This window comes from Protopterus annectens, chromosome 7.part0 (assembly GCF_019279795.1).
Source record: "Protopterus annectens isolate FY-2018-M chromosome 7.part0, PAN1.0, whole genome shotgun sequence".
Taxonomy (NCBI): domain Eukaryota; kingdom Metazoa; phylum Chordata; order Ceratodontiformes; family Protopteridae; genus Protopterus; species Protopterus annectens.
Window position 1 is genome coordinate 583557294 of NC_056739.1, and position 288358 is coordinate 583845651.

At 38.7% G+C, this 288358-nt stretch overlaps 2 protein-coding genes across 4 annotated transcripts; one reads left to right on the forward strand and one right to left on the reverse strand.

The window, feature by feature from the left end:
- Positions 1 to 9442: 9442 nt before the first annotated feature.
- Positions 9443 to 218082, reverse strand: MOGAT3 (monoacylglycerol O-acyltransferase 3). Of its 3 annotated transcripts, none has more exons than XM_044077169.1 (8): positions 217758 to 218082; positions 215012 to 215130; positions 201427 to 201534; positions 200461 to 200531; positions 155192 to 155396; positions 109829 to 110003; positions 43527 to 43729; positions 9443 to 9906 (listed from the first exon to the last, which is right to left on the reverse strand). In XM_044077169.1, exons 2-8 carry the CDS (start codon positions 215085 to 215087, stop codon positions 9752 to 9754), a joined length of 993 nt encoding a protein of 330 aa, XP_043933104.1. In that variant the 5' UTR covers positions 215088 to 215130; positions 217758 to 218082; the 3' UTR covers positions 9443 to 9751. The 3 variants fall into 3 exon arrangements, with proteins under 3 accessions (XP_043933104.1, XP_043933105.1, XP_043933106.1); XM_044077170.1 differs by lacking the exon at positions 217758 to 218082 and adding an exon at positions 217549 to 217659; XM_044077171.1 differs by lacking the exon at positions 217758 to 218082 and adding an exon at positions 212093 to 212251 and having other exon boundaries at positions 215012 to 215089.
- Positions 215225 to 221832, forward strand: LOC122806062 (PDZ and LIM domain protein 5-like). Its single transcript, XM_044076301.1, has 3 exons — positions 215225 to 215335; positions 220699 to 220950; positions 221095 to 221832. The coding sequence occupies exons 1-3, from the start codon at positions 215225 to 215227 to the stop codon at positions 221830 to 221832; spliced, it is 1101 nt and encodes a 366-aa protein (XP_043932236.1).
- Positions 221833 to 288358: the final 66526 nt, after the last annotated feature.

The window sequence follows — 288358 nt, forward strand, 5'->3', positions numbered from 1 at the left end:
AGTGTTTTTTCTTGTTTGTTAGTAAAATGGAAAGGGAGAGAGAAGGAGCAGAAGATAATGCAAGGTTAAGGAACTAAGGGGTTTGGCCTTCCCAAATGATCTCAGTATTAGGTAGAATGAGCTAATGAGATGGGACTGGGAGGAGTGTTCCAGATCAAATTTACAGTAGGGGAAAGCAACAGCAAAAGCCACCAACTTTAAGAACCCAATAGCAGTTAGGTGGGAAAGTGGGAGAAAACAAAAATTCAGCCAGAGGTCAGCAAATAAATAAATGCAGACATAGAAAAGTAAATAATTCAGTCAAGCAAATAAAAAACAGTGCAGTACTGATAAGAAACACTGAACAGTTGGATAAAGTGGAAACATATACTTATGTCAGCTCTGTGATTCCAGATCGTTTAAGAAACACTCTCGGTCAGGCACACTGGAGCTTCTAGCAAGTATGTATCTAAATTCCATACCTAGCTTGGCCACATAAGTGTTCTGTAGTGCTCACACATGCTGTTTTAGGACACTGCCATTCTTCTTCAACTCCACCTATTTCCTCCTCTTCAAGGGGTACTAGAGGCCTAAGCAATTCCTTGAACTGTTGTACTTTCTCTCCAGTCAACTTCCAGGTCTTCAGTCGATCTCTGCGGGCCTTAAGAGCTTTCTTTGGCCATTGCTTGCAGTTCATTGTGGCCACCAGTGGTTTATGCTGTGGGCCAACTGTTTCACTGGGGATGACTTTGCAGTCACTGATTCTACTCCAGTGCCCTTTCTAGGAGGAAGCTCATCTGAGTTCAATTTTGGCCACTCTTGTACAGGACTGTCTCTCTTTCTGAACCATGTGTTGGCCACTATCAAGCCATTTGCAAAATAGATGTCTAGAATGGCATAGCCTTCTTTATACCTGTTGCTCCCCCATGTGGACCCAGATAGTCTTCATATCATGCTCTGTCTGTCCCAATATGTGCATTCAAGTTGCCCATTATCAACACCAATTCCTGTTGTCCTTCTTTGTCGAGTATATCCTGCAATTGCTGTCTGAATGCACTCTTTTCCTCACTATCACAGCCCTGCTGTGTGGAATAGGCTGAGATTTTGAATACTGTCCTATCACTATACTGGAGTCTGATTGCCATGAGTCTGTCAATAATTCCATGATAACACTCAGAAGGCTGTCTCTCACCATAATTCACAAACAACTTTTAGCCTGTCCTCTACTCGAGTAGTACATTCTGGATTCCAAGCCAAGTGGCTTTGCTGCACTGCCCTTTCATCTTGTCCCTTGGATACATAGGATGTCCAGTCTCCTCCATACCATCATGTTATCCTCTTCCAAGTTCTGTACTGACAGTGAACCTACATTGAGTGTAGCAATTCTTAACTTATGTTTGGTAGGTTAATTGCTTTTACATCCAACTTTCACCCAACACAGCTATCACAGGTAACCCAGACTGGGCAACTGGACATGGGATGGCCAGTAGCTTATTGTCCGAGGGTTATAGCATGGACATACTGGCCAATGGGGGACATACACCCCTCCCACCATTTGCATGGGTCCCTGGATTAAGTCGGAGTAGGCTGAGTCCTCAACCCACTCATCACTGGCAAATACCCATGCCCATTTGGTAAGATTAGTCAACATGACCGAATCACCAGAGCTCATGTATCTCTTGTCAAGGCATCTCTCAACACATACACCAATTAAGGTAATCGTGCACACACACACTCACCCATACACACATCAACAAGAAACCTCTCCTCCCACACAATCACACTCAAGAAAATATTTAAAAATTTACGTAGATTCACACCCCAACTCATGCATGCGCGCACACACACACACACACACACACACACACACACACACACGTGCGCGCACACCCATCCCAACTCTTGATTCCCTACTCAACTCCTCTAGTGTGACCACCCCAGTCTATAAACACACTGACACTCCCATCACCCTCATATCTTCACTAAACTACAGTACAGTAACTATACCCATGATAGTGAATGGGTAACAGCTATGCTTTTATGGCATTCACTACCCCCAAGCAGTGAAATTAAACTCACCCAAGTGATTCTCCAATTTGCTTGTCTACATAAATGGGGAGTCACCAGGGAGGGAGAAAGACTAATTAGCATTAGTTACTCCCTCTGACTTCAGTATTATCCTTAAGCTCTGCTAGCAAGACCATCCTCCACATTGAGGCATCCTCCAGCAGAAAATCTCAGTGGCTGGGCAGTCTAAGAATCAGTAAGATTTGTTATGGGGGAAAAATAGCCATGCTAAGCCTTCCTTATTGTGGTAATCCTTTCAGAATCCCAGCTTATGTCTTCTGGAGATTTAAATTATGGAACCAAACGTTCCCTTAGGATAAACTTTTGAAAAAAAGATGCCTCAAATCTAAACCAGACATAGGGCTTTTTGGAGAAGCTATCCTGTGTACTATTTCAAATTTCTTCACTCATTTATTCATTCACCAATCACTAGCTTAACCCAGTTGAGGACTATGGGGGAGCAATCCTGAATGAGGTGTCAGTCCACCACAAGATACAAATACACACTCATACCCATGGGCAACCGAAAGGAACATTCATTTAGAGCATGCATTTGGGATGTGGATGGAAACTAGATCACCCAGCAATTAAGTCATTGGATACAAGGACACCCAGATTTAGTGCAGAAGGCACCTCAGCTGAGATCCAAACTGTGCATTTCAATTTACCTGTTTTCTGAGAATAAAAATGAAAACTGAAAATAGCAAGTAGGAAATGACTACAACCAAAGGTATCCCACTGATCCTTGTGTTACAGTACACAGTTTTAGCACTTTACTTTTATTTATTCTATAGAGTCATAGGAGATTACTAGGCTAGTGGGCTCAAGAGCCCTTACAAGCCTAGCCAGTTTTACCCGATTTTTGATCCCTAACGACTACAGGATGGCTTAGGTTTGTGCCTATGTCTTGAGTATTTTACAGACTGTCGCACTCCATAAGGGACATGAGTGCCACACCAGGAGTGAACTTACAATTCCCCACCCACTGATCCAAACTATGTTTGAAAAAGGTCAGGGAAGGGCTCTGCTTTACGTGAATATGAAGCCTGTTCCAGAGAAAGGGTCATCTAAAGAGAAAGGGTAAAATTTACAGAAAATCATTATTTTCAGCAAGTTATGGGTATGGCAATGAGGATGGTGTGCACCCCGGCTTCTGCCAACCTAGTGCTGGCACACTGGGAGCACCAATTTGTCTTTAATAGTATTTTCAAAAATTGATGCTTGATGTATACACACTATCCAGATGATATTTTTATTTTGTGGAATGATTATCTAAACTCAAAAAAATTTTTACTTATATCAACAGTACGACTCATTTTTTTAAATTTCTTTGTAGATTTGATTTTGATTGAATCTCCTATTTAGATATTGAAAATATCAATGATAGTTGTTTTACATCTAATATTTTTTGAAAAAGTACCTTCTCTAATAGTTACTTGCATTATGACAGCTGGCAAACGCCCCTCCAGGAAAAAGCTGTTGCTAAAGGACAGATGGTCCGGTTGGCACAGATGGTTTCAGATGATAGTGCATTTCATACAGAGTGTGAATTTGTAAATGATGTGTTAAGTAAGAGAGGATACCCTTTATCAATGTCACAAGAAATTAAGAACGAGGTGACTATAAAAAGACAATGTTTTTTATACTCCTATTTTGAACAACTTCTCCACTGAAAATCAGTTAATGGTACACAGTAGGCATAATGATTTTCAGAACAATTCAAAATTATTTATAACCAATTTTATGGTAGCTAGTAAGCTTATAGTGGAATGTCTTTTCAGGAATTGGAATATTTTCAAGCCTGACACATTACTGATGAAGAAGTTATGTGATAAGCTGCTATTATTTATAGAAAAGACCAATGTTTCAAAAATTTATTGGATCAGGTTAAACAGAAGAAAATATTCAAACAGGTCAGAATGCTTAAATGTGGCCATTGCAGTCAATGTAAATATATCAAAAATGCTGACAGTTTTATTGTAAATGGCAAAACTTTTAAGATCAACAGCCACTTTTCCTGTGATTCCAGGCAAGTAGTTTATCTGGCTTGTTGCAAATGATGTCCTTGTTTGTATGTAGGAATGACTAGCAGGATAAGAAATAGGATATACGAGCATATGGCAAATATCAAGACTTGTACAACTACTAATACTCTTTACACACAGAAAGGAATAAAGAACACATACTTAAGTTTGCCATTTAGAACAGATTGTAAAAGATTCCAGGGTGATGTAGGAGAAGAACACTTGTTTAAGAGTGAATTAAAGTGGCAACTGAAATCAGATGCTATATTACCCTTCACTGAATGACTCCTTCTGTTTTTTCTATTTTAAAGTTAAAGCATCTTTGTAATTGGCAAGCAATGTTAGCCTGTAATGGATTTTTTTAATTCTACTTAATTGGTTTTAACTGGTTCAACTATTATTGGACTTGTTCGGTCATGTGATGATGTTATACTAGTATTTTAATGGGTGTTTCATGTGTTATACTAGTTCTGATGAAGTTCTGAGTAAGAAAAAAGTAACAAAAGTGCTTAACTGATATTTGAATAAACATTTTTGTGGAGCATTTTGTCAGATTCGTTTGTTCAGCACTATAGGGATTTGTTGGTTATTTGTCTGGATTTGAGAGTGCCGTGAAGGTTAGGCATGGATCGCCCCTTAACAGTCAGTAGGAGACAGAATAAAAGGATGGTGCTTTTATAGTTGGTCTGCACAGAACATGTTTACATGCTGTATTTGAACCTCTGAGGCCACTCCATAAGTGCCTGGTTAAGTACATGCTGAAAGGTGTAATGTACTTGATTATTGGTCTGATGAGGGTAGAATATAACTTCCTTGGATCTGATTGCCATCCCGTTACTTATAAGCTGTGCCACATGGAAGGCCTTTCTCACCACTTCACTGCGGATACACAGCGGTCAAAGTTCAGGCTGCTATCTGTGTACTCTAGATCTCACACCTCTGAGTCTACGCTTAGGGGTGTACTATTAATGTTGTAACTTGCTGGGGTATTTGACTTCCCAAAGGGTATAATTATACTTTTTTTGCATTTAGTTTTAGGTCATGGTGCTGGCACCAATTATTTGTCTGATTCAGACCCTTCTGAAGGATATCTACATCATCACAGAATTCAACAACTACCCCCAACTAGCAGTCATCAGCAAACTTGGCCAGCCAAAGGCTTTCTACATTAGCCTTGACCTCTGAGAAGTATGTTCCACACAGGAGAGGTACAAGCATTGAGTCCTGTGGCACACCATTAGTAACTGTCCTTTGGATTTGGATTCTCCCACTCTAAAAACGTGTCCTGCCTGTCAGCCATTTGGCTATCCATCTGGTGACAAGGATTTATGCCCAGTGTTGTGAGTTTATTTATAATACCCTTGTGGTGAATTGTGTCAAATGCCTTAGTCAGGTCAAGGTAGGCACAGTATACACCATTTTACCCTCATTCATGCCCTAGTGACTTTCTCAAAGAAGTCCACCAGACTGAGCAGGCATGAACCAGCCTTGACAAAGCCATATTAGGTTTCCTATGCTGTTATTTATTAGATCCATAATTATTCTTTCCATGGCCTTGCATGGAAGATTAGTCAAATATATGGCTCTGTAATTTCCTGGGTCTGTTGATGGTCCATTTTACTCATATGGATTACTGTTGCTGTCCTCCACTCCAGAAGGAAAAAGCCAGTCTGAAATCTGTAGTTAAATAGAGATCCATGTGGTCCTGCTAGGACCTGTTTCAAGCTATTTAAGAGGCATCCTGGGATATTGACACCCATTGAAGCATATTTATAGCTTTAGAGAGTGCAGTGGCAACCTGTTCTTTGGTGATAACTGGTAAAGGAATGGTAAGGGGTAATTATTGGTGGGTAACCAGATGTGATAGGAGGTGAAATTTTAACTGAATTTATTGGCTAGCAGCTTTGCTATATCTTCTTGGTGGGTATATGTGATACAGTCTACAAATAGTTTCACACATTGCTCAGCACTGCCCTTAAGATTGTGAGCATAACTGAAAAATGCCTTATGGTTATGCTTAGCTTCAGAGACTGTTTTTGCCTTGAGTTTTTACTCTGTTGTGCACATTGTCTCTTACTTCTGGACACGATTTTCTTTATTTTGTTGTCAACCTATTTATACCAGAGGTCCACTATGGTGGCTTGTTTTTGTGGATTGTCCTAGGCCTATTTTGGTCTGGTACTGCCACTTCTATGCAGTTGTTTATATGATCATACAGGACTTTTGTGTACGGGCTTCTGGGAGTTTGGAAATTAGTTATGCCATCATTTAATAGGAGGTAGTTTCCCTTAGAAACCTTCTTAAAGGTTTTGATGTTAGGTGGGGTTCTAATTTTCCATTTATTTCAAGGTAGACCACATCACATTTGGGGGGTGCAATGCTTTCCCATATTTGTGAGCACCAGGTCTATGATATTTGCACCCCTAGTGGGACCGTAGACTAGTTGCTCCAGGGCATTTGCATTGACAAAGTCTAGAAATCTTTTGAGCCTGCATGTTAGTGGCTGTGCATGCTTCCCAGTTAATGAAGGGGTAATTGAAATCACCCATGATTATGGTATTGGGCTGAATGATGAGTGATTCAAGTAACTTCAGGTATGATGTGTGGGTTTCCTGGTTCATGACGGGGGGGCCTGTAGCTAGCAAGAATCTTCTTCTTATTCCAGCTTTTCCCGGTTAGGGGTCGCCACAGCAGATCATCTGTCTGCTCATGACTGGCAGTGGAGTTTTACAGTGTTGAGTTGCCAGCCTGGCACCCAACCTTCCACAGAAGGTACACACACACACTCACACTTGGGGCCAGTTTAGTGTGTCCAATCCACCTACTGCATGTCTTTTGGGATGTGGGAGGAAACCGGGGCACCCAGAGGAAACCCACAGGACCACAGGGAGGACATGCAGACTCCGCACAGAAGGCACCCCAGCTGAGAATCGAACCGGAGAACCTCTTGCTGTGAGGTGGCAATGCTAACCACTGCACCACCATGGCTGCCCTTGTAGCTAGCAAGAATAAGGTGTATTTTACCTATGGCTAGTTGAAAATGGAGTAACTTAAGCATATCATACTGTCTGACCAGGCTTGGCGTGTGCTTAGCCTTTATGTAGATGGATACACCTCCACCTTTTACCCTTTCATGTGCAGTAGGTTGTTGGAATGTGTGAAAGAATTACAACCTTGCACTGCCGGGGTGCTTTCCATGGCTTTGAACCATGTTTCAGTAACTGCATAGAAATCATGATTCTCCAGGGTGAGAAGTGCTTCCAGGGAGCACTTAGCAGTAACACCTTTAGCTTATCTCGAGAAGATTTTGCATGTTGGAAGGTTTATCTATTTTGCAATGCCTAAAAAAAAAGGCACTACAGGGGTAGATAATGTTTTGGCCAACATCCAAAAGCATAGATTCTAAACCTCTAACTTCATATTCCTGAAAAGCTAAAGAGTGAACAATTTGAGACTGTAACTTCTGCAACTTTCACTGAAGGCTGGTACATCCAATAGAGTCAGACATATTCATGTTTATTTTTGAAGATGTAAAATAATGTTCTTTATGAGTGAAACAGAATATTTAGAATCCTTGTGCACCATACTGGAGGTTTCTGAATCTAGAATATGCTGCAGCAATAAAAGTGTGTATTACTGCAGAAGTATGAATTGCTGAGTGTTACTCAAAATGTTTGAGGTACAGTTTGAGTGGACATTGGTGCTGCTGCTTCATAGCTCTCAGTTCCCCAGTTTGATTCTCAGCAGAGAAATCTTGGTACAAAGTATGTAAGTCCTTCCTCTGTCTACATGGGTTTTCTCAAAATACTGAACAAGCCTCTAGCATCCCAGAGAAAAGCACTGATACACTGGTGATCTTTCAGATTCACCAGTCTATCCAAGTACGTATGCATGTGCCTGTGTGTGTGTGTGTGTGTGTGTGTGTGTGTGTGTGTGTGTGTGTGTGTGTGTGTGTGTGTGTGTGTGTGTGTGTGTGTGTGAGTATGTGGGGTTGCCCAGACATAATCTGGGATTACTTTTATTTATTTTATTTTTCATTTATCAACCACAGTAGAACACTGATCCAAGTGGACCATTTTCAATTTCAACCCACAGAGTATAATAAAACAAAAAAGTAGAGTTTAAGATGAAACCGCAACATTTCAAACAGTAAAGGCTAATAAATGGATTAGCATTTTGCAATATATAAAGATTAAAGTGAAAATATAAGATAAAACATTGCACATGTAGCACATAAAATTATGAAATCTATCATAAACAGAACAGCCTAATACACAATATTTACAGCATGTACACCTATGATAGGTTGAGGAATGGCAGGTAGTGGACAGAGTGAGAGAAGAGGATCATAAGAAAGGTGCAGGGGTATTTCAAAGAAAAGAACCTCCGATGAAATAAGAGTAAAGATACAACTTCTATGTGAAACAGCTTGCTGAAGGGCTGTGAGTAGTGTAGTGAGAGATGACTTCTCTTTTAACTTGGAAAGCACAAGTATCCATTCCAAGATCACAAGGTGTCTCCATCTTGCAAACTCAGAGTGCTGGGACAAGTGCTTGCTCATCTGTGCCCCTGGACTGGATCAAGCAGGCAAATGGATAATAAACAGCACAGAAAATGTTTGCTTCTAAAGTCTTCTTGCATTATTTCTTGAAATCTAAAATTAAAGATTTAGAACACTTTAAAGCTGAATTTTAGAATGTATTCCTTATGAAACAAGAAAATAACTAACATAATGTCACAGCTGGCCATTACATCACAAGTCCTCTATGTGGTCTTCTTGTGTTTAATTCTGTCTCAGCAAAAAAGGGTGTCTCTCTCTCCCCCCAGACATTCTCAATGTTATAATGATAATGCAAAAAGGTTGCCCCAGTACAAACTTTTCTGGTATCTTTCTGTTCAGCACTTTATGGTGTCATGTTTAACATATTAATATTTTACCCGAACTTCTTTTCATTTTTTTCTCAGCCTCATTATTTGGCAGTCATTAGCTTTTAGACAATTCTATAAACTCTTACATATTTGTTCTCTATTACCTTGTACTTTAACCTTTGCCATTGGCAAAAAGGCAACATTTTACCACCAGACCTTTTGTAAGGTCACTTACAAAGATTCTGTAAAGAACGGAACTTTGTTTGCAGTACCCACTGATCACAGGCCTTTCTTTAGCACAGGCTTAATTTTCTATGACCATCAGTGCTACACTCTAGCCAATGTTCTGTATACACACACACACACACACACACACACACACACACACACACACACAGACACACACACAGACACAGACACAGACACACACACACACACAGACACCCCTCTCTCAGACACACTCCCAAGTCTGTGGTAGCATCAGATTTCTTCAAAAGTCTAAATAGGGCACTTGGAAACCTTCATTTTTATTTGATATGCTTGTAAAAATGACAAACAACTCTTGCATATGTCTAGCATGGATCTCTGCTTGAGCCATTTACAGAGTTCAGCGCTTTACAGTTTTATTGCTTTTGATAATGTGCTGGCAAGACAACAATCAGCATTTTTTACAAATAAAAAGACAGTTCTATAGAAATTGTATATATTTATATAGAGATATATAACTATACAGCATGTACAGCAATTCCATCTGATTATGGAAATACTAATGAGGGTGAAAAAACAGTCACACAGTGACATGTATGGTGTCTTTAAACAATGGTCAGCTCATGACTTTCAGGCAGTCCACAGCTCACTTTGTGCTCATTGAAGAGTTTTTTGAGGGCTTCCATATATAGTATATGATACTTGTTAACCTCTTCTTCAGATGGCTTGGTAATCCGGGTCACTGATACAGGCCTGCCCACTGTAAAGACAAAACATTTAAATTTCATTTTGTTTTCGTTACATGCCTACAACTGTACTCAGCTTTTCATCTACAAACATGTAATCATCTTCTTTGGCTCTTACCTGCCCACAAACCCACCACTGCCTGCTGGATCTGAAAAAGATACATCAATAAACCACTACAAGAAGTTGTGGAAATGACAGACATTTATATACTCACTGCAGCAAATCTTTGAAAGAAAACTCTGCGGTAGGTTGAAGACTTGGACGCATTCCTTTTATGACTTCTCATGTGGATCTTAAAATCTTAAGCTTGTGGCCTGTGCTACCACACATTCTGACCATGTGCCAGAATTAATGTACATCCAGGTCCACAAATCCACAGTTGGTAACCCGCACTCAAACTAGGTGGGTAGTGTATATATAAGAACACACTAAATGACAAGATTACTGAACTGCTTTTAACTGCATATTAAAACTTGAAAAGAGACCACAGCTCTGTCTCTTGTGAGTCAGACAGAAATTAAAACAGGTCAGTTAAGGTTAATTATCTGTGAGCTGAGGGGGTGGAGCTAGGAACTAAACCTTTTATTTAAGGGGTAAAATAAAACATTTTAGAATTCTCCAACCCTCCACCCTATTACTGTTGTGTTCTTAAACACAACTATCTTTCTAGTTGCCTGCCCCTTATGTTAATTTGACCATATATCTCGTTTCCTCTCTGCTTTGACTGGCTGGTGTGAGTAAGCACAAAATTATCATTTTGTGAAATCACTCCTCTTCAGCTATTTAAATTTATTGGTTATCCTACTGTATTCCATAGCACCAGAATACAAAAGTGCCCACCCCTTTCAATCTATCTTGCTCTTTTAAAAACAGTGGCTCTCCACTAAATCTTTTTAGACAAGTTACTCACTTTCATATCTAGCTGCTTAGTGCACACTGCAGTGTTTAGGATAATCTATTTTTTCATCTTTCCTTTAAACATCTATTGCAAGACCACCAGTTATTAGAGAGCCCACGTTCTGCCTCTCAGTAGTCATCTTGGGATCAGTGCTTTTCTTTTCTCTTGGTGAGAGAAGAAGTACAGTGACATTATTTCCTGGAAATGGCTGATCACCAGAAAGCCTTATAACTGCTTTATAGGTGACAGATTGGAATCTGTGCTTATTTTCTGATCCTGGTGAGAGTAGGAGCAGAGTGCACGGATTCCTGACTCTTTCTGATTGGAGAGTTGGTGTCTGCGCTTGACGTACCCGATTGGTCTGTTTGCTATTCGAGGCATCTACCAAAAAAAGGCTACAAGCCTACAGACCCTTGCATCATCTGGGACAAGACTGTGGATCACCAAACAGGCTATGGCCTCCTTCGTTTCTTGGGATTGGTGCTAACATTTTGCTTCTGGTGAGAGAAGAAGCAAAGGAGTATTGTATCCCAACAAAGTGAAGCTGTGGTGAGACCAGCATTAGTAGTAGCCAGGCAGTAGCCATTCATGTGACTCCCCTTTTTTCATCATTCTTGGCATGCTAATTCGTTGTTTTCAGTAAGTACCACTTGATTTCTTTCTAACGTCACAATACCTGCCTAAATACTTCATCCTTAAATTTTCAGGGTCTACTTATTATTTTCCCCTCAAATGTGTGGCAGTGCTCTGTACAGACATTTTTCCTGTAAAAGCACAATTTCTCCAATATCTAGTTGAACACAGGACAACTAGTTTGCAGTGACAAGCACTGTCCACATAGTTGCAAACCAGATACTAATGACAGTGACTGATATTCACACTCTAAAAGTCTAATCAATAAAAGGGTCTATATTAGAACATCGAAGTTTCAAAACTTCGAATGTTCTAATATCGAACCCTATTCAGCGAAAGCTGAAAACATTGAACATACAGAACAGCAAAATTTTTCCTAGGGAAAAAATTTGCTGTTCCAAAACACATACACACAACACAAGCACACCAAACAAACAGCAATCCACACACATACACCTAAAATCTTACACCTAACCCTACACTAAACTATATACACACCACTAACTATCCACTTACATTAACCCAAACCCTAACCCTAAGGTCCATCACTATCACACACTCACCTCACCCGCACCCTAACCCTAACTCACCCACCCCGCCCTAACCCTCACGTCCACACAATCGCACACTTACCTGACCCGCACCCTAACCCTAACTCACCTAACCCGCCCTAACCCTCATGTCCACACAATCGCACACATACCTAACCTGTGCCCTAACCCTAACTCACCTGGCCCAATCGAACCCTCATGTCCACACAATCGCACAAATACCTAACCCGCACCCTAACCCTAACCCACACTCAATTGCACACTTATCTGAACCCAACCTGTAACTTTCCACCACAGCACTGAAAATACCAAAGTAACAGAAACGGACAACTGAATTCTTTCCCTAGGAAAAAATTTGTTTTTTTGTTGCTTCGATATTTTCAGCTTTCGCTGAATAGGGTTCAATATTAGAACATTCGAAGTTTTGAAACTTCGATGTTCTAATATAGACCCTCAAAAAAAAGGGTCTGTTGCTTGCCATGGATATGAACTTTTCCTGCTGTCTCTGTTACTAGCTTGGTGGATATAGGCATCCTGAGGCACTGTAGAAATTGCCTCATGTTTACTGGCAACCAGTTAATTCTCAAACAAACTGATATGGTAAGTGAGAGATGTATTTACACAACGTCACTGGAGGCAAAGCTCTCACATAAAAGTACACCTAATGTCAATAAGGTTGTCAGTAGTACACATGCTGCATCCATCATGCATAATTCAAAACAGACATATAGACCCACATATACTAAGGCACTTGCATGTAATCTTCCTAAACCACAAAGACCTCCTAGACAAAGAACACATACGAAATACCCTCAGCAGCCCCAAATGCACTCTTTCAAAACAACACCCACATCAACACATAGAGCTACAGCTCATGGAGCCTCTACCTCTAAGTCCATAAGGCAAGTCACCACACAATCCAACATTCTAGTCAATAGACACTCCATTGTGAGACTCTGATGTCCCTCTCACCAGGCTGAGTAAGGAGAAAGTTACAGTCAGTTGCTTACCAGGGGCTAGGATCTGCCACATTAGGCATGCACTCAGGTCACTGGATCACAATTACCAATATAATTCTGTCATAGACCATGTGGGAGTAAATGACCTGAGACATGCCTCCCTAGACTATATGAAGAGAGACATCATAGAGCTTTTAGAATATGTGTCTCAGGCTGGCATGAGCCTAGCATTGAGCAGTATTTTACCTTCTCCAAGGATGATGCCACAATATGAACAAAAGATGACTGACTTTAATAATTTGCTTAGTTTCTGGTGTCATTCTAAGGGAGTGTAACATCTGTTAGCATGGAAGGAGATGGTCAACAGACCACGCTGCTTTGCCAGGATCTGTACCTCTCCCCTCAAGGCTTTTGAAAGTTAGCTAAAACGCTGTCTTCCCCCATAGTGCCTTTTTTAGTCAATGTCAAACTGAAAGTACTTCTGACATAGCAAATTAAAACCAAGAAAATTTAAAGGTATTACTGCTCATTGCTAGGAGCCTAAACAAAAAACTCCATTACCTGGAAGCTCTCTTTACCCTAGAGAATGCTAATGTCTGTGCAGTCTCTGAGACATGGTTTAAAACCGTGGAGAGCACACCAACAGTGCAAAGTTATAATGCCTTCCACACATTTAGACCAGCTACTTCACAAGCAGGGACTAAAAGTGGAGGTGTCTCTATTTACATCAAAAATAAATATACTTCAAGGCTGGTCAAACAGGACAATGCACTTGAGCTGCTCCATGTTCAAATCACCATAGATAAAATCTAATATCACTTCCTTCCAAACTGAGGTGGTGGTGCTGCGGTAGCGTTGTCGCCTCATAGCAAGCAAGACGTTGTCCCGTTCGATTCTCAACTAGAGCGTCTTCTGTGTGGAGGGATACGTGAATGGGGCATGCCTTCGTTGAAGGTTGTGCATCAGGGTTGGTAACCCGGTACATAAAAATCCACTACCAATCATTAGCGGACCGGAGTTCTGCTGTGGCGACCCCTAACCGGGAAAAGCCGAAAGACACAAACAAACTTCCTTCCAAGCTATAGTTCCCCCTCTATGACCCAGGAAACGCATATTAGGTATTTAAACTTATTAGAAACACTAACCATCCAACCCAATACCATATTCATGGGTGACTTTAATTACCACACTATTAATTGGGAATCCTTTACGACATCAAATGTACATGCACCTACCCCACCCTAACCCTCACGTCCACACAGATTCCTGGATTTTGTAAACACAAACTCCCTGGACGAGATAATCGATACACCAACTAGGGGTGCGACCATACTGGACCTGGTCCTCACTACTATGAGAAAGTGCTGGACACTCCCTACCGCAATGCCTGCCCTGGTAAGGTCAGACCACAAAATGGTCTCCCCTGAAGTAAAAATAAAACTGGACCACCAGTTAAACCAGGAATATTCAGGAACTATTCAAAGGCTAACCTCCTGTATTAAGTGAGAACCTGGCAAAATTTAAAGCCCCTATAAACCCTAAGAACACTTCTGCCTATGCAGAACTGTTCACAGAAACCATGTACAAGAATGTTAATAGCTGTACAGAGGCAGCTATACCCACCAGGAAGAAGTACAGAACTAACTCAAAAGACAAGCCACCCTAGTGGAATCAGAAAATCAAATGGATGTTTAATAGGAGGAAGAAAATAAAGGCAAAAATTAGGAGGTGCAGCACACAGCAGGATAAACACACTCTCATTAAACTAAACAAACTCAGGCGACAACTAAAGTCTACCAAAGCCAAATTTGAGGTAAGTTTGGCCTCTCAAGCCAAGGACAACCACAATGCATTCTTTAGCTATGTCCACAACCTCAAAGGTATTACACAATTGTGTGCAGAGCTCATTGTAAATGGAGCCACCTATACTGAGCCAGAAGATATAGCAAGCCTCTGGGCTGATAAATTCAGTTTCAACTTTACTCCTCTCTCCCCCTCAACCTTCCCTCAGGAAATATCATCAAATACAATTCCCTCTACTCTGACTAGGGAATCGGTCCTTAATGCTCTAAGACCAAGAACACTGTATCGATGGGCCTAGACAATGTCCCAGGTTGCCTTCTAAATAGTATGAAAAATTACCTATCGGGACCTCTGGAATTACTATTTAACTGTAAACACCAAACAGGCTTCATGTCTCATGAATGGAGAAAGGCAACAGTCATCCCTCTGCATAAAAGTGGGCCATTTACAGACCCTAGAAACTACAGACCCATAAGTCTCACTAGTCTTATATGTAAAGCCATATATAAAAAAATATCACGGAGATGATCAACAGATATACAGTAAATCTCCAGACAGTGGACCCAACCCATATTGGTTTCATCAAGGACAGATCATGCTTACTCAATCTGGTGGACTTTTGAGAAGGTCACCAAAGCAATGGATGAGGGCAAAATCGTTCACAATGCCTACCTTGACCTGACCAAAGCATTTAACACAATAAATAATATAAATAATATATAATGGCTATAGATAAGGGAAAGGAGGTACACATGGCTTACTTTGACCTTGCTAAAGATTTGACACAATTCCCCATTCAGGCATTATTGATATGCTCAGCAGCCTGAGCATAAACCCTTATTGTCACAAGATGGATTGCAAACTGGCTCTCAGACAGATCCCATAAAGTAAGAGTAGCAGGATCTATGTCCGAATCCAGACCAGTAACGAGTGGTGTGCCTCAGGGCTCTGTCCTGGGGCCCCTCCTGTTTGGCATATACTTCTCAGAAGTACAGGCAAGCACGGAAGGGCTGTGGCTGACTATGTTTGCGGACTGCAAACTGGGTGCTATAATAGAGTCTCCGGCCGACATGGAGATCCTCCAGAAGGGCCTAAATGAGACTGATGCATGGTGTCAAAGGCATGGTCTCAAGCTAAATGCACAAAAAATGCATAGTAATCCCCTTTGGAAAAAAACAGAGTACCCGCAAACTACAACATAGGAGGTAATCCCCTGAAATCTGAAGAAGAAATAAGGGATCTAGGGACCCAAGTAGATAGTCAGCTTTCCTTCGATAACCATGTTGCCAAAGTGGTTAGAATATCCTTCTATGTGACCAATCTGATCACGAAAGGGTTCGCATCAAGATCTAAGGATGTAATGGTGCCCCTCGACTCTTCCCTCATCAGACCCATTATCGAGTACAATGCACCAATTGGAATGTACCTGGCTAGACATCTCCAGCAGCTGGAGAGACCACAGAGGTACCTAACCAAAAAAATGACTGGCCTCAAACAGCTGCCCTATGCAGCACGATTGAAAAAGCTAAGACTGTTCTCTGTTGCCTACTGCTTTCTCAGAGGCGATCTCTGTCTAACGTACAGAGCCATGTCCAACCCAGAATTGTTGAACATGCTCCACCTTAGCAAAACCAAATCTACTCGAGCTGCATGCTCTAGGGATATAAACCTCAACACAACAATGAATAGAACATGCTGAAGAGATAGATTCCCTTCGCAGAGACTTCCCTTACTATGGAACAGGGTCCCGATCTACATAAGACAGAGCCCCTCACTATCACTCTTCAAAAGGAACCTTGATGAGTGGATGGGTAACAGAAAGTTCACACTGGGGATCACACCAACAGCACTACTTGATAGGGGCCAAGGGTACTAGCTGCTAGTACAAGGGTCTAGGGAACTACTAAAGGGGTGGTGAATACCGTGCTACGTGGCTGGGCTAATATATGCCTTCGGGCAGATAGCCCAGTACCAACCTATGAACCTATAACCGACTCGGGCATTGTTAACAAACTGAAGAGGTTAGGTACAAACCCGTACATCACATGGTGGACAGCCAACCGGCTTACAGACAGGACCCAGGAAGTTAGAACTGGGGAATCCACCTCTACAAAGAGGCTAGTTACAAGTGGAGTCCCTCAGGGACCAGTCTTTGGACCGCTGCTTTTTGGCATTTACTTCTCAGAAGTCAAGGCCAATGTCAGTGGTCTCTGGTTGACTAAATTTGCAGATGATTGCAAATTAGGAGCTGCCATTGAATCTCACACTGACACAAATGTTCTCCAGTAGGGGCTGATACAGACAAACAACTGGTGTCAGAGTCATGGACTAAAACTAAATGACAAAAAATGCATAATAGTATCCTTTGGGATGTCACTTATCCTTGGTAACTGTCATATTAACAACATGTTGTCCCAGTAGTCAGGGACTTAGTAATCTAGCCTTTGATCATTTGTCTACAGGGGTGAGGAAATCATTCTATGTTGCGCAACTTATAAACAAAAGGTATGGCATTTAAGTCGAAGGAAGTCATTGTTCCACTGTATTTGGCATTCATCAGACCTATCATTGAGTACAATGTCTCCTTTGGCATGTACCAAACCAGGCATATCCAACAACTGGAACATTCACAGAGGTCCCTCACTAAAAGAATACAGGGCATAAGTAATGCATCCTATACAGACAAAGGCCCTGTACCTGTTTTCTGTCTCCTACAGGCTTTTGAGGGGACATCTATGCCTGGCATACAGGACATTGTCAGACCCCACTCTGATGGACCTCCTGCATATCCACAAAACAAACAGTACCAGAATCACCCATTCTAAAGACTTAAACCTTGCCTGTGATATAAATAGGACCTTCTGGAGAAAAAGGTATGTATCCTAGAGACTACTCCATCTACGGAACAGGCTCCACAACCATGTGAAGCAGAGTTCCTCCCTAATCCAATTCAAGTGCAACTTGGCCAACTGGATGGGAAACCAGAAATTCATCCCTGGTTTGGCACCTATGTCTCTGATGCAAACAGGTGACCTGTAAATGGTTTATCTCCCAGGCTCATGATTACACTTATCAAAGTAATCAGGACTCGTTAGAGATTTGGGATGTGTGGCTAGACTTAAAAAGGCCCTTGTTGTTGTTAGCCTAGTAAACACCTATGAACTATAAATCTGAAATGTAACAACAGCTCTATTTTCAAACCGTTAGCAGATGGAACATCTTATGACTGGGAGTACAAGAAGGAACAATGCATTCAATGCAAGGGCCCCCCTCTTATTTCTTATTTTATATTGTATCCAATATGCTGATGACTCCACTATCATTTGCTCTCCCTCATCTCAAACTGATCTTCATTCTCATACACAAAAAGCCTTCTCTACTATAGAAAAATGGTTCTCTAACCACTGTCTTCTCCTTAACCCTAAAAAAACTAAATTGCTGCTCTTCAACCCTTCTCACCTACCACCCCCTCTCCATTTCACACTTACATCTGAAGATGGTACTGTTATCTCTCCAGACCCCACTACCAAACTACTAGGAATTACTATTGACAATCAACTTAAATTTGATTATCACATAAATTCTACAATTAAATCTACTAATAAAAAACTTGGTTCCCTCTACCGCATTAAACCCTTCCTGACACCAACAACTAGAACCACAATAGCCAGAACTCACTTAATCTCTACCCTGTTATATGCTTCCCCCATATACACAAATCTTTCCAAACATAATCTTAATAATCTGACTAGATCATACAATAATATTGCAAGATTTGCCACCAACTCTCCTTATAGGACCCATCACTGTCAGAATCTAAAACAGCTAGGCTGGCTTGAATTACCACTACTATTATAATTTAATCAACTCACAATTGCCCACAAAGCCCTTTACCAACCTAGTAACACCCCAATTCTCTCGACCCTTATAAGACCTTATAATAACCTGAAGAATCTGCGCTTTGCCAACAAAATGTTGATACACATTTCCTTCTCAAATAACTTAGCAGGCAAATCTCTATTTTCAAACACAGTGGGTAAAATATGGAATCAACTACCAAAGGTGATCCGGGTTTAGGCTTGTCCAACTGGTGACTGGAACTGCCCTGTACCTGTTCAAATGTCAGAAGTAGCACATGGGCAGAGTTGGTCCCAATTTTGGGTTGGGAGGGTGGCCTAATGGGTAAGGTGTTTGCCTTGTAAGCACAATGTGCAGGGTTTGAGTCTCACAAGGGATAATTGGCTAGGCTTAAAATGTCTCGCAATGGCAGTTAGCTTAGTATGAACCTATGAACCTATGAAATGATCTGACCACCCTCTCCTCTCTCCCATTATTTAAAACCAAACTAAAACTCTTTCTCTCTAATCACTGGTTATGCTCTTGTAATAACCCAGACTATCTTTACTATTCTTTTCTTTTATAAAATACCTGATGCTAACATATTTCTACTCCCTACCTTATATCTTTACTACTTTCTTTGATTATTACTAGTCCCTCCCTTTAGTCTTTACACTCCCTTCTCCTGTAATCATCAATCCTATTAACCTTTCCTTCTGTCTTATTACTACTTCTGTTAACTCAAGAACTTGTACTCTATATAATGTCACTGTCTAACGATGCTTTCCTTTCTTTATCGTAATAAGTTGTTTTTGAAATGTTAAGTCCTTCAAATGTAATGTTCAAATGCTATGTAATGTTTTTCTATATTTTATTATGTTGTATAACTGGAGCTTTTCTCCTCGTGCCTCCACTGAAAATGGATATGTATCCAGTTGGACTAACCCGGTAAACAAAAGTAAATAAATAAATAAATTTTCTGGAGCTTTCTTCAGAAGGTGGAAAACCTGAGCTGGTCCCAAGGAGCATCTTGCTTAACTGGAACACATGAAATAGTCCCCAGACTACTTTCAACACAACCCAATCCACAGTCAAACACATCTGCATAACTGCTAGGACAACAGTAGTCTCTGTAGAGACAGAGAGACTATTCTCTGTAATCATGGAGTGACAACAGTAAACCTTAGCTTTTGTGTAGGACCTGCAATATGAAAAAGAATCTTCCTCCTCATTCCACAGAGGATTTTGTCTACTATCCATACGCCTCTGCTCTGCTGGAAGGAGAAGCATGTAAGAAGCACTACATCCCTTCAGGAAGTGAACGCAACTTCCATAAGATGTTATGAACATTGTCTTGATGAAGCTAAAATTCCAGCTGAGGGCTCATGCTGTGAAAAGAGTTGCCCTTAGGGCATACATATGAAGTACAAAAGCACATTAATTGGCTAACGGCTCATTTCTCTACACAATGATTGCTTCCCTGACTATGAAAATGAGAAGACGTGAGCACTGCTCAGTCAATTTATTCAAGCATCACACTATTGTAAACAAAAACAGTAAATCTTCAGCATCCAGAATCTAAGTAAGGAACACCACCCAAAGCTTAAAGAGAATGGTGTGAACACAATGTTCCACAGGACTCCTACTTCCTTGGGCCAAGGCAGACCTGATGTGGGCTGTTCATAGGAACAATACTTAGCAATCGATCGCACAGACCATAAGAGGCCAGTAGACACACTTAAAGGTTTTGACACCCCTTATGAGTAATTCATAGTATCCACCTCCAAAACCAAGCAGGGCAGTACATCATTCATAGGTTGGTACTAGGCTATCGGCCCTAAGCCCTATACAAGTCTAGCCATAACAATTCCCTGGCTATTTCTTCCCACAATATTTACTTCCCTAGACCCATGTCTAGCAGGGTGACTGAAGTGATCCCCGGGTGAATTTCCTTCCTCCCATCCAATCGTCAAGGTTCCTTTTGAAGAGGGCCAAAGAGGCGCTCTGCTTGACATGTATGGGCAGTCTATTCCAGAGTCTGGGGAGTCTCTGGGTCAGGAACCTATCCCTCCAGCATGTTTTGTTTATTGTGATGACAATGTTTAGATCCCTGGAACATGTGGCTCTGTGGGATTGGGATTTCTTTAAGTGTATCGTGTCCAACAGCTCTGGGTTTGACATGGCCTTGTATGTTAAGCAGAGATCACCTCTGAATAGGCAATATGTGACAGAGTATAGCTGGAGTTTTTTAAGGCGGTCAGCGTAGGGCATTTGCTTTAGGCCTGTGATTCATTTAGTGAGGTATTTCTGCGGCCTTTCCAGTTGCTGCAGATGTCTTGAGAGGTACATACCAAATAGGGCATTGTATTTTATAATGGGTCTAATGAGGGAAGAGCACAGTGGGACAATCACCTCCTTTTTTCTGGATGAAAAGCCCTTAGTGATGAGGTGTGCCACAAAGAAGGATTTCCTGACTGATAATCTTGTTGTATATTTATGTCCACTCAAACAACAGACAAAAGAAATATTCTGCCTGACCTGCAGTGGTAACTTATTTCACTCACTGGGAATATGTCATGTTATGAACCTAATGCCCCAGTGAGTCTTGTTTGTTGGTCTAAATATAGATCACCAGTATGAGTGTTTGTAGAGCCACTGGCTTTGTGAAGAAATAGGGTACTAAATAGAACTGGGTCTTAAATGGCAAGAAAAGCAAGTCACAGGTCATCTTTATTTACTTACTTTAACATTTGTTAACTGGGAAAGTCTGACTTGGAACAAAGCCAATTTTCAGCAGTGGCCTGGGGAGAAACACTCCAGACGCATGTCTTTGTAATGTGGGAGGAAACCTGAACAGCTGGAGGCAACCCACACAAACGCAGGGAGGACATGCAGACTCCACACAGAAGGCACCTCAGTCATGAATCGAACTGGAGAACCTCTTGCTTTGAGGCAACAATGTTACCGCTGCGCCGTCTCACCACAATTGGTTGCCTACAGCATATAAGGAAAGAATGTTAATCTTTTGGGTAATTGAAGGATTGTAAGTCCTTTAATTATTTTGTTTAAAAATCACTGGGGCCTTTCCAGCTGGGCAATATGCTTGGAGTTGTACATACCAAAGGGAATACTGTATTTGATTACTGTTGCATAAGTGGAAATATCATGATTTATTAACAGAGACTTGTCTGCATAACACCCAAGTCTGTCATGATCGTATGCATTTGAAGAGAAATACCACTGATATGAAGCGGGAACTACTGACTGCTACTATGATGCACTTTTTTGCATTTAACTTAAGACCATTTTCATAACAAAAAGTATATGTATATGCATATGTATATTCCAGCCCTTTTTTGAGCAGTACAGTATCACATGATAAGCAGATAACAGCATCCAGTCTGCAGTCAACAGCAAACTTGGTCAACCACACTTCAGAGATATTGTCTTCGGCACCTACAAAATAAACACCACAAAGCAGAGGACCCAGCACTGATCCCTGCAGTAACCAGTTAGCTATAATTTTACATTCAGAGGGGCATCCAGCAACTTTCACTACTTAGGATATTTTGGATAGCCAGTTTGCAACATAGAGACAATGTAGGTTGTTACATTAAATCTAACTTTTCAATAATACCAACATAAGGGATAGTGTCAAAAGCTTCGACCAAGTCAAGCTATGCACTGTGCAGAGAGTGGCCACTGTTCACAGCTTCTGTAACCTTTCAGGAGACTGCAACAGGGAGCCAGGAGAGCTCTAAGCAGAGGTCTGCCAATCATGGGAACAAAGGGAAGCATCCAAGAAAGAGATAATGACTGATTCCATCAGCCACTAATCAAAGATATCTAGCATTTCAGACTTTGTAACAGTTAAATTATTTAACGGGATAATGAATTCTCTAACATGTGCCTATGGGCCAGCCCTTGTGGCTTTCTTGTAGAGGGATAGGATATAAACCACACATTCAAATGAAACCAGATGTGATGTCTAAAAATACACAAGGTAAGTGCTTTCCTTGGGTGTCATGCACACAAAAGACCCAGAGCTATCAGTACACCTAAATGGTGAATCATGTTGTGTATTCATTCAGCCATGGTGATTAACACATAGTGAAAATAAACATACATCAAACATCCTGATAAAATGCAATTCAGGAACAAGGGAGGCCAACAGTCAAATAAACAGTTCTAGAATGCCAACAAAACTCAGCTCAACCTCTGAGTGTAAGTGTCCAACATCTTAAGGGATGCAATGGGACCTGATCATCAAGACCAGAGTTCAGACCTAGAACCATTTCTTCAGTGTACAAAGGTCACTCTTCACTTATCTTGCACTTTACCCCATCCCAAGAGTGGATTCTAAGGAGAATCGCTCTGTTCAGCCTCACATCTTTCCACAGAAAAGGAAGCAAGGCACCAACCTTTGCCTAAAAAATGACAACCCCAACATAAAGGGTCAAAAGTCATTGCAGAAACAGTGGAATCTAGAGAGAACCCACTCCTGAACCAAGTTCTGAGCTCTGCTTCCCTTACCTTCATGCATACATGCTCTCAACTGCGGATCCAAAGATAAACCCAGCACTCAGTCTTTGCACAAGGGCTTATCCAACTCAAACTGCTAAGTATAGAAAAAGACCTCAGAATTTTCCTTCAGTGTCATACAGTCAAAAGACTCTTGGAAAATGCAAATGGCAACAATGACATGCTCTGCTCCAAGGCAAAAATGCCAGTTCCTAATTAATAGTCTGGAAAAATTAGGGTACACATGGCAAACCTATGCTTTCTGGACACTTAAGAGAACTTTATAACAATGCATAACAGGAAGAGATACAATGAATGCAAGATTTTAGGCAGGAGTGGTGATCCACGCAGTGCAAAAATCTTATAACTACATACACTAAATGTGAGCTAAAAGGGGCGCATATTCACTTAACAAGAAAGCGTGAGAGCTTAAGTCTCAAGAGCAGGAGTAACCTGAAGGAGTCGCACAATAATGCTTCTTTGGCATTACTAGGCCTGGATGAACAGCATGTAACATAATGAAGAAATCACTTGGTCGAACAGATGGGAGAGCTCTTCACCAGCTCACTATCATAACTGCATCATCTCCTTGCCCATACAAAAATAGGAGTATTTTGCTCAGCCTTCAATCTGTGTACAACAGTAGACATCAGCTGCATTACAAATGATATACATTTCCTGATACATATACATTACAGACAGAAGGTCTAGTTCATTATTCCCTTCTCTTGGATTGTCCTCCTCCAAAGGCCATCCCAAACACCTGTCTTAAAATTTAATCTTAATTTTATTATTTTGTTAACCAGGAAAGTGGTCTGGGCAATGATTTTTTTTCAGCCATGACCACAGGCCACAAGTATAAAAAAGAAAGCTTGTCAATGTTTTAGTATTGTGGTTGTGTGGGTATATATGCGAATCAGGATTAGATAAAGGAAAAGAGAAAGGGACAAATGTTGCATTACGTTTTCATACATGTCCTGTTTAGTGGTATTATAACAGAACTAGAGTGCAATGTAATGTAGATATATATATATATATATATATATATATATATATATATAGATACACACACCCAAACACCCACGCACCCACGCACCCACACACACGCACAGACACACACACGCACAGACACACACAGACACAGACACACACAGACACAGACACAGACACACACACAGACACAGACACACACACAGACAGACACACACACAGACAGACACACACACAGACAGACACACACACACACAGACACACACACAGACAGACACACACACAGACAGACACACACACAGACAGACACACACACAGACAGACACACACACACACAGACAGACACACACACAGACAGCACACACACAGACAGCACACACACAGACAGCACACACACAGACAGCACACACACAGACAGCACACACACAGACAGCACACACACACACACACACACACACACACACAACACAGCTGTATCAGTAGTAGAATGTGTGGGAGTGTCACCTTTTCCATAAGGATATGATATGTAATAATAGACAATCTCCTACATGAATCTACAGTGGTAGAGGTATCAGTCAGTACCACTTTACACTACCAGGCACAGTGACCCACACACCTACTAATAGTCATAGACTGAATAAAGCTGTCCTGGGCACATGTGGGTTCTCCTTCATTCAGCCTATTTCCATTCTTGAACTGCCTCTATGTCAGCACCTGCCCTGCTGTTTTACATTGCAGCCATGTAACCACTTACAGATGAGCTGTAACCAAAAAGCTAGTCAAAATAGATCAAATGTGCATTATTATACCCATAAACACAACTTAGATGTGTCCTCCTACATCTGTGGAATCCCAGTAACTAGAGTACCAAGTAATATGACTTGCTCCGGATTTTACAATCTGTGTTTCTTGCAAAATGGTCTGACTTTTGGACTGCCTAGTTTTGAAGCAAGTTTGATTTTATTCCCTTATTCTTATAAAATCCTGCTTTTACAAGCACACAAAGACAGGTTAAAAAGACAGCTGGGAGGTTAAGAGACTTAGACTCTGCCAAGCTGTGTATATTTGGTCTCATGGTTTACAGATCATTAATTCATTACTCAGCCTAGAAAGCAAGTCCTAAAGGAGGGTTGAAGTTGCTAACCTGTTTTCACAAAACATCCAACTTTAGAACTCAATACCACTCACTGAACATATCACAGTGGCACAACCTTGTTTAACAGGCAGTTACAGAATTCATTCACTGTTACCCATGTTATCCTAGCCAAGGTTTCAGTGGAGCTGTAGTCTATCCTGTCAAGCAACAGGAATAAAGCAGAGATGCAGTTCATTGCAGGAGACACATACATAAAGGAATTCAGGACTAACAGTTCATCAATCAGCATATCTTTCCTTGCAAGAAGAAATAAAAGATCCCACTAAAAACCTACAAACAGACAGAAGAACATGTGTACTCTGTAGAAAAGGCACCTTAACCATGAAAACTACCAGAAAACCCAGACACTGTGAAGAAGCAAGGTTACCCACAGCACAGCTGTACTGCAGAGCTGAATTAGTTAAAATAATAAACCTAACCAGTGCACAAAAAAAATGTGTTAGAACTCTTCAGTGCAAGCTGTAGTTGCAAATTACCCTCCAAAACAGTACAGAAAATGTTTAAGTGTGCGAAGTGAATTTTGAGGGTGCACACCTATGCATTTCAATAGGGCAGTCCCTGATGCAGAACAAATCCAACCTGTTCAGTCTTGTCAATCCAGATAAGTACAGGGAGAGTGTGTGTGTGTGTGTGTGTGTGTGTGTGTGTGTGTGTGTGTGTGTCTGTGTGTGTGTGTGTGTGTCTGTGTGTGTGTGTCTGTGTGTCTGTGTGTGTGTGTGTCTGTGTGTCTGTGTGTCTGTGTGTCTGTGTCTGTCTGTGTGTGTCTGTGTCTGTCTGTGTCTGTGTCTGTCTGTGTCTGTGTCTGTCTGTGTCTGTGTCTGTGTCTGTCTGTGTCTGTGTCTGTGTCTGTCTGTGTCTGTCTGTGTCTGTGTGTGTCTGTGTCTGTGTGTGTCTGTGTCTGTGTGTGTCTGTGTCTGTGTGTGTCTGTGTCTGTGTGTCTGTGTGTGTGTGTGTGTGTGTGTGTGTGTGTCTGTGTGTGTGTGCGCGCATGTGTTGGAACAGAGACAGTGTGTCAGTAGGTCTATGTATTATGAGCCTACTTCTACGTGTGGTAGATGACCTCTGCCGGACTTCACCTGTTCCTGGTTTGAACGAGAAAATTGTGAATGCACAGTATACATTCACTGTGTATGTGTGTCTTTCTGTCTGTGTTTATATTAAGGTTTATCTCTGTGAGTGTAGGATGTCCAAGTTGTCTTTGATGAAGGACAGACTATCATTGTAGACTAGACTTATCATTTATAGTGGTTTTGCTTAGCCTCTCTTGATCAACAAATGACAGCTGGGATAGGTATAGTACATATTATAGGATCATAGGAGATTACTGAGCTATCGACCCAGAGGTCATTTCAAGCCTAGCTGTTTCATCTCAATGTAACACCATAGAAATATATACTATGTAGAACAGGCAACCTCAAAAATTCACTTTGCACTTTGTTTCTCTCTTAACCAGGATAGGGTGACTGAGCCTAGTGAAAAGCACCCAGTTTCAGCAGTGGCCATTGAAGAAACGCTCCAGTGTTACTAGTACATGAACTCTTGTTCTAGGTGATGATCACTGTTTTGTGACACCCCAACCCTATGTCTAAAATGAGAAAAAGGGGATTGATGCTGATGTAACAAGAAGAGACAAGATACAAATAGACAAATATAGTGCACTGTAAGCAAAATATACTGTACATAAAATAAACAGTGTACATTACTGTACAAACATACATTTGTATGTTTTCACATAAAAACACTTGCGCGCAGCCGCGTGCACGTGTGTGTGTGTGTGTCTGTGGTGGGTAATGTGTGCCTGTGTGTGTTTTACTGGATACTTGCATTACTTACTAAGACTGGCACAGCACTGAAATGTGGAGTACAATCTGCTCTAGCTGAGCAATTCATACTCATGCAAATTCCCAAATAATGAGCTTTTACATCAGTGGAGATGCATACAGCTCTGATCCACTAAATGAGGAGGCAGTGCAACTCCGCTCATCTGTACTGCACAAGTTGAGATATTGCACCTTTATCAATCCCAAAAACAATCCGACCCTAAGACTACATCATATTAATGCAGGTGCAAAACCAGAAGCGTAACAAAGACTTGGAGAAGGGGATGTCACTCTGGATGTAAGATGATTAGGGCACAACTGGGAAGTGCGGTTCTTTTGGGCCTTTCAGTGCTCTTCAGTTGAAGAGTTGAGGGGGCAGGGATCTGGTGTGGAGCACCAGACGAAAGGACTGGACCTTTTTCTGCTCTTCAACTGAAGAGATGAGGCGGTACAGGTAAGAATTTATCTTTGCAATGAGCACCAGTCTAAGAGAGCATACACTTTTTTTTCCTCTTTAACTGAAGAGCTGGGGAGGGGGTTCTATACAGAGGACCACACCAGCTGTTAGGTGAGTGAGCGATGACTGTGCAAAACACAAGATGTACAGAATTTGAGATTTCCTTCTTTTTAGTCAATTAAATGATCACAGCATTAATTCTTCAGCAAAGCTGTCATCTATGCCCATAAAATAAACTTTCATGAGTTTTCTGCGATTAATAAAGAGATTTCCAGGAAGCAGAGATAAGGTCTAAGCAGGTATCAAAGATCTAAAAGCAGTGCTTGAAATTTTACAACAATCTATTCTGGATTTTAAACATTTAACCCACACCAAGAAATGATCACACTAGATATATTTATTCAGCAGGAATTGTCTGAGCAGTAACTCCCAATTGTGACTCCAGAAGAAGTTCAGCTACAATTCTATTACTCATTCTTATATCTTACAAACCAGCCTTTGTGTCTCCCACTGTTAAAAATAAAAGATAGACTGATTTTATATGGTACAGCTTCCTGCATCTGAATACTGCAGTACTTTAGCTGAATGTGGCCTAAGGATACCCCACATTACATACCGAGGACTTGGCAGTATTCACTCCTATGGTACAAGAAACAAATATACACAATGACAACACTTCTATATAAAAACATCTCCCCTCCCTCCCCACCCTAACCTTCAAATCAGTCTACATTGGAGGCAGAGTTCACTGGGTTGCCGAAAGGTTTCCATCTTCATATTTAATGCATTTTCCTTCACGAGTGAAATGTGATGCTAGGTACTTTACTGACAGGATTTTTACCTGCACTGACACTGAAATAGCTGAACTTGGAAAACAAGAATAAGCAATATAGTTTTCCTGTACTTTAGCTGCAGGAAATGAGGTAACAACAGTAAAAAAAAAAGACTTCTTAGTATAAAAGTAAAATTCTGTTATAAAATGCTGTTATCCTTTTATTCTTTTATTTGTGTGCCTAGGCACATGTGGGTGTGTGTGTTTGCATGTGCATGTGTGAGAGATATTCTGTATCTGTCAGCATCTCTTTAAATACAAGTACACTTCAGGCCTGCGATTTGTGTTCCAAGGGTTTAAGTTCACTGTCTACATTGATTAAAGATGGATTCCTAATGGATAATGAGCAGGGCGGCCACAGACACTGTGTGAATGAACCTCCTAAATGTTTTTTTCCAGTGCCCTACCCAGCCCTCAGTCAGACTATCATGGTGAAACTGGCTGTGGAACTTATGTGGGATTGTGGCAACATTCAGCTGTGAGATGAGAAGCCCAGCAAATCTTGCAAACTGTCCAATCTCCATCTTCAAGGTAACCTATCAAGCTCTGCTATACCTGTGTCAGGGTGTGCATACGCAAGTCTGCATTCAAGCAACTTCCTGAAAAAGCAGCAAACCTTTTGCAGTGCAGGCAAGACAGGCTCTTCATGCTGTGGCAGTTCCCCTGCATTCCTGCAGGTGTGACTAGTACAGCAGAGGCAAGCTGGGTCAACCCCCCTGCAGTGCAAGGACAATCTGGCATTGGCTGTTGACTCCAATACTCTCCAACCTGGTCTCTCAAACAGCCATGCTACCAGTCAAACACAAGTCATTTGGGGTGTAGCCAGGGATTTATCTCTTTGCACCATGGGGCTAGGTCACTGCTGTGAGATCTTGTACAGCTGTTCCCCCTTATCCATATCTCTCCCACTAACTGTTCCATTCTCTTCGGAATCCTAAAGAGACATTACAGTACACTAACCAGGCAGTTCTTTGGGGCAACTACTCTTTGTGGGAAATAACAATTCTCATGTCTACTCTGGAGGGATCCAGTGCCTGACAGCCTGGGAAGATATGATCGACAAACCACGATGCTTTGCTAGAGATGGCCTGCACCTGTCTCACTTGGGCTTCAGGCTTCTGGCACAGGCCCTTTCCCCCCCATAGTGCCTTTTAGGAAAAGTCATGAGGTCGATACTCCAAACATACAAATTTCAACAAAACACAAATTAAAGGTCATCCTGCTAAACTCTAGGAGACTAAACATGAAACTGCACTCATTGCAAGCATTTTTAACCTTGGAAGATGCTGACATTTGTGCAGTCACAGAAACCTGGTTCAAAGCTGCAGAGAGCACCCCAGCCTTACCTGGTTAATCATCCTATCATACATTCAGACCCCAAAATGTGGGCAGCAAAGCCAAAGGAGGTGGAGTTTCAATATATATTAAAGACACACACCACCACGCTTGTCAAACAGTATGATGCACAGGAGACACTCCAGGTGCAGTTAACCATTGACAAGAGCCCTATTCAAATTATAGCTAGCTACAGGCCCCCAAATTTGACTCAAGATGCCCACTCCACCTAACTGGACCTCTTCAAATCTATCAAGATTCAACCCTTTACCCTGATCCTGGATGATTTTAATTACTCAATAATAGATTGGAAAAACTACTCATGCCGGAACACAAACATCCAGAAATTCCTCAATTTCATCAACGAAAATGCCTTGGAACAGCATGTTGATACCCCCACAAGAGGTGATAATACCTTGGACTTGGTATTAACCAACATCAGTAACTACTGTAGCACCCCTATGGTATCATCCTCCCTGGTAAGATCAGACCATAAAGCGGTCACTTTTGAAGTCACCATCACCCCTGACTCCCCTCTAGCTAGGGTCAAACAAAATAACTTCTCCAAAGCTGATCACAACCTTCTGAGAGATGGTATAAACAGCTTCACAACCCCCTCCCCCACAGTAGGAACTGGCACCAATGCCCAAATCTACACCAAAGTACTATACGAGTATTTATATAGATGCATGGAATCAGGAATGCCTGACAGGACAATATCATCTTCCGCAAGGAAGAGTAAACCTGTCTGATGGACATTTGCAATAAATAAACTATATAATAAAAGGAAAAAATTGCTGTCCAGGACCAAAAAGGAGCAGTTGCCCAATTGGAAGCAATCTTTCCTTAGCCTGAGCAAGCAAATAAGAGTACTAGTGAAATCCTCTAAAGCCATCTTCGAGTCCAAATTGGCCACATCTGCTAGAGACAATCTTAAGGCCTTCTTCACAAATGTCCACAATCTCAAAGGAAGCACCTAGATCTGTTCAGAACTGGTGGTCAAGGACACCACATATACAAATGCTGTAGATACAGCCAATCTACTGGCTGACAGATTCAGCAAAAACTTCTCCCCTCTGTCCCCCCATCAGTAAATCAGGACATCCCCAGTATCTGCCTCCCACCCCTTATCTTTAGGGAACAGGTCATCACTGCAGTCTCAAAGGCAAAAAATACTGTCTCTGTGGGACCCAATAACATCACAGGCTGCATCCTACATGAACTCAGGCATGAACTTGCAGCACCATTACACACCCTATTCAACCAAAGTCTGAGTACCGGCTTTGTCCCAGCCAAGTGGAGGACAGCCTCTGTCATCCTTTTACACAAAAGTGGAGTGTCTTCCGATTCAGGAAATTACAGACACATCAGCCTAACTAGCATGATCTGGAAGGCCATGGAACGGACTATCATGGACCTCACTAACAGGGACATTGGCAACTTTCAAACACTCGACCCGACACAGCTTGGCTTTGTCAAGGGGAGGTCATGTCTGTTAAATCTGGCCGACTTCTTTGAGACTGTCACCAAAGCCATGGACAAGGGGAAGATGGTGCACACCGTCTACCTTGACCTGGCCAAAGCCTTTGACATTATTCCTTACTCAGGCAGAGTAGAAAAACTCTCTCAACTAGGCATCAATCCATATGCTACCAGATGGGTACCAAACTGGCTCACTGATAGAACCCACCTAATCAAAATAGGGGAAGCCACCTCAAGCAGTAGACCCGTAACGAGTGGCGTACCCCAGGAATCTGTCTTCAGGCCTCTGTTATTCAGGATATACTTCTCTGAGGTGCAGGCCAAAACCAGTGGGCTGTGCCTGGCCAAGTCTGCAGATGAGTGCAAGCTGGGCACAGTCATCAATTTCCCAAGTGATGTGGATGTCCTCCAAGAGCCCCAAACAAATGACTGGTGCTAGAAACATGGTCTCAAGCTGAATGCCAAAAAATGCATCATCATCCCCTTTGGGGAGAATGATGTCCCCACATATTATCACAGTAATAACAATGTCCTAAGTACACAATCAATAATGAGGGATTTGGGCACCCAGGTTGATAGCAACCTGATTTTTGTCCACCATGTTGCTTCCACTATATCGAAGGCTTTCTACATGGCCCAACTCATATGCAAGGGTATCTTGTCCAGGGACAAAAAGGTCATAACATCCCTGTATTCTTCCCTTATAAGGCCAATTACCCAGTACAATGCCCCCTTGGGCATGTACCTCGCAAAGCACATGCAGCAGCTGGAGAGACCATAGAGGTTCCTCACCAGGGGAATCCAGGACCTCAAACATCTACCCTACACAGATAAGCTAAAAGCTCTGTCCCTCTACTCAGTTTCATACAGACTCCACAAAGGTCACCTCTGTGTGACATACAAAGCAATCTCAGACCCTGCCATGATGGGACTGCTGCATATCCTCAAGTCAAGCTCCACTTGAGAAACCTGTATTTGCAACCTCAATCTGTTCTGTGATATCAATAGAACTTGTTGGCAGACAGATTAGTGTCCCAGAGACTCCCCCATCTGTGGAATAGACTCCCACTCCACGTCAAGTAGAGTATCTCATTATCCCTTTTTAAGCACAACCTGGATAACTGGATGGGAAACAGAAAAAAGACACCCCTGGGATTCCTCCTGTGTATCTGCTGGACATGGGCTCTGGGTGCTGACTTGTCTAAACATGGGCTAAACTCTTGACTAGGCTTATAAAAGCCTCAGGGCCAACAGCCTAGTAACCTCCTGTGATCCTATGATCCTAAATCCACACTTGTTATTCATGTACTGTCAAGCTCCACTGTTCATCTTGCTCTGCTCCTCCCATCCAACTTGTTAGCATGCTGTGTTTGTGTATATCATACCCCTACATTCCTCATCACTCCTTTCCTACTAAGAATACACAAGCAGTACCCTCGGCCTGCCCCTGTAATCCAGTTCCTTATCATACTCATTTTCTTGATCAGTCTACTGTTTTTGTTGCGATATTCCAAGTGAGGTCTGAACACTATTTTTTAGAAGTCTTATAACCATTTTGCCCTTGCCAGAACCACCCTCACACTGAACCCCACCCACCCTCTTTAGCAGGACCAAGCCACCAAAGTGAATGTGTGAAAACCCATCCAAACATCCAGTTCCTGTGTGAAGGAAAATAACGTACACACTGCTTGGTTTACAGTAGGAGTTTATTCCAGAGATGAAGAAAGTTGTGTGTAATTAACCTCAGCATTGTACTTTATTTCCTGATGAAATTTTAAATCCATGGTTCTGGTATTTGTGGAATTACTTGATTTGTTGAAATCCAAGGACAACTGGGTCCCTAATAACTTGGAAGGCATGGCACAGATCTCCCCATAAAAGTCTTAAAGATACTGAATAAAGAGACAGTGCTTCCCATCTTTTCTGGTAGTTTATGGTTTCTTAGTTAGGAACCTCTGGGGACTTCCCAGCTGTTTGATATGTCTACTGAGGTACAATATAAAGGGGGCAATGTATTCAATAACTGACCTAATCAATCCTGTATATAATGGTACAATGACTTCTTTGGATCTGGAAGATACCCCTATGGTCATCAGCTGCACTAAGGAAGAACTTGCCGACTACTGTTGTTACATGATGATCAAAGGAGAGGAAATTATCAACCCAAGTACACAGAGCTCTAATAATGTTCTCATTTTAGAGTGGGGTATTGTTTATGCTAAGGGGATGAATGATTTGCCACATGCATGTATATTACATGTAACTATATTACATTTTGCACTCCATACACTCAGCTGGTTAGAGTTTCCTAAACATCTCCTATATTCTCAACTTTTTATCATCTACTCCATGTTAAACAAGCACTCCTCCTGGCCCAGCATTTCCTCCCTTGTCTCCCTGTATAACCCAACTCACTCCCTCAGATGCTCAGAACAATGTTTCCTATAGATTCATAAACCTAAAAAATCTTTAGGACAGAACATCTACAGCTACCCTCCTTCTCTTTCATGAAACAAGCTTCCTACGACTCTCAGAAAGATTACCCATTCTCAAGACTTAAGACAACTGTTAGAAATTGCCTAAAAAGCACCTGGAGATGTCTGTGCAAACATCCACTTGAAATCCTCCTCTTTCCTTCTTTATTCTTCTCCCTCTCCTTCCCACATCTTCTTCAACGACATTAATTCTCTATCTATCCTCACTTCCTTTACTTGACTGACTATCAACTACTTCTCTCCATTCCCCTACTGATTTCTTGGCCCCAGTTAACTGACTCTACCACCTGCCCCCACTCCATGCCGTTCTCTTATTTTCCCCCCACACTCTGCTGCTACAACCTCTCTAGACCTGTATTAGGAACCCTACAGCATTCTTCACTCTACTCCTTCCCACCTTCCTATTACTCATCACCTACTAGAACTGCCTCATCTGACAAACCATCCCTTTTTTGTACAGCTAAGTTCAACTATCTGACCTTATTCTATTATCCTTTACTTGTATGTACTATAATTTTACTCGCATAATCAAATGGACAATTAATTACTTGCTGGGTATTTTCTTGTTACTTGTATAACTCGTACAGTGAATGTATTACTCGTTTAATTAGTACTGTGAAATTTAATTTAATTTGTACTGTGAAATTTCATATTGTATATTTTCTACTGTGGAGCTTTTCTCCCAGGGCCTCCGCTGAAAAAGGGTGCAAGCTCAAGTCGGACTACCCTGGTCAACAAATGTCAAACAAATAATGAAATAAATACATTTCTTAGCATTTAATTTAAGCCCATTATTAGCACACCAGGTGTTTACAAGTGAAAGTTCATGTTGCAGAGCTTGGCTGTCAGAGGGTGATTTCACAATGGCTCCCAGTTTGCAGTCATTTGCAAACCCGGTTATTCATAGATTTTGGTTTGTGGTCAGAGTGGTCATAAAAGGAAATGTTAAATAAAATGGGTCTCAGCATGTAGACTTGTGGAACACCATTAGTTACTAACACAATCTCTGATGAGGCACTTGTTACTTGAACTATATGAGTTCTGTACCTCAGCCAACTTGCTATCGATCTTAGCACATAGAGACATATTTGTAATGCATTTCACTTACTAATTATGCTAGCAAAGGATATACTGTTAAAGGCCTTCGTCAGTTCAAGGTATGTCATCTGTATAGTACGGCTACTGTCAAAAGCTTGTGTTACTTTTTCAAAGAAATTAACCAGATTCATTGGACAGGATCTACCCTTAACAAATCAAACTGCTCTAGGTCTAGTCTGATGGGATTTTTAATGCAATAGTCAGTTAGAGGAGTTGTAATATACTCCATGGCTTTGGATAAAACATATCAAGCTGATGGGCCTGTAATTCCTGGGGACCGTGGTGGGTTGACCCCTGTGGAGTGGCAACACCACTGTTATGCATTAAACGATGAAGCCAATAGAAGCTCTGATGCAGTCCAGGTTGCTGTAAAGGCAAAACTGCTTAACTTCCATTTTTGTGTGTGCTTATTAAAATGTTTATTCTTCAATTCAGTCTTGGACCACTCCTTTTGTTATGGACTTGGTACAGCCTTGATTTTTGTGTGGATGAATCTAATAGCTAAACTCAGGCTAAACATTTCAAGAAAAGGTACCACCAGGGCTTGTTTGCTACTGCTTATTAAACAACCTGGTATGTTATCAGGTCCCGTGGACGAAGTACCTTCAGTCCTTGAGAACAGTTTTAGTACATGATCTCTGGTGATAACTGGATGGGAGGGGGGCTGAGGTCTTCAGGAATAACTGGGCTTTGAACAGTCTTTTCCAGAGTAGAGCTGGCACTGAATTAGCTTACTAGTGTGTTGACAATGTCAACTAGGTCAGAATATTTTGTTGTACTCCCACATCATGGTGACATATACCACAGCAATGTCTCAGTTTGAACACTGTTTTTTTTTCTTGCAATGTACCAAAATATACCCATGCATCCATTTCATTTTGACCACCAATTTTCTGCAGTTGACCAGCTAGTTTAGCTTAGGTTTAACAACAGCCTCACATTTTCTCTTATGCCACATTTCATCCATCACTGCCCCACCCAACAACACAGTGTGCCCTCTTGCAGATTTTCCCACTACACCTCTCTGGAGAAGCTACAATAAACTCTCACTTCTTCAGAAGCTATTGGATAAGGTCTCAAAAGTGCAGAAAAAGAAAAAAGAAAAGGTACAGAGAAAGAGTTCCTATCTGCAGTGATGGTGATCAGTGTCAACATAGTAAATTGGGTCAGGGGATCTGGACTCATCACGGCCATCTATCCTGTTGTCAGGTGAGGGTTTGTGGAGAGTGGTTCCCTGCCTAGCTACAGCTCTGCTACAAGCTGTGGTCCTTATGACAGGTAAGGAAACATGATGAGGTGGCATATGGTGGAGAACAGCAGCAATAAATGTGAATAAAGGTTAAAGAAGATCTTGTATAGAAATATTTAATGCTACTAGGTTCAGTATAGACTTCTGCACACTTGTTTTGTTCCCCTCCCTAATTATAAAGCTACCCTATCAGCACCCCAAGAATCCACACAAAGTCACACCTAAATCAGTGCCACCACTTTGAACTGTACTCTCACTTCCTACCAGTCTGGTTAGCTTCACTTTCAGTCTCATATGTCATTCTGTACAGAAGGCCTCTGCTGACATCCCTGCAGACCAGCATCCCTAAGTGTCTGTGTCCATCCACCTCTACCATGAGACATTACTAATAATGTATCACCCCCCCCCCACAAAGATACATTCCACTAAATACATTAGCCTGATGGCAGAAGGAGAAAATACGCACACACAGTGTTATAGTTTAACTGCCTTAACATTCTCCCTACCATCCATTCCTACCTTCCCCATGCCCTTTTTGAGAAGCACTGTGGATTCCTTCCGCCCAGTCATTCCAGGGGTCCACATCTCTCCCCTTGGTTTCCTTTATGAATCCTTAAAGCAAAGCATTTACTCAGTACCCCTTATTGTCCTCATATTCTGGGATCTCCTTTCCTTCTTTACTCCACTTGGCCTATTCTATCCATCCACGCCTTTTTTCTGTAATGCACCTAAAAGTTCTTGCTTCTCTTTTTGTTGTCCTCTTCTATCATTCAGCTTTAGGCTTTGCTGCCTTTATCATCGATCTGTCTCAAATTTTCCATTTTTTGGTGAGGTGACTGAGAAAGTGGTACGTGAACAGCTGTACTCCTATTTGATGTCACATGAACTGCTTGATTGATGTCACTCTGGCTACAGATCTCATCGAAGCATGCAGACAGCTCTCAGACCACTCTGCTTTGCCAGGGATGGTCTACACCTCTCCCCTCTAGGCTTTTGAATAATAGCTAAAACATTGTTTTCCCCATAGTGCCTATTTTTAGGCAATGCCAAACTGAAAGTACTTCCGACATAGCAAATCAAAACCAAGAAAATTTAAAAGTATTACTGCTCAGTGTTAGGAGTCTAAACAAAAAACTCCACTAACTGGAAAGTCTCTTTACCCTACAGAATATGGACATCTGTGGGGCCATTGAGACATGGTTTAAAGCTGCAGAGAGTACACCAACAGTGCTCGATTACAATGCCTTCCACACATAGGTTTATAGATTAGTACTAGGCTAACTGCCCTTGCGAGCTATTTTAAGCCTAGCCAATTATCCCTTGAGAGATTCAAACCCTGCACCTTGTGTTTGTAAGGCAAACACCTTAACCATTAGGCCACCCTCCCACACATTAGGCCAGCTACTTCACAGGCAGGCACTAAAGGTGGAGGTGTCTCTATTTACATCAAAGATAAATATACTTCAATGCTGGTCAAAAAGGACAATGCACTTGAGCTGCTCCATGTTCAAATCACCATAGGCAAAATCCAATACCACTTCCTTGCAAGCTCTAGTTCCCCCCTAAGACCCAAGAAACCTATACCATGTATTTGAACTTATTAGAAACAGTAACCATCCAACCCAATTCCATATTTATGGGTGACTTTAAATATCCCGCTATTAATCGAGAATCACATATGATACCAAACGTACATGCAGAGAGATTCCTGGATTTTGTAAACACAAACTCCCTGGACCAGATAGTCAATACACCAACCAGGAGTGCAACCATAGGGTCTATACTGGATGCTCGAACTTTCAAAAGTTTGAGTATCATATGGTCAACACCATATGATCGAACTTTTGAAAGTGCAAATGTTTTGACAGAGATCTCCGTACAGCGCGGAATGGGAAGATTTCCCTTTTCCGCACTATAGTGCGATCTCAAAGTTGGTATATTTAAAGAGCCGGGGGTGAAGGGGGGCTTGCCCCCCTGCTTAAAACGTTCAGGTAGGTTATTTGTGTTATTTATTTATTTATTTTTGGATGTTTGAACCTTTAAAGGTTCGATCATATGGTGTCGACCATATGACACTTGAACGTTTAAATGTTCGAGCATCCAATACAGACCCGCAACCATACTGGATCTGGTCCTCACTAATATGGGAGAGTGCTGCACACCCCCTACTGTAATGCCATCCTTGGTACGTTCAGACCACAAAATGGTCTCCTTTGAAGTAAAAATAAAACCTGAACACCCAGGTAAACCTGGAATATTGAGGAACTATTCTAAGGCTAACCTCCTGCTATTAAGTGAGAACCTAGGAACATTTCAAGCCCCCATAAACCCTGAGAACACTGCTGCCTATGCAGAACTGTTCACAGAAACCTTGTACAATCATGTTAATAGCTGCATAGAGGCAGATGTACCCACCAGAAAGAATTAAATAACTAACTCAAAAAACAAGCCACCCTGGCAGAATCACAGAATCAATAACAGGAGGAAGAAAATCATGGCAAAAATTAGGAGGTGCAGCACCAAGCAGGATAAAAGAACTCTCGTCAAACTAAACAAACTAAGAGGACAAATAAAGTTCCAAATTTGAAGTAAGTTTGGCTTCCCAGGCCAAGGACAACCACAAAGCATTCTTTAGCTATGCCCGCATCCTCAAAAGTAATACACAATTGTGTGCAGAGCTCACTCTAAATGGAGCCACCTATACTGACCCAGAAGACATAGCAAACCTCCTAGCTGATAAATTCAGCTTCAACTTTACCCCTCTCTCCTCCTCAACCTTCCCTCAGGAAATATCACCAAATATAACTCCCCCTATTATCATTAGGGAGCAGGTCCTTACTGCTCTCTCAAAGACCAAGAACACTGCATCAATGGGCCCAGACAATATCCCAGGATGCCTTCTAAACAGCATGATACATGAACTATCAGCACCTCTGGAATTACTACTTAACTGTAGCCTCCAAACAGGTTTCATGCCTCTTGAATGAAGAAAGGCAAAAGTCATCCCTCTGCACAAGGGTGGGCCATCTAAAGACCCTGGAAACTAAAGACCCACGAGTCTCACTAGTCTTCTATGTAAACCATGGAAAAAATCATGGAGATCATGGAGATGATCAACACAGATACAGTAAACCTCCAGACATTGGATCCAATCCAGTTTGGTTTTGTCAAGGGCAGATCATGCCTACTCAACTTGGTGGACTTCTTTGAGAAGGTCACCAAAGCAATGGATGAGGGCAAAATCATTCACACTGCCTACCTTGACCTGGCCAAGGCATATGACACAATACCCCACTCGGGCATTGTTGACAAACTCAAGAGGTTAGGTACAAACCCATATGTCACCCGGTGGATAGCCAACTGGCTCACAGACAGGACCCAAGAAGTTAGAACCGGGGAGTCCACCTCTACAAAGAGGTCAGTCACAAGTGCAGTCCCTCAGAGATCAGTCCTTGGACCGCTCCTTTTTGGCATTTACTTCTCAGAAGTCAAGGCCAATGTCAGTGGTCTCTGGTTGACTAAATCTGCAGATGATTGCAAATTAGGAGCTGTTAGCCTTTGACCATCTTGTGTCTACAGTGGTGAGGAAATCATTCTATGTTGTTCAATTTATAAAGAAGGGTATGGTATCTAAGTCCAAGGAAGTCATTGTTCTACTATATTCGGCATTCATCAGACCTGTCATTGAGTACAATGCCCCCTTTCATATGTACCTAACCAGGCATATCCAACAACTGGAATGTCCACAGAGGTTCCTCACTAAAAGAATACAGGGCACAAGTAAAATGCTCTATGCAGGCCCTATCCCTATATTCTGTCTTCTACATGCTTTTGAGGGGTGATCTATACCTGGCATACAGGGCATTGTCAGACCCCTCTCTGATGGACCTCTTGTATATCCACAAAACAAACAACACCAGAATTACCCATTCTAAAGATTTAAACCTTGCCTGTGATATAAACAGGACCTGCTGGAGAGACAGGTATGTATCCCAGAGACTACTGTGCCTATGGAACAGGCTTCCCCATCCAAGTAAAGCAGAGTTCCTCCCTAACCCAATTCAAGTGCAACTTTGACAACTGGATGAGAAACTGAAAATTCACCCCTGGTTTGGCACCTATGTCTCTAATGGACAAAGGGTAACGTGTAAATGGTTCATCTCCCAGACCCATGCTTACACTTGACAAGGGTATCAGAACTTGTCAGAGATTTGGGATACATGGCTAGGCTTAAAAAGGCCCTTGTGGTCATTAGCTTAGTAAACACCTATGAATCTATCAAAGAGCAGTAAATGATTGATTTGGATCTATACCAGGCTGAGACTAAAATGGGTCTAATGAGATCAATGGTATACTCCAGTTAAATTAAAAATAAAATAAATAAATAAATCTTCTCTTGATAGCCAACGTTTGCAGGAAATATTCCATCCTGATCATGTAAGATATCTCAGTGTCAAGTGCCATTTGATATAGTGGATCATGGAATCTCTATTAGAGCGCTTGGCAACATTCGATACCATGGATCATGAGATCCTAATTAAGTCATTACTACAGTGCTCCTGGTACTCTTCTGGAATGGTTTCATTCTGATCTTTCTGGCCACTCTCAATGCATTGCATTAGTATTAACTCTTCATGTACCTACACCTTGAAATTGGATTTCGGCGGGGCTTGACTTTGGCTCCTTTATTGTTCAATGTTTATATTTTCCCTTGATGGAGAATAACGAGCAAGGTCTAATTCTTATCGATCATATGATGACAATATAATCATATGATGACAATATACAGCTTTATCCTTCCTTTGTTTAGGAGTGTATTCCCACATTTGACTAATTTAGAGTGCATGGATCACATTCTTTACTAGACATATTAACTGACTGAAACTCACCACTCTTTACTGGACACATTAACTGACTGAAACTCACCTTAACCAAGACTAATGCTTTACTGGTACAGACTACCATTCATCAACAGAACATTGCACTACTGATATTGTCAATTATTTGTCATTCCAATCAAATGAAATGTATTTCTCAAGTTTGTAATTTCTGCATTATTCGAGACAATAAGATGACCCCCAGGGATTGGGTATAGTCATGCTTTCATTTTAAGAACACTGCCAAGATTAAGCGCTGCCCATCTAGACTGGACCTTCAAATGATAGTACATGCACTATTAATGTCCTGCTTAGACTACTACAATGCTCTGTTCCCTGGGATCATGGAAAGGGATTTATCACATTTACACTGAGTTAAGAAGTCAGTTGCCAGCTCATCACATCACTCTTGTACTTAGGGACTTACAATGGCTAGCTGCTGCTGTACACTGCATCATTAAAATTTTAATGCTCACTTTTTTGCCATGCATGATTTACTTACCGAGTCATATCCATCCAAAGGAACTGCTGCATCCTTAAGTCCCTGCTAAGCAGCTGTGGTCATCTGGAGCAAGGCATAGTTAGAAAGACTGGACAATGTTTCTTTCTCATACTCTGTTCCTGGTCACTGGAATAGGCTACCAACCCAGATATGGGCTTGTCAGACATAATCTACCTTTTAAAGGTCCTTATTTTTTAGGTCTATTGTGAGCATCAAAATTAAAAACTCAACTGACATTGCTTGCTGTTGTGGTGATCCAAATATTATGCTAACCCAAAAGTGTACAGGTTTAAATGTTTCTGTGATTAAAGAGTTGGATTTTATGCTTATTTATAAGCATCAAACATTAAATAATTTACTGCATTGTTTATAGCCTCCATTTGAACTATACCTTCGCCACTTCCCCAGCTGTACCTCATTTCCACCTCTTGTAGACCTTATATTTTACCATAATTGCTAATTGTACATTCTTATATAGCCACATTGGCTTACTTCTCTTTTTGCATCTTCCTAACACCATTGTCCATAGCCATGAGTACTCCAGCCCTGACCTATTCCCAAAGCTTGTTCATCCTTTTGATTTTCTCCCTGTTTCCTAACTCATCCTTGACCACCTCCTTGGCACAGAATAATACACTGTTGTAAAATCACATACCACTGTCTTTGTCTTCTCGTTTTTATCCTTCCTCTGCTCTAAGCCCCACATTGGTATGGTCACACTGTTGCATAACAGTGCCTTAACCTAGACATCTGTGACCAGCTCTGCATTGGTTAGGATCATGTCCTGAATTACATCCTTTCTAATTCAGTCCTGCACCAGCTGGTTCAACCCCGCCCCCCAAAATGTCCAAGACCTCAGTCAACACCTAGTCTCTCTCTACCTTTCAGCTGAGAATCTCCTAGCTTGCTCTTGGCAGATTCAGATCCCCAACAGTATTACCTTATTCCCAAAGCAGTATTACTGTATTCCTTCTACTCATACCCTGGGTTACAACTATTAATGAATTCATTAAATAACCAATGGAGTTTCTTCATCACATTTCAAGGGTGGTGGAGGGGAGTACCAGTTTGGAATTCCCAGACTGTTTCCCAGATTCCTTCTTGGCAGGTGTACATCAATAGACATGCTCTAGCACAGTGGAAGCTTTTTAGTTTCTAATGACAAGTTAAGCAGCAGTGCCTCAGAATCTGTTCCTTCCCCTCATCTCAAACACCTAGAAGCCTATCCAGTCTGTGTGCAAAAAAACCTTCCAACCCTTCTGATCTTACCCTCAATATACTGCTCTTATATTACCTGATCTGTCCAGCTCTCTTCCTTCCTAGCCACATATCTCCTTGTCCAGCTGCCCCCACTTCAGTTTTGAAGATCAGCATAAATACTCCTTATGTACTTCCACCTGGCCTCCCATTTCCTCTCATGTCTTGTCTTTCACATCTACTAACAAAAATGATGACTAGCCTGCTTTATATGGCTGTATACATCACACCTTCAGTACAATTTTGCTTCAGTCCCCCTACATTCACTTCTTGCCCCACCTCACCATTTTCCTACAGGGTCAGTCTTTTATTCTTCACTTACTAAATTAGTTACCTCATCCTCTTGTTAATCCCTTTCAACATATTTGATTCCATTGAGCCTTCCCAAAGCTTGGTTACACAGCATACTGTATATCCCAACACATCAGGCTGGTCCTTCTACCACTCTTCATGTCCATGAAAGTCTACTGCAATAGTTTCAAACTTGATGTTTCTGCCCTTGACTACTTGTCTTTAAATTTCAGCACAAACACGCACATGCACACACACACAGACACACAGACACACAGACACACAGACACACAGACACACACACCAGCTAAAATGCTGAGGCAAGATAAAGAACTAAAGAATGGGGTTTGATTCAGACAACATCAATGGAAACTCTTCAAATCGGAGTAACTCAGCCAAACTAAATTTCCCCGAGGGCTCCTAAAACAGGCAATTAAATATGGACGATATTACATGGTACTTGGTTTAACAGACAAAAAGCGTGTGTTTAAAGGCAAAAAAAAGGATTAAACTTAAATAAACATTTCTTACTTAAGACTACAGTGAGTGAAGATATTAGAGTGGGACATTTGCACATGCCTATTACTTACCGACTGTTGTGATGGATTTACGATAAGGCAGCAATCCCCATATTTTGTTTGACAGTAGTCCTTCACCTTTGAACAAGCAGGGAGCAAAGCCAATATACTTCTGAAACTTTAGTTGCAAGGACCGCTTCCACGTTCCCTCTTCAAAAATCACCTGCTGAAAAATCTCATTTTCTCCAAAGGCGTAAACTGGCACCAAATCAGCACTAGAAGGAAAGAAAGAAACATTATTACCTGGCAGTAATAGAATGCAGACAGTGAAGTACCCCCCCCCCCCCATCAATGCTTAGTTATAGGCTTCACAAGTGCCTCCATTTCATAGAGCAATGAAACCAGATGGTATCAGTAAACATGGTCAGTGAGTGCTGTACATAGGAAGGTAGCAGCCCTTCAAGCAGAGGATGCATTCTATTCATGAGGCAACATGTACGCATAATTACTGGTACTCTGGGAAGAAAAAACAGGATTTGTATGATTTAGCAGTCATCACAGCATACTCTCTTCAGCTTTCCTAACAAGTACAATATTCTTAAGTAATGAAAAAGATGCATTTTCAAGGAAAAAAGGTGAAATGTATACTCCAGAAGCATTCTGGAACGTAGTCATTATGATCTGTGATCATTCTGCTGGGTCACAAAAACAAAGACACAAGTTTTCCCCATAAGTACCAAATCTTTGTGCAACAATTAGCTCTATAAAAAGTAGCCACACTGCAACACATAGAAACAAAATGTAAGATGAGAAGCATTTTCAGGTTAAAACTATATAGCATCAAGGATAGCTTAACCATATAGTCTGAAAATGGCATATATCCACAGTTTAATCCACAGATGAAGGCGAATGTTAGAAACAAACATTTTTTTCACCAAGAACCCCTATTCTTTCAAATTGCCCCCCCCCCCAAAAAAAAAAATAAGCACTGATCACCTTCTATCTGAGGGCTCAACTCGATTGGTTCATACTTCACTCAGAGGAGGCATGGGCCGACTGTCAAGAGTCTGGTGTCTGGGAATTTTTACTGGCCTATGCCCCTCCCCTACATGCCTAGCACACAATCTATGGCTGGTTAGACTTGGGGAAATTACAGCATACACTCTGTTCCCCCCAGCCCTAAGAGCATGCACTGTTCCAAATAGCCAACCCCCAGCCTGATGCCCAACCTCCCTGGACTCCAGCCTTCACTATAGCTCCACTGCAGAGATGTCAGCATGTATCCTCCCCTGCAGGATAGGAATGCCACACTCCTCTGTAGTTTAACATTTTTATAATATTTTTTCATCTACATTTTACTTTAATGTAACCTATAACTAAATTTGTAACTAGTTTCAGTTGAAAAAATGTCCCTTGCTCAAAATTTAACGCACTTGGGTATAACCATAAGCAGCATATAAAACTATGTACAGCAGAAAAAAACAAGACTCAAGGAAAGGTTTCTACACAAAAATGCTAAGGAAAAAGCAGACTTCTCAAAAGGCACACTTGTCATCCTGGATTATTCTAGACAGCAATAACGGATACATGACCAAAAAAAAAGGTAAACAGACTTTTGACAAACAAATGTTAAAGGAGAGCAAAGAAAATAAAACAGGTACACCTATTATATACCTACCTGATTAGTTGTATATTTTTATCTCCCTGATGCAAAGAAGATGAATACCTGGGTCTAGCTTCCTAAATTCAGAAGCCAAAAATAACACCACTGCTATTTATGGGAGTCATCCACAAATTCTGTACCCCACTCTGTTTTTAGCTTCTATCAAAACGAGTACAGCAATATAAAACAACTCATGGTAATAGCACAACTGTGTTACATAAATCTGCAAGAAATAATGTACATTCAGCAAGAAAGGGAGCTACACAAGTTTTATGCATTGATTAAGTATTATGCAATACAAGTACACACATACTAAAAATGTTTGCTATAAAGACAAATAAATTCTTAAAAAATGTCTTTATATATCTGAAATAAGACTACAAAAATAATAACTACGAGGAAGAAAGCCTTCTAGAATATGTAGTTCACACTTGCTAGTTTGAAAAGTGGAGGAAATCAAACGTCAATAACATAATTCAGATCCCTTTGGTGGAGGTTAGGTCTTCCCAGGCAGCTCAAGATGACGAATCCTTTTCGGAAGCTGAAAGAACAGATGGTACTAAAAAATTCGCACTCAATAAGCTCATGCAATAGGCTAAAGGGATTAACCCTTAACTACAAACCAGCTAAGGTCTAAAACAAACAATCATGTATGCAACAGGTCTGAAGGAAGGTCTAATGAGCTGTGGTCAAAAGCGGAAGTCCAAATGAACTTTATTTAGCCTTTATGCAGTCCTTATGGAGGGCTTCCAAGCTACATAAATGACCTTTGACATGTCTACCATTAACTTCACAAGCCCTGTTACATGTTATGTTGTAAGTGTAAGGAGATTAATTGCGATTCTCATACCTATAACACTGAATTTGTGAACGTGGATGTGTTTAATTTTTTATATATATATATATATATATATATATATATATATATATATATATATATAAACAGAAAAACTGGCAGTTCGTGAGCAATGAAGTTTCAGGCTGAGCAAAGAATTACAAACAAGCTGAGATTTTAAAGTAATCGAGTATTTATACGGTGATTAGAAATTGATACTTTATTAATAATAAATCTGATCTGATAAAATGATCTGATGAAGTTCAGTTTAAGAGCAAAAGTGCTCATCTATTTCATATCTTGGTTTTACTGACAATGGGTCTACTTAGCACACTGATTTTCTATAACATACTGTGTACTTAAATATAACATTTGGGGATAAAACAATGTTTGCAAGCACATTAAGAAATAATGCTTTAACTTTAAATCTGCATATCTGACACTCTCAGATGACACCCTGATATTTTTTACAGTAAAAACACTGCAAGTTAGCTTACTAATATACACGTCTTCTTTTTATGCTAAATTGCCTTGAAAATACACTTTATTAAAACTGATTGGTCTGAATTTTGTCAAGTAATTCTATAAATTCATATAATAGTTTATGGGAAACCTTTAAATGTCATTGAAATACTCAAGACTGTTACATGCATCTCAAATAAATGTAAATCCTAGAATGCAGAAATAATTTCCTATTATAGATTCTCAAAACCTTTTACTGCAATATGATAAAAAAATGACACGGATTACCTTTCATTGGTATGTATGTTAAAGGCTTGAATTAAATAAAATTTCTGAATATTAAACTTTATTGTGGGAAGCTTAAAGTTAACATCTATTAAAATACATCTAGCAGAATGATATATTAGTGAACATGCAGAGCAAATATTAAATATTTAAAATAGCTTACAGACAATATTACAAACACTCTAACAGCATTATTTATGTCTTACGCATGTTTATGCAAAACTTGCTTGCAATGAGATAAACTTCACCAGTTAATGTAGCTAAGCTGGATAATTTATTTAACAGTACCCAAACACTCTGTGGATATTGCCTTTAAAAACAAATTCAATCTTTACTGCTGCACAAATAAGTCAGTGAAGACAGGCAAAGCATGTGGTTTTGATGGCCTGCTTGTTGAATTGTTTAAGTTGTTGCCAAGTAGTAGAAAATAACTTTTTAAAGATGTTGTAATTCTTTTACAGGACAACTCTGTCCTATGGCATGGAAACGTGCTGTGTTTTTTACCCGTATTATACATAAAACACTATGTGCGAAGTAGCAGGGTATGTACCCCATAGAATCTAGCAGTTCAATGAAATAAGACGCTATATGCTGTCTTTTCTCACTGTGCAGGCTCTGTGCTCTATCCATGAGGTACACAAATTACCCCAACCCCACAAAATGTACAACATTCATAACGAAATACCAGCCCAGAGAACAGCTGGTCTCAATAACTTAAATCATGTGAATCAATCACCTACTATCTAAATGTGTTGCCCTTGACAATGCAACAATCCCCCTCCCCTACTAAAACATTGCCCAACTGGCACAACTAAGCAACTGGCCTGACAATAAAAAAAACATAAAAATATAAATTATGAAAAAAAAGCTCAGCCGCATGGTAGGAAAACTCCTACTGGCAAGAGAGTCCCCTATGTCTCCCATCCCCACCATGTCCCAGGACCCCCATTCCACGTTTCTGGAAACACTGGGAAACATAAAGGTCCTACCAAACGCCCTAATATTGGGTGATTTCTATTACCCACAAATTAACTGGGAGAACTACTCAAGTACTAACTCCCTTGCCCAACATTTCCTAGAATTTATAAACTCAAACACCCTGGATCAACTGGTCAACACTCCCACCAGAGGTGACAACATATTGGACCTGGTCATCATCAACATGGGCGACAGGTGTTCCACACCAGAGGTCAACCCCTCGCTGGTTAGATCTGACCATAAACAAATCACTGGATATCCATATTCTGCCCCCACCCCCCGGACAAGGAAAACACCGTGAAAAACTTTTCAAAAGCAAACTTCATGTTACTTAAGACAGAGGTGGAAAGTTTCAAAGCCCCCATGCTAAAGGATAATGCTGTCCAAGCTGCAAAATCCTTTACTAATGCATTCTGTGGGCACGTACAAGAATGCATGGATCATGCTATCCCAAATAAAACCAAGACTCACTCCTCCAAGTACAGGAAACCAGTCTGGTGGACCCCTGCCATAAACAATCTATACAACAGAAGGAGGAAACTAGTACAGAAAAGAGTAAAATCCCAAGAAGGGAAAACATCCCTGATCAGTATCAGCAAGAAATGACAGTCCCTCATAAAAACATCCAAGGCGAGCTTTGAAAGAAAAATTGCCAAGGACACCAAAGATAACCACAAGGCATTCTTTAGCTATGTCAAGAATCTAAGTGGCAATGCTCAGATCTGCTCGGAGTTAGTGCAGAATGGCACAAAATACACTGAACTGACCGATATCGCCAACATCCTGGCAGACAGGTTCAGTGCAAACTTCACCTCCCTCTCACCCCCAAAAGGGCCCATAACCATAAAAAGAAGAATGTAGAGCCCCTGAAATCACAGACACTCAGGTTAAAACATCCCTCTCCACAGCCAAAAACACAGCATCAATGGGACCAGACGGTGTCCCAGGCTGCATCCTACACGAGCTCAAAGATGAACTAACCCCTCACCTAAACACACTGTTCACACTCAGCCTCTCCACAGGCTATGTACCCATAGAGTGGCACACAGCAGCGGTTATTCCGCTCCACAAAGGTGGAGCCACAACAGACCCCCGGGAACTATCACCCTATAAGCCTAACTAGCTTGGTCTGTAAGGCTATGGAGCACATCATAATGGAACTCATTAATAGAGACATTGGGAACCTCCAAACACTGGACCCTACCCAGTTAGGCTTTGTTAAGGGCAGATCATGCCTCCTAAACCTGGTGGACTTCTTTGAAATAGTTACCAAGGCTATAGACGAGGGAAAGGTGGTACACACAGCCCACCTAGACCTCACAAAGACCTTTGACACCATTCCCCATTCTGGTATTATAGACAAGCTCACCAGCCTGAACATAAACTCCTACGTCACAAGATGGGTTGCCAACTGGCTCACGGACAGAACCCACATGGTGAGAGTTGCAGGAGCTAGGTCCGACTCTAAACTGGTAATAAGTGGCATTCCCCAGCGCTCAGACCTAGGACCTCTCCTGTTTGGCATATACTTCTCAGAGGTACAGGCAAGCACAAGAGGACTATGGCTGACCAAGTTCACAGATGACTGCAAACTCGGGGCTATAATTGACTCTCCGGCTGACACAGACATCCTCCAAAAGGGTCCCACTGAGATGAATACCTGGTGTCAAAATCATGATCTCAAGCTAAATGCCAAAAAGCATAGTCATCCCCTTTGGAAAAAACAAAGTACCCACAAACTACCACATAGGTGGTAGTCCCCTAAATACGGAAGACGTAATAAGGGATCTGGGGACCCAAGTAGATAGTAATCTCTCCTTTGATAATCACATTGCCAAAGTGGTTAGAAAATCCTTCTATGTGGCCCACCTAATCACAAAAGGGTTCGCATCCAGATCAAAAGAGGTCATTGTGCCCCTCTACTCATCACTCATCAAACCAATCATAGAGTACAATTCCCTATTTGGGATGTACCTTACAAGACACCTGCAACAGCTGGAAAAACCACAGAAGTACCTCACCAAGAGAATCACTAGCCTCAAACAGATGCCCTATGCAGCCCGACTGAAGAAACTCCAGCTGTACTTGGTTGCATACCGCCTACTCAGAGGTGATCTCTGCCTGACATACAAGGCCATGTCCAACCCAGAATTGATGGACATGCTCCACCTAAAGAAAACCATATCCCCTCGAGTCACACACTCTAGGGATCTAAATATCACCACAATAATAAATAGGACGTGCTGGAAGGATAGATTCCTGTCCCAGAGACTTCCCATGCTTTGGAACAAGATCCCAATCTACATTAGGCAGAGCTCCTCGCTAACACTCTTCAAGAGAAACCTTGACGAGTGGATGGGAAACAGAAAGTTTACCCCGGAGATCACTTCAGTGGCTCTGCTGGACAGAGGCACAGGGAACTAATCTAAGGGGGTGGCGAAAGCCAACACATTCTGGCTAGGCTTATAAATGCCTTTGGGCAGATAACCTAGTACCTACCTATGAACCTATGATGCAGGCAAACCTCACATCATACATAAAATTGTCCCATCCCCTTTCAGTGATGCCAGCAAGCACCTGTCAATGGGAGCTCACAAAGCACAAGACCCTGTCCTCATTACCATAATATGGTAATGACCTTTAGTCCACCGTCGTGTCTAGGAAGTGAAAGTTTTTTTATGGCTTCCTTCCACATAAGATAGCAGCGCACAACGAAGCAGTGATAGGCAGCACAGAAAGGTGTATTAAACCTTACTACAGCACCAAATGCATCTTTGTAGTAAAGTATAAAAAGTTACCTCTTACTCCTGTGCTGTGTAAAGCCATCATGATACAAATACCCATCACAGATTCTGCATACTGATACGTCTTACAGATTGTAGTCCACAAGCCATTCCTGTGGCCATTCAAGAATATGGGATGACAAATGCACACTAGTGCCACTAACCCAGTTTGACTCTGGCATAAAGAATATAACGCACAAGATGCTTGTTTGCATCAATGCAGTGTGCCAAAGAATACAAAATACCACGCCCTATTAGCAAAATCTGGTAAAGACTTAAAATGTAAAATACTATCATTCTTCTCATCACACAATACTGAGTTAATAAAACTCAAAAATATTTTACCTAAAGTAATTTTCTCTTCTATATGCATCTAATCAGCATAAGCAAACAAGGGACTGTGTTAGCATAGTACAGAATATTATTGATTGACCCGCTGTCAATATAACTCACTACTTTTGGTCTCAAGGAATACTGAAAAAGCTTTTTTTCCTGGGCTAGTATTTCTTATTCATTTGCAGATTTATGCAACTGTTCCCAAATTTATTAATTTTAATAAAAACATTCTTTATTCCAACATTATACTATATTATTAATGTAGGACCTTCTCTTTCTTGAAAATGTGAATAAAGATGTAGTACTAAAGAAGGGTGTCCTTTATTCCTGTACCGGTTTATAATGGTAATTGAACCACATGCATTACTGATAAAATGTTTAACACAAATTTAATGAGAGTCAAATCTTTTGCTATTGGCTACTAATACACTATTCCCAAACCACTGTTTCCTGCCTGGTAAAAGAGAATGTATGAACTACTGCCCTATCTTTTGCAAATAATTTTTTACGCTGTTTTTACTCCTGGGCCGAGGCTGAAATAGGTCTTTCAATGGACTAACACCCTGGGTCATCAAACTGAAATAAAATAAATAAATAAGATGCCTTTCCTAGCAGAGTTCATCAAATGGACAGTCCAACCTAAATCAAATTAGAAACTAGATATCAAGATGGTCCTTTCTAAATGACAGGAGTCTTAACTACTACCCAATCTGCAGGCACTTCTGCATCTGGAATGAGTCTATGTTTGTGTAGTGACTGAGACACAGGTCAGATACAATGAGAGCACCTAGTCTGTGCCTATCATGCCCTCAAGCCCACTGGTTCAAATTTTCATCAGGAATTTCATCCCTTCCAAAGTGATATTCAGTGGCCATCAAAGTAAGCTCAATATAATCCATCTTACATTAAGTTGTAGGTCTGACTTAGCTAAAGTGTTACATGTTCCTTGCATGTTCTTCACATTTTTAGAAAACATTCCTACTAGAAATGGAGCTCTAATCATCAGTGCCTTAAACTACCCCTACGTAGAATGGCATACCTCTAACGTTGTGCATGTACAACATTTCTTAGAAGGGTGAATAAGAATTCCCTAGATCAAACTGCCTGTAATCCTCTCAAGAAGCAGAAAATCCTGGACCTAGTTCTCACAAACTTTGCTCTGGCCGACTCCCTGCCTATGGATGGTCCCTCAGTTGTTAAATCCTTTACCCTCGGAACATCCTCCTTCATGGTTACCAACTCCACCCTTTTTACTAGGCTTCAAAAAAGCTAACCTTTTCCAATTACATAATGAAATTGCTAACGTCTCCCATGCTAACCTCAAAACAGAACCAGGATATGCAGCCTCCTACGCCAAGGAACTTTATGCTCATTTAGATAAGCACATTGCTAGAGCTGGCTGCAGTAGGACCAAATACAGTGGCAAATTCAATAAAAATCTCCTGGGGATCAGTAAATATAAATAATCTTTACAACGGAAGGAAGAAACAGTTTAAATTACCTTAGAAGACCAGAACCTATCCTCACAATGAAATATTATACAACGTTTCACCAAAAAACTGAAGGTAGCTATTAAGGCCAGTAAAGCCTCCAACGAACATAGGCCTGTTTCTAATGCTAAGGATATTTATAAATCCTTCAACTACATTTAGAAAACTAAGGCATAATTTACATCACTGCTCAGAACTTATTTGTAGTGGCACCTCCTATTCAAATTCTAATGACATCACTAACATATTGGCCAACAAGTTTGTTGCAAATTTCTCCCCTGAAATTGTTGTCTCTACCACAAACATATCGGACTAACCTCCTCCCAACATCTCAAGGACCATTTCTTTAAAGTGCTCTCAAAAAACAAAAATACTTTTTCAATGAGTTCCGATAACATCCCTGTTTGCCTTATAAACAGTGTTAAGCAAGCCTTTGCTGATCCCCACCTCAAGGTGTTCAACATAAGGCTTGCCACTGGTTATTTTCCAATCAATGCAGAACTGCAGTAGTGATGTCCCTTCATTATCACATGCTCATAGGAGGTTACTATGCCAACAGCCCCATATTCTTTTTAAGCGCAGCCATTCATAACCCAGTGACAGAGGACTAGAATGGCTTTGATATATGCCTATGCCTTACGGCATTTATAAGCTGCCCCTTTCCATAAAGGACATAGGTGCCCCACTGATTCAAACAACTATAGTTCCATTAACCTTACTAGTCTTGTCTTCAAAGCAATAGAAAGTACAGTTATGTACACTTACCATACATGTATATGTTTGAGTGTATTCACTGTCACAGTCATCACTTGTGGGTTACCCCTGCTGGGTAACCATCGGCCGGCCAGAATACCAGAGTAAAGGATTTCCCTCCTGTGTCGGCCGACTGGTAACTGAGGCTGAGATCAGGTCATCAGGACTATAAAATGAGGCAGCTGATGCCATTAATAAGTTTTTCTTGCCCCAATAGGAATGAGCCCCAAAAAAGAGGAAAAAAGGGGGAAGGTGGGAGAGAAACAGGACTGCAACAGTGAACACACTTGAACATCTACATTTATGGTAAGTGTACACAACTGTATGATGTTCTTCATGTTTCACTGTTGCCGTCATCACTTGTGGGAAGATTCCCAAAGCTGAGAAATAAGGTGGAGGAAGGACTAGAGGGGCTTAAAGCAAGTGACATATTAAGGGGATGCCAGCATGCCCTGCAGGATTGCAGATGCAAAGCCAGCCCTGGTTTTGGAGAAGGTAGCCAACTGGTAGTGCTTGGTGAATGTGTGGATGGATGTCCAGGTAGCAGCTTCAAAAATGTCCTTGGTTGAAACCCCTCTCAGGAAGGCAGTGGAAGTAGATGTTGCCCTAGTGGAATGTGATCTGATGGATTTGGGAGGACTCTTTCCATGAAAAGAATAGCAGAAATGGATGCAATGAGAGATCCATTTAGAAATGGTCTGTTTGGAAATAGGTTTCCCCTCTGCCCCAAGGGCGAAGGAGACCAGAAGTTGGTTAGATTTTCTGACTGACTTGGTCCTATATTGAGTTAGAAGGTTTGCTGTGAGGGGCAGGTTCATGGGAGGCTCTTTGGCCAGACTGAGGAGCAAGGGGTACCAGTGCTGTCTGGATCAGTCTGGTAGAATGAGAACAGCGTTTGGTCCTTCCTCCCTGATCTTGAGAAGTTCCCTGGAAATCAGGGGCAAGGGTGCAAACGCATACACAAACAGGTTGTCCCAGTGGAAGGAGAGGGTGTCAACCCTCCATGCTTCTGGATGGAACTCTGGAGTAGAACTTTGATTAGCTGGTGGTTTTCAAAGGTTACAAAAAGGTCTATGTCTAGGTTCCCTCCGTTTTTGCTAATGCTGAGAAAGGTCCCCCTGTCCAGCTGCCACTTGTGGGGATCCGGGAGGCTTCTGGCTTAACTGGTCTGCCAGGGTGTTCTGTTTCCCTGGGATATACTGAGCTCTTAGATGCAGTCCCAGATTTGAGACTGACTGCCAGATTTGCATAGCTAAGTGACACGGGGGGGGGGGGGGTAAGAGCAAGTGCCCCCCCCCCCATATGTTGATATGCCAAATTACTGTTGTGTTGTCTGTCTTGATCAAGAGCACTCCTAGTCTCAGGTGTTCTTTGAAAGCTAGGATTGCCATGTGCACTGCCAGCATTTCTTTTACGTTGATATGGAGTCCCTGGACCTCCTGTTCCCAGATGTCCTGAGTGCACATACTTCCTTGGTGTGTCCCCCAGGCTGTGTCTGAAGTGTCTGTGGTGATGGTCTGGCCCTGTGGAAGAGTGATGAAGGGTAGACTCTTGCTCCAGGTACACACCTCTGTCTACCACAAGAGCTCCTTCTTTAAGCAAGGAATCAGGGGCAGCTGGTGCTCCAGTAACTGTGAGTGTTGGCACCAGAGGTTCCTGAGGTACCATTGTAGTTTCCTCAAGTGCAGTCTGGCTAGGGGTACCAACAGGATGCAGGAGGCCATGTACCCTAGTGCTTGCAGGAATGTCCTTGCTGTGAGGTGGATCCAGCAGTGTAAAGTAAGAGTGGAGGAAGCTCTGCTTCTCTGAAGTGAGGAGGTTGACTGCATTGTTGTGTCCAGTAGAGCTCTCAGGAAGGTTAACCTTCTTGTGGGGATGAAATTGGGACTTCTCTGGGTTGATAGTGAATCCCAGGGAGGTTAGGAGAGTCTGAACAAAGGTGAGGTCTTGCAAGAGTCTTTCCTTGGTGTCTGCCTAGATGAGGCAGTTGTTTAGTTAGGGGTAAATCTGAATGCCCTTGTGTCTGCAAAAGACAATGACAGGGGGCAGGCACTAGGTAAAGACTCTGGGAGCAGTACACAAATCAAAGGGCAGAGCAGATAAAGTACAGTTGTATACACTTACCATAAATGTAAATGCTCGAGTGTTTTCACTATTGCAGTCATTACATTCGGGTTATCCCTGCCAGGGTAGCCCTCGGCCGGCCCGAATACCACAGGATTAGTATTTCTGCGTTGGTTGCTGTCACTTGAGGACTGACGTCAGGTCGTCAGTAGTATAAAGTAAGGCAGCCGATGCCATTACATCAGTCTTTTCTTGCTATGGAGCCTGAAGCATAAGCAGGTCGCACAAGTGCCGGTCGGCCGCTACCTGAGTTTTTGTCTCCGAAATGAAGTTGAAGTCTTCTAAAGTCTAGTAAATTGGACTTTACTTGGTCAGGCAAAGGTTGTTCCCTTAACCAGGCAAAGGTTGTTCCCTTAACCAGGCATACCTTCTGATCACAGAGCCAGTTACTACAGCTCTGCTAGAAGCCTCCAAGGCATCGAACCCACAATGCAGGGAATGCTTGGCTACCTGGGAGCTGGAAAGTAAGTATAAGATCCGCTAGCTCCCTGGTAGTACTGCTGTCTGGAAGGGTGGACATTTTCTGTTTTAATAATTCCAGGACATTTTGCTGGTATTTCAGCATATGAAATTGACAATTCAGAGCTCCAATGGCTAAGGTAGCTGAAGTGTAGACCTTCTTTCCTAGTCTGTCTAAGGCTTTGCTCTCTATCAGTTGGAATGGGGTTTTTAGAGGAGCTAGCCCTAGCCCCCTTAGGACCCTGACTAATGACCTCTGAGTCAGCTACAGGGTTTCTAAAAAGATACTTGCTGGTGTCTTGCACCCTATAATATCCATCTGGCTTCCTGGGGTCATGGGTGGAGCGAGTCTGGGGTGAGTGCAGATTCCAAAAAGACATCTTCCACCACATCCAGGATAGGGGGAATGGCCAAAGGTTTATGCTGTGGCAGGTCAAGGAACTCTCTCAGTCTTTACTTTGACTGAGGGTAATCTTGTGCCTCTCAGTAAAAATGTTCCATGAGGGAATTTAAAGTTTCCCTGAAAGAGAGGTCCTCAGGTGGGGAGGCAGCAGGAATGGGGTTGTCAGCATCAGAGTCATCAAATGCTGTAAAAGGCTGGTCTTCAGTATCAGACTCCTCTAGTTTAGACCCTTCTGACTCCTGGTCAGAAACAGCCTCAGCGGAAGTGTCCCTCTTCCTTTTAGCTGGGGTGGCCTGGGTAGGCTTGGTTTCCTCTAATCAGAGTAATTAAATCTTCTGCCATTCTGAGCAGCTACTGTGACTGTGTGGCAGGCTGGATGGAAGGGAGTCAGTAGCTGGGTCCCTGGGAAGGGGTCTTTTAGGGGTAGTCTTAGTCTTGGGCCTGGTGGATTCAATGGCCTTATACAAGGTTAGTTTAACCGGCGACGTGGTCGTCTGCGTCTGCCTGGCATCGGTCATTGGTACTGTCTCTACGGAAGCCAGTGCCTGAGAAGCTGCTTCAGATCCAATCGCATGACTGAAGGCCAACATACCAGCAGGAGAAGATGGACCTATCGGCATACCGGACTCCAAATGGGTCTCGGTAGAGGCCTGCGACAGTTCCTCGGCTGGCGTCAGAGGCTGCAAAGATGCCTCACTGTGTTCAGCAACTGTAATGGGTGGAAGGCTAGCTGACTTCCCACTAGAATCATTAGAGGGCTTAACTTTCTGAGGCCTATTCTTTTCCTTATCTTTCTTTTTTCTAGGCAATTCAACAGCTGCCTGACCAACCAACGCCATTTTGCAGTGAGAAAAAGTCTTGCTGAAGTGTCTAGCTACAATTTCAGCTCTTCTCCTAATAGTTCTAGCATTAAACAGAGCACAGAACCGACATCCAGGGACATCGTGGTCTGGGCCTAGGGAATTGATGCACAGGGTGTGGAAATCTCAGTGTGGGATCTGTTTTCCACAACTGAGACAATTATTGACCTTCTCTGACATCAAATAAAAGCAACAAAAGGTTCTCCAATGGGGTACTTAGCTTTAGGCAGATACTCCCTCACTCTGGCAATGGTCAACAATTGCACTCACGAACTGCTAATGCTTTGGGCTCCACAGCAAGAAAGACTGATGTAATGGCGTAAGCTGCCTCATTTTATACACCAGACATCAGCCTCAGTCTCCAGTCAGCCGATACAGGAGGGAAATCCTTTCCTCTGGTATTCAGGCCGGCCAAGGGCTACCCAGCAGGGATAACCCACAAATGATGACTGCAACAGTGAAACAAGAACATCATATAGCTGCTGTCCTCATAAACTATGACATTAACCATTACTTCACTCTCAACAATTCGGATTTGTTAAGGGCAGACCATGCCTCTTCACTCATGTGAACTTTTCTGAAAAAGGTACACAGGTGCTGAACAATGGTCATACTGCTCATGTAGTCTGTGATGATGCGAGGTAGTGCAAGCATAGTTAGCTGGAGTTTTGTAAAGAATTATATGTTATTTGTATATCAAACTGATTTGTACAGGCACTTGTGCTGCAAATGTATTAGTAAAATTGCTTGTGTTAAAAAATTTACCAATAGTGGGTCCTGCTGTACATAAAAGAAATGCACCTGTATGTCAGACTGTATTGTAACTGCTGAAATTAATATATTGTAACAGAGGATATTGGAAGAGAACAGGTTAATCTCCGTCCAGCTAATTTTGAAAAAATAGTCCGAAACTAAATGACCTGGTTTAAGCCGTAAAGATCGCATATCACAGGTCTGACTGCATCCAGAGACAAAATGTCTGTGAAAACCAGGACTAGGAATTTTACTGTTTTGTCCTTAGGGCTGAACTAATTGCTACCCTGGAAGGATGGAAGTTTTTAAATGGTTTTATAGCTTCCAGATGCTATAACACATCTTAGCAAAGCTCTATGTGTTTGTATGGTGACACATATGTGCAAGATTTTGGCTCAGCTTCTAATAAAGAGGGTAGTGTGGGAACCAGAAGTCAGGTGACCAGACATATGTGATGCCATTTTGTAATCTAGTACTGAAATGATGTTTTAATACTAGATGAGACAGAAGTCTCAGGGCAGTCTGTTTTTGAAACCCTACAAGAAGGACCATTCACCTATACTCAGCTACATCATCTTGCCTTGTTCAATATAGTAATATTAGTTAAGTATTGTTTTTTCTTTATCTGTGTGAACCTTTCCATCTGTGTTATTTTTAATATTTCCTGAGGATGAAACTCTAGTGTTTATTGCAAACAGATATTCAGCATTTCCATTTTTTTATTATTATTATTATTTATTATTAAATATATTTAAACTTTTCATTGTGGCTGATCTTTTAGGGAATATTTTAACCCTTGAGAGTACTTGTATTTATTTGGTGACATTGTGCGCTCCTGAAAGTCTTGTTGTTTGGTCAGCATTACCATTGATATTACTATTAATTTCAATTAGGTACCCTGGTAACATTCTTAGAGTAGCTGGCTTTGTGGGTGTTTGGTGGCAGTGTTTTGTGGGTGCTTGGTGGCAGTGCATCTACCTTATAGTCTGGGAAAAGGTGGTAGAGCTAGTAAAGCTATGCCAGCCTTTCCCAGGTGTGTGTGTGTGTGTGTGTGTGTGTGTGTGTGTGTGTGTGTGTGAACCAAAGCACAAAGACAATGCATGGGTCTGCTTGTCAGCTACTTTGAACAGGGACACAGAGAGCACTGATTTCATAGAGAGGCTGGTGGAGGACTTGGCTTGGAACACCTGACTAAGGACTTAACTCTACAGCTGTGTCAGTGGGGAGTCTTATTTGGGGCCTAGACAGAGAGAGAGAGAAGGAGGGAACCAAGCCCATAATGGGAATGTGTTCCCTGTGTGCTCTTAAGGGAAATTGTGCTTGGTGCAGAGAGCTGCATCTGGAAATACTGTGTGTATCTAGTTTTGTTCCAAGTCAACGTACCTCACCAGTGTCAGTGGTGATGATGGAGGCTCACTGATTACTGGCTCAGAGGAGGGACATCACATAGCCTATCTGGATCTAATAAAAATCTAACAAAAGCATATGATACCATACCATACAATGAGATTATAAACAAGCTAAAAGCCTTAAAAATAAATCCATGTGTGCTAAGACAGACTGCAAACTGGCTCAAGTAAACAGCGCATGGTAGGGTCAGTGATGCTGCATTAGTTAAGTAAAATGTGACTAAAGACATTCCACAGGGGTCCATACGGAGCCCCCTCCTTTTTTGAATTTATTTCCTGGAGCTAAACACTGACAAGGATCTCTAGCCAACTGACTTCACCAAATGGGGTGAGGCTGTCAAATCAACAAATGTCACAAATTCCCTTCAAGTAGATCTATCACACATTATCACATGGTACACAAAGACAGGAATCAAACTACATGCTAACTAAGGAATGCAGTATCATCTCCTGAAAACAACAAATTGCTACCACCTATTCCATTAATGACATGTCACTCTCCAATGAGTCTGTCATTAGAGACTTAGGCACCTCGGTAGATGGCTCTCTCTCATTTGATCACTATGTAGCAACTGTAGTCAGGAAGTCCATCTATATATGAAAATTAATCACCATGGGAGTCACTTCTAAAACCAAGAAAGTTATTGATCTCTGCTCTTTGTACTCTTTGGATTGTATCTCAATAGATGTATAAAAAAAGCTTGAAAACCCACATAGGTTCCTGACAAAAAGATTCCTGGCCCTCAAACACTGTAGCCATCAAGAAAGCAACAGTCACTCTCCCTGTACTCAATGTTCTATGGACTTTTGAGGGGCGAGCTATCTTTTGCTTTCCATGTCCTTAGGGATCCCCTTATCTAAGATGTCCTTTTTCTCAATATGTCAAACATTATAGCCAACACAAGAAAGAGAGATCTGAACCTACATCAGGGAGGAAATAAAATTAAATGGAAAGAGAGAGAGAGAGAAGTTCATTACCCAGCACCTCCCCTTGCTTTGGAATAACCCCCCCCCCATACCAAGCACTGTAAATGGGCACCCTAAATTACACTCCAGGTCTTACAGGCTTTATTCTCCTTAAAACAGATGGTAGAGCCTGATGGTGATTATTGGACCAGACAACATGGCCTCTGGCCTAAACAGTCTTATATTTCCTATGGTTATTATGATTCCTAAGAAACACTTTGATCCTCAAACTATTTAGTAATGTTTAAAATCTTATAATAAGCCTGAGGCTTTCCTAATAAATTGTAAATATAAAGTTGAATGGTCTACTGCTTTCAATGGTAAATGAGAAACTGTACACATAAAAGTACTTGTGTTTTTGTTACATCCTCCAGAGAACTTTCCAATAATAAAAAATACATTTCTTAAGAATATTACTGATGGCTATAAGAATGAGATTCCAAACATTTTATAGTGCAAAATCATTTTAAGAACAGTTACATTTTTGATCTTCTGTAAAGTGTTACATAATTTGATCACCATTATGCATATTCCAGCAAATACGTTTCTTTCCAATCTTCAAAATAAACTGATTTAATATTAGTGATCTCCAAATAAACACAGGATTCATTTATTTTTATTTATTTTACATTTGTTGACCAGGCTAGTCTAGCTGGCTATATGTCCATTTTCAGTAGAGGCCCGGGGAGAAAAGCTCCAACAGTCATTACAAGTTAAATAGTTAATAGGCAATACAAGATTAAAATTTATAAACAGAGCTAGTTAATGCACATAATACACAAATATGATAGGAGCAAAAACCAAAAGTGTAATCATATGATGTATTAAAAACAAAACAATTTTTTTTTTCCAACTGATATAATGATAAAGAATGTCTTTGTAGTTTACAATTTCATCATCTACTTTTCTATAAAAAGGCTTTCCATTGTGTTACATAATTTTCTTTATGGCTCGCATCTGCCTATAGTTATTCCTGGAAAACTTTTGAACTTCAGTAAATTTCTAAAATAGGTCAACCTCTCAAATATTGCTGATATGCTGATTTATTTACTTATTGCCTTTTGTTTGCTGGGATGGCCTGACTGGGCACTCGGGCCCGTTTTCTGTAGAGGTTCAGGGAAAAAAGCTCCATTAAAGTTACAAAAAAATTTTAAAAATTACAAAGAATTTATAGAGAAAATAATCAAATTTCTTAACAGTAGAAATGGGGTTTTAGAATCATCCAATGGGTAATACAATAAAGACAGAGATTAATTTATACAATAATAAACAGTTTCCATTTACATATACAATAATATACAAATTTCAATTACAAAGGAGCGACAAAAAAGCAGTAGGTTTGGTCATAGTGTAGAGATCAAAGAGAGACAGAGAGTCAGTTGGGGTGTGAACAAGAATACAGCCTGGAGAAGTCTAGGTCCTATTTTAGGTTGTGCTTAAAGCTAGATGCACAGCTGTTTCGTTTTAGTGGAATAGACAGGGAATTCCACTGTCAGGTGACAGGAAGAGTATAGTGAGTCTCCATATGTATTATGTGATTTAGAAGTTATTAATAGGTTATTACCTGAGTGAAGGTAACGTGGTGGGGAGAAGTGCTAGAATGTTTTGTAGAGAAGGACATGTCTGTGGTTTGTGTATTATCTTGTGGGCAATTTGAAGTTGAGTGAATTGAATGTAGTGTAATTATGCAGTTCTAGCCAGCTGAGCTTTAGTGTTAAGCACTGATGTGTACGGTAGGATGCATTAGTTGCAAACTTCACTTTTTTGTTAAAGCATACCTCTAATTTATTTAATAGGATAGCTTAAATGTTGGTTAATATAGGTAATGTACAGAGAAAGGAGGAGAGATGGTAGGATGATGTTAAAGATTTTCTTGATAAGTCTGTGAGGTAGGGTTTGATGTTTTTCTGTGTAAGAAAAGGATTCCATCTTGCAACCCTACCCCATAGGCCAGACATATGGAAAATATGGGAGTTTGGTGTCACATGTAGTACGCAACCAATACTTGCCAGAAATTCCTGCAGCTCCTTCAGTGTTTTTGTAGATCTCGACAACCTCCCTGACCAGTTTTTGTCTCGTCTTTTCATCAATTTTGGAGGGACGTCCAGTTCTTTGCAAAGTCAGTGTCGTCCCATATTTTCTCCACTTTTTGAAGACTGTTTTCACTGTGTTCCATGGTATATCCAATGTTGTGGAAATTTTTTTGTACCCTTCTCCTGATACCTTTCAACAATGAGATTCTTTTAATTCTTTGTAAGCTCTCTGTGAACCATGGCTTTTGCTGTAGCAGGCAACTGAGTAAATGTCAGGAAAATCCTACTAGGACAGCTGAACTTTATTTGGGGTTAATTAGAGTCCCTTTAATTGATGGCAGTTGTGTATCCAAGAAGACTGAATGATGTAATTAAAGCAAAAGGTGCTTCAACAAAGTATTAGTTTAAGGGTGTGCACACTTATGCAACCAGCGTATTGTATGTTTATTTTTTATATTTTTTCCCCTAACAGATTTGTTTCTCAATTGAATTGTGCAGGTTATAGGTCACATTAAAGGTGGGACAAATTTTGAAATGATTTATTGTAGTCTAATTTTTTACATCACAAAAACCTGGCATTTTAACAGGGGTATGTACATTTTTTATATTCACTGTATTTATGAGTACTGAGATAGGGTATGCCAGGACATCGACAGCTGACTTAAGGTATATGGGTGGGATTTTGTCAACAGCTGGTTTATAAGCTGGTTTTACAGGGTAATTTGTTATATCTGAGGCAGGTATTCAGTGGAAAGAAAAGAAAGGGGCATTGAGAGTATTGCTGGTGGGAACAGAGAGATGGGAGAGTGGATTAGATTCTAGCAGAGAGAGGAAAGATGAATGAAGTGTGTGTTGAATTGGGCAGATATGGGGTCTATGTTGTTGTTTGAGGTAGGAGATAGGGTGGTGGTTTGACCAGGATATAGCAGGGTTTTTATGGTTGCCCAAAATTGCTTGGGATTGTGATGATCTTGGCCTTGAAGTAAGAGCAAGAATGCCATCTTGTCTAGTTTGACCTGTTGTTTACATCCATTTTTATGTTGTCTGAACATTTGCCAGTGATTTCTAAGTTGTCTGAATATTTGCCACTTTTGTTGTGTAATACCTTTATACCATGTCTTCCAGGCTTTGTCTCTGTTTAGCATGAGATGTTTGGTTTCCTTGTTGAGCCACAGAGCAAATTTACTTTTGGTTCTTTTTGTTCTTATGGGAGCTAACTGAAAAAGTAGGTTAAAGAATGTTTTACTGAAATGGGTAACAGCATTTTTTAAAGAGCATTGTGAGAGGTAGTTTATAAAGGTGTCCTTATTAAAAGAGGAGAGTGTACATACTTGTTTTAATACTGTATGTTTAGGGGTGTGATTAGTATATGCCTTGTAATAAATATAGGGATATGGTCACTGAGGTTTTCTGGGAGACAGTCAAAGATGTTTATGTTTGAGGGTATGGTGGTAAGGATCCAGTCTAGTAGTTAGTGCCTGTTGCTGTGTTTGTTGATTCTAGTGGGTGAGCAGATTGCTTGAGTAAAACTGAATAGGTCAATGGACAGGGTAGGGGTGTCAGTGTTCACAAGTAAATAGTTTATATTCACATCCCCAAGTATAATAATTACTTTAATTAATTTAGTGGAAAACCACTGAAGGAGGTCTTCGAGAATGGGAATGTTGCTGCCTGGGGGAATATATAATTTATGTTTACATGAAATACTTTACCTCACCAAGTCTTACACAATGAAAGAGCTTTAACAGTTTGCTATCTATTAAGTATTTTTAGAAATCTATAAATATTTTCCTTTTCATCCATTAGAGAAACTTAAAGTGCAGATGCTAATATCCTTCAGTACTGATAACAATGACCCTTTATATAGTTCAAGAAGCTCACTAACAATTTCAGCTTCTAAGAATGTTACCAACTAATAAACGAAAATCAGCTTTACAGATTCCCAATCCCTGCACCATCTTAATGATTCATCAAAAGTTCTTTATTCAGTGCGAAAAATGTCTCATTGTTTATCTACTTATAACACCATAGAGCATCAAACTCTACATTCAAATAACAGATGTCTGGATCAAACTATTTTAAGAAAATAACATTTTGCAACCAGGCTGAAATTCTACTGAGAGATGTTAATTTCCACTCTTAAATAACTGGCCGTGATGCAGTTACTTCTTCACGATCTCTATCCATCATCTACCTCTCTCCACTACTACCCCTGTTGCCCTTTTACTTGGACCTCCTCAATCTCTTCATAATTTGAAACCATCTTCATTCTATAATTACTTCACTGTCTCCTACTCGATATCTGTTTACAGCTGATTCCATTTGAAAGTAACTAGACTCTTATAAACTTGACATTAGCTAATATTTTACTGTATTCATTTAACTTTCATATCATTAAGCAATAACCCACGAGTTGGTGTAGGTCTATCAGGATTTACCCATGGTTGACATGGTTTGATCATGAAGACAAAGCCCAAATGATTAACCAAAGTCAACCATGAGTAATTCCTGATATACCCACACCCAAGAGTGGGTTATTGCAGTTATGCAATGACATTATTTAAGAAAGAGATTGCTTACCTTTCTTAAATAATGTCTTTGTCTTTGTATAAGGGCTCTGAAGTGTTCCTCTGCATTCTTTTGTGTTTTTCTGATGTACTGCGCATGCATATGGGACTTGCGTTCCTTCACTTGTACAGTACATCAGTGCTGTACAAGAGAAGCAATGGAGAAAAGAGAATCTCCATTGCTGTTTTTTTCTACTACAAGAAGTCTGGACAAAGCAAACATACTTTTGGGTGTGGGAAACAAAGGTTTAAGAATACGGACAGACTGTATTGCTCTTAGAAATTTAGAAAGTTACTGGATCAAAAGTTTTTTTTATTTATATAAATATATTTTTATAAGATCCAGACAGTTGAGATGTACAAGAGTCTGCCAAGATTTAAGGAGGGACAGGGCAGAAATGCAAGGAAAATCAGGTACATTTCATTGTTTTACTTTTGCAGAACATACCTCATTTTCCTTGTATTTTGCTCAGCTCTCCATAAACAATACTCCCACAGAAGTGTCTGACCATTCAATGGTACTTTAGCAGCCGGACTTTTTTTTTCTTTTGGTACATGCTCAATTCGGTTGGGCTGTGCAATCAGTGTGCATGTTTTTGAATAGCAATGACCCATCATTGTGGAATTACAATTCTATGCATGCTCATTTCGTACTCTATGTATGTACACTTTGATCAACTGTCATATAATTGCCAGTCTATGTATGTATATATGTATGTATATATGTCAATCCTGAAGGCTCTCTTCTACTCATTATGTAGAATGGTGCATTTCTCCCCAGGCCTCCATGGAAAATGGGACCTGTACCCAGTCGGACTTCCCCAATAAACAAAAGCAATAAATAATACCTTTCAGTACTGATAACAATAACCCTTTATATTATAATTCCACTTTTCGTGTAAGCTTTTAGGAAAAAAAATCACTATTTTGATGAAAACTGGGTCTCAATTAGGACATTAAATAAGAAGCTTTTTTATTACCACCTGTGCTTTCAACATCCTCAGAGGAATGTATTTATTTCCTGGAAAACCATGCATTATCTTTTCCTCAAACCTGGTAATTGTAACATAGAATGTTATATGTTATTACAACAAATAGAAAAAGCCTTAGTCCACAGCAATACAAAACAGCACATGAAAACACACACACGCACGCACACACACACACACACACACACACACACACACACACACACACACACACACACACAAAATTAAACTAAATGACAAAGATAATGAAATGATGACCAGGCCAGGACCTGTTAATGTCAAATGTTTCTTGCAGCCTCCCTAACCATGCAAAATGGCAATGCAACATGCCAAGGCAGTTTGGGTACAGGCAGTAAACTGGAAGAGTAGAAAACAATATAAAATGAGCAGCAGGATGCAAGAAACACAATCATTTCTAATGAGTGCCTCAGATGGAAAAATCTCTCTCTTGCAGTCATGTGCTGATAATGGGCCTTTCCACCAGCATGTTTACTTCCACATGAATGCTACCAAGTATAAATATAAACCCTGAACTATGCACAAGATCAATTCGGCAAATGTCCATAGCAACTGCACTCCAGAGAATGAAAGTGTAAATCTCTTGAAAGTCAGAGAGACATACAGCACAACATGATGCAACACAAAAAAACAAAACTGTGTCCAGAATTTTCATGCATAGAAATGTTTACACATACATACACTTACACATACCTAGGGTATCTATTTTTTTTTTTTTAACCAGAAATCACTGGACATTGTTAGTGGACCCACAGCTTGAAAGCTTCACTACTGCAGCACTGCTGAAATCATGTTCTACTGCCCAAGGCCAATCACAATGATTAAGTATAGACATCAGGCATGCAATGACTGATGCAGACAGCCCTCTTTAGTAATGGGTGTTAACCTAACCATAACCCTACACCTTAACATCATTAAAAACTTCCCGTAACACTGCTGCTATTCAGACAAATGTGACGCTAGCGTTACAGGAAGATTTAGGTTTAATATTGGGAGAGGAAATTGTTTTCCTTTCTTGATATTATTGTTTTTTTTCCTACTATTCTGTATGATCGAACTTATTTTGTCTGTGTTTTACATTTCATTTTAGGGCAGTTTGGTCATATACAATAGCCCCGCAGTGTGTGTGTGTGTGTGTGTGTGTGTGTGTGTGTGTGTGTGTGTGTGTGTATGTATATATATATATATATATATATATATATATATTACTAATATATATATATATATATATATTACTAAAGAATGCTGGTGTCTGTGCACATTCTGGGTATATGTTAGGGATAGTGTCTGGCAATTAAGAAGGCACATTCACAAAGACCTTTTTCCTATACTACTTCTGCAATGATGAAACAGTTTGTGCTCTGCACCCTACGTGTGCAGAGCTGAACCGCCACACTCCTGGCTACTTATATATATATATATATATATATATATATATATACCCAATCCGAGATCGCACTTCAGCTGAGAATGGGCAAAACCCCAATCCCAGCAGTAGAGCAATCTAGCATAATCCCCTAGTAAAATTATATGGTGTTCCAATGTTCAGCTTTGAGGCACTTTGATGTTGCACCGTTTTGATCATGTGGTTTTGATTTTTATCAACAACCACAGTCTGGCTAGTCAACATTCAAACATAGATCCAAGAGATCTGCAGAACAGCAGGTATTAGTGCACCAAATGGGGTCTTGACAACTGTTTGCACTGAGAAATAACACCTTCAAGCCTCTAATCAGACTAGCTACCATGTGTGGTTGCAACTGATAGTGACATTAGCTGACACTATGTAAATCAAGATGCTAGAGCAATTTAAATCAGAACTCCTGTCACTAACACAGGCTCCTAATGCTGGAAACAAGTAGATTTACAAAGTTACCATTATAAGCAAACATAAGAATATAAATAGAGATACTTTACTAGAAGGATACAAGGCCTAAACAATATGTCCTACATGGACTGACTTAAAGCCCTGTAGCTATACTTGGTATCCTAGACGGTTAAGAGGTGACCTCAGTCCAGGATACAAGTCAACCTCTGACCCATTACTGATGGATTTACTAAATGGCATCAGAAATACTCAGTCTTGGGATCTAAACCTCTTCTGGAATATCAAAAAAAACGGTTCGGAGGGCCAGGTATATTCAGCAGAGGATACAGTTACTGTTGAACAGACTCCCCATTAAAATAAAGCAAAGTTTATCTCTGTCCATTTTCCAAAAGGGAGATTGGCTAGGCTTAAAATGACCCACAAGGACAGCTATCCTACTACTTATGAACCTATAACTTATAAGGAGGTTAATAAAAAGCCTAATATAAATTTGTCAGCACAACAGTCATGTCATTTTCTAACTTTCCATTAAAAATAAGGGCAAACAATGCATTACAGACATAATCCTGCATGGGGGCACCCCATTGCAGCATGACATTATATGCTACAAATTATACTAGGTGAGCTGTTACATGCAGTTAAACAAATGTCCATCTGATTTTGGAACAAATAGCCAGCTCTGTGACATATAAGGATAAAGTCCTGACTGCGACCCAGCTGACCTTGGACTGATTAACTGACCCAGACACTTGAGGAGCCAGCAAGGGATGGTAGAAATGAGCAACTGATGTCGAATCATTTATCCTAGGGGAAGTGGGACCCCACTCCTGTTAGAGATTCAATGGACTACACAAGCAGCTCTAGGTCAAGCCACTCACAGGGGTCAACAAGCATTGTTTGGAACTGTAGTGAGGTTGACACTTATATGGAATCATGCAAGTCAGCTAGGCCTGACATTACAATCTCCTGCCTCAGTGTCAGCATACGACAGGGTAGCCGCATTGCTTAGGGACCTAATACTGGGGAACCCGATGTATGCCTGAATGATGGGATCCCTCTCACACGTCAGGGGGGGTCTGATGGTTGTCAAACATATATGCATAGACTAGCATTAACAGTAATACTACATGAATTATGGAAGGAGGTCTTTGTGGGTATGCTCTAACAGCAAAAGACAGCATATCTGCCAAAAGACTGAAGCAAAGGGCAGTGAAGTACATTTATGAAATTAAACATAACAAGAGCAGTGCATGTGAGGGATATAACCTTACTCCAACATCTAACAACATCAGTACTAAACATGAAGGCCATCAACCTAAACTTCTACCATGGTTTAAACAAATTAGGTGCAGACATTAAGGTTTACCAAATGTATGTTCAGATTCCAGAATAGGATCCAATCCTGTCACGACACTGAAAAAAAATGTGAGAAACAAAAGCTAGCAGAATACTGGTTCTCGTTCCTCTGAAAATGGGATACAAGCTAAAAATGACTCCCTCAACTCTTGCATCATTCTGTTCTGCCCTCCTACTTAAATTCTTCAGCAGGGAATGCAATCCAGCAGAGTATTAGCTGCGTGACAACCTCCGAGTAAAGAGATGTTCGCTCCTCCAGCCTTCAGAAGCTTCTCACCTCATGACAGCACTGTAATCTCCTTTTTGCATCTGTGATTCTAATAACTGGTCTCAATAAACAGCAGACTGAACTAAGCAGTCACACACAGTGACAAATTATGTAAGACAGAAGGAAAATCTGTGCAACAATAATAATCTAAGAACCTACAGCTGCTGGACACCTAGTCATTCCATATAAGCTATAAGGAGATGGAAACGCTATAAGGACAGCATGATAAATTTTGTTCCCGGCTCAATTTTGTACAATGTAAAGGTGAGTGCTCACCTTCCAAATTCCCTGGAGAAGTGCAGAACAAAGGAAAAGCTGTTTCAGGCAGAAGGGAAAGACCTACAAACTTTGTCAATGAGTAGTATCTGGTTAGTGAAGATCAAAATCAAACGGGAAGTATGAGGACAGGTGTTAGGAAAGTTTTATAAAAAATATTACTAGGCAATGTTCATATAAATCAGTGAGTAAGTCATCCAGATTTTGCCTGCAAGATAAATCAAACATGAAAACAAAAACTGCAAAATACTATTAAGTGCAGTTTTGCAAACAGAATGCCATTAGCACAGGAAGACACTGTAGCAAATCTTTCAAATGGCTAGAGCATGAAGAAGGTTTAACTTGCAGCTAATCACCATAACAGATAAAGAAGAAAGATTATAAGAAAGGTCACTAGACATGGACAACAATGGGAATTACTACACAACAATGTAATAAAACTGCCAGACTGCTCTGCATATGTCTGAAAAGTAATTCATAGCAATTGAACTGACCAAAACAATATTACTCTGTGAGGAAGGTAGATATCTTTTAACATATTTATGCATGCTAATGCACAGTAGTCAACCATTTAACTCAAGAATGAGGCACAAAGATGAAAATAATCAGAAACAGAGACAAAAATAAAATGAAAGGACATTGCAGCATGCATTTTCTGAAGAATAAGAAGCCCCCACCTACATTACTCAAATGCAACTCTCCCACGTGTCCCTGAAAACTGTAACAGCTGACAGTGGTTGCATTACACAGAGCTAAGAAAACTCATAAAACATTGTTTTGTTGTTGAAAAACTGGAAATCTTCAGGAGCAGAATAAAATGGATGCAAACTGTAGCTCCAAGCAGTGAGAAAAAACACAATGAAGGATTCAAACATACCATTGTAATAAGAATTTGGCTTCTCCCTGCAGCCTACTGTGAGACAGCAGCACAGCATACAACAAACAATCAAGTACAATCTCTAAAAGGAGTTAATTCTGAACACACAAAGATGTCCTACTAATTTCACCAAAGTACTACAGCTGCTCTCTACACAGCTGCTCATTCCCATCTTCATCTTTCCTTCTATCCTCCTTCCATGCATTCCCAAATTTCTCCTTTTGCCTACATTTCACACTGCTCATGTTCTTTTCAACAGATCATGAGAGTTCGATCTAAGGTGCCAATGACTTCTGGCAATCGTTCTTCAGATGCGATGGTGGTAGCTCAGGTGGATGTAAAAGATCCAACTGCAGCTATCAAAAACAGCAGGGAAAGTTCTCAGAAGTCCTGGACAAATCTCGCCTAGTACTATAAATACCAGCTTGGTTCTCCCCCCGAAGAGAGGCCACTTGCCTAGCAAACCTAATCTGGTCAATAAAGGATAAAAAAAAATTACAGTGCCCTTCCATCCTCTCCATGAAACTGAACATCCTTCAGCAAGTCTTGAACTGTCGTACTTCCACTTGCCACCCAAGTCCCCTTTTTCCCCTGCCCATTATTTTTCAACTCCATCCTTTCCGCTTTCCTCAAATAATGCAGTTGTTTATAACATGTTCTTCCATATCCTTCCCAGCACAGACATACTAAGCAAAGCCTTCTCTCCTTTCTCAGTAAGTCTGTTCCTCTATTTTAAATACTCTTTTCTACACATTTCGACTGCTGCAATAAATGGATAGACGTTTCGTTTTTCTGGGATGTCAGAGAGCATAAGAAAAATATAGTGATGTGTCCCATTGAGTCAACTGACAGGAACATCTTAGCACAAAACTAAAAACTATTCCAGTAAGCTAAACCTGGACATTCCTAATATAGTCTAAATGTTCTAGGGCAATTTATAATACATAATGTCAAACTCTAGGGGCAGGAAATCAACTCTGAAAAAGTAGATTGTACAGTGGTCATATCACAAGACAACATTCCTTATTTTCTGCGAGAAGACTGAACAGACTCAAATGATTTTGAATCCTGTCAAATTCACCCAAATTCAACATTTAGCAAGAAACTAAAAATAATGCAGGTTTCAGCCTAAGTTCAACATTCAGAACAAAACGAGAAAGAGACACTGCAGGTGTTGCTGCAGTAGGATGTTTTCTCCTCTAAAAAGGATAATTAACTTGTCAGGACAGCTAAACAGTAGCAGAAACACCAGCGGCTGGGATTACAATTTATTTACTCATTCAATGTGGCAATTCTCTCTCTCTTTTTTTTTTTGTTAACTTTGTGAAATCCTTTACTTAATAAAAAGACAAACATAATTACTAGTTAGTATATGAATTTTATACAATGCCTTGGCTAATTACTTTATTCATTTAATGGGATGAAGGGTGGAATTTGAAAATAATCTAGATGAACGTAACAGGAAAAAATTAGTCACATGTTAAACTAAAAGAGAATGACTGAATGCGGATGGTTGTGACACTGTACTGAAATTGATAGGGTAACTTACAACGAACACTACGTATGCTTTCGTTAGTTTAAGCAAGATATAAATACAAATATTTCAGTAGATCTGAAATCTAAATTAGACAAAAGTTAGTGTGGGGCAATACAATTGTAAGATGTCAAATGACTATTAAAAAAGGGGAGACCAAATATAAGTCAATCGCAAAGTTTTGGAAAAGCATGCCCTAGACTGAGCAAAACATGAGGTAGATTACACAAAGGCAAATATAGTGAGGTGGAGCAGCACTCTGTGGCATGGATGAATGCATGTTTCAGTACCATTCAAGAGCACAATTTCGCTAACCTAAGGGAAGAAACAATGAGCTGACGGATTTCGTATATCATTTTTAACATACAAGTGACTTTTGTGTTTAAGTAAAGTTTTATTACAGAAGTTTTTTGAATTTTGTTTAGTACAAGTTACTTTACAGCCAGCTAGTTTAAGGTTATTAGGAAAGAAATAAGAGTAAAGGCATTAACAGGTGCTAACAGACTGAAAAGGCTGCTTACTTGGAATGTTAATGACGGCAGATGAAAGTAAGAGACAAAAAGTAATCAAATACACACAGAGGAAAATCTGACAGAATAATGATACAAGAGACCCACTTATCACAAGAAGAATGTCAGCAGTTAATAACTAAATGGCCAGGAGTACAACTTTATGCAAATCTTTAAAGGTAGGAAGAGAGAAATCAATTTATTTATTGCCATTTGTTTACTGGGAAAGTCTGAGTGGGCACAAGTCCCCAGGAGGAAAAGCTCCAAGGAAGCACAGTTAATGCAATTAATATTTACAGTAAGAAAACAGTAGTGGGTCTGGCAAGATTTTTTTGCTAACAAATCTGACAACTTTGCTGTAGCACTGTTCAAGTTTAGAACTAAGTGAGGCTTGTAGGTTGGTGGTAATAGCCTCTCTCCTATACGGAGCCTCTAAGAGGCAAGTGGTAGCTTCAGTTACCTTGGCAGAGCTTGCAAGGAAGTTCCTTACTCTACAAGGGGTGCCAGGTTTTTGATGCTATTGTGGATATGTAAATCAAATTTAAGATTGTCCTCAATTGTCATTCCATAAATAAGTAAAAGCCAACGTACAGAGATTGAGGAAAATAAAAAGGTGTGCGCAGATGTGTATTAATATGAGACTACTCAGACAATAACAGAATAAGGATCAGAAGTATATGTCTTCTAGTGAAAAGTAAAAAAACAGAAAAAGAAAAAATAAATAAGCCACATAATACAGGAAGGCATTAACATCAAAGACTTCTAAGTGTGGTAGGAGACTGGAATGTTCTAAATTGACAAATCAGATATCGATGGTGCTTGTAGACAGAGATGGATACCACTTGGAGGGCCTTATTCTGAATCAAATATATGAAGCATACGGTTAGAGAAATATGAGGACCCAGGAAAAACAGAATATATATGTATTAAGCAGCCAAATATACTTGGTCAAGCTTAGGCAGAATTTATATATATATATATTTGAGAAGCATGAAGACTAAGCTGAGCACGTGTAAATGCAGCCCAGACTTCTTTCAGACCACTCTCAGCAATCAAAGTTACTTTAGCAAATCTAATACCGTGGAGAGTGGCTAGGCAGAGCAGGGCGCAGGGGTCAACGGGTGGGAAACCCTCACCAAAAAAAAAAAAGTAGCCCTTCTAACAAGATAAATTCCTCAAGGCCTGGGAAGATCTTAAAAATAGACAAACTTCTAGGAACAAAAGCAAAGAGGATGGGGGAAAAAAGAGATGGTGATAAGCAATCAAATTAGAAAGAAAAACTTCAACACAAGGAAAAAACTTCAGCAATGAGGAAAAACAAGAACTAGCAGGTTTGACAGAAAGATGGAAGAAATATATGGGTAAGGGACTACAGAAGAGGCAGGTGGCTATAAAACAAAGATTTTTTCCAATACCCCTAGACTTCAGAAGATCTTAGCACTTAAGCCGAGACCGCAGAACATTAGCAAGAGATCCAGAGCAGATAGGATAGGTTTTTAAAACTAGTATGAGGAGCTCTATTCAACACAAGATGATGACAACAATTGTATCTGGTGACATTATGAGTGGACTCAGCATTCACAAGCTCACAAAAGAAAACTGCCTCAATTTAATTACTATTACAACTATTAGAATGTAGGAAATAAAGCAGTGAGTTGAATTTGGAAGTAGGGGACAAGAGAACAAAGAAATACCAGCATCTTGGAGACATTCAGTTATGTCAGTAATACCTAAAGAAGGTAATTATTTGACCACCCCAGGATCATATAAACCAACAGCAGTGTTAAACCATAATTATAAATTCCTTACAGCCATAAATGCAGATAGAACAGTCCAAGTACTACCAAGTAATACTGAATATGACCAGTGCAAGTTTATTAAGGAAGACAGACATTTGAAAACATTAGATAACATTCATTTGGTCAACTTAATACACAAGTTAGCAGAGAAGTTAAAAGCTCTACTTGTGATGATGGGGTTAGATGCAGAGAAAGTACCTGACAGGTTTCACTGGACCTATTTATGGGAAATACTGACCAAAATGGGATTCCCCTGAACTTGTACAACTCTTCCAAAGTATTTTATGATAAAACCAAGACAAGAATAAAATTAAATGAAGAGTCGCTGCAGCCTTTCAGACAAACAGCGGCACAAAACAAGGCTGTCTGCTTTCACTATTACTCTCTGCATTATACTGAGAACCATTGGCAAACAAGATAAGGCAGTCTGAGAGCAGGGTGGCCATTAATAATAAAATTAGGCTCACTGTGTCTGCTGATAATGTGCTCATTTTCTTAACGAATCTCATACAGGCATATACCTTATTAAATACAGATAAGAAAATTAGAGATTTCTTAAATCCCATACAGGTATATATACAGACAAGAAAATTCGAGAAGTTAAAATGGGGCATAAAATAAATGAAGACAAAACTAAAGCTATTGTAAATGATGCCCTACAATCCAATTAATACAAGACTATCCTAACCTATGGGGACAATATAAAATAAGGTATCTAGGAATGTGGATAGAAGACAATCACATGAATCCCCAAATGAAACATGCAGTGAAACAATAAGAAAGAAAAAAATGATTAAAAGATGGGAAACAGAAAAAAATGGAATGATACATGAAAATACAGACAATAAAAATATATCCCCGAAGAAGAAAAGTGGAAATGTCTAGTCAGGAAATAGCAAACTCTACATGGGACAAGAGGAAACCCAGAGTAAGCTGGGAGGTTTTGATAGCCCACAGGAAGAAAGGGGTCAGGATGTCCCAAACCTCGAAGACCATTACCTAGCATTGCAGGTAAAATTATTCTGTCAACTATAAAACAACTTCTGTGGAGCCCATTGGAAAGAATGGTTACCAACTCTATGTACAACAACTGCACCCCAAAATGTTTGCTTTTGGAGTTTACTGCAAAAATAAGATAATTAAGAATGATTACTTAGAACAACGGAGTTTGACGGAAATAAAATTTTGGTGCATGGTAGAATTTTCAGTTTCTAGTAGGAATAACTAGAACAGGCCCCTACTCTAGCCTGGAATTATTTAAAAAATGGTGTCTGTGGAATAAAAAAATAGTCTTTTGACAACAAGAAAAGGAGGTGACAAAATGGATTGAGAACACAGAATGCAAACATGTCAAATAAATAGGTGTGAAAAGATGTCACCACCACATCTCCACAGTAGTAAGAAGTGTATTCTATATTGCTCATCTCATAAGTAAAGCAACTACCTCCAGAAAAAAAGAAGTAATAACCTCCACGTACTCTTCCCTCATCAGGCCAATAATGAAGTACAACGTTCCTTTTGGTATGTACATTTCCAAGCAACTGCAGCAATTGGAGACACCACAAAGGTTCCTCACAGGGAAAATTCAAGGTCTTCAGCATCTCTCTTAAGTGGATCATCTGAAATCATGGTCACTATATTCTGTTTCATACAGACTACTCAGAGGCAATCTCTGCCTTGCACACAAAACAATATGTGACCCTGCCTTATTGGAAATGCTGCATATCCCTAAGCCAAACGGTACAAGGGTTACTCGCTCTAAAGACCTTAACCTGGGATGTGACATTAATAGAACCTGCTGGAGGGACAGATTTGTCTCCCAGAGGTTAACAACACCTTTGGAACAGCCTCCCACTTCATGTCAAACAGAGCACCTTATTGTCTCTCTTTAAATGCAATCTAGACAATTGGATGGGTAACCGTAAATTCTCCCCGGGCATTCCACCAGTGCCCCTCTAGCACAGGGGCAATAGGTGCTGAGCATGGAAATAAGGGTAGAACTTGGCTAGGCTTATAACGGCCCTAGGTCATTAGCCTAGTAACTTCCTATGATACGATGTTGTATTAGGTCATTAGCCTAGTAACTTCCTATGATACTATGTTGTATTAGGTCATTAGCCTAGTAACTTCCTATGATACGATGTTGTATTAGGTCATTAGCCTAGTAACTTCCTATGATACTATGTTGTATTAGGTCATTAGCCTAGTAACTTCCTATGATACGATGTTGCATTAGGCCATTAGCCTAGTAACTTCCTATGATACTATGTTGTATTAGGTCATTAGCCTAGTAACTTCCTATGATACGATGTTGTATTAGGTCATTAGCCTAGTAACTTCCTATGATACGATGTTGTATTAGGAGCTTTACTGACTAGTTTATAAAAGTATGATAACGGGGTTTCAAAACATGAAATGTGAATCCACTCTATTTCAAGGGGAAATCATTTTTAAACAATTACTGATAGAGGCAAGGACCAACACAGCAAGATCAGACAGACTAGTGAGTAGGAGGGTTAAATAAAATATTAAAGGCAAGTAATGCATGAACATGTAGCAACAGAATAATTAAGAGCTGGAAAAAATGCCAGGCACAGGGGACTTAAAAAGCCACTGGAGAGACATCTGCAACACTCCAAAGAGAGTGATTAAGCCAGGAAATTCCAGAGATTTGGATGGCAATGTCTCCACAGACAGCTTTATACTCTGCAAAAAACTTACCAAGCTGTTTCCAGGTGTTAATAAAAGATGTTGAAGATGTGGACAAGAAGGTACTGGAACCTGGAATCTTATATTTTGGAATTGCACAAAACTACAGAAATTTCATTTAGACATAATTTAGTAGACAAGACATTAGGAACTGTAAGGCAGTCGAATGACTGAGACTTCCTCTTAAAATCACATAAGAGTCAAAGTGCAGTACACATAACCAGGATTTTGGGTTCCTACTTTGAATAATGGCAAAGAAGGCCATAACTAAACATTGGAGAAAGTACCAGAATCTTTTATATAGCAAGTTAAAAACTTAATGACTTAAAGGAATAGGAACGGCCTTCACTGAAACAGAAAAGTAGTAGATATTAAAGAAAACAATTGCTAATTTAGGTAAAGACGACAACAGAAACTGATGAAAGGAAGTGAACTAATTCTTCTTCTTCTTTCGGCTGCTCCCGTTAGGGGTCACCACAGCAGATCACCTGTTTCCATTTCCTCCTGTCCTCTGCATCTTGCTCTGTCACACCAACCACCTGCATGTCCTCTCTCACCACATCCATAAACCTTATCTTAGGCCTTCCTCTTTTCCTGTTACCTGGCAGCTTCATCCTTAGCATCTTTTTCCCAATATACTCAGCATCCCTCCTCAGCACATGTCCAAACCAACATAATATTGCCTCTCTGGCTTTGTCTCCAAACCTTCCAACCTGGGCTAACCCTTTAATATACTTATTCCTAATCCTGTCCATCCTCGTCACACCCAGTGCAAATCTTAACATCTTCAACTCTGCCTAGTCAAGCTCTAACTCCTGCCTTTTTGTCAATGCCACTGTCTCCAACCCGTATAACATAGCTGGTCTCACTACCCTCTTGTAGACCTTCCCTTTCACTCTTACTGGTACTAGTCTGTCACAAATTACTCCTGACACTCTTCTCCACCCACTCTATCCTGCCTGTACTCTCTTCTTCACCTCTCTTCCACACTCACCATTACTCTGAACTGTTGATCCCACATACTTAAACTCATTCACCTTCGCCACCTCTACTCCCTGCATCCTCACCATTCCTCTATCCTTCCTCTCATTCACACACATATATTCTGTCTTTGTCCTGCTGACCTTCATTCCTCTTCTCTCTAGAACATATCTCCACCTCTCCAGGGTCGTCTCCACCTGTTCCCTACTCTCACTACAGATCACAATGTCATCTGCAAACATCATAGTCCAAGGGGACTCCTGTCTGATCTCGTCTGTCAACCTGTCCATCAACATTGCAAATAAGAAAGGGCTCAGAGCTGATCCTTGATGTAATCCCACCTCCACCTTAAACGCATCCATCACTCCCACCGCAGACCTCACTGCTCTCACACTACCCTTGTACATATCTTGTACCACTCTTACATACTTCTCTGACACTCCCGACTTCCTCATACAATACCACAACTCCTTTCTAGGCATCCTGTCATATGCTTTCTCTAAATCCACAAAGACACAATGCAACTCCTTCTGACCTTCTCTGTACTTCTCCATCAACACTCTCAGAGCAAACATCGCATCTGTAGTGCTCTTTCCTGGCATGAAACCATACTGCTGATCACTAATCATCACCTCCCTTCTTAACCTAGCTTCCACTACTCTTTCCCATAACTTCATGCTGTGACTGATCAGTTTAATCCCTCTGTAGTTACTACAGCTCTGCACATCACCCTTATTCTTAAAAATCGGTACCAAAAACACTTTTTCTCCATTCCTCAGGCATCCTCTCACTTTCCAAGATTTCATTAAACAATCTAGTTAAAAACTCCACTGCCATTTGACCTAAACACCTCCATACTTTCACAGGTATGTCATCTGGACCAACAGCCTTTCCGTTCTTCATCCTCTTCATAGTTATCCTTACTTCCTCCTTGCTAATCCACTGCACTTCATGATTCACTATCCGCACATCATTCAACCTTCTCTCCCTCTCATTCTCTTCATTCATCAACCCCTCAAAGTACACTTTCCATCTGCTCAACACACTCTCCTCACTTGTGAGTACATTTCCCTCATTACCCTTTATCACCCTTACCTGCTGCTCATCTTTACTAGCTCGGTCCCTCTGTCTAGCCAATCAGTACAGGTCCTTTTTTCCCTCCTTAGTGTCCAACCTTTTATACAACTCTTCATACGCCTTATCCTTAGCCTTCGCCACCTCTCTCTTTGCCATGCACCTCATCTCCTTATACTCTTGTCTACTTTCTTCATCTGTTTGTCAATCCCACTTCTTCTTCACCAACCTCTTTCTCTGTATACTCTCCTGTACTTCTTCATTCCACCACCAGGTCTCCTTGTCCCCCTTCCTTTTTCCAGATGTCACACCAAGCACCTTTCTAGACATCTCTCTTACTAGCTCTGCTGTAGTTACCCAACTATTCGGTAACTCTTCACTGCCACCCAGTACCTGTCTTACCTCTTCCCTGAACATCACCTCACAATTACCCTTTTTCAATTTCCACCATTTAATCCTTGGTGCTGCCCTCACACTCATCCTCCTCTTCTTGATCACCAATGTCATTCTACAAACCACCATCCTATGCTGCCTAACTACACTTTCCCCTGCCACCACTTTAGTCTCCAATCTCCTTCAGATTTGCCCTTCTACATAAGATGTAATCCACCTGTTTGCATCTTCTTCCACTCATGTATGTCACCCTATGCTCCTCCTTCTTGTTAAAATATGTATTCATCACAGCCATGTCCATCCTTTTCACAAAATCCACTACCATCGGACCATCTGCATTCCTTTGTGTAACACCATACCTACCCATCACTTCCTCATCCCCTCTGTTCCCTTCACCAACATGCCCATTGAAATCTGCTCCAATCACCAGTCTCTCACCCTTGGGTACAGTCATCACCACTTCATCCAACTCACTCCAAAATTTTTCTTTCTCATCCATCGCACACCCAACTTGTGGAGCATATACACTAACAACATTCATCATTACACCATCAATTTCCAGCTTCATAAACATCACTCTATCCGACACTCTTTTCACCTCCAAAACACTCTTAACATACTCTTCCTTCAGGATAATGCCTACGCCATTTCTCCTCCCATCCACACCATGATAAAATAATTTGAAACCGCCTCCGATACACCTAGCCTTGCTCCCCTTCCATCTGGTCTCTTGCACACACAATATAGCAACCGTCCTTCGGTTCATCATATCAGCTAGCTCCCTCCCTATACCAGTCATACTGCCTACATTCAATGTTCCGACCCTCACTATCACAGTCCTAGCCCTTACCTGCCTTTGGGCATGCCTTCCGCCTCTTCTCCTCCTTCGGCCAACAGTAGCCCAATTTCCACCAGCACCCTGTTGGCCAACAGTACTGGTGGCTGTCATTGTTAACCCGGGCCTCGACCGATCCGGTATGAGTTTCTGTACAGTTTTCTGCATGTGTGATGTGGCACAATTTTACTCCGGATGCCCTTCCTGACGCAACCCTCCCCATTTATCCGGGCTTGGGACCGGCACAAAGAAATGCACTGGCTTGTGCATCCCCAGTGGCTGGGTTAAAGGAAGTGAACTAATTATGGTATACTAATTGGCTCCATAACAGGAAAGGAAATTCTTTAAAGGCCACCAGTTTTCTAGTTTTCACATATTTTTACACTTAATATAAATTAAGTGGGGGGGGGGAATAAAAGGGACAATAAAGGGGAAACTGTACATAATTGAAAATCAAGGATAAAAAGGCTGAATAATACAATAACAGTAAGGAAACGAGTAAGTAATATTGTCTGTCATAATTAATGAGTATATTTGTAACTTCGGGCACTGGATTGAGTCCTTTGTATAAAACTGAGTAATTTAGTTTACAGTCTTGAAAGATGTTATGGATCAACCACCAGACAAAAAGACACACCATACAGGAGGCGTGAATGGCTGTATAATGAAAGAAGTGATGCCAATAACGTTAAAATTGGCTGGAAAAAAGTCAACCAAAATAATTCATCAATATGCTAAAATACGTACCAAAATGTCTGTATAAAACAATACGGGAGAATGGAAGGTTACTTGGTGAAGACGCTGAGAAACTAGACCTGTTAAATAATGTTTAAGTTTATTAGTACAACTGACATACAGCACACAATCAGAAAGCCCACGGTCAAAAAGTGAACAGGCAATCTACCTAGAAATAAAAAACGCCTGAGTTTGTGTGTGTCTAATGTGACTCAGATAAGTTCATATCAACATAACGCAAACATATCCTGATTCAAGTAAGGATATGAAGACTGGTGACACTTTAAATTATCCACAGTCAAGGGCTTTACCAACAGCCAGCCATGCTATACAGCCAGATAGAGAGTCAGACTGTTCAGTATGAGATGCTGGTGACTGAGCTGAACAGAATACTGATGGACAATATGAAATGCTGGTGACTGAGCTGAACAGAATACTGATGGACAATACGAAATTCTGGTGACTGAGATGAGCAGAATACTGATGGACAATCCGAAATGCTGGTGACTGAGCTGAACAAAATACTGATGGACAATATGAAATGCTAGTGACTGAGCTGAACAGAATACTGATGGACAATATGAAATGCTGGAGACCAAGCTGAACAGAATACTGATGGACAATACAAAATGCTGGTGACTGAGCTGAACAGAATACTGATGGACAATACGAAATTCTGGTGACTGAGATGAGCAGAATACTGATGGACAATATGAAATGCTGGTGACTGAGCTGAACAAATACTCATGGACAATATGAAATGCTAGTGACCGAGCTGAACAGAATACTGATGGACAATATGGAATGCTGGTGACTGAGCTGAACAGAATACTGACAGACAATACAAAATGCTGGTGACCAAGCTGAACAGAAGACTAATGGACAATACAAGTCACCAGTGAAACGAAACAATAGGTTCATGAATGCATTTTAGACACACTGCATGAGATAAAGCCTGGGAAATTAGCGTCAGCTGCAAACACTGACACCACAACTAACAAATTACAGAACTTGCATGCGTCAAAGAATGTTAAATTTTTGACAAAACCAGTGTGACCCATATGAAAAAAGGATGTTTGCCAAGCACAACGGCTTAAACTAACCACACTTTCAGGAATGCAGGAAACTGCAGAGCTTCTGCTGCAGGAACACACAGGGCAAGAGATACACTGCATCTTATCCATGCTGTATAATCCAGTCCTCAGTGGAGATGGACGCACCAGACATGTGTTGAAGCAGCCTGAAAGTGGCAGTAGGTCTTTCAGGAGTTTTTTGACCAGTGATGAATATAAAACTTACACAAGAATAACAAACATGCTATGTGCATTACACAGACCAGCAACAGGAAATCACAGGACCTAACAAGACAGTAGTCAATATATGCAGCCAAGCAAATGCTGAGCCAGTTATGCATCCATCAATACTGTGCAGAAAGTAAGAATAAATCCAGCAAAACTCCTGGACCTTCTGTGGCTTTGTATGCATTGAACAAGCACAGACCAGAAACAACATCTGATGCAGTTCTCTAGTTGTAAAAACAGAACGCAACACTGGGCAAATACCTTTTAGCATCTCTGACAGGGAGAATTACAGTGCCATGAATGTAATGTCTGTCCAAGGAAATCTACACATGGAGTCTATGTACAAGTCATCAACTGGTGGGAATGCTAAGTGTGTAGACAGACATCGATCCTGTACAACACAATGCAAAAAATAATTTTGTACAATAAGGGATGTTAGAATTTAAATTAAAAATAAAACTACAGTATCTCTACAATACCTTACAGTTACAGATTTTATTAAAATTCAAAAATTGCCAAATCTGGTTTACTGTTTTTTACTTAAGGTTATCATTTTAATTGTTTTCTGTTCAGAGGGCCTCATTTCAACTCAACATAATATTCATGGGCAACTTTAACTACCCTAACATTAACTAGGAAACATACGCAACCTCAAACATATAGGCCCAAAGATTCCTGGACTATGACAAACACCCTTAACAGCCAGTCTGCACACTCAACAGGGCCATAAATATCCTTAACCTAATCCTCAGAAAAATAGGGGAAAGATACACTTTCTGTACTGTAAAGTCCTCAGTCCTCAATGGTAAAAGCAGACCACAAAACAGTCTTATTTAAAACAAATATTAAGTCCAGGACCCCAGCTAACCACAAAACATTTAAAAACTATTTCTAGGCTAACTACTTCCTACTAAGTGACAGTCTAGTTAAATTCCAAGCCCTACCCCCAAACCATGAAACAGCTATTTATGTGGAAATGTTCACAGAAATATCATGTAAATGGCTGTATAGAAACAGCTGTACCAACCCAAAGTACACATACAGCAGCCTCCAAAAATAAACCATCTTAGTAGAATCCCAGTATAAATAAGTTGTATAACAAAAGAAAGAAAGGAGCATTGCCTAACAAAGTAAAAACTCCCTCATCAATATGAACAAGCAATTCAGGGGACTAATCAAGCCATCAAAACCAAATAAGAGATAAAAACAGCCTCCCAAGCTAAAGAAAAACATAAGATTTTCTTCAGTTATGTCCACAACCTCAAAGGCAACAACCAACAATGTGCCAAACTAGTGGCGAGTGAAACAACCTATACAGATACAGAGGACATAGCAAATCTGCTGACTAATAAGTTTAACTCCAATTTTACCCACCATCAACTCCAGTTACCCTCCCCTCCCCAGGTAATACCCCCTCACACAATTTCTCCACCAGCTATTAGTAGGGAGCAGGTCCTCACTGCACTCAAGGCCAAAAACTTTGCTTCGATGGGCCATGATAATATCACAGGATGCCTCCAGAAAAGCCTGAAACATGGCCTGTCAGACCAGGTAGATACTGTTTAACCATAGCCACTAGACAGGATTCATGCCAAATGAATGGAGGACTGCAACAGTTATCTTTCTACACAAGGGGAGGGCCTACAGAACAGCAAGTCTGACTAGTCTCATATGCAAGCACATGGAAAGAATTTATCATGGATCCGATAAACAATAACATACAAAACCTACAGACACTGGACCCTACCCAAATCGGTTTTGTCAAAGACACATCATGCCTACTTAACTTGGTGGACTTCTCTAAGGTCACTAAATGTATGGATTAGGACAAAACAGTGAACACTGCCTACATTGACCTGGCCATGGAGTTCAACACAATACCTCACTCATGCATTGTAGATAAACTTACAAAATTAGTTATAAACCCAGGAGTCACCTGATGGATAGAGAGCTGGCTCACTGATAAGACACAAGAAGTTAGGATAGGGGATTCCACCTCCACAAAGAGGCTGGCCACAAGCCAAGTCACACAGAGATCAGTGCTGGTGCCTCTCCTTTTTGACCTCTACTTCTCTCAAGTCAACGCAAAGGTCAAGGGCCTCTGGATAACCAAGTCTGTAGATGACTGCAAACTAGGAATGGTCTCTGCATCCTCTAAAGACAGACACCCTTCAAAAGGACCTAATGCAAACAAACTACTGGTGCCAGAACTATGGACTAAAATTCAATCAAAAAAAAAAAAAAAATGCATAATAGTACCCTTGGGAAAGACGACCAAACTGGGAAATTAACACATTGATAAGATACCTCTAAAAGTAAACCCAGGTTAGGGAACTGGAAGCACATGTTGTCTGTAACCTGACCTTTGACCCATCACGTCTGTTGAGGTTAAAAAAAGCATTCTAGGTTGTACAATTTACAAATAAGGGCATAGCATCCATGTCCAAGGAGGTGTTTGTTCTTCTGTACTCAGGTCTCATCAGACCAGTCATCAAATACAATGCACCCCTTTGGCATGTCATGATCAGGCACTTGCAACAGCTTGATAGATTACTCCCTCTAGCCTTTCTGTAAGTAAACAAGTCCTACGTAGTCCATCTCAAAGCCAGATATAGGCCATCTCAGAGCACTTCTTTTTTACATCCTGTGTGTTATCTGGCTATCTCAAGGATTATTTGCATAAAATTAGACCCTCTTAGTAATAGCTTGTATATCATTGCTGGAGCCATCCTGTGTCCTGACAGAGTGCTCTTCAAACTATCTGGAGAAATACAGAGCTAAGTATATTTTTCTGGCACTTCAGAGTTGTGTACTGTTAATTGTTGTTTGACTAATTTTATATCATTGCTGGCTGATTTCAGAGTCGCACACTATTTTTGCTTCACTGTATAGTTTTTCAGATCTCTGCAGAAGGTGTTTGTTTTCCCCACCTCCACCTATTTTTCTGTGTCTTAAGTTGGTATAACTGGTTTTACATCATGTATGTTATCTGACTATCTCAAGGATTACTTGCATACAATTAGACCCTCGTAGTAACAGCCTGCATATCATTGCTGGAGCCTTCCAGTGTCCTGACAGAGATCTCTTCAAATTATCCGGAGACAGAGAGCTAAGTAGATTTTTCTGGCATTTCAGAGTTGTGTACTGTTAACTGTTGCTTGACTAATGTTATTTAATTTCTGGCTCACTTCAGAGTTGTGCACTGTTATTTTTGCTTCACTATATAGTTTTTCAGATCTCTGCTGAAGGTGCTGGTTTCCCCACCTCCCCCTATTTCTTTGCGTCTTAAGTTGGTACAGATGGTTTTACATCCTGTGTCTTATCTGACTATCTCAAGGATTACTTGCATAAAATTAGACCCTCATAGTAACAGCCTGCATATCATTGCTGGAGCCTTCCTGTGTCCTGAGAGAGTGCTCTTCAAACTACCTGGAGATATACAGAGCTAAGTATATTTTTCTGGCACTTCAGAGTTGTGTACTGTTAATTGTTGCTTGACTAATTTTATACCATTTTTGGCAGACTTCAGAGTTGTGCACTGTTATTTTTGCTTCACTGCATAGTTTTTCAGATCTCTGCTGAAGGTGTTGGTTTCCCCACCTCCCCCTATTTCTCTGTGTCTTACATTGGAGTAACTGGTTTGACATCCTGTGTGTTACCTGATTATCTCAAGGATTACTTGCATAAAATTAGACCCTCTTAGTAACAGCCTACATATCATTGTTGGAGCCTTACTGTGTCCTGACAGAGTGCTCTTCAAACTATCTGGAGATTTACAGAGCTAAGTATATTTTTCTGGCACTTCAGAGTTGTGTACTGTTAATTGTTGCTTGACAGATTTTATATCATTGCTGGCTGACTTCAGAGTTGTGCACTGTTATTTTTGCTTCACTGTATAGTTTTTCAGATCTCTGCTGAAGGTATTGGTTTTCCACACCTCCCCCTATTTCTCAATTTCTTAAGTTGGTATGACTGGTTTTACATCCTGTATGTTATTGTTATCTGACTATCTCAGAGATTACTTGCATAAAATTAGACCCTTTTAGTAACAGCCTGCATATCATTGCTGGAGCCTTCCAATGTCCTGACAGAGTGCTCTTCAAACTATCTGGAGATAAACAGAGCTAAGTATACTTGTTGGCACTTCAGAGTTGTGTACTGTTAATTGTTGCTTGATTCATTTTATATCACTGCTGGCTGACTTCAGAGTTGTGCACTGTTATTTTTGCTTCACTGTATAGTTTTTCAGATCTCTGCTGAAGGTGTTGGTTTTCCCCACCTCCCCCTATTTCTCTCTGTCTTGAGTTGGTATAACTGGTTTTACTTCCTATGTGTTATCTAACTCAAGGATTACTTGCGTAAAATTAGTCCCTCTTAGTAACAGCCTGCATATCATTTCTGGAACCTTCCTGTGTCCTGACAGAGTGCTCTTCAAACTATCCGGAGATGTACAGAGCTAAGTATATTTTTCTGGCCCTTCAGAGTTGTGTACTTGTAACTTTTGCTTGATTAATTTTATGTCATTGCTGGCTGACTTCAGAGGTTTGCACTGTTATTTTTGCTTCACTGTTTAGTTTTTCAGATCTCTGCTGAAGGTTTTGGTTTTCCCCACCTCCCCCTATTTCTCTCTGTCTTAAGTTGGTATAACTGGTTTTACATCCTGTGTGTTATCTGACCATCTCAAGGATTACTTGCATAAAATTAGACCCTCTTAGTAACAGCCTGCATATCATTGCTGGAGCCTTCCTATGTCCTGACAGAGTGCTCTTCAAACTACCTGGAGATATACAGAGCTAAGTAGATTTTTCTGGCCCTTCAGAGTTGTGTACTGTTAATTGTTGCTTGACTAATTTTATATCATTGCTGGCTGACTTCAGAGTTGTGCAGTTATTTTTGCTTCACTGTATAGTTTTTCAGATCTCTGCTGAAGGTGTTGGTTTTCTCCTACCCACCCTCCCTATTCCTGTCTTGTTATTTAAATTTGGAGGCTTTTGCAGTTGCCCACCCCCACTGTAAATTTGATCTGGGACACTTCCCTAAGTCCCATCTCTAAGTCATTCTACCTAATATACTCCTTCTGCACTTGTTTTTAGTCATTTTTAATTTAATTGCATTTTTAAACTGTTTGGTCTAACATTGCTACATACTCAAGTGTGCTAGCTTGCACTGTATTTGAATTGTTTTTACTGCTGTTTTAGTTACTTTTTTGTATTAAAAACATCTAAGCCTGTTTCCTACCTTTCCTGTAACTACTGTAGTCCAGATTCAGATTTGCTGTATCCAGGACTGTATGTAAGCTTCTGCGACCCCCAAGCTTTCCCTGTTGGAGGGAAGCCTTCCAGCTCATCAGTTTGATTGGTAAGCACTAGATAACCTATCTACCACATAAGGAGTGGTTCTGGCCCAGAAATTTTAATTATTGACCATTTGGGCAGTTTTTCCTTCTCTCTCAACTTTCTGGTTTAAAAGCCTGCATTTGCACTTGTTTCCCCCTTTCCTATAACTAGTTTAGTCCAGATACAGATTCTTAGTTTTAGCAACTGAATTTGCTTATTCGTGATCAGCACTTGTTCAGAACTTGTTGTAAGCACTAAATAACCTACTAATTACTACATCACTCAACATTCCTCATTACCTAGAGGAAAACAGTTTTGGTACTTACTTTCCTCACTTGCTTAGAGAAAAACAGCTCTTGTACTCACTTTCCTCAGTTATCTAGAGGAAAATATTTTTTTATTCAGGCATGTCCAAGGGTCAGCTCCCAGTATTCTCTCCTGTCTATCTGATGAATCTGGGCATCTTGGGGCAATGCAGAAATTGCCTCATGTACACAGACAGCCCTCTCCTCCTTCCATCCAACACTACAACCTGTGAGAGATGCACTTATTTAGCCAAACTGGAGGTAAAGCTCTCTCCAACCAAGACTGAACTTGACAGTCAAGAGAAGATGGTAAACACTTGCACCACACCACACTCATCACATATTCTCACTAAATCTACACCACCAAAATCCACACATAGAAACACAAAAACATTCACGGAGGCTTTCAATAATAATCTGTTCAAGCAACAGAGACCTCCAAAGCAGAAATTCAAGCAACTTCCACCCCCTAACACAACCCAAATGACACATAGCCCGCAGACTCAGTGTGCCACTCAACCACAGCCAATAAGGCAAAACAACGTATCCAACGCACTAGTCATAGGTGACTCTATAGTCAGGCACACTGATGTCCCACTCACCAGGATAAACAAGGAGAAGGTTACTGTCAGCTGCCTGTCAGGTGCCAGGATCCGTCACATAACCCACACACTCAGGTCACTCCACAACAAGTACAAATATGACTCTGTCATTGTCCATGTTGGAGTGAACGACCTGAGATGTACCCCCCTGGACTGCATGAAAAGAGACATGGAAGAGCTCTCCGATCTTGTAGCCCAGGCAGGTATGGCCCTAGCCCTGAGTAGCATTCTGCCATCACCCAGAATGATACCGCAGTACAAGGACAAAATGATTGACTTCAACAATTAGCTAAGCTTATGGTGTCATTATAAAGGGATCCAGTATCTATCTGCCTGGGATGACATGGTCAACAGACCACGATCCTTTGCTAGAGAAGAGATGGCCTGCACCTGTCAACCCTGGGAATCTGGATACTGGCTAAGGTTCTTGCCGCCCCTATAGTGCCTTTTTTAGGCAAGGTTCAAATGACAAATTCACCACTGTAACAGGAACAAGCAAGCAAAAACTGATTGTGATGCTACTCAATGCTAGAAGTCTAAATCTCAAAATGCACTCACTCAAGGCACTTCTTAAAATGGAGAACATCGATATCTGTGCAGTGACTGAGACCTGGTTCAAGGCTCCAGACAGCACCCCTGCACAACCAGGCTATAACTCATACCACACTTTTTGGCCATGTAACCTGGACCGGAACACCAAAGGCGAAGGTGTGTCCATATTCATTAAGGATATCCACACCTCCAGGCTAGCTGATCAGCATAATGCAGCCAAGGTTATCCAAGTGCAACTAACTCTGGGCAAAATTGCAATCCAAATCATAGCTTGCTACAGATCCCCCACCATGCCCCAGGATTCCCACTCCTCTTTTCTTGATGTACTGGAAAATATTAGAGTTCAACCAAATACCCTAATAATGGGCGATTTCAACTACCCCACCATTAACTGGGAAAACTACTCGTGTAACAACTCCTTCACTCAACGATTTCTGGAATTCATAAACTCCAATGCCCTGGATCAACTTATCCACACCCCCACCAGGGGCAACAATATCCTAGATCTAGTCATTACCAACATGAGTGACCGGTGTTCCACAAGTGAAGTCAACGGCTCATTTGTCCGATCCGACCATAAGCTAATTACCCTAGATATCCACATCCTGCCCCCACCCTCCATTAAGGAAACCACGGTAAAAAAATTCTCCAAAGCCAACTTCATGCTTCTTAAGACAGAAGTGGTGAACTTCATGACACCCATGCAGATGGACAATACAGTTATGACTACTGAATCCTACACATTTGCACTTTATAAGTGCTTACACGAGTGCATGGATCGTGCTATCCCAAACAGAACCAAGACGCTATCCTCCAAAAAAAGGAAGCCAATCTGGTGGTCCGCTGCCATAAACAAACTGTACAACAGAAGGAAGAAACTGTTGGAAAAGAGAGTAAAATCCCATGAGTGGAGGAGCTCCCTGGTCAGCCTCAGTAAGAAGCTACGATCCCTGATAAAATCCTCCAAAGTACAAAAATAAAATCACCACTGATTCTAAAGACAACCATAAAGCATTCTATAGCTATGTCAAGAATCTCAATGGCAACACTCAGATCTGCTCCGAGTTACAGCACAATAGCACTAAATATACAGACCCAAATGATATTGCCAACATACTGGCAAATAGGTTCAGTGCTAACTTTACCCCCCTGTCACCCCCTAAAGAGCCCATCTCTCTACCAGAAGAATGCAAAGTTCCTGTAATCACGGCTGCACAGGTAAAAACCACACTCTCCAAAGCCAAGAACACAGCATCCATGGACCAGACAACATCCCAGGCTGCATTCTACACGAACTACAGAATGAAATGGCACCCCATCTAAGTACCATGTTCAATCATAGCCTCACCTCAGGCTTTGTGCCCGCTGAATGGCGCACAGCGACAGTTATCCCACTCCACAAGGGTGGATCCACCACAGACCCTGGTAACTACCACCCCATTAGCCTGACGAGCCTAGTCTGCAAGGCCATGGAACATATCATCATGGAACTTATAAACAAAGACATTGGTAATCTCCAAACTCTGGATCCCACTCAGTTCGGGTTTGTAACAGGCAGATTATGTCTCCTAAACCTGATAGATTTCTTTGAAGCAGTCACCAAAGCCATAGACGAGGGTAAGGTGGTTCACACAGCCTATCTAGATCTTGCCAAGGCTTTTGACACCATCCCCCACTCTGGAATTATAGATAAACTCACTAAACTAGGTATAAATCCCTATGTCACAAGATGGGTTGCCAACTGGCTGACTGACAGAACCCACACTGTGAAAGTAGCAGACTCCAAATCTGACTTCAGACCAGTGACAAGTGGAGTACCACAGGGTTCAGTCCTGGGTCCTCTCCTGTTTGGTATCTACTTCTCTGAAGTACAGGCTACAACAGAAGGTCTTTGGCTAATGAAGTTAGCAGATGACTGCAAACTAGGAGCCATAAGCGAAACTCCTAACAATGTGGACATCCTACAAAAGGGCCTCACTGAGACAGATGCCTGGTGTCAAAGCCATGGCCTCAAGCTCAATGCCAAAAAGTGCAGTGTCATCCCCTTTGGTAAAAACTCTGTACCCATGAACTACAACACAGGCAGTAGCATACTTAACACTGAAAGTATGATAAGAGACCTTGGGACACAGGTGGACAGTAGTCTCTCCTTTGATAATCACATTGCCACAGTAGTTAGGAAATCCATCTATGTGGCACACCTCATCACAAAAGGTTTCTCATCCAGGAAAAAAAGAGGTCATTGTTCTCTACTCATCACTCATTAGACCCATTATAGACTACAACACCCCTTTCGGTATGTACCTCACAAGACATCTACAACAACTGGAAAGGCCGCAGAAATACCTCACAAAGAGGATTACCGGCCTCAAACATATGCCCTATGCAGACAGTCTCAAAAAACTCCAGCTTTACTCAGTCACATATCGCCTAGTCAGAGGTGATCTCTGCTTAACATACAAAGCTATGTCAAACCCAGAGCTGTTGGACATGCTCCACTTAAAGAAGTCCCAATCCCTCTCAGCTACATGCTCTAGGGACCTAAACCTTGTCACCACAATAAACAGAACATGCCGGAGGGATAGATTCCTGTCCCAGAGACTTCCCATACTCTGGAATAAACTACCTAGCTATATCAAACAAAGCTCCTCATTAGTACTCCAAGAAAAATCTTGATGATTGGATGGGAAATAAGAAATTCATCCCGGGATCACGTCTGTGGCTCTGCTCGACAGTGGCACAGGAAAATAGTTTTCTTGGATGGCAAAAGCCAAGGTACCTTTTTGGCTGGGCTTATATAGGCCCTAGGGCCGATAGCCTAGTACCTACCTATGAACCTATCCCTATACCCAGTCTCCTACAGACTGTTGTGTCGTGATCTATGGCTAGCCTACTAGGCATCCTCTGATTTCACACTAATAGATCTGTTGTACATCTGCAAAACAAATTGTATCAAAAATATCCAGTCAAAAAACCTAAACCTTGTCTGCAACATAAAAAGGATATATTAGAAGGAAAGGTATACGCCTCGAAGATTACTCCTTCTCTGGAACAGGCTTCCCATCCATGAGAAGCAAAGTTCAGCCCTAATTCTTTTCAAACATAACTTGAACCAATGGATGGTAAATCACAAATTTACCCCTGGTTTAGCACCCATGTCCATAATGGACAGGGGCATCACCTGTGAATGCTTGAGGCGTACAAACCTATATTTCAACCATAAAATTCCTTAGGATATTGACACATGTCAGCAATATTTTGATAAATTTGTGGCAAGCTTGGCTAAGCTTAAAATAGATCCTGGGCTGGTAGCCTAGTAACAACCTACGAACCTATGTTCAGACTTAGCAGCTGGTGTTTCACAGAAGTAGTAATTTACCAAATAAGAGTACAGCAAGTTATTTTCTACACAATTGGTTACAAGAAACATTATAACTTACAACATTTTAAGTACTTTACACAAATACCCATAAATACATAAAACCAGCACATATATTACTATATATTTTGTTGAGTGCTATGTCCTCCAGGTGTCAAAGTAAAAAGCTCACGGATGAATTTGTCAGTTTTTAGGTAATTGTTGAACTGCGCACACCTACTATATTTCTTGCAATAACACTGAAAATGTACATCAGTGAGTACAGTTATGATACTACGTGCTCATTTATGAAAGTCACTGAATCAGTTCTGCAAGACCAACAATCAAAGCAGTAAGTAAGCATTTTATGAATACATTGAAAAGCAAATTTAGATTGCTGTTATGCCATTTGAACACAAGGTGGCAGTGTTTTTCAAGATCTGTGAAAGCAGCTTGTAAATCAAATCAAATGATCAGATATGGAAATAATGTCAGTACATTATACACAGGATTTATGATCAGAGACCCAGTCATAACCAGATTATGTGTTTGATATATGAATGTCAAGAAATTCACGAGGAGAGAAGATAGATGCCTAATCACAATTCTTTATAGTGCACAGAGCTATCTAGTCTATGTGCCAACTATTACAGAAAAAAAGTGAAGGACAGCAGTGTTTCACACCTTTGAAACCATAAAACAATAGTGCTGTCACACCCACTGCAGGCAGAAGTCAACTGCAACTCTGTGGAATAAATGGCTTTAAAAGTTAAGACACTTCACTCTTCCCTGTGTATGTGTGCATAAGCAAAGTATGTTAACAGTTTTTAAAGCTGCTTTAGCTTCTCACTGCTTTTCTGTGGTGTCTTGCTCTGCCTGCTGTTATAGTACAGTGCAGACCTAAAGAATAACAGCACTCAGACCCTGAGTCTGTAATCCAGCACAATGGGGGTTAGGATATAACCTCTCAATGTGCAAATATAATAGCCGATAGTCCCTGTGCATGCGCTCCTTTCCCAGGTCCCAGGGTACTCAGGCCTGCAAAGGGGTAGGTCCCATATGAAGAGATGAAATCAATTCAGAGAGGCACTTAACCTTAACTTTTTCCCCTAATTCAGAGCATAATCACTGAGCTCCAAGAACTAACACATGTATGAGTGTGTATCTGTGTGTATATATAGGTGGGTAAGCAAGTATCTGAGTACCTTCTGTGCATAACAGCTCAACACTGATAAGCTGAACAGCATTTTTTTATTTAATTTAATGCAAAGAAAATCTCAAATGCATATAAAGCTTATTAGGTCTGCACAAACAGCACTGCAGAGGCCATCTGTCATTCATTATATCCTGTATGGATGAATACAACAGTAGATTGGTAACTCAGAGTATCAGAGAAATTAATTAGGGCAGTCTGCTCCTATAATGGTCACAGATGTTATGAACAGATGCTGAAACTTTTCAATGCAGCAGGAAAGGAAATATGTGTACAAAGTTTCATATCTAACAAGGTAATCTCTTTTGATGAACTTATTATTCAATAAATTATGCTGACAATATTACATTACAATAATACAAAACAGGGTGTTGTACTGGAACACGTCATGTTTGGAGTTGGTGCACGACAAGGCTGATTGTGATCAACAGTACCATGCTTCCCTGATACCCCACCAAAATGTGCACCCTCTGATGTTACTGCCGTTTTTAAATCACAGCTCTTCAATGAATTACAGTCGGCGGAGCAAATCTGTACATACACATGGTAACTGCACAAAAGGTGCTTCAACGAAGTATAAGTTTAAGGGTGTGCACACAGAACAAAGTATTAGTGTAAGGGTCTGCACACTTATGCAACCAGTGTAGTGTATGTTTTTTATTTTTTATATTTTTCCCCTAACAGATTTGTTTGTTTTTCCAATTGAATTGTACAGGTTATAGGTCACATTAAAGGTGGGAAAAGTTTTGAAATGATTTATTGTGGTCTCATTTTTTTATAATCACAAAAACCTGGCATTTTAACAGGAGTGTGTACACTGTATACATCTACTATATACATACATATATATCTATATATCTATATATATATATATATATATATATATATATATATATATATATATATATATATATATATATATATATATATATATATATATATATATATATATATATATATATATATATATATATATATATATATATATATATATATATATATATATATATATATATATATATATGTATATATATATATATATATATATATATATATATGTATATATATATATATATATATATATATATATATATATATATATATATATATATATATATATATATATATCTATATATATATATCTATATATATCTATATATATATATTATATATATATATATATATATATATATATATATATATATATATATATATATATATATATATATCTATATATATATATATATATATATATATATATATATATCTATATATATATATATATATATATATATATATATATATATATATATATATATATATATATATATATATATATATATATATATATGTATATATATATATATATATATATATATATATATATATATATATATATATCTATATATATATATATATATATATATATATATATATATATATATATATATATATATATATATATATATATATATATATATATATATATATATATATATATATATGTATATATATATATATATATATATATATATATATATATATATATATATATATATATATATATATATATATATATATATATATATATATATATATATATATATATATATATATATATATATATATATATATATATATATATATATATATATATATATATATATATATATATATATATATATATATATATATATATATACACACATATGTACATGTCTGTGTGTATATGTGTGTATATATATATATATATATATATATATATATATATATATATATATATATATATATATATATATATATATATATATATATATACACACACACACACACACATATGCACGCACACGCATGTGTATAACAGATAGATGTATAGATATGGCTGTATTTCGACAGGCCCAAATATCGACATTGACCAAGGTCAAACACAAAACACTGACAATGTAAACGTGGACACATTAGTAGACGTGCAATAAACTTGGCACATGCATACCTAAAACAAAATAAAAACAAATTACCTCTTAGTAATTATATATACTTACTCAGAGATCTCATAACAGTGAGGAAAGGGTATCTTACCTAAACCCAAGAACTGTGTGATCTTGCACACTTCGACCACCTGCTTAGTCAGCAAAATTGTATTGACTAAACAGGTGTGACCCAAAACTAGGCTTGATCACATATATGTATGTATGTATATATATATATATTTATATATGTGTGTGTGTGTGTGTGTGCACTCGTGCGTGCACAAACACAAAACACAAACATATATGCACAAACACACACACAAATATATGTATATTAAAGTGTGTTATAATACTGAAAACCAACAATGCTGAAACCCAATGTATCAACCCCCTCCTCTCACAAAAAAATAAAACCTATTTTATGCAGGGGAAGCACGTCTCCATCACCCACAATCCCTGCAACTTATATATACCAACTCTGGGATGACACAACAGTAGGGAAAGGGCAAATTCCTATTCCTACAGATGTCAGCAGTTTGACATTCTGAGTTTTTTTTTTTTTTTGCAACATCCTTTTGATAGTATGGAGTTTATTAACAAATGAATGGAACACACATCTGTAGTTACACAGAACATCATTAGAATGTCCTCTGCCTGAATGTGACAGTCTCACTCCTGATATAGTGTAGGACATTTCATCAATCAGCCACTGCTGAAAGGAAAGGACTTGCATTAAAGTCCATCCCACTATAGTAATGAAGAGGAACAGAATCCCATATATATTGCGCGCGCACACACACACACACACACACACACACACACACACACACACACACACACACACACACACACACACATGTATATATGTATTCTTGACATCCATGTTTCAAACGTACAAGTTCATTATGACTGAATATCCAATCACAATCTCTGCCTACACAGTGATATTTATTATATAATAAACATGGACATGGAGTTCATAGATTATGCTCCAAATTCTGGTGGGGGGGGGTAACCTTGTTATGCACCTCCCTGACATCAAACAGGGGAGCAACAGCTTGTTATGCACTTTTCAGAGTTGTTAATCTCATGCAACAGCATACACAGCATCCACCACAGAAAAACACAAAGAAATGAAAACAGCTTTAAAATCTGTAAAAGACTTCTCATTGACAAAACAGCTTTTAAAGTCATTAGTCCATCACAAGTACACTTAGCTTCCAAACATCTGTGTAACAGTGTTAAACCTTTAAACACTTTGTGCTCCTACACGTTTTTTTTTTTTTACCAGTAAACAATGGAGTAGTTACAGATCCATTGCACTGCAAAGAATTATAGATTCATAGGTTCTTACTAGGTTATTGATATTGGTGAATCTTTAGAAATGTAGCTATACATTCCCATGAAGTTTTTTGTCCTTGTGTATTACATATGAAATAACCCAGAACAAAGGAACATTTACGTTACCACTTTCCATAAGGAACAAGGGTGCTCATCCAGGGATGAATCTGCAATCTCCCATCCATTCGTCCAGATTACATTTGAACAGAGTAACATAAGTACTTTGGCTTTATGTGCAAAGGAAGATATTGCCAAAGATTCTGTTATACATAGCTATCCCTCCAACATGCTCTATTTATGTTGTAGAAGAGGTTAAGATCTCTTGAACATGTGCTTATGCCAACACTGGACTTGCCGATATGCAGCAAGTCTGAGATGCTAGGATCTGTTGAGGGTCTGTATGCAAGGCAGAGTTCATCACTCAGCAGCCTGTATGACACTGTGAATAGGGACAAAGCCTTGAGATTATCTGTGTAGTTCTTATGACTCAGACCCTTGATTTTCTTGGCGAGAAAGCACTGTGAGCATTCAGGCTAGAGACAGGTACATGCCAAGGGGGTTAGCATACTCAGTGATTGGCTTAGTAAGTGCAAAATATAGTAGAATGAGTGGTGCAACATTGTAGTGTTGTCACCTCACAGTAAGAGGTTCTCTGGTTTGATTCTTGTCTGGAGGTGCCTTCTGTGCAGAGTCTGCATGTACTCCCTTTGCTTGAATGGGTTTTCCCCAGGTGCTATACTTTCCTCCCACATTCCCAAGATATACAGTAGGTAGGGTGGATACTCTAAATTGGCCGTAGGTGTGAGTGTGTGTTCAAGTGTGTGGTATGGAAGAAAAGCTGTGTCAGGGCTAGTCACGTGGTTATGTGAACCTTGGCTCTAGATATTTGTAACTATTGATGTGACATCCTGACCCCATGTGCAAAAATGGAAAAGAGGTTTGTGTATGGATGGACAGTGGACTGATCATATCCCTGGACCTGGATGCCATATCAAACAAAACAAAGAATCAAATGTAAAATAAATAAATAAAATATCCTTGCTAGTAAATTGCTCAATGAAAAAGACTAACTACAGTGCATATGTAGTGACCCAAAGGACATCTCATTGCCTACATAGGTTCTCAGGTCCCTAACTACTGGATGGATTTCAAGGGTGTGACATCAATATGATAACTGCAGGGGGCCACATACTTCTTCAAGGATGCTATTATACATTTTTTGGCTCTTAGTTTTAGTCCATGGTTTTGACACCTTCTGTTTATTTGGAAAAGTCCCTCTTGAAGGATCTTGGTGTACTCTGGAGAGTTAATAGTGGTACCCAGTTTACAGTCATTTGAAACTTGGTTAGCCATAAGCCATCGATATTCATTAGCTTTGACCTCCAAGAAGTAAGTGCCAAAAAGAGAATAGAGCCTTGGGGTACACCTGTGGTGGCAGGTCTTTTGGTGGAGATGGAGTTGCCCACCCTAATTTCCTGGCTTCTATTTGTGATTCAGTTTACTACTCCCAGAGTTACATACAGACTGACATTTAGCTGTTTGAGGGTTTTAACAATACACAAGTGGAAAATGGTATTGAATGTTTTAGCAAGATCTAGATACAAGGTGTACTGACTTTCCCTCATCCACTCCTTCAGTAACCTTCTCAGAGAAGTCGACCAGGTTAAGTACGAAGGATCTGCCCTTAGGAAAACCAAACAGGCTTAGGTCAAGAGTTTGTAGATTATGTATGTCCTTGTTTATTAATTCCATAGCAATCCTTTCCGTAGCCTTACAGATTAGGCTCATCAGACTTGTGGCTCTATCACTTCCTGGGTCAGTTGACACCCCACCCTTGTTTAGGGAAATAACTATTGCTATCCTCCATTCGTAGGGTGCATTACTTGTTTGGAGGTTGATATTAAGTTCTGTAGGGGGGTTGACAGGTCCTGTTTCAGGCTAGTCAGTATGCATTCTGGTATGTTATCTGGTCCCACAGAAGCAGTGCTCTTAGCCTTGAATAGTGCCATGGCGACTTGTTCTTGGAGATGTTGTGGGGAGGCGTAGACGCAGGTATATAATCTGGGAATGTTGCGGAAGGGTGAAGTCTGAGCAAAATGTATCCACTGGTTTGTTGGCTATGTCCTCCTTCTCAGTAGGTAGTATCATTCGCCATCAAGTCTGTGCAGTGCTTGTTTTTGAGGTTTCTAACACAGCTAAAGAAAGCTCTTTATTTATCTTTCACCTGGGTGGCTATTTTTACCTCAGATCTGGCCATGGTTGATTTGGATCAGGGTTCTTAGTTCCTTGTATAGTTAAGCAAGAGCATTTTTGGGTTCTTGAGATTTAGATTTACTTCTGCACACAAGTTTTTTTCATTTATTATAGAGCCTGTTTATATTAGGCAGTAGCATAGCTAGGGTGGGGTGAGATGGTCAACTACCACAGGAACACAGCAAGCAGTTTGCTACAGTTTAAAAGAAAAAAAGTATTTGTTTAATAAAATTTGTTGAGGGTTGGGAACACAGCATAGAAAAATGGAGACTAAATGGCAGAGGCAAGCCCAGAGATATGTGTGTGTGTGTGTGTGTGTGTGTGTGTGTGTGTGTGTGTGTGTGTGTGTGTGTGTGTGTTTTGCATCTTGTACATCTGGTTGATGTGCCAGTCAAAGGAATGCCCCCCCCCTTTTTAAACTTTTCTGCTCATCGGCCACAGTGGTGCAGTGGTTAGCATTGCCACCTCACAGCAAGAGGTTCTTTGGTTCGATCCTTGACTGGGGTGCCTTCTGTGCAGAGTGTGCATGTCCTCCCTGTGGTCACGTGGGTTTCCTCCAGGTGCTCCGGTTTCATCCCACATCCCAAAGACATGCTGTAGGTGGATTGGACACTCTAAATTGGCCCTAGGCGTGAGTGTGTGCATGTGTGTGTACCTTCTGTGGAAGGTTGGGCATCGGGCTGGCAACTCAACACCATAAAACTCCACTGCCAATCATGAGCGGACAGGTGATCCATTGTGGCGACCCCTAACCGGGAAAGCCGAAAGAAGAAGACTTAAAGAGCTAATAAACAAAAGAGTAGTTGCTGGAGCCACAAGCAGTTTTGGTAAAACACAGTCTTTAATAATGTAGAATCCATGTGTTTTATTGCTTTCTACATGGATTCTACATTATTAGACTATGTTTTACCAAGTCTGTTTGTGATTCCTGCAACTACTCTATCACTGGATTTAGTTTTGTTGCTGCTAGATTTATCACTTGTACCTAGTTTTTCTGTTTCTATGTCACTTAAACAGCTGCGTGGATGGGGCACTTGTTCACATAACCAGCGCAGGGAGTTGGATGAACCAGCTATGCTTGTGATATGAGGGTTCCATCATAGCAGTTTATTATTGAGTTTGGCATTGGATTTATTTCCGAGAGGGACAGATGTGAATATGCAACTATTTACATGTGCAAAATATTTTTCCGTGAAAGATTCTGCAAAATCAACTAGTTCGTCAAGGTGGAAGGGGCTTCTGAACTTGGTCAGAATACTCAGTTTTAGTAAATTGGCCTTCACATAGTCTGTGAATACTGAGGTATTGGAGGATGCTTCTGGCTTCATTCTTAAAGTGAATGTGACTAACTTGTGGTCCAATCTCATCAGGGAAAAAGTTAAAACTGGTGGGGAGCAGAGCTGCTTCATATTGGTAAGGACCAAGACTTTATTGCCCCTGTGTGAGGTGCAGACTAACTGTTCCGGACAGTTTATACAGATGAAGCCCAGAAATCTCTGTGCATACATTTTTATGAATGAGTTTTCCCAGTCATAACTATTTATTATATACTCTCAAAGTGGAGTGTACATGCCGGGATACCACTGGCTACTCAAACTTTATACCCCTCTTTGCCTCACTGTGTCTGCTGTTCTTATGATACCCCGTAACTGAAAGCTTCTCCTGATTCTCTCTCTCCATTCTCTTTGAACTACCCCCCCCTTTTTGCTCCAGCCCTCACCCTGGTAGTCTAATCACTCCCCTACTACCTCTACCCCTTTATTCATCCCACCTGCACTCTATCTTCCTCACTCAAAAAAAAAAAAGACCTTCCCAGATCTCATGCACAAGAGTTATTCCTTAATTCGTCTTACTTGATATGTCTATATTCCAGTTGCTAGGTGAAAAATTAAGTTAAGACAATAAGAGTGTAGATAAACCAACAAAAACCAAAAGAAACGGACTTGCTTGACGAAAGTGTGATGGCACAAACCCACCAAAAACGAGTATCCAACTTGAATAGTATTCAACTAGGGTTTAATAAGAAAATCCACGATGCATAAAAAAGACAGTTGAAGTTAGCGCTTTCGTTTGGCTCATGCCAAACATTTTCAAAAACAGTTTTGCATCACTTCATTTAGACAAATTCTTCTAGGCACTACACACAATATATTTGTGGTTGTCTCCAAACAGCTGTTGCAATAGATTTCAAACAACACTTCCAGGCGGTCTTTACTGTCTTTTTTATGCATAGTGGATTTTCTTATTAATCCCTAGTTGAGTACTATTCAAGTTGGATACTCATTTTTGGTGGGTTTGTGCCATCACACTTTCGTCAAGCAAGTCCGTTTCTTTTGGTTTTCGAAGAATTAAGTTACTCTGTATTGACTTTATTGTTTCACTACTGCATATACTTCTGTATTTGTTAATGCCTACTCTTGTATCTTGATTTGTGCAAATGCTTTGTTTTTTTCTTGTTTTTTTCTATGTATAAATGCATCTTAGGCCCAGGTCATGCCCAAAAAGGATCCTATAACCAATGCACTTACCAGGTTAACAAATGTATAAAAAAGTTTAAGATTCACTTCTCACGCTTCATTTGCTCAACTCTCAAAGTGAATTTCTTGACACCTCTATCTCAAGACACAAGAGGGTTATGATCAGAAACCTAAATGTAATCTTCTACATAAAGCACAAACTATCTAGCTTTTACTTCTGCATTTTTGCTTCCTGATGCTTTCACTAGTGGTAGACTATCTTATCAAACTTAAAAGAAATGCAATTTTGGATATACATTCATGTTTACTGCAACATGTAGCTCATTATAAATATTATAAATATTTTCTTGTGATATTTTGCGATACAGGGGTCCTTCTTCCCGAAATCCAGTTATGTGATTGCGCCAAAAACTCTGAAGTTACATTTCAGGACAAAGGTGTGCTTGCATATTGGTGGGGAAAAGTACCTTTACTATCAAATGCAAGATGTTATAACATACACTTGTATATGCATTCGGTTTTTAAGAATGTGATACACATGGATCTAGTTCAAAAGGCTGAAGTTTTAAAAATGTTGAAACCATATGGTCAAGACCCTATGACTGGAATTTTAAATTTCGAATACCCACAAACAAGGCAGACAATGTTTTTGCGGGGGGATAGCCCCGCTGTACCCCCACACCACACGCTACTTTATTTTTATATATATATATATAGATATATATATATATATATATATATATATATATATATATATATATATATATTATATATAAAATCAACTCTGAGACTGCATCACAGTGGGGAAAAGGGTACATTCCCCAATCCCTAATGTACCACAATTTCGGTCAAAACTGTTCAAAGTTTTAAAATGTCAATCATAGGGTTTCAACATTTTTAAAATGTTTTTAAAAATCAACAAAAACACTGCAATTAGAAAACACCTATTTTTCTGAATCTATAAAAGTTAATAGGGTGCCCAAAGAGTTGCGTATGTGGCGTTTTCCTAATGGTTTGGTCAATAATTCTCCACTGCATAAAGAGTTACTTCTGATGTTTGATCTCCACACATGCGAGTACATGGAACATTTAATTAAATTTAACTGCAAATTAAACTGATGAATTAATAGCAGACATTAATCACTTGGACAATTTAATAACACATGATTTGCAGTTAAATCAATATAAATTTGAGTATACTCACATCTTTTCCAGTACTGATGAGCATGTTTGGTCTATTCGTATCCAGTTTTGTTTTGTAATAAAACTGTGCTTGGATTTATCCTGCTGTTTTTGTGTTGGTTTTGTGGGCAGTTTGTTTTCATTTTGGATTTCTGCTTCTTAGTTTGTTTTTTCACATGGCTGCAGGTGCACCAGCTGGATCTCAACCTTTATTCAATGAGGGAGACAATGACTTCAACAGACTGTGGGTAATCTAACCCTTCTGATATAGCAGTTATCATAGCATTTTGATGATTTTTCGAACAATACTGCACCCTCCATGCAAAGAAGGGGAAATTGAGTCCATGGTGTATTTACAGGCAAGAAGGGACTTCAGCACACCAAATCCAGGTATGTACAACCTGCTCTGCCAACTAATGTAAGGGACTATGGTCAGCATACCAACAGCCCTCCAGGTCTACAGGAATGGTTACATTCTGACTTCAGTTTCACAGAAACCCATCAGAGGAATTCTGCATTAGCAGACCTTTTAAGTGATTATGATTATTAACTTTTAAAAGTAAAAAAAAAACTGCAATTAGAAAAGGCCTATTTTTCTGAATCTATAAAACTTAGAGTGCCCAAAGGGCTCCATATGCTGCATTTTCCTACTTGTTTGGTCAATAATTCTCCACTACATAAATATTGTGATGTTTGATCGCCACAGCTTAAAGTATATGGAACTTTTAATTAAATTTAACTGCAAATTAATCTATGAATTAATAGCAGATATTAATTGCTTGGACAATTTAATAACATACGGTTTGCAGTTCAATCAATATAAATTTGAATATACTCGCATCTTTTTCAGTACTGATGAGCAAGTTCGGTCTATTTGTATCGTTTCTTTTTGGAATAAAGCTGTGTTTGAATCTATCCTGCTGCCTTTGTGTTGGTTTTGTGGCCAGTGTGCCTTCATTTTGGATTTCTGCTTCCCAATTTCCATTTTGCTAGATCACATCTTGAATCCTGTAGTCCAAAGTTTGCAATACTAGGTTTGCGATTCGTAACCTCTTTTGGAACTGTTAAACGATTTTACAGTAAGATAAACATCTTTTGTATTTGCTTCTCTTGATGTTGTTTCCCTTTACATCTCTGTTGATTAGAAAGTAGGTGTCGAAAATAGAGGAATATTTCAGTCATTTTACATTTTTTGATAAAACAAACAATGCTGTTTGTTCACTAGTGTTTCTAGTATTAGACAACAACTTTTATAGTTTTCTAACAAGTTATACAAGCAGACATCTCTGGAGTGGCAATGGGAGCAAGAGTCAATCCAGTTTTCACCAATTTGGTGATGGCCATGTAGGACCAGAAGTTTCTGATGGGGGGGCACTTTTCCAAGAAAATTCTGTTTTACCATAGATATATAGATGACCTCTTTTTCTTATGGAATGGAGACCTGGAAATTTTTAACAGCTTTGTTGGCTATCTGAACAAAAGTACAAGCTTTTTGAAATTCACCATCAGTGGTTTTCATGAAAACTTGAATTTTTTAGAGATTTCCTTGTCTTTCAACCAATATCTCGGGCACTTTGACAGTAAGATCTTTAGAAAGGACACTTTTGCTAATCAATATTTTCACAGAGACAATCTGCATCCTACACACAAGAAAACAGGGATAGTTAAAGGTAAGTTTACAAGATTAAGTAGACTGACTACAGACAACTTTCTTTTCTTGTATGAACTGACAAAGTTAAGGACATTTTTCATGGACAAGGGATATGACCAACAATGGTTGACCACTTTGGAGAAAGATGCTTTTACTCAGACAGTCCAAACCATGGCCTATTTTAACCATAAGATTTATCTTCACCCATGGATGATCATGATTGTTCAAGCTTCTGATACATCTCACCCCCTCTTTTCAAACTGGCTTTTCCTATTCCTATACCTATCGAAATGAGGCTTGATCAGGAACATTATTTCATCAAGTTGGAAGATATTTCTAGGCAATGTTAATTTGGCTAGAATTTTACATGACAAGCCCACTTTCACATTTAAGAAGCCATAAAATCTTAAATCATTATTAGAACATGTTTACAATGAGTCCCGTGCTACGAAATACAGCACTTTCGGCACTTTCAACTGTGGCCACTGCAAACAGTGTAGACTCATAAGTAAATCTTCCTCAGTTTCAATCAAATACTTTAACCAACTTGTTTGGGTAAAAGAAAGACTGAACTGTGTTTCTAAACATGTGGTGTATACAACTTGTTGCAATTCCTGTGAGTGCTTTTAAATAGGCAAAACTATTAGGTGTCTCAACAGGAGAATTGATAAGCATTTACTTGCCATCAAAAAGAAGGACTCAAATGCTTTTGCCAAGCATGCTATAATTTGTAGTGACTTTAAAAAGTTCACTTTTTTCTGTTCTTGACTCAGTTTGTGCTGATGAATTCACTGGTGAATACAAGACTTTTCCTGAGTGCTGTGAAGCATTATGGCAAACTAGACTAAGGGCAGACTGTGCCCCAGGTCTTTATGAGTCTATTAATAAAGTGTTTTTTAATAAATACGTTTATATTAAGTTTCACATTTTGATTTTAAAGTGTATGTTGATTTTACATTTTTTCAGCATTTTTAGACATTTATGTTTCCATTTTCGCTTTAACATTATGATTGCTGTGACCACTCCCACAGGCTTTTGGGATACTATTGATTATATTGTATCAAGTGATTTTTTTGGCAGGGGATTTAAACTCAAGATGGGTCCATTTTTATATATTTACTGAAGAAGTTCTAAACCTAATTAAAGAATGAATGCGCTTAAACTTTGGGGTGTCCAGAGCTGTGCCTTGGTTATTTGTTGTTTTTGCAGTTAAAATGTATGAACCAATAATGACAAAACTACCCATTTCTGAAATTTTCAACCATAAAAGGCCACTCAAACTTCTGTCATTGCAATCTATCAATAGCAGTCAATAAGCACAATCTCTGCAGAAGTCATCCAAATAATTCCACACTGAAAAGATTTTTAACTAATGAAGAGGTTGCTACTGGCAAACAACTTTACATTTCAGTGTTTCATCTACAAATTCGGTGCCTGCTGCCCTTAAGAATTAATTACCTATGTTACATTAAAAAACTGTTAAGATGGTAATATTGCAATAGGGAATCACTGACAAAAAGTTCATAGTTACTAGGCATCTTATATAAAGGAGGACACACTTAGTGTAGAACCCTATCCCCCCTTAAAATGTACCAAACAATCAACAATTGAAAGGGCACTGCAATATCAGCACTCCATCTACATGGTGTGGGAGTAGAATCCACAGCCTTCTGAACCAAAGGCAATTATGCTACTAACAGCTTTCAAATTCTACAGTACAAACAGTGACACCATTTGCTAAACAAAATTAGTTGCACCATTGAGAACAGACTTAACATGAGCTAGAGTAAACTTCTCACAAAAATGAATTGAAACTCATAATCCCTTGAAAATGCACTGAAACTCATAATCCTTGAAAATGGACTGAAACAAACTCACAATTCCTTCAGCAGTGTGGTAGTTTGTGTAGAACATTCAGGCCCTTGTCCCCACTGAAGCTCACAATTCCTTCAGCAGTCTGATAGTTGGTGTAGAGGATTCATGCTCTTGTCTCCTGTAACCAGGTTACAGGGTCAAGCCTGACAGAGTTAACTGACTAATGTGGCCTCCCTCTAAACAGGGCATTACATACCATGATACCTTTAGACCTCTCCATGCAAGAAAACTTGACAAAGTCTGAAATAATGGGGATACTATGGCTCAAAAATAGGGATAGATTTTAAATATTGCTATTTTTTAACTTAGAAAGTTGCTAGAATAACAGTATTTGTGTTTGCATGCATTTTTTCTGAAGGATATGAAGTCTGAAACCCATATTATATATATATATATATATATATATATATATATATATATATATATATATATATTTATATTTATATCATTATTTAGTGACATCAGTCCTCCGTGATTTGCAAGAAAACCACAAATTTTATGAGAAATGGACCAAAACAATGAGGCTAAGTCTGGCAGTTGAGAGGTTTATTAAAACACACACACACAGGTCTATTTCTAAATTTCAAAGTTTCAAAACTTCGAATTTCTTATGGTCAAGACCATAAGAAAAGTTTTGAAACTTCAATCCATATAAATGGAGATCGCCATACACTGTGGAACAGTATATTTACCACTTTCCTTGCTGTAGTGCAATCTCAGAGTTGGTATATTTAATTATCAGTGGGTGTGGGGGATGCAAGGGGGCTTTCCCTAGCAAAAGCATAAAAAAAAAAAAAAAAAAAAAAGAAAATAATTTTTTTAATTTACATTTCAAAAGTTTGAAAACTTTGATCTTATGGTGTCGACCATAAGAAATTCAGTTTTGAAACTTCGAAATTTAGAAGTAGACTCCCACACACATACACTCTTTTTTTTTTTTTTTTTTATAGTCAGCATGCAAATTTTACGATATTAAGGAAATTTTATTGTAGAATATATGTTGTAGGTCTGGCTGCTTCATTCAGAGAAAACCACTTTATAAAGCAAAGCTTTCGGGTAAAACCCTTCTTCAATACTAATACTAACTTTGCTTTATAAAGTGGTTTTCTCTACCAAGTGTTTTTGTTATGCTTCATTCAGAACAAGAGGGAGAATAAAAACACTACTTTCATATGCATAAATATATGCTATGTTGCGTGATTGTTTGCACAAATATCTCATATTGGATGACTTGTCTATGCCAAGTTTCATTACCCTTCTGCTAACATACTTGCCTCAGAAGCCATCTCCGTTACTATACTATGAGATCGCAGACATGAACTGTGAATTAAGCAAAGTGCCGATTTAACATTTCTTCCCAAATAAATGCTTGTTAAACCATATATAGAAGCTAAATGCTTTTCTTTATTAAATGCAGACAGTACACCATCAGCTTCATCTGAAAAAACACTGCTACAGTGAAATTAACGTATGCTTGTCTCCATACCCAGCCTTATTTCTACACACCAATCTATTTTTTATTAGACTACAGAAAAAGCCCACGTAATCTTTTTAATAACAAAATATTCTGCAGTACTAATAGACCTTTAAACTACTTGTAGTTCAAATCCAAACTTGTACTTCCATTCATCTTCAATTTTTTTAATTAAAAATGAAGGGACACAAGCATTGCCGGAAGCTTCAAGCTCCTTAGTTCTATTTCAAATCTCAGCTTCAGTTTTAAAAACAAAGTTTTATAATTCATAAACAAAAGATATTAGCAATAGCAAGCACAGCATCAGTATTACCAACTAAACATAACCTGCCTCAGAATTTACGGTTCCAAGTGTATTTAGGCATAAATACATACACACACACACTTACCCTCATGCAGAATGGCTAGTTTAAATTTTGTGCCAGAGTACGGAATGTGCTTACATCTGCGTTGGCGTGCATGTGCGCAATGCAAGCATGGTCTTCCTTAAAGGAGGAGACACTGGCACCGCGGATGTAAACACATTCGCTGTAGCCACACTTCAGTGAATGTACTAAATTTCTAAATTTAAAAGCTATGGTATAGTCACATGATTCCCATTACAATCACTATTCCTTGTCAGCAGGAATACATATTGTCTGGGAGCTGCACCTGGAAGTAACTGCTACCTACACTGACATTATGTATTATCCATAATTCTTTTAGTATGCAATCATTCTATTCTTTGTTGACATGTCCTATCTCACATAACTTCTACACATCATTTTCTTTGTTCGCTGAAAGGTTGTGAATAACATAGGCATGGTAAAGACTGGATCACCCACAGATATAGAAAAAGAAAGCAAATTATTTAAGTTGTTTGTTTTACTTTTGTTACTCATAGCAATATTACATTTATGGCCCAAACAAAAGCTTTTTTACTGCATAAAGGTAACGGCCATGCTTTAAGAGATCACTGCACCACTTCTCTGAAAGATTTTTGGAGTCTGACAGGTGCAGGGACTACTGTCTACCGTCATGACATAAAGCAGCTTTGGGCAATGCTGGCTTTATTTTTGTGACAAACTGACACATTATCAGAGCTTACAAATGCTATGCCAGTCGTGTGACAACTTTCACAATAGCAAGGTATAACTACACAGCTTAGGGTATGCTTCTTGGATCACAGTCAAGCCTCAAGGTACACTGTGACATAAAGCAAAGTGCTTTATTTACCAGAGGTGCACTTTTCATATGACACAGTGCTACCTCCTATGTAGAGTGTGAAGCATAAGGTAAAACAGACTGCTTTACACAATCAAGAGTTGATATCCTACAATAAAGCACACACTGTTTTGTATAACGCATATTCAAAAAACAGGCATCTTCTGCAATTCTTAGGACTAGAGCTAGAGTCCTCAGAATTGTAATACTGTTATTTCAGCAATGCAGAAATATAAACCACATCCAGGATCCTGTATCACAAAAGATCCGAAGGGCACGCGCGCGTGTGTGTGTGTGTGTGTGTGTGTGTGTGTGTGTGTGTGTGTGTGTGTGTGTGTGTGTGTGTGTGTGTGTGTGTGTGTGTGTGTGTGTGTGTGTGTGTGTGTGTGTGTGTGTGTGTGTGTGTGTGTGTGTGTGTGCAGTTTAATGGCACACAAGTGAATTCCAAAATTCGCTCTTTAATGATTGGCCTTACAGTTAATTGTTAAAAGTTTGGGTGAACACAATTTCAGACCCTGCACTTGTAACAGGGAACTTCATAAACCAAACTCACTCTGCCATGGAGGAGTTTTGACCTCTGATAAAAGAAAAAGGCATTAAACGAGAAAGCAAACATGAACTGAGAGGCAAGGAACAATAACCCAATTAGAACCAGAAACTACTGTCAGGAACATGAAAATATAAATAACTGTGTCCCTTTTCTCCTACACTACATACTAACAACACATTCAAACACAAGTAAAAGAATGGTTGGAACACACAAAAAATGCTATCCTCATTATGCATACCCAATAATTTTATGCATGTTAATATCTACCCAAAACAAAACAGTGCAAGTGAACACTGCCAGTACATTTGTGCTTAATAACATATGGTCACATGATCGCTTCTGACTGGTTACAATCTAATATTCATAATGAGGAATATAGTTGGTTACAAACCCATTCTCCAGTGCCAATCTCACAAAACCTTTCCTGTTCTTCAGAGTCACCTGGTGCTGCCCTGGACTGCAGTTCAGAGACTCAGCTGCTCCGCCAACAACAATCACTACTGCATTTCCTGTTCCATTTCGGGAAAGCAGGTACTGTAGACTAGGTTTGCTTACAGGACACATACCTTAAAAAAAAAAAAAAAAGTGATGGTAGGAACATGCGAAGAGGCCAATAAAACACAACTTGCAATCAACAAGCCTGGTCTTGTACAGCCCTTTTCCAGCACCATAATACTTGTTCTATTCATTGCAGGTATCCCAAACCCTTCTGCCACATGACACTGTACCCCTGTAGCTGGACGTTAATTTAATTAGATATACATAACATTTCCAAAGTCCCAGTTTCCCCATACACTGTTTAGGCCTGAAGACAGTGCATAAAAGAAGACATTTGGTTGTACCCATCCAATAGTCTAAAAGGCAAGTACTCCAGTGGCAGAGAAGAGGAAGACACTGGTGGGAGCAATAACAGAAAGGCACACAGAACGTGCCAAAAGGTGGAAGAAAAAGCACAATGCCTACACACTGTACCCCAAGTACAGACAGGCAAGGTCACTAAATTCTCTACCAATGACTAGAAAGTGATGTATTGGCTCCACTCCACACAGCAAGGACCGAGAAGAGATTCAGTAGATCACTCACAGATTTTCCCACCTCAGCAGTATTTAATGTCATGGAGAAAAGACTGAGAAAAATCAAGTGGAGTTCCTGGACACGGTTGCACAAAAGGATTCAAGCCACAGATCTTGACAATTCTATCTCATTCAGTTCTACGGCTGGTTAGCATGAATTAGACAAGGGAAGCATAATGAATGTGAGGAGCCACAACATTACCAAAGTTTGACTCCTAATGGGCAACATGAGCCCAACACAAACCCATAATCCTCAACCTTCCTCTTTCACACTGACTACTCAAAACTGCAACAGCCCATCTAAACTAAGGAAGCCCCAAAAATAAATCACACCTTTCTGAAACCTAGACACACACCCATAACCACATCATAAAAGCTTCAAAGTCCTTTTTAAAGAGTACTCCATCTCATCCTGGCTTTCCGACCACCTTTGTTGGCCTGAAAATGCTAATTTCATCTTCACATAGAAAGAGGATTTCTTAAATCAATGGCAGGAACTGAAATTCTGAACTAGCAGTACAGATCTGAAGTTACTTTACTCTCTACCTTTACACCCATCTGACCATCAGCTGCCGTCACCTCGTCTCTACATTCAGAGGTCTAACAAACCCGTCTTAGCCCACCCCTGGCTTAACCCAACTCACATCCAGGGCCAGTGGATAGATAGAGGATGCTGATGCAGTGTCATACTGCTAACTGGGAGTGTGGCCTCAATTCCTACCTCCCTGTGGCAACCTTGTGAGCTCTGCAATCAAAGGCAGCAATTGCAGAGCTTAGGCGGCACACACATGAGCAACCACTACTAAGTGGCTCGTAACTTAAGGCTTGTAACTCTGCTTTATTGCAATGAGCCTAGGCTGCCTCCCTCCCTGTGGATGGACGAGCTAGTGCTGGCCATTCACATCCACCCACATGGCTTCTCCAGAGCCCATGCTTCTAATTCAATAAAGGCCATCTGGAGCAGTTAAAAAACATATGATGTTACTTTTATGGCATGGAGAAACAGCTACTGATGTTTTAAAAACTGGAAATTTGGGTTTGAATCGAAATTAATTGTTTTGATTAAATTTCACAATGTCCACTTGGTTAAAGTAATATTTGTTAATCAATGTTGAGGGCAAAGATAAATGCCTAAAAAATCATAGAAAATAAATATAAATATTACGAATCTGATTTTGAAAATGACAGTATATTTTCATGCAAAATTGTTTAGTTGTACTGGTAATAATAAGAGGAAACATGTTAACTGGACACCTTATACAAATGATTCTGCTGAGGTAAATAAAAAAGGACAAGTCGGAGATCACTAGTGTCTTGGTGGCACCAAGGAAAATGATGTTGAGGCAGTTGATTGAAGTTACTAAGAATGAACACTACACAGACTTCAACAAACATACATGATATGTCAGTCTATTATATTCATGAAAATAATTTTTTCCTCAGCTCTAGGAACCAAATCTCCAGTCACTGTTACAGTATGGTATCATAAGAAGTTAGAAGTGATCCTGATGGTAGTGGAAGAAGAAGAGCATACCCAAATGAAAATGAAGGACAAGCAATGGAAGACCCACCATCTTTGCAGGCTATGCAAGTACAAAGTACAAGACAAAGTTTTAAATATTTCTGGCTATCTCTCATCTCACGGAGGTGAATGCTTTGAAAATGAGTTTAAGTTGTACCCAAACTGATATTTCAGATCTATTACCAAATCTATATGCATATGCATAGGATCTGAATGATGCATTACTGGGTGAGGGTCTAAATGATGCAATACTGTGTGAAGGCACAGCAGATGCAGATTTATGTTTATTCCAACAAGGACAAATTACATTCTGCCTTTGCAACTTACTCTTAAATTTCTGAAAGTCTGTAAATAGCACATTAAGGGAAGTAAATGTAAAACAAATTCAGTGTTATAATAAATTATGTTAAAAAAGAAAAACAATCTTTTTTTTTAAATTACAATACATTCCAGCACTATAAGGGAAGTCAATATGTATGGCGTAGTTGTGGTTATGAATAATAGCGATTATATATATTATGGTAGTTATCACATATCTAAAAAATAGGTGAATTACTAAATGACATTAAAATGCTACAGGGAGTTAACATGGACAATCACAGTTTTTCAATGCCTTAATATAGAAACAATATATTCTTGTCTTATTAGCAATCAAAGTTCATAAAATGTGGAATTCTCCCTATTTAAAGACTATAGTTTCTTAAGTGAATTATATAACAGAGCACATTACATTTTATTTTAAAACACTTGATTCAAAAAATAAATGGCTACACTCCTGAATTACTGATACGATTAAATGACATCATGACCAATAAGGATGTTTCCTTTTTTCAGTGGAGAGTATGTCATTATATTAAAATACAGATCACTATGAACAATAAATAGCTTAGAGTGGCTGTATGTTACACATTCAGAATGTGATCAAACATGTCTCAATTTTTTGTTTAACTTTTTGTGAAAGTGTTCTTAATAAACCTGTGTGTTACTTTAATGGAAAGTTTTACATACAGCACTATTATGAAAGTGTTCCAAGTAGAATAAAAAGGTACCACCATACATCTGTGCATAACTTGCATTACATTTACTTATTTATTTGCATACAGTTATAGACTTTGTTCCCAAAACATTAAACATTACTCTTTGGGCACTTTATTAAGATGTATTTGCTGTACTTAAAAGGAAATTTATATTATTACGAGAAATAACTAAATACTATGCATTTTTGAAGATAGGTGAAGGCTGCCAGCCTAAACAGATTGAATCAGTCATTTGTAAATATTAATATAAGCCACAGAATTGTTCTCTTAAATGGAAAAATGGTGTTAAATGTGGAACTGCAAAAATGTAACAATGCACTCTGCTGTAACAAAGCTGACAAGTCAATTCTTTGATGTCAAAACTTGGAGCCGATACGTCTGGATGAAGGAATTCTGCCTATTGTTTTGAGGCCAGAGTTAATGGCTAAAATTTGCATGTATAACTTCTTTTATTGTTCTGGTTCCTAACCAGCTGTAAGATCAAAGGGGCCATTAACCTCTGAGAGTCTGTTAGCCTGGGAACCAGAAAGAAATGATAACTTGAAATGAATCAGTGGTACTGTTTTCAATGTAAGGACAGAAAGAATGAGAGCATTTGTCTTGAGAACATCCAACTCACCACTCTGCCTGTGTCTATACATCAGTAGGATTTTAGAACTGTGTTTTCTCTTAGTTTAATCTTCCTAATTCCTAGCTATTTCTAAGTGTTTTTCTGTGTTGAACTTTTCTACTGTATTATTTTAAGTATTTCTCTGTGATCTCTGAACGCGTGACTAGCACTGTGTAGTAAGAAGTTTTGTCTTGTGTTCATAGGTTCATACTAGGCTATATGGCTTACGCCACCCCTTGATTTGAGTATACTGTGCCCTTTTTAAGGTTTAGTTTACTGTGCCTCAGTCTAATAGTGACACGGGAGTAATCCCTGGGGCAAACCTACGATCCCCCATCCACTTATCGAGATTCTTCTTGAAGAGATTCAGTGAGGTGCTCTGCCTCACATGAACCGGAATTCTATTCCAGAGCGAAGGGAGCCTCTGGGTTATGAACCTGTCCCTCCAGCAAATTCTATTTATTTCTGTGCTGAGGTTCAAGTCCCTCGAGCGTGTGGCTCTAAGGGATTTATATTTACTGAGGTGGAGTATGTCCACTAATTCTGGATTTGACATAGCTTTGTATGTCAGGCATAGATCGCCTCGAAGTAGGCAGTATGCAACTGAGTAGAGCTGGAGTTTTTTGAACCGAGCAGCATATGGCATCTGTTTGAGACCCTTGATCCTCTTGGTGAGATACTTTTGGGGTCTTTCTAATTGCTGTAGGTGTCGGGTAAGGTACATCCCAAAAGGGGTATTGTATTCTATGATGGGCCTGATGAGGAATGAATAAAGGGGCACGATTACCTCTCTTGATCAAGATGTGAAACCCTTCGTGATGAGGTGGGCTATGTAGAAGGTCTTTCTAACCACTTTGGCAATGTGGTTTTCAAAGGAGAGATTGCTATCAACTTGGGTCGCCAGGTCCCTAATAACTTTCTCTGTACTTAATGGGTTTATGCCTATGTGGTAATTTGTGGGCACATTGTTTTTGCCAAAGGGTATGACTATACATTTTTTGGCATTTAGCTTTAAACCATGGCACTGGCACCAGTTATCTGTCTCTGTGAGACCTTTTTGAAGGATGTTTGTGTCAGCTGGAGAGTTGATTATGGCGCCCAGTTTGCAGTCGTCTGCAAACTTGGCGAGCCATTGTCCTCCCACGTTTGCCTGTACCTCAGAAAAGTATATACCGAACAAGAGTGGTCCCAGGACAGAACCTTGTGGGACGCCACTTGTGACCGGTTTTGAGTCTGACATGGCTCCAGCAACTCTCACTCTGTGGGTTCTGTCTTTGAGCCAGTTTGCGACCCATCTTGTGACACAGGGGTTTATATTTAAGCTGGATAGCTTATCTATGATGCCCGAGTGGGGTATTGTGTCAAATGCCTTTGCAAGGTCCAGATAGGCTGTGTGGACTACCTTCCCTTCATCTATGGCTTTGCTGACTGTTTCAAAGAAGTCAGCCAGGTTCAAAAGGCAGGATCTGCCCTTGACAAAGCCGAACTGTGTAGGATCTAGTGTCTATACGTCCCCAATGTCTTTGTTTATGAGCTCCATGATGATCCTCTCCATAGCCTTGCAGACTAAGCTAGTCAGGCTTATGGGGCGATAGTTTCCAGGGTCCGTAGAGGCTCCACCTTTGTGGAGTGGGACCACTGTTGCTGTATGCCATTCTGTGGGCACATATCCTGTAGTGAGGCTGAGATTGTATAGCTGTTTTATTTGAGGGATTAGTTCCTCTTGTAGTTCATGTAGGACGCAATCTGGGACGTCATCTGGTCCCATGGAAGCAGTGTTTTTTTGCTTTGGAGAGGGCAGCCTTCACCTGAGCATCTGAGAAATTTGGGAGGCAGCCCTCTGCCGGGATAGATACTTGCTCTTTTGGGGGGGGGGGTGGAGAAGTTTGCACTGAACCTGTCTGCCAGGATATTGGCGATGTCTATGGGTTCAGTGTATTTTTTGTCGTTTAGAATCAACTCAGAACAAGTCTGGGAGCTGCATCCCAGGTTTCTAACATAACTGAAAAAAGCCTTATGATTGACTTTGGTGTCCTGTGCAATTTTTCTCTCGAAGCTGGCCTTGGAGGATTTTATGAGGGATCGTAATTTTTTGCTTGTACTGATCAGAGATGCCTTCCCTATTAGGGATTTTGCTCTATCATGTAGTAGCTTCCTCCTTCTGTTGTACAGTTTATTTATGGCAGGGGTCCACCAGACTGGACGCCTGCCTTTGGATGATTGGGTCTTGGTTTTGTTTGGGATAGCATGATCCATGCATTCCTGGAGATGTCCGTAGAATGCATTTATATAGGATTCTGCAGTTTGGGCTGTAGTTTCCACTGGCCCTGGGGCCTTGAAGGATTCCACTTCGGTTTTGAGAAGTGAGAAGTTCGCTTTTGAGAAGTTTTTCACTGTGGTTTTCTGGGCTGGGGGCGGGGTCGGGATGTGGACATCCAGTGAAATTAATTTATGATCTGATCTTACCAATGAGGAACATACTTCTGGTGTGGAGCATAGAGTCCCCATGTTGGTAATGATCTGGTCTAGTATGTTGTCCCCTCTTGTGGGAGTGTTGACTAGTTGTTCCATAGCATTTGAGTTTATAATTTCCAGGAATCTTTGGACTAAGGTGCTGGGGCTTGAGTAGTGCTTCCAGTCAATGTTTGGGTAGCTGAAGTCGCCCAATATAATGGTGTTCGGAGAGATCTTAATGTTCTCCAATGTTTTCAGGAAAGCCGAATGGGATTCCTGACTTTGACAGGGTGGTCTGTAGGATGCTATAAACTGAAAAGCAGTCTTGCCCACTGTTAGCTGCACATGGATGGTCTCCGATACTTCGTGCAATGCCACTAACCTGGAGGTGTGGATATCCTTGATAAATATGGAAACTCCCCCTCCTTTTGTGGTTCAGTCCGGGTCTTGGGGCCGAAAAGCATGATATGAGGTATAGCCTGGTAGTGCTGGGGTGCTCTCTGGAGCCTTGAACCAGGTTTCTGTCACTGCACAGATATCGATGTTCTCCATACTGAGGAGAACTTCGAGTGCGTGCATCTTGAGGTTAAGACTTCTGGCGTTTAGCAGCATTAACCTTAGTTTCTTGTTCCTTGTACTGTCTATGGGGGTGGGTTTGACTTTTGAGCCTTGCCTAAAAAAGGCACTATGGGGGTGGCAAGAGCCTTTGCCAATATCCGAAAGCCCAGTGGTGACAGGTGCAAGCCGTCCCTAGCGAAGCAACGTGGCTTGTCGAGCATGTCATCCCAGGCTGACAGACACTGGATCCCCTTTGAATTACCCCTTTGAATGACACCAAAATTTTAGCCAATTGTGTTTTTTTATTTATTATTAAATATTTTTAAACCTTTCAACTGTTGCTGTTTTGTGTAGAGCTAATTTAAGCTCTAAGAGTACATTGCATGTGTATACTGATATTGTACCAAGTCACTCCAAATAAGTCTTGACTGTTAGGTTACACTTACTATTTGGATAATAATACTGCACAGTAATAACAGGACACCTTTTCATAAGGGCCTTTGAGTAGCTGATAAATATTAGCTGGGTGGTGGCAATGATTTCTACCATATAGTCTGGGTAAAAGGGGCACAGCTGGAGAACCTGTGCCACCTTTCCCCAGGAGTGTCGGTGTGGTTGTATAAACTCTTTTTTGTGTGTGTCAGCTACTTGGACAGGGACACGAGGCACTGATTGGACAGAGAGGGTACTGGAGGTTTTAGCTTGCCAACTAGGCTGAGATCTGGACCTTACAGCTGTGCCAGTGGGGAGTCTTTTGGGGACCTGAAGAGAAAGGGAGCAACCAGCCCCAGACTGACTGTAATCTGTGTGTGCTCTTAAGAGAAATTGTACTTTATCCTTTCCCAATATGGACACCCCCCACTGGTATTAGTGGTGAGGATCGAGGCTCCTTGATTGGTGGGCCAGTGCACGGGCGTCACAATCATAAAATAAAATTAACGTCCTTGATGTGATTACATATAAGGAGAACAAACTGCTTACTAAATTATAGAGAAAACATGCGGAGGCAGGTTTATGCAGTGGCCAACATCCCAGGTATGTGGTTAATAATGTTCCATAGTTATTATTCAGTACAACTGCACACAATATATTGTGAACAAGCACTAATCACAGAAAACAGGTTATTTAGAGCACTCGTACTCAGCCTCTGTTTTAGAAGAAAAGATTCAAAACTGCATCAGTCTTTTCCTTAAAGAACACAAATGAAAATTCTGCTGTGGCTACAAAAGAAGGAAAAAAGTGTTGGAGAATAAACATTTGCATGGTCAGTAAATATAATGCTGTCAGTAAGCCTACAAAGGAAGTTTAAAGAAAAATTTGGAGCACAGATTTTTGTAAGCCTACGATAAAAAAACCTCTGTTCTTATAAGAGGGCAAGAAACATTAAAGACTGTTACAATAATCTGAATGGGACTCTAACATAGAAGAACCCCCACGTTTAAAGGTGGCACCTTTAAATGTGGAGGTTCTTTTACATCTGCTTATTCATGACACTATTACATTTCAGCATCCAGAAACAAAGAAAATATTTCTGTATACAATAGGCGTACTATAATACAAAGACTCTTGTGTATACTGCTATACGTCCAAGTTATACCATTTACAATGATAAACAAAACAAACTTCCCAAGTCGAAATACCACACAATGGGCCAGATTCAGGAAGCCTCCGTGTAAGAGTTATAACTCTTACACGGAGGTTGCAGTTAAACGGTGTGATGTCAGCATGTCATGCATATGCATGAGGTGCATGAGGCATGCTGAATCACACTGTAACTCTTACACGGTCCGTGTAAGAGAGTAGGGGGCGTGTCTGTAGGCTAAGCTCTGCATGCGGACACGCCCCCGTAAGTGCAGAATGACTGAAAGTAAACAGCCACGAGAGAGGCCATGGAAATGTAAACAAACACACTACACAACACATTCCCCCACAGACCATCAGTGTACAAAGTGAACAGAGGCTATAAAATGAAAATAAAAACTGTTTTATTTTTTTTAACCCCCGTAAATGTGTGTTACTGTGTGCGCTCGTGTGCGCGGGTGTGCTACTAGTGCAACTGAAGTTAGCAATCAGTGGAAAAGGATATGAGAACTAAATATGCAAAGTAAGCCAAGAAGAAATAGCTTAGCGGTAGAGTTGCCAGCTTAAGAGTAGGCAGGCAGGGTTCGAGCCCACACCACAACCTTTTTTTTGTCGTAAATAAGCACTAAACAAGCCCCTGACAGTATTGTCCAAATGTAAAATTATACCCTTTTGTAAAATGGAATGAAATGGAGCATATATATTGAAGTAACACAATAATAAAAATAATTAGAAATGTACTGATAGCTAAGCTGCTGTGAGACACAGTGCCCGTAGCTGCGTAGTGTTTAAAAAACTGCAAACTGTATGCCCGTTGCTAAGCACCGGTTTAACAGGCTGAAACTGTTTGCAACTAGCTGTGCTCAGCTTAACATGTGTGTCACTAGCTAATTAAGGTTTATCCCAGCGCACACCTTTTGCTCGCCGCTCCCACAAGCTAACTGCCAGTGCGCATGCGTTAGCTCCGCGCAAACAAGCGCAGACCTGCTTTTAAGTGCTTAAAAGTGCTTATGGCATGTTTGATTGACAGGTCCTCAACTCATTTCTGTCAGGAAAATTAAAAATCAGTGGTTAGATTCGAACCCAGGATACCATGCACTAGAGTCAAGGTACTAAACCACTAAGCCATGACAGCAATGCCTAGAAATGCAGAAATAGCATATATATGGGTAAAATACAGAATGGAGCATGATAAAGCATTTTCAGTGAAGTAGATACAATTCCAAAACAGCCAATCAGAGAAATGTGCGGGAAAAGCAGCATATATAAGCCCCATAGGCGGGAATACACACCATAACCATTGTAGAACAGACCTGCAGTCAGAATGAGTGGAGTAGGTGAGGGGCGTTGCTTTCGAGCACAGTGTTGGGGCGTTGAGGAGTCCAGATACATGGTCTGGCTCCTTGTCCATCATCACGAGGCCCAACTCATGCAGGGCCAGGTCTCATGGGGAGCGTACAGGGCGGAGGCATGGGACCAGTTGGCTCGTGATCTGACCAGTGCTACTGACATTCCACGCACTGGTGAGCAGGTCCGTCACCACCATGCGGACCTGAAGCGGCGTAAGCATTGACCCAATGGATCCAGGAGGCCCGGGATATGCCCAACGCCCCACTACTGAGTAAGTTACATTTTACTCATGTATGTAAGGATTTCAACTAGCTGATACCATGGAGATGTGTAGTCCAATATTACTTCCTTTGCATTACAGCTGCAGGTGTCCGCTCTGCGAACCGTGAGACGCATGACCGTAGGCTGACGCGGCTGCGACACCATGCAGGTTAGTAACCCCATCTAGTACTTGTAAATAAATATTATAGTATAGCATGTATCAGAACACTGCAGTGTATTGATTAAAAGTAATCTAATGTGCAAGCAAGAATTGAAAGTTTGCAGGTATGGCTGCAACAAGTTCATCAGTATGCAAGTGTGACTGGAAAAATAATTTATAGGAATAAATAGTGCTGTAATACAGATGTCCCACTATTAATTAAATGTAGTATAACCTGCAGTAGTCTCCAGAGTACAGCTTCAGAATCTGAGGTAGTCACATGTGTGATTTATCCCCTGTTGAAATGCTGAATCATGACAGAAGTGAGGCTGTTGGAAAGTGTTTGAATCACCACAGGTCTAATATGTGAACAAAGCCTAGAAGTACCAACCTGAACTGTGAAGTTGCAGGATGTGAAAGAGTGACAGAAAGGGTCATGTATGAATAAATAAAGTAGTAATAACCCCTGAATATATTAGCCCCAGTGTGTTTCCACAGAACTAAATGCATGTGTGAAGTACAAATTAACATCCCAAACTGCTTTCAGTGTGTCTGAATCTGGAATGTCAAGGCCAAAATCTGTATATGGTGATAACAGTAAACAATTTGCAGATAGAATGAATGATTATCTGACAGACTAAACAGCCATAGTTGTCCCCTGTCCTGTCATCAAAGTGTAGCAGGATGATGTATCTGATCAAATTAAAAATAAGTAGGATAGTGATGTATTTGTAACAGGTGTAGCATGACAGTCAAATAAAAATCATTTTGAAACATCAGCCTCAACTTAATTGTGTACCTATTACAAATGTATATCAATGTGTAACTTATGAATGTGTCATCACTTTCTATCTCCACCCAACCCTATAATTCCATATAACAACACCCAATAAATATTGGTATGTGAACATTTCATTAACCATGGACATTTGTCTGTTTCAAAAATATATGCATGTCTGTTCGTGCATGTGCCCTGTTCATACCTGCAAATCTGATGGTCTGTTGCCATTAATCAACCCTGCATGTTGTTTGATTGTGTATTTCCGTTCAAATAATGCATGTGATATTGATATGCCCCTTGTTCAATGGTGTTAATATCTGGGTGTTTGTTTAATGGGAATACCAATGCATGCTGTTACAACTAATCTGAATGGAATAATATGCCACTAACCCAAACTAACATAACTACTCACAAACCTAGAACGCTTGGGAAGGCAGGTCCCAGCGGACCCACCTCTCCCACCTCAGCTGGCGACTGCACCTGGCACTAGTGCCCAGGCCAGACCCTCCTCCGGTGGCCCTGTGCCACCTTCGGGTGGAAGCGCTGCAGGGGATGGGGCCCGTCCCCCCTCTGCAAGCGTGGCCGGAGGAGTTCGTCCACTCACCCTCCAAGGTGTCCGGTCTGTGGTGCAAAGGGAGATCCAAGACTCTGTTCTTGGGACCCTATGCCAGCTCGAGGCTCATGTGGCACAGCTAACGGCCCCGGCCGTTGCCCCGCCTACACAGCCCCCAGCACAGCCCCGTCCTGGGCTGTGAAGGAACAGTGGCAACTGCCTATGGGTGGGGATATCAGTTCCACTGTTGCCATCTGTGGGCTCATGCGTCTCGGATATCCCAACCTCCATCCCCGTCAATTGTGTAACCCCCCATGTGTGTCATACACCGCCCCTGTATGCGTCTTGTCTGTCTTGTCCGTTAACCTACCCAACCTACCTCCCCAGCTATACCGACTTCCTTCACCTGACATACCACTCTCCCCTGGAAAAAAAAAAAAAGGGCACTCTGTACCCACAAAAAAATTACACCCCACATAGCTGTCCATGTCGCACACATGTCCGCTTGACATTGAAACTGTTAATTACAATTGGCTCTACAACAAACATTAATGTTGTCCTGACACCTCTCTCAGGGGTGGAAGGTTTCAAATGTCTCACCAAAATACATGGAAATGCACAGCTGTTGCTGCTAAAGACATGGGCATCTATGGGCCTTACCTACATCCCTCCTTCAAATCCCACGCTTGTTTCCCTACTGTCTTACCCTCTTTGTGACCCCTTTTTCAACGAGCGCACACCTGGTTTTAAGTGCTTAAAAGTGCCTTTATGGCACTTTGATTGACAGGTCCTGTACTCATTTTGAAAGTCTGGAAAGAAAAATAAATTCCTACTGCCAGTCTCAAACCCAGGACCTTGGTAGCATTAGTCTGTATGACCTACCACTAAGCCATGACTGCCATACAAGAACATATTGCTAAAATAAATATAACATGTAATAGTAGGAATCAATATAAAGGCAATATAGGAGGTGTACTACCCAATACATCTCAGGTAGAGTTTTAATGTCCGAATTACTGGATTCCCACACTAGTTCAGTGTTAACAGAAACAGCCCTACTAATTGTTCGCTTGTACATAATAATGTAAGGTAATGTACACATAAGAAGATATGTAAATGTACACATACATATATATAAATATATAGTAATACATAGAAATATATTCGTAGGTGTCAGTATCCATACACACTCACTACAGGAGACAGTGAAGATAAACACAGCAGCCAGAATCTGCAACACAGCATGACCCCTCTGGGACCCACTATCCCTTATAACTGCTTAATGGTGGCTTTAGCACTTTGATTGACAGGTCCTGTACTCATTTTGAAGGTTTGGAAAGAAAAATAAATTCTCACTGCCAGTCTCAAACCCAGGACCTTGGTAACATTAGTCTGTATGACCTACCACTAAGCCATGACTACCACATGAGATCATTGTGCTAACATAAATATAACATGTAATAGTAGGAATCAATATAAAGGCAATATAGGAGGTGTACTACCCAGTGCATTTCAGGTAGAGTTTTAATGTCTGAATTACTGGATTCCCACACTAGTTCAGTGTTAACAGAAACAGCCCTACTAATTGTTCGCTTGTACATAATAATGTAAGGTAATGTACACATAAGAAGGTATGTAAATGTACACATACATATATATATATAAATATATAGTAATACATATGAAATATAGTCGTAGGTGTCAGTATCCATACACACTCACTACAGGAGACAGTGAAGATAAATGCAGCAGCCAGAATCTGCAACACAGCCTGACTCCTGTGAGACCTACTAACCCCTTAACTGCTGGAAGGTGCCTCCAGCACTTTGAATGATAGACCCTGTACTCAATTTGAAAGCAAAATACAAGCATACTAGTAGGCCCTACCACAAGACCATTGTAACACTAGTCTGTATGACCTACCAGCAAGACATGCCTCTCATACAGGAATACACTGCTAAATAAGTGGAACATGTAATAGTAGGAATGAAGATAAAGGCAATATAGTATGTGTACTACCCTAAGCATGTCAGACAGACCTTCACTGTCCCAATTACTGGATACCCATACTACTGTGTGTTAACAGAAACAGCCCTGAAAATTGTTAGCTTGTACCCAATATTGTCAGCTAATGTACATATATGACAGCATGTATATGTACACATATGTATATATAGCAATACATAATAAATATAGTTGTTGGTGTCAGTATGCATACACACTCACTACAGGGAACAGGTGGGAGAAATGCAGCAACCTGAATTCACAACACAGCATGAAGCATGAGAGATGTACTAACCTTCACACTCACAGAACATTTTCCAACAGCATACCAGCATGGTCCACGCCCTTACAATCTGAAAGGGCAACGCCCATCTCACATACCTTTTTATAGCACTGTCCTGAAATCACAGTGAGACATGCAATCAGTACACAACTGGCTGTATGCAATTAGCCAATGCTGCCTTACAATTGGTGCAGAGGCCATCACATGGGCCTATGCAGATACCTACAAAAGCATTCAGTACCCACACTCCACACATGCAATACAATCATTGCACAAACCTGAGAAAGAGAGAGAGAGAGAAACAGAAATACGAAAATAAACAGACTGACAGCAGCAAAACCAGCAGCAGCAGCAGAAAACTGCAAGCAGCATCACTGATACAGCAACAGCTGCCACAAACACAGGTAATGCAAAGTAGCAGGTTAATACTGTGTTTACTGTGACACCTCCAAATGTATCATAGTTCACTATCTATAGGTATGTCCATGAGATAGGTTGTGTGTACATAGTCCTGAAATATATACATATGTAATATTGCTGTACATGTTGCCCATACTTAAAACTTCCATAGCTTAGAACACAAGGCCAGTTGTGCATATGATGCAGTAGTTACCAGGGTCAGTAGAGGTTACTCCTCATTGGTGTGGGACCACTGTGTATGTATGGCACTGTTCAGGTACATATCCCGTAGTATGGCCAGGGATTAATATCAGTCTGTCATGTGGTGCTATGTCCTCCAGGGGTGAATGTAGCACACATCCAGGGATACCATTTCGTAACAGTGATGCTATGTGTTCTGCAATGATGAGGGTGGCTCTCACCTGGACATGTGAGAGGATAGGGAGGTTAATGTCATCTGGGATAACTAATACCACAAATGTAGGAGAATGGGGGGGGGGTACCTGCACCTAAACTGTTTGCAACAATGTTGCCAATATCTGTGCATTTGGTGAATGTGAAGCATCTTAACACTGCTGACCACAGATGCCTTGCCGTCATGTGAATCTGCCCTGTGCTGCAGTAGCCTCCTACTATTGTTATACAATATGCCTCTATCTGTAGTCCACTGGACAGGATTAATAAGTGGTGTGCAGTTGTTCTGGGTTAGATATGTGTGTGCACAGTACATGCAGTATGTGGGATGTCTGTGGTAAGCATATGCAAAGGTGCCGGCGGTGTGTGTTGTGGCTTCCACTGGCCCAATGGGCTGCATGGATAGCATCACTGTCATAACTAGTGAATAACTGTGTAATTACATGCATACATAGCAAGGTAGTGTACTGTGCTTGTGGTGTTGTTCGGATATGTATATCCAGGCTGAGTAATGTGTGTCCACATCACAGGGTTGGATGGCAACACACATCCAGTATGTAGGGATGAACACCCAGAGTGTGTCAGACGTGTTGCCTGTGCAGAAATATCCGGCCATTACCTGTGCATCCCCCACAGCACACACACATGCAACATATGGCAGAAGTACTATAGCAGTACACACATGTTCATAGGTTCATACTAGGCTATTTGCCCTAGGGCATTGGTAAGCCTAGTAGAATGTGTTTGTCTTTCGCCACCCAATTACAAGTTATGCTGCTATGCCCTTGTCCGACGTTAGTATACTGTGCCTCTGTCTAACAGTGACATAGAAGTGATACCTGGGGTACAACTATGATCTCCATCCACTCATCCAGATTCCTATGGAAGAGAGTCAATGACTGCCTAACCCGTAGTGTGAGCTCATTACAGAGTGAAGGGAGCCTCTCGGTTAGGAATATGCCCCTCCAGCATGTCCATGTATGTCAGTGCTGAGGTCCAGGTCTCCTGAGCATGTGGCTGTATGGGACTCTGATTGCCTGAGGTGCAGCATGTTCATTACTGCTGGGTAGGACATGGCTGTATATGGCACGCACAGATTGTCTCTGAACAGGCAGTATGCCACTGAGTCCAGCTGGAATTACTTTACCTGGGCAGCATTTGACATCTGTATGAGCCATTGCATCCCCTTGATAAGGTACTGTTGTCCTGTACCAGTTGCTGTAGGTGTCTGGTTAGGTACATCCCAAAAGGTGCATTGTACGCAATTATAGGCCTGATGATGGATGAGTAAAGAGGCACAATGACCTCCCCTGCCATACATGTGAATCCCTCATGATTAGCTGGGCTATATAACATGTCTTTCAATCCACGTTGGCCATGTGGTTGACAAATGACAGACCGCTACCATGTTTCTTCCCCAGGTCCCCAACTACGTCTTCTGTACTCAATGGCCTAACACCTATGTTGTACTTTGCCACCAATGTGGAGGCGTGAGAATCTGCATTGAATACTGATACTCCCCCTCCCTTGTTCAAGTGTTGGGGCCGACAAGAATGGTAACAGCTATAACTTGGTAGTACTGGTGTGCTCCTGTGAAACCTGAAACAGGTTCATGTTACTGCACAGATATCGATGTCCAGAATGCTAAGTAGGGTTTTGAGTGCGTGCATCCTGAGGTCTAGACTTCCGGTGTTGAGTAGCATCACTCTTATTTCCTCATCCTTTGTGATACAAATGGATGTGGGTTTGCCTTATGAGCCTTGCCCAATACAGGCACTATGGGTGTAGCAAGAGGCTCCGCCAAATTCCAATAGGACAGGGGTGACAGGTGCAAGCTGTCCCTAGCAAAGCATACCACCCCAAGATGGCAGGCATTGGCACACCTGTGAATGACACTAGTATGTCAGTCAATTGATGGAAGGGATCATCGTGCCTTGATATTGTGGCATTGTTCTTGGTGAGGGTAGGGTGCTACTCAAGGTCAGGATCAAACTGTCTTGGGCTACGTGCTCAGAGAGCTCTGTACTGTCTCATGTCATGTAGTCCAGGGAGGTATGTGTCAGGTCATTCACACCAGTATGGACATTGACTGAGTCATACCTGTACTTGCCTTGGGGTTACCTGAGTGTTTGTGTTATGTGGCAGGTCATAGTGCCCGACAGGCTGCACATCGTTACCCTCACCTCGTTAAGCCTGGTGAACGTGATGTTAGTGTGCCTGATGATAGAGGCACCTAGTACAGGTGTATGAGGTGTGTTGTGTACTGTTAATGGCTGTGAGTGTTCAGCACATTGGCTTTGTGTGATATGTGTTGCACGTGTTCGTTTCCGTGGTAGTGGTTGCCTGAGTGTCTACTTAGGAGGTCTCTGCTGCGTAGGCAGACCTGTAGTCCGAGCCTACAAGTATGTTCAAGTGTGATCATGTGTTAGTTCTGCTGTCGTGGTAGGTCTATGTGAGACTGGAAGTGTAGTAAGTGTGGTTTCACTTGCCACCTGACTGGTTATGGCGGTATTGAGTAGACAGAGCCTAGCCTCCAGTTTGGTATATGGTTGCATCACTCACATGAGTTTGAATTTGTTGTTAGGAGGAGGGGGTTGTCTGTGTACATGCAGCTGTTCTAACATTGTCTCTGGAGTACCACACTCACCAGCTGGACTGGGGAGGGAACTGACAACTGACCTCTGGACATGCTAGAATACTATTGTGAATTCCTTAATAATTGAAAACAAGGTCCAGTGGGGAGTGAGGGTGTACTGATATTACCTACAACTGCTGACTGATATAAAAGCGTCAGTGAGCAAGTGCCAGGTAATCTAAGTGCAATGTGTCACAATTAAGTAAATGCAACAATGACAAGCAGTCACTTGCTGTCATGTGTAACATGGAAGTACGTACAGTAAGCAATGCAGATATCAGTAGTGAGTCACAGACGTGTTGAGAAACTGTGTATTATGTGGAAGTAGCATACCAGTGAAATAACAAGCTAACAAATAACAAGCATATAAACAAAGGTAGATCCAGGAGGCCTGGATGTAGTGTTTGCTACAGCAAACAAGGTGTAGCAATGTCAGTAAGTTACAGCTCAGATATGCAGGCATTATAAACCTGAAACCAGATGTCCCCAGCTATGAATGGCAGAGTACAGCCTATTGTCACACACGAGTGCAGACCACAAACCTTGTTAATGTTAAATAACTGGCCTGAAGGCCAACTGCCTATACCAGAACTAATACACTTGTACACTGGGCCCTCAATCAGCAGTTCCCAACTTCAATGGATGAAAGAGATGTGTCCTGCCACCACAGTGCTTGCCACAAACCTCCCTAATGTAAAACAACTGGCCTGAAGGCCAAGTGCTTAGTCAAAATGACTTAGAATGATAGCTACACTGTAATCAAGTTACAACCAAGCAGTAATAAGTACAATTTAATACTCCCTGTATAGAATGTGTACCATGTATTGCTGAGATACTATGCTGATAACCTGTTTGTGTACCTTTCCAGATCAACATGGCTCCAAAAAGGAACCCAGCATATTCTGCTGCAGAGGATGATGTGATTCACCAGAGCCTGGTGCGTGACTATGCCATCCTGTTCTCACGCACCACCCAGAATCAGCAGGAGAGGTCTGCACTGTGGCAAAACCTACTTAGCAGGATAAATGATGTTGGCATGCATAATAGGACATATGAGCAGGTGAGACATCACTGCAGTGATTTGATTAGAAATGTCCGCCAGCGTGCTGCAGATATCCACAGGCAACAGGTTGCCACAGGAGTGGGGGAGGCCACACATCCCCCCCTCACCAGACAGGAGGGGCTACTGCTAAGTGTTGTGGATCCAGCCCCAGAACAACAACAGCAACAGTCATGCATCATGATGGAGGTTGGATCCACACAGCAGCAAGACACCGAGCGTGCAGGTAAGATGCCATATTTATTTATTGTTATTACTTTTACATTTGTTGACCAAGATAGTCTAGCTGGATATATGTCCATTTTCAGTAGAGGCCTGGGGAGAAAAGCTCCACACATAACATAATAAAGGCAGACAGACAAGTTGTTAATACAGACAGCCAACAGAATAGAAATATACACCAGCCTGTTAATTAAATCAACATACATTTAAGGAACTCAAACAGTTTAGAGTCATACACAATGTACTGTCGGTTTCAAAGCAATTCTACCTAAAGCATAACGGTTATGCAATAAGGCAAAAGCCATATAGATAATACTTAGGGCTCAGAAGGGTAGAGAAGTAGAAGGAGTATGAAAGATAAAATAATAGGGAAGAGGCAGGAGTCAAGAAGGGAAGTGAGGAAAAGAAGGAAGACAGTCAAGAGGAGGTGGGAGGGATGGGAGAAGTAGGTCAGAGCATAGAAGGACATCAAGGTGAAAGAAACAGGGTAGAAGCTAGTTTTTATGCATAATGAGGGGTTACAGGTAAAGAGAGGGTGGGAAGAGGGACGTTAGCCTGGAGTCCAACAAGAACAAAGCCAGTGGTTTTGGAAGTACAGTTTGAGTTGTCGTTTGAAGAGAGGTAAGGGTGAGATTAGAGTTAACTCCTGGTATGTACATATGAGTGTTCTGTACACTGTTACTTCATGCACGCATAAGGTGTGCATGTGGTATGTATATGTCATCATGATATGTAATTGTGCATGTGTGATACAGACATTATGAGCAGCTGATGTGTACAAGGGAACTAGTGTACTACTGTACTGTATCATGTGCAAAACAAATGGCACACTTGTGCCCACTGACATTACTCTCTTCACACTTCCAGGTCCCTCCCATCTAGCAATGAGGCAGGCCATACATGCTGGTGAGTGTTTTTAACATTACCTGAAAAACAATACTAGTAAGAGTAGTGTAACGCTGTAGTAGACATGCTGGTGAGTGTGTTAATAATAACTGTAATAACCAGTTGTACTAAATTAAGAGTAGTGTAACACGGTACTGATGTGTGTGTTTACTGTGGGGTGTGCATGTGTGCCTGTGCCCATGTGTGCATGTGTGTTTGTGTCCATGAGTGCATGTGTCCATTTCTGAATGTGTGCATTAGTATTGAAGTGCATCTCTGTCAAATATGTGTTGAGACTGTAATCTGTGTTCCCTGTTTTCCTCCCGTAGGTTCTGGTGCTGCTCTGGTGACCTGCAGCAGGGAACCTGAATCTTGTGCCCCAGGTACTGATGATGATGAAATGTCTGTAATGGTGCAGGAAGGTGCGTCTGGGTCCACCATTGGTCAGCCAATTGACAGTACACAGCTGTCAACCCCGTCAATGCGCACAGTCATCCTGCCGTTACATCCTTTGTCACCATTGTCCCTAGGTGATGGACAGTCTGCAGTGGGCATAGATCAGGGTAATATGGTACCTGTGGTACATGCATCCCCACAAGGCAGCCATGAGCAGGGTCCTCCAATGGTACCACGCAGACAGTCACCCATGGGTTCTCGTGGGGGCATCCGTGGCCGTACTGCCTCTGGCCGATGTGCCCAAGGAGGTATGTCAACCTCCACTATGTTTAGAACTGTCATGCAGGCACAGGCATGTATGGAAAGGTACACCAGACAGGGTCTGAGGGAGCTGAGAGCATGTCGCACAGCCATGACAGACGGCATGCGTGACGTTGCGAATGCTATCCGTAACTTCACAGATGTCATAGACAGACGTTGTGGGGGCATAGAACAGCTGCTCCACAACCAGATGTCCATGGGCCAGGGCGATGGTGTGCATTTGCGATATCGACGTGGCCGTATGCCAGCAACAGCACCAGCTGGCAGTGGCCACTGACGACAACAGGCCCACTCACGCACCTCAAGTGCCAGCACCAGCCCCAGCAATGCTGGGTCTGTGCTGTCATCAGGACGCCCCAGGAGACCACGTGCACGTGGCTCTGGACAGTCCCAACAGGGAACTGTGTCCAGTCAGCACACCCCTGCTTCTGACGACAGTACCCAGTCTGGGTTAGTACCGGATACGGCCCGTAGCACCCCTGCCAGGCACAGGTACCGTGTCCGTGCCCACAGACACTGATCTGGATGACCTGACAGGTGCAGTCTGTGGCTGTCCACAAAACCCTGTACATGGCAGCCATTATGTGTGACTGTGTGCGTGCTTACACACATGCAGAAACCTAACACCTAGGGCAAACACATACACACACACACTGCACCAACACTGGTCCACCCTGTACTGCTGCCCCTCACAAACACACATACACACACATGTCAATTGGTGTCACCAGTGGCTGGCTTGGGCATACCTAACCCACACCCTGTGGATATGATGACACTGTGCCACCTCCTGCATACTACAACATTGGTGCAGGAAAAGGTATACACGTTGCTGATGCACAGGGTGACTACATAGATGTGTATAAGTAGTAACATGTTTGTAACTGTTCACTGTTCCAGTATGATTGTGTGTATATCCCAGCAGTCCTGCTGCAGTAACTGTATGAATGTCCTCAATTGTTATCTGCACCCATACTACTTACCAAAGTGTACCAGCTGCACACCATCACATGCTAACATTGACCATGGGAATGCGCATCATGTGCTGTTATGTAGATTCAGCTATATGTATCTGTTCTGTCACACATGCATTTATACACACCCTGCTACCCACACACATGCACACGCTCACCTGCCATTCCCATTATTTATTACCCTACATGAGTAGCTGTCGATACATGACAGGTACACATTTGAGAAGTGCACTATGTTGTTTACTACTCATTTCCTCTTCTCTACCTGTACTCACAGGGTGCAGGCAACCTCATTAGGTCAAAGGTGTAATGTGCATCAGGTACTGTGGTGCCCTGACTGCCACATCAAACATGTTTCCCATACAGAAATGCACACACAGACACATCCCACATCCACACACTTGCCACATTCAGGCTTCAAAACACTATCTAGGTATATTCTGGTACATGTGCGTGTTACAGTAGCATGTAACACTATACTGAGTACTGGCAGTTGTCTGTTGTCATGTTGTTTGTATAGAATAAAAGAATTGTTTGATTATCCTACTTCGTTTTGTGGACATTACTTGAAGAAGTGTTACCTTACATGTGTTATTGGTACCACCACCTTCTCTTTTGTAGTTTTGTTTGTATAGGGTGCTGTCAACATCACTGCTTGTTAAGGGTAATGAGCACCCTGCAGTGCATAGCCCCATGTGGCAAAAGCCACATCCCACCCCCATCATTGTGCACACACACTAACCCCACCCACAGTAAAACACATACTTTCCATTTGCAAGATTCAAACCCATACCTAACTGTGTTATGTCAGTAGAAACAGACACATTAGCAGAGTGTGCTATATGCAGTAGTTGTGGAAATCCTTTCTAATGCTGTACTTAGAGGGTGCTGACATCATCTGTGTGTAGGAGGAGGGATGTGCACTCTGTAGTGTGTTCTCCCAGTTGGCAAAAGGCACTTATCCCTCTCAGCATAGTGCACACACATAAACCCCACTCATACTAACACACATACATTCCCTTTGCAGGATTCAAACCCCTACCTAACTATGTTATGACACTGGAGAAAGACGCATTAGCAGAGCGCGCTATGCGAATTACTGGAGGACTTTAATACAGGTAATATAGTTATAGAGTCCTAACATCATCAGTGTTTCAAAAGGGGGATCTGCATCCTATACTGTACTGTCACAGCTGCTAATAGGGGCATTTCCCACACACACACACATCAATGTGTTCGAAGTTTGCATATGTGGGGGATCCAGTACTCCAGTGTGATTTGTATATGGTTTGATTGCAACAATGAGGGATATACTCCCAGTGGTGAGCATTTGGTACTCATGTTTGTAATGATCAGGTCTAGTATATCTGCCCCTCTTGTGGGAAGGTTGGTTACCTGTTCCATAGCTAAAGAGTGTCTGATCTATGGGAACCCTAGAGCTTGGGTATTGTGGCTTGTGTAATGTTCACAGTCTATGTTTGGGTATCTGATGTCACCCAGTATGATGGTGTTTGCAGAGAAATCTATACTCTCCTGTGTCAGCAAGAAGGCTGTGTGGGAGTCCTGAGTTTGAGAGGGTGCTGTAAGAGCTCCTCTGTGTCTCTTTCCATGTGGTCCAGGGAGGTACGTCTCAGGTTGTTTGCACCAGCATGGACAATGACTGCCTCATAGTTGTACTTGCTGTGGAGTGACCTGTGTGCCTGTGTTATGTGGCACATTCTATCACCCAACAGGTAGCTAAATGTGACCCTCACCTTGCTCTGTCTGGGGGGCGGCACATCTGTCAACAGCTCATGTCAAGCAAGTCCACACCCCTCATAAATGATGTGGAAACCTTCAAAGGCCCCAGGCCTGTTGAAAATATGGACCAGACTGCAGATACTGTATAAAGGCATTCTATGGACACATTCAGGAATGCATGGATCATGACACCACATATGAAAGCATGACCCAATTCTCCAAAGGCAGATGTCCTGGGTGCCGGACACCAGCCATAAACACACTATACAATAGAAGGATGACGCCACTACATGATACAACAACCTCCCAAAATGTGAAGGCACCACTGATGGTTATTGGAAGACAACTACAGGCACCCATACAATTGTCTAAGGCCATCTTTGAGAGAAGATTCCACAAGCCACTGAGGATAATCACAAGGCTGTCTATAGTTATGTTAGGAACCTGGGTGGTACTACCCAGATATGCTCAGAGGTAATCCAAGATGTCACACAAATACAAAACACACAGACCTTGCCATCATCCTAGTGGACAGGTTCACTGCTGCCTTCTCCCCCCCACCACACCGAAAGGGCAAATATGTCTCGTGGCAGAGTGCTGCCCCCCTGACATCACAGATGCTCAGGTAAGAGATGCCCTTCCCAAAGCAATAAACACTGCATCAATTGGACCAGACAGTGTCCCAGGCTGTGTCCTACATGAACCACAAGAAGAGCTACACCCAGACATAACACTACTGTTCAATCCCAGACTTACTACACGATATGTGGCCAGAGAGTGGCGTACAGCAACAGTGGTCCCTCTACATTCAGGTGGTGCCTTCACGGATCATGGACACTATTCGCCCCATATGTCTGACTAGCTTTGTCTGCAAAGCTATGGCAAGGATCAACATGAACCTCACATATCTAGATATTGTGTACCTACAGACATGTCACCATACACAGTTTGGCTTTGTTAATGGCAGATCCTGCCTCTCAAACCTGTTTGATTTCTTTGAAACAGTCACCAAGGCCACTGTCAAGGGGAAGGAGGTCTACAGAGCCTACCTGGACCTTGCATAAGCCTTTGATACAATACCCCACTTGTGCATTATAGGGAAGCTCACCAGTGTACATATTAACCCCTATGTCACTATGGTTATTGCACACTGGCTCAAGGGCAGAACACACATGGCTAGACTTGCTGGAGCCATGTCAGCCTCCAACCTGGTACAAGTGGTGTCCCACAATGCTCAGCCCTGGGAGCTGTCATGTTCATTATATATTTACCATAGGTACAGGCCAACATGGAAGTACTGTGGCTGAGCAAGTCGCAGGTGACTGCAAACTCTACTCGGTGGCATACTGCCTCTTCATAGGCAATCTCTGCCTGACATATAAAACCATGTCAAACCCTCACTTAATGGCCATGCTGCACCTCAGAATATCCAGATCCCATCAGGATACATGCTGGAAAGACTTGAACCTCAGGAGTGATATACATAGGACATGCTGGAGGGGCACATTCACAACTCTGGAGGCTCCCTTCATTCTTGAATATTATCCCAATAGAGGTTAGGCAGACTGACTCAGTGACTGTCTTCAAGAGGGATATTAATGACTGGATGTGACATTGTAGGGTTACCCTGGGTATCATTTATGTGTCACTGTGAGACAGAGGCACAGTATACTAACCTTGGAAAAGGGCATAGCAAGACAGATTTACAATGCATGTTGAAAGCCACACACATTCTGGCTAGGTGGATACATGCCCTGGGAAGACATCCCTGCATGAACCTATGTATCTTGTTCACCATTGGCCCTATGTGCTGTTAATCACCAATGCAATCTCAATACTATGGTAGCATGTGCAAAGGTCAGTTGTCAGTCACCTCTATGGTACAGTTGTGGGATGTGTGTGTCATGTAGTAATGTCACAGCTGCCACATGTACACAGTCAACCCTATCCCCTGCCCATGGATGTACAACACATGTATGAGATGGAAACACATGGCCGAACTGTGGACTAAGCACTCTGAACCCAGTACTGGCATAACCTGTCTGGTGGCATGAAATACTACAGTGACAGCAATACCAATCTGATGTGGACCTACACGGACAGCAATACAAGCATGGAAACACACCGGGTCAGTTGTGGAGCCTAAGGATAGCATCCTGCATGACTGGCAGACATCTCTGCAGCTGGCACACAGGCATACATTAGACCTGCACACAGCACATAACACATAGCACACAAATCCTGTGTGTCAAACAAGCACAGTCTGTACAGCTATACAACACTACTGCCGCAGTTGTGTTAGGTACCTTTATTGTCCAGTACAGTGAGAACATGCTCACCAGGCTGGACAATGTAGGTCACAGTGATATGCTCATGGAGCACTGTGGTCCACCACATAACACAAACATACAGGTCAGTCAGATGCATGGACACATATGACTCAGTCATTGTCCATGCCACCACAGCTGATGTGGGATGTCCCTCACTGGGATACATGATAGGGAACATGGAAGGATCACTGAGCAAGTGACACAGGCTGGTAGACCCCTGACCTTGGTTGGCATCAGACCCTCACCAGGGATTCTGACATATTACTGAATGCTAATGAATTAGTGTAGCTACAACACCCTGGCTGAACGGTTCTTAGCATGCTGTCACTGCATTGCTGTGGAATAATGTCTTACCACTCCCACAACAGGTGAAAACATGCAGCACCTGTACATCAACAACATGTAGACTATATGCCCCAGACCAGGTGTGTATCCCTCACTACTAGGCTGATAGCATCTACATCTCACACTGTATATACACATCCCACATGCAGCACCTGCACAGAAGACCACAGTCATAATGTTACCCTGTGCAAATACCATGTATTCACATGTGTCAGGCATCACACATGGTAACTATTGAAAGTCACAGGTACATATGTGTATTTGGCACACACATACATCATGTGTGCATTGCCATAACTGGTTTAATCAATGTCATGCATTATTGTGAGGGACAACCCGCACATGGGCATTCTGTGTGGGCAAAACACACGTGGCATGTCTGTACTCAAAAGCCATACATAATTGTGATATCGTTTAGAAAGGGGTATGTGCATCCTGTAGTGTGTTTTCCCAGTTGTCAAAAGGGATATTTCAGTCATACATACTTACCCCCCCTTCACACACACTTGCTGGATTCAAACCCCTACCTAACTATGTTATGACACTAGAGACGGACGCATTAGCACAGCGCACTATTCGCATTACTGGGAGATTTCCTTTCACATGATATACTTATAGGGTGCTGACATCATCAGAGTTTAGAAAGTGGAATGAGCGTCCTGTGGTGTGTTTTCCCAGTTGCCAAAAGGGATGTTCTTTTCATACACACTGACACACACACTACCCCCTTCACACACACTTGCTGGATTCAAACCCCTACCTAACTATGTTATGACACTAGAGATGGACGCATTAGCAGACCGCGCTATTCGGATTAGAGAGACTCCTTTTCTCCTGATATACTTATAGGGTGCTTACATGATCAGTGTCTAGAAAGGGGAATGAGCATCCTCCGGTGTGTTTTCACAGTTGCTAGGAGTAACATTTGGACCAAGTGTGTGAGCATGCCCAGTTCAGCCTTCCCATGGCATGTTGTGTGAAAGATGTCTCATTTATCTAAGTGTGTGAGCATGCCCAGTGTGGGCTTTCCATATGTTGAACTCTGCAGCACATCACATTTGTGGATGAGTGTGACCTTCAACAAATACCTCCAGTTTATGGTTGTGTGTTCTGTGCCATGTTGTGTAGTTACTGTCCAGATGCTTTTGTGTGAACACAACAGGGAGTATACTGTGCCTGCAGGTTTTGCATGGGATACTTTGCACACAATTGTCAACATCCGTTCATACTGACCTAACACTGTAGTACTGTATAGTGTAGTGGTTCAGTACTTTCACTGTGGTGGTCAGTATCCTGGGCTTTAGTCCTATCACTGCTTTACATTTCCATAGTGTGCACAACAGCCTGGTTAGGGTCCAGTTGTGCACATCTGCACAAAGGCGGTGCCTCTACAGACCATGGTAATTACTGCCCCATAAGCTTAACAAGTCTAGTCTGCAAAGCTATGGAGAGGATCATAACTGAGCTCATAAACAAAGATATGGGGGACATGCAGACATTGTACCCATCCCATTTTGGCTTGGTCAAGGGCAGATCATGCCTTTTGTACTGGGTTGACATCTTCAAAACGGTCACTTAGGCCATTGTTGGGGAAAGGCAGTCCATACAGCCTACCTTGGCCTTGCAAACACTTTCAACACAATACCCCACTCAGGTATTATGGAAAACCCTAACAACTGAAATGTAAACCCATATGTCACAAGATGGGTTGCAAACTGGCTTAAGGACGGGACCCACAGGGTTAGAGTTGCTGGCACTATGTTACACTCCAGGCTGGTCACAGGTGGTGTCACACAGGGCTCAGTCCTTGGCCCCCATTGTTTGTCATGTACTTCCCAGAAGTACAGGCCAACATGGGAGGACTTTGGCTGACAATGTTTGCAGATGACTGCACACTGGGCGCCATAGTGGACAGTGCATCAGACACGGATATCCTTTACAAGGGACTCACGGTAACTGATAGCTGGTGCCAGAGCCATGGCCTGAAGTCAAAGTGCACAACATGTGTAGACATACCCTTCAGGAAAGGCAAGGTAACCCCAAGCTACCATATAGGTGGCAATCCTCTGAGCACAGAGGAGGTTATCATGGACCTGGGGACCCAGGTTGACAGTCGCCGTTCTTCTGACACTCACGTTGCTAAAGTGGCTAGAAAGACCTTCTACATTGCCCACCTGATCAGGATGGGATTCACATCCAGATCTAGTGGGTGATTGTTCCCCTGTACTCTTCACTTATCAGACTGGTGATCAAGTAGAATGCCCTATTCTGGATGCATCTCACCCAACATCTGCAGCAATTGGAGACACCCTGAATGTCTCCCACCTAAAGGATCAAGGAACCCCAACAGCTGTCATATGCTGCCAGATTGAAGACACTCCCACTCTATTCACTCACATACCGTCTGCTTAGAGGTGACATGTGCCTGACATGCAAGGCCATGTCCAAACCTGGATTAATGGACATGCTCCACCTCAGAATCGGCAGATCCACCTGAACCACTAGTGCAAGTGACTTACACCTTAGCAGGGATGTACGTTGGACATGTTGGAGGGATGGAGTTATCACCCGGAGACTCCCTATGCTGTGGAATACAATCCCGGTCCATGTGAGACAGAGCACCTTGCTGGCTGTGTTCAAGAGGTATCTTGACCTGTGGATGGAAGGTCATACGTTTAACCCGGGGATCATCACTGTGTCACTGCTGGAGAGAGGCATGACAAAATAATGGGCACAGTACTGTTTCCATATAAGGGGTGGTGTATGCCAACTCTGTGCTAGGCTTATACCTGCCTTAGGGAAGATAGCCTAGTATAAACCTATGTACCTATGAACCTATCTGACCATGTTGCATTATGTTCAGATGTGAACTACTTACAACAGCCTCAACCAACATCAGTAGTGTATTCCACAACATGGGTGTACATTGGCAAACACTACCGATGTGCCCTAGGCCATTTCTAATGCTAGTCGGAGAGTGTGTTTGTCCATCATCACATTGTAAGTGTAGTTTGCCATGACATATGTCTTGTTTAGTATACTGTGCCTCTGTCTACCTGTGACATAACATTGATACCCAGGGTAATCCTCCCATCTCCCATTCACTCATTAGGATTCCTGTTGAGGGGAATCAACGAGTGTCTCTACGGACAACCTGTACTGGTAGTTTACTCATGCGTGGGGGTGGCTTCTGTGTTATGGATAATGCAGTACAGCCTGTCCTATGTATGTCAGTGCTGGGGTTCAGGTCCCTCATGTGCATAGCTCCCTGCCATTCAGATTGTACAAGGTGCAGCATGTGCATTGATTCCAGCTTGGACATGGCTTTCTACATCAGGCACAGCTTGCATCTGGGTGGACAGCATGGCAGTGTGTGGAGCTGCACTCTGTTTAATCAGGCGACACATTACATGTGTTCCAGCTCTTTCATACTCCTGGTGAGGTACTGTTGTGGACTTTACAGGTGCTGGATGTGTCTGCATGAGGTACACCCACAGGGGCTGTTGTGGTCATTTCTAATGCTGATGAAAGATAACTGCAGAACCACAATGACCTCCCCTTAGCTAGATGTCAGAAAGCATGGACCATGCAATCACAAATAAAAACAGGACCCTCTCCACAAAGGGAACGTGTCCTGTCTGGTGGACCCCAGCCATAAACAAACTGTATGACAGATGAGGGTTACTAATGCAAGACAGAGCTACATCTCCAAAAGGGAAGACAGCTGTGATCAGCACTAGTAGAAAGCTACATTATCTCATAAAGACATGCAAGGTCAACTTGGGGACATAAATCACCAAAGACAATGAAGGTAACCACACTGCTTTCTTCAGTTATGTCAGACACCTGGTTGTAAACCCTCAGATATGCTCAGAGTTGGTACACAACAACATATATTCCAGTGACCTGACAGATATTGGCAACATTCCGGCGGACAGCTTCAGTGCGATTTACCCCCTCCCTCACCCCCAAAAGAAGATAGTTATCACTGCTGTATGTAACCTCACTGTCATCTTGGATGTCCATGTGAGAGCCGCACTCAGCAAAGACAAGTACACAGCATCAATGGGACCTGCTGGTATCCCCAGTTGCATGCTATGTGAACTCCAGAAGGGGCTGGACCCGTATATACAACTGCTATTTAACCTTAGTCTTGCTACAGGATATGTACCTGAACACTGGCGTACGGCAACAGTGGTCCCACTCCACAAAGGAGATGCCTCCATAGACCATGGCAACTACCACCACACAAGCTTAACCAGCCTTGTCTGCAAAGCTATGGGAAGAGTCATTATGGAGCTCTTACACAGACACATTGCTGACCTACGGACCCTTGTTCCCACCCAGTTCAGCTTTGTACAGGGCAGATCCTGTCTTTTGCACCTAGTTGACTACTATGAAACTGTCAGTAGGGCCATAGATGAGGGCTACGCAGTCCACACAGCCTACCTGCACTTGGCTAAGGCCTGTGACACAATACCCCACTCAGGCATCATAGCCAAGCTCAACAGCCGACATATAACAGCATATGTCACAGGATAGGTTGCAAAATGGCTAAGAAACAGAACCCATAAAGTCAACATTGCAGGTGCCTTGTCAGATTCGAAGCCAGTCACAGGTGGTGTCCCACAAGGATGTGTCCTGGGACCCCTCTTAATTGGTATTTACTTTTCAGATGTGAAAGCAAACATAGGGGGGTTGTGGCTGACAAAGTTTGCAGATGACTGCAACCTAAGCACCATAGTGAATACATCAGCCGGCACACGCATACTACAGAATGCCATCACAAAGGCAGATAGCTGGTGCCAGACGCATGGCCTGAAACTGAATGCAACTGATGTGTATTCATCCCCTTTGGGAGGAACAAAGTACCCACAGATCAATACATAGACAGCAACCCACTGAGCACAGAAAACAAATCAGACACCTGGGGACACATGTAGATAGTGACATCTCGACACCCCTGTTGCCAAAGTGGTTAGGAAGACTTTCTATCTTGCCCACCTTATCATGGAGGGTTTTCCATCCAGATCATAGGAAGTCATTGTTCCACTATCCTTCTCCCTTATCAGGCCCATGATTGAATACAAAGCCCCATATGGTATGTACCTCGCCCAGCACTTGCAACAGCTGGAGACACCCCAAAAGCACCTACCATGAAGATCAGGGTTCTTCAACACATGTCATATGCTTCCAGAATAGAGGTAATCCAGCTTTGTTCAGTGTCATACCGCATACTTACAGGTGACCTATGCCTGACATACAAGACCATGTCCAATCAGGATTTGGTGGACATGCTCCACTGCAAGCAATCCAAATCCACCAGAGCCATGAGAGCTGAGGATTTGAACCTCAGCACATACATGTATAGGACATGCTGGAGGGACATAGTCATAACTCAGAGGCATCTCACACTCTAGCAGAGTATCCCAGTTCATGTTTGACAGAGTCCCTCACTGACTCTCTTCAGGAGACATCTGGACAACTGCATATGAGACAGAGGCACAGACTAGACAGAGGCACAGTCATGTTATTCAATTACATAAGGGGGTCATAATGTGTCACTACTAAGTCAGAGGCACAATATTCGGAATCTATTCTGTACACTTATTACCACTATAAGGGGTGGCAACAGCCACATCACTATGGCATGCACTAGGGCAGATAGCCTAGTAGTAAACTATGACACTATGAAACACTGGTGTATGTGTAGGTATTGTCAGTCAAGCACTATGATGTGGTTTGGGGGGCTTGATATCTCCCTGTATTCCAACATTGTTTTGTCTATTCCTTCTAGCAAGTTTAGGGATCAGTTGCTAGTGTCCTCTCCTGCTCAGCTGGTGAACCTGGGAATATTGAGGCAATGTTACACTTGCCTCATGTACACTGACAACCCTCTCCTTCTCCCATAAAACACACATACATGTGAGAGATGCAACTATATAGCCAAGGTGGAGGCTGAGCTCTCTCAACATAGGACTAGCAAGACCAGAGAGAAGGTGAAGGTAACCACACACATCACAAACCCAGTCTCACATGGCACTATCACAACTTAAAATCATACACATAGACACACAAAGACATACTCGGAGGCTCTGATCAGAATTCTACCAAAACGGCAGTGGCCACCACAGCAGACACTCACACAACTGCCTCCACAGGGCACAGCACATGCAACACATTGACCACAGAGTCGGTGTGCCAAACAGTCACAGCCCTTAAGGCCAAACACAATGCCAGACACACTTGTCATAGGTGACTCCATAGTCAGACACAGTGACGTCCCGCTCACCAGATCGAGTACGGAGGAGGTCACAGTAAGCTGCCTATCGGGCACTGGAATCCACCACATAATGCAAGCACTCAGGTCACTCAACTGCAAGTACAAGTCTGACCCAGTCATTATCCATGCTGGTGTGAACGACCTGAGATGTACCTCCCTGGACTACATGGAAAGAGACATAGAGGATCCCTCTGATTATGTAGGCCAGGCAGGTATGACCCTGACCTTGAGCAGTATCCTACCTTCACCAAGTATGATGCCACATAAACAGAGACAAGATGATCAGCTGTAATAATTTGCTTAAACTATGGTGTCATTCAAAGGGGGTCCAATGTCCGTCTGCCTGGGATGACATGCTGGACAGGCCACTCTGATTTGCAAAGGACGGCTTGCACCTGTCACCCCTGGGCTTCCGGATTTCTGCTGATGCTCTTGCCACCCCCATTGTGCCTTTTTTATGCAAGATTCAGATTCTACACCTACCACCCTAGAACACAGAAAAGGAAAGACACTAAGGGTAATGCTGCTCAATGCCAGAGGTCTCAACCTCAAGCTGCACACACTCTATGCCCTTTTCAGTATGTAGCACATTGATGTCTGTGCGGTGCCTGAAACCTGGTTCAAAGGGGGTCCAATGTCTGTCTGCCTGGGATGACATGCTGGACAGGCCACTCTGATTTGCAAAGGACGGCTTGCACCTGTCACCCCTGGGCTTCCGGATTTCGGCTGATGCTCTTGCCACCCCCATTGTGCCTTTTTTATGCAAGATTCAGATTCTACACCTACCACCCTAGAACACAGAAAAGGAAAGACACTAAGGGTAATGCTGCTCAATGCCAGAGGTCTCAACCTCAAGCTGCACACACTCGATGCCCTTCTCAGGATGTAGCACATTGATGTCTGTGCTGTGCCTGAAACCTGGTTCACAGCTTCTGACAGCACCCCGGCACTATCGGGTGTTACCTCATATCATGCGTTCCGCACCGAACCGGACAACACCAAGAAAGGAGGGTGGGTGTCCATATTCATCAAGGACACCCTCACCTCGAGGTTGGTGGCAATACACGATGCATCGGAGACCATCCAGGTGCCAGTAACCGTAGGCAAGACTGCTCTGCAGTTTGTAGCATGTTACATGCCACCCTCTCAAACTCAGGTACCTCACACAGCTGTCCTGAAAACACTGGAGGGGATATATGTATCTCCAAACACCATCCTACTGGGTGATTCCAACTATCCAAATATAGACTGGGATCACTAATCAAGCCATAACACTCTAACACAAAGGTTCCAAGAGTTCATGCACTCAAATGCCATGGAACAACTGGTCACCATCCCCACAAGTGGAGACAACATACTAGAACTCATCATCACGAACATGGGGTCACACTGTTCAACACCAGAAGTATACACTTCATTGGTGAGATCAGATCATGGACTAATCTCAGTGGGAGTCCACATCCCACCCACACCCCAGATAGAAAAACAAACAGTGAAGACCTTCTCAGATGCTGACTTCACATTTCTACGGACTGGTGTGGTCTCTTTCAAGGCCCCCAAGCCAGCGGACACCATTACCCAAGCCGCTGTAGCACATACAAATGCCTTCTACCAGCACCTCCAGGACTGCATGGATCAGGCAATCCCAAACAAGACAAAGACTCTTTGTACCACAGGCAAGCATCCAGTCTGGTGGACCCTAGCCATAAACAAGCTCTACAACAGAAGGAAGGAGCTACTACAAGATAGAGTGAAATCCGCAGAAGGGAAGACACCCCTGCTCATTATGAGTAAAACACTGGGTTCCCCCATACAATCATCCAAGGCGAGTTTTGAGAGTAAACCCACTCAGGACTCAAGGGACAATCATGAGGCCTTTTTTACTTATGTTTGAAACCTAGGAGGGAACCCCCAGATATGCTCGGAATTAGTTCGGAATGATGTAAATATCACTGAACCTACAGACATTCCCAACATACTGGCTGACAGGTTCAGTGCAGATTTCCCCCCTCCCCCCAACTGGAGGGGTATCTACACCAGAGGATTGTAGCCCCCCAAACATCTCCAATGCTGGGGTGAGAACTGCTCTATCCAAGGCGGAAAACACTTTATCCATGGGACCAGATGGTGTCCCCAGTTGTGTGCTCCATGAACTCAATGAGGAATTACACCCGCAGTTGGGGCAGCTGTTTAATCTTAGCCTCACCTCAGGATATGTGCCCAAGGAGTGGCATACAGCAATGGTGGACCCACTTCACAAAGGAGGTGCCTCCACCAACCCCGGAAACTACCATCCCATCAGCTTGACAGGTCTGTTTTGCTAAGCTATGGAGAGGATCATAATGGGAATAATACATGAAGACATAGGGGACTTGCAGATGTTGGATCCAATCCAGTTTGGCTTTGTCAAGGGCAGATCATGCCTTTTAAACTTGGTTGACTTTTTCAAGACAGTCACCCAGGCCATTGACGTGGGCAAGGCAGTCCACACAGCCTACCTTGACCTGGCAAAGGCTTTCGACACAATACCCCACTCAGGTATCATTGAAAACATCACCAGCTTAATTGTGAACCCATACATCACAGCATGGGTTGCAAACTGGCTAAGTGACAGAACACACAGGGTCAAAGTTGCTGGTGCCATGTCACACTCCAGAGCTGTCACAAGTGGTGTCCCACAGGGCTCAGTCCTGGGCCCACATTTGTTCAGCATCTACTTTTCAGAAGTACGAGCAAACACAGGAGGATTATAGCTGACAAAGTTTGAAGATGACTGCAAACTGCGAACCATAGTTGGAAACCCATCTGACACAGACATCCTTCAGAAGGGTCTCATAGACACAGATAACTGGTGCCAGAGCCATGGCCTTACGTTAAACGCTAAACAATGCATAGTCATACCCTTCGGGAACAACAGGGTTACCCCTAGTTCCCATCTAGGTGGCAATCCTCTAAGCACAGAAGAGGTTATCAGGGTCCTGGGCACCCAGGTTGACAGTAATATTTCGTTTGACACTCACGTTGCCAGAGTAGGCCTGGGGCAGTTCCTGCTATTAGGACAGAAGTGTGACCTGGTAGTGTCAGAGTGCTGATGTGGGCTTTGACCCTGTTTTCTATTACAGCACTGGTATCTACATTCTCTATACTGTGTGCGTTTACACTGCATTTATACTTCTGGCATTGGGTAGCATTACATCTAGGTTACTATCGCTTGTGGTACCTATGAGGTAGGATTGTGTTTTTTGTGGTTTATGATTGGTGAGGGTGGATGTTAGTCAGGTCCTCAGGTGTGCATATGGTACATGGCATTACATTACTTAACACATGGCATTCATGCCTCAGGTGGTGCTGCAGGGCTGCCTCTGTCGGATGCACATACTACACTCCCTGTACATGTTTGGAAGCAGGTTGTGTCATGTTAGGCATCCCTGTTACTATATGAGCGGGTATCAGTCCCAGTGTTCCTACTGACCAAGTGTATGTGCTATGCGTTGCCTCTTTGCCAAGGCCAGGGCATACTGGGCACGCCTCCTTCTACCTACTGGGACAAGGTCAGGTTGTTCCTCCTCCGAGTCACCCTCTGCCTGTGGTGGCCTTGGCAATGGTGGGGGGATGTTAGGCCCAGCCCTGTGCTGGTCCTGCTGCAGCTGTTTCCGCAGGATCATATTATGTAGCATAGCACATATCATGACCATTTGGGTACATGTAGTTGGTGTGTACTGCAAGACTCCACCAGATGTGTCCAGACACCGGAACCGTGACTTGAGCAGCCCAAACACACGCTCTATGACATTACGTGTTTGTGCGTGTGCCTCATTATGGCATTCCTGTTCAGGTGTGTGTGCATTTCTGATGGGTGTCATCAGCCACGGCTCAAGTGCATAACCTGCATCCCCCACTAGGTGTCCGTGTGGGAAGTCCCCACTGGCAAATGATTGGTACAGCTGCGTCAGATGCCAGATGTGGGAATCGTGGTAGCTCCCAGGGCAGCCAGCCCACACATTCATTATTATGCCCTGGGCATCACACACAACCTGGCAGTTGGAGGGGTATCCCTTGCGGTTAATGTAGACTCTACCCCGCTCACCAACTGGTGCTTTGATGCATACGTGCGTGCAGTCTATTGCACCCAGCACCTCGGGGTATCCCGCTATTTGCTGAAAGAGACGCATATTGCTGGCCACAATCTCACGGTCATTAGGGACATATATATGATCACCGACATGTGCTGACATGGCATCCAGGAACTGGTGCAGTACCCTGGAGGCTGATGCCTGTGATATCCCCATCATATCACCAGTTGGTCTCTGGAAGGTACCTGTTGCTAGTATTCTTAGGCCAACACATACCTTGGTTTCCACTGGGATGGGTTCCCCTCTGTTGGCTGTGTGTGTGAGATGTGGCCTGCACAGCTCAACAATCTGCTGCAGAAGGTCTCTGTCCACTCTGTAGCGCTCTACTATCTCCAGCTCATGTAACCCATGGTAGGTGACCCTGGGCCTGTATACTCTTCTCCTTCTCCTCACTCTGGGTTGTCTGTCAGCATCTGCATTGACACCACCCTCAGCAATTCGCCTTTGCCTGATTATAACAGCTATGGCAGCCCCTAGCATTTCTGCTCTGAGTTCAGCTTTTTCAGTTTTCAATTCTGATAGCTTACTTTCTTGCAGTATCTCTTGTGAGAAACACCCTGCACTGCTCTTTGCAGTGTTTTAAGTGCTGGGTTGGGCTTCTAGTCTGCCTGCATAATTGCCTGCTTCCAATTGTTTCCAACAATTAACTGCAGCAGTATACTCTGGCAATTTCCGTGTAATTTAGTTGTTTCCTGTTTCCTCTCTGTTTCCTGAGGGGGAGCAAAGTGCACACCAGCTTAAACATGCTCACAGTCACTTAAACGCACGCACACATCTCTACACAGTGTTACACGCGAGCACACATCCTTACACGGTGTGAACTAGGCTGATTCATGTTAAAACACACGCACACTGCCTTAAACATGTGCATGCCCGCGCAAACCGTTGTACACGGTTTGCAACATGCTCCCACATGTTGAACCTGCCTTACACGCGCGCACACGCACGCATGCACGTATATCAAGAAACTTTCAGTGTAGGGATAGCGTAAACATTCAATTTCTTGACTTTCCTAGTGTTCTGTTGGGACACACCTCCCTCCCTGAAGTCTGTCTGTCATCTTTCACCTTACATTGCCCTCCAATCTGGTACATTTGTATCTATCCTTCCCCCCCCCCATGATGTCACCTACCTCTTACTCTGTTCCTCCCCCTCCCCCACTCAGAAAGTGCTCATTACCTATGTGGCAGTGTGATTCAGTATTGTAACCCTCATTTACATAGGATTGCCTAGTAATGACTAGTTACATGTCTTACACGGAGCTTCCCCCCCTTGACAACCACTAAACAGAGGCCATATTGTTTTTGGTCTGCAAGTCCCTCCATTGACATTACATGTAATACATAAATCCCACACTTGTGGGCTTATAAGCTTCGGTTTTTAGTTTTAGGTAGCGCACCCGTTTGCTGGTGTGCTGCAGTTAAACCTCAAAACCCCGTGAAAAAAAAAAAAGTTATATTACATATTTTGCAACACTTTTTCATGCCAATGGCCACATATTTGGCCATTGGCATGCTTAATAAAACAAATGCACCCTTTACTTGCAGCTGACATAGCTCCGTTTTTAATTTTGCAGAAATGTACTCAGTTGTCAGCTGAGTACATTTCTGCAGCTAACACGTCCGTTACACGGACTGGTTTCTGCTTCGTGGATCGCTCAGATACCTCATTTGCATATCTTTGAGCTGCAAATGAGGTATTGAGCATTTCCACGCCCAGTCCGTGTAAGAGACGTGTTAGCTGTCTCTTACATGGAGATTTGGGCTGTTCCTGAATCGGGAGGCTTACACGGAGGCTTACACTACTCTTGAATTCTGTGTAAGCCTTCCTGAATCCGGCCCAATATGACTGTTGGCAGGAAATTTAGATATAAACATGCATTAGCTTAGCATTTTGAGAAATAAACTTTATTTAATACTTCAAGGTTTCAAGTTGTACAGGTGGTCGCTAACAATAAAGTAGTTTCAGACAACAGAAGTAGTTTATTACTAACTAAAACCAAATGCAAGCTATACTGTGATCATTCTAAAGGGTAGGTCTCAACAATAATATAAACACAAAATGCACTTTAAATCTGAAACACTTAAAGAACTTTTAGCACTGTTCTGATTGTGTTTTATATAACTATGAATGGTCACTTCATCAGAACAGCATTCTGAATGCTTTTAATTCACCGATTTTTGCTTTTAATTGTGCTATTATATGCATGCTACCATTTTTTTCCCTTCAGGTCAAAACATATTTTCAAAAGCCTGATTACATATTTATTTACAGAACTTTCCATTCTATATATCTCTCATTTATTGCTTGGTATATTAAGTCTTCTAGAGTTAACAATTTTAGTTGATTTCATAACATATCATCCTCTACAAAGCTCATTGCCTGTTTCCTCATCAAGTGTTTGCAATCCTGACTGACCTTCAGATAAAATACCATTATAGAAAAACAATAACACAGTTACTTCCTTTGTCTACCTAACTGAAGCCACATTATTGTTACACTCAGTCCTTGGCAAAAATTGACCAGATTCCTACAAGAAATTATTAATATTTTAAAGGATTTCAACGTTGACTAGAAAGTCGATACTACCAAGCCCCTTGACAATAAACTGATAAACTCCAGATTGCATCAACTACTGGAAGACTTAGCCAAGTCTAATTTTTTTTATAAAGAAATTATTATTATTATTTTGTCAATTTGCAAAAAAGTGAATAAAAGTAACTGGTTTACCAGGCAACAGAAATAGAAATATTTATGCTAGTTAAGTAAGAATAAAAAGGGTCTATATTAGAACATCGAAGTTTCACAGCTTCGAATGTTCTAATATTGACCCCTATTCAGCGAATGCTGAAAATAGTGAAGCTGCGGAACACCGAATTTCTTCCTAGGGAAGGAATTCAGTTGGCCGTTCCTTTGGCTTCGCTATGTTCAGCACTGTGGTGGAAAGTTACAGGTCAGGATCAGGAAAGTGTGCGATTGTGTGGACGTGAGGGTTAGGGCGCAGGGTAGGTGAGTGTGCGATTATGTGGACGTGAGGGTTAGGGTGGGGTAGGTGAGTTAGGGTTAGGGCGCAGGTGTAAAATACTCAAGACAAAGGCACAAATCTATACCTTTGGGTGAAGCTCAAGAAATCAGGAAAGACTGGGTTTTCGGATGCAGATCTTTAAGGAGAACAACAATAATCATGCAGAATATTATATTCATAAAGTAGTAGAAAGTTTTCTAAGAACTAAGGTAACACGGGAATGGAGAAAGGAGATTCTGACATTAGGGATGAATGCAATTAGGGATACATACAATAGGCAAGAGTAGCTGGAAGTTTTGCAGAAAACCAGCAAAAGAACCAAGGTATTGGGAACAGATAATTAGAGAGGGAAAGTTAACAGAATGGAAAGATGCCAAGAATTTATTTGAATTGCAGGAAAGAGATGCCTTCCCTATCAAGGACTGATATCAGACTATAAGCAAACAGAAATAAGTAGGGGATCCTAAATGAAAGACCAGCACTGGTAGAGTTTTTAGTAGAATATACAACAGAAGCTGCTGTTAAAAAAAGGAATAATTAGTAGAGCTTACAAAATATTGCATAACTATAAGAATAAATCAGAGAAGGTTAGAAAGGATTGGGAAGAGAGACCGGATAAGCAATTCACAAAGAAACAATGGGGGATATATGTATGTTTCTCAAATGTGCAACAAACTCTAGAAGATTTAGAATTTTTGCTTGGAAGTGTTTACTTAGGTATTTCTACAACTCAAGTAGAATCCAGAGAATTTCTTCTCAGGTAGACAGCAAATGTTGGAGGTGTGATGGGGAAGAAAGAGGTAACTGGGAACATATTTTCTTGGAATATAATGAGTTGGCAGAGTTTAAAGATTCCCTGCAGACTACTCTATCAGAGATAATAGATGAGCAAATTGGTGTATCTAGGAAAATGATTTTTCTGAGCTATGACCCAGAATCAGAATTGCCTAGACATAGTAAAGCCTTGCCGAGTGTAATATTGGTGGCTGCCAAAAAAGCAATTACTAGAAAATGGAAATTAAGGTCTAAACCAACCATACTAGAAGTAGTGAATATAGTAACAGAAATAACTGAATTGGGATCTTTAGAAAAGGGTAGAAGCAAATTACATAAAAACAATGGGAACTGTGGGAACAGTACATACAGGGGAGGAATGAGATTTAAAAGAAGGCAGGATATGAATGAGCTATGTAATATTTGAATGATTATGTAGGTTATAAGTGATGCATAATGTTTGTAACTAAAATTATGTCAATACGGTTTGGGATGTACAATGCTTGCAACTAAGATTATGTCAATATAGTTTGTTTTCATATATATAAATGTATGACTGCATATATCATAAGTGATGATTTAATAAAGATTTTTTAAAACAAGAAAGAACCCCTATTAAATTATTGCTTTATCAATATTGATTGGTTAAAAACAGGAATTTGCAGCAGGTTAATTTCACAAAGCAAACATTGAAAAGTTTCTGATAAACATACCAAAACAGTCTAAGCTCGAAACTGTTTTAATGATGTTACAGAAATGAAAATATAATAACTAGATAATTACACCATATTAACAGTAGAAATTTGCTCCATATTTTACATCTAGCTGGAGACCTTATAAGTCACACTTTTAAAATCCACAGCCATATGTAAAAGTTTGATGATTTCTGCTTCCCCTTTTGCTAATCATCCTGCAGTGCTAACATACATCATGCTTGCTGGGCCTGAGAGACCCGTGATATTACTACTGAAGAACATATTTAACATCTGTTCTGCCCAAGTTTCTCTCTCTCTCTCTCTCTCAATGATCCTTTTTAAGTTTGTTACCTACCAGTTAATTCTTCCCCACTATCAGGGTATCTCTCCATCCACTGTAAATACATAAGTATTGAACCAATGTTTGAAATAACAGGAGCCAAAAAAAAGATGTATTAAAGGGCTGATATCTAGATAAAGGGGCAAAGTTCGCAGTTAAGTTCTACAAAGGGGAACATGATCAGATATTACTACTGGGAAGAGTCCTTAGACTGCACCACATAACAGGATTCACTGGGCCAAGGTTAAAATATACCAACATTAATTACATTGGCCCATATTAAAGCTGCATGAACCATCAGATGCATAGAGGGGAAGAGACTTACTGCTCCAGTTTAAAGACTGATCGATACCTTAGTAACACAAAATTGTGAAAATCAATCTTGTGTGGTACTGCCAGACAGAAGGCTAATTAGAAAATATGTGAGCAATGTGCACCTCTGACTGTGAAACACAGGTTGGACAAATGAAACTGCTATGCAGAACTAGGACTTCTATTTCTCACTGGAGGAATTCTGACTAATAAACACATCAAAACAAAAATGAAAGAGAACTTAAGAGCATGTCTGATGGCACAGCACTATAAAGGAATATTAGCTCCTAGCTTAGCCTGCAGTTATGTATTAGTATTAAAAAATAGACTTCTGTATGAAGTGTTTTAAATACATAGGTTAGCAGAAATGCATCATTAAATTGTATCGACATTGCAAGCCACAGCCAAGAAAAATGATTATGCAAACACGGTTAGGGTTGACTTGAAACTTTTATTTCATTTCACTATAATCACTATTTGAACATTTGCAACTATTCCAGAAAAAAAATTGGGTTTAGATGGAAAAAGCATCAGAAAAAGAAATGTCTTTGCAATCAGAAAAACGGCAAAAAGGAAAAGACTATATTCTTGAAATATATATATATATAAATCATGAAGTACAATGGATTAGCAAGGAGGAAATAAGGATAGCTATGAAGAGAATGAAGAATGGAAAGGCTGTTGGCCCAGATGACATACCTGTGGAAGCATGGAGGTGTTTAGGTGAAATGGCAGTGGAGTTTTTAACCAGATTGTTTAATGAAACTTGGAAAGTGAGAGGATGCCTGAGGAATGGAGAAAAAGCGTTTTGGTACTGATTTTTAAGAATAAGGGTGATGTGCAGAGCTCTAGTAACTACAGAGGGATTAAACTGAAGAGTCATAGCATGAAGTTATGGGAAAGAGTAGTGGAAGCAAGGTTAAGAAGGGAGGTGATGAATAGTGATCAGCAGTATGGTTTCATGCCAGGAAAGAGCACTACAGGTGCAATGTTTGCTCTGATAGTGTTGATGGAGAAGTACAGAGGTCTGAAGGAGTTGCATTGTGTCTTTGTGGATTTAGAGAAAGCATATGACAGGGTACCTAGAGAAGAGTTGTGGTATTGTATGAGGAAGTCGGGAGTGTCAGAGAAGTATGTAAGGGTGGTACAGGATATGTACGAGGGTAGTGTGACAGCAGTGAGGTCTGTGGTGGGAGTGACGGATGCGTTTAAGGTGGAGGTGGGGTTACATCAAGGATCAGCTCTGAGCCCTTCCTTATTTGCAATGGTGATGGACAGGTTGACAGACGAGATCAGACAGGAGTCCCCATGGACTATGATGTTTGCAGATGACATTGTGATCTGTAGTGAGAGTAGGGAACAGGTGGAGGAGACCCTGGAGAGATGGAGATATGCTCTAGAGAGAAGAGGAATGAAGGTCAGCAGGACTAAGACAGAATATATGTGTATGTGAATGAGAGGGAGGACAGAGGAATGGTGAGGATGCAAGGAGTAGAGGTGGCGAAGGTGGATGAGTTTAAATACTTGGGGTCAATAGTTCAGAGTAATGGTGAGTGTGGAAGAGAGGTGAAGAAGAGAGTACAGGCAGGATGGAGTGGGTGGAGAAGAGTGTCAGGAGTGATTTGTGACAGACGGGTACCTGTAAGAGTGAAAGGGAAGGTCTACAAGAGGGTAGTGAGACCAGCTATGTTATATGGGTTGGAGACCGTGGCATTGACAAAAAGGCAGGAGTTTGAGCTGGAAGTGGCAGAATTAAAGATGTTAAGATTTGCACTGGGTGTGACGAGGGTGGACAGGATTAGGAATAAGTATATTAGAGGGTCAGCCCAGGTTGGAAGGTTTGGAGACAAAGTCAGAGAGGCACGATTACATTGGTTTGGATATGTGCTGAGGAGGGATGCTGAGTATATTGGGAAAAGATGCGAAGGATGAAGCTACCAGGTAACAGGAAAAGAGGAAGGCCTATGATAAGGTTTATGGATGTGGTGAGAGAGGACATGCAGGTGGTTGGTGTGACAGAGCAAGATGCAAAGGACAGGAAGAAATGGAAACAGGTAATCTGCTGTGGCGACTCCTAATGGGAACAGCCGAAAGAAGAATGTCTGCAGAGAACTTCAGTTTACAGTTTGATAAATAAGGTTTGACTTATTCTTAGTGATTTTAAGGGACTTTTAGTCTGCATTTGTAACTTGACATTCTATTTCTTCTCCAACTTTACTAGCCATGGTGGTGAAAAGACAATTAAAGTTTATGAAACCTATAAAATATCAGAAAAAAGGGAGAAAATGAAAAAAAAGTTACAGCAAACTGAAGTAAAATACAGTTGCAAGGATTTCAATAAAAGCAGTAATTGAACTATAGTGGAAATAACCAAAAAAATCAAGAGGAGAGTCAGTGCTAGGAAAAGTATAACCTTACAGTTCATCCTCCAACTTGATGGGAATAATTTTACTATGGAGACTGGGTCCACAACAACGTTCCCTAGAGATATATACACAAGTTGATACCCCTCTCCTTTTGATCCTTCAGGTATCTGAAGCCTCTTTGCACTAAGGTACACTGCTGCATCTTCAAGCCAGCAAAGACCACAAACTAAACAATTATCTTTTACCAGCTTCCTGTCTACTCATCTACTAAAGTGTTCAAAGCACCCTCAGTAATATCCCCCTTTCCCTGCAAAACAAATCTATGCAGTCACAAAAGCAATGAAGGATACTAGGACCCCCTACTCCTTAATAAGGAGAAAAAAATCAATACATCTTTCTCAGGAACAGCCCTGGAAATGAAGGAAAGCTAGTATATCTATGGGTCCCAAATGTGCACAGCATAACAAAAGTATGCAGAACTGTAGTTAAACCTGTCAAGCCCCTTCTTCAGTTATTTGAACATATAATTTAGCCAAATAAATTGTGGTTCAAAATCAACTGAAAGGATAAAAGCACCTTCGTCGCATCCAGGCATTCCAAGGTAAAAGCACCACAATCATACACTCAATTACCCTCAAACAGCAGAAATATTTAACTTGTCTGTGGAAATTTCCTTACTTCCACTGAAATACATCAAAATCAGACCTATTGTAGACTTTAAAGGAATCTCCTAGTATTATCAATTATGCTCTTATTCTTTGGCAAAGTATTATTAAATAAGCCATTTCCTAACATTTTACTTGGTCTAAGACACTACAGCTATATAGTGCTCTGACAGCAGTACTGCACAGCCTGTGCTACACCTCCACAGCCTGTCGTCAGACAGCAGTAATTTACTGCCTGTGCTACATCACAGCCAGTCAGACAGTGATACTTCACTACCTGTGCCACACCATCACAGCCTGTCAGACAGCAGTACTACACTGCCTGCGCTACACCTCCACAGCCTGTCATCAGACAGCAGTACTGCAGTGCTTGTGCTACATCATCACAGCCAGTCATCAGACTAACAGTCATCAGGCAGTAGTACTGTTCTGACAATGTTATGCCTCAAATATCATGTGGTACACCTTCACAATCAGTCATCAGACAGTAGTACTGTACAGCCTGTGGTACACCTACACAGAAGGGCATCAGGCAGTAGTATTGTACAGCCTGAGGTATACTAGTATTGTACAGTCAGTGGTACACCTACAAAGATGGTCATCAGACAACAATACTGTACTGCCTGTTGTATACCTACACAGATGGTCATCAGACAGTAGCACTGTGCTGCCACAGTCAGACTACAGTACTGCACTGCAGTACACCTTCACAATAGGTCAGTCAGACAGAAGTACTGTACAGTTTGTAGTATACCTCCACAAATGATCATCAGATATCAGTACTGCACTGTCTGTATTAACTTCCACAGCTGGTTATGAGGCAGCAATACTGTAGCAGAGGCAGGACAACCACCCTTAAGTCCACGGAAGATAAGAATGGTTTATGGGATTCCAAGTCTTCAAAAGGATAGTCCTTCCTCATGAAAGGTTCACAGACTTCAAGGAAAACCAAAGCATGCTCATACACAAAACAGAAAAGCAGCTACACGCAATGCAGATACTAAATAAAATCTCACGATTTTCACTCCACTACTATCCAAAGATAATCATCTCCATGTGTGTACTTACACTGTAAGAGATCCCCAACTTGTCCAACGTCAGAAAACTAGCAAATGAGTAGGAAACAAGAATAAAAACTAGCTGTCTGACTACATCAGACAAATATTTATTCTAGATTCAACATAATAATGAAATTCCGTACTGATTTTAGTACCTGCACTCATTATGTAATCTCGATATACTGGCAGCCGGAAAAGTCCTGCTAACGTAGCCAAGCATGGTCGAATTCCTGGAAAATAGGTGGTGAAATCAGTTGCTTCAGTACTAAAACAGGAGAAAGCACCAGCACAAATTATCCCATGTGGATGATAACCAAAAACATAGTTTCTCTCAGGACTCAGATCTACTGTTTTCACCATCTGAAAAAAAAAAAAAAAAGAATGAAATATCCATCAAGTGAAAAAAAAAAAAAAATCAATATATAGACCAAATACCCTATTCCACATTTTCTGTGATTTTTTTTTTTGCTTTTTTGCCATCACCCTAAAACATCTTGCCAGACAGGAGAGAAGCATAGAAATGAAAGGAAATTCTAGCTCTTATTTGGGAGTCAAAACTCAGGATCTTCAACATACCATACTGGGGTCACTGCCACTGAACCAACAGCCTCTGGACAGATAAATGTTGAGTTTACCCTTAAGATCCTTATTTTATCTAGGACAGACCCTTCTTATCACCTCTCTCTCTCTTCTCTTGATATCCAAGCCCTCTGTGCAGCCCTCATGAGTTGAAATAACATCCTCTATCTCTTTTATCTTCTAAGGGGAACAAGCTATCAAACCCGGAATCATAGCTCATCGAATAAAAAAGGGTCCAGAGTGGCAATTCACCAAATTCAGCAGTTATACATAAAAAAAACTTTCAAGTAAAAGTAAATTCCACTCCCTTCCCCCTCAGTCCACCAGACTTCACCCAACAGATTCTCTACCTTTGTCTGACTGACCCATTCATTCTTCCTCCTGAGAACAGGAACTTGACTCGGACTCAGTAGACTCAATCCTAGGAGGGTACACAGGGACCTTTCTTGAGCATGGAGAGAGACAGTCCTGCAACCCATTTTTTTACTACTCGAGAGCCTCACTGGGACCTCCCAATTTATGACCAAGGCTGGGTCCATCCCTTACACATTCACTTGCTGAGACGGGTTCTTCAGCCCCTAAGATGCTTTATAAACTTCTGTGAAGAAACTGAAAACACTTTCATCTGTGTTAGTATGTCTGGCAGGAGATTTGTTCATATTCTCAGATTAATTTGTACTGTATGCCAGCATGCCTAATTGTGAAAATGTAAATAAGTTTTAAAATGTTGTGTAAACAGAATGTTTAAAGAATCTGTCACTGCTTTGATACATTCCTAACTGCGCATGTTTGAGACGGACAAGCTGGAGAATCAGCTGAACAGTGAGAGATGTCATTAAATAATCTCTTAGTAACCAGGAACATTCTAAACAGCTGACTGACAGAAAAATATAGTTTTTAAACATTTTAAACAGCTGACTGTTATATTTTGAAATAAGACAGTTGAGACTGCAGTTTGTCAAGTACTGAGCAGTCAGTGGACACCAAGAAAAGAGCAAGGAGAACGCTCCAAGAAAACTGTAAGCTTGCCTTTGCCTTGCAATTACATTTTAAGAGTAGATCAGGGACAGTATTCTTTAGTTAGACCAGGAAAGCTTAGTTTATTTAAGACAGAGTTTCTTGAATAATGGACGCCTATCCTGCAGTTGTGACTGAATTTTAGTGTTTGATATTTACTAATTTACAATCTTGTAATCATTTTACTTATTAATAAATGTTTTTCATTACTTTACATTGGGGCTGGATACAGTTTTAGAAGGGCATGATGGCAGTGTTAGTGTATTATTTTGGGAAAGAGACACAGCTGGAAATCAGTGTCAGGTTTTCCCAGACGTGTTTGGATGTGTGAGATTTAAATTTATTTGAGTGTGAATGTATCAAAGGTTTTAAACTGGGACATTTTTCTCCGAGGTGTGCAATAAGAAAATACATTTGATTGGATAGAGGTATACAGTCCAATCCCAGGAAAGTACAGCGTGTTCATTCTGTGCTCTTAGGGGAACATTGGGAAATATTACATCTGTTTAAGTGACAGTCTCATACTGGAGTCAGTAGTGAGGACTGAAGCTGGGCTGTCACAGTGGTGCAGCGGTTAGCGTTGTTGCCTCACAGCAAGAGGTTCTCCGGTTTGATCCTCGCTTGCGGTGCCTTCTATGCGGAGTCTGCATGTCCTCCCTGTGGTTGCATGGATTTCCTCTGGGTGCTCCGGTTTCTTCCCACATCCCAAAGACATGTTGTATGTGAATTGGACACTCTAAATTGGCCTGAGGCATGAGTGCGTGTGTGTGTGCCTTCCATGGAAGGTTGGGCACGTGGCTGGCAACTCAACACTGTAAAACTCTACTGCCAATCATGAGCAGACAGGTGAACCTAACCGAGAATAGTCAAAAGAAGTGAGGATTGAAGCTCATTTGTTACTGACTACTGACCCAGGATAGTAAGGGATGCCATTTAATTGCTGGCAGTCCAGTGAGGTATTGGACAGATGTCACATTAATTAATGGCAGTGGTGGAATTTTTAATTGGATTTCAGTAGCTTGTGGGTAGTTGTCATTAAGGTGTGCATTCTTGACAGCTACAAGGTAAACATTCAGAATTTCAATCCACCACAGTTTTATTTATTTTTTAGTTAGACAGTCAGGGATAATGGACAAAGATGTCAGCAGAAGATTTTAGCAAGCTGACAAAGATCCAGTTGGCTAAGGATTATGAAGCCAGACGGCTTGGTTTATTCCAACCTGATCAAGGAAACAATGATTTCAGCCTTGGTTGCAGCCACAGCTCAGACCAGACGGTCAGAGGATATCCAGTTTGGTTGAACAACAGAAAAACAGCAGAAGCGGAACCACAGCAACACTGTTTTTATTGTAGATAGAGTAAGAGCTTTCGTCGGTGTACTCCACCAACTTCATCAGACAAATGACATAACATGTGGTTGCAGTTTAAATACTTTCAAACAGCCAAATCAATTACACAATTAAAACCATTTTTAAAAAAATTAAAGAGATATTCCCAAAAAACATTGCAACAAAGAATGCCAAAGTGGGAATAAAAACTGCATTACTAGTGCTGTAACATAGTTAAATATAAATGAGTTCTTTACATTAGCAGAACATTGCAACATCTTTATCATAAATAGGAACAGAAAAATATATGGTTAAACCAAACCAACCAAAACGACAACAGTATTACGTAGTCAAAGTTTTTGTCCCTTCCCTGTATACCTATTTGTATCCTAAAATTCGTCATCCAATAACTTTAATGCGAACCAACACCAAACCCATAAATTTGGTGTTAATCCACTATGCTTATGTTTAAAATGAAATAAGTTGAAAGTTTATAGGAGATGTTAAAGCCCAAACCCAGTAATTAAAAAGACTTGCACCATATATTGTGGTTCTAATTCTCCACCAACAAATACTAAAAAAATACAAAGTGTATAATGTGAGTTGTGCTAAACGTATGAAGTTGTATTAATAATGTTATTAAATTAAACAAGCAATAGTTAGAATAGCCTTATCTGTTCAGAGCCTTAAGTTTGAGAAGGCATTTAATAGAAATGTAATCATGAAGCCCTGGGGGCACATGGGCCGAGGTACATACCTGCCATCTCAACTCACATTCCTTCAGTCTGAGTTCCGAAGGCCCACCCCTAATATTGTGTTCTACCTGTTGTAGTACCACAAACTGAAATTGATGGCTGGGGTGTTCTATGATGTGTCTCGTCAAGGCATTGGTAGTGTTGTTCTTCCCAGTACAGTAGGTATGTTTGTATACCCTTGGTTTGATTTTTCTCTCTGTTTTCCCAATATAATATGCATTATAGGAGACACAAGTTGCTGCATAGACCACACCTTGGGATTCACAATTAAACCTACCCCTTATATGATATTCTTTGTCCCTTAGTCTAACCTTATTTGTGGTTCTAATGAATCTGCATTGTGGGCATCTACCGCATTTCGCCATACCCGTACCTCTTTTATTTACCTTATTTCTCTCCACTAGAGTTTTCAGGTTAGGGCCCCTTTGAAAGGCCATGAGAGGTACTTGTCCCAGTTTGATAAGACTGGCATCCTCATTGATAAGGGACCAGTTTTTGTTAAGTATATCCCTAACATGTGTGGCATCTAAGGAAAATGTTGTGATGAACCTGCTAGTTGTGTTATCATTAGCGAGATCCCTAAATCACTACATCATTAACTGCCCATTCAGTGTGCTCCTGCTCATACCCTTTATAAACAATCGGGCGGAAGTGACCTACAACTCTTTTCCTGTCAACTTCCTCAAAGATATTATTGAGGAAACCCAATGGGTAACCTCTTCAAAAACACAGACTGAAGTAGTGTAAATTAAAACATTCACTACATTTTTGGATTTTACTCATCAGATAGGACGTAAGGATATCAACTACTTGGATGTGCTTCTAAGTAAGGATAGTTTGAACCAAAGATATAGAACAACTATCTACCGCAAGCCGACTTATTCTAATGCCTTTTTACATTTTACCAGCAGCCACCCATTGCATCAGAAAGAGGCAATTGTGAAAGGGCAAGCGGTTAGGGCTTCTAGAATTATCTCCTGCTATGGTGAATTTATACATGAATGTGTGCTACTGAAGTCTATGCTTTTGAAAAGAGGTTACCCATTGGGTTTCCTCAATAACATCTTTGAGGAAGTTGACAGGAAAAGAGTTGTAGGTCACTTCCGCCCGATTGTTTATAAAGGGTATGAGCAGGAGCACACTGAATGGGCAGTTAATGATGTAGTGATTTAGGGATCACGCTAATGATAACACAACTAGCAGGTTCATCACAACATTTTCCTTAGATGCCACACATATTAGGGATATACTTAACAAAAACTGGTCCCTTATCAACGAAGATACCAGTCTTACCAAACTGGGACAACTACCTCTCATGACCTTTCAAAGGGGCCCTAACCTGAAAACTCTAGTGGAGACAAATAAGGTAAATAAAAGAGGTACGGGTATGGCAAAATGCGGCAGATGCCCACAATGCAGATTCATTAGAATCACAAATAAGGTTAGTCTAAGGGACAAAGAATATCATATAAGGGGTAGGTTTAATTGTGAATCCCAAGGTGTGGTTTATGCAGCAACTTGCGTCTCCTGTAATGCATACTACATTGGGAAAACTGAGAAAAAAATCAAACCAAGGGTATACAAACATACCTACTGTATTGGGAAGAAAAACAATACCAATGCTTTGGCGAGACACATTATAGAACACCCCAACCATAAATTTCAGTTTGTGGTACTACAACAGGTAGAACACAATATTAGGGGTGGGTCTTGGGAACTCAGACTGGAGGAATGTGAGTTGAGATGCCAGGTACGTACCTCGGCCCATGTGCCCCCAGGGCTTAATGATTAAATTTCTATTAAATGCCTTCTCAAACATAAGGCTCTGAACAGATAAGGCTATTCTAACTATTGCTTGTTTAATTTAATAACATTATTAATACAACTTCATACGTTTAGCACAACTCGTATTATACACTTTGTATTTTTTAGTATTTGTTGGTGGAGAATTAGAACCATAATATATGGTGCAAGTCTTTTTTAATTACTGGGCTCTAATATCACCTATAAACTTTCAAATTATTTCAATTTAAACAGAAGCATAGTGGATTAATGCCAAATTTATGGGTTTAGTGTTGGTTCACATCAAAGCTTTTGGACAAAGAATTTTAGGATACAAATAGGTGTACAGGGAAGGGACAAAAACTTTGACTAGGTAACACTGTTGTCGTTTTGGTTGGTTTGGTTTAACCATATATTTTTCTGTTCCTATTTATGATAAAGATGTTGCAACATTCTGCTAATGTAAAGAACTCATTTATATTTAACTATGTTACAGCACTAGTAATGTAGTTTTTATTCCCACTTTGGCATTCTTTGTTGCAATGTTTTTTGGGAATATCTCTTTTAATTTAAAAAAAAAAATGATTTTAATTGTGTAATTGATATGGCTGTTTGAAAGTATTTAAACTGCAACCACGTTATGTCATTTGTCTGATGAAGTTAGTGGAGTATACTGGCGAAAGCGCTTACTCTATCTACAATAAAAACAGTGTTGCTGTGGTTCCGCTGCTGCCGTTTTTCTGTTTTTCAACTGTTTTGGTTTCACATTTTGAGGAGTTTGTTTTGATATCCAGTTTGGTGTTGGGACGGGACAGTCCACATTTTCTTCAGAGGACCTGAGAATCCATCTGGAGTAGGATAGACTGTGCCTGGAAGCCCAACGTCTGGAGCTGAAGAAAGGGAGAGAATGCGACACCTGGAGTATGAGGAAAGGGAGAAGCAGCTCCAATATGAACTGGAGGCTGAGCAGAAATGTCGTCAACATGAACTGGAAGCCAAATGACTAGAGACTGAAGAAAGACTGCACCTGGAAGCCCAACAATATGACCAAGAGACCAAACAGCTGGAGACCGAAGACAGACTGAGGCATTTAGAAGCAGAGGACAGAGAGACAGCTCTGGCATGAAGTAGTGCTTCAAACCCTTCGAGAGGGTCATAGAGGTAATGGGGAAGGGAATGACTGGAACCCAGAAGCTGAAAAGGTTAGTAAGTTTTTTCCTGATTACAGGGCTGGGGATGACTGATAGTTTTATTCAGATTTTTGAGAGGGTATGCAGACAATATAATGTTGACCTTGAGCTCTTGGTTCAGCTCCCGACTCCCTTACTCCATGGTAAAGCTGTTCAGGCAGTAGCAAACTTAAATGATGTAGATTGTTTGAATTATGAAATAGTGAATGGTTGCTTGCTTAACTGTTTCAAACTTAACCTAAAGCTTATAGGGAAAAGTTTCATGAACACAGATGCAAGGCAGATGAAAGTATATGTGATTATACTACTGACTTAAGTACTTACTTTCACAGATAGATGAGTGGGTGTCAGGTCACCACTTTTGAGGGACTGGCAGATCTTTTGCTGAAGGAACAAGCCCTCAGTACTTTGCCTGGTGATATGAGAGTCTGGTTAGCAGACCGTGAGTGCAACTCTGCAGAGGAGTTGGGGAGAAAAGGGGATCTCTACTTGACAAGAAGAGCACCACTGCATAGGAGAGATGGTGACCAGTGCTGTACATGGACATAAGGGCACCCATGGAGGGCAGTCTAAACCACCCCAACAGAGTACACCAATAACAGGGGAAAATACTAATCCAAGTGCATGGTTAGGGATGTTTCAAGTGTAACCAGAAGGGACACATAGCAGTCAAATGTCCATCAAGGCAAGGTGAGAAACAGAAGGTAAGGGAGCCAGAAAGTGGTGATGACAAACTGCCAGTGGTAAGTTGTTTAGAAACAACTGGAGAGCCAAATTACCACCAACATTTATATCCAATCTTAGTAGATTGCAAACAAGCAACTGCTAAGAGGGACACATCTTCTGATATAACCATTGTGAGGCCTGCAGTGGTTAGAGAAGAGCAGTACCTGCTTGGGAAGTCCACTCCAGTCACGGAGTTGAGAGGGACTCCATTCCAAATACCTTTAGCTAGAGTTCATCTTGACTGGGAGGGTGGAAGAGGAAGCAAGCAAGTAGGGATGTTCAAGAACATTTCTGCAGATGCCCTGATAGGGAATGACTCTGATGATGAAGTACCTTGTGTACATGCAGTGACATGCAGTCAGGCTTGGAGAAAGGCATGTAGGTCCAGTAGTCTGGGAGAAACCAAGAAAGATCTCATGCTTGAAGCTGGGACTTGAGTGGAGGCCGTTTCAGAGAAGATGCTATCTGGTAGCGGCAAGTCTGAATGCGAGCCACAGCTGCTGGTGGGTACTGATGTTCCCTTGGACATGGTGACTGCGAGGACAGAGGTGAGTTGTGGTACCTAGAGTGACAGCGAGGCACAGCTGTTGGAAATGACTAGGCTTCCTGCAGAAGGGGAGCTGGGGAAGGTCACGAAAGTAGACGAGACAAGCTCAACTTATGGATCCTACGTTACAAAGTTGAGGGAGATGGCTAAGGAGGCACCTGAGGCTCAAGGAAGAGGGGAGCCTGTATACTGAAACAAAAGTTTGTTGTATAGAGAATGGACTTCTGGAAGTGGGTTAGAAAGTGAAGTGATACAACAGTTGGTAGTGCCAAGAACTTAATGTCTGCCACTCTTAGCCATAGTGGATGACATTCCTTTCTCAGGTCATATGGGCATAAGATGTACTATGACTTATTATGCAAGTTTTCTATTGGCTTGGTATTGGGAGGGATGTAGTAGGATACTGTAGGACTTGTAAACATTGCCCAAAAGTTGGCAAAGCAGGGGACAAGGCTAAGGCTCTGTTAACGCCTTTGTCTGTTATCGAAGAGCCGTTTCAGAGAGTGGCTTTGGTATTATGGCACCCCTGAGTACTCCAAGTTCTACAGGAAAAGAAATACATCTTGGTGGTAGTAGACTATGCTACCAGATATCCAAAGGCAGTGGTTCTGTCATCTACTGAGGCAGAGAAGGTAGCAAATGCTTTGATAGAAATCTTCAGCAGTGTAGGTTTTCCACAGGAAATACTGACTGATCATGAGTATGCTGAGGGACAGAAGGTGATGGTACATGTTCCTGTTAGATACAACAAGTTACAAGCAGCTTGGGAGGGACCCTTTGAGGTGGTGAGGAAAATCAATTATGTGAACTACATGGTAAATTTGGTAGGTAGGAGACAAGGGCACAAAATGTACCATGTGAATATGATGAAACCTTATCATGACAGGGAGTCCCTTGTATTGAGCATTCATAGTGCATGGCAGGAAGAGTCTGAAAGGGATATGATAACTGATCTTTTGGGCGAGGCTAGGATTGACACCTCTGTGGAAGAGATCACCATATCACTGCAGTTAACTCCAAATCAAGTCCAGGAGATAAAAATGGTACTGCAGGAATTTGGGGATATAGTCACAGGGAAACCTGGGTGTACTGACTTTGGTGTAGCACCATGTGGACACAGGAGTCCAAAAAAACTATTAAGCAGGTTCCTTATAGAGTACCTGAGACAGTGAAGCAGATTCTGAAAGAAGAAATAAAGGAAATGCTAGAACTGGGGGTAATTCAAGAATCTAACAGTCCTTTGGTTTCCCCAGCAGTGCTAGTGCCAAAGAAGGATGGTATGAGGTGGAGTCTAGGATTGCAAGCATATGATATGACCATACAACATCACAGTGGGGTTAATAATGGTAATGAGGATGAATTGTCCAGGAGAGGAGTGGGTTAATATTCCCAGTTAGACCAATTTTTCTCGAGCATTGGTTTTAAAGGGTCACTTGAAAGGGTTGCTAGTCATAAGGGGGAAGAAAAGTGAAGAAACTGAAAAAAATGTCATCTGCGTTAGCATGTCTGGCAGGAAGGTTGTGCATATTCGAATATATCTTCCTGTTTAAACAGAATGTTTAAAGAATCTGTCACTGCTTTCATACATTTCTAACTGCACATGTTTCAGAGGGACATTCTAAAGTACAAACTGTGCAGAATCAGCAGATCAGTGAGTGATGTCATTAGAATGTTCCTGGTTGCTAAGAGATTATTTAAACAGCTGACTGACATTTTTTTTTAAAACAGCTGACTGTTATATTTTGAAATTATTCAGTTCAGACTGCCGTTTCTCAAGTACTGAGCAGTTTGTCAGGTACTGAGCAGTCAGTGGACAGCAAGAAAAGAGAACTCACCAAGAAAACTGTAAACTTGGCCTTGTTGTTTTGTCAGAGTAGATCAGGGACAGCATTCTTTAGTTAGACCGGGAAAGCATAGTTATTAAGACAGAGTTTTTCTTGAAAAATTGACTTCTATCCTGCAGTTTGAGTTTACTTTTCTGGTAACTTGATTACTAGTGTTTGAGAGTTATTGATTTATACTCTTATTTAATGTTTTTCATTACTTTACATTGCAGCTGTTCTTCTATAAAGATTAGAGAGTGCTTCTACCTGTTTGATACTCCCCAGGTCACCTTGAAGGCCTGGCTGTTCTGGTCACAGCTATTATTTACTTTGATAATTAATTTTCACAATTGGATACCCCTTTAGAAGGGCATGAAGACCATCTGATTGGTGGCAGCATTACTGTATTGTTTTGGAAAAGAGACACAGCTGGAAATCTGTGTCAGGCATTCCCAGAACTGTCTGGATGGGTGATATTTAAATTTACTTTGAGTGTGAGTATATCAGAGGTCTTAAACTGGGACACTTTCCTCTGAAGTGTGCAAAAAGAAAATACATGTAGGTGGACAGAGGTATATAGTCCAGCCCCAGGAAAACACTGTGTGTTCCTTTTGTGCTCTTATGGGAAAATTGTGAAATATTACTTCTGTTTAAATCACAGTCTCATACTGGAGTCAGTAGTGAGGATTGAGGCTCCTTAGTTACTGACCGAGGATAGTAAGGGATTTCATTTAATTGCTGGCAGTCCAGTGTGGTATTAGCCAGATGTCACAACTTCATTAACAGATAATTAAATCAAGGGCTTGCATGAAAACTAAAGACAATAATAACAGGTATATTCCCAACATATGTACAAATTAACTATAACATCTAATAACATCTAATCTGATTAAAACTGGCATAGCTATGTAATTACAGACCTATAAATAATCATGTTTAGACTGCTCTTCAGAAACTCATTTAGCCAAAATCTTCAAACTATTTCCACCTTTCCCATAAAAATGCAAGCCAGTTTATAACATCTCAATCTCATTTTTTTTCACCTGTAATCTCAAATCTTGAGTACAGCCAGGACTTCAAATACTGTATAAGCAGCTGTCTCAGCACTTCTAGAACCATATCTGGACCTTATGGTCCATCCTTTCAGTATTTTCAATTTAAAAAACTGTGTACCTTCTCAATAAACACTATTGTTTTATGTTAACCAGCAGCATTTATTTGTTCTTTAGTCAATCTCTCAATCTCCCCTTCCCCAAACTCATTTGCTTATTTCATGTCTAGTAAATGCTGCCTACTTAACAAATTTAAAAATTCTTCAATCACCTACACTACCAGTAATAAAATTCTCTGAGTTTTTGACATACTTTACACAACATTTGCCTTAACCCTGACACACACGTAATCTTCTCTCCTGCAATTCCCTGCCAAAAGCATCACCATTAAAAACTCTCAATATTAACGTCATTCAGTATGATTATACAGCTTTTTCAACAGAGTAAACGCTTTGTGGTTGCTAACGTTGCTCTCCTTCTCATTACCCAAACATCCTAAATGATCACTGCTCCCTACTTGCTCATTAACAGCAATTACACAGTAAGCTCTGGCCAATACCAGATCTATATAGAGCCCTGTAGGTGCTCAAAACCAACTCCCACTGTAACAGCCACTATTCTCATTATGAAAGCTGAAATTATCCAAACATAGAACCCCCTTCTTATGCAGTGGTATAAATTTACTACAAATGTAGAAAAATGCACTCTGAAGTATGACCCTTGAATTTGATAAGGGGGTGTAGGGTGCAAAGTTTCCTGCATGGGATTTGTAGAAAGTGTCTGCTCTTCCCACTTTTAAAGCCTCAGTTCAAAATCTGCTTCAAAGTATTTTTTTTCTATTTCAACAATGCTTCTGAAACTTGCATCATAAAATGTTTAATGCTGTACTAAGAGAAAAGCCTGTCCTAGAAGTTTATCTCTTTGACATGTGCAACTACAAAATAAATTATTTTGTTTTAACAAAAAGCAACTTTTACCATTTTGCTTTAATTATTTAATTTATTTCCATTTCTTTGCTGACATAGTCCAACTGTACCTTTCCAATAGAAGCCCAAGGGAGATGAGCTTCAAGAAAAGTCGAAATGACTACTACTTATTTATATCCTAAATCTGCTCAGATGCTTTTTAATTCAAATTGATTTTAATCTTAATTGAGTCAATTAATTGAGACATGGTTGCTACTTAATGTGAAGGAGGCGATGTGCTATTTGTTCTGATGAAGTGCCTGCCAGTAAAGGAATAAAAGCAGTTAACCACTGTGGTCTAGTAAACAGTGGAGTATGGATATGGTTTATTCTTGGTTTTGAGGTTACACACTAAGAGAATTGTGAGGTTTTTCATTTTGTTACTATTCCTGGCTCCATACAACATGTCGTAGGATCTACATTCCATTGAACTGTTGTGAAATGGGAGAAACGCCAGCAACTGGTACGGACACTTCCACTAATTTGACTTTATTGACACAATTAATGACTCAAGTTATTGTTGATACAGATAATATTGTTAAAATGTTATAACAGGAGCACAATCTTAATATGAATGGAGAAGAAAACAGTGTGGAAACGGTGACCATCAATGAAGGAGTAAATGGAGAGGAGATAGTTACTGGCAAATATGTTACAGGTAACAAAACATATGCCGATGTAGTAGCATGTAATCTGTCTATATCACAGGTGGATACAAATGAATGAGATTCACCTAATCATGGATTAAACAAGTGGTTTTAAGAGAATTTTACACTGAAGTATTTGACAGTTTCAGAGAATGGAAAATTCAGTGAAATATTAAAGGATACAATATTTAAACTAGGAAAAAGAACACAGGTTAAAGAGATACAAAGGATTGTAGCTTGATAATTCATTCTTCAACTGAGACGGGTCCCAAAATGACTGAGGGTGTATAAATTCCCAAATGGGTTGGTACAAGGTTCATTGTTGCATGGTGAGGTCCTGGAATTGTTCAATCATATGAGAGTAGAACTTATGCACCTGTTGATGAGAGACAACAGCAGAACAATGGAAAATCTCAAAAATTAAGAATGTTGCAAGAACCCATTATTATAGATTTGTTATTAGATTAATTTAAAGAATGTTACAAGATATTTTTAAATATCGAGAAACACTAAAGATGCATGCAAAAGAAAGGAATTAAAACTTGAGAGACGAGAATGAGTACAATACTGAGAAAACATCCCCTACTCCTAACAATACAAACAGGATTAACTCATCCTACGATGTTGTGTCTTCCAATTCAGTTGTGGATTACAAGATAACTCAAGGGGAAACAAATTAGTCATGATATTTTAGCTGTACCCTGCCTGTCAGACAATCATCACAAATGATGAAGAACTGAATGGAAAACCATTCCCCCAGTACAGAACCAGGGCCTATATGTTTGTGACAACAATTACCAGAGGGACAAACATTTTTGTATAAAATAAGGGGATTTCCAGATGAGGATAGGGCAGGCACAGAAGACATTACTCAATCTTGATGATGGTACTGTATTTGATTAGGGGGGGGGGGGGCTGCAGTTAAAATATTTAACAAGACCCATTAGACATTACTCAAATTTTTCAAAAGGCATTACCTTTGTACCCACCTTTATTTAAGCCTGGTGGATACCCCTAACTGAATTAAAGTTATATACGAGAAAGTTGAACCTTGATTTTTTAGTACAAGGCCATCAGCTGGGATGTGCAACAATGAACTCTGTCATAAAAGTACATTAAACCCACCTTTAGCACCCCAACAGCATTAAAAAAAATTTAGTGAACAAGACATTAGACAATTACTGAAAGACAACAACAAAAAAATGAGAAGTTTTATAATTTGACAATTGATGAAAAAATTGTTGAATGAAGTGGGAAACAATTATGCCACATACAGGTTAGGAAGCTGGACAAAGGGGGCAGGGTGGTAATAATAAATTATTATATATGTATTCTCATAAGATGTCACAATACTTGAACAATGGGGTTTATTTTGTAGCTACATCACTAAATGAGGTCAACATTTTTTTGTAGACTAGAGATGTTAATGAGTGACATTTATTTAGAAAATAACTTTTCCAGTAAAATCATGGAGTATTTGATAGCTAAAAAAAATAGTTCCATCCATATTTGGCACAAAAATGTGAAAGACCCACCTTTAACACCAACTGTGGCAGTGGGTGGCTTTAGCCAAATATATGTTAATTTTATGTTAATAGAATTTTTAACTATAAAAATGTATTGACTGATTTGTGGCACTTGCTTAAGGAAATTGGTGACAGCAAATTATGGATTTGTTTTATTGACTGGTACAGATGTAAAAGATATAGTCCTTATATATTCACTACGAATGGTTTTATGAAGCGCTGGTTCAGGCAAATGACATGACTCCAGGAGATCAAGGAGATCAATGTGGTACATCTATTCATGGAACAGATTTTATATATAACTTTGTATATTTTGAGGGGGGAGTACTACAAACAGATAAAAAGCAATGGGAGCAGCAACCCCGATAACTATAGTTTTGTGGTGTTAGAAAACTAATTTTGCATTCCCCTCAGTATTTTTGAATGACATATTTTTCATGTGGAGAGGGAGTCTTGACAAGTTCAGTGAATTCTTGGAATATATCATCCAAACCACATCACCTTTAAGTGTCACATCAGAATATAGTGAAGGAAGTATAAATTACTTGGATGCAACTATACAGAAGAATCATTTATATGAAATATATGAATCTAACATATTTAGAAAGCAAACCACCTTTAATCGTTATTTACTTTATAAACAGTAGCCACCTTGTGTGGGAGAAGAGAAATTCAGTAAAATGGCGAATGACAAGATTGTGTGGGCATGTATAGGAGGATGGGACATAAGTTAGAAATAGAAAGATTAAAACTAATGTTTAATGAAAGGAACTACTCTAGGATCTTGGTTGAAAATATTTGTAAAGAAGTTATTATAAATAAGACTAACATTTTAACCATCTATAAAAACTCTGGAAGTACTGTAAATTAAAAAAAAGTTTTTGTAAAACTGTAGTATTACCATTTGGAAATGGAGTAAAAGCAAAATCTATTTTAAAATAAAAATTGGTTAGGAGTTGTTGCCTCTAACAAAGATGACCTGCAAGTAACAGACAAGTACATATGTTGTTTGGTTTGATCTGCTTTAAGTACAGCAAACGTCAATGTCCCAGAAGAAATTTAATAAGAGGTTATGCAAAACAAAACCTGAGCCCTAGTTTTCAAGACATGACCAGGAAGCTTGAAGCTCATCAAAAAACAGTAGTTTGATGGTGCAAAAGAACCTATCAGGTCCAATCAGACTTGATTTTTAACAATCACAATTGCAGCCATGGCAACTTCTAAGACCTACAGCAATTTCAGGGTAAACATTTGATGGAAGCTGCAAGAACTGCCCCTTTGGACAGCTACATGATGAGCTAACAACAGCTGATTCTATGGACACTATTGTATGGGACTACATCACTCAGCTGACTGCTTCAACAGCATTGCAGTACAAACTAAATCATCATATCAGCAATGCAGTTTTGCATCATGTCTACAGAAGGGAGCATTACAGATGCCAAGCAGCATGTCTGTAGAAGGAAGCATTATAGATGCCACTGCAGCAGGTCTGTAGAAGGAGGCATTACAGATGCCAAGCAGCATGTCTGCAGAAGGGAGCTTTACAGATGTCACTGCAGCATGTCTGCAGAAGGAAGCATTACAGATGCCACTGCAGCATGCCTGTAGAAGGAAGCATTACAGATGCCACTGCAGCATGTCTGTAGAAGGAAGAATTACAGATGCCACTGCAGCATGTCTGTAGAAGGAAGAATTACAGATGCCATTGCAGGACATTTGCAGAAGGAAACATTACAAATGCTGTTGCAGGAAGTCTGCAGAAGGGAGCATTACAGATGCCAAGCAGCATGCCTGCAGAAGGGATCATTACAGATGCCAAGCAGCATGTCTGTAGAAGGAAGCATTACAGATGCCACTGCAACAGGTCTGTAGAAGGAAGCATTTAGAGATGCCATTGCAGGACATTTGCAGAAGGAAACATTACAAATGCCATTGCGGAAAGTCTGCAGAACGGAGCATTACAGATGCCATTGCAGGACATCTGCAGAAGGAAGCATTACAAATGCTGTTGCAGAACGTCTGCAGAAGGGAGCATTACAGATGCCAAGCAGCATGCCTGCAGAAGGGAGCATTACAGATGCCAAGCGGTATGTGTGTAGAAGGCACAATTACAGATACAAAGCAGCTCAGTTCATCATTTTTCTGCCCAATGAAAGACATTACTAGTATCTAGCAATACAAACACCAAAATCCACCAACAAACATGGCTCACTCAACTGCTACTGCAAGTCGAACACAGTTTTCAAATGTTTGTAATGGGGAAATCCAAGCAGATGCAAGATGTTTTGATAAACCTAGTCACTATCCAATGGAATCTGAAAATCTTCAGAACCGTTTACAGATTATCTGAAGTTATCTTTTTTTCATCCAGGACAAAGTACATTTGGAATTACAACATACAGACCTTGATAACTCTGCACAATACAAGCCCTACTAAAACAAAGCTCTGCATTTGTGGTTTATCTTTCATTACAGTTAAAAAAATGTAATCAAGTTACAAACTGTGTGAGTAGAGCTACTGAATTGGGCATCTGCATGTTAAATTACACGTTAAAACATTTTTCCTCCAGTTTGTCTTGTGCATGTTTACCTGAAATAAAAATCTTCAACTCTATCTACATTTTGGTATGCAGTACACATATTAGTTTGAGGTGTCATGTAAATGCCTCCCCACCCTTGACACATCATATGTTTAGATAAAATAAACAGACCTAGGATTTCTGCTGAATACATCCAGCTTTACTTGCAGAGTTATTCTCACAGAAATGCACATGTGCAATTTACACACACAATTCAGGTACATACATTACCATGCATATCAAGTCCTAGGAGGATATTCATATTATAAGAAAGGTACACACACATATCAGACTGATAACTGGTACTGGGCTTAGTTTCACTGAACAATATAGAATGCTAGACTGATAACCAGTACTAGGCTTAGTTGCATCAAACAATACAGAATCCCTGTTAAACAAATCCTATGAGTCTGCAAGAAAGGCATAGCTACTTCAATAAGATGTTCACCACAGTATTTCAGTGCCTGAGGAGTAATGCTTACATATCAGCAGTTTACATCAATCTCAGGAACTTAAGTAGTAAATATCTCAACCGGAGAATGAATTTTCATTTATTTTTGGTTTTATTTTTCTTTATTTTTCCTTTATTGACCGAGCAAATGAACTGGTGCCATTACCCAGGTGCAATTTGTTACAGAGATAACAATTAAATGACTATTACACAGATAATGTCTGTAGTCATTTTAAAATTAACTTGCAGCTCAAACTATTACATGCATAATTTTGAAATGACTATGACAGAATTATTTATATCAAATAGTAACAAAGGTTATATTTAAACAGAAATTGTAGTTTAGTGCAAGGTATGTGAATTTTGTGTTTTTCCATTTCTAATCTGCAACATTGCCTTTTGTCCAAGCATGTTTGCTTTTAGTACACATTTTGGACATATTTCCATTTAGCCCAGGCTTTCTTCCTATCCCCAAATTTTTTCCTTAAATCTAAGTCAAGCTAAGGTAAATGATACCCTTTTAAACATCTTACCTGTTGGATAATGTTTATTAATTATTTTAATCAGGGAGTTAAAAATCTGTATGGCAGTTGGGCCCTCTGCTTGAATTAGTGGAGACGGGTCTAGTGCTATTATATTAACAAGACCGACTCTTCTTTGGATTTTAATACAGGTGTTGATCCATCAGTACTGAGGGAGCTTGGGGCTTTGAAGGAGGAGATACTTTGCCCTGGAAGATAGTCACTTACATAGTTAAGTAAGCAGGCTCTCTTTCACCTGGTAAGGGAAGCTTCTGATAGACAGATCAAGCAGGGAGTGCCTTCTTTGATGTTCTTGATGTCTGCTTGGGTATCGACCCACTGGAGTAAGCTTGTGTTTGAGAAAAAAAAAATTTTTAGGGCAATTGTTTTTTTCTGGATAATGTCAAAGTCTCCCCATATATTTAATTTTGTTGTTTTTGCTAGTATATGTTATTATGGCTTTGAATACAGCCAGTGAGCAAGGTGGAGGGATAGAAACAGTTGCTATCAAAATGTTTAGATAGATCTTAAGGTTACCAAGACGAGGACTTGGTATACGCTTCTGTAATAGGGGAGTTGCTATCCATAACTGATGCTGTGCTATTAGGCTGCTTTCAAACTAACAGTAATACACCTCCTTCTGATTTTTGTTCTGGATGGTTGTCAAGGTGTGGGCGAAAATTGGTATTTATGTACATAAAGGAGGCTGTGTGCAGTCCGACCAAGCTTCATTAACTGCTAATACAGCAGAAGCATTGCTGGTTGGCCATTGCTCAGTACAGTCAACCTTTTATCTATGACTTTGAACATTAAGGTGACAGACTTTGATGCCCTTGCTATGTTTTGTTTGGTTTGGTGCAAGGTTATGATTGGCAGGGGATTTTGATGATTTTGCTGAGGTGGCATAGTCGTGCAAGTGTCTGTGTTGGTGTTCAGAGGCAGCGGTATTGTTGAGGGAGATAGATATAACAGGCATTTGGTATTGTATGCTCCTAGAACCTTGGATTTAAATGACATGCAATATTGCAAGAAGGTGAAGAAAAAAAGACCAGCAACAAACAAAGTGAACTTGGCAATTAGTTAATTCAAAATAGTGGAAAGCTGTTTTTTTTCCTGACAGCCAGGAAATCCTGGGGTATGACTCAGAAGTTAGTATTGTGAGAAGGTGAAGAATGCGAAGATAATCAATAACAACGCAACTTTTGTTGAGTAGTGAGTGGAAGAAATAAAAAGTAGCAATTCCACTATATTCATAGGAAGTTACTAGGCTATTGGCCCTGAGCCCCATTCATAGGAAGTTACTAGGCTATTGGCCCTGAGCCCCTTATAAGCCTAACCAAGAGTTTAGCCCATGTTTAAACAAGTCAGCACCCTATACTCCTGTCCAGCAAGGACAGGGGTGGAATCCCAGAGACGTATTTTCTGTTTCCCATCCAGTTATTTAAGTTGAGCTTAAAAAAGAGTAAATAGGTACTCTGCTTGACATGGTGAGTCTATTCCACAGATGGGGGAATCTCTGGGACACAACTCTGTCCTGCCAACAAGTCCTATTGATGTCACAGACCAGGGTGAGGCCGCGCATGCGGGTTACTTGAGTGGAGCTTGACTTTCGGATATGCAGCAGTCCCATCAAGGCAGGGTCCGAGATCGCCTTGTATGCCAGAGAGAGGTCACCTCTGAGGAGTTTGTATGAAACTGAGTAGTGGGATAGGGCTTTTAGACTATCTGTGTATGGCAGACTTTTGAGGCCGTGGATTCTCCTGGGGAAGAACCTCTGTGGTCTCTCCAGCTGCTGCATGTGCTTTGCAAGGTACATGCCGAACAGGGAGTCTGGGCCTTATAAGAGAAGAATACAGGAATGTTATGACCTCCTTATCCCTGGAAAGGTCAGAGTCAAACCCTGCACCATGTGACTACAAGGTGAAGACCTTAACCATTATGCCAAGCCCACTGTGGTTATTTTAAACTGGTGGTGGATTTAAATTCTGTGAATACCACTTTATGGTAAACTGATGAAAAAAGTAAATTTTTTTTATTAACTCCAATGAATATTCTGGTTAGATAGTTTAATGATATTTTACAAAATAATGTAGCAGTGGATAATACGTACTTCTAAGCCACTGCAACTGTGGGGGCAGGGGGAGAGGGTTGACTTGTATGTGTTACCGGACTAGATTACTAAGGCAAGAAAAAAAAATCTTTTTAAATGTCAACTAACTTGGTTACAATGCAGCATGAAAAGAAAGGTTAGGAAGTAACAGAACAATCTTGTAATATGTAGCTGCTGGGTGAGGGTTATGGGTTTACTTGACAGAACTTATATCAAATAAAAAGACAGTAATTTCATGAACACAAAGTTAGAACAAATTACTTTATAGAGACTTTATACAGACTGAGTTATAGGTGGTTTGCAGTTTTTACAGTCTAATACATAAAGCATAAGTGAGAAATGCCTGACAAATGATAGGTTTTACAGTGTACTCTGAAAGCACCGGCAGGGGTTTTCTGTATATATATATATATATAGCTAGGATGGCTAAGGGGAAGCAAATGGATTTGAAATGATGAACTTGAGAAAAGGAAGTCATCGACCACAGGATGACTAGACAGTACATTACAAGAGGCACTTTCAGTGGCTAAGCCAGAAGCTTGCTAATTAACTGTTTAAAGGGCAACTGCCTGAGCTAACAGATTCCAAAAGAGTTGGTCTCAGTGTAAGTGACTTACTTTGGTGTAAAGCCTAGCTATAGGGGCCAAATTCTAAAACACCTGCTCTCGGTGTATGTGGTCACAAACTGAGAACAAGTCTTTTGGAATCAAGCTTGAAGTTCTGAGATAGTGGAGGGTCAGATAAGAAACAAAAATAAAAACAGGTAAAATAAATAACACTACACAATACTAAAAGTGAATTCCTCCTCTTCAGCTTTTAGAATGCATTAGGGATGAAGTTATAGAATTGGTTTCATTGTTCCATGTTATTCAGTGACTTTTTTCTAAAAACATGCTAGTTTCTTGTTAATAACTATATACACAAAATGTACACAAGCTTTTTTTTCATCTGGGACAGGAAAAGAGATAAAAGACAATTAGTGTATGGTCAACCTTAGTACTAGGGTGGGGAATGCCTGGTGTTCTGCCACCAATTCATCGATTTGGCATAGTTGCTCCTATTTGGAGGGGTGATTTTATTGTTCTGATAAATGTTACTATATATTTTTGTCCTCCTGAATGTGTTACAGGGACAAGGAGGGATTAAACTTGAATTGCATTATATGGAAAATGTAACATGAGATCAAAAAAGGTATGAAATCTTTATCATAAAAAGGGTTTTTGTCAAATATTAGAATGTTTGCACAAGCTGCAAGATGGAATACATACACAAGTGTGTGTGTGTGTGTGTGTGTGTGTGTGTGTGTGTGTGTGTGTGTGTGTGTGTGTGTAACAGAAGTGTCATGCATTTTAAGCAGAGTGGAAATGAGGGGTGCAAATTGCAATGTTACAAGAGTCTCATTTGAATAGAGATGAGCATAAAATAATTAGAGCATTTCACTGTGAATATTCTAGAGAATTTCATGGGGCAAAGGAAAAGTAGACTAATTATACTGACAAAAAGAAGAGCACCAACAGTGCTGGAAAGGGGAAACATACAAGAATGATAGATTTGTGGCAGGAAATCGATACTTGCAGGTAAAGCGGTGTATTGACATGTGGACTTATGGTCTCCTAAAGACTATGATTATGGAACTTAAAGTCAATTTTGTGAGAAATATTCTTCAGCAGTGCATTTTATTTGTACGTGGTGAATGGAATCTAGTGTTTAGAGTAAAGATGTATATGGGAGACCCAAAAGGGAAGTTACAGAAGGCACATTTATAGAGAGGAACATATTTGGTATGAAGGCTAAAGGATAATGCTGCCCAAACCGCAGAATCCTTTACAAATGCATTCTATGAGCATCTACAGGAATGCATGGATCGAGCCTTCCCAAGTAAAACCAAGACTCACTCCTCCAAAAAGAGAAAACCAGTCTGGTGGTCCCTGGCCATAAATAAGCTATACAACAGAAGCAGGAAACTATTGCATGATAGAGCAAAATCCCAAAAAGGAAAGGCATCACTGATCAATATTAGCAAGAAACTACGATCCCTCATAAAATCATCTAAGGCCAGTTTCGAAAGAAAAATTGCCAAAGACTATAAAGATAATCACAAAGCCTTCTTTAGCTATGTCAAGAATCTAGGTGGCAACTCTCAGATATGCTCTGAGCTAGTGCAAAATGGCAAAAAGTATACTGAACCAACTGATATTGCCAACATCCTGGCAGACAGGTTCAGTGCAAACTTCATCCCCCCTCACCCCCAAAAGGGCCCGTGTCCATCCCATAAGAATGCAGAGCCCCAGACATCACAGACACGCAGGTAAAAACAGCACTCTCCAAAGCTAAAAACACGCCATCAATGGGACCGTATGGTATCCCAGGCAGTCTCTGTTACATGAGCTCCAAAATGAACTAAACCCTCATCTAAAGTCACTGTTCAAACTCAGCCTTACCACAAGCTATGTATCCAAAGAATGGTGTACAGCAACAGTCATCCCATTCCACAAAGTGTTGCCACAACAGAACCTGGTCACTATCACCTTATAAGCCTGACTAGCCTGGTCATGGAACTCATAAACAGAGACATTGGGAACCTCCAGACACTGAACCCTACCCAATTCGGCTTTGTTAAAGGCAGATCCTGCCTCCTAAACCTAGTTAACTTCTTTGAAACAGATACAAAGGCCATAGATGAGGGAAAGGTAGTCCACACAGCCTACCTGGACCTCGCTAAGGCCTTCGACATCATTCCCCACTCTGGCATCATAGATAAGCTCACCAGCTTGAACATTAACCCCTATGTTACGAGATGGGTTGCCAACTGGCTCACAGATAGAACACACATGGTCAGAGTTGCAGGTGCCATGTCCGATTCTAAACCAGTTACAAGTGGCATCCCACAGGGCTTGGTCCTGGGACCCCTCCTTTTCAATATATACTTCTCTGAGGTACAGGCAAGCACAGGAGGATTATGGCTGACAAAGTTCACAGATGACTGCAAACTGGGGGCCATAATCGACTCTCCGACTGACACAGACATACTCCAGAAGGGTCTCACAGAGACAGATACCTGGTGTCAGAACCATGGCCTCAAGCTAAATGCCAAAAAATGCATAGTCATCCCCTTTGGGAAAAACAAACTGCCCACAAATTATCACATAGGTGGTAATCCACTAAGTATGGAAGATGTAATTAGGGACCTGGGGACCCAGGTAGATAGCAACCTCTCCTTTGATAATCACATTGCCAAAGTGGTTAGAAATTCCTTCTATGTAGCCCACCTAATCACAAAAGGGTTCACATCTAGATCAAGAGAGGTCATTGTGCCCCTCTACTCATCACTCATTAGGCCCATGATAGAGTACAATGCCCCATTTGGAATGTACTTTACTCGACACCTGCAACAGCTAGAAAGACCACAGAAGTACCTCACCAAGAGGATCATGGGCCTCAAACAGATGCCCAATGCAGCTCGACTAAAGAAACTCCAGCTCTACTCGGCTGCTTACCACCTGCTCAGAGGTGATCTCTGCCTGACGTACAAGGCCATGTCCAACCCAGAATTAATGGATATGCTCCACCTCAAGAAAACCAAATCTCTAAGAGACAAACGCTACAGTGAATTAAACCTCAGCACAACAATAAACAGGACATGCGGGAGGGATAGATTCCTGTCCCAGAGACTTCCCTCGCTCTGGAATAGAATCCCAGTTTATGTTAGGCAAAGCCCCACACTGACTCTCTTCAAGAGAAATCTTGACAAGTGGATGGGAAATCATAAATTTATCCCTGGGATCACTTCAATGGCCTGCTAGACAGAGGCCCAGGAAACTAATTCATAAGGGAGGAGAAAGCCAACACATTCTGGCTAGGCTTATAAATGCCTTTGGGCAGATAGCCTAGTACATACCTATGAACCTATAACAGCTGTAGTAGCTTAGTGTGAGTTTGCATATTATTCTCTAAGATACAACAGAGTTACTTTGATCAGAAACTATGTATCATGTGAACAGGTACATGCGGTTACAGCTTTAAACCTTACCCAATAGTTATACAAAACTGTACAGCTATAAAACCTAGGGTAAAGGGGCAAAGAAGTAAAGTAAGGGATGGGCAGTGTTTAACTACATATTTATTTAAAAAAACTGAAGAATAAGTAATGGGTAAAAGGTAAAATAAAAGAATTGCAAGGAAAAACGGGAACTGACAGAGCAGATTGCTTAAGCGTGTCAGAAAATAAAACTACATTTAAAAGAAGTGGAAATGAGGAAAAGAGATGAGATGGTGGAAATACAACACAAACTGTTCAGAAGACGTGGTATAATATAAAATATGGAGATGGGGAAAATACAACACAAACTGCTCAGAAGACTTGGTATAATATGAAATATGGAAATGCGGGAAAATACAACACAAACTGTTCAGAAGACGATAAAAAATAAAATATGGAGATGGGGAAAATAACACACAAATTGTTCAGAAGACTTGATATAATATAAAATATGGAGATGGGGAAATTACAACACAAACTGTTTAGAAGACTTGGTATAATATAAAATATGGAAATGCGGGAAACTAAAACACAAACTGTTCAGAAGATTTGGTATAATATAAAATATGGAGATGGGGAAAAACAGAAAAACTGTTCAGAAGACTTGGCATAATATAAAATATGGAGATGGGGGAAAATACAGCACAAACTGTTCAGAAGACTTGGTATAATATAAAATATTGAGATGGGGAAAATACAACACAAACTGCTCAGAACACTTGGTATAATATAAAACATGGAGATGGGGAAAGTACAACACAAACTGTTCAGAAGACTTGGTATAATATAAAATATGGCATGGGGAAAGTACAATAAAACTTTTCAGAAGAATTGGTATAATATAAAATATGGTGATGGGGGGAAATACAACACAAACTGTTCAGAAGACTTGGTCTGTCTGTTTGTGTCTTTCAGCTTTTCCCGGTTAGGGGTCACCACAGTGGAACTCCGGTCTGCTAATGATTGGTAGTTGATTTTTATGTACTGAGTTACCAACTCTGAAGCACAACCTTCAACGAAGGTAGGCCCATTCACGCATGTCTCCACGTAGAAGATGCTCTAGCTGAGAATCTAACTGGACAGCGTCTTACTGTGAGGCGACAACTATAATATAAAATATGGAGATGGGGAAAATACAACACAAACTATTCAGAAGACTTGGAATAATACAAAACATGAAGATGCGGAAAATCCAACAAAACTATTCAGAAGACTTGGTATAATATAAAATATGGAGATGTAGGAAAATACACCACAAACTGTTAGGAAGAATTGGTATACTATAAAATATAGAGATGGGGAAAGTTTAACGCAAACTGTTCAGAAGACTTGGCATAACATAAAATACAGAGATGAGTAAAATACAACACAAACTGTTCAAAAGACTTGGTATGATATAAAATACGGCGATGGGAGAAAATACAACATAAACTGTTCAAAAGGCTTGGTATAATATAAAATATGGCGATAGGGAAAGTACAATAAAAACTGTTCAGAAGAATTTGTATAATATGAAATATGGCGATTGGGGAAAATAAAACACAAACTGTTCAGAAGACTTGATGTAATATAAAATATAAAGATTGGGAGAATAAAACATAAAGATTGGGAGAATAAAACATAAACTGTTCAAAAGACTTAGTATAATATAAAATATGGAGATGGGGAAAATCCAACAAAACTATACAGAAGACTAGGTATAATATAAAATATGGCGATGGGGGAAAATACAACACAAACTGTTCAGAAGACTTCTTATAATATAAAATATAGTGACGGGGGGGAAATACAACACATACTGTTCAAAACACTTGGTATAATATAAAATATGGTAATGGGGGAAAATACAACACAAACTGTTCAGACGACTTGGCATAATATAAAATATGGGGAAAATTCAACACAAACTGTTCAGAAGACTTGGTATAATATAAAATATGGAGATGGGGAAAATACAGCACAAACTGTTCAAAAGAATTGGTATAATATAACATACGGAGATGGGGAAATACAACAATAACTGTTCAGAAGACTTGGTATAAAAATATGGAGATAGGGGAAAATACAACACAAACTATTCAGAAGACTTGGTATAATATAAAATATGGAGATGGGGAAAATACAACAAAAACTGTTCAGAGGCTATTGTATAATATAAAATATAGAGATGGGGGATATACAACACAAACTGTTTAGAAGACTTAGTATAATATAAAATATGGAGAGGGGTGAAAATACAACAGAAACTGTTCAGAAGACTTGGTATAATATAAAATATTGAGATGGGGAAAATACAACACAAACTGTTCAGACGACTTGGTATAATATAAAATATGGAGATGGGGAAAATACAACATAAACTGTTCAAAAGACTTGCTATAATACAAAATATGGAGATGGGGGAAAATCCAACACAAACTATTGAGAAGACTTGGTATAATATAAAATATGGAGATGGTGAAAATGCAACACAAACTGTTCAGAAAACTTGGTATAATATAAAATATGGAGATGGGGGGAAATACAACACAAACTGTTCAGAAGACTTGGTATAATATAAAATATGCAGATGGGGGAAATACAACACAAACTATAAAGAACTCATGGCATAACATCAAATATGGAGATGGGGAAAATACAACACAAACTGTTCAGAAGACTTGGTATAATATAAAATATGGAGATAGGAAAATACAACACAAACTGTTCAGAAGATATAATATAAAATATGGAGATGGGGAAAACACAGCACAAACTGTTCAGACGACTTGGTATAATATAAAATATGGAGATGGGGGAAATACAACACAAACTGTTCTGAAGAATTGGTATAATATAAAATATGAAGATGGGGGAAAATTCAACACAAACTGTTCAGAAGACTTGGTATAATATAAAATATGGAGATAGGGGAAATAGAAAGCAAACTATTAAGAAGACTTGGTATAATATAAAATATGGAGATGGTGAAAATGCAACACAAACTGTTCAGAAAACGTGGTAGAATATAAAATATGGAGATGGGGAAAATACAACACAAACTGTTCAGAAGACTTGGTATATTATAAAATATGGAGATGGCAGAAATACAACACAAACTGTTCAGAAGACTTGGTGCAATATAAAATATGGAGATGGGGAAAATGAAACACAAACTGTTCAAACGACTTGGTTTAATATAAAATAAAGAGATGAGGAAAATACAAAAGAAACTATTCAGAAGACTTGGTATATCATAAAATATGGAGATGGGGAAAATGCAACGCAAACTATTAAAAAAACTTGTTCACAAAACTTGGTATAATATAAAATATGGACATGGGGAAAATACAACACAAACTGTTCAGAAGGCTTTGTATAATATAAAATATGGAGATGAGGGAAATACAACACAAACTATTCAGAAGATATGGCATAATATAAAATATGAAGATGGGGAAAATACAACACAAACAGTTCAGAAGACATGGTGTAATATAAAATATGGAGATGGGGAAAATACAACACAAACAGTTAAAAGGCTTGGTATAATATAAAATATGGAGATGTGGGAAATGCTTCACAAATTGTTCCGAAGGCTTGTTATAATATAAAATATGGAGACGGGGTAAATACAACACAAACTGTTCAGAAGACTGGGTATAATATAAAATATGGAGATGGGGTAAATACAACACAAACTGCTCAGAAGACTTGGTATAATATGAAATATGGAGATGGGGAAAATTCAACAAAAACTGTTCAGAAGACATGATGTAATATAAGATATGGAGATTGGGAAAATAAAACACAAACTTTTCAAAAGACTTGGTATAATATAAAAATATGGAGATGGGGGAAATACAACAAAAACTATTCAGAAGACTTGGTATAAAACAAAATATGGAGATGGGGGGAAAATCCAACAAAACTATTCGGGAAACTTGGTATAATATAAAATATAGAGATGGGAGAAAATTTAACACAAACTGTTCAGAAGACTTGGTATAATATAAAATACAGAGATGGGGAAAATACAACACAAACTGTTCAGAAGACTTGGTACACTATATAATAAGGAGATGGGGAAAATACAACACAAACTGTTCAGAAGATTTGGTATAATATAAAATATGCAGATGGGGGAAATACAACACAAACTGTTCAGAAGACTTGGTATAATATAAAATATGGAGATGGGGAAAACACAACACAAACTGTGCAGAAGACTTTGTATAGTATAAAATACAGAGTTAGGGAAAAATCAACATAACAAACTGTTCAGAACACTTCGTATAATATAAAATATGGAGATGGGGAATACAACACAAACTGTTCAGAAGACTTGGTATAATATAAAATATGGAAATATGGGAAATCCAACACAAACTATTCTGAAGACTTGGTATAATATAAAATATGGAGATGGAAAAAATACAACAGAAACTGTTCAGAAGACTTGGTATATTATAAAATATGGAGATGGCAGAAATACAACACAAATTGTTCAGAAGACTTAGTACAATATAAAATATGGAGATGGGGAAAATGCAACACAAACTGTTCAAATGACTTGGTTTAATATAAAATAAGGAGATGGGGAAAATACAAAAGAAACTATTCAGAAGACTTGGTATATCATAAAATATGGAGATGGGGAAAATACAATGCAAAGTATTAAAAAAACTTGTTCACAAATCTTGGTATAATATAAAATATGGACATGGGGGAAAATACAACACAAACTGTTCAGAAGACTTGGTATAATATAAAAGATGCAGAAGGGGGAAATAAAGCACAAACTATAGAGAACACATGGCATAATATAAAATATGGAGAAGGGGAAAATACAACACAAACTGTTCAGAACGCTTGGCATAATATAAAATATGGAGATGGAGAAAATACAACACAAATTGTTCAGAAGACTTGGTATAATATAAAATATGGAGATGGGGAATGCAACACAAACTGTTCAGAAGACTTGGTATAACATAAAATATGGAGATGCGGGAAAATACAACAAAAGCTGTTAAGAAAACTTGGTATAAAATATGGAGATGTGGGAAATATAACACAAACTGTTCAGAAGACTTCGTATAATATAAAATATAGGGATGGAGAAAATACAACACAAACAGTTCAGAAGACTTGGTGTAATATAAAATATGGAGATGGGGAAAATATAACACAAACAGTTAAAAGGCTTGGTATAATATAAAATATGGAGATGTGGGAAATACTTCACAAACTGTTCCGAAGGTTTGTAATAATATAAAATATGGAGATGGGGTAAAAACAACACAAACTGTTCAGAAGACTGGGTATAATATAAAATATGGAGATGGGGTAAATACAACACAAACTATTCAGAAATCTAGGTATGATATAAAATATGGAGAAGGGGAAATACAACACAAACTGTTCAGAAGACTTGGTATAATATAAAATATGGATATGGGGAAATTCAACACAAATTGTTCAGAAGACTTGGTATTATATAAAATATGGAGATGGGGAAAATTCAACAAAAACTGTTCAGAAGACTTTATGTAATATAAGATATGGAGATTCAGAAAATAAAACACAAACTGTTCAAAAGACTTGGTATAATATAAAAATATGGAGATGGGGGGAAAATCCAACAAAACTATTCAGAAAACTTGGTAGAATATAAAATATAGAGATGGGAGAAAATTGAACACAATCTGTTCAGAAGACTTGGTATAATATATAATATGGAGATGGGGAAAGTACAACACAACCTGTTCAGAAGACTTGGTATAATATAAAATATGGCGATGGGGAAAGTACAATACAAACTTTTCAAAAGAAATGGTATAATATAAAATATGGCGACGGGGGAAATATAACACAAACTGTTCGGAAGACTTGGTATAATATAAATTATAGACATGGGGAAAATACAACACAAACTGTTCAAAAGACATGGTGTAATATAAAATATAGAGATGGGGAAAATACAACACAAACTGTACAAAAGACTTGGTATCATATAAGATATGGAGATAGGGGAAATACAACACAAACTATTCAGAAGACTTTGTATAATATAAAATATGGAGATGGGGCTAATTCAACACAAACTGTTCAGTAGAATGGTTATAATATAAAATATAGAGGTGGTGAAAATAAACACAAACTGTTCAGAACACTTGGTATAATATAAAATATGGAGATGGGGAAAATACAACAAAAACTGTTCAGAAGAATTGGTAAAATATAAAATATGGAGATGGGGGAAAATTCAACACAAACTGTTCAGAAAACTTGTATTTTCCCCATCTCTATATTTTATATTACAACAACACAAACAGTTCAGAAGACTTTGTACAATGCAAAATATGGCGATGGGGGGAAAATACAACACAAACTGTTCAGAAGACTTGGTATAATATAAAATATGGAGATGGGGAAAATACAACACAAATTGTTCAGAAGACTTGTATAGTATAAAATACAGAGGTGGGGAAATTTCAACACAAACTGTTCAGAACACTTGGTATAATATAAAATAAGGAGATGAGGAAAATACAACACAAACTGTTCAGGAGACTTGTATAATATCAAATATAGAGATGGTTGAAAACACAACACAAACTGATAAGGAGACTTGGTATAATACAAAATATGGAGATGTTCAGAAGACTTGGTACAATATAAAATATAGAGATGGGAGAAATAGAACACACACTGTTCAGAAGACTTGATATAATATAAAATATGGAGATGGGGAAAACAGAATACAAACTATTCAGAAGTCTTGGTATAATATAAAATATGGAGATGAGGAAAATACAACACAAACTGTTCAGAAAACTTGGTACAATATAAAATATAGAGATGGGGAAAATACAACACAAACTGTTCAGAAGACTTGGTATAATATAAAATATGGAGATAGGGAAAATACAACAAAAACTGTTCAGAAGAATTGGTAAAATATAAAATATGGAGATGGGGGAAATTTCAACACAAACTGTTCAGAACACTTGGTATAATATAAAATATGGAGATGAGGAAAATGCAATACAAACTGTTCAGTAGACTTGGTATAGTATAAAATATGGAGATGGAGAAAATACAACAAAAACTGTTCAGAAGACATGTTATAATATAAAATATAGAGATGGGGATATACAACACAAACTGTTCAGAAGACTTGGCATAATACAAAATATGGAGATGGCGAAAATACAACAAAAAAAAAACTGTTCAGATGACTTCATATAAAAATAAGGAGATAGGAGAAAATACAACACAAACTGTTCAGAAGACTTGGTATAATATAAAATATGGAGATGGGGAAAATACAACACAAACGGTTCAGAAGACTTGGTATAACATAAAATATGCAAATGGGGGAAATACAACACAAACTATAGAGAACTCATGGCATAATATAAAATATGGAGATGGGGAAAATACAACACAAACTGTTCAGAAGATTTGGTATAATAAAACATATGGAGATGTTCAGAAGACTTGGTATAATATAAAATATGGAGATGGGGAAATACAACAAATACTGTTCTGAAGACTTGGTATAATATCAAATATGGAGATGGGGAAATACAACAAATACTGTTCTGAAGACTTGGTATAATATAAAATACAGAGATGGGGAAAATACAATACAAACTGTTCAGAAGACTTGGTATAATATAAAATATAGAGATGGGGAAAATACAACACAAACTGTTCAGAAGACTTGGTATAAAATATAAAATAAGGAGATGGGGGAAAAAACAACACAGACTGTTCAGAAGACTTGGTATAATATAAAAGATGCAGATGGGGAAAATACAACACAAACTGTTCAGAAGGCTTGGTATGATATAAAATATGGAGATGGGAGAAATACAACACAAGCTATTCAGAAGATATGGAATAATATAAAATATGGAGATGGGGAAAATACAACACAAACTGATCAGAAGACTTGGTATAACATAAAATATGGAAATGGGGGTAATACAAAGCAAACTATTCAGAAGACTTGGTATAATATAAAATATGGAGATGGTGAAAATGCAACACAAACTGTACAGAAAACTTGGTATAATATAAAATATGAAGATGGGGGAAAATTCAACACAAACTGTTCAGAAGGCTTGGTATAATAAAAAATATGGAGATGGGGGAAATACAACACAAACTGTTCAGAAGACTTGGTATAATATCAAATATAGAGATGGGGAAAATAGAACACAAACTGTTCAGAAAACTTGGTATAATATAAAATATGCAGATGGGGAAATACAACACAAACTGTTCAGAAGACTTGGTATGATATAAAATACAGAGGTGGGGAAAATTCAACACAAATTGTTCAGACGATCTAGTATAATATCAGATATAGAAATGGTTGAAAATACAACACAAACTGTTCAGAAGACTTGGTATAACATAAAATACAGAGGGGGGAAAATACACCACAATCTGTTCAGAAGACTTGGTATAATATCATATATAGATATGGTTCAAAATACAACACAAACTGTTCAGAAGACTTTGTATAATATAAAATATGGAAAAGGAGAAAATACAACACAAACTGTTCAGAAGACTTGGTATAATATAAAATATGCAGATGGGGGAAATACAACACAAACTGTTCAGAAGACTTGGTATAATATCAAATATAGAGATGGGGAAAATAGAACACAAACTGTTCAGAAGACTTGGAATAATATAAAATATGGAGATGGGGAAAATAGTACACAAACTATTCTGATGACTTGGTATAATATAAAATACGGAGATGGGGAAATTCAACACAAATTGTTCAGAAGACTTGGTATGATATAAAATATGGAGATGGGGGAAATAAAACACAAACTGTTCTGAAGACTTGGTATAATGTAAAATATGGAGATGGGGCTAATCCAACACAAACTGTTCAGAACACTTGGTATAATATAAAATATAGAGGTGAGGAAAATACAACAAAAACTATTCAGAAGACTTGGTATAATATAAAATATGGGGAAAGGGAAAACACAACACAAAGTGTTCAAAAGACTTGGTATAATATAAAATATGGAGATGGGGAAAATATAACAAATACTGTTCAGAAGACTTGGTACAATATAAAATATGGAGATGGGTGAAAATACAACACAAACTGTTCAGAAGACTTGGTATAAAATAAAATAAAAAGATGGGGAAAATACAACACAAACTGTTCAGAAGACTTCATATAATATATAACATGGAGATGGGGAAAGTACAACAAAACCTTTTCAGAAGAATTGGTATATTATAAAATATGGCGATGGGGGAAATACAACACAAACTGTCCGTAAGACTTGGTATAATATAAATTATAGACGTGGGGAAAATACAACACAAACTGTTCAGAAGACGTGGTATAATATAAAATATGGAGATGGGGGAAATGCAACAAATACTGTTCAGAAGACTTGGTATAATATAAAATATGGAGATGGGGAAAAAACAATACAAACTGTTCAGAAGACTTGGTATAATATAAAATATGGAGATGGGGCTAATCCAACACAAAATGTTCAGAACACTTGGTATAATATAAAATATGGAGATGGGGAAAATAAAACACAAACTGTTCAGAAGACTTGGTATAATATAAAATATGGAGATGGGGAAATACAACAAATACTGTTCTGAAGACTTGGTATAATATAAAATACAGAGATGGGGAAAATACAATACAAACTGTTCAGAAGACTTGGTATAATATAAAATATAGAGATGGGGAAAATACAACACAAACTGTTCAGAAGACTTGGTATAAAATATAAAATAAGGAGATGGGGAAAAAACAACACAAACTGTTCAGAAGACTTGGTATAATATAAAAGATGCAGATGGGGAAAATACAACACAAACTGTTCAGAAGGCTTGGTATGATATAAAATATGGAGATAGGAGAAATACAACACAAACTATTCAGAAGATATGGAATAATATAAAATATGGAGATGGGGAAAATACAACACAAACTGTCAAGAAGACTTGGTATAATATAAAATATGGAGATAGGAAAATACAACACAAACTGATCAGAAGACTTGGTATAACATAAAATATGGAAATGGGGGTAATACAAAGCAAACTATTAAGAAGTCTGGGTATAATTTAAAATATGGAGATGGTGAAAATGCAACACAAACTGTACAGAAAACTTGGTATAATATAAAATATGAAGATGAGGGAAAATTCAACACAAACTGTTCAGAAGACTTGGTATAATAAAAAATATGGAGATGGGGAAATACAACACAAACTGTTCAGAAGACTTGGTATAATATAAAATATGCAGATGGGGAAATACAACACAAACTGTTCAGAAAACTTGGTACAATATAAAATATGCAGATGGGAAAATACAACACAAACTGTTCAGAAGACTTGGTATGATATAAAATACAGAGGTGGGGAAAATACAACACAAACTGTTCAGAAGACTTGGTATGATATAAAATACAGAGGTGGGGAAAATACAACACAATCTGTTCAGAAGACTTGGTATAATATCATATATAGATATGGTTCAAAATACAACACAAACTGTTCAGAAGACTTGGTATAATATAAAATATGCAGATGGGGGAAATACAACACAAACTGTTCATAAGACTTGGAATAATATAAAATATGGAGATGGGGAAAATAGAACACAAACTATTCTGAAGACTTGGTATAATATAAAATACGGAGATGGGGAAATTCAACACAAATTGTTCAGAAGACTTGGTATGATATAAAATATGGAGATGGGGGAAATAAAACACAAACTGTTCTGAAGACTTGGTATAATGTAAAATATGGAGATGGGGCTAATCCAACACAAACTGTTCAGAACACTTGGTATAATATAAAATATAGAGGTGGGGAAAATACAACAAAAACTATTCAGAAGACTTGGTATAATATAAAATATGGGGAAAGTGAAAACACAACACAAAGTGTTCAAAAGACTTGGTATAATATAAAATATGGAGATGGGGAAAATACAACAAATACTGTTCAGAAGACTTGGTACAATATAAAATATGGAGATGGGTGAAAATACAACACAAACTGTTCTGAAGACTTGGTACAATATAAAATATGTAGATGGGGAAAATACAACACAAACTGTTCTGAAGACTTGGTATAATATAAAATATGGAGATGGGGAAAATACAACAAAAACTGTTCAGAAGACTTGATGCAACATAAAATACGGAGATTATGAAAATAAAACACAAACTGTTCAAAACAATTGGTATAATATAAAATATGGAGATGGGAGAAATACAACACAAACTATTCAGAAGACTTGGTATAATATAAAATATGGAGATGGCAGAAATACAACACAAACTGTTCAGAAGACTTGGTACAATATAAAATATGGAGATGGGGAAAAATGCAACAAAACTAGTCAGAAGACTTGGTATAATATAAAATATGGAGATGGGAGAAAATTTAACACAAACTGTTCAGAAGACTTGGTATAAAATAAAATAAAAAGATGGGGAAAATACAACACAAACTGTTCAGAAGACTTGGTGTAATATAAAATATGGAGATGGGGGAAATACAACACAAACTTTTCCGAAGACTTGGCATAATACAACATATGGAGATGGGGAAAATCCAACAAAACTAGTCAGAAGACTTGGTATAATATAAAATATGGAGATGGGAGAAAATTTAACACAAACTGTTCAGAAGACTTGGTATAAAATAAAATAAAAAGATGGGGAAAATACAGCACAAACTGTTCAGAAGACTTCATATAATATATAATATGGAGATGGGGAAAGTACAACAAAACCTTTTCAGAAGAATTGGTATATTATAAAATATGGCGAAGGGGGAAATACAACACAAACTGTCCGTAAGACTTGGTATAATATAAATTATAGACGTGGGGAAAATACAACACAAACTGTTCAGAAGACATGGTGTAATATAAAATATAGAGATGGGGAAAAAACAGCACAAACTGCTCAGAAGACTTTGTATAATATAAAATATGGAGATGGGGAAAATACAACACAAACTGTTCAGAAGACGTGGTAGAATATAAAATATGGAGATGGGGGAAATTACAACACAAACTGTGCAAAAGACTTGGTATCATAAGATATGGAGATGGGGGAAATACAACACAAACTATTCAGAAGACTTTGTATAACATAAAATATGGAGATGGGAAAATTCAACACAAACTGTTCTGAAGACTTGGTATGATATAAAATATGGAGATGGGAGAAATACAACACAAACTGTTCTGAAGACTTGGTATAATACAAAATATGGAGATGGGGCTAATCCAACACAAACTGTTCAGAAGACTTGGTATAATATAAAATATACAGATGGGGAAAATACAACACAAACTGTTCCAAAGACTTGGTATAATATAAAATATGGAGATGGGGGAAATATAACACAAACTGTTCAAAAGACTTGGTATAATATAACATATGGAGATGGGGAAAATATAACACAAACGGTTAAGAAGACTTGGTATAATATAAAATATGGAGATGGGGGAAATACATCACAAACTGTTCTGAAGACGTGGTATAATATAAAATATGGAGATGGGAGAAATTACAACATAAACTGTACAAAAGACTTGATATCATATAAGATATGGAGATGGGGGAAATACAACACAAACTATTCAGAAGACTTTGTATAATATAAAATATGAGGAAAAGGGAAATATAATACAAACTGTTTCGAAGACTTGATATAATATCAAATATGGAGATGGCGAAAATTCAACACAAATTGTTCAGAAGACTTGGTATGATATAAAATATGGAGATGGAGAAATACAACACAAACTGTTCTGGAGACTTGTTATAATATAAAACATGGAGATGGGGTAAATACAACACAAACTTTTTAGAAGATGTGGTATAATATAAAATATGGAGATTGGGTAAAATACAACACAAACTGTACAAAAGACTTGGTATCATACAAGATATGGGGGAAATACATCACAAACTATTCAGAAGACTTTGTTTAATATAAAATATGGAGAAGGGGAAATATAAAACAAACTGTTCAGAATACTTGGTATAATATCAAATATGGAGATAGGGAAATTCAACACAAATTGTTCAGAAGACTTGGTATGATATGAAATATGGAGATGGGGGAAATACAGCACAAACTATTCAGAAAACTTGGTATAATATAAAATATGGAGATGGAGAAAATATAACACAAACTGTTCAGAACACTTGGTATAATATCAAATATGGAGAGGGGGAAAATACACCACAAACTGTTCGGAAGACTGGGTATAATATACATTATAGACATGGGGAAAATACAACACAAACTGTTCAGAAGACTTGGTATAATACAAAATATAGAGATGGGGATAATGCAACACAACCTGCTCAGAAGACTTGGTAGAATATACAATATGGAGATGGGGGAAAATACAACACAAACTGTTCAGAAGACTTGGATAATATAAAATATGGAGATGGGGAAAATACAACACAAACGGTTAAGAAGACTTGGTATAATATAATATATGGAGATGGGGGAAATTACAACATAAACTGCACAAAAGAGTTGGTATCATATAAGATATGGAGATGGGGAAAATACAACACAAACTGTTCCGAAGACTTGGTATAATATAAAATATGAAGAGGGGGAAAATACAACACAAACTATTCAGAAGACTTGGTATAATATAAAATATGGAGCAGGGGGAAATATAACAAACTGTTCAGAAGACTTGGTATAATATCAAATATGGAGATGGGGAAAATACAACACAAACTGTTCAGAACACTTGGTATAATATAAAATATGAAGAGGGGGAAAATACAACACAAACTATTCAGAAGACTTGGTATAATACAAAATATGGAGAAGGGGGAAATATAACAAACTGTTCAGAAGACTTGGTATAATATAAAACATGGAGATGGGGAAAATACAACACAAACAGTTAAGAAGACTTGGTATAATATAAAATATAGAGATGTGGGAAATACATCACAAACTGTTCTGAAGACCTGTTATAATTTAAAATATGGAGATGGGGTAAATACAACACAAACTGTTCAGAAGACATGGTATAATATAAAATATGGAGATGGGGGAAAATACAACACAAACTGTACAAAAGACTTGGTATCATATAAGATATGGAGATGGGGGAAATACATCACAAACTATTCAGAAGACTTTGTTTAATATAAAATATGGAGAAGGGGAAATCTAAAACAAACTGTTCAGAATACTTGGTATAATATCAAATATGGAGAGGGGGAAAATACAACACAATAATACAAAATATGGAGATGGGGGAAAATCCAACAAAACTATTCAGAAGACTTGGTATAATATAAAATATGGAGAGGGGGAAAATACACAAACTGTTTGGAAGACTGGGTATAATATACATTATAGACATGGGGAAAATACAACACAAACTGTTAAGAAGACTTGGTATAATATACTATATGGAGATGGGGGAAATTACAACATAAACTGTACAAAAGAGTTGGTATCATATAAGATATGGAGAGGGGGAAAATACAACATAAACTATTCAGAAGACTTGGTATAATACAAAATATGGAGATGGGGAAAATCCAACAAAACTATTCAGAAGACTTGGTACAATATAAAATATGGAGATGGGGGAAATACAACACAAACTGTTCAGAAGGCTTTGTATAATAATCAAATACGGAGATGGGGAAATTCAACACAAATTGTTCAGAAGACTTGGTATGATATAAAATATGGAGATGGGGGAAAATACAACATAAACTGTTCAGAAGACTTGGTATAATATAAACTATGGCGATGGGGAAAGTACAATACAAACGGTTCAGCAGAATTGTTATAATATAAAATATAGTGGCGAGGAAAATACAACACAAACTGTTCAGAAGACTTGGTATAATATAAAATATAGACATGGTGAAAACACAACACAAACTGTTCAGAAGACTTGGTATAATATAAAATATGGAGCTGAATTAAAATACAAAACAAATTGTTCAGAAGACTTGGTATAACATAGAATATGGAGATGGGGAAATACAACACAAACTGTTCAGAAGACTTGGTATAATATAAAACATGGAGATGGGGAAAATACAACACAAACAGTTAAGAAGACTTGGTATAATATAAAATATGGAGATGGGGGATATACAACACAAACAATTCATAAGGCTTGGTATAATATAAAATATGGAGATGTGGAAAATACAAAACAAAATGTTCAGAAGACTTGGTATAATATAGAATATGGAGATGGGTAAAATAAAAAAAACAAACTGTTCAGAACACTTGGTATAATAGAAAATATGGAGATGGTGAAAGTACATCACAAACTGTTCAGAAGACTTGGTATAATATAAAATCTGGAGATGGGGAAATACAACACAAACAATTAAAAAGACTTGGTATAATATAAAATATGGAGATGTGGGAAATACATCACAAACTATTCCGAAGGCTTCTTATAATATAAAATATGGAGATGGGGTAAATACAACACAAAATATTCAGAAGACTTGATATAATATAAAATATGGAGACGGGGGAAATACAACACAAACTGTTCTGAAGACTTGGTATAATATAAAATATGGAACACAAACTGTTCTGAAGACTTGGTATAATATAAAATATGGAGACTGGGAAAATAAAACACAAACTGTTCAAACTACTTGGTATAATATAAAATATGGAGATGGGGGAAAATACAACACAAACTATTCAGAAGACTTGATATAATATAAAATATGGAGATGGGGAAAATCCAACAAAACTATTCAGAAGACTTGGTATAATATAAAATATGGAGATTGGGGAAAATACACCACAAACTGTTCAGATGACTTGGTATAATATAAAATATGGAGATGGGGAAAATACAACACAAACTATTCAGAAGACTTGGTATAATATAAAATATGGAGATGGGGGAAATACAACACAAACTGTTCAGAAGACTTGGTATAAAAATTCGGAGACAGGGGAAAATACAAAACAAACTGTTCAAAAGACTTGATATATTATAAAAAATGGAGATGGGGGAAAATACAACAAAAACTGTTCAGAATACTTGGTATAATATAACATATATAGATGGGGATATACAACACAAACTGTTCTGAAGACTTGGCATAATATAAAATATGGAGATGGGGAAAACACAACAGAAACAGTTAAGAAGACTTGGTATATCATAAAATATGGAGATGGGGAAAATACAACACAAACTGTTCACAAGACTTGGTATAATATCAAATATGGAGATGGGGAAATACAACAAAAACAGTTAAGAAGACTTGGTATATCATAAAATATGGAGATGGGGAAAATACAACACAAACTATTCAGAAGACTTGGTATAATACAAAATATGGAGATGGGGGAAATACAACCGAAACAAACTGTTCAGAAGACTTGGTACAATATAAAATATGGAGATGGGGAAAATACAACACAAACTGTTAAAAAGACTTGCTATAATATAAAATATGGAGATGGGGAAAAATACAACACAAACTGTTCAGAAGACTTGGTATAATATAAAATACAGAGATGGGGAAAATACAGCAAAAACTGCTCAGAAGACTTGGTATAATATAAAATATGGACATGGGGAAAATACAACACAAACTGTTCACAAGACTTGGTATAATATCAAATATGGAGATGGGGAAAATACAACAAAAACTGTTCCGAAAACTTGTTATAATATAAAATATGGAGATGGGGTAAATACAACACAAACTGTTCAGAAGATGTGGTATAATATAAAATGTGGAGATGGGGAAAATTACAACACAAACTGTACAAAAGACTTGGTATCATATAAGATATGGAGATGGTGGAAATACAACACAAACTATTCAGAAGACTTTTGTATAATATCAAATATGGAGATGGGGAAATACAACACAAATTGTTCTGAAGACTTGGTATAATACACAATATGGAGATGGGGAAAAAATACAAACTGTTCAGAAGACTTGGTGCAATATAAAATATGGAGATGGGGGAAATACAACACAAACTATTCAGAAGACTTGGTATAATACAAAATATGGAGATGGGGAAAATACAACACAAACTGTTAAAAAGACTTGCTATAATATAAAATATGGAGAAGGGGAAAACAAACCGCTCAGAAGACTTGCTATAATACAAAAAATGGAGATGGGGAAAATACAACACAAACTGTTCAGAACACTTCGTATAATATAAAATATAGAGATGGGGAAAATAAAAGAAAAACTATTCAGAAAACTTGGTATAATATAAAATATGGAGATGGGGGAAAATACAACACAAACTATTCAGAAGACTTGGTATAATATAAAATATGGGGATGGGGAAAATACAACACAAACTGTTCAGAAGACTTGGTATAATATAAAACATGGAGATGGAGAAAATAGAACACAAACTGTTCAGATGACTTGGTATAATATAAAATATGGAAATGGGGGGAAAAACAATACAAACTGTTCAGAAGGCTTGGTATAATATAAAATAAGGAGATGAGGAAAATACAACACAAAATATTCAGAACACTTGGTATAATATAAAATATGGAGATGTGGAAAATACAAAACAAACTGTTCAGAAGACTTGGTATAATATAAAATACGGAGATGGGGAAAATACAACACAAACTGTTCAGAAGACTTGGTATAATATAAAATATGCAGATGGGGAAAATACAACACAAACTGTTCAGAAGACTTGGAATAATATAAAATATGGAGATAGGAAAATACAACACAAACTTCTCAGAAGATATGGTGTAATATAAAATATGTAGATGGGGAAATACAACACAAACTGTTCAGAAGACTTGGTATAGTATAAAATATGGAGATGGGGGAAAATGCAACACAAACTGTTCAGGAGACTTGGCATAATATAAATATGGAGATAGGAAAATACAAGACAAACTGTTCAGAAGACTTGGTATAGTATAAAATATGGAGATGGGGGAAAATGCAACACAAACTGTTCAGAAGACTTGGCATAATATAAAATATGTAGATGGGGAAATACAACACAAACTGCTCAGAAGATATGGTGTAATATAAAATATGGAGATGGGGAAATACAACACAAACTGTTCAGAAGACTTGGTATAATATAAAATATGGAGATGGGGAAAGTACAACACAAACTGTTCAGCAGAATTTGTATAATATAACATATGGTGGCAGGGGAAAATACAACACAAACTGTTCAGAAGACTTGGCATAATATAAAATATGGAGATGGATGAAAATTTAACACAAACTGTTCAGAAGACTTGGTATAATATAAAATATAGAGATGGGGAAAATACAGCACAAACTGTTCAGAAGACTTGGTATAATATAAAATATAGAGATGGGGAAAATACAGCAAAAACTGCTCAGAAGACTTGGTATAATATAAAATATGGACATGGGGAAAATACAACACAAACTGTTCACAAGACTTGGTATAATATCAAATATGGAGATGCGGGAAATACACCACAAACTGTTCCGAAAACTTGTTATAATATAAAATATGGATATGGGGAAAATACAACACAAACTGTTCAGAAGAATTGGTGTAATATAAAATATGGAGACGGGAAATACAACACAAACTGTTCAAGACTTGGCATAATATAAAATATGGAGATGGGGAAAATAGAACACAATCTGTTCAGAAGACTTGGTATAATATAAAATATGGGGATTGGGAAAATACAACACAAACTGTTCAGAAGACTTAGAATAATATAAAATACGGAGATAGGAAAATTCAGCACAAACTGCTCAGAAGACATGGTGTAATATAAAATGTGGAGATGGGGGAAATACAATGCAAACTATTAAGAAAACTTGGCATAATATAAAATAAGGAGATGGTGAAAATGCAGCACAAACTGTTCAGAAGACTTGGTATAATATAAAATATGGAAATGGGGAAAATACAACACAATCTCTTCAGAAGACTTGGTATAATATAAAATATGGAGATGGGGAAAAAATATGGAGATGGGGAAAATAAAACACAAACTGTTCAGAAGACATGGCATAATATAAAATGTGGAGATAGGAAAATACAACACAAACTGTTCAGAAGACCATGTATAATATAAAATATGGAGATGGGGAAAACACAACACAAATTGTTCAGAAGATTTGGTATAAAATATGGAGATGGGGAAAATACAACACAAATTGTTCAGAAGATTTGGTATAATATCAAATATAGAGATGGTTGAAAATATAACACAAACTGTTCAGAAGACTTGGTACAATATAAAATATGACCCAGTGATTACTGGAATAAGTTCAGGGGGCATGGAGTAGCTGGTTGACCTGGCAAAAATGGGGCACAAGAGCTGGGCTTATAATAATGAAGGCAGGGTGGGAGAAAAAAAAAAGGATGACTTGTAAGGCACAAAGTACTGCATGATAATTACAAAATCCAATCAAAGGAGCTTAGAAAGACTGAGAAGGGAGATTACTCTGTCACAAAGGAACAGCAAGGTACAGATGACTTAGGATATTTGTATGGAAAATTTCTGCACAGGTATATTGATACTCCAAGTCCACATAGGCTCCTCCAGAAGATTTTCCTTCAAGTGCAGAATACAAGCTCTTTACATTTGTAATTGACTTGTAAATACCTACTTGTTGTAATAGACCCACCATCCATTTTAGCAATGATAGGGACTATACATTTGTAAACTTTTAATAATGGTTATATATAATTTCTGTTTTTCATCTTCTAAATTGTATCATCAAATACTTTGTTTTCATGTACTCTTCTTGTACTATAACAACCTGTTATTTTATACATTGTATCTACGGAGCTTTTGTCCCCAGGACTCTATTGAAAATGGCCTCTTTTGGCCCAATGGACCATCCTGGCAAACAAACTTCAAATAAAAAAAAATAAACTAGGAGATGGGAAGGGAATGAAAAGGGAGACTAGGAACACAGTTTCTGGGAATGTGTAACATTGGCAAAGTTTAAGAGTTTTTAGTGAATGTCCTAACACAAATGTTGGGGTCGGACGCTTTTAAAGGAGTATGAATAATAGCATGTTTTGAGAGTTATTTTGTGCTCAGAATATTCTAAGTACACTGATAGTATACTGAACTATGCAAGATATGCATCTCTCCTTTTAATTTTACAATTGTATAAATTGTTCAAAGCTTTCATTCAAATCTGAAGGTGTAATTCTATTTCATTTCTATCACATGACGTACATTCCTGGCATTAACCGTGTTTAGCTTCTTTCAATTACAAGTCAAGGAACCTACTAAATTTCCCCAAAATGATGTTCTCCTTCATATCTACTCATCTTTAACTCCCCCTCTCCGAGCTTTCTCCTTATTCACCTTACATATATATTTTTCATACAGTCTCAGTTGGTTTCTAGGATATCCCAGCCCTGTTAAATGTAGAGCATCATTTCAGTTTGGGTAAGTATCTTCCAACCTGACTCACTGACAGACAACTCAGCAATAAATCTACTTGTTAATTTCAGATGGTCATGAACTCAACTGGATAAAAAAGTGAAATGCCCCGCATACGCTCTGAACTTATACATGCCATCTTCATGGCAGCTCAAACATGAAAAAAGTAAATTTTCTCAACAAAGAAATCTTTATCAGCAGGGATTTTATCTAGGAAAAGTGAAAAGTTTGACATTGGCAAGTTGAAAGAAACTAGGCATTAACTCACATGGTTTGCACTCACTGAAGTATAGGGAAGTCAATAAATAAATGGTGAATTTCTACCTGTACCTATGACCAGCATCTTTGTACCCACACACATTTACATATGCATACATATACATATTTAGATACAAGTACAAATCCTACTCTACAAATATAAAACTGTGCTTTAGTCACTTGAAAAGTAAAAAAAAAAAACAAATAATGATAGCATAGGTCCCATCAAAAAAAAAAAAAAAAAAAAAGTAAAAATAATATTTCTAAAACCTGCCTGTGAGCAGTTTTTCAAATAAATGCATACAAAAAGCAAATCTGCAGACTCCATGAATCAAACACCCAACAAGCATCTAGTCTACAAAACACCAGACTCTGCATTTCAAACAGCCATAGAACAAATCTAAATTCTAAACCAGGTTCTTAAAAACATTATAAAATATAAATATAATTTACAACATGATGAAATCAAATTAAGCAGCAAACACTCTGGGCTTCCTTCAGCTGAAATTGCAAAACAAGCCCGCTCATAGTTCCACTTCTCCTGAGATGGTAAAAATTTATATTTGAAAATTGTGTACAAGATTTTACCTTCAGTGATCTTATACCACTGTGATCGTTCCACTTTCCCTATCTGATTTGTTGAAATTGTCTTTCATATAATCTTTTCCTCATGAAGTATAAATTTAGACTGCATGAAAAAGCAAAAGAAAAATTTATTTTGCTGTCCTCCAAGAGTCAGTACATCAAAGTAAGGGCTTATGGAGATGCAGGGACTTCCCCCCAAAAAATATGTAGTTTTGTTGTATTTTGTATATTTTACTCTTTTTTTTTAAATAACTGACAATGTACTAATATTTATGAAAATCTTATTTCATACTACTGTAGAAGTGTTTATAACATGCACACTATCTTTTCAGTGTCAATCTCAGTACACTGTGATTTTAATACAGCTTTGCTTCATAAGCAAATAGGTTCTGATTTAACTGAATTATATAGGTTTAGCTGATTTCACTTAATGTTCTAACACAATGGTGGTTTTAAACAGTACCATACCTTAATTGGGAAATAATCCCGATGGTGCTTCCATACTGCCCATCTTCTGACCCAGTCAAATCTCCGACCTCCTACAAAGACATATGGCTTACTTATAAAGTGCAAAATACATAAAAAGCCTTCCATGTACACTCAAGTCAGTGAATTTCAGAAGATGATGTGTATAAAAGTAGTTATATTCTATCACTGTATAAATATTCTACTGCAACAGGGAGTACTGGTAGCTGAAGAAAAAACAGCTATTATCACCCCCCCCCCGCAAAAATAAAGAAATTATGACAACAAAATATGAAGCTGGTTTAAGTCTCAATGTGAAGCTAGACTTTGTTTGTGGCTGGCTAGAATAATTCCTTATGGAAATTAAAAAAAATCCAACAGGCAACTTGCTGTGCAATATTCTGGCAAACAACAACAACAGGCTGTAACAACCAAACAGGACAGAAGACAAAGTGCAGGAGACCTTGCTAATGCCACATGTAGTACCATGCAACCAAATGCTGCCTATGTAGAGCGTGTCTTGCTAGTGCTTGTGCCATGGTGCACAAAGTCACAGCCACAGCAGAGATTCAAAGGTGCATAACAAAAAAAGGCAAAACTCCACAGCAGGTGGCATCACCATTCTCAGTGTATGACTTGTCCCATGAGGGGAATGAATGGATCTCATACTGCAACAGAATGGGAAGCTTACCTGTCTTGTGTGCATAGGGAGTTAAGCAACTTTTAGGGGGAAAAATATTGAATATAATTGGTCTTCTAGAGTACATACTATTTCCAAGACTGACTTCAAGGAAACTGCTTTGAAATTAGTCATGCAATCAGGCGGCAAGTTATAAAGTTCTGCTTTAATTGCAATACAATCTGTACCACTATTAAAAAAATAAATACGTGAAGGAGAACTCTTGGATATTTCCTGCAAGAATGGAATTTGGATAACAGCATACACAGTGAAACTGCACATTACCGTACCTTGTTCCGGTGTGTTCCAGTCAAAGAATAACCAAGTGCCGTACACAACAGGTATTATCCATAGAGACGTAAACATCAAGTAGATGAACAGCAGTGCAAAGGAAAACCCTATTAAAAACAATTAAAAATAAGTATAATCATACAATGAAATGCAGCTTTCAGTAGTAAGCATGTCTTTCTCCTGCCAGACACAATTTAAATCTACCTATCAGAAACAGGAACAGAGAAAACCCCAATGTCCCCAGACAGCTTTCTACAAGCCTAAATGAAGGTCACATTAACTGTAATCTCTTGTGCAGACTACAATGGGCAGTTTGGAAAGAGATGCTCATCATCTAAATGTAATTAAAATGACAGCATGAAGCATAATCCAGATACCACAGTAGGAAAAAAATACTGCAAGAGAAACCAAGGGAAAAATACTTGCTAAGTGTTTAAAATTTTCAAACTGCAAATTGACCTTCCTCCAGTAATTAGAGGGGAAGATTTGCAGGTTCATCTTTAAAGAGGCGCTCATTAACCCTCAACTGCTTTTCTGCATGGTTCCAGTCTGCCATATGCTGACTAGCTTCATTACACGAATTTCAAATAAAAAAAACAAAAAAAAAAATCCAGTAATGAAATACAATAGGGTGTTTCTCTAAATGATTTTGCTAAAATGTTCCAATAAATTATGATGAGTTAACTCTGTGATGAAAGATTTGTCAGGCAGCCAACATGTCTTTAGTATATAAGGTTGTCACCCACTCTGACATGACCTGCATACGAGCATAACTGAAGGTGGCTGAAGCCTGATTATAACCAAATACAGATAAGGAATAATTTGTTTGAGTATGATACCCTCTCTTCTGGGATAAAAAAGCACCACACCTGCTACTGTGCCCAACCAAAGTTGTACACACAGAGCAAATAAGTGAATATGGAAATGCCAGACCATGCAAAAAGCACTATGTTGTTATATTGGTGCTACTCAGCCAGGTATATGTACAACACTCATCAATGGGAACTAACACTTGCATTCATGGCCCCTCTTCTGAAGAGAATAACACCTGCCATATACATCTTCACACTACATATCATAACAAAAGGATGCTACACCATTAGTTGTATAATGATTGCAGCAGACTGTTGGCTGAATAGCCTATTAAATATTAAGTATATATAAAAACACTAAAGCTTATACATGTACATATACATAATACGTGTACTGTTTCCCACTCCTGCATTCTACTTCATGCCTCTGCACCCTTATCCAGCCACCTGAAAATCTTATAAAGGCAGATCAATCTGTCCAATACAAGCTCTCAGCAGCTCACCCAAGCTAAGCATCATACTCTAGTGTCTCCAGTTTGGGACAGTTGTCTGTTTACATTCATCTAGCAAGGCAAATTTCTGTGTACACGCCCTTATTCAAGCCTAGATGCTCTTATGCTATTTGGCCTACAAAAGCAAATATGGAGGACCTCAAAAAATGACGCAAGATTTGCAGTGGTCATCACACTAGTAATTCTCTTGTTATCTCTCATGGTAATCATCCATCAACCACTGCATGGGCATCCTGGCCATTTATCTGTGATTAAAGCCATGGTCCAGGTCCTTCCTCCCATGGCAACTAGAGTGGTCATCTTTTCATATGCAATGGGTAGTCTGGTCTGTGACATCTAGAAATTGTGTTATAATCACAATTTCATCAGAGACTTACTTTTAGTAGGTCTGGGCCAATGTTATATTTTACTTATGCGAGTCATGTTTTGGAATGAAACTCTGTACTCATGTCTGCAATATTTTGTCATACATGCGGGCTTTTAAACCAGAAAAGTTAAGAGATGGAAAAAGTGCCTTTATTAGGCTGTGTTCCAAAGACCAAATTACCACTGGAACAGCTACAAACAAATGCAATCTGAGGGTCATGCTGCTCAGTGCTAGAAGTCTAAATCTCAAAATGCACTCACTCAAGGCACACATTAAAATGGAGAACATCGACATTTGTGCTGTAACAGAAACCTGGTTCAAGCCAGCAGAAAGCACCCCTGCACTACCAGGCTATAACTTATTCCACACCTTTTGGCCCCAGAACTTGGACCGAAGCTCCAAAGGTGGTAGTGTTTCCATATCCATAAAAGATGTGCACACCTCCAGACTGGCTGGTAGCCCAACAAAATGCATCAGAGACACTTCAGGTGCAGCTAACAATGGGTAAGACAGTGATTCAGGTCATAGCCTGCTATAGGTCCCCAACCATGTCCCAAGACACACACTCCACATTCCTAAGCACCCTGGAGAATATTAGGGTACAACCTAACACTCTCATACTGGACGACTTCAACTACCCCTCCATTAACTGGGAAAACTACTCATGTACCAGTACACTTGCCAATGTTTCCTGGAATTCATTTTTTCCAATGTCCTGGACCAGCTTGTTCTTACCCCCCACTAGAGGTAGCAACATCCTTAACCTGGTCATTACTAACATGGGCAACTGTTGCTCTACACCAATAGTCAACTCCTCCCTGGTTAGATCAGACCACAAACTAATCACCTTGTAAATCCACATCCCTCCCACCCCCCCCCCATCCCCCTGTAAAGGTAACCACCATGAAAAACTTCTCCAAAGCTAACTTTGGGCTCCTAAAAACAGAGGTGGCTAACTTCACAGCACCCATGCAAATGGAGAATAGCTGCATGACCGCTGAATCATACACCAATGCACGGATCTCGCCATACCCAATAGAAGTCCAGGCCAACACAGAGGGACGCTGCCTGACAAAGTTCACAGATGATTGAAAGTTGGAAGCTATTATTTACTCCTCAAGTGATGCTTACCATCCTACAGAATGGCCTCACTGAGATGAATGACTGCTGTCAGAACCATGGACTTTAGCTCAATGCGACCAGTACTACTGTATAAAACAGAAACCTGGAAAGTAAAGGCAGAGTAGCTGAGGGATCTAGAGGGGATGGAAATGAAGTGCCGGAGATGGGTGGTAGGATGTACACTGTGGGACTGATGAAAAAATGAGGACATAACAGCAGAAGCCAAAGTAGCTCCAATTACAGAAAAGATCAAAGAAAACACATTATGGTGGTTTGGGTATATGTGCAGAACTTCTAAGTTGAAGTAATGCAGATTCCTTTATGGCTGTAGCACTTCTAATCAACTCTTAATCCCTGCAAAGCTACTGGAGGCTTTGTGGGAATTTACCACAACAGTCATATATTTTTGACCTGGAGAATACATATTCACCATAACCTCAGAATGTCTCATGGGGGATATTACAACAGTCTAGTGCCCTACAACTGCTGAATACCATCCTGTTCTTATACCTGAAGAATAACAGTTGTGTCAGCATTAAGCCAAACAAATTCAATGTGGGTATTGGACTCTACCAACAGTGTGCCATATTTCTTTCCTGCTATTCATGATTTTCATGGACTGAATAGGAAGTCTCATCTGAGATTTGAATAACATCCAGTCTGAGGATGTGCGGACTGCATTTCAGTTTCCAGGTGATAGTGATCTGTTGACCTTGAGTGACTGATCACTGGTGTGCACTGGAGGGGTTCATCACGATTCAAACAAAAATCAGCACCTCTAAATTAAAGGGGTCATGGTTCTCTTCCAGTAAATAGTGACTTACTGTCTGCATGTGACAGGGTAACCACTATCTAAAGTGGAGAATTTGAGTAACTTGGGGTCCCATTAACGAACAAAAATGGAAGGCAGTGGGATATTCACCAGCAGATGGGTGCTGCAGGAAATGGCTGTTGTGTTGAAGCACCAGGTAATCATACAATAAAATTGTAAAATGTCCTTTTTGTGCTAGAGTTAATCTGTCCCATTTGGTTTGTGACTGAGCTTACTTATTCCATGATCAATAATTATATATTACCCCTAATAAGAATAACTGGGATCATATCATAGATAATATGAGGGAGGCTTGCATGGGATAAAGCATTTAGGAGCTGCCTCTGTCCATTAGTAGTACAGGGGCAGTTCTCTAGTAAATTTTCGTTGCCCATCCACAGATTCAAGCTGCACCCGAATATAAAAAGGGATGACCTTTGTTTTACATGGGTTCCACAGCAGCAGCATACAGTCTGACACAATATGGAACCTGCCAATCAAAGAAAATTCTAGAGTTCAGTAATACTATTTCAGGTTAAGGGCAGTCAAAAGGCATGATCTTGGCACCTAATGAGGATACCCTTGGGGGCCTCCTGTAAGTGCTGCACTAGCTAGGCATGGCTCAATGGGAAGAGGCCACTGGGTAGGACCAGGGCGCACCAAAAATAATTTCACTCTCTCTTACTTAAGAATGTCTAGGGATCCCACATTATCAGCTGAAAACTATTTATGGGGAGACAGAAGTCTTGTCTGCCCTGCTCTTTCTTCCTTCCTACCACATTGGCCTTCACTAGGAATGGTTTTGAAAATGGACGGATTAGATATACCTAACTTTTTTGGGTTTCCAACTTTCTCCTGCAAACAATACACATTAGGATTTGTCCCCATGTCCATTTTCATATTAAAGAGTTTTTTTTTATTGTCACACGTTTGAAGTAAATCTCATATACACCGTTACAAAAATTTGTGAAGCCCCAGAACTTGAAAAGCATCGTTTTGAAATGAAATGAAAATTCCAGCTTTTCTTTGGCTGCAGTCATTGATAAAGCTCACTTACAGTCTTCAGTCATATTAGTGGTGGAACTTTCTACGTGTTTTTTTTTTATCATGGCTTTCCTAATGGAACCCCTGCAGAAACCTCAGTTTTAACATACTTGGGGGAATGGTACGTCACCCCTGCCTCTAAAACAACTTTCATACTTCTTCAGTGTTCTGTAAGGAATTGCTCATGACACTCAGACTCCTTATTTAAAAAATACTTTATGCCTTTTGCATTAAAATGGGAAGCTGCAGGGTGTTGCTCTGTATCACTAGGAAACTGAATGTTTTTTGCTTTGCTGTTGCCTTTTCTGGAAATGTCTTGTAGCTGTTTGCACAGCTTAAAAAAATAATTTCATGTTTATTTCCATTTGCCAAACCCGATCCCTACCAAAATAATGGCAATCCATCGATTCCCTACCCGATTAAAGTTACTCCTGTTTTGCTACACATATACTGATCCAGCAATTTCATATTATCTTGTAAAAATAATTACACTACTGTTCATACCTTTGGACTTTAAGGTCAGATGGGTGCAGTTTTAAAACAGCACATGTTTTTATAGCTAATTTTTCTTAAACACGTTCATAAAAATAATGGATAAAGCCATACAAAATGCCAAATCCATTTCAACTCTAAAGTATCACTGAGCTTATTTCTCTGGGTCAGTTTATTGTCATGTTAACTCACTGCCGCTAAAGTGTACTTCACAAACAAGCATCAAAAAATGAGTGAAATAGAACACACACACACACACACACACACACACACACACACACACACACACACACACACACACAAAATCTCTACAGCCACAAAACACTAGGGAAGTTAGCAACTATACAAACTGTGTGCTATTTGCTAAGAAGCTATGTTTTAACACAAAAGATGGCCCTGCTTCACAGAAGAAATATTTTGTTAACCACAACTTTTTGTCACTTCCTACCATTGCCAAATCACTTGTTTTACAATCCTTCAGTTTCAAAACATGAGTTCCTAATAAAATAAAATGGTCACACGTTTCAGAAGTGATTTTATTAAACTAGTAATTTTATTTATAGACGCAGTATATTTTTAAGACAAAACACTTAAGGTCTGAATACTAGTCTCCGATCTTGCAGTGTTTAATATATATTCATAACACTCTTGGGGATCAAAGTAGATAATTTAATTTCAATATATTTAATTTATATTCTGTTTGGAAAGTCGATGCACAACTCAAACCACAAATTATTTTGCATGGTGCAGTCTCTTTATAGGTTAATTATAAGCAAACACTACATGAAACAATATCACTGTGCCACTCAACTACCCCCCTCAAGCATAGAGTCAAAATTGTTTGTGCATTAATTTTAGTCTGCATTTCCCCAAACGATTATTAAGTAGTCTTCTGTTGCATACTAATTTGTTTCTACTGCACCAAAAACAGTTTATGATTGGACATACATAACTATATTTAAGTATACATGTGTTTGTGTGTGATTATTAAGTAGTCTTCTGTCGCATACTAATTTGTTTCTACTTCACCAAAAACAGTTTATGATTGGACATACATAACTATATTTAAGTATACATGTGTTTGTGTGTGTGTGTATATTATATATATATACACATACATATATATATATATACATATATATATATACACATACATATATATATATATACATATATATATATATATATATATATACACACACACACACACACACATATAAACATGTACATATGTACACACACATAAATATGCATAGATATATAATGAGAAAAGATTTATGAGGTATAATTTTTCTTTTCTGTCCTTCCCTTCTGAGATTTTTGTTTACTTGCCAATATTTGCATACATGTATAATTTTACTGACTGCCAATACATTGTGTCAGATTTGATCTGTACCTGAACACAAGTGGTGGATTTACCAGGCGGGCTATCTATCAGAGACGGATCCAGCATAAAATTACACTAAAACTATTTCTTCTTTAATGACCCACACATCTGTGCATGCATCTTTAGTATGACACACAGATTTAAACGCTGGAACTTGCGTGTGCTGCTTTTGCACTGGACCAGATGACAAACCTTCCTTCCTTTTGAACCCTACTGCATCATTGGCTATTAACACCTAACATCTGAAAGGTAGAGTGACTGGACGAACTGTGTGCATATATGTTTGTTTGTGACCCTAGTTAGGGATGGCAGGTTGGTTAACTAACTTGCTAAATCTCAAACCCGGTATCTTCCTTATAGGCGATAGCAGCCTTAATCATCTGCATCAACTACCTTCATCAGGATGCATTTTCAAGGAATGTGAGACTCAGTGAATTTTCAAGGAATTGTTTGTTTTAAAGGGAAGATAAGTTTACTGTTGCTCATGCAACTGTTTTGCTTAGCAAATGTCAGTCAATGCCTGTGCTGTAAAATTTGAAAACAGTGTTAGTAGTACAACAGGTAGCATACTTGTCTTTGAGGCAGAAGGGTTCGGGTTCTACTCCCACACCATGTGAATGGATTGCTGATACTGCACTGAACTTTAAGGGGATATGGGAGTGCTTTGCACACCTATGTGTGTCCTCCTTAGAATGAGACGCCAAGTGACTATGAACCCGTTGTTGGTTTGCTAGCCATTCCCTATTGCAATATTACCAGCTTACCATTTTTTTTAAATGTAACATAGGCAATTTATTCTTTAAGGGCAGGAGACACTGAATTTGTAGATGAAACACTGAAATGTGAAGAGGTTTGCCAGCAGCAGCAACCTTTTCATTAGTTATAGATCTCTAATGTAGAATTAATCAGATGACTCTTACTTCTACAGAGATTGTGCATATTGACCGATACTGGTGGACTGTAATGACAGACATTTGAGTGGCCTTTTATGGCTGAAATGTTCTGAAATGGGTAGTTTTGTCATTATTGGTTTATACATTTCGTTTCATTGCTTACTGGAAAAATTTCCAAAACTACAAATTTAAAACACACTCTAACAAGTGGTACTGCATTATACAAGGAATAACTTAATACAATTGGGAAGGTGAATCAAAGAACACATGCATATATGAGACAATGGAATGGATGTGGGGGTAAACTGCTACTCTGCCCTAGAGCTCCATCTGACCATGATCCAGCTCTGCCCCCCATTATCATGTTCACCTCTCAATTGCACCACTTTTTGGTGATTAATCACGTTCTTAATCTTCCTCCCCGCTACACAATTTTCCTCTTTTTAGGATGGCAGTGTGTATTCAAGAATGCAAATAGACTGCCAAGATCAAAAATTGTCCTCATTATACTTGCAATCAAATCAAGCATCATCATTATATTATCGATTGGTATTCAGCTAAAATTATTTTTAATTGGGGAACAGACACACACACACACACACACACACACACACACACACACACACACACACACACACACACACTTTTTTAAATTTATATACATACAGCTAATGGGCACAACTGCAACATAAACTCATTAAATCAGTAACCTGAAAAAAAAAATGAAATATAGTCCTAGTTATTCCAACATGTTACAAATATGTAAATCCCTTCACAAAATCTGGAGAAGAAAGGGTAGGAAAAAAAAGCAGTAAATGCCAGCTTCCCTGCACTGGGGGACTAGTGGTCCTGTGGCCACCACCACACTATATTGTGGAGTGTGACAAACTTAAAGAATAAAGTCACATTAATTACTGTCTTTCTGCTGTCAGTAGGCACTACAAACATAAATAACTACTCTCCATTCAGAAACTGTAAAATTTATACTTCATATTCTTTAACACATTTTTAACGCAGTATACACAAACATAGATGTCACTATAAGCTGAAAACGTAGGCCTAGCAGTTATGCGTATTCACAAAGATATAGCAGGAACCATAACTTGAAGTAAAGGTTTTTTTAAAATACTTTAGTGAACTTATTTAAGCCAAAAGAAAAAAAGTAACATCAATCTACTAAAGCATGGACTACGGAAAAAAAAAACAGCTGAGAAAACAAACTGAAAATAAGAAAAACATGCTAGCCAGGGAGTACAGCACGTCTCAGTTTTTAATTTTGGATGAGTGCTTTTGTTAATGAACTATTAACTTCTTCAGATTAAGCACAATACAAACAGTTTGTTAAATAAGGAAGTAATGGTCATGTGTTTGCCAAGCCTCCTATTTGATCCAATCACATGCTCAGTATCTTGCTTGAATGTAGTGCCTTCAGGGAAGTGTTGCTTCTTTTCTTGTTTTAAGTCAGAAAGCATTTCATTTAATTTATTCATATGTAAGCATAACTAGTGAGTTGTGTCTTTCGGCTTTTCCCGGTTAGGGGTCACCACAGTGGAACTCCGGTCCACTAATGATTGGCCGTAGATTTTTACATGCCGAGTTGCCGGCCCTGACACACTATGCCCATTTACGCATGTCTACACACAGAAGACGCTCTAGCTGAGAATCAAACAGGACAACTTCTTACTGTGAGGCGACAACGCTACCGCAGCACCACCACCGCAGTTTTTTTTTTTTTTGTGAGTAAATAGTAAAAAAAGTAAAGTAATAAAATATGAAAAAATGTGTAGCGAATAAATAAAAATTAGAAGTAAATTAATAAACATAAATTAAATAAAATTATTTTACAAGTATCTATGACAAATGCTGATGCTGAATTACTTTTTAACTTTCAACAATTCGCATTCAAAGAATAAGTAATTTAAATTTCCTAGAACACCCACAACCTTTAAACTTTTTCATCCCATATGAGCCTTTAGTTTAAAGTACTGGGGCTGTAGAAATATAATCATTCAATCCTGGCCATGCACTGCCATTGAATTTAAGCTGCAAGCAGAGTTCTTTCTTTTACAGATTCAGTGACCAAGGACCTCCTCTCGTGTTAGGACTGAATGTTTCTAAAATAATGAACTTGTGTCCCGGGTTATTTTTAACATGTTTGTAAAGTGTATTTGTTTTCTTTATTTTTCTGATGTTATAAGTATGTTCATATATGCACTCTTTTAGTTTACGTTCGGTCTTCCCTATGTAAAATGCAGGACAAAACTGGCAAAGGGCCACGTGAATCTGGAAAAGCAAGAACTGTACTGGCAGCTTAAATTCAATGGTAGTGCACGGCCAGGACTGAATGATTATATTTTTATAGTCCCAGTACTTTGGCTCTGGTGAGATGAAAAAGTTTAAAGGTTGTGGGTGTTTTAGGAAATTAAATTACTTATTCTTTGAATGGGAATCACTGAAAGTTCAACTTCATCATTTTTCTTAGATACTTGTAAAATAATGTTATTCATTTCATGTATTTTTATTCATTTGCTACCTATTTTTCACATATTTTATTTATTACTTTTTTACTATTTACTCACTAGTTATGTTTATATATGAATAAATGAAATGAAATGCTTTCTAACTTAAAACAAGAAAAGAAGCATCATTTCATGAAGGAGCTACATTCAAACAAGAAACTGAGCATGTGATTGGATCACAGAGGAGGCTTGTCAAACACATGACCATTACTTCCTTATTTAAAGAACTGTTTGAGTACTGTGCTTTATCTGAAGAAGTTAATACTTCATTAATGAAAGACTGAACCAAAATTAAAAACAGACGTGTTGTACTCCCTGGCTAGCGGCTTTTTCGTAAAACATGGACTAACACAGCGGCACATTTTTTTTATAATTTAGCGTAATACTTTTTTGCAAGGGTAAAATATGGACATTTTGACACAAGCTGATACCACTACAGCAGATTAAAAGGTACATAACTACATAAACATGTTCCACCGCATATTACTTTTCTCCACAAAGTTCCTGTACTGATCATATCTCTGGAAAGAAAAGAAAAGGGACTGCAAGTGTCATCATCAGATCCCTCCATACTGCAAGATAAAGAACTCTAATAACACTGCATATCACACAATGAAGAAGAATTTTTAAATGCAGTATTCAAAAAAATGTCTGTGGTACAATTAAGAAAGACATAACGTTCACAGTATTCATAAAGAACACTGACCTTCAATTACATTCCTTTACAAATGTATCAAGCTAGCGTGTTTCCAGATAAACATCTTCCAAAATCAACAGATCAGGCTTTTCAAGAAGAAAATCACAGTTAGTTGTCTTAGCCTTGTCAGACAGTTAAGCACTGATAAGGCAATGCTGAAGTCTGCAGCTGAGATAAACAAAATCAAGAAAAAAAAAAAAGAAACAGATTCAAAAGGCTGTGCTTCATGAATACTGACAGGAATTTTTTAACACATAATAAAGTGCTATATCCAGTTATATCAAAAATCCACCTGCCTTGGTAACACCATTACTGAGTAAAAAGCCCAATGTAATACTTACCCTGGAATCGTACATCTGGATGCTCGCCCACTCTCTCATATGCAGACAAATGTGCACATTTGTGTCACAAACAGTGATTTTAGTTTCTCTCCCCCACGTTGTTTAGCCCCTGCTTGGAATACCCACATGCTACAGTCACCAGCCTGGTAAGACAAGCTCACATGTCCAGTTACAGCCATCTCACCAGTAGGTCTTAACTTGCACATAGTAACCAGACCACCGGTAGTATCCCAAGTAGCTGATTAAACAAAAATTATAGCAAATTCTCTTATCCACAGCCAACCCCACCTGATATGACGGTTAATTGAATCAGTCAGCTTTACATGGACAGGAGCTGCACTCATGAAATGCTATTCAATGTGTAAAATACATAAAAATGCTTACAATACAGAATTCAGTTCTTATAATCTTTTAAAACATATGTAAAGGAAATAAAAACAGAAACATTAGGACCAACTTTTTTATCAAAAACCTTGATATTCATCTGTTCTTTAATTGTCATGTCTTATATGGCAAAATTACCTTTTTGTAGCATGGGATTAGAGTATCAGTAATACAGAGCAGTTGAATGGAGCCACATCAACTGAAATCTAAAGATATCAGAGCATCCAAAGCTGCAAAAGTAGTGGAAGGTGGTTAGCCATTAATAAGTACTGTGTTTAGACTGAACTAGCTGCATTTTTTACTAAGAAAGTTGATGGCTGTCAGAGTTTTGGACTAGGAAAGCACATTACAATACCTATATCTGCATACCTGTTACCTGTGTTTTCAGCTAGGAATTCTGTTACTTATGCTTTTTAGCTGAGAATGCAAGTGATTATGTACACACAAGTGTATATGGTACCTCTGTTTTTAGTTAAAATGGCAAGTATTTTTTAATGATTTTCATGCAACAAATCATATTCATTCCCTTTAGAGTGACAGATTATCAAAAAGGCAATAATTCAGCAACCATTGTTTCTTTTTTCTGGTTAATAATAATAAGGTCCTAATCACACCCTCTTGTGTTAATGTGGATGTCCATGTCAATGTGAGACTGTACCACCACCCCCTCCCACCTGTAGGTCATGCTCCCCACACACATACCAACCAGTGTAGTAAGCCAAGCTCACGTCTGGTTATGGTTATTTCACCTGCCTGTCTCTGCTTGCACAGATCCACCAGTCCCTCACCACAAAGGTAAGCAAGCTGCTGGATGCCACTCTTTCTTACATCCCTCAGCTCAGCGCTTCCAATATCTAAGCCATTAATTAAACGTGGGTTGTCTGGGTCATACTCAGAGCTTTACTGCTCTATTCTTCTACACCACACAGCAGGGTAAAGCAGGTAAATCTATTGGTGGGACATCTGGACTGTGAATTCTGGCTTTTGCATTAATTCAGACACAACTGGATACACAAACAAAGACATACCTGTTCCTTAAAAAGAAAAACTATGTTGGGGGTTACAGCTGTATGTGTAATTTGCAATTAAGAGAAGAAAGAACTGAGTGAATTCTTAAGATCCATGCCAGGTTGTGGACTCTCAGTTTGTCATGGATAAACTCAGGCCTGAAAATAGGAATGTTCCTCCAAAATAGGGACAATTGAGAGTTCTGGTTACAGGGGGGTTTAAACTGACATTTTATCTGCAGTTAAGAGTTATATTTATGTTGTGATAACTCCCATACATGGAGGAGGAGATGTTTCCTCCAAGCAATAATGTTGGCAATTCTATTGACTATCATGCTTTAAGTACTTTTATTTTGAAAAAAATGTTTTCTGATTTTATTTCTGACTACTTGGATGTGCTAGCATGTGGTCTCTTAACTGTCTTCCAACAGAAACCCCAGATCCCCATCAGAATAATTACACAACATTCCATGCACTCTTGGATTACATCTAATACAAGCAGAAGAAAAGAAACTAGAGCAAAAGGTTATTAATCAGTAGTGGGTTGTGTCCATTGTTATACTGCAAAGTTAAGCTTCCTAGTGTATTTCCTCTGTGTCATATAATTTAATTGAAGCTAGTTTCACTCAGAACTACTATGAGTAAATTAATAAAATGGAAAATCATCTTCACTGAAATAACCTACACAAGTAAGACTTGGCCATGTACTATGGTTAAGTCATACAAACACACACAGCTGCTGGCATTTGTGCTTAAAGTCCATTTCACTTCTTAGTTTACTGTATATTACTTTTTTATTACAGCAGAGTGCTGTAAATGTGTGTGATGTACTCTTTTATTAACTTGTAATGTGTTCACACTTTGCCCAAGATTATGCAACTAAAGTGTGCATAAGAGTATTTGAAGGTTGCAAAACATCCCCTTAACGATAAGTACAGGGGCCATGACCCCTTCAAAAATTACTTTACTTTCTTTTTTGGGGAGGGGCTGATGAAGCTGGTTTTTAATGTTGTTTACATTAGGATAATGACTTTCAGTGTTATTAATTCTAGGGAAGCTAAATGACATGCATCACATCAATGCAATACAGTCTGAAACGCTGTACAATTTAAATGGCACCACCTGACACAAATACCCCCCCCCCCCATACACAGACATCCATACATCAACCAAAGTGCATAACTGGTGTCACATACCCATTATCAGAAATGTTAACACCCACTGAAGAACGCTGATGGCCTCCAGGTGTTGCTTAAATGTTGTTTCAGTCATTATTCAAAACTCGCTGCTGTTCTGGAAAAGGATTCCGTTAAACCTGCAGGTGCAGAAGAGAGAGAAATAGGACAGAAACAAAGACAGATAAGCCATCATCAGCAACCAAACTGAATATTAGAGCCTACTGAGCTGCAATGCCACAAAAAAGAGACACCACATCAGACTTTTGCACAGTCCACCAATGCCACATCATTTTTGAAGACAAAAGCCGTGGAGGATGTACACAGCAGAACTTAAAACTGAAGGTATGGCTTAAAACCAATAAACCAGCACTCACATACTGCAGACTTTGGTCAAATCACCTAAGCTTCATTTATGTGCCTCACCCCTAGAAAAAAAAGGTCCTCTGGTTAAAGCAAGCCTAACTAGTAAAAAAAATAAATAAATAACTACATTCTCAGTAAGAAATATGCCAGCAGTGTCTGGCAAATAGCTTGAAGCTTGGCAGATGTTGCAGTAATGGAAATTGCAATACGTACCAATTATCGTTAGAGTCAGCTATGAACACAAACAGGTCAGAAGACAGAAAATAGTGTCTAGAAGGAGGTTTGCTTCTGATTCTGTAGTATTACATTTCCTTGTTACCTGTGTGGCTGGGCTGATCCCACCTGATCCCTTTTCAGACAAGGTGTGAGATATAGATGTACAAGAAATGCAATATACAATGTAACACAGGCAAGCATACAAACATATGGAAACAAAGAAAATGCAAATAAATAGTATCTGAGCAATCTGCTACATTTGTTCTCCTGTCTGAGGCTTGGTTTAAAACCCATAAACAAAATAAAAGCTGGCACTAGGAAATTCAACACAATAAAAAGGCAGAACAAAAAAAAGCTGTTATAGCTCAAGGTGGTCAAATTAATCAGTGACAAAAGAAGATTAATTGCTTTATAAAGTATAATCCATGCTAGGTGTGTGTGTGTGATTAAGCAGGCATGTTAACGTGGACAAAACCATAGCATCCTGCTAATGTGATGTACACTTTAATGCCCGGATACAGTCTGTGCCATGCTAACAATCCCCAGATAAAATCAAAGTGCCCCACATATAAAATTATCCCATGTGATCTCGGGTACACACTATTCAATCAAATTCCAAATAGATGAACTGTGCTATTGGCTGAAACAAAACAGGCCCACAAATGCATAAAAGATCCCCTCCCACGCTAAGGTGTAGCAACCTTAATATTAATTATATTAAGTAGGGGGTGCAGCCCCCATGCACTAGCCACACACTAGAGAACAAATATAGCAGATTGCTTTTAAACTTTGTTTCAGCTGACAATATGTAATGGCTATATGTCATAAGAACAACATAGAGCCATGCTAAGTCCAAATGTTATACTGAGAAATATCTAACTTATTGAAACAATAATGCAAAAGTAGTAACTGTAACCCTGCAAGTACAACATTAAAACTAAGCAAATTAACCTGTATCCAAAACTAACACTCACGATTCCTCGGTCTAACCTTGTCAAAAAAGAATTAACATAAATATTCCTCAGTTAACTGTTATAACTTCAGACTTCCTTCATTTTCACTTTTTGTGGATTACCCATCTGTTCCTTTATTTTTTTCCTAAATGGCAGGAATACTCAGACTGTGTTCTAGACACCTCTGCCATTCTGCCCTTCGTCTGTCCCAGTCCCATCAGGACAGTCTGGTTAGCAGGACCAATTCATGACCCAACAACTATCTCTCTCAGCCACTATAATTTAGACACAATTACTATTACTTTTGCTCTCAGATCTATTACTGGTAAAACTAGAACTACGTTTAAAAATATTTACAGATTAATTTACAGATAATGCATTCATTTAATTAATCTAAGGCTACACAATGGTTATTTTTAGAACTATTACTGTGCAAAATAAGAATGTGCTCCATCCTCCCTGCAGTTCCCTGCTAGGATTTTTCAAGGACTGCTCAATTAGAAAAGTTAGATGGGGGTTAGGTATCACACAATGTCAAATCAGGATTTGGCTGGTAGTATAATTTTCTAGGGCCACCCCTGATTTGAAAACTGGGGGAAAGGGACTGGATTATGAAACACAAAGATATAAGCTCTCCTGACATTCCAGTAGAAATTATTATTTCCTAACATTTTTCTTTAAAAAGCTGTACAAAATTACTGTGTACTGAAAAACAACTAAATAAATTCTGCAGCAGTTAGTCCTGATTTGGGCAAAGAAGTGCAAACAATGCCCAGCTTCAGGTTTACAAAATAACAGTCCTAAGTAATTATTTAAATTAAAACAAAGTCACAAATTTGGCACTTCCTATATGTGTTTGCAAATTTCGAGTGCATAGAAGGCATTTTCAGCTCCCAAATATTTCCTACTCTCCTCTTTACCTCACACACCTGCGTTCTAAATGCCGCTGTGAAAATGTAAATTAAAACAAGTTTAAAACCACACATCTGCTAGCTTACTTACTGCAACAAACTAAATACTTACAAAACAAAAAGTCGTCTTAAGTTGCACAACACAGTTCATAAACTTCAAGATACTACTTCCCAATGATAATTATTCAGCTGAGCAACATAATACACAAACGTCTCCTATGCAAAAGTCCCTGTGACAAGATATGCCGCACGCACCCCCCACCCGATTACCAGCTAAGAGAATACAGAGTGCAGTCTCTTTAGGAAAGGCAACAAACGTACCTTTCAGTCTCTCCTCCTCGTCTAACTTTTTGTACATCTGTTTGTGTAGAGGAATGTGAGGGCAGCTGAGGCCGGTGGTTCGCCCTCACTTTGAAGACTTGTTTCCTGAACGGAGCCGGGACCTCAGCCCTGGACTTTGCCCAGTGCATGCATTCTGTCGGGTAGGTGCTGCCCCACGCTTCATCGGGCTGACACTGACAGGTACCACGTGTTCACAGCTCTGACGCGTGACGTATTAACTCAATGATTAGGGATCCAGGAGATTTGCTGGTGCCTCACCTCGAAGCCAAACGCACAAACCGAGTACAGCATACGTTATCTTGTCCCCACCATTGTTGAGTCCACACAGATAGCTGATGGGATGTGTAGATGCTATCTGGGGACTTAAGAGGTGGCTTTTACAATGTATTTATGTCTGTTTTTTTTTTAGCTAATAAGTTGTAACTGCCACTTTACACTCCCTGGTGGTTTCTATTATTCACACTTGTTTAAATACCTTGCTCTGCATTTCACACTTCAATGGTGTTTGGTGGTTGCCCTACCCAACGAAGGGGAGTGACATATTTGATTACAGCCCCAGTTTATATATATATATATATATATATATATATATATATATATATATATAATATATATAATCATAATCAACCCTATATAGGTATATATATATATATATAAACTGGGGCTGTAATCAAATATGTCACTCCTCTTCGTTGGGTAGGGCCTATGGTTAAGGCCAGCTATGTAGTTGTCTAATTGTGTATTCGTATGTACTTAATCTGGACAGCATAAATTTCAAAATCTGATTGATCTTTGGCACTACACCCTTTCCCCAAAAATTTAAATAAAAAAAAAAAAATGAGAAGTCAGCTGGAGGAAATGGCTGTTGCCTAGCATTTACTGCCAAAGAACAGCAAATAAAAATAAGACCAATCAGATGAGTGCAGGAAGGTTAGAAGAATCAGACCCTAATTGATTTTCCCAGTATATTCGTCCAAGACCAGCCTTTGGTCAACTAGTGCCCTTGGCAAAAGGTCTCCACAGTGCCCCTCAGTACCACCCTTTGCCCCCATCCTGATCTATCTACACCATCCAGATTACTGGAAAAGTGCCCCTGCTAGAGCGGTACCCTAGGCAGCCGCCTAGTTGGCCTATGGCTAAGGCCAGCTACGTAGTCGTCTAAACGTGTACCCCTTCACCTTAAGATCTGTGTCACTCGAACTTCTTTCTGGTTACCAGTCCACCTTACAGCCCTGCCTTTAAGCCAGTTTCCATGCAGTCTATGAATATTTTCACCTAGGCTGGGGAAAAGTGGCCATTCTTTCACTTAGATCAGACTCTTTAAAAGAGCTTGTGACTGGTCATCCTCAATTGTTTGGATCCCAGCTATAAACCACACCTGACAAAAATACCTAAGGTAAGATTAGTGTTATCCAGATTGTATGCCCTTAAACCGTATATCTGCACCTCAGAATCTCTGGTCAGAGCCAAAACAGTGAGGAAACAAAGGACCAAAATCAGGCACAAATTTTAAATATTACTCTTATAAATTTAGAAAGTTGTTTTTCATCAGCATGCATTTTCTGAAAGATCTGAAGCCTGAAACTCAAATATCTTGTCATTATTTAATGAATGAAATCCTCAATAATTTGCCAGAAAGCCATACATTTGATGGAGAATGAACCAAATATATGAGGCAAAAATCTGAGTATTCTGCACAGTTCTGGACAACTGAGAGGTATCCATACTCCTCAACTTCTGTGCTCAAGAATTATGAAATAACTAAATAAAAATATATATAAATAAATGGGGGGGGGTAAAGGCCCAAAACTGGGGGCAATTTTGAAACAGTACTCTAATTCAAATAAAAAAATGCGACCAGTTTCAGTGGTACACCTCAGGGTGGTGTTTTCCCAGCAGGGGGTGTTTAATTTCTCATCCACCTGCCTTTGCCATGATATCTTTCATGCTCCTACCGCAAAACAGCTTACTTTTCTACATGGTCTTCTCAACCTTCACCACAGGTTTTGCATCATTTTGGACTACCATACCTCTAAATTAGGGCATGATCTTCAATATTATTACAACTAACATGCAGATAATCAAATTCTAAGTCATACCAAATCTCCACTCTTTATAAAATTATTAAAGGACATCTTATATTCACATGTCTCACCTGCACCAATAATGTAAGTGCTCAGTTTGAAACTAGAGGTGCCCCCTTCTTGGACTGTATGCAGTTCTAGCTGTGACCCAATAAACATATGAATAACCACATAGCTAGCCCTCTTATGACCCCCTTTTGACACCTACTAAAGAAAGCACATAGCATAAAGCTACTCTAAGACCTGCAGACACCTCTGCTCTCTACTTAACTACTCAATGACCTCAAATAAATATTAAAAGCTCTCAGCCTCCCATCTCCCTAAATCCAATATATAGCAGCATAGTACCATCAATATCCAGGCATAAGACACAGACACATCTAAAAAGAGTGGGTGTTATAGTCGTATAGTGGTCTAAATTCCAGGTGAACCTCCACTCTCTATAACACTTTCTGAAATATGTTTCTTCCAATTTTTATTAATTTAAAAAAAAAAAATAACCAATAACACTGCATACACATCCACAGGACTAAACTAAATATTTCATAATTGCATTGAGACAAAGTTGGTCAAATACTTTAATTTCATGTCAGGCATTGGGAGGTGGGGTAAAGCCCTGAATGTGACCTATAAAAGCCAAGATCAGCTAGTGACTGTTGTTGCTGAGGGAGATATATGGGAGGACAGAGGAACCAGTGCTGGCTCACCCATTCTGGCGAAGGGAGACACCCCAGTCCTTTGCAACATGACACCCTGAAAAGGGTGGGTATTCAGGAAAAAAGGAGAGTGAAGGGGCAAGATGAAGGAGCTGCCAAGCTCTAAGTGGGAATGGCAAGCAACAGAACTGTACTACAAGGAGACGCGTTCTAGATACCACTGTGGACTTCCCACATACTCCACTTTTTAGTGGTGCTAGTAAGCAACGACTGATGGTGGACACTGAACACTGGCATCCAAGGACAGGAACTACACAGTCCAGGTATTTTCACATCCTGGCACAAATCACTGGCACTGAAAGTGCTGTTTCAACTCCTAGCCCTGCTGTCGAAAGTCAAAATGAGAAAAATGACTTTGTGGCACCAACCCCTGCTTGTGGCCATGCAGCAGCTTCAGTGAAGACCATATCAAAGGTGCCAGCAAATGTCCCTAAACCAGCTTATTCCAGTGCAGCAACTGTTTCCACTTCCCAGAGTGGTGGAGGCCCAGGTACAGGGAAAGTTACAGGTACACAGTCTGCCAGTCAAGCAGGTCATAGTATGCCAAAGGCCACTGCAATGTCTGGACATGTAACTCCATCTGGATGGTCATCAAACTCTCCTGCTAAGCAGGTGGTATGGAGTACAGGTAGTAGGCCTGCTCCGCAGCCCCAGCCAATGGACCAGGATACATTGGTACAGACGGCTGAGCATATTCCTGCAGGAAAAAGGACACCCATGTGTGCTCAATGCAACTCTGTCATAAGGGGTCCATTCCTTATGGCCTTGGGGAAGTCAATGCATCCAGAGGAGTTTAACTGTGACCACTGCAAAACCTCAATGGCTGATCTTGGATTTGTCCAGGAAAAGGGCTTCATCTATTGTGAGCGTTGCTATGAGCAGTTCTTTGCACCAGAATCTGCCCGTTGTCAGAGAAAGATAATTGGTAAGGTCATCAATCCCTTAAAACAGACTTGGCATGTTGGCTGTTTCATCTGTGTTGTTTGTCATAGACCTATCTTTAATAATGTTTTTCACATGGAGGATGGTGAACCTTACTGTGAGACAGATTTCTACAGTTTGTTCAGTACCATGTGTCACAGATGTGAATTCCTAATTGAGGCCGGTGACAAGTTCTTAGAAGCCTTAGGTTATACCTGGCATGACATCTGTTTTGTATGTTCTGGTTGCTGTACTTCATTGGAAAGGCAGGCCTTCTTCTTGAAGAAAGATAAGCTATTGTGCAAGAAACATGCCCATGGTGGCAACATTTAATGGACATCAGAGGAATGGAAGAAGAGTTAACAGGAGTAAAAATAGCCATTTTACCTGTTGTTTTATTATGATACAATTACGCAATTTAATATTTATATAGATTTTTAAAGAAAGGAAATACTGATGTCTGGGGAGACTTGTGCCATTCAGAATAATTTGTTTAACTGAAGCACCATGTTGTTGTGAGCTAATGTGTGCTTGCCAGTAGGTATATTTTTCCTGAGTGATTCCTAGCCTTAGCTTAGTGGAATGTATCTGTAAAGACATTGTGGGAAACAAAATGTCATGTATCAGGGGGCTACACCAATAATTATGATCATCATAAACTTCAAGATTTACCTTTATGCTACTGAGACTGTACTTTTGTTATACGCAGCAAGAAACTATAGTGATTGTGCTCCATGCAGCTTCAGCTCATATAATAAGAGTAACCAACATGTGAGATGCGTCCAAATGCGCAGGCAGTTACTGAATTCAGCATTGTTCCATTGTTCATAGACACGACCTGACACTATATTCATCAGTTTAGAGTTGTGGGGATCTAAATCCTCTTAAAGTAGACAGCAAGCACAAGGTATGCATCAGCCCTGGATAACTGGGGATGGGAGTTTGGCATAATGGTTAAGGTATTATGAGCACAAGGTGCAGAGTTTGATTCTCGCATAGGGTAATTGGCTAGGCTTAAAATGGCCCTAAAGGGCAGCTAGCTAAGTACTAATCTATGAACCTATATGTGTAGAAATGTGCATATGATGGGCTCAGCACTGCAAGTATGTGCAATTATTAGGCTGCTGTGGCTGTCATAGTTACTTATTTCAGTTAATTACATTTGGGTATGAACCTATTTTCAGTGGAGGACCAGGGACAAAAGCTCCAAAGAATTAAAAAAAAATTAAGAATAATAATTTTACAGTCTTTAAAACTAATACAAAATCAAATGCAGTTTAAATGACATAATATGAAAACTTTAGTTAAGAATAAATACAAGTTATATGACAATGATTTAACACTTAGAGAAATTTAGCCAGTTTATAGAGAAATTAAAGGTAAGTCAGTATAGTACAAGGAGGAATTACAATACAAAGTGAGAAAAAAGAAGGCTTATGGTATAGTTTGAGATAAAGCCAGATGTGACAAATTGACAGAAGTAAGGAAGTGAGTGAAGAAGGGAGAATAAGGAGATGTAAGGTATATATAGGTATTTTTCCACATTTAGGGATATAGTTTATCCTGGTGTTGAGCAAGAAAAGAGCTAGCTTTTGGCTAGGAATTCTTTCAGAATGGTTCTTGGGAGGGAGGGTATTGACCTGATGGATACAGAAGGAGTTCCAGGCTTTAGCAATATGGTATGAATACAGACAATGCCCAGCAGATATGATAATTTTGTGAACAGACAGGAGTTTTTGGCCATTGGATCATAATGACCCACTAGGAACATAGTTGTGTAGAATGTTATTAAGTGCTGGACAAGCAGATGGATTGTGGATAATTTTTATAGATGGTAAGAAGTTGTGTACATATTTGTTGATGGGGTAGCTCTAACCACTTTAGGCTTTTTAGTGCTATACAATGGTGGGTTCTAAAAGGGGTATTTGCTACAAACTTAGCAAATTTGTTATAGCATTGTTCAAGTTTTAATTTTTGTGATGCCTAAAGGTTAGTTAGGATGGAAGCACCATAAAGAAGTGTAGGGAGGAGATAAGTAGTGACAAGTGTAGCTTTAGTTGTGTCACTGAGGAAGTGTTCGGCTCTATAAAGCATCCCTAGTTTTTGATGAGTTTTTCTTATGCAATTTTGTATGTACATGTCAAATTTACGATTATTTATTTATTTTATTTGAGATTTGTTTACCGGGGAGGTCCGTCTAGGCTGGTAGCCTATTTTCAGAGGAGGCTTAGGTAGAAAACTCCAAGTACAATTTAGAATTACAGCATTATATACAACAAAGAACAAAAGATCATCATAAAGAATTAGGGGAATACAGTAAAAGAATACATATTTTTTAACATAGTATACATAGGAACACAATACAAATGAACCATTTTAGTGGAGGTCCATTGAGTAAAAAAATTCCAGAAGCAAGTATATATTATACAAAGTAGGCAGCTGCACCTTATAGAATTTGTAGAGTATAATATTCAGTGAGACATATGAACAGGAGTAAAGTCTACATAGTTAGGAGATAGTCAGGAGAGAAGTGGGATGAGTAGAAAGTGGGAGAATTTAAGGGAGCAAATTGTATTGAAGAGAAGAAGTTAGTTAGAGGATAGGAAAAATTGTAGTAGTAATGCTACAGTCAATCTGGGGATGAGCAGGAGCACAGCCGGTTTTCATTCAAATACATCTCGAGTGAGTGTTTGAACATGTGTGGGTTGCTGGTGCAAGAATATCACTCTCATATGCTTATCTACTACCAAGTCTACAGTACAGCTCCCAAATCCTTACAAGCCTTAACTCATCACTCCTTCCTAACTTAGAATCTACCTATAACAAAGTAGCCAGATTTGCAGTAAACCATACTAATAAATCTCATCATTGTCTCTCTCTAAAAGCATTAAACTTTCTAGAATTTCCCCACCACCTTCTTCTCCCACAGCTCATGGTTATTCATTACATTTTATATCAACCTTCATACTGTCCAAACCTGCCCTCCCTTATCTCCTACTACACTCCTACTAGAACTCTTCAAAGCTCTGACCAAGACCTACTACAAATCCATCAACCAAAGAATAAATCTGGCTGCAACCTTTACAGCTACAATCCTGCTCAGTCATAGAACAAACTCCCATGGGAAATCAGGACTCTCAACAATGCTAAAAAAATAAAATCAGCCTTGAAAGAATACCTGAACAGTCAATGGACCTGCCATTGTACTCAGCCTCCCTAACGTCTTCTCCTTCCTTTTACCTCTTGCAGCAGACTAAAACCTCTACGGAAACTCCCCCCTACCTACGTAATTGACACTTCTCCTTCTCAACCTAAACTTACCTCTACTCTCATGTCACCCCTATCTACTTATTACTGTAACCCCTTTAACCAACACTTCTCAACTATGCTGCATTGCCTCCACTATCCTATTCTCTAATTCATGGTTTATAATCAATGTGTTATGGGTAAACCCAAGTATAAACCTGTACTGTATCATCTGTAGTTAACTTGTCTGTATTTTAAACTCTTTTTATTGAAAAAAAATCATCTTAATATTTGTCTGTATGCAATATAAATTATATTTCAAATATTATTAATACTCCTTACAACTGTTACCTGGAGCTTTTCTCCAAATTGTTGAATTGCAATCTAAACTGCTACAATGCATATATAATTGTTGGAGCTTTTCTTCCCGGGCCTATGCTGAAAAAGGGCTACCAGCTCAGTTGGACAAACCTGGTCAACAAATGTAAAATTACAAAATAAATAAATGATAAATGTGTTGAGGGATGGAATTCCATGTCTTAGAGACATGGTTAGAATAAAGAGAATCTCCAAAGCTGTTATTGATTTTAGTGACTTTTAGCAGTAATTTATCAAAAGATCATAGGATTCTGTTGGAGTAGGTTTGTGCAAAGTTTTGAAGGGCTGGGCAGTTATCAGGTTGGTAGATGGTAGTATGGGCGATTGTAAGTTGACTAAGGGATAGGAGATTGGGAAGTTCTAACCATTTTAGTTGGCAGAGAGTGACACAGTGATGGGATCTGTGTAATAGGTTTGTGGAGAATTTAGCAGTTTTGTGGTAACAGGACTCTAGATTATTTTGGTCGGATCATTTAATGTTTGTGAAGATAGGAAATGCATACAGTAGGGCAGACAAAAGGCAACTGACTGTCTGGTGGTGTTGGCAATGTATGACTTGAGTCTATAAAGAGAACCTTTTTATACTAAGTGATTAATGTTTATCAAATCTCATGTTGGTGTAGGTGGTGTCACCAAGTAGTTTGGTGTGAGGAACTGTTTCAATTATGGTGCTGTTGGATGAAGAAATGCTAAAGGGGGGATTGTGGTCAGTGGATTTGTTACTGAAGAAGAGCATTAAATTGGTTTTGTTTGGATTCAGACTAAGTTGAGAGTTGGAGAGATTCTATGGATAAGTAGGATTTGGGGGTAATTTCATGGGGTTGTGGAAGGGAGGGTGCAGCACAGATGAGAGTGGAGTCATCTGTATATTGGATGGTAGTGGTATAATTGAGTAACGGTGTCAAGTTTGTTGGTAAAGACAGTAAAAAGGAGTGGGCTGAGAACTGAACCCTGTGGTACTCCAACTGTAATGGGTAACAGGGAGGAGAGGTCATTTTGCCACTTCACAGCTTGTTAGTAGTCAGAAAGGTAGTTGAGAAACCAGGAGAGGGTTGTTTGTGTTATGTTGAGAGTTCATAGAGGAGCTTTTGGTGGGATATGGTGTTGAACCCCTTGGATATATCTAAAAATATGGAGGAAACAAGTTGTCCACTATTTTTGATTAGGTTTACTGTATTAGTGAAACTTATGAGAACAGTTGTGGTGCTGTGTTTGTGTCTGAAGCCATGTTGAGAATTGGTTAACAGGTTGTTGGATAACAGATGGTCCAAACGTTGTGAGGCAGTGCATTTTTTCCAGGATTTTAGATAGAGGTGATAGGATGGCAATTGGTCTGTAGTTGGAGAGTTCTGTTGAAGGGCCACCTTTGTGCAGTGGGATTACATAGGAAATTTTCCAGACTTTGTGAACATATTGTTCTGTGATTGATCTATTGATCAATAGAGAGACATGGTAAGAGATGGCATTGGCAGCTAACTTGAAATATTCATTTGGTAGCTGATCAACTGCTAGGGCTGTGGGCTTCAGTTTGATTATTAATTTATTTATTGTACTTGTTTGGACAGGTTTTAGAGAAAAGGAAGTGATGGTAGCTTCTGTTCCTGATGGAATGTATAGTGGTGCATTGTTGTTATTGTTTACTAGAGAAACTATGGTGTTGGTAAAGAAGGGGTTAAACTGGGCAGATATACTGTCCTTAGAATTTGAGTTGGTGGGGGCTGGAGTTGAAGAATGCCCTGGCTGCAGGAGTTGTTTAATGGCACCCCAAAATTTTGGGGCATTATTTTGCTGTTTATGTTGGATTCTAGTATAAAATTGTTTTTTTGTCATTCCTGATCAGTTTTTTGGATTTGTTTCTTAGTTGTCGGTAGCTGACTAAGGAGGCTTGGCTTTTGTTGCTCTGATATTATACCAGGCTTTGTCTCTTTATTTGAGTAGCTGTTTTGGTTTCTGTAGTTAGCCATGGGGTGCATTTAGATTTGACCCGGATCATTCTAAGGGGAGCTAGACTACTTAGTATATCAAGGAATTTGTTGTTAAAGTTGTGCACTTGTTTATATAATACATATTTTTGGGGTAGTGACGATGCCTAAGTAAATAGGTGGTAGGTGGTCACTTAGGATGGCTGAGAGGTGACCAGAGTGATAGAGTAGAGAGGGTTTAATGGAAGGGTCCAGTCTAGAATTGAGTGTTCATTCTTATGCTTATCTATCCTAGTTGGGGAGTGTATCATTGGGGTGAATCCATACAGGTTTATGAAGTTAGAGAGTTTATCAGAAGAACAAGTGTGCCAGTCAGTATTGAAATCTCCCATTATTATGGTTTCCTGGATAAATGTGGGTGATGACCAAGAAAGGAGGTTCTCAATTAAGGATAGGTTGTTGCCTGGAGGGATGTAGACTGATATTATGACAATGTATTTTGGGGGGTTGACTTTGATATGGGAGGCTAGTATTTCAGTGTTATTGAGGTCTGGGGAGTTTACATGTAGGCGCTCAAGTGTTGAGTGTCTATATATTATAGCTAAGCCTTTACCATGCTTGTATATTTTATCTAGTCTATGGCTGTTGTAGCCTGGGGGTAAGATTTCATTGTTGTTTATGCAGTGGCGGCTGGTGACTTCAAATCAAAGGGGGGCTGCAGGAGACAGCTGAATGGGTGGGGTCAAGGGGAAGGGGTGTGGCCAACTAGAACAGGGAGGAACTATGCTCAAAACCACAAAAACTAACTTTAATTCAATACGCTGCCCTGGGTGCCAAACCATCATTATGAGAGCCCAATTAAGACAAAAATAAGTGTAGAAGAATAAAAATATTTCAATGCATTGGCTGCATGACAGCTTACTTAATATCTAGATGGAAACAAAAGGTTGTGAGGCATGAAAAAATAAATTACTTTTTAAATACATTACTGGAATGCCAGTCAAAATCAAGTATAAGAAAAACAAGCAGCACTCAACTCAAACCACTTCTCCCTGCACTGCAGTTCTAATTATAATTTATATTCAGCTTTATTAAAGTACCAAGTAACATGCTGAAAGTAGAAATCTCTGTGATGCCCCCACTTGTAAAAATGTTTCTTATCCAAAAAAGACCTGCTGCCTGACAACTATCTACTTGTTTCATGGGGAAAACATGATCAAAGTAAAAAATGAAAAGCAAACAAGAAACAAGCTCAAGATACATTGCTTAAAGGATTACTGTACAGGTTATGGACCACACATGATTGGCATTCTGTTTAGTTTACGGGTAAAGCCTGTAGAGATGACTGGAAGTCTCCAACAAGTGTGAACTTTTTAAAAGAATGTAATCCTGTCCTTCAATACCAAATGCTTATACATTATCTAGTTAAGTATTCTCTGCATGGCAACAACAGAAAGGCTTTCAATGTTGGCAATTCTTTAACAGTATGCTTATTAAAGCTTACTTGCATCTTACGATCTCAGACAAGCTTACCTTATGGTCATTAAAGCATTGCTACTTAAACACAGAGCAACAGGCACTTTGAGTAATAAGCATAAATCAACAGTACAAAATATGACAGAAACCAGACCATTCTGCAAAATCAAGGACAGATGAAAAGCCACTGTAGTACTTGTGTCTACCTTGGATGGGGGGGGGGGGGCACTGCACATTTCCACTGCATAACTACTCCTTGCCTTGCTTGGACACATCCAGAGTCACTACATGGGGAAGTGGGGTGCAACAAGTATGTCACAATTTGAAATGTCTCTGGCTGACTGTGATGGCCCTGACACATTTGTTATACCTCTCAACCTCAGAGCAAGAAATCTGGACAAAGCCATACACAGAAGTGGGACAAAGGTCCAAAAATAAGGACAATTTTTAAATATTGCTCTAATAAACTTAGAAAGATAATAGAATAGGTCTTGCATTAGTATGAATTTTCTGAAGGGTATAAAATCTGAAACTCAAATGGTTGTCATTATTTTCTATCTTCAGTCTTTAATGATTTGTCAGTAATTTGCCAAAACACACAATTTTATGAAAAATGGACCAAAAATGTGATGCAAAAATATGAAATAGCCACACAATACAGCTGGGAACCTGTCAAAGAAGGGACACTTTAATATTAGTACTGCTAACTTGAGCAGCTGACAAAATAAAAGAATATACATGCATTTCAAGTAATCTATAACTTTGATTATTATAATTATTTCTTAATTGTAAACCCTCCATGTTTTCTTCCAAAATTGCTATTTTGCGGAGGGGTTATTAGGGGGAAGAGCAACATTTTGAGCCAAAATCGGGAACAGTTGAGAGGTTGGCTATGTCTAATTCTATAAAGCAATTTGCATGTACCTCTCAACCTGTTAATGCAGTAAATCTGAACAAGGCCAAATATATTGGGGGAACATATAAACAGTGCTAAAAATTGCTCTTGTATAAATTGAGACAGTTGATAGAATAACAGTTATTACTTTAGTATGCATTTTTCTGAAGGTTATGAAGTCTGAAACTCAGTGTATCATTATTTAGTGACTTAATTCCTAAATGATTTGCCAGAAAACTACAAATTTTATGAAGAACAAAACAAAAATAAGAAGCAAAAATCTATTCATTCTTTGAAAATCTGGACAGTTGGGAGGTATAGTTCAGCTGGGCCTGTCTCAGTTTGCTGCACTTCCCCCCTGACAAAATCATGATTGAATGGAGCCTCTGCAGCCATTCCAATGATCCATTACTTGGCTATTTCACTCCATTTACCATAAACACTAATGCGCATATTACTTTACTTCTATGATGAGTTGGACTTCATTTGAAAATTTTATTTTGTATTTTACAGCACAAACACTAAGACATCTGCTAAACAAAGCAATGCAGTCTCACAATGAAAAACATACTTAGCATTAAAACTTCTCTGCCCTTGAAACTCACATTCATTAAAACAGCATTGAAACCCACATTCAAAGAAAATACATTTTGCCAGTGGCAGATAAAGATTAATTTTGAGCTGTTTTCAAATCATAGGCCCCTTGCATATGAAACATACATGTGCCCTTTGATACACCTTCCTCATTGTACTAAATTTATATTCCTTGTATAATACAGTACAGTTATTAGAGGGCATTTTAAATTTGTTTTGAACATTTTTCCAGTAAGCAATGAAACAAAATGCATGCACCCATAATGACAAAACTGCTCAGTTCAGAACATTTCCATCAAAAAAGTCTACTCAGACTTCCACAGTCCACCATTATTAGTAAATATGCACAATTCTACAGTCCACCATTATCAGTAAATATGCACAATTCTACAGTCCACCATTATCAGTAAATATGAACAATTCTACAGTCCATTATCAGTAAATATGCACAATTCTACAGTCCATTATCAGTAAATATGCACAATCTCTGAAGAAGCAAAAGTCATCTAAATAATTCCACATTAAAGAAATCTGTAACTAATGAAGAGGTTGCTGCTAGCAAACACCTTTATATTTCATGGTTTCATCAAAAAATAAAGTGTCTGTTGCCCCTCAGGAATAAATTGGCTATATTACATTAAAAAAATGATAAGCTAGTAATATTGCAAGAGGAAATGGATGGCAAACTGATAACAGACTCATAGTTAGTAGTATCTTCACCAAGGAGAACATTCTCAGTATGGAGCATCCACCCCTTGTGGGAGTAGAACCCACAGCCTTCTGCATCAAAAGCAAGTACACAACCTGTTGTGCTATTAACAAGGCAAACCAACTCAACTTAAGCAACACTAAACTTCTGTTCCCCTGCAGCTCTCAGCTCCTTGTGAAATCTACTCAATACTCAACTGCATCTCAACTTCGCAGCACAAGAAAACTGGAAAAAGCCAAAATTTATTGGGGGGGGGTCAAATGCCCAAAAACCCGGGACACATTAAACATTGCTTGTATAATCTTGGAAAGTTGCTAGAATAAAATGCTGTGTTACCACCATACATTTTACTGCCAAGGTCCCTGTGCAAAACAGTCAGAGCAACATACCACTATGCCAAATCAGCTGCTTTGTAAAAGAGAGAAAGACTGAAACTTAAATGGCTATCATTTAGTAAATACAGTTCTCACCATAGCTGTCAACCTCTTAGTACAAAACACCTGGACAAACCCAGTAATGAGGGAATACAGCCCTCAAACATATTCAGTGAATTCAGTTCTTGCCATAGCTGTCAACCTTAGCACAAAAAACCTGGGCAAAGCCAATAATGGGGGAATGCAGTCCCAAAAATAGGGACAAATTTCAAATATTCATCTTATAAACTTAGAAAATTGCTAGAATAAAAGGTTGTGTCACTATGTATTTTCTGAAGTACATGAAGTCTGAAATTCAGATGCCTGTCAAATTTACTTCTGACAGAACAAAAACAATTTTCAGCAGAGGCCCAGGGAGAAATACTGCAGACACATCTTTGTAAAATGGCAGGGCACCAGAGCAAATCCACACAAACACAGGGAGGAGATGCAGACTCCACACAGAAGGCACCCCAGCCAAGAATCAAACCAGAAAAACCTATAGCTGTAAGGCAACAATACTACCACTGCACCATCAAATATGTAAGGAATTAAAACATTCAGAAACCTGAAGTCTGAAATTCAAATGCCTGTCAATTTTATTTAACATTTGTTAATCAGGACAGTCTGACATGGAACAAAAAACAATTTTCAGCAGAGGCCCAGGAAGAAATAATGCAGACATGTCTTTGTAACATGGGAGGACACAAAAGCAAACCCACACAAACACAGGGAGAAGATACAGACCCCACAAAGAAGGCACCCCAGCCAAGAACCTGCAGCTGTGAGGCAACAATGCTACCACTGCACCATCAAATATCAAGCATTGCAACATTTACAAACCACAGATATTATGAGGAACAGATCAGATCAAATATGAGGCAAAAATCTGCAATTTTTTTTTACAAATGGTGATGGGTATGGAATTCAGGTCTTTAACACCTGCATACAAGGTACAGGGTTCAAGCCTGAGGTATTCCCTACCACACACACACACCTGTAGTAGCAAACCACAAAAACTAAATATACTGCCCTGGGTGCCAAACCGTTATTATGAGAGTCCAATCAAGACAAAATGAAGTGTAGAAGAATAAAAATATTTCAATGCATTGGCTGCATGACAGCTTAATATCTAGATGGAAACAAAAAAGGTTGTGAGGCATGAAAAAATAAATTACTTTTTTTAAATACATTAATGGAATGCCAGTCAAAATCAAGTATAAGAAAAACAAGCAGCACTCAACTCAAACCACTTCTTGCACTGCAGTTCTAATTATAATTTATATTCAGCTTTATTTAAGTACCAAGTAACATGCTGAAAGTAGAAATCTCTGATGTCCCCACTTGTAAAAATGTTGCTTATCCAAAAAAAGACCTGCTGCCTGACATCTACTTGTTTCATGGTGAAAACATGATCAAACTAAAAAATGAAAAGCAAACAAGAAATAAGCTCAAGATACATTGCTTAAAGGGATTACTGTACAGGTTATGGACCACACGATTGGCATTCTGTTTACGGGTAAAGCCTGCAGAGATGACTGGAAGTCTCCAAGTGTAATGAGACTCTTAAAATAATGTAATCCTGTCCTTTATTACAAATACTGGCATATGCATTTCAATACCCAAGGCTTATACATTATCTAGTTAAGTATTCTCTACATGGCAACAGAAAGGCTTTCAATGTTGGCAATTCTTTAACAGTATGCTTATTAAAGCTTATTTGCATCTTGCAATCTCAGCCAAGCTTACCTGATGGTCATTAAAGTATTGCTACTTAAACACAGAGCAACTGTCACTTTGAGTAATAAGCATAAATCAACAATACAAAAAATATGACAGAAACCAGACCATTCTGCAAAAATCAAGGACAGATGAAAAGCCACTGTAGTACTTGTGTCTACCTTGGATGGGTGGGATTATCTGCACATTTACACTGCATAACTACTCATTGCCTTGCTTCGACACATCCAGAGTCACTACATGGGGGAGTGGGGTGCAACAAGTATGTCACAGTTTGAAATGTCTCTGGCTGACTTGTGATGGCCCTGACACATTTGTCATACCTCCCAACATCAGACCAAGAAATCTGGACAAAGCCATACAAAGAAATGGGACAAAGGCCCAAAAATAAGGACAGTTTTTAAAATATTGCTCTAATAAACTTAGAAAGATAATAGAGGTCTTGCATTAGTATGAATTTTCTTTTTTTTTCAAAACAGGTTTATTGTTTTAACATACAAGAGAAATATCATAACAATTTTATACAAGTAATTAAAAATAGATATGATTATAACATTCAACAATCCACTACAATCAGATCAATTAATTAAACTAAAATACCATGCTGTTGAAATTAGGATTTTTTTAACAAATTTTGTAAATTATCCCATACAATATAATAAATGGTTTTTCTAGTTGTTTTTGACCTAATTGTGTTTATTTCCATATGGCACACTATATTCATAACATTTTTAAATTCATTGAACGAAGGAGGTGTATCTGAAATCCAATTTCTGGTTATTATTTTCCTAGCCACTGCTAGAATAGACCATAACAAGGGAAGCTTAACCTTTTTAACACTTTGAGGTACAGGTGTGTTGAATAATATAAGAGATTTAGAAATAATGAAATTATCTGTAAAAAGAGCCTACAAAAATTCATTAATTGACTTCCAGTATTCTTTCAATTTTATACAGTCATAAAACATATGAGCCCAGTCAGCATTAATTTCTACATTACATCTCTTACATAGATTATCTTTATTATTTATTTTATTCATCATCAAAGGTGTATAAAAAGATCTATGTAAAAATTTCCATGTATAAAGTCTCCAGACAATGGAAGACGTAGTTCTATAGGCAGATTCCAATATATATTGTTTATCTTGTTGATTTGGTGGGTCCCCATTAAAAGAAGTGAAATAATTCCAGTATGTATCTACACTGTAAAATGATTCTTGTCTGATAATTTTATGTATGTATGAAAGTTTACCTTTATCAGAAACTTTATGTTGTAAATTTAATATCAAGTAATCAATCAGTGTTGGAATAGATTCTTTAACTGTTATAGACATTAGATCTATTCTATCAATGAGATGTTGTCTAAAGGTCTGAACCTCTAACCAGCAAGTTTCTCTTAGATCAAATTCTTGTTTTAAGAAATCTAGATTTTTAACTTTATTATCAGATATCAACTGATACCAGTACTTTAGATCATTATCTATAGCTAAATGAGTTCCTTCAGAAGTAGATGACAAAAGCATACCCTGAGTATGCATTATAGGAATATAATAAAATTCCATTCCCTATACTTAGGGTGCATGAATATAAAGTTACGATAGCTAATAATAATATTTAATGGGTAACAAACCATATGTTTAGGTGTAATAGGTGAAGTACAAAATTCCTTTAGTAACCATAACATGGAGTTATTTACAATCATATTTTTATGTGTTAAGGAGATTTTCATGAAGTGCATACTAATTAGCTCCCAATAATCTTTCCATTTTGACATATGACTGATCTATTAATAAAGTAATAACTTTTACAATAGAAGAGATAGTATATAAATTAAAGTCTGGAAAAGAAATACCCCTTGAGACCAGCTATTAGTATGTTTCTTTAATGCAATCCTAGGTCTATTAGGTGCCCATAGGAAATTTAACATTAGTGTATTCAGTTTCTTGATAATTATTTTTGTAGGTGGAAGTATTATTGATTGTATTAAGTATAAAATCTTGGGGAATATTATCATTTTAATAATTGTAAGTCTCTCCTCCATAGTAAAAACATATTATTCCAGGTATTAAAAGATTTTGCATATTAAGAAAACAGGTATTATAATTATTATATATAATAGATTTAATATCTTTAGATAGTATTATACCTAAATAAGTTATCTGACCTGAATTGGGTACATATTTAGTAAAATCACTAATGAGAATATTTTTTGTGTATATATAGGTAGTATTTTAGTTTTTCTTCATTGAATATTAAACCAGAAATACTTTTAAAATTCATCATTTTATCAAATAGAGACTGCATAGAAGAATTAGATCCTGCTGATGTAATTAGAACATCATCTGCAAAAAGTTGAATTTTGGATGTTGTATTTTCATCTATTTCAAAACCCTCTATGTCAGTACTGTTTCTGATCAAATTAGCCCAAGGCTCCATTACTAAAGTGAATAATAGTGGAGAAAGTGGACATCCTTGTTTTGTACCTTTAAGAATGGGTATTTTTTGTGAAACATATGTTCCTACCTTAATATAAGCCAAAGTTCCTTTGTATAAATGCTCAATTAGATTTACAAATGCATCTGAGAAGTTTGTGCACTTCAGTAAGGTAAACAGATAGTCCCAACTTACTGAATCAAATGCTGAACTTATATCAAGACTAAGTGTTAAATCTTTCTTTTTCCTATTTGCAAAATCAATTAATGTTAAAGTTCTTCTTATATTATCAAAAGTATTTCTATTTACAATGAAGCCTGTCTGATCTATATCTATAATGCCGGGAATGATTGTCTTCAATCTATCAGCAAAAATACTCATAAACATTTTATAATCAACATTAAGTAATGAGATGGGCCGATATGAAGTACATCTAGTTGGATCTTTATTAGGTTTTAAAATTGGCGAAATAAATGTATATTGCCAAGATGGGGGGTTTATTAACTCAGTTTGGGCCAAAATAAAAACCTTATGTATTAATGAATATGTACTTTTTTTAGAAAGGATTTTATATATCTCTGGTATAATGCCATCATTACCCGGTGCTTTGTTTGATTTAAGCTTATTTATTTGTGTAATAACCTCTGTATATGAAATACTTTTGTCCAATAGTTTGATCTGTTGTTTATTAAGCTTTTTATTCATGTTTGTGGTTATAAACTCCTTTATTTTATCTTTAGGTTCCATGTTAATGTTATTATTGTTAATATTGTGAAAGTGATTTCTAAATTCATCTAGTATTTCTGGTAGACTAGAAACATTCTTCTTTTTCCTTAGAGAAAAGATTTCTTTGATATGGTTTTGTTTATTCAACCTTTTTGCTTTATTTTTAAGTCTATGTAAGTATTTGGGGCTTATTGAGTAAGACAAAAACTTGTATTTCTCTAGAGTTATTTTAACTTTATGAGTTAAAATTTCTTTGTATTTCTCATTTAGTTTGTTTATTTCTTCAATGACTTTTTTATCCATAATATTTTCTTTATTATTATGTTTATAAGAGTCTAATTTACTTTGAATATCTAACAATTCCTTATCCCAAGATTTCCTTTTATTATTATACCATCTTATACTTTGTCCATATAGATATGATTTTAAGGCATTCCAAACATAGACAATGGAGACTTCAGGAGTATTATTTATGTCTAGAAAATGTTGTACTTCTGAAAGTATATATTCTTTATAGTCTTTTAGTTGAGTTAAGTATGCTGGTATCCTTTTGATCTGAACATTATGAGTATTTTTATCATGAATTCAAAAACAATTGAATTATGATCAGATATAGGACATGAAATGATTTTGGAATTAATTAAATCTGTTACCATCTGGTTAGAAATAAAGACCCTATCTATTTTTGAATAAGTTTTGTATCTGTTAGAAAAAAGGTGTATGGTAATGATTTTGAATCTATCTGATTATTAATATCATTCAAATGATAAGAATTAGCAAAATCATTTAAATGTTTTGCATTAGATGTAATTCTTCTTTTTCCTATAGTGGTAGTATCACTTTCATGTAGTATACAATTAAAGTCACCAGCTAAAATAATATCTCCTATAGAGAATGATATGATCTTATCAAGATGATGTTTCACTGTATTAATACCAATTCCAGGTATCCAATATACATTAATTAAAGTATAAGTCTTCCCATTAATTTGTATTGTAACCATACAAAACATTCCTTTGTCATCCTGATAAGACTTAATGGTTTTAGGAATGGGCATACTTTTATTCCATAAAATAGCCACTCCTCTTTTTTTCTGAGTGTGCGCTGAACTAACCAATACTGTTTATTTGTTTGTGGCTAGTTTATTAATATCTTTTATCAAGAGATGGGTTTCTTGCAGGAAGATTAAGTTGGCCTTATGTAAATTAATGTATCTTATTAGGCTTGCCCTTTTACACGGATTATTCAGTCCATTAATGTTTAAAGAAATTCCTTTTAAAGATGTCATTTGGCATTTTTAAAACTTAAGAATCTTATGATCAAAATAACAAATAACAACATAAGTAATGTTACATCTCCTCCTTTAGGTGTACCTTTAAATATAGCTGTATTTATTGAGTCTCTTATGGGATTTTGTATAGGATTCAATTTTGTTTGTAGTGACAATGAGTGTACAAAATATATTGTGGATCTCTAAACTATATACATATAACAATGAACAAGTGAAAATAATGTAAGGATTAAACCTTGCATCCAGCCTGGAGTTAAAAACTCCAACTTAGAGTAGTATTTACCACTCAAGTTAACCCCCTACCCTAAGCAGCAGTACCTCAGCTACCACCTTATCAATTTAATACTGGTTATATTTAACTTAAATTAACAGCTTTCAATTCAATTATCTAGCAAGACAAGACTACACATTTGATAAAACAGCATCATATAAACTAAAATAAAAGTTTTTTTTTTTAAACTATTCATACTACTATATACATCTATGTAATATAATACACTTGTATTCAAATAGCATTCAAATAAACTTGATATTAGGAACCAAGAGGAGAGAGAGAAATAAAAGACGTGAAAGAGGGAGAGAGTGAAAGAAAGAGAGAAAAAAAAAAAAAAGGAAGGCATATTTACATATTAATTTATTCAAAGTATGTAAAAATAAGTTCTAACATTCATTTAAATCAAAAACTTTGGCTAATATGGTTCAGACATTACATATATTAAGATGCATCTATTTTCTGTCATGTAAATGCAGTCAACAGCTTCCAAAAAAAACCTTGAATTGCTTGTATATGAGCATTTTACTCATACTCATTATTGTCAATGGAATAAAATATTATATTTATAGAAATTGTTATAAATCATACTGCATAGTTATGCAAATTCTCAGAAACACTTGCATTATTGTAAAAAAAAACATCTGTATTTTGTATGTCTATACTACTGCTTTAAAATATATCACATGACAATTTCTTCCAGTATAGAGTTATAAAGTTATTTATGCTTGTCAATCAGATGAATTAAATGAGTTATAGTAATGTATATGTTTGAAACATAAGTTTGTAACACAGATTAGTATGCTGCAGTCAAGTAGATTTTCAAAAACACTTGAATAAATGTTTCATTTTCTATGCCTTCTAAAATAAGACATTTACTTACTACAAGAAACTGCATCATTTAAAATCATTATAACTGACATATTTTATGAATTATAACATAGATATTTAAGTAATTATATAAAATAACTCACATTTAAATGTCAAAGAGTTCATTTTCCTTCAAATAGTCGCATTTGCATCAGTTCTACTTCCTGGTAGAGTGTTCTTCCTGAATCTGTGATGTGTCAGTGTGATATCTGGGTCAAAGGTCAGATTGACTGCTTTCAGCTTCTCTGTGAGAATTCTGAGAGTTGAAGCTTTTGAAACAGCTCAAGGACACTGTTCATAAGGTAGTCCACATCCCAGATTGTCTCCCTTAACATTTTGGCGGGAAACTTGTTAAAAACTAGTGACAAACATTCATTTAGCAGTGTAAATGCATCTAAACATGACAAAACCTTCGCAATGTATTTTACAGGTTATTACAGCCTCTATGTAAGTGAAATTAAGCCCAAAGTTATTAATAAGTAATAAAACTCAATATTTTTGTCCCAACTCAATTTTTATGCAAATCGTATTATTTACTGTGTCTATATGATCAAAAGCATTTCTATATATTAATATGAGAAAAAAATAAAGAGAAAGAATAAAGAAAAGAAAAGAGAGTAGAAAATAAAAGAGTGTAAAGCAGAAATAAAAAAAATGTAAGAGAAAGCTATAAGAAGTATATACAATGGAATATTACTTACTGTTTATATTAATAGAGTTAAAAATAAAACATATTATTTACTATTATTTAGTTCTAATTATTATTAGTTAAAGCATGACAGATTATTTACAAACAAGCATAAGCAGTATAATCAAGAAAGTATAATTAGGAATATCATTTGAAGAACATATAAACTTTTACAAGGAATAAATATGTTATTGTTCCATTTATCATATTTTCATTACTCTTCTCTCCCTGCCCTCCCCCACCCTTTGCCCACTACATAATCTAAATAGAATGTCATTGTTTAAACAAAGAAAAGGAGAAAAAAAAGAAAAAAAATGTATCAAATTACTGACCTTACTTCTCTTTTTCAGAAAGAGAAACAAATTGAATAATAGCTTGTTATTAGTTCCTCAGATATTTTGACTGGTTATGAAACAAAACATTTCTTTGCACACAGAGAATAACTTTGATTAAATCTTTTTCAGAACATTTGTGGCTTTCTGGAAATGCAGAAACTATATTTAAAAAGATTAATAATGAAGTAAAATGATGAGAGAAAAAAAAAAAACATAGAACAAATCATTTGTTCTTTAGTCTCTTCTTCTTCTCTGAAGTCTTCCACGAAGTTTCAGTTGCCAGTCTCTTTAATGAAGGACTAGCCCATTCCATTTCCTCTATTTTATCCAAAATCTTATTTTTTTTGATAAACAGTAAAGCAGAGTCTAAGTCATCAAAATTTTAGGACCATCAGGAAGGAAGATTTTTAGCTTGGCAGGAAACAGAAGGTATGTTTTAAACTGTGCTTTTTAAGCTCCCTTATTAGTGGCAGAAAAACTTTTCTTTTAGCTATTACCAAGGAAGAATAGTCATTGTCAAAACGCACAGTTGTCTCATTAATCTTAACAGGAGCTTTAGCCCAAGCAGATTTAAGAACCATCTCTTTATCAAAAGATGATAGAAATCTAACTATAACTGATCTAGGATAGTTTTGTTAGAGTTAGTATTAGCTATAGATCTATGTGCTCTTTCGATACCAAAAGAGAATGCTTCTGGTAAGTCTAAAGTTTTAGGGAGCCATGTTGTTAAAAAGAAGTAATATTGTTACCTTCAATATTTTCTGGCAGTCCAAAAATCCTAATGTTATTGCGCTAGATCTATTTTCCAAGTCATCCAGCTTTGTTTGTAAATGTGTATTTTGTTTCAGCAGAAACTCAATGTTGATTTCCTCTTCTTGGATTCTATTTTCCATGTCATTCACAGCTTCTTCTATGCCTGTCATCTGGATCTTCTGTTGTTGCAGGTCTATATGTAACAAGTCTATTTGTTTTGTAGTTTTTTCTATGAAGGTATCAATTTTAGTATCCATTTTATCTATCTTAGCAGTAAGTTGCTGGATTATAGTTATCAGAGACTGAAGTTCTTTCTTGATGCTGGAGTCTTGAGAATTTGTCTTACTGGAACTCATTTCAGACTGATAAACTGACAGGAAAATTTCCAATGTGATTTCTGACAGGAATATTGTTAGAATTTCCTTTCTTTTTTAGATATAGTTCAAGAACTATATAAAGCAAACATATTTAGAAAGAAAATTACTTCAAAAATAAATTTTTTAAGTAATTAATTCCTTTCAGTGTAATGAAATTGGTGGAGCTGAAGAAATCTGCTGCTATCCTGTGTTCATCCTTGGCCACGCCCCCAGTATGAATTTTCTGAATGGTATGAAATCTGAAACTCAAATGTCTGTCATTATTTTCTAACTTCAGTCTTTAATGATTTGTCACTAATCTGCCAAAAAACACAATTTTATGAAAAATGGACCAAAAATGTGATGTAAAAAATATAAAATAGCAACACAATACAGCTGGGAACCTGTCAAAGAAGGGACACTTTAATATTAGTACTGCTAACTTGAGCAGCTGACAAAATAAAAGAATCTACATGCATTTCTGAAATAAAAGAAATCTGATTATTAGTTATTTCTTAATTATAAACCCTCCACGTTTTCTTTCAAAATTGCTATTTTGCGGAGGGATTATTAGGGGAAGAGCAACATTTTGAGCCAAAATCAGGGACAGTTGAGAAGTTTGGTAGCCTATGCCTAATACTATAAAGCAATTTATTTGCATGTACCTCTCAACCTGTTAATGCAATAAATCTGGACAAGGCCAAATATATTGGGGGAACATATAAACAGTACTAAAATTTGCTCTTGTATAAACTGAGACAGTTGATAGAACAGGTCTTACTTTATCATGCATTTTTCTGAAGGTTATGAAGTCTGAAACTCAGTGTGGCATTATTTACTGACTTAATTCCTAAATGATTTGCCAGAAAACCACAACTTTTATGAGGAACAAACCAAAAATAAGAAGCAAAAAATCTATTCATTCTTCGAAAATCTGGACAGTTGGGAGGTATAGTTCAGCTGGGGCTGCCTAAGTTTGCCGCCCTTCCCCCTCACAAAACCATGGTCTTATGGAGCCTACCCCTGCAGCCATTCTAATGATCCATTACTTGGCTATTTCACTCCATTTACCATAAACACTAATGTGCATACTGATTTACTTCTATGATGATTTGAACTTCATTTGAAAGTTTTATTTTGCATTTTACAGCACAAACACTAAGAAATCTGCTAAACAAACTTGGCATTAAAACTTCTCTGCCCTTGAAACTCACATTCATTGAAACAACATTGAAACCCACATTCAAAGAAAATACATTTTACCCGTGGCAGATAAAGATTAATTCTGGGCTGTTTTCAAATCATAGGTCCCTCACATATGAAACCTACATGATCTCTTTGATACACCTTCATATTGCTTTGAACATTTCTCCAGTAAGCAATGAAACAAAATGCATGCACCAATGACAAAATGGCCCAATTCAGAACATTTCCATCATAAAAGTCTACTCAAACTTCTACAGTCCACTATTATCAGTAAATATACACAATTCTACAGTCCACCATTATCGGTAAATATGCACAATCTCTGAAGTAGTAAAAAAGTCAACTAAATAATTCCACGTTAAATAAATCTGTAATGAAGAGGTTGTTGCTAGCAATCACCTTTATATTTCATGGTTTCATCAAAAAATAAAGTGTCTGATAGCCCTGAGGAATAAACTGCCTAAATTACATTAAAAATAAGCTAGTAATATCGCAATAGGAAATAGATGGTAAACTGATAACAGGCTCATAATTAGTATCTTAACTTTCAGTACGGCAACATTCACCCCTTATGGGAGTAGAACCAACAACCTTCTGCATCAAAAGCAAGTACACAACCTGTTGTGCTATTAGCAATGCGAGCTGCCTTAGCATAATCAGCACTAAACTTCTCTTCCCCTGCAGCTCTCAGCTCCTTGTAGAATCTACTCAATACTCAACTGCATCTCAACTTCACAGCACAAGAAATCTGGAAAAAGCCAAATTTATTGGGGTGGGTCAAAAGGGCAAAAACCAGGGATATATTAAACATTTCTTGTATAATCTTGGAAAGCTGCTAGAATAAAATGCTGTGTTACCACCATACATTTTACTGCCAAGGTCCCTGTGCAAAGAGTCAGAACAACATACCACTATGCCAAATCACCTGTTTTGTGAAAGAAAAATGCTGTGTTACCACCATACATTTTACTGCCAAGGTCCCTGTGCAAAACAGTCAGAGCAACATACCACTACGCCAAATCAGCTGGTTTGTGAAAGAGAGGAAGACTGAAACTTAAATGGCTATCATTTAATGAATTCAGTTCGCACCATAGCTGTCAACCTCTTAGCATAAAACACCTGGACAAACCCAGTAATGAGGCAATACAGCCCCCAAACATATTCAGTGAATTCAGCTCTGGCCATAGCTGTCAACCTTAGCAGAAAAAACCTGGACAAAGCCAATAACAGGGTAATACAGGCCCAAAAATAAGGACTAATTTCAAATAGTCATCTTATAAACTTAGAAAATTGCTATAAAGGTTGTGTTACTATATATTTATTGCTAGAATAAAAAGTTGTTTTACTATGTATTTTCTGAAGAATATTAAGCCTGAAATTCAAATGCCTGTCAATTTTACTTCTGACGGAACAAAACAATTTTCAGCAGAGGCCCAGGGAGAAATACTGCAGACACATGTCTTTGTAACAGAGCAGGACACCAGAGCAAATCCACACAAACACAGAGATAAGATGCAGATTCCACACAGAAGGCACCCCGGCCAAGAATCAAACCAGAAAACCTATAGCTGTGAGGCAACAATACTGCCACTGCACCATCAAATATGTAAGGAATTAAAACATTCAGAAACCTGAAGTCTGAAATTCAAATGCCTGTCAATTTTATTTAACATTTGTTAATCAGGACAGTCTGACTTGGAACAAAAAAACAATTTTCAGCAGAAGCCCAGGAAGAAATAATGCAGACATGTCTTTGTAACATGGAAGGACACAAAAGCAAACCCACACAAACACAGGGAGAAGATACAGACCCCACAAAGAAGGAACCCCAGCCAAGAATCAAACCTGAGAACCTGCAGCTGTGAGGCAACAATGCTACCACTGCACAATCAAATATCAAGCATTGTAACATTTACAAACCACAGATATTATGAGGAACAGATCAGATTACATATGAGGCAAAAATCTGCAATTTTTTTACAAATGGTGGTGGGTAGGGAATTCAGGTCTTTAACACCTGCATAGAAGGTACAGGGTTCAAGCCTGAGGTATTCCCTACCACACCACCATGAGTCTAACCACCAGTATATTGCACCTGGGGCATTTTCACACACACACACACACACACACACACACACACACACACACACACACACAACTTACCTGTAGTAGATCTTGTCCTTCTCCACCATAAATCCAATCCCTGCAAGCGAAACGAACCACCATAAATAAATCCAAACCACCCTGATCCCTGCAAGTGGAAGCACCATACATAAATCCAAACCCCGCACAGTTTAAAACTGCATAGACTTCTGGGAGCTCCATTCCTCATGTTTCCCAATCAGGACTGCTGTCTGCGCATGCTCCAGACTCTCAGCAGCAGTCCGGACAAGTGCACATACGCGAAGTCCATGAATTTTAAATTTTATTTCTTTTCGTTTATTTTTATTTTTATTTCTTATTTCTTTTATTGTACAGTTGAGGGGGCTGCAGTCCGGCAGTCCAATAGCACGGGCCTCCCCTGGTACATATACTTATTTTAGTGATACTGTGGCCGCTCTTGATAGCCTTGCTGCACTGGTCAAACTTTACCATTTGTATTAGTATTCATTTTATTCAGTATAATTGGGTACCTTTGTAAGAGCCTTAGAGCAGCTGATTGGTGGCAGTGTAATTACCTTATAGTCTGGGCAGCCTTTCCCAGGTGTGTGTGTGTGTGTGTGTGTGTGTGTGTGTGTGTGTGTGTGTGTGTGTGTGTATGTGTGTGAAAATCAAATATCCAAGTGCATGTGTGTGAGAGAGAGAGAGAGAGGGAGAGACCAGCCCCAAACCTGGATTGCGCTGACTGTGTGCTCATAAGGTAAAATGTGCTCTGTGCAGACAGCTGCATCTGAAAATACTGTGTGTATCCAGAGTTGCTACTAGTGGTCATTCCTCGCCGGTGTCAGTGGTGAGGACTGAGGCTCCTTTATTCCTAGCCCAGATTAGGGACTGTCACAGGAGTCTTTTAAATAAAATACATGAATTTCATGCCTCCCTCTATAACCCCGACATAGCAGTCTTAACAGAAACTTGACTTAAAACTCACATAAACAGAGGGGTGGCCCTTGCTATTGGACTGCCGGACTGCAGCCCCCTCAACTGTACAATAAAAGAAATAAGAAATAAAAATAAAAAGAAATGAAAAGAAAAAAAATGTAAAATTCGCGGACTTTGCGCACTAGTCCGGACTGCTGCTGAGAGTCTGGAGCATGCGCAGATTGTCTCAGCAGCAGTCCTGATTGGGAAACATGAGGAACAGAGCTCCCAGAAGTCTATGCAGTTTTAAAATGCATAGACTGTCCTGGAACTCGCTGGGAAAACGCATCGGGGTCAGACTGCAATGTCAGCAGTCTGGAATTTGCTGCAGTCTCGTCGGGGAAAGATCTCATGGGTCTTTTTGCGCACAGGGTCAAGATCTCATGGGTCTGGTCTGGATTTATGTATGGTGCTTTCACTTGCAGGGATCAGGGTGGTTTGGATTTATTTATGGTGGTTCGTTTCACTTGCAGGGATTGGATTTATGGTGGAGAAGGACAAGATCTACTACAGGTAAGTTGGATTTGGATGTTGCTGTAAGGGGAAGGACAAGATCTACTACAGGTAAGTTGGATTTGGATGTTGCTATAAGGGGTGTGTGTGTGTGTTTGTGTGTGTGTGTGTGTGTGTGTGTGTGTGTGTGTGTGTGTGTGTGTGTGTGTGCCCCAGGTGCAATATACTGATGTTTAGACTCATGGTGGTGTGGTAGAGAATACCTCAGGCTTGAACCCTGTACCTTCTATGCAGGTGTTAAAGACCTGAATTCCCTACCCACCACCATTTGTAAAAGAAATTGCAGATTTGTGCCTCATATTTGATCTGCTCTGTTCCTCATAATATCTGTGGTTTGTAAATGTTACAATGCTTGATATTTGATTGTGCAGTAGTAGCATTGTTGCCTCACAGCTGCAGGTTCTCAGGTTTGATTCTTGGCTGGGGTTCCTTCTTTGTGGGGTCTGTATCTTCTCCCTGTGTTTCTGTGGGTTTGCTTTTGTGTCCTTCCATGTTACAAAGACATGTCTGCATTATTTCTTCCTGGGCTTCTGCTGAACATTGTTTTTTTGTTCCAAGTCAGACTGTCCTGATTAACAAATGTTAAATAAAATTGACAGGCATTTGAATTTCAGACTTCAGGTTTCTGAATGTTTTAATTCCTTACATATTTGATGGTGCAGTGGCAGTATTGTTGCCTCACAGCTATAGGTTTTCTGGTTTGATTCTTGGCTGGGGTGCCTTCTGTGTGGAATCTGCATCTTATCTCTGTGTTTGTGTGGATTTGCTCTGATGTCCTGCCATGTTACAAAGACATGTGTCTACAGTATTTCTCCCCGGGCCTCTGCTGAAAATTGTTTTGTTCTGTCAGAAGTAAAATTGACAGGCATTTGAATTTCAGACCTAATATTCTTCAGAAAATACATAGTAAAACAACTTTTTATTCTAGCAATAAATATATAGTAACACAACCTTTATAGCAATTTTCTAAGTTTATAAGATGACTATTTGAAATTTGTCCTTATTTTTGGGACTGTATTACCCTGTTATTGGCTTTGTCCAGGTTTTTTCTGCTAAGGTTGACAGCTATGGCCAGCACTGAATTCACTGAATATGTTTGAGGGCTGTATTCCCTCATTACTGGGTTTGTCCAGGTGTTTTATGCTAAGAGGTTGACAGCTATGGTGAGAACTGAATTCATTAAATGATAGCCATTTAAATTTCAGTCTTCCTCCCTTTCACAAAGCAGCTGATTTGGCATAGTGGTATGTTGCTCTGACTGTTTTGCACAGGGACCTTGGCAGTAAAATGTATGGTGGTAACACAGCATTTTTCTTTCACAAAGCAGGTGATTTGGCGTAGTGGTATGTTGATCTGACTCTCTGCACAGGGACCTTGGCAGTAAAATGTATGGTGGTAACACAGCATTTTATTCTAGCAGCTTTCCAAGATTATACAAGCAATGTTTAATGTATCCCTGGTGTTTTCCCTTTTGACCCACCCCAATAAAATTGGCTTTTTCCAGATTTCTTGTGCTGCGAAGTTGACATGCAGTTGAGTATTGAGTAGATTCTACAAGGAGCTGAGAGCTGCAGGGGAAGAGAAGTTTAGTGCTGATTATGCTAAGGCAGCTCGCATTGCTAATAACACAACAGGTTGTGTACTTGCTTTTGATGCAGAAGGTTGTGGTTCTACTCCCATAAGGGGTGAATGCTGCCGTACTGAAAGTTAAGATACTAATTATGAGCCTGTTATCAGTTTGCCATCTATTTCCTATTGCAATATTACTAGCTTATTTTTAATGTAATTTAGGCAGTTTATTCCTCAGGGCTATCAGACACTTTATTTTTCGATGAAACAATGAAATATAAAGGTGATTGCTAGCAACAACCTCTTCATTACAGATTTATTTAACGTGGAATTATTTAGATTACTTTTTTACTACTTCAGAGATTGTGCATATTTACTGATAATGGTAGACTGTAGAATTGTGCAACGCAAGGAATAGTTTACCTGGGACATTGTACCAAGTGTTTTAGTTTTTATGTTGGCAAAACAGAAAGGTCCCTGAGAAAGAGAATTTATAAGCATATGTATGAAGTTTCCAGAAAAAAAGATACAAATGTCTTTTATAAACACTCAATTTCATGTCCTGAAATATCTATAAAATTCATTGTGTTGGAACAGGTGCAAATGGATAGTAGAGGGGGAGACTGGGAAACGCGTTTAGAATACAAGTCCCGGTCTAAACGACAGTATAAATATAAAAAGTGTCCTTAAATTAAGAATGGCCAGATTGTGACTTATAAGTAAAGTGATGTCATTATACATGAATGTTTAATCATTTGAATAAAATATGTTTTTAGTACAGTAGATTAATAAACTAATATATTTATAAATTTCATAACAATACATTGATTTCAAGTAATTTTCATAGGTATTAAATTAGTAAATGACAGTCCAGAAAACATGTATTAAGTTAATTGAAAATATATATTCAAACATTTTTTTAGCATTTATACAATATTCATTTATTTAATGTATAGTATATATATTTATTTATAAGAAATGTATGGTTTTATGTTTGCAACAAGTTTTCACATATGGATCTATAGAATTTGGTAAATTTTTAGACATTTTATGAATTAATTTAATGACAGCATATAGATAATTTGATTTAATGAATTTTGTATAAAGTTTCATATTTTATGTATGTCAATATTATTGAATTGTACAACAGTGGTATGTGGATGAAAAGCAGACAGGCTAGAAACCAAATGTATAGCTTTAAAGCTTAATTAGTATAGCTATCACATGATGGTCAAAGAATCCCATATATACAGCTTTATTTTTACTGACATTTCATCTTGATAAAGCTTGGCAATGGAACAAAGCGAAAGCGCTTGATTCAAACTGCTGTTGTTTTTTCAATTGGTCGAAGTATTGTGCTGAATAACAAGTTTTTAAAAGGTTTTAAGACAAGAGCAATAAATTTTTCACTACGTTCCTCCATCGACTGGTTCTTTGAGCAGTGGAAGGGTTGCTTTGGTGTTTTTGCTGCTAGTCTTTCATTTTATTAGACTGTAGAATTGTGCATATTTACTGATAATAGGGGACTGTAGAAGTTTGAGTAGACTTTTATGATGGAAATGTTCTGAATTGGGCAGTTTTGTCATTGGTGCATGCGTTTTGTTTCATTGTTTACTGGAAAAATGTTCAAAGCAATAGGAAGGTGTATCAAAGAGCACATGTATGTTTCATATGCAAGGGACCTATGATTTGAAAACAGCCCAGAATTAATCTTTATCTGCCACGGGTAAAATGTATTTTCTTTGAATGTGGGTTTCAATGTTGTTTCTATGTATGTGAGTTTCAAGGGCAGAGAAGTTTTAATGCCAAGTTTGTTTAGCAGATGTCTTAGTGTTTGTGCTGTAAAATGCAAAATAAAACTTTCAAATGAAGTTCAAATCATCATAGAAGTAAATCAGTATGCACATTAGTGTTTATGGTAAATGGAGTGAAATAGCCAAGTAATGGATCATTGGAATGGCTGCAGGGGTAGGCTCCATTCGACCATGGTTTTGTGAGGGGGAAGGGCATCAAACTTAGGCAGCCCCAGCTGAACTATACCTCCCAACTGTCCAGATTTTCAAAGAATTAATAGATTTTTTGCTTCTTATTTTTGGTTTGTTCCTCATAAAAGTTGTGGTTTTCTGGCAAATCATTTAGGAATTAAGTCAATAAATAATGACACACTGAGTTTCAGACTTCATAACCTTCAGAAAAATGCATGCTAAAGTAAGACCAGTTCTATCAACTGTCTCAGTTTATACAAGAGCAATTTTTAGTACTGTTTATATGTTCCCCCAATATATTTGGCTGTGTCCAGATTTATTACATTAACAGGTTGAGAGGTACATGCAAATAAATTGCTTTATAGTATTAGGCATAGCCAAACTTCTCAACTGTCCCTGATTTTGGCTCAAAATGTTGCTCTTCCCCTAATGATCCCTCTGCAAAATAGCAATTTTGGAAGAAAACGTGGAGGGTTTATAATTAAGAAATAACTAATAATCAGATTTCTTTTATTTCAGAAATGCATGTAGATTCTTTTATTTTGTCAGCTGCTCAAGTTAGCAGTACTAATATTAAAGTGTCCCTTCTTTGACAGGTTCCCAGCTGTATTGTGTTGCTATTTTATATTTTTTACATCACATTTTTCGTCCATTTTTCATAAAATTGTGTTTTTTTGGCAAATTAGTGACAAATCATTAAAGACTGAAGTTAGAAAATAATGACAGACATTTGAGTTTCAGATTTCATACCATTCAAAAAATTCATACTAATGCAAGACCTCTATTATCTTTCTAAGTTTATTAGAGCAATATTTAAAAATTGTCCTTATTTTTCGGCCTTTCTCCCACTTCTATGTATGGCTTTGTCCAGATTTCTTGCTCTGAGGTTGAGAGGTATGACAAATGTGTCAGGGCCATCACAGTCAGCCAGAGACATTTCAAACTGTGACATACCTGTTGCACCCCACTCCCCCATGTAGTGACTCTGGATGTGTCCAAGCAAGGCAAGGAGTAGTTATGCAGTGTAAATGTGCAGTGTGTCCCCCCTCCCCATCCAAGGTAGACACAAGTACTACAGTGGGTTTTCATCTGTCCTTGATTTTGTAGAATGGTCTGCTTTCTGTCATATTTTTGTACTGTTGATTTATGCTTATTACTCAAAGTGCCTGTTGCTCTGTGTTTAAGTAGCAATGCTTTAGTGACCATAAGATAAGCTTGTCTGAGATCGTAAGATGCAAGTAAGCTTTAATACGCATACTGTTAAAGAATTGCCAACATTAAAAGCCTTTCTGTTGTTGCCATGCAGAGAATACTTAACTAGATAATGTATAAGCATTTGGTATTGAAGGACAGGATTACATTATTTTAAAAAGTTCACACTTGTTGGAGACTTCCAGTCATCTCTACAGGCTTTACCCGTAAACTAAACAGAATGCCAATCATGTGTGGTCCATAACCTGTACAGTAATCCTTTAAGCAATGTATCTTGAGCTTGTTTCTTGTTTGCTCTTCATTTTTTACTTTGATCATGTTTTCCCCATGAAACAAGTAGATAGTTGTCAGGCAGCAGGTCTTTTTTGGATAAGAAACATTTTTACAAGTGGAGGCATCACAGATATTTCTACTTTCAGCATGTTACTTAGTACTTTAATAAAGCTGAATATAAATTATAATTAGAACTGCAGTGCAAGGAGAAGTGGTTTGAGTTGAGTGCTGCTTGTTTTTCTTATACTTGATTTTGACTGGCATTCCAGTAATGTATTTAAAAAGTAATTTATTTTTACATGCCTCACAACCTTTTGTTTCCATCTAGATATTAAGTAAGCTGTCATGCAGCCAATGCATTGAAATATTTTTATTCTTCTACACTTATTTTTGTCTTAATTGGACTCTCATAATGATGGTTTGGCACCCAGGGCAGCGTATTTAATTAAAGTTAGTTTTTTGTGGTTTTGAGCATAGCTCCTCCCTGTTCAAGTTGGCCACACCCCTTCCCCTTGACCCCACCCATTCAGCTGTCTCCTGCAGCCCCCCTTTGATTTGAAGTCACCAGCCGCCACTGCGTAAACAACAATGAAATCTTACCCCCAGGCTACAACAGCCATAGACTAGATAAAATATACAAGCATGGTGAAGGCTTAGCTATAATATATAAAGACACTCAACACTTGACCGCCTACATGTAAACTCCCCAGACCTCAATAACACTGAAATACTAGCCTCCTATATCAAAGTCAACCCCCAAAATACATTGTCATAATATCAGTCTACATCCCTCCAGGCAACAACCTATCCTTAATTGAGAACCTCCTTTCTTGGTCATCACCCACATTTATCCAGGAAACCATAATAATGGGAGATTTCAATACTGACTGGCACACTTGTTCTTCTGATAAACTCTCTAACTTCATAAACCTGTATGGATTCACCCAATGATACACTCCCCAACTAGGATAGATAAGCATAAGAATGAACACTCAATTCTAGACTGGACCCTTCCATTAAACCCTCTCTACTCTATCACTCTGGTCACCTCTCAGCCATCCTAAGTGACTACCTACCACCTATTTACTTAGGCATCGTCACTACCCCAAAAATATGTATTATATAAACAAGTGCACAACTTTAACAACAAATTCCTTGATATACTAAATAGTCTAGCTCCCCTTAGAATAATCCGGGTCAAATCTAAATGCACCCCATGGCTAACTACAGAAACCAAAACAGCTACTCAAATAAAGAGACAAAGCCTGGTACAATATCAGAGCAACAAAAGCCAAGCCTCCTTAGTCAGCTACCGACAACTAAGAAACAAATCCAAAAACTGATCAGGAATGACAAAAAAACTATTTTATACTAGAATCCAACATAAACAGCAAAATAATGCCCCAAAATTTTGGGGTGCCATTAAACAACTCCTGCAGCCAGGGCATTCTTCAACTCCAACCCCCACCCACTCAAATTCTAAGGACAGTATATCTTCCCAGTTTAACCCCTTCTTTACCAACACCATAGTTTCTCTAGTAAACAATAACAACAATGCACCACTATACATTCCATCAGGAACAGAAGCTACCATCACTTCCTTTTCTCTAAAACCTGTCCAAACAAGTATAATAAATAAATTAATAATCAAACTGAAGTTCACCCCTAAGGACAATACAGTAAGACTTCTAGGCCTGGTTTTCCAAGACATTTTTGTCTCTAGCTGCAATCAGACCTGTAAGATAAAATCTTTATGGCCTAAACCAACCCATTTCATTTTAAACCTATTTCTCAAAATTAGCTGGACTGAGATTAACCTCTTACCTTCCAGAATTCTCTGTTAAAGCATATACATTTAATCAGTTATAATAATACTGTCTGGCATACATGTATATCTTTTTTCTGTCCAGCAGGACCCACTGCTGATGCATTTTTAACACAAGCATCTGTACAAATCAGTGTGATAGTCAAATAACTTAAAATTATTTACAAAACATAAAAACTTTTTTAAATTCCCCCTCTTGCCGAGTGTCCTGAGGTGTGGCATGCTCCCCATCTTTCCCTCCCTCAGACTGGGCCCAGTACAGTCATTTAAAAGAACAAAGCTAATAAAACTCAGCAAACTCTCCCTTCCTAACAAACATTGCAGTGGTTTGCTTTTTGAGTCTGCAGATACTGCAACCACTACCTCAGATCAGGTCCAGCACAGTCATTTAAAGGAACAAAGCTAATAAAACTCAGCAGAGTATGTTATAAGCTTATGGCTTGCCAGCAATTTATGTACACTGTAATACCTACATTCTGGAGCGCACACCACCGCAGACACCAGCAGTCTGCAGCTGGGCCATACCATATAGTATTAGTTTTGCCCACAAGCTCTCAACTCTCTTTAAGAGCTTAATTGTATGGTCTGTTACACCAATTACTACTATAGTTATCCATCCGTCTGACTATTGTCCTCTCTAGCTTGCTTCTAGTACCACCATGCATCAGTGTAGAATAATAGTAAATAGCAGTGAGAATCTCAGCATATTAATATACATTTTTGGTAGAATCTAGTTTTAATGATTACCTTACTCTTTTTATGTACATTTTCTTGACCAGGGTGGGTGTTAGTGTTTAGTTTGAAGAAGAGCTCGCTTGCCGAAACCGCATTTGTTATTCCTGACTTCCCTTGTACCTGTTCTGCTAACCATCCCACTACCCTCACACATCCAGGACCAAGTTGTTTATGTGTCCTGAAGGTACAGGTGCCATTTTTAAATTCCCTCTCTTGCAGAGCATCCTGTGGTCTGGTGTGCTCCCCATGTAAGTGTTCTATGGCATAACACTGTATGTAATTGCACTACAAGATTTACATTGATTAGTATACTGCTGTTTAACCTCTGCTTGTGCTGTCATTGTGTCCTGCTATTTTTTTTTTATATCTATATCTGATTCCCCTGTAAGTTCCACTTTACATGTCTGCACACCTAGAATGAACATTTAATTTGTTTTATCTGTTGTGCTAATAGTTGTTCAGTAGGAACACTGACCAATTACATCTATGAAATAGCTCTGCTAAACATCTGTTGACTTTACATGTTATATATTGGTAGTCACTATTAACCTTGTGTTGAGTATATAGCCTGTCACAATTAACAGCATAGATATATACAGGCTCCAGTACAGTAAAATGCTACTCATTTGTGCATCTAGAGTTTATTGTTAGTTCTCATAGTGGCAGCAATCTGTGGAACTATTGTTAACTGTACTTTCTATCTTGTGCTTATGCCACTCTTTCACTGTAACGGCTTTCTGACTTCTTCTAATCCTTCTTCTTTCCCACCAGTTCTTCCTCCCTAACAAACATTACAGCAGTTCACTTTCAGAGTCTGCAGATACAGTGACCACTACCTCACACCAGGTCCAGGGTAGTCATTTAAAGGAACAAAGCTAATAAAACTCAGAAAAGTATGTTATAAGTTTATGGTTTACCAGCAATTTATGTACACTGTAATATCTACATTCTGAAGAGTACACCACCATGGATGCCAGCAGTTCACAACTGGTCCATACCATATACTGCTAGTTCTGCCCACAAGACCTCAACTCTCTTTAAGAACTTAAATGTGCGGCCTGTTACACCAATTACTACTACAGTTATCCATCTTTCTGACTACTGTCCTCTCTAACTTGCTTCTAGAACCAACGTTTATCAATATAGAATAATAGTAAATAGCAGCGAGAATCACAGCATATTGATATACATTTTTGGTAGAATCTAGTTTAAAATGATTACCTTATTCTTTTTCTCTACATCTTCTTGACCAGGGTTGGTGTTAATTTTTTGCTTGAACAACAGAGTGAGTTTTTTGTTTGAACAACAGCATGCATGCTGGGTCCGCCCTCGCTCTGCTCAGGCTCATTTCACTTCCCTACCCCATTCACAACCACCCCCTTTTTCCTCAGATTTATACTCTATAGGCCTCTCCCCTACCTCTACTTCAACCAACCACATTATATCAGAAACACTGCATCAGTATATCACTTCCATCCTAGGCATCCCTCATCCATCCAATCAAATCAAACCACTATAGATACATCACATACCACTTCCACATTAAACCTTCTAACAATCACTCCAACCATCACCCCAGTCAAAATTAAACTAAACTAAATTAACCAGTAGCCACACTATAAACCTCTGTCATCACAACCTTTAATAGCAAATACAATACCCAAACCAAGGTCTACATAAGCTTACAAATAGTTCAAATAACAACTATACCCACAGCATTACTTAACATGTTCCACCTAAATACTTCTACACTGTCAATATTTCTAACAGTTCTCATATTACTTACACATTTTACCTCTTATCATAATATTCCTCCCAACACGGGTCTGTATTAGAACATCGAAGTTTCAGAACTTTGAATGTTCTAATATCGAACCCTATTCAGTGAAAGATGAAAACATCGAACATACAGAACAGCAAATTTTTTCCTAGGGAAAAAATTTGCTGTTCCAAAACACATATACACAACACAAGCACACCAAACAAACAGCAATCCACACACATACACCTAAAATCTTACACCTAACCCTACACTAAACTAGACACACACCACTAACTATCCACTTACCTTAAACCAAACCCTAACCCTAAGGTCCGTCACTATCGCACACTCACCTCACCCACACCCTAACCCTAACTCATCTACCCTGCCCTAACCCTCACATCCACACAATTGCACACTTACCTGACCCGCGCTCTAACACTAACTCACCTAACCTGCCCTAACTCTCATGTCCACACAATTGCACACTTACCTGACCCGCTCCCTAACCTTAACTCACCTAACCAGCCCTAACCCTCGTGTCCACACAATCCCACACATACCTAACTCGCACCCTAACCCTAACTAACCTAACCCGCACTCAGTCGCACACTTACCTGAACCAACTCGTAACTTTCCACCACAGAGCTGAAAATACTGAAGCAACAGAAATGGACAAGCAAATTCTTTCCCTAGGAAAAAATTTGGTTTTCTGTTGCTTCGATATTTTCAGCTTTCGCTGAATAGGGTTTGATAATAGAACATTCGAAGTTTTGAAACTTCGATGTTCTAATATAGACCCTCCCAACACACTGCCTTACCATGCCACCTCTACCACTTACTCTACAATATCAACACCTCTCACCCCCTCCATCACAACAACTATCCTGCACATACAGAACTTTCCTTTCACCCTTAAGCCTATCCTACCCTCCCACCATACCAACAAAATGTCCACTAAACATGACGAATACATAATTAACCTCATCAGAACCATAGTAAATATTGCAGCCAAGCTATTACTCAGTGTTGACACACATCCCAATCCCGACCCATCTGATAACAATATCCACTTAAGTAATAGTAATATATCTCCCAACAATCTCCAGCTTCCTAGAAAAGGTAATGACCTGCTTATACTAAATATGAATGTCAGAAGCATTACCAAAATAGTATATGATCTTCACTCTAATCTTTCCCTATATTCTCCTGACTTATATTTTTTAACTGAAACTTGGCTTAAACCTGGCATTTCCAATAATGAAATCCTAGCACCAGACTATAACATCCTATGTAATGAACGTACATCTAAAAAAGGAGGCGGTGTAGCCTTACTATTTAAAAATTACCTAAATATAGAAACCTTGGATATACACTTCCTAACTTACCCAGTGCAGAAATTCTAATCTCAAAACTACAAATTAATCCTAGAAAATGTATCTCTATAATCGGTTGTTACATACCACCAAACAATAACATACCAAAGTGGTTAGAAAGACCTTCTATATTGCCCACCTTATCATGAAGGGATTCACATCTAGATCGGTAGAGGTCATTGTGCCCCTTTACTCTTCCCTCATCAGGCCCATAATTGAGTACAATGCCCCATTTGGGATGTACCTTACCCGACACCTGCAGCAATTGGAAAGACCCCAAAAGTACCTCACAAATAGGATCAAGGGACTCAAACATAGGCCATATGCTGCCCGGCTAAAGAAACTCCAGCTCTACTCAGTGGCATACCGCCTACTCAGAGGCAATCTATGCCTGACGTACAAGGCCATGTCCAACCCGGAATTAATGGACATGCTCCACCTCAGAAAATCCAAATCCACCAGAGCTACGTGAGCAAGAGATTTGAACCTCAGCACAGAAATAAATAGGACATGTTGGAGGGATAGATTCATAACCCAGATGCTCCCTTCATTCTGGAATAAAGTCCCAGTCCATGTTAGGCAGAGCCCCTCACTGACTCTCTTCAAGAGAAATCTTGACGAGTGGATGGGAGATCGTAGGTTTACCCTGGGGGTCACTTCTGTGTCACTGCTAGACAAAGGTACAGTAAACTAAACCTTAAAATGGGCACAGTATACTCATTCCAAGTGGTGGCAAAATCCAAACACACTCTGGCTAGGTTTATAAATGCCCTAGGGCAGATAGCCTAGTATGAACCTATGAACCAACACTGGAGACCCTTCTTGAATGGGCCTCTTTGGTCCTCCAACATGAAACCATCATCTTGGGGGACTTCAACATTGACTGGCTATCCTGTAACTCTAATACTCCCACCAACTTCACCAACTACCATGGATTCTCTCAGATCATCTAGTCTCCCACTAGAATTGACAAATCAACCAAGAGATAGTAAATACTTGACTGGATTCTGAATAACAGACCAACTGTCATCTGTCAATCAGGCTACATCACTGACAGCCTGAGTGACCATTTACCCACATTTGTAATAAGACATTGCACAAGTCAAGAAAAGGCACCAAGTACCAGATAATCAGAAACAAAAAAAAATCAATCTGTCTTCTTTTATTAGTTCTCTCAAGACCTGTAACTGGACTCCTTTCAAGTACCTTAAACTTGATGAGGCTGGTCAATACTTTCTTAGATATCCTAAACTCCCAGGCCCCTCCTAGAACCATTAGAATCAAATCCAACTATGCCCCCTGGATGAGCAAGGACACTAGATCTCTGCTGAAATCCACAAATAAAGCCTGGACCCTCTGGCACAAAACTGGATCACTTACAGACAAACAGGCATGTCTAGAACTCCATAACAAGGCAAAGAAATGTGTCAAAATAGATAAAACTAGTTACTACCACAATATACAAACCAGATATAAAAACAACCCCAAGAAATTTCGTTCAACAATTAAAATTCTCCACTCTGGAAAATAAGGTATCCTCCCCAACCATAACAGATCCTTCACTTAATGTTTCCACTCATTTGAACAAATTCTTCACTGAATCCATTCTTGCACTTGCTAACTCTCAGATATGTCCATCTTTCAGCCAGCCACCCAATCTTCATATTAAAAACAATTGCTAAACCTTCCATCCTGTCTCTACTGATAAAATTAAAAAACTCCTTAAGAAACTAAAATCTACCACCTTAGCTACTGACAAACTACCAGCAGACTTTGAAAACAGCAGCTGATGCCATTGCATAACCTCTATCCATTCTTATCAACCGTACAATATCAGAAAAGCTAGTCCCTGAGATCTGGAAAGTTTCTCACATTATTCCACTAAACAAAGGGGATAACTCAAAAGAGTAAACCAATTTATTTATGTGAGAAAATTAATTCATCCTAATGTGCTTATATGTAGGATATAATATCAAATATATAAATTTATTTTTAAATATATAAATATATAATATGATAAATATTTAAAATTATATCTAAAATTAATACTCAAAATACATTATTTTAATCTTTAATTTTCTTTCTATTTAGTGCCATTAATTTGAGTATTGGTGCTATAGTACTTCTTTCATTTATACCAGGCCATGTGTCTGCTTGTAGTTTAATTTGCCATTGTAATTCTCTTTGTTCGAGTATTAAACCCCAAGGGGTTTTGTCTTTTATCGCCACATGATCTATAATTATAAAATAAAACTGATGATTATTATACTCATTAATGTGTTTTGCTAAAGCGTTATTCGCTTTATTTTTCTTAATTGCATATTCGTGTTCATAAATTCTTTGAGATGAGGCTCTCTCTGTTTTACCTACATAAAATGAGGCACACGAATCACACATGGCTAAATAAACTACAGCTGTTGATCTACAGTTGTATTTATTTTTTAAAAAATATTTTTTATTCCTTAAATAAAAAACTGTCCTACATTCATTTTATGGCACCAATTACAAGCACCACACTTATGCATTCCATTTATTACCTTATTATTATTTATATTTTGGCTATTTGATCTTAATAAATCTTTAAAACTTTTCCCTTTTCTATATACAATTTTAGGGAAATTGTCTATATATTTCCTACACCGAGGATCATTCATTAAAATCGCCCAGTTATTCATAAATATTTCCCTTATTGTTTGATATTCCTGCGAAAAAGTAATAACCAATGCTTTTGTAAATTGATTTTCATTTTCATTTTGCACCATTAGATTATTATAAGCCATAGGATTTATTATAGTTTCTACTTTAAAAATAGTTGTCATATTTTGATCTCCATTATCAATATTATTAATATTCATATTATACCCATTTAAAATTGGAAAAAAGTGACCATTTAATCTTTTTTGTGTCACCTCAGTAATTAATTTATCAATTAATACAGGTGGATAATTTTTATTTATAAACATACTTCGTAAGAAGTTACACTCTATTTGAAATTCAGCAAAGTTAGTAATCATTAGGGCAGCTCTTACCAATTGCCCCTTTATAACTGATTTTTTCTGATGTTCTGGGTGTGCTCTACTATAATGGAGAAAACTATTAGAGTATGATTCTTTTTTATGAATTAATGAAATATAAGTTTTATTTTCATAATCTTTAATTAAATTAATATCTAAATAATTAATACTATTATTACTTATATTCCATGTGAATTTAAAAAAAGAAGTGGTTTCATTAATATAAACTAAAAATTTGTTCAAAATATCTATAAGGCTGATATCATCTTGAAAGCGGTGATAAGATTTAATAAATCCATAATATTTGCTATTAAAAATAAACTTTTTCCTCCCAAAATGCATTACTAAATTAGCATATGTGCCTCCACACGGTGAACCCATAGCAAAACCCCTTTTCTCTAAGTAATATTTTTTATCAAATGTAATACAATTATAATTTAAAATTAATTCCAAAAGTTCAATGATTAAATTAATTAATTCTTGATTAATAGAATATTGGAATAATATTTCATTAATCCATTCAAAACATATGTTTTGAGGGATCACCGTGTAGAGGTCACATACATCTATAGTTACTAAAATATCTTGATTATCAAATTTTATATCATTCATGTGCTCCAAGAATGTCCATGTGTCTTTACAGATATATTTTTCTTTTTTCATAATCTTTTTTAGCTCATAGTCGACATACTTGGCACATGCTGAGGTGAAAGAGTCTCTTCCATCTACCAATGGATGCATGGGAGGATCAAGTAAATTTTTATGGATTTTTGGATTTCCAAAAAAAAAAATAGGAATTCTAGGCGTTATAATGTTCAAATAATTATATAAATCTATATCTATCCACCTTTCTAAAAACATATCATTAATTTGTATATATATTTTCTTATACGCCGAGTATAATTCATTTAATGATACCTGTTTATATGTATCAGTTTTTAAAATTACTTCCATTTTTTGATTATATATCTCATTACTCATAATCATGGCACCTCCTCCCTTATCTGGCTTCATAATTCTAATTTTTTCTTTTTGTAAAGCCTTTAAAATACTTTGTTCATTTACACTTAAATTTGAAGGATAATCTATCACTTTATTCCATTTATCTAGATTCTTTAACTGGTATTCACACATTTTCTCATACAATAGTAACTTAGGATGTAAGGGCGGATTAAAGGTGCTAGTAATATTAAACTTACGTGACTCATTGTAAATAGTATCATGATACATCAAGGAAAAATTGATTTTTCTTAAAAATAACTTCATATCTATCATGATTGATGTAAAATCAAATGGTTTAGATGGAACAAAGGTGTAACCTTTAGATAACAAATTTGCTATGTCTTGGTTCACTTCAATACTAGAAAAATTAAAAACTTTAAAGTCTCCAGCATTATTAACAATAATATGTTTCAATGCATTCTCATTTAGTCCATGCTGACATATTTGTAAGTCTAAATGATTGGTGTCACCATGTAAATCCACCAAAGCATTATTGTCTATGTTCTCCATTGTTTGTCCTTGGGCCTGGCCCCATGAAACCCCGCTGCTTGATAACTTGGGTGGGGGGTTTTGTTTTTAAGTCTTTCTGAATGCCTTAGTTCTGGAAATTCTTCATTATAGGCCAAGTCATTATGCTGTTCAGTGTCACTATGGTCATGTACTGCAGTATTCATTTTATTGTTATTATTATGACCATAAATTCTATTTCTTCTATTTTGACCACCTGGAGGCCTAGGATATGCTAATCCATTAGCATATTGATTAATGTATCTCTCTAATTTATTCATTTTCCCTTTCTTCAGTTTACTTATATACTGTTCAATACTATTGTAAATTCTCAGCATATCGTATTGAATAGTATCAAAAGAAATGTCAGCTCTGATATTATCAAGTTGATCTAAATCTGCTATGAGCTGGTCTATTTCAATTTGATTATACTTAATTCGCACATTTAATAAATCTTTGCCACTTTTATCAAATAACTGAAGTAACCCAATATGCATTGGACAATTGTGTAACAATCCAGTAGGGTAGCGCCAAAGACGTAACCCTTTCGGTATTATATTATGTTTGATACATTCCTTCAAATAAGCATTCTCCAGTTGGAGCTTCCTACATCTCAATAATTTAGAATCATAGTCATTAAGCTTGGAATCAATACTGCTAGTACCTGAAATTGGTTGTCCTGAAAATGCGAATGAAGACTCAAGCAATTCAGTCAAGACAGGAATTGTTTTCCTTATGCCTTCCCTAGAATTAGGGATATGTTGTTGCCCACGATGCAATGGAAGTTGGTATGTTCTATTCATCGGAGTTACTTGGCTACCAATATTCTCTTTTGAAACTTCTCCATTTTGCTTAACATTTTCACTACTAGAACTGTTTCCATTATCCAGGCATGCTGGTGTTAAATTGAAATCAAAGGCACTGTTGATTTTAACGTCATGTGAACTTCCATTTACTCTGCTTGCTTCAGAATTATTAAACCTTTCATATAAGCCATCAACTCGCTGTGTCAATTTCATTATCAGCGCAGTAAATTCCCAATCGACTCTTCAGTCCTGTCCATGGAATCATCCAGCTGTACGGCAGTTTCGCTTACACCAACTAACGACATATTACTACTGAGAACTACAAACTACTGAGTAGCCAAAAGCGAAAGCCACCAACCGGATGTAAAATATAAATTTATTAGAACCAACGAACTTCAAAACGAACAGACTTTAAAAGTAACAATCAAATAACTTCAACTGTGCGAACGATCAAGAATAAGTGCTTTCATTTAAAAGGTTTTAAACTTCATCAGACAATCAATTAAATTACATCACTTCCTTTTATAACCTTCTCTTTTTTCAAAAAATCCCGCTTACATGACTCATACAAAACAAGCATGCCCAGTAATATAAAAATGACTGTTTGAAAATATTTTGACTTTCCTCATATATATATATATATATATATATATATATATATATATATATATATATATATATATATAGTTACAAATTCCTATATTGCATAAATACTATAATATATACTTTATATGAGAATTTACCAATATATGGAAGAACTGATAACAAGAATATATAATAAAAATATTTAATATTAAAAAATTAAATAAATTAAATAAAATATTTTCCATAACTAATTTCATTATAATATTAACATTATTATACAGAAAATACTGTAATATTAGCCATTCAATATAATTTAAATGAAATTTAAAATGTTTAAGTGAATAATATTATTCTATAATAAAAATACAAATAATGAAAATAAATAATGAAAAAGTCTGGGCGTTTTGAAGTTCGTTGGTTCTAATAAATTTATATTTTACATCTGGTTGGTGGCTTTTCACTTTTGGCTATTCAGTATTTCGTGGTTCTCAGTAGTAATATGGTGTTATTTGGTGTAAGTGAAACTGCCGTACAGCTGGATGATTCCATGGACAGGACCGAAGGGTCGATTGGCAATCTAACTGCACTGATAATGAAATTGACACAGCAAGTTGATGGCTTATATGAAAGGTTTAATAATTCGGAAACAAGCAGTGTAAATGGAAGTTCACATGACGTTAAAATCAACAGTGCCTTTGATTTCAATTTAACACCAGCATGCCTGGATAACGGAAACAGTTCTAGTAGTGAAAATGTTAAGCAAAATGGAGAAGTTTCAAAAGAGAATATTGGTAGCCAAGGAAATCCGATGAATAGAACATACCAAGTTCCATTGCATCGTGGGCAATAACATATCACTAATTCTAGGGAAGGCATAAGGAAAACAATTCCTGTCTTGACTGAATTGCTTGAGTCTTCATTCGCATTTTCAGGACAAGCAATTTCAGGTACTAGCAGTATTGATTCCAAGCTTAATGACTATGATTCTAAATTATTGAGATGTAGGAAGCTCCAACTGGAGAATGCTTATTTGAAGGAATGTATCAAACATAATACAGAAAGGGTTACGCCTTTGGCGCTACCCTACGGGATTGATACACAATTCTCCAATGCATATTGAGTTACTTCAGTTATTTGATAAAAGTGGCAAAGATTTATTAAATGTGCTAATTAAGTATAATCAAATTGAAATAGACCAGCTCATAGCGGATTTAGATCAACTTGATAATATTATCAGAGCTGACATTTCTTTTGATACTATTCAATACGATATGCTGAGAATTTACAATAGTATTGAACAGTATATAAGTAAACTGAAGAATGTCAAAATGAATAAATTAGAGAGAGACATTAATCAATATGCTAATGGATTAGCATATCCTAGGCCTCCAGGTGGTCAAAATGGAAGAAATAAAACGTATGGTCATAATAATAACAATAAAATGAATACTGCAGTACATGACCATAGTGACATTGACCAGCATAATGACTTGGCCTATAATGAAGAATTTCAAGAACTAAGGCATTCAGAAAGACTTAAAAACAAAACCCCCCACCCAAGTTATCAAGCAGCGGGGTTTCATGGGGCCAGGCCCAAGGACAAACAATGGAGAACATAGACAATAATGCTTTGGTAGATCTACATGGTGAAACCAATCATTTAGACTTACAAATATGTCAGCATGGACTAAATGAGAATGCATTGAAACATATTATTGTTAATAATGCTGGAGACTTTAAAGTTTTTAATTTTTCTAGTATTGAAGTGAACCAAGACGTAGCAAATTTGTTATCTAAAGGTTACACCTTTGTTCCATCTAAACCATTTGATTTTACATCAGTCATGATAGATATGAAGTTATTTTTAAGAAAAATCAAATTTTTCTTGATATATCATGATACTATTTACAATGAGTCACGTAAGTTTAATATTACTAGCACCTTTAATCCGCCCTTACATCCTAAGTTACTATTATATGAGAAAATGTGTGAATACCAGTTAAAGAATCTAGATAAATGAAATAAAGTGATAGATTATCCTTCAAATTTAAGTGTAAATGAACAAAGTATTTAAAGGCTTTACAAAAAGAAAAAAAATTAGAATTATGAAGCCAGATAAGGGAGGAGGTGCCATGATTATGAGTAATGAGATGTATAACCAAAAAATGGAAGTAATTTTAAAAACTGATACATATGAACAGGTATCATTAAATGAATTAAACTTGGCGTATAAGAAAATATATATACAAATTAATGATATGTTTTTAGAAAGGTGGATAGATATAGATTTGTATAATTATTTGAACATTATAATGCCTAGAATTCCTATTTTTTTTGGAAATCCAAAAATCCATAAAAATTTACTTGATCCTCCCATGCGTCCATTGGTAGATGGAAGAGACTCTATCACCTCAGCATGTGCCAAGTATGTCGACTATGAGTTAAAAAAGATTGTGAAAAAAGAAAAATATATCTGTAAAGACTCATGGACATTCTTGGAGCACATGAATGATATAAAATTTGATAATCAAGATATTTTAGTAACTATAGATGTATGTGACCTCTACACTGTGATCCCTCAAAACATAGGTCATGAATGGATTAATGAAATATTATTCCAATATTCTATTAATCAAGAATTAATTAATTTAATCATTGAACTTTTGGAATTAATTTTAAATAATAATTATATTACATTTGATAAAAAATATTACATACAGAAAAAGGGTATTGCTATGGGTTCAACGTGTGGAGGCACATATGCTAATTTAGTAATGGCGTTTTGGGAGAAAAAGTTTATTTTTAATAGCAAATATTATGGATTTATTAAATCTTATCACCGCTTTCAAGATGATATCAGCCTTATTTGGAATAGTAATATAGATATTTTGAACGGATTTTTAGTTTATATTAATGAAACCACTTCTTTTTTTAAATTCACATGGAATATAAGTAATAATAGTATTAATTATTTAGATATTAATTTAATTAAAGATTATGAAAATAAAACTTATATTTCATTAATTCGTAGACAAGAATCATACTCTAATAGTCTTCTCCATTATAGTAGTGCACACCCAGAACATCAGAAAAAATCAGTTATAAAGGGGCAATTGGTAATAGCTGCCCAAATGATTACTAACTTTGCTGAATTTCAAATAGAGTGTAACTTCTTACGAAGTATGTTTATAAATAAAAATTATCCACCTGTATTAATTGATAAATTAATTACTGAGGTGACACAAAAAGATTAAATGGTCACTTTTTTCAAATTTTAAATGGGTATAATGAATATTAATAATATAGATAATGGAGATCAAAATATGACAACTATTTTTAAAGTGGAAACTATAATAAATCCTATGTCTAATAATAATCTAATGGTGCAAAATGAAAATCAATTTTCAAAAGCATTGGTTATTACTTTTTCGCAGGAATATCAAATAATAAAGGAAATATTTATGAATAACTGGGCGATTTTAATGAATGATCCTCAGTGTAAGAAATATATAGACAATTTCACTAAAATTGTACATAGAAAAGGGAAAAGTTTTAAAGATTTATTAAGATCAAATACCCAAAATATAAGTAATAATAAGGTAATAAATTGAATGCATAAGTGTGGTGCTTGTAACTGGTGCCATAAAATTAATGTAGGACTTTTTTTTAATTTAAGAAATAAAAAATATTTTTTAAAAAATAAATACTACTGTAGATCAAAAGCTGTAGTTTATTTAGCCATGTGTGATTCGTGTGCCTCATTTTATGTAGGCAAAACAGAGAGAGCCTTATCTCAAAGAATTTACAAATATGCAATTAAGAAAAATAAAGCGAATAACGTTCTAGCAAAACACATTAATGAGTATAATAGTCATCAGCTTTATTTTATAATTATAGATCATGTGGAGATAAAAGACAAATCCCCTTGGGGTTTAATACTTGAACAAATAGAATTACAATGGCAAATTAAACTACAAGCAGACACATGGCCTGGTATAAATAAAAGAAGTACTACAGCACCAATACTCAAATTAATGGCACTAAATAGAAAGAAAATTAAAGATTAAAATAACGTATTTTGAATATTAATTTTAGATATAATTTTATATAATTTAAAATATTTATCATATTATATATTTATATATTTAAAAATAAATTTATATATTTGATATTATATCCTACATATAAGCACATTAGGATTAATTAATTTTCTCACATAAATAAATCCTTTTAATAATGTGATTTAAATTTTGTTCATTAATAATAGTATATATATTATTTATCTGGTATAGGTGGAGATTTTCTAGATAGGGATGAACATTAATGGATATGGTTTGGCATATATATATATATATATATATATATATATATATATATATATGTGTGTCTATGTGTATATATAATATATAATATACATATATATTTTTTTAATGTTTTCTATGGATTAATATTGTATGTTGAAAAAGTTTTAAATAAAGATTTTATATATATATAAATAAAGATTTTTAAAAATAATATAAACATATAAATTTATTTTATTAAATAATTTAATAAGGTTTTAAAATATAATCTATATAGTGGTGTATTTTAAATGATTTTCTATTTCCAAGTAGGCTGACATCATAAGTTATCTCTATTTTTATTTTCATTATTTGTATTTTTATTATAGAATAATATTATTCACTTAAACATTTTAAATTTCATTTAAATTATATTGAATGGCTAATATTACAGTATTTTCCATAGAATAATGTTAATATTATAATGAAATTAGTTACGGAAAATATTTTATTTAATTTATTTAATTTTTTTAATATTAAATATTTTTATTATATATTCTTGTTATCAGTTCTTCCATATATTGGTAAATTCTTTATGTATTAATTATAGGTCTTAGATGCATGAGTAGATGTTTTTTATGCATATTCAATGCATTCTTAGATGTATTTATTAAAGTTGTAGTGGATTATGTATAACATTAAGGAAGGAATTAGAATTAGCAGCACTGGCACCTTAAATTTTAATCAATGCAAGTCAGCTGATGTGGTTTTATACATTTAAAAGGATTTTGAAAATCAGAAGTAATTGTTCTGAGGAAGTCTTTACATAAGATGAAAGCGCTCAACTGATGTATTTTTGCAATAAACTTGTTGGATTTTATCGTATACAAGAGTATTGGTGTCGTGCTGGTGTTTTGGTGGTGCCTGCTGGAACAGAATTAATGACTATTTTCCTTAGTTGACTGTTTTGGCACTTTTTTTTCATTTTTTATTGGTAAATTCTCATATAAAGTATATATTATAGTATTTATGCAATATAGGAATTCATAACTATATATACATGAGGAAAGTCAAAATATTTTCAAACAGTCATTTTTATATTACTGGCCATGCTCGCTTTATATGAGTCATGTGAGCGGGATTTTTTTGAAAAAAGAGAAGATTATAAAAGGAAGTGATGTAATTTAATTGATTGTCTGATGAAGTTTAAAACCTTTGAAATTAAAGCACTTATTCTTGATCGTTTGTGTAGTTGAAGTTATTTGATTGTTACTTTTAAAGTCTGTTTGTTTTGAAGTTCGTTGGTTCTAATAAATTTATATTTTACATCCGGTTGGTGGCTTTTCACTTTTGGCTATTCAGTAGTTTGTGGTTCTTAGTAGTAATATACCATTTAATTTAAGCTGTGTTTTTTTTGTGTATAAATAGGTGTGAGAATGTAGGTGATATTCTAGTGTATTTCTGGATGGCATATGGTGAGGTATGTGAGTGTATGTATCTATAATTAAATAGTTCTATCTTACAGCTATTAAACAGGTGTGGCACTATGGCGATGTTAGTAAAAAGAATATGTGGTGTGGTGGGGAAGGGGTAGGTGGGAGAGTATATGTTTGTAATACTGTAATTGTGATACAGGTGAGATGTGGGTTTATTATGAGTAAGCTGAAGATAGAAATGTGAAAGAGTATCATAATTATGTTGAGAGTGTGTAATATAGAGGGTAAGTTATGCGGTTTGACAAGGATTTTAGAAGCAAAATTATTTGTTATGGAGGGGAGTGCCTGAAGAATGTAATGAGATGGGTGAATTAGTGAGTAATTAATTGTGTTGAGGGGGTTAGAGGTTGTGATTGGTTAGTTGGTTGTGGTGGGAGTGGTGTAGGTAAAATAAATGTAGATGTAGTGGGGTGGATGGGAAATGGGGGTAGGTTAGGGGAGCAGAGTGAGCCCAAGTATGTCCACACCCTTAAACTAATATTTTGTTGAAGCACCTTTCAATTTAATTACAGCATTCAGTCTTCTTGGGTACATGTCTGCCATCAATTAAAGAGGCTCTGATTAACCCTGAATAAAGTTCAGCTGTCCCAACAGGATTTTCCTACATATACTCAGTTGCCTGCTACAGCAAAATCCATGGTTCACAGAGACCTTACAAAGCATCAAAGGGATCTCATTGTTGAAAGGTATCAGTCAGGAGAAGGGTACAAAAAAAATTTCATAGCATTGGATAAGCCATGGAAAACAGTGAAGACAGTCATCAAAAAATGGAGAAAATGTGGGACAATGCTGATGTTGCAAAGAACTGGACAGCTCTCCAAAATTGATGAAAAGATAAGATGAGAACTGGTCAGGGAGGCTGCCAAGAGACCTACAGCAACACTGAAGGAGCTGCAGGAATTTATGGCAAGTATTGGTTGTGTACTACATGTGACAACAATCTCCTGTATTCTCCATATATCTGGGCTATGGGGTAGGGTTGCAAGACAGAAGCCTTTTCTTACACAGAAAAACATAAAGGCCCAGCTAAAATTTGCAAAACAATACATCAAGTCTCCCAAAACCATGTGGGAAAATGTGTTATGGTCTGATGAGACCAAGGTTGAACTTTCTGGCCACAATTCTAAAAGGTACATTTGGTGCAAAAACAATACTTCACATCACCAAAATAACACAATCCCCATGGAGAAGCATGGTGGTGGCAGCATCATGCTTTGGGGTTGCTTTTCTTCAGCTGGAACTGGGGCTTTAGCCAAGGTGCAAGGAATTATGAACAGTTCCAAATACCAGTCACATTTGACCCAAAATCTTCAGGCATCTGCTAGAAAGCTGAAGATGAAGAGGAATTTCACCTTTAAATATGACAATGTCCCCAAGCATACATCCAAATCAACAAAAGAATGGCTTCACCAGAAGAAAATTAAAGTTTTATAATGGCCCAGCCAGGTCCAGACCTAAATCCAATAGAAAATCTATGAGGTGACCTAAAGAGGGCTGTGCAAAAGAGATGCCCTCACAGTCTGACAGATTTGGAGCACTTTTGCAAGGAAGAGTGGGCAAATATTCCCAAGTCAAGATGTGCCATTCTGATAGACTCCTACCCAAGAAGACTGAATGCTGTAATTAAATCAAAACGTGCTTCAACAAAGTATTAGTTTAAGGGTGTGCACACACAACAAAGTATTAGTTTAAGGGTATGCATACTTATGCAGCCAGCATATTGTACATTTTTTATTTTTTATATTTTTACCCCTAACAGATTTGTTTGTTTTTCAATTGAATTGTACAGGTTATAGGTCACATTAAACATAGGAAATTTTGAAATGATTTACTGTGGTCTCATTTTTTTATATCACAAAAACTTGGCATTTTAACAGGGGTCTGTAAACCTTTTATATCCACTGTATATATGTTAGAAATGCAGTGTTAGTACTACGGGAAGAACGGAAGCCATGTTGTATGCTGGATAGGACTTCTTCTCACAGGAGATTGTTTAGCAATTGTTTTTGAATACATTTTAAAGTACTTTGGAGAGGGGGATAAGATTGCTATAGGTCTAAAGTTAGTAATGTCTGCTGAATTTTCTCCTTTGTGCAAGGAGGTAATGTGTGACTTTCTCCAGAGAGAGGGAATGTGGAATTCCTGGACTGACCTATTTATAAGGACTGAGACAAGGTAGGCAATGCTATCAGCTGCAATTTTAAGGTATTGACTTGGAATGTCAGCCGAAGTACAGCATGGTTTGGATTTGTTTAAAAGTAGCTTTATATAGGATGTGGGCAGAGGTTTGAAGGTAAAAGTGGATGTAGTGATAAGTGGCTGCTGGGCAGGGTAAGGATTAGATGTTGGGGAACACTTGCTTAGAGATGCAATGCTATCTATGAAATAATAGTATCCTGGTTTCGAGTGATGAGTTATTGGGACAGAGGTTAGGGATGAATTTATGGACAGGATACAAGATTTCTTTAATGACTGACCAGAATTTTTTAGGGTAGCTTTTCCTATTATTCTGAAAGTTATGATAGTATAGTTTTTGTCTTTATTAATTTGCTTCTTAGTACATTTGCAAAGCATTCTTAAGTTTCAAGATATTGTGGTCTTTTATATTATTGACATTCTTTCCATGATTTTTCTCTACCCTGCATTAGCATTCTATGCTTTTTGGATAGCCAAATTGCATTATTTGTTTTCTGTCTCTTCCTTCTAGGAGGTGGAAGGCTATTTAGGATATCCAGGAAAGTTGTATTGAATTCATTTACAGCATCATCTAAGAGGGTTTCTTTAAGAAGTTCCAGTTAATAAATGATAGGTTAGTAAAGAACATTTCTGTGTTAAGTTTGGAAAAGTTGCTTGTTGTTTTATAAACGTGCTGTTTAAGTGGATGTGTGAGATGTCTAGTGCTTTAATTTTGCCAGGTCTTTTGGGTTTCTAATACCATGTGGGGAATGGACCCCATTCCTAAATCAAAGTATGATTAAAGTTCATGAATTTAGTATTGTTTCAGTGCTTGCTGTTAGCCAGAAGTGCTCTTCGCAGTACCTGCAACGTGCCCAGTAATGGCTCCTTCTGCAATTCATATGGAGTTACAAGTATTGGTAACATATCTAAGTACAACTGTAAATTCTTTTTTATAAGACCCATTGCTTCTACTACTGTTGGAACTGTCTAGGTATCCTTCTTCCACATTGCCCTCATTTCTGCCTCTAAATCCTGCTATTTTATGACTTTGTGTCTCTGTACATAAGACATTGTTGGGTGTAGCAATTCCAATGATCAGTGCTACTTTTGTCTTCTTTTCCTGGACTACTACATCTGGTTTTCTCACATCTATGTTTTGAACTGTTGACAATGGGTGATCTCATGTGAAATAAACTTCATCATTTTCTATAATGCTTTTTGGTTCATGTTTCCAATGTTACTCAGGTACTTCAATATTATAATGTTTGCAGAATCCCTAATGCAACAGTCTACCCACATTATTATGCCTTTCAGTATATAGACCTTCTGCCATTAGAGTATCACACCCAGCAACAAGCTGTGCAAGTGTTTCCAATTCTGTTTTACAAAACTTGCATTTGTCTGTTTCTCTCACATGTTCAATGGACTATCTGAACCAACATGTACATAGTCCACTACCGTGGACTGCCAATATTAAGCTTTTGTCTAAATTCACCTCCCCTTAACCATTCCTATGCTCAGTCCTGACTGACATCAGGTTGTGCCAGAACTTTTCTGTACTTGCAGGTATATTTATGCATTTTCCCCATTTCTTGCCTTCTCATCTAAGCCTTCACCTGTTTTTATTTTGGCACATTTAATTGTTGCCTGCTTTTATCTACTTCTGGTTTGATTTCCTTTCCTGCTTGACACTGATATGCTTCTGATAAACTAAGCAGGAAAGTCATCTTGAACTTATTCTCCTTACATTTTAAAACTTTCACTATGTTTAGATCTTGTGAGGTCAGCAGATATGTATGCATTCCTACGACTGTGGATCTATAGATTTAATCAGTTTTGGGGAGGCCCATACCTCCTTCAGCATGGGTAATGTATAATCTTGGTATACACTGATTTTTATAAATCATTTGATAAGCATGAAGCATTTTTCTTGTTTTCCTGTTCAACTGATCCAATACATTTTGGGGCCACTCAATCACTCCAAAACTCTTAGGACAGAAAGAGCAAATAGGTTTATTGCCTGGACTTTGTTCCTAGATGTCAGGCTGTTTTCAGTATTAATTTTAGTCTTCTAAAATATTCATAACTAAGTTTTATTTACATTTATGTATGTTTTATTGCTGATACTTCATTTACATTTATTTATGTTTTATTGCTGATACTTCATTATTTCACAGATATTTATACATTCCCTCTTGCTCAAGTTTTTTTATATCACATTCTTGTCCCAAACTGATATTTTATTGGTGCTGCAGCTTTCCTGCTTTAAAGGTTGCTTTTGCATATTTAACAAGACCAAATGATATTCTTATATTATCTGGGAAAGTTTTGACCACTTGTATTTGTGCTTTTAGTTCCTCGTCTGATGAACTATATAGTATTAAATCATCCACAAAAAGAAGATGAGAAATATTTACACTTTGTTTTTTTTCTTGGAGCCAAATTGTAGCCATGAGCGAATCTGTTAAGTTGACAATTTAATGGGTTAAGGGCAAGACAAAAGAGCAGTGGTGACAAAGAGTCACCCTGGAATATCCCCCTTTGAATTTTTATCCCTGGAATAATAGTTCATGCTTTATCATGGCTTAATTACAAAGTGGTCTGCCACTGTTTCATGGTCACTGTAATGTAACTCTTCAGTGTATGATGTATCTTATACATTTGTAAGCATTCTTTTATCCATGAATGTGAGATGCTGTCAAATGCTTTTTTGTAGTCTATCTAAGCCATACTTAGATTCTTCTTCTTTTTACAGCTCTCCATTATGACTTTATTTAATAACAAATGATCCTTTATTCCACATGACCTTCTTTTATTACCCTTTTGTTCTATTATCATGATAGACTTTTCTTCTAAATGACTATAAACTCTTATCGGCATCAATTCCGGTGTATAGTTTATACACCATTGGAAGGCAAGTTATTGGTCTTTAGTTTTTAGGATAGCTTGCAGGTTTACTCTTAAGGAAGAGTATTGTTTTTCCTGTTATTAACCAGGTTGGTGTTTGTTTGGGGTGTGCATATAAATAGTTCTTACTATTTGCTAAACCTTTGTGTAAAGATGCTAATACTTTTAGCCTGAAGTTAAGTATTGCATCTGAGCTTGGATTTTTCCAATTAGGACCTTTTTTAATTTTGTTTCAATTTCTCTAACCATTACTTCATCCCATTTCATATCCCGTACATTTGAGCTTCTTATTCTTTCTTTTACATCTTCTATTTATTGTCTGGTTGTATAGATTGGGATATGATCACCGAGACTGTCAGACATTGTACCTGAGGTGATGTATTTGCTATGGTCTGATACTAGGATCCAGTCTAATAGGTAATTTGATGCCTTGCTATAATGTTTGTGGCTATTCATTTGTTGTGTGAAACCAAATAAGTTTGCAATAGATGTAGGGGAGTTAGATTTTATGTCCAACCAAGTGACATTCACATCTCCTAGTGGTATTATTTCTTGTGGAATTGTTATGGATATCTAGTGCAGGATATCTTGCAGTATAGCTGTATTGTTGCCAAGAGGGATGTAAAGAACAGTAATACATATTTGTTTGTAATTGTTGAATTTCAGGAAAGTTATAAGAAGCTCTGCTGAATTTAATTTTGGTACTGGTTTGCTGTAAGGGGAAATGTGGTAGTTGCTGGGAAATATAAATACCACCTTTCCTCTTGATACGGTCATTATGGATGATATTATAGCCAAGAAGTATAATTTGTAATGTGAACTGCAAACACTTCAGATAAAAAATAAAAAAACAACGTACATTCAGGTATAAGCCAGGAAAATTAATTTAATAAAACGGAATTCTACCAATAACACCAAAATAGCACTCTAGCACCTCGGCTTAACATAAGCCTTCAAGGAGTACTAACTCATAAAAAAGCAAGGTCTTAAATACTCACAGTTGGCAATCAAAACATTAATTAATCAATCAACATCAATTAATATAAAAACTTTTAAAGGTACAATACACTCATTTAAATTATACATTTCCAACAGCAGTCTGTATTCAGACCCTGTGGAATCAAAGTACCATACTTTAAAATAAACAGTGTTTCCTTATAAAGTAGCATCTTTCTAACTGATTCACTATTTCTAGCCCCCATTATTTGTTCCAAGATAGTGGCTTTTAAACCAATAGGACTACTGCTATGAAATGTTTTAAAATGTTGAGCTAAAGGACTTTTCATTTTAGCCTGCCTTATATCTCTTAAATGTTCTGTTAACTTATTCTTAAACATCCGTTTAGTTTGACCTATATAATACTTATCACAATTGCACTTGATTGCATAGATTACCCTTTCTGTAGTGCACTGATAGCTACCTGTAGTTTGAAAATTAATCTGATTTATTCTAGGAAAGGTGGATACTATAAATTCGCATCCTATACACTTCCCACATTGTCTCATCCCATTCGAGTGAATTTGCAATAATAAATTTATTTCAGGATTTTTAAACTTTGTGTGCACTAACATATCTTTTAAACTCTTTCCTTTATAACATGAAAAAAATACAATTTGTTTAACCAATCCATTAAGCTCATAAAATCTGGACAAAAACTTCCAATAATATTTAACTACTTCTCTAAAATTCTCACTCAAGATATTATAGGTCATAACTATAAAAAAATATTTTTCTCTATACCCTTTACAAAATCTCTATTTTCTCTGTAAGGGGCTAATCTATAATTTTCATTTCTACTGCCATATCTTACCTTTTTATTCTCCTTACACTATTTTCAATTATTTGTCTGTCATATTTCCTTTCCTCAAAAATTTTTATGGTACCTTGTAACTCTTCTTCAAAATAATGATCCATGTTACAAATTCTAGAAATCCTTAAGAATTCCCCATAAGATAAGGAATCCAATGTATGTTTGGGGTGACAACTATTGCCCATCATATACTGATTAACAACCCCAAATTTCCTATATAAACTTGCCCTAATTTCCTAACCCACTAACCTTCTAAAGTGATATTAAGAAATGAAATTTTTCTTCCATAACTTACTCCATCAAATTGTATAGAAAACCTGTTAATTTGTAATTATGCTATAAAATCTGTCACTAAATCTATACCACCCTCACAAAAGAAAATCAAGTAATTTATATATCTAAAATAAAATCTTACATACTTCTTATAGAATGAATTAGTATATATATTTTCAGCTTCAAATCTCCCCATAAACAGGTTTGCATACATAGGTGCAAACGAAGCACACAACGCTGTGCCCTGCAATTGATGTTACAGAGTATCTTGAAAGCAAAAGAAAATATTTTCTAAACTAAATTTCAATAAATCCATAGCATAATGTGCTAAAGGGCTGTCACCCAGGAAGCTACTAAGAGCTTCCAACCCATGAACATGTTTTATATTAGTGTATAAGCTCTTCACATCAATTGTTATCCAATACATTGTTTCTTTCCATCTAATCCCTTTAATTTTTTGAAGAAAATCAAATGAATCTCTGATATAGGAAGGAAGGTTAACAACTTCTTTTAATAAACATTTATGCAGTACTAATCTTAAGTTATGCAAAAAATATTTCCTAGCCAACACAATTGGCCTTCCTGGTGGATCTATCAAACTTTTGTGTACTTTTTACAAACAATAGAAGTACACTAACTCAGTATCTTCACTTAATCTCTTTTTAACATCATATTCTGTCCAATATCCCAGTCTTAGCCATTTATTAATCAAATTAGTATATTCTATTTTTGCTTCCTCTATATCAGAATAAGTCACAATTTATACACTGCATTATCTTGTAACAGTTCATAGCACATTTTACTATATTGAGAATGGTGCATTACAACTATTTTATTACCCTTGTCAGAGAGTTTTATCACAAAATTATTTTGTTGAAAAAAATTGTTTAACTGCCAACCATTAATTTTTAGTTAAATTATAATGGATATTCCTTTTATCAAAATTATTACATAACATTTCAATTTCAAAGTCTAACATAGAATGAAACTTTTTTATACCTTCATGTATAAATGGTGGTATAAACTTACTAGACACTTTGACATCTGTTGTATCTATTGGACAATAAGCATTACATTCACTCATACAAGAAACAAAAGAATCATCCGACATTTCACTGCTACTTACTATTTCATCAGTATTATCATATGTTTCATTAACTAAAGGTCTCATACAATTATCAGTTCTATCTAAGTTGAAAACATGGAAATAATACCACAAATGCATTTTTCTAAATCAGTTTAAAATTTTCAATTTTAAAACATTGTATTCTAGGCAACAATGTGGGAATAAATTTAAAACCACATTGTAAAGCTGTATACAGATAATCATCCAGCACATTATTAGTTAGATTCAGAACAATACTGGAAGTATCACAATTTAAATTAATGCCATTTAGTTCTTTTGTTATTGTCCCCGATGTTTACCTCCTTTATGTTGGTCCCAGTCTTGTTCATGGAACTGGCATTTTCTATTATAATGTTGTCCACTCTGCTGATGAAAATTCTAGTTCTCCTTGAAGGCTTATGCTAAGCCGAGGCGCTAGAGTGCTATTTTGGTGTTATTGGTAGAATTCTGTTTTATTAAATTCATTTTCCTGGCTTATACCCGAATGTTTGTTGTTTTTGTAAAGTGAACTGTCTGACCAGACTATATGGATCAGGTTAAGACATAGAGCTGTGATAGCTGGCTAGACGGTAGTCCCAGAAGCAGCAGTGGAGTGCTGATGGTTGTCAAGCACAAGGTGAAACAATTTCAAAACCACTGAGCTCACAGTTTAAACAGTTACACTGAGATTCACTCACTCAGTTTTATTTCAGCCATTTCACCTTCACAGATAATTCCTCCTCAAGATAAACCCAGTGTTCCTGTGATCACTGGCACCAGTAATCTACCCTCCTTTAATAAAACATGGGATCACTGGCACCAGTAATCTACCACCCTTTAACAAAACATGAGATCACTGGCACCAGTAACCTACCATCCTTTAATAAAACATGGGATCACTGCCACCAGTAATCTACCGTCCTTTAATAAAACATGGGATCATTGGCACCAGTAATCTATCCCCCTTTAACAAAACATGAGATCACTGGCACCAGTAACCTACCATCCTTTAATAAAACATGGGATCACTGCCACCAGTAATCTACCCTCCTTTAATAAAACATGGGATCACTGGCACCAGTAATCTATCCCCCTTTAACAAAACATGGGATCACTGCCACCAGTAATCTATCCCCCTTTAACAAAACATGGGATCACTGCCACCAGTAATCTATCCCCCTTTAACAAAACCAGTCCAGGACCAAGGACCATAGTACTGATTGTAACATCTGTATTGATGTAATGGACCTGTAGTTAACCATGTCCACAGGGTCCCCTTTTCATTCGAGTAATACAACCACCAATTCTGACTCTGTGGAGCGTGGATGAATGTCATTGGTGAGGCATGTACCAGGATACTTCTGCATTCTTCATCTTATAATAATATAAAAGGAAGCCAACCTGCCCTGTTGCACCATGCCTACTTTCAGATGCCCACTAACTTTCATAACCTCTGTGACTATGATCTTTCTAGCTAATGTATCTCTTGTTATCCTGCTCCAATCTTTCTCCTCCCATACTATACGTCCCTAACTCTCCCTATACCTTTATTACATAGCAGCACTTCTGTTTATTGATTAGTATTTAAAATTATTTTTCAAATAACATTTGCACAAGAATTTTCTGACAACTGATTTTTTTAGACAAGTAACTGTATACCAGCATGGTACACCCTTACTTTATTAAACAGTGTTCTTGAAGGACAGAGCACTCTTCTGTTTTGACTAACTACATCTACTGAAGTTGTTAAAGGAAAACTGTTTAATTTAAGTAAATTGCTTTTAGAGACATGACACAATAGTGGATGTATTGAAGAAAAAAAAACATTTAAAGATGTTATTCCATAAAAGGAAACATGAAACCAATTTTTGAGAGGTGACAACAGTAGAATTTCTATGCAGTGAGACATATAAACCAATTTTGACAAGTAGTGACAAGGTACTGGTGAAGGACAATACACCAAGATACAAACAGAGACTAATAGATCAGGTATAAATCCCTATGTCACAAGATGGGTTGCCAACTGGCTCACTGACAGAACCTACACTGTGAAAATAGCAGAATCCAAATCCAACTTCAGACCAGTAACAAGTGGAGTACAACAGGGTTCAGTCCTGGGTCCTCTCCTGTTTAGTATCTACTTCTCTGAAGTACAGGCTAACACAGAAGGTATTTGGCTAATGAAGTTTGCAGATGACTGCAAACTAGAAGCCATATAAGCTCAATGCCAAAAAGTGCATTGTCATCCCTTTTGGTAAAAACTCTGTATCCATGAACTACCACATAGGCGATAGTCTACTTAACACCAAAATGTGATAACAGACCTTGGGACACAGGTGGATAGTAGTCTCTCCTTTGATAATCACATCACCACAGTAGTCAGGAAATCCTTCTACATGGCACACCTCATCACAAAAGGTTTCTCATCCAGGAAAAAAGAGGTCATTGTTCCCCTCTACTTGTCATTCATTAGACCCATTATAGAGTACAATGCCTCTTTTGGTATGTACCTCACAAGACATCTACAACAAGTGGAAAGGCTGCAGAAATACCTTACAAAGAGGATTAGTGGCCTCAAACAGATGCCCTACACAGACCATCTCAAAAAACTCCAGCTTTACTCCATCGCATATCGCCTAGTCAGAGGCGATCTCTGCCTAACATAAAAAGCTATGTCAAACCCAGAGCTGTTGGACATGCTCCACTTAAAGAAATCCCAATCCCTCCAAGCTACACACTCTAGGGACCAAAACCTAGTCACCACAATAAACAGAACATGCTGGAGGGATAGATTTCTGTCCCAGAGACTTCCCATACTATGGAACAAACTACCTATCTATGTCAAACAGAGCTCCTCATTAGCAGTCTTTAAGAAAAATCTTGATGATTGGAAGGGAAATATGAAATTCACTCCGGTGATCACTTCTGTGGCTCGGCTCAACATGGGCACAAATAAATAATTTTCTTGGGTGGTTAAAGCCAGAGTACCTTTTTGGCTAGGCTTATATAGGCCCTAGGGCCAATAGCATAGTACCTACCTATGAACCTATGTCCTACCACAGATAAAAGTTGATGCAAAATGGATCAAAGAAATTATCAAAAATAATTGGAGAATTATTTTTTTAAATAATTTGAGGATTATTAAAGGAAACCCTGAATTATGAGTGGCACTAGGGAAAGCTCTGTTTTTTTTCAAATAAAATAAATTACAGCTTAAAGAAACAAGCCAAAAGATTCTGCCAGACACAGTAGAACCAAACCAAAAGGATTCTGCCAGCAATTTAAAGAACTTATTAGACAATGATAGTTTAAACATGCAACAAGTTAGTTTAAATCAGAAGGCTGATATTTCCCTGTAAGATTTCTGTAACTACTGTTGATTAATCAACAAAAGCTCTGAAACAATTGTCACTTTTGCTGCATGAATTTATAGCCTTGTAGGTTATTTTGCTTGCTGTTCAGAAAGGTTTGTTTACTTTGCTACCTGCATTAAAGTGCCAAGTATTTCACCATGGGGACAACTATTAAAAAGTAGTCTCAATGGATTTATGAACACTTGTATTGTATGATAAAGCAAAATAAATACAAATACATTTTAGTCACAGCTTAAATTGTGTTATTTTTAAGGAGTTTATGCTTTATGTTGTGGATATGATACTGGAGATGTTGATTCCTTGTTGTATTACAAATAATTGCACTGACAAATAATATTAGATGCATCCAGCCATCTAGATCAACCGACTGTATAAACCTTAAGTGTTTAAGTAAAGATTTAGCCTTTAAAACAGCTGATATGAATTTATTAGATATATTGGTAGAGGACAGATTTTTAACTTAATGAATGTGAACTTGTCAGAATCATCTTATTAGATCATAATTGTACGACGTGATTTTTATAATATGTATTTCAGTGCCAACAGGTGATATTGATTTGTATTTCTGGAGACTCAATTCATATTAATGAAACAACAGCACTCAAACAATGATCGCCTTGTGTTCCTATGTGGAGTGTTTTTAGTTTCTGTATTTGGGTTTAGGCTCCTAGCCTATAGACTCAGCTTGTTTTTTTTTTTTTTTTTAATAAATCAAATCAAATAATCAAAAAGACACCAAATCCTTCAGGAATCTCATAATTCCTTAGGCTCCTCTTGCCACTATCAGTCAACATTCCAACCTTCGGCTCCTGACTTTGATCTTTCAGGTTCCTTGCTTACAGCTTACCTGCCTTCTCTCTTTCTAAACACTGCAGATCTTCCTTCTCTCTAATTTATCTTTTCCTTCCCTGCCTCCATTTCTATAATCCTGAACTGCAACACTTTTATATTCAGCCACCTTCTAGCCTGGTCATCAGCCATCTTAGGTTATTTGTTTTCAAGTATTCTGAACTATATTTCTCTCCAGTCCTTTTAACTACTCATCCTTTCTTATCTTCCTCATCATGCCCCTGTGTTATTATAAAGTCACTCCCTGCTGTCTTGAATTCCCCTCACACTTTCCACCTCTCTATGCCAACCCTGTAACTTCTTATTTTCAGCTGCTTTGTATCCTTCATCCACCCAAGTTGCTCCCCCATCTCTTCTGCCCTTCCATCTCCACCAGATCCCTCTCCATTTCAGTTCCAGTGCACTTAATCCATAAGCAAGAATGTGAATCTCTTACCTACTAAGTCTAGCTTCCTCTAATGAGATCCTATCGAATCTACTCACCTGCAGTCTGTTTGGGCCTAAACAATGTGTATTCCTTAACCTCTTTATTGAATTCCATCCACACATTTTTCAAATAGCCTTCTTTGGTCCCTCTTGTTCTGTCTCTCTGCAACTAATTTTCTTCTCTTTCTTACCCTATGACTTGTCCAACTCCAGGTTGACCACAACAATAACATCATCATCAGGACCCTGCCCACAGGACTACACATCAGCTGTACAATTTACTCTAGCCATATACTGTGTTTGTCTCGATTAGCACTGAATACTGACACCCTCAGCATCACCTGTCTTCATTCTAACACAAAATACGCCAACACCTATTTACTAGTACTCTCCCTCTGTACCTATGTTATTGCCTCTACAACTCCTCTTTGGCTCAGTGCCCTCCTGCTGCTTTTACACAGGCTCTCTATTATACTGCATACCCTACCTTCTCAAGCTTTGAAATCTCTCTCTCTCTCTTTCCTTTTCACTGTAGTTTCCTGAAGCATCATGTCTGTGCTGGCCTCTAATTCAGCAGTTTCTAAAATTTAATAGGGTTGTTCAGTCCCTTTGCATTTCATGCCACTCTCTTGAATCCTACAATGTTCAGACATTCCACCATGAAGAACTCCTTCTTTCTCCAATGCCCCATCCTATATCTAACACCTTGTACACATATTTGCAAAGAATCCACCTTGGTATTCCCAAACCTTTCAGGTATATACTGATATTCATCTGAGCCAAAACAAATGGTCCATTTGGACCCATACTCACCTCTTTACCCTAACTAGTTAACTCTGCCCAGATAGCTGCCGTCCACATTTACTACCACAATGCTCTAACATCACCTGCCATTTCCGCCCATTATCTTCTCTATCATTTCATATCTTATAATTATTATTTGCAGCTAATTCATTGGTACCATCTGTAAAGCCCATTCCTTCCCACATTCCCCTGCCACCTGCTGCTTCAGCTTCCTAATACTTTTCATGGTGAAATGCTTCCTATCTCCAAGGATTGACACTATGTTAGTCCCACCTGCCCTCTCAAATATTGTCATCTTCCCCTTCTCCTTTCCTTCTCCTATCTTCCATGTAAAATATTCCATATAAGCCCTGCCAACCAGCTTTTCACTTCACCCACCTGCATTTTCTTTCCTTAATGCCCTAACCCCACTCGGTCATAAATCAACAGCCATAGAAGTCAGCTTAATGTTCATATCTCCTCTACTCCCTTTAACCATGTTATTATTTTTTTATTTTAAGCCCCTGTCTATCTATATCTCAATGTCTCACATCCCTTGTTGTATAGGAACACTCTATGCATTCTCCAGCAGATATAACCTACCACACTAAACCCTCCATTTCTCTTTCCTTGTCTCATTCTACTGCACCCTTCCTTTACTGGAAGTAATTACATTGTCCTGTGTATGGAGAGACATAAAGTAATAAAATGTCAGGATAAGCAAGCAGACACTAAGGAGATATGGAATAAAGACACCCAAATAGTTAAAACAGTTGGAAGAGCAACAAGGCTAATGAAACAATTTTTCAAGTATATCTACTATTATAAACATAATCCGCTACTATAAACATATCCACTATCCATACTACTAAACAGTTACTACATATCCACTACTATAAACATATCACTATCCATTATACTAAACATATCCACTTCTATAAATTATCCACTATTCATTATAATAAACATATCCACTACAATCCATTCTACTAAATATAACCACTAATATAAACATATCCACTATCCATGCAACTAAACATATCCACTACTATAAACATAACCACTACTATACTACTATCCCACACTATAGCCAAACAATGGAACAATCTCCCCACACCACTACGTAATATACATAACCACAACAATTTCAAATCCATGCTTCTCTCCCATGCTTCTCTCCCATCTCTCTTCCAAATGGGAATGTCCTTCACATGCTCCCACCTAAAACTCCCACACTACTAACTCCACACCTAAATCATCATTTCTTTGCCTACTTTAACTTATTTCAGAGATCTTGCTCAGAACACCTTTTCATAAATCTTTTGCATGCATGCCTCTGGCCTACCTTACTCATATTCTCAAACTTTCATTGTTTGTTTTTCTTATCCATTGTACCCATAATATTGTTTTCCTCTGTAATATTGTTAATTTGTCTCTATTCGTATGTATTTGTATGTCTGTTTGGGGCTTTTCCCCTCGGGTCTCCACTGAAAAAGGATAATTCTTACCCAGCTGGACCAACCCGGTTAACAAATGCAAATAAATAAATAAATAAATAATAAACATATCCACTGTCCATACTACTAAACAGAGCCATTACATACCCAGTACTATAAACATATCCACTATCCATGCAACTAAACATATCCACTACTATAAACATATCCACTATCCATATTACTAAACAGATCCACTACATACCCAGTACTATAAACATATCCACTATCCATTATAGTAAACATATCCACTACTGTAAACATATCTACTATCCATGCTACTAAACATATCCATACTATCCATGCTACTAACGATATCCACAACTATAAACATATCCACTATCCATGCTAAAAATATCCACAACTATAAACAGATCCACTATCCATGCTACTAAAAATATCCACAACTATAAACATATCCACTATCCATGCTACTAAAAATATCCACAACTATAAACATATCCACTATCCATTATACTAAACATATCCACTTCTATAAATATATACACTATTCATTATACTAAACATATCCATTACTATCCATGCTACTAAACATATCCACTATTATAAACATATTCACTATCCATGCTACTAAACGTATCCACTCTTCATGCTACTAAATGTATCCACTTTCCATGTTATTAAACATATCCACTACTATTATTTTTGAAGATGACAAGAAAGAGCTGGGCCTCTGCTGAATGTTGTGGGACAGTAAATGCTGTGATCCTTGGAAATGCAGAACAGCAAGTGTGAATGCAGAAATATATAATAATTCTCTAAGGTTGTGTTATCCAAGATACAGCATTGCTGAAGTTAATATATGTATATATATATATATATATATATATATATATATATATATATATATATATGTGTGTGTGTGTGCACGTGTATATATGTATATATAATATTTAAAAGGGGCATGAGGTGATATTACATATATATATATATATATATATATATATATATATATATATGGGTCTATATCACATTTTTAAAGTTTGAACACCATATGGTCGACACCATATGATATGTTTGAACTTTAAAAGTTTGAAAACGTAATATAAAAAGAAAAACTTACCTGAAGGTTTTAAGCAAGCCCACCCCCCCTGCACCCCTGTTACTTAAATATACCAACTCTAAGATCGCACTACATTGCAGGAAAGGGAAAGCTTCCCTTACGGAGATCTCTGTTGAAACGTTCAAAGTTTTACAAGTTCGAACATATGGTTTTGACCATATGACGTTCAAACTTGTAAAAATTTGACAACGTGAATGGGAGCCTATATGTCAGAGGGTGCAATGAAAAGATGTCCCCCTGCAAAAATACTTGAAAAGTGTAACAATGACATTCAGAATTTTCTATTATTCTTTCTGAATTCCAGTTATTTTTGAAGTATCAGATTGACATTATCAGGTCCTACTCTTCTGAAGTGCAGTTGAAAGAGCTTCCTGAAGAAGGATCTCATGTGCCAGTTAGAAGTAGGTTCTAGCAGCAATGTTTTATCAGTAATAAAACTACCTACCACAACAAGGTGTGTGTGTGTGTGTGTGTGTGTGTGTGTGTGTGTGTGTGTGTGTGTGTGTGTCTACAACAGTAGCAGTAGTAGTATCCTGAAACGTGCAAACAGACTGTGATGATGTGATATAATGGACACACTAAGTGCTTATAGCCACCAACCCACTAGTTTCAGAAAGTGCTGTACCCACTACATTTGAAAGGAAAAATTGCAAAATAATTATAACAGACTGACATTTGGAAGTAGCCAGTATGTACTAAACAAGTGCCTTGCAAATCAGTAAGTGCATGTAAAGAATACCACAATATACCTTCCTCTCATTTCTATTGATCCATGCTGAATCCCTAAATGGCATGAGTGCTGTGGCACATACAGTCAGATAGCACTGACAGATATCCACTTGTAGGAAAAAGGAAGAAATTTTGACTTAAGGACAAGTGTGTCATATACCTGCAAGCTCAATATCATCAGGCCAAGAGCTATGAGCCTGGCTCCATGTGGATGTGCATGAGACACATGGATGCATAAGTACATTATAGTGCTTAAACATATTAGTGACACAGAACCCATACATCAATCTCTAGCTCTATAATAGACTGGATACTTACCAACTCCCCCAACCTTTATCACAACCGCACTACTTTACCAGACCAGCTTAATGACCATCTATCCACCTCTGTCCTTAGATACACCTCCCAACTTTCCAAACCTAACCTTTATAGAGACTGTCACAAACTCTCTAACTTCAATATAACCCAATTCAACTGTATTTTATCTTCTACTGACTGGTTCTTCCTTAAACAAATCCCTCTAAATGACACAGTAAATAGTTTCAATATCATCTTTCTTAATACCCTAAACTCCTTTGCTCCCTCTAGAAAAATTAGAATAAAATCCAATTATGCTTCTTGGCTTTCCAAAGTCCCTTATGCTTCAAAGAGATGAAGCTTGGAAAGCCTGGATCAAAACTAAGGAATTACCATTATTTCATAAGTATAGACATTTCAGAAATCTCACTAAGAAACAAACCAAAGCTAATAAAAAGTCCTTCTTTAACTCTGCTCAACTCAATAGCAAATCCAACCCCTGTAAGTTCTAGTCGACCATTAATAAAATTCTTTCTCCTGGCTGCCCCTCAAACCCCTCTCTCCACCCTAATACATCCCCTCTGGAAACAGCTACCCTACTCAATAAACACTTTATCGACACTATTCAGGCACTTTTACCATCCAATGGTAACTCTACTCCTCAACCTACCACTACCAACCCATGTAACAATAATGCGTTCTCCTTTCATCCTGTTCCTACTTTTTACATCCGACCTCTTCTTCTTATGCTGCTCCCCTTCCACTGATAAAATACCCCCTACCTTCCTTAAACTGTCTGCTGACTCAATTGCTTATCCAGTGTCTATACTAATCAATAGGTCCATTCAGGAATCCACTGTACCCACCCTTTGGAAATCTTTTTACACTATTCCTCTACACAAAGGTGGTAACTCCACAGACCCATTTAACTACTGTCCCATAACAATCCTACCCCTCTTTCTAAAATTTTCAAAAAATGCATCCACTCAAAACTACTAAAATACCTCATCCAACACAATCTTCTTACACCAACCCCACATGGTTTTCGTCCCAACCACAGTACTACTGCCCTCCTATCCTTTACCCATACCATTGCTGAGGCCCTAGATAACAACAAACTTATCTCTTGTCTCTTCCTTGACTTTTCCAAAGTGTTTGATACTGTTTCCCATCCCCTACTGCTATCTAAACTTGAAAGTCTCAATCTATCTTCCTCCTCCCTTACCTGGTTCTCCACTTACTTATCCTGCAGGCAGCAGTCTGTTAAATGGCTCTCTTCCTCTTCTCCATTCTTACCTGTCCCAACAGGGGTACCCCAAGGCTCCATCCTAGGTCCCCTCCTGTTCAATATCTTCACCAATGACCTCCACACATCTTGTAAACAATCCTCCCTCATCCAATATGCCAATGATTCAACTCTCATCTCCATCTCTGATAACATCTCTAAACTCCATACACTCACTCAACATATTTTTTCACCTATCTAACAGCGACTAACCAGCAACCTACTCATCCTCAACTAAAAAATCACCAAACTCTTGCTATTTCTCCCCCACTCTCTCACGCACCACAAATCCTCCTTTTCCATCACTTCCTCTAATAACACAATTATTATACCTGGACCTCACACTAAACTCCTAGGAGTCATCATCGATGATGAACTCAAATTTAATATGCACCTTCTCCAATGCATAAAAAAGACAAACCAGAAACTTCTATCTCCAAATGTATGACTCTTTCTTGCTCAAGCTCTCCTCCTCCCCTCCCTTCTTTATGCTGCCCGTGTTCACCAGCATTCAAACCGCAACCTTAAATAAACTCCAGCAAACTTACCATACGATTGCTAGATTCATCGCCAACTTCTATACAATACACATCTCTGCCTAGCCCTTAATTCCCTCCAATGGCTTGAATTCTCCCATTTACTGTTGCTATCATAACTTCAAATGTCCCACTTCATACTCTATAAACCTTCATCTTGCCCTGCTCTCTCTCTTCCTTCATCTCTATCTACATACCTCCTCGCACTCTCCATACCTCTAATCAGCAACTACTACACTCCTACCAACTTAAAAAAAGTAGTAGGCAAACTCTTATATAAATACTCCATTCCCAAACTTGGAATAAACGTCCTAGAGACTTATGTTCTACCATTCACCCATTTCACTTTAAAGAAAAACTCAGACTGCATCTGCTCAACTCCAAACTCTGTCCGTGTCAAGCCCCAACTTAACCCTCTCTCCCCTCATTGTGTACCTTCCCAGTTACCCCCCTCTCAACATTAGTATTCCCTCTATTTGTGGATACATACTCTACTTTATACCCATATCTGATGGATCAAACTCTTGTTGTAAATATGTAAATAAGCCACTACTCTATAGGTTCATAGGTTCATAGGTAGATACTAGGCTATCTGCCCTAGGGCATTTATAAGCCTAGCCAGAGTGTATTTGGCTTCTGCCTCCCTATTAGATTAGCCTACTGTGCCTCTGTAAAGTAGGTCACAGAAGGTACCCTTTTAAGATTAATTTACTGTGCCTCTGTCTAGCAGGGACACAGAAGAGATCCCAGGGGTGAATTTGTGATTTCCCATCCACACGTCCAAATTTCACTTGAAGAGGGTCAGCGAGGGGCTATGTCTAACATGAATTGGGATTCTATTCCAGAGAGAGGGGAGCCTCTGGGAAATGAATCTGTCCCTCCAGCATGTCCTATTTATTTTTGTGCTGAGGTTTAGGTCCCTGGAGCGTGTAACTCTAAGGGACTTGGATTTTTTGAGGTGGAGCATGTCCATTAATTCTGGGTTTGACAAGGCTTTGTACGTCAGGCATAGATCCCCTCTGAGTAGGCGGTAAGCAACTGAGTAGAGATGGAGTTTCTTTAGTCGAACTGCATAGGACATCTGTTTGTAGCTCATGATCCTCTTGGTGAGGAACTTTTGGGGTCTCTCCAGTTGCTGCAGGTGTCGGGTAAGGTACATCCCAAAAGGAGTATTGTATTCAATTATGGGCCTGATGAGTGACGAGTAGATGGGCACAATGACCTCTCTTGATCTAGATGTGAACCCTTTCGTGATAAGGTGGGCTATATAGAAGGTCTTTCTAACCACTTTGGCAACGTGATTATCAAAGGAGAGATTATTATCTATGTTGGTCCCCAAATCTCTAATTACTTCTTCCGTACTTAATGGATTACCACCTATGTGGTAATTCGTGGGCACCTTCTTTTT

Coding starts and splice junctions, on each gene's coding strand:
- LOC122806062 (XM_044076301.1), top strand. CDS start 215,225: ATGCCACAAAAAAGAGACACCACATCAGACTTTTGCACAGTCCACCAA. Junction 215,336..220,698: donor AGCAGAACTTAAAACTGAAG/GTATGGCTTAAA, acceptor GGGAATGGCAAG/CAACAGAACTGTACTACAAG. Junction 220,951..221,094: donor ACTTTGTGGCACCAACCCCT/GCTTGTGGCCAT, acceptor ACAGGTACACAG/TCTGCCAGTCAAGCAGGTCA.
- MOGAT3 (XM_044077169.1), bottom strand. CDS start 215,087: ATGACTGAAACAACATTTAAGCAACACCTGGAGGCCATCAGCGTTCTT. Junction 155,397..200,460: donor GGGATTATTTCCCAATTAAG/GTATGGTACTGT, acceptor TTTTTTTTTCAG/ATGGTGAAAACAGTAGATCT. Junction 43,730..109,828: donor AGATTGGCACTGGAGAATGG/GTTTGTAACCAA, acceptor CTTTCCTTCTAG/TGCTGATTTGGTGCCAGTTT.